Source organism: Equus asinus, chromosome 30 (assembly GCF_041296235.1).
Source record: "Equus asinus isolate D_3611 breed Donkey chromosome 30, EquAss-T2T_v2, whole genome shotgun sequence".
Classification (NCBI taxonomy): Eukaryota; Metazoa; Chordata; class Mammalia; order Perissodactyla; family Equidae; genus Equus; species Equus asinus.
The window spans coordinates 19,995,784-20,240,085 of record NC_091819.1 but is presented as its reverse complement, the minus strand read 5'-3'; the positions used below and the strand labels follow the sequence as shown (position 1 = coordinate 20,240,085).

The 244,302-nt window shown below is 39.6% G+C and overlaps 1 protein-coding gene, 1 non-coding gene and 1 pseudogene across 12 annotated transcripts; 1 reads left to right on the top strand and 2 right to left on the bottom strand.

The window, feature by feature from the left end:
- Positions 1-39,809: 39,809 nt before the first annotated feature.
- Positions 39,810-243,959, bottom strand: DISP1 (dispatched RND transporter family member 1). Of its 11 annotated transcripts, none has more exons than XM_014838721.3 (9): positions 243,807-243,926; positions 145,696-145,758; positions 93,011-93,536; positions 62,192-62,221; positions 55,143-55,266; positions 54,190-54,317; positions 53,743-53,840; positions 51,142-51,239; positions 39,810-43,447 (listed from the first exon to the last, which is right to left on the bottom strand). In XM_014838721.3, the coding sequence occupies exons 2-9, from the start codon at positions 145,739-145,741 to the stop codon at positions 39,833-39,835; spliced, it is 4,665 nt and encodes a 1,554-aa protein (XP_014694207.1). In that variant the 5' UTR covers positions 145,742-145,758; positions 243,807-243,926; the 3' UTR covers positions 39,810-39,832. The 11 variants fall into 11 exon arrangements, with proteins under 11 accessions (XP_014694207.1, XP_044618921.1, XP_070357813.1 ...); XM_044762986.2 differs by lacking the exon at positions 145,696-145,758 and adding an exon at positions 118,523-118,625 and having other exon boundaries at positions 243,807-243,910; XM_070501712.1 differs by lacking the exon at positions 145,696-145,758 and adding an exon at positions 118,523-118,625 and having other exon boundaries at positions 93,373-93,536; positions 243,807-243,910.
- LOC123282322 (U6 spliceosomal RNA) lies at positions 59,284-59,390 on the bottom strand. Its single transcript, XR_006522395.1, has one exon. It is a non-coding gene; the product is annotated as a U6 spliceosomal RNA (small nuclear RNA).
- Positions 207,954-208,853, top strand: LOC123282198 (uncharacterized; annotated as a pseudogene).
- Positions 243,960-244,302: the final 343 nt, after the last annotated feature.

The window sequence follows — 244,302 nt, the reverse complement described above, 5'->3', positions numbered from 1 at the left end:
AGAAACCTGTAATACGGAGACAAGTGTGTGACTGTCACACTACAGCACAGAGCTGCCTCCCTGAGCCCAGTGACCAACTGTCAGCCGATCTTCTGTTCCAAGACACCCACCGCCCTGGAGTTTCCTGGGTTCAGCTCTGCTTCCCCACTGGGACGTCCACCACTTTATCTTTCTCTCTAATGCAAATTCCTTAGCTGAACCGGGACCAAAAATGGCCAATGCCCCTGGGAATCATCCATGACTCATCGTTCACTCATTTAGCACTTAGCTATTAAGCACCTACCATACGCCCTGTCCCAGACAATCCAGTAGAGTCATGAACAAGCAGACAAGTCCTTGCCCTCTAGGAGTTTATATCCTAAAATAGAGGGACATATAATAATCAACAAAACAAATCAGTGGAATTGCTAGGATGAAAATGAACTCAGACGAGGGGATACAGAGTGATGAAAGGGGCTATTTTAAATAGTGCTTGCCAATCTGACGAGGGGACTGTTGAGCAGAGAGACCTGAGGACCTAGGAGAGTGAGTCCTGCTGGTAAGTGTCTGGGGAAGGGCATTGAATCAGCAGATAAAACAGCAAGTGCTCGAGGTGGGATCGTGCCTGGAATATTTGGGGAACAGCAAAGAGGCCAGCGCAGCTATGGCTACGTGGGGAGATGAGGTCTGGCACGGAAGGGGGAGGCACTCTCCTGCAGGGCCTGGCAGGCTGTGGTGAGGAATTTTGCTCTGCTCACTCTGTGTGCCATGGGAGCCCATCGTAGAATTCTGAATACAGTCGCTCACGCTGGCTGCGTGGAGGGGAAATGACAGCAAAAGTTGGAGGGCTACACAGGAAGCCTAAGGAGAGAAGATGGGGCCAGCGCTTGGGTCCTAGCAGTAGGGGTGGTGAAGAGCGATTATCAGATCAAAGAGACTTCGAAGGTAGTGTGAATGATAAGTGACTCAGTCTTGCTCTCAATTTAGTTTAGAAACGGACGAAGACGTCAAAACAGGGTCAGCCTCTCAGTTCAGCTTCTAGTGCAGGTCGCCAACCATCGTCATGAATGGGACCAAGGGTGATGCTTTGGAAAGACATCAATGATGTGGTGTCTGATCTTTATTAAATTTCATAAGCAAACCATTAAGTCACAGCAGAAACAAAAATATATGCATTATTATAGTGCAAATGAATTTACTCCGAGTTCAGCCAAGGACCAACTAGAAGCCCTCTTGCAAATCTAACTGCCAAAATTACCGCCAAGGACCTAGGCCAATGGTTGATGTCCCCATCCTACAAATGGGGTCAAAGGGGCAGAGTAGTGTCTGCATTCTTCCTAGTGCTGCTGGAGAGAAAGCTCTATTTTGGGAGTCTCTGAAATGATGATTGTCACAAAAGATAAGATCATTTCAACTCAAAAGTTTTGATCACAAAACTGAACTTGTAGGCTTGAAAACCAGGATGATCCCAGCCCAGTCCTACCCCTATGTGGTCTCAGGACAGCCTGGCCCAGGGGACTGGGCAGTGGGTCACCAGGCAGGATACGTAGATTCTGGCTCTACTTCTGCTTTGATTGAATGCTGAGACCCAGTTTCCCCGTTTCTGCAGTAATAATAATATCTTCCCTTTCCTTCCTTGCTGGGAGATGAAGGCCCCAGCCATGTCCAAGACCCTAATGTAATGTCTGGCAGGAACTAACAATGCGAATTCAATTGCTGTCTTAGTATAGGAAAGACGGGATTGTGTGGGGTCAAGTTCAGCTGCTTTACCCTGCACAAGAGAAGTGCTTCATCGTCAAAGCACCTGCTGACCATTGTTATTGAGAAAAAGACAAGGATGCCCACTGTCACCACTTCTATTTAACATTGTGCTATAAGGCAAGAGAAAGAAATGAAAGTGTAGAGATTGAACAGAGAAAAAGTAAAACTGTCTCTATTAGCAGATGACATGGTCGTATACATATAAAGTCTAAAAGAGTCCACGAACTATTAGAATTAACAAGTGAATTTAACAAGGTCACTGGATAGAAGGTAAATATACAAAAATTAATTGTATTTCTATATACAAGCAACAAAGAATTGGAGAAGGACTTTTTTTTTTTTTTTTGGAGAAGGACATTTTAAAAAATGTCATTTACAATAACATAAAAAGACATCAGATATCTGGAAGTAAGACTAACACAAGATGTGCAAGACCCCTATACTAAAAATCTGCAAAACATTGCTGAAAGAAATTAAAGAAGATCTAAGTAGAGAGATATATACCATGTTCATGAATTGAAAGACTCAATATTTTTAAGATGTTCATTCTCCCTAAATAGATTTATATAGCCAACGCAATCACAATGAAAATTCTAGCAGTTTTTTTTGAGAACATTGAGAAGCTGACTTTAAAATTTATATGGAAGCTCGAAGGACCTAGATTAATCAAGAATGTTTTGAAGAAAAACACATTTGGAAAGTAAATTTCAAAGTACAGTAATTAATTTCAAAGCTACAGTAATTAAGAGAAATGGTATTGGTGAAGGGATAGACATATAGACCAATGGAACAAGATGTAGGGTCTGAAATATATATAGTCATTTGGTTTATGACTGCAATTCAGTGGGGAAAAGGAGAGTCTTTTCAATAAATAGTGCTAGAAAGATTAGATCTCTGCAAGGAAATACGTGAACCTTGACCTCCACGTCACACTATATACAAAAATTGATTCAAGATTAATCATAGACCTAATGTCAAAAAAAGAATAAAGCTTCTAGAAGAAAACATGGAAGAATATATCCATGACTTTGGAGCGAGCAAAGAATTCTTAAATTAGACATAAAAAGATTAACCACAAACGAAAGTTTAATAAATTGCACTTCTTTGAAATTAAGAACTTCCGCTTACAAGAGGCACCGTAAGAGCATAAAAAGACAAACCACAGTCTGAGAGGAGATATTTGAAGTACCTATCACTGGCATGTATTTATTTATTATCAATATGTGGAGAACTACTGAAACTCATTTTAAAAAGACAATCAAATTCATTTAAAAATGAGTTAAAAATCCATTAAACCCATTAAAAATGTGTGTATGGGCCAGTGGGTATTTACTGATAAGTAGCAGGGAAGGATTTTCTGAGACGATGGAAATGTTCTAAATCCTTGTAAATTTTTTTTTTTTTTAAAGATTTTATTTTTTCCTTTTTCTCCCCAAAGCCCCCCGGTACATAGTTGTGTATTCTTCGTTGTGGGTTCTTCTAGTTGTGGCATGTGGGACGCTGCCTCAGCGTGGTCTGATGAGCAGTGCCATGTCCACGCCCAGGATTCGAACCAACGAAACACTGGGCCGCCTGCAGCGGAGCGCGCGAACTTAACCACTCGGCCACGGGGCCAGCCCCGTAAATTTTTTTTTTTAAGATTTTATTTTGCCTTTTTTCTCCCAAAGCCCCCCAGCACATAGTTGTGCACCGTTAGTTGTGGGTCCTTCCAGTTGTGGCATGTGGGATGCCACCTCAGTGTGGCTTGATGAGTCGTGCCATGTCCGCACCCAGGATCCGAAGTGGCGAAACACTGGCCACTGAAGCAGAGCATGAGAACTTAACCACTCGGCCACGGGGCCGGCCCTGAAATGGTCTAAATCTTGATCTGGGTGGTGGTTACATGAAGGTAGATCTATGTAAACATTCATCAAGCTGTACACTTAGGATTCGTGCATTTTATACACTTGACTACATTATGCCTCAATAAAATACATTATACTTCAATAAAAAGTAAATAAGAATAAGAAAATATTTTTTAAAATGCCTACCACCTAGATTAGCATTTCCCAAATAGTTTTAAGGCATACTAACGTTGCATGGGAAGTTAATAGGTATATCATATAAAAGGAGTTCCATGTTCAAATGAGTTAATGAAAAACTGGGTTAGGCAAAAATAAATATTTTTTATTGCAAGACTTCTCAGAGTCTTTTAATCTGATTACAAGTATACTTATAATGTGATTATAAGTATAACTCAGGTTCCAGGAAATCCAGTGAGTAATGATTTTGTTAGGATGTCAGGTGGGTCCTTCTGGGAAGCAGATTCCAAGATGGAGTTAGAAGTGTGAGAGATTCATTGGGGATGATGCATGTGAAAAGTGAAGGAAGGAGGGAGCAGGGCTAGGCCGAGGAAGCCCTCCCATTGTGAGGATTGTGACATGCAGAGGAGCGGGGGAGGAAGAAGGATGGGGTAGGAAATCCTCTGTTGTGCAGTTCTGAGAAAGTCTTGGCCAGCCCAAGGGGGGTGCTCATGAAAAAGTGCCTTTAGTGGAGTCCCAAGTTGGATGGAAAGAGCCAGCCCTGGGACCCCTGCCCTGCTCTCTCATTGGCTGGCGGCTGCCTGGGAAGGGCATGGTGTCAGCTCCAACACTGCAGCTCGAGGCCGGCAGCTACCTGCACGCCTCGCAGCTGACTGGCAAGTTCTTTCTTAGAGGGTGATCCAAGTGTCATACTTCCGTGGGTGTCACGGGAGGCCTATGAGTTCTTTAAGAGAGATGACATTTCCCACTGCTAAATTCTGAGAAAGAATTACATGAGACTTTTATAAAGGATAGTGAAAAATAGAACAGATACAGGAGGAGACATTGGCACAAGGCATTGTGCGGTGGTTTATTGTGGAATTTGTTTTCAGCTCTCTAATTCATTTTGCTAAGAACCGTATCATATTGAGTGAAGGATTTCTTGGGCATATCCTGTAAATGTCAACCTTGATGTCAATCTGGAAAATTCCATCTTTCCTAGAGACCCTTTAGCACCCTCAAGCACTCCTACAAGCACAAAGCCTGGCAAGGAGGACTTAAATGACAGGGCCACTGGCCACATAGAGTCTGGGGCCAACACTGGCTTCCTGACATCGCAGCTTGGGGTTAATAAGTCCATGGGAGCCTCATGGGTTCTCCAACCCCTGTCCAATCTCCAGAGTCTTCACCACACGTTCACACAGGACCACTTACTGTTTCCAGCTTCTAAAAGGAAGCATCCAGAGTCCAACCCTCCCACCTGTGGATTCCATCCTCTGTCTGTCCTAATGAAAAGTCTTTTTTGCTCCAGGGGTATCGTCTTCCTTCTACCTTCTCTTGTGTCCCAAGACCATTTTTCCTCAGAATAATGTTCACAATCTAAGTGGAATGAGCACTGGGTATGTGAGATCTAATGGCAAGGACATCTGTGGCTTGTTGCCACTTCATTTTCTACCATTTATCTAAAAGAGATATACATAGGAAGTCCTCATTGGCCACAGTGTTACCAAATGAGGTTCATTTTGCCTGTCACATGGAATGCCAATCACTGAGACGACAAGTTTGCAGCAGAGAAAGGGTTTGATTCACAAGGCAGCAAACGAGGAGACAGGAGAACAAATCTCAAATCTGCCTCCCCAAACACTGGGGATTAGGAATATTTATGGGATAAAAGGGCGAGGGTGGTCTGAAGTGTGGGAATAGATGATGGGAGGTAAGAAGTGAGGTAATTGATGATCTGCACAAGCATGGTCAAGCTTCATGGCTCTTCACAGGACGCATGTTCACAAAATAGTGGTGTTGGCATGGTCTGAGGGTGGAGTCTTTAGTTCCCTGACGTGCGGAGTTCACCTATTGGACACCTGTGCAGGCCCAGTTGGTAGGCTGGTGGTCTTGACTGGCCTGAACTGGACAGGGGTCAACTCTTAGTTCCTGAAAAACAACTCAGGCATCTGTTACCATGGTGACTCAAGCATCAAAGATGTGTTTTCTATGAGGAACCTAATATATTAGGCAGATAATATATTGCCTATCTACACTGTCGGTGTCGCAATCCAATGTACACATCAGGATAGATGTGGAGAGGGCTGATGGCCACTCTGAGTTTATTATAACCAGCGTTTCAGTATATACATAGCTTACATCTGTTAAACATACACAGGTGTTCTGGATGAAGTAATTAGCAAATGCCGAGAATTCTTAGTGATTTCTCAAGGAGCCCTCCCTCGGCTTCTGTTTTGATATTATCATGTTATTGCTGTGCTCATATATTTTTATCTCGGAACAGGCCAGTTCTCCTAGGCAACGGCCCCTCCTGCTCCTGATATCGATATCGTGTCTGCATCTGTGCCCCCAGGTGACCACACCTGTCTTAGGTTGCCTCCCCCTGGAGGTCTTACCCATCATTGGCTGACCGGCCTTCTCACCTCTGGGTCACAGTTTTCTGGCAAGCCTTTTCCAGTGATTGATTATTAACCCTTCCTGCATCAGGGGCAGCTACATACATGACTTTTAAAAATAAGCAGCGCAGCTAACAATAGGCAAGTGAACAACTAAAAGCTACAATTAATAACTGCCTGAAAAAAATGTAGTTACTAGCTACTTCATCATTAATGGCTAACTCTCCACCGGTTTCAAAAGATGATTGACAGTTGGGAACAGAGGACTGCTTCTGAGGGCTCCCAGGGACTCCCGATTTCCACACTCACTGATAGAAGGATCACAATCAGGGAGAGCCAAGGTGCTGAGCTGGGCTTGTGGAGTATGTTCAGGTCCTCCCAGGCTCCCCAGCAAACTCATAGGTAGAAGTCTGAGTGCACCAGGAGAGGAGGACAGGACACCAGTGCTGATGATAGCATGGAATGTTGCCCCCTAGTCCAACCCCTACAACCGTGTCACTGAGATAGGACTTCCAGTTTCAGTTGCTTTTCCAACGTCAGTTCCTGGACAGCACTCATTGGAAAAGCCTGTTGAGACTTTCACGATTTTCAAGTTTCTACTACATTCAGGCAAAAAGTGTGGGCTCCATCATAAAGGGGTCATACTTCTCAAATCTCCCAACCAGTCCTACCCTCAAAAGGCCCCCTCCTCCATTGCTGGAAAAATTGTTACGCTCAATATGAAAATGGCTCTTCTTCCACAAAATCACCCATTTCAGTTAGATTTTCCCAATGTATTCACAGAAATGTATGTGGTGAGCCGGCTGTTTGCTCCCTCAAAAGCATATTCCTATCCTTAGAAGCTTCAGAACACTGAATTTATTCAGCTATATGGCAGCATATGCGCTCAATTACATGACCAAACAGGATGAGAAGAAGTTTTGGCCATGTGAAGAAAAGACTCATCTTGCCATCGGAAGGGCCTGGAGAGAGTGGGCAGAAATGGAGAAAATCAACACACACCAGGACGTGCCCATGCTACAGTCCTGGACTCCTCTGAAAGAGAAAAACCCCTGAGAGATTCTCAAGAGGAAAGCCAACGATAACAAGAGTTTCACCACCAAGAAAGCAGAAGTTTACCAGCACAAGAGTTCTTATCTCTGAGATGGGACAGCAATGCGGCCAGTCTTCAAATTTTCTCAGGAGAATGATTTTGCCCCTTGAATTCAATACCTGGCAGGAGATCACTCTTGTGCAAAATAAAAAGCTTAGACAAACAAAAGACTCAGAAAGTTTTTCACTGCAAAGTAAATGTTTATAAAAGAGTTACTAGACACTATCTTTCCAAATATAGAAAAGTGAGCACAAAGACAAAGAAATGGGACATGAGGAGTTGAGTATAGTGAGGAGAGAAAACCATAGCTAATTGTAAAAATGGTCTTAGGATGCCCAATGCAACTGATAAGTAAGAATCCTACTAAAAGAAGAAGGATAAAGTGAAAAAAGAAGAATACAAAAATAGGAAAACAAATCAATGATTGACAAATAAATAGAGCGTTGGAAATGGTAACTCAGCAAGCTGAATGGAATTTACTTAACTATAGAGGTGAGAGTGTGAAATTTTTAGGAAATGTATTCTGTTACACATAGAACTAACGGACCACAAATCAAAGAACATGTCATTTTCACTTCAACACCAAATTTCCTAGTTTATCCCCCAAACAATATGGTTTTGCTTATTAGATTTCAAGGATTAATCCAAGCTAGGCTTCCAACTGTACATTTTGGAAAAACTGAATATTAAGGAAAACTCAATAAACTAAAAGTGTCCCTTTTCTGGCACAAACATTCCCACTGCTGGAAAGAACTAAATGAAGTCCCCAAGAGTTCCACCAGCCATAGATGGGCACTCAATGTTCTCATTGGATGTCTTTGCCTTGCAGCTGTCTTCAGGGCACATGGGGTCCACCTGGGTCACTTGATCTCTCACCTGTGGATGGGAGGTCATCTTCTGTATATACAAGGACACCCGCTGACTATCCAAGATGCTGCCACTGCCCCTGAAGTGTTAGTCTGGAGTCCAGAAAAGTACTTTCCTCTTGGGGTGGGGAGGGACCTGAGCAGGCATCAACTGGGAAAGGCCACCAGGGAGCCTTCTCGTGAGCTGGCAGTGTTGGATGTCTCAATCTGGGTGGTAATTACATGTGTCAACAAAAATAATCCATAACCAATCTGTAAATGAAAATTTGGGTGAGTTTATTCTGAGCCAAAATGTGAGGACCATGGCCCGGGGCCTTTCGTCCTGGAGGAAGGAAGGGCACCAAAGAAGTGGGGTGCATAGAGTGGTTATGTACCCTCAAACAGCATGTACCACATATGATTGAAATGTCCCTTTTACAATAGTCATGAGACTGCTCTGTCAGCACAGCGAATGATGGACACAGCAGGTAGTACGTCTGCTGTCTCAGTGGACACAGTATGGTGGCAGATCTGTTGTCTCGAGGTGGGCGGTCACAGCGATCAGTTCTTAGCCTAGGGAAAGATGCTTATCCTTAAGGAAATGCCAATGTGGGGGAAGTTGCACCTTTATCTCAAGGGCCTTTGTTCTTGCCTTAGGAAATGTTTAAAGCAGATATACAATGCATGCTTAACAGCCTCATTAGGCCCTTCTGGAAAAAACAAAGTCAGGCTGAATTAGGTTTACACCCAATGGCTTCCTCATATACTCCAATATATCCTACTGTTTGCCATTTCTATTTGTCACATGGGTGTATCCCTCTGTAATACGGAAAATGTCATTCAGTTGTACACTTAAGATTCATGTACTTTATGTATGTAAATATCTCAAAAAAGAGTCAGCAAAGAAAAAAGAAAGAGAACGGGACAAGAAGAATAGGAGATGGCAAGGAAGGGCTCTCTTGGGAAGTTTTGCTGCAAGAGGAAACAAAGAAATGGGTCAGCAGACAGAGGCAAACATAGGGCCAAGAGAATGTTGTTTAAAATGGTAGATATTATGGTGTGTTTCTATGCAATTGGAAGGATCCAGCAGGCAGGGGCTGTTGAGGAAAAAGAATAGAGTGGGCTCAGTTGCTGAGCCAGGAATCTAGTACAGAGATGCTCCCCTCCCAGGGTCTGGCTGAGGAAGCAACAGGAAGCTCTCAGGCCTTGAGCAACAGGCTGCTTTTCCTGGGCGTGAGGGTCGGGAGCCTGACGTAAGTCAGCGTCTGCTGTCACCCTGGGATGGAGGCCGAGTGACTCCCCGAAAGGCCCACTAGAGAAGCAGCTCCCATCACCTAATTCCTCTGAGGCCGTTTGGTATAAAACATCGGAAACCCAGGATTAAAACCTTAGTTGAAGTATGACCTTGGGCAACTGCCTTCTCTCGGTTTCCCGCTCTGTGAGCTGAGGATCTTCGCTCAGCTGATTTCCAATCTCCTTTCAGTGCTGACGTTCCAAGTCAGTGAGTCTAGGGACTGACAGGTTGGGGGGCCCTGAGTCAGCTAACGCTAAATGCCTTGCCTCTCTGGGTTTCTTTTCTCTCTGGGGTTTGCCACACAGGGAAAGCCAGCCAGTGCTTCCCAGAGCCCCCTCAGGGCCTCCCAGCCGCAGAATCAAAGCCCACATCTACCGAGCATAATAACTGGTTGATAAATTAAGAGCAGGGAACAAACGAGCATTTGTGAACAAGGCGGGACACTGGCTGACATGTTGACTAACAAGTCGGAGGCCTAAGCTGTGGAGGGAGCCAGACGCACAACACAGTGGAGCCCCAGAAAAGGCCGGCCGGCAGAGCGCTCGGGAAAACACACTGAGAGCCAGGGCCGGGGGCTGCCAGGCGGGGAAGAAATGTGAGGAGAAACTAAATGGGGACTTTATTGGGTGTTGGGTGTAGGGACTGTTTTTGTTTGGGATCTAGTCATAAATTAATCCTACACGTAAGTGTTCCCAAAGAGAGAACCCAGGAAAAATATTTCAATTTTAGGAGATGGAATAAATCTCCTCTCCGTTTCCAAGAGCCAACAGAGCCCTGTCAGGCCCCCCACCCATCCTCTGTCTCTGTCTCTGGTGAGTTGCCCAGAGCAGGAAGACAGGACCCATTCTTCCGGGAGAGAGAGGAGGTGGGGCAGGAAGATAAGCAGCGATTATGCTGAGGGAGGCAGATAAACCTCTGTTTGATTTGGCTGGACTTGTCCAGCCCTGGTCCCTGCCCAGATCCTCAAAAATAGAACTGCCAGGGCTGTGGAAGGCAAAGGACAAACAGGAGAAATGTACCTAAACAGATTTTAAAGGGAAACACGCGGGAGAAGAGACGGGCTGTGCCGGGCTGTGCGGGGACTCACGCCTCCTCCTGTCGCTCCCCTCACAAGGCCCAGACAGCATCCCCTGTGGGCAGCCTCACTGGGGTTTCATGGACCCAACAGCAGGTAACCCGGGTGGAGTGGAGCCAAATGATGCGAGGCAGAAGTGGAAGCAGAAGAGTTTTATGACTTAGCTGGGGGCCAACCAGAGGCTCCATCCTACCCGCCTATGGAAACACGCTGCAGGGACCATCAGCCACTGTCCACATCAAACCATTTTCTCTTTTTACCAAACGAGTCCTAGAGACTCTACTACTATCAACAAGGGGGTTCCAGCCCTGACACCTATGCTTTAGAGAACCCTGCTCTGGGCTTCCTCGGGCTGCAGTCCGTCCCACAGGGCACAGTCAATAGGACCAATGGGACATCCTTGCCTACAGCCCACGCCCTGCCTCACAGAACCGAGATCATGCTCAGTGGACACAGGAGCCCCGAATTCCCCTCCCAAATGGCCCTGAGCTGCTTCTAGGACCTGCATGAGACTCTTCCCAAGGTCTGTCTCCCCCAAGGGATGGCCAAAAAGCAGCTGTCTGTGGGAGATGTGAACAGAGCTAAGACCCATGGGCTGGGGGGTCCACACAGACCCCCAGCAATGTGGGACAGACCTGGGTTGGGAAGGGAAAGGGCTGGGCTGTGGCTCTCCGAGCACCTCTACCTTCTGGGACAGAAAACCCAAAATTCAAAATTCTAAACTCAAACTCGGTCTTTCAGATTGCTATGAAGGTACAGTCATCAAGGCTGGAGAGTAGAACATGTTATATTTATGGTTTGTTGGCTTCTTATAACTTCCAAATATTCAGACGTTTGGTATGTGGGCCTCGGTGTGGACTCTTGCCCCGGGTCCCACAAATGTTACAGCAGGTCTGCCTGAAAATGAGTGAAAGGAGCGTTGTTCCCAGAGTCCATTGTTCCTCTTTGTGTCCATTACTCTTCGTGCTCATTCAAGGTGTCAGATTAAGAGAAAGTAGACCATTCAACTGTTCCTTTGTGTGTGGCCAGACAGATTTACATCTGATCACAGCGTCATGATGTGCTTAACCCCTTCGATGTCCCTGAATTCCGGACAAAATTCTTGGGTGTGGCATTCAGGACCTCTGTGTCCTCCTTGCCTCCTCAAATTCACGCTTCATCTTGCACCTGCACATACCCTCTGCCCTCCCATCCCCCACCAGTGTCCTATCCCCTCTTCCTTCCATGATCCCACATTTTGGTCCTCTTCTCCTGCTTCATTGCTGGGCCACTTTCTGTTCGTCCTTCCTGACTCAGCTGAAATGTCGCCTCGTCCAGAATGCCTTTCCCAGGCTCGGGGCCCTCTCCGGTTCCCATAGCACTTCTCACCCAGGCTGCTAGGGGTTTCTCAGTCTTTCTCTCTCACAAGACAGTGGCACCTCAAGAAGCCCCTGTGGTTATTTCTGCACACGAGGGCTGAGTGCACAGAGCGGGCAGCCAGCACCTGCTTGACAAATGACCCAACACGAAATAAATGAAAGTCTGCAGAGCATGTGCCCAGGGGGCCTGGGAGCTGGGAGAGCTCAGTTATAGACTCGATCTGCAGCAAAGTTAGCTGAGAGTTCTACCTTTCTACGCTTGATTTTCACATCTTTAAAATGGCCATAACAATGGAAAAGTGCTCTAAAACCGCAGATGTGACTGTGGCTCTTCTCCCACCCTGATAAGCACTTGGCCTTCTCCCTTCCACCCCAAACTGGAGCGCTTGGGAGAGGGTGGTAAAAACAGTGGTAAACACTAAAAGACATCCAGCCAACCTATCCAGAACCCCACAGAGTGGTCCTAAATGACGAGGTTCTCCCAACATGGCGAACGCAGACCACAGTCACTCCAAGGACACTCACTTCCCTGTGTCCTCAAAACAGACCCTCTAGTACGGGGAGTGGCACAAGCTGTTAGGCTTAACTTGAGACGGTGCCATAATATGGTCAAAGAGTGACTACAGTCATCAGGGGTCATATCCCAGGTTGGCTGCCTTATGGCCAGTCTCCCAGAATCCCATCTTCCATGTGGAAAAAGATCTCAAATATTTGAGCCCAGTTACAGAAATGTATAAACTGGCAGGAATGCAGAAAAATAGGAGAGAACAATGCCAAGGAATTCCTGGAAGAGTCAGGAGTCACAGGACTCCTCTGATGGCTGACTGGCTCCCCATGGCCTTGACAAGCCTTCTGAGACTGTACAAAGGTCAAGGACACCTCCACCCAACTTGCCTTCCACTCTCCTTCACTCGAGGTCAGACCAGCATCAATCTGACTTCTGGGTGTCAACGGCTGCTGGGGACTGTCCCAGCCTTCTCTGTTTGGCCCCCATTTTCTCTCACAGGCATTTCCCCTAACAAAATCTGTGTGAGTCTAATCCCATCTTGTCATCTGCTTCTCAGGGGACCCAGACTGACACACGGAGCTGGGGGGGGGGGGTGTCACTAGGCTTCTGAGGACCCATATCTCCCATTCACTGTGTTAAGAGAGGGTGTTTTTGTGACTCTTATACCGATATAAAATGAACACAATGAACACACATCAAACATTTTATTTAACTCACTCATTAATGAGGGAACCAATATGATGTTACTAGTTCAATATATATTATATATATATATATATATATATAGGCAGAAAAAGAATGCTGAAATGAATTTACAAATAGATCCAAAAGAGGTCAATAATGAGTTGCATTCCACTGTACACAATTAATTTGCTTTTTTGGGGACAAGAAAATCATTTGCATTATTATTGGTACTGAACCTCTCAAATCTGCCTTAATAAGAGAAGAAGGCAGGAGGGTTTTATAGAGCTAAGCAGATTGGCAGGAGGAGCTTTGGGGAAACAAAGGGGTCACTCCTGGTGAGCCCCTGAGCAATCTGACTTCTGGGTGTCAACAGCTGCTGGGGGCTGGCCATCCCATGATCACAACCTCCCCAAAGGCCTTCTCATTCTTCTGCAAAACAAGCTCACAAATCTTCGACCCCTGAGTCGCCCCTCAACTTAAACAAGAAAACAGCAAATGGACGAGATTCATCTATGTCTGTGTTGGGAACAAGGTCAAAAGGCACTCATGTTCTTATTGAATAGCTACAGTGACCCTCAGGTACCCGGCTTAATTATCAGTTTCCTACAATTTACAGAGCTGTAAAAGGCGCACTAGACAAGACACAGTAATTGCTTTTTGCTCATTTCAGTCTTTCATGATTTTTCCTGACACGCAAGGAAGGGATTGGGTGAGATGATCTCTGGAGTCCCTTTAGCCCACGTGACTGTAGCCCCAAAGGCTTACTTGTTGATGTCAGAAAGCTGGTCCTTTGCCTGTTCTGTGAGCCTCCCACCCTGGGGAGAATCAACCTGTAGCCTTCCTCTGAGCATGGCCCCCTGATTAGAATTGGCACTCTGTGGGTTCTGGGTTAAATGGTAATTGGTAATTAAAGATAAAAAGCATAGAGAGTGGTCATCCTTTAAAACTCAAAGGAAACTTACAGGTTGTCAAGCACTGGTCAGGGCCTTATGCTCCGAACACTAGAAATGGGCTCCAGTTGAGTAGAGAAGGGCTAGTAGCTCACAGAATCATGGGAAGCCTGGAAAACATGTCTGAGCAAGAAATGGGGGAGTGGGAGGTCAAACCCAAATGTCTTTTCAGCAGCCAGCAGGACCACCTAATCGTCCCTGCATGCTCGTCTTAACACTGCCAGCACTGGCTGCCGAGCCATTAGATCCTCCACGTGGCCATAGCCGCCATGAAAAGGATGACTCTTACCGATCCAGAGTCTCTATTTACCTCTTCCAAATTCAGAAGCAGTGACAGAAGGCTCTTCCCGGCTTCTGGTGGTTTGCCGCCAATCTTTGGCCTTCCTTGGCTTACAGATGCACCTCTCCAATCCTCCGCCTTCTCAAGGTTCCCTCTGTGTCTGTGTCTTCACTTGGCCGTCTTCTTATTAGGACACCAGTCACGATGAATTAGCGGCCCACCCTACTCCAGCACGACTTCATCTTAACAATAACCAACTACATCTGCAATGATGCTATTTCCAAATAAGGTCACATTCTGAGGGAATGGGGGTTAGGACTTCACCGTGTCTTGTTTTGAGGGGACACAATTCAACCCATAATATCCACAAATGAGATTTTCCTGTTACGTTTTTCGATCTTTTTCACCTACATCCCATTTTGACAAACATAAAGCGCACACCTTCCTTTAGTTTTCTGAGAAATTTCAAGGTATTCAGTGACAACCTCAACAGCAAGTTTGACGTCTTCTCCTGGATTACTTTTGCAAGCTACAAACATCCCCAGCTCCTTCATGCACACACACTCTGCTCCTGTTTAGAAACAACCTCTTTGTGAGGGAAACAAAGCCCAGAAATCACATGACAGAACCAGAACCTGACCCATAACTTCTGACTCCTATTGACCATAATTCTTTCACTACATCCCACAGCCCATGGCAGAACCCACAGCCACATCAAAATCTCTTAGAGACAGAAAGTAAGAGAGGAAGAGCTGTAAGACTGACTCATGGGCTTAGTCCTTCCCCAAGCACAAGCGCCACCTGCCTGGCAGTTCCCTCCCGCAATGGGAAGACAGCCCCAGGAGGCAGTGAAGCCTCAGGAACTCAGGAGAGACACTTAGCATGCACTGATACACTAGCAATAACTCCACAGGTGGTCAAACCCACTTGAACGTCAGAGGCTGAACAGGAACAGCTGGGCCCTTGGCCAAAGTAGCTAAAGAGGATCCACCTCCCACAGCCCCCAGCCCCTCCCTCCACCCCAACAGGCAGCTCCTTCCAGCTGAGGCAGGAGGCCTCTCCAGCTATCCTAGGACTAAAGGGCAAGTTCACATGTAATTGACCTTGCAGCCTGGGACCCATCAGGAAATTTTCTCCTTCCAACATCTACTTACCAGCCTCTAAAGCACAGCTGTCTCTATGGTTAGAGTCACCTTCCAAATGGCTTTCTCCAAGGAGCGCAGAGTGGAAAGGGTCCCACCTAGGAAACCAGCATTTAGTCTTCCCTTTGCTGCCAAGCAGGCTGGCCTTGAACTAGTGCCTTAATCTTTGACATGCAACTTCTCATCCAGCAAAGGCCTTACCTTTGATGTCTTGATAGGCCATATCTATAAAATACTTTGGAAACATAGAAAATGAAAATAAGGTATCCATATTGTTGCTGCTGTTACTGGATTTAGCATAAGAATAGATAAGGACATGAGTGAGACTGAGGGGTCTCCACCATAGAACTCCACTACAGCGTACCTCAGTGTAAATTTATTTTTGTTTATCCTGCTTGTGAGTCACTATTTCCTGAATCGAAGGATTCATGTCTGTCATGAGTTTGGGAACATTCTCAGAAAAAAAAATCCCTTTGAAGATTGTCTCTCTCTCAATCTTGTCTCTTTCTGGAACTTCAATTATATCTATGTTACATCATCTCAAAATACCCTCCATGTCATTAATTTCAATTTGCTATTTCCCATTTCCTTTCTTCTTTGCATCAAGTTCTGAGTAATTTCTTCAGATCTATCTTCCAGGCAACTAATTGTCTCTTCTTTTTGTGATTATTTTTTCTGTTGTGTTTTTAATTCTCTGGTTATTTTATTTTTATTTCTATAAGTATGTTATTTTCCAATTGACCTGGTATTTTGTTTAATATAGTAAGTTTGTTCTTTTCTCACATTTTCAATTTTATTTTTCAGTTTCTGTAATAATTTTATTTTTTTTCTGCTTTTTCTCCCCAAATCCCCCCAGTACATAGTTGTATATTTTTAGTTGTGGGTCCTTCTAGTTGTAGCATATGGGACGCTACTTCAGCATGGCCTGACGAGCAGTGCCATGTCCGCACTCAGGATCCGAACCAGCAGAACCATGGGCCACTGAAGCGGAGCAAGCAAACTTAACCACTCGGCCACGGGGCCGGCCCCTCTGTAATAATCTTAAACATATCTATTTTATAATCTATATCTGATCATTTCAGTATCTGATTTTCTTGGAGATTTAATTCTCCTGTTTGTTGTTTTTGCTGATTCTTGTTCTTGGTGGCTTATTTTTGTAGTTTGAAATTTTTGAGTTCATATTTACAGGCTTTATCCAGGGGACTCCAGGCCTGGGGTGAAAACATGATCCTTCAGAAGGGATATGTGTCTGCTTCTGTCAAGGACCCCAAGAGCTCACCACCACTGATCACTTTTTAGTTTTAGTTCTTAGAGATTACAAGGCCTCATCTTACTGGTTCTCTCATTTCTTCATGAGCGGAATGGTGACTTTTTTCATTTGACTTTTTAAAAAATTATACTTCAACTAAGTGTGTTTTTGTATGTGTTCATTGCTTTGATTCTTGCAGCATCAAAGAACTGAAAATAACCTAACTATTTATTGTGGGGGACTAGCTAGGTACACTGGGTCTATCCATTGGACGGAGTACAATTCAGTCACTGGAAAGAGGAGATGGATTTGTATATGCTGACGTAGGATGTTCCAAAAAGTTGTTATGTGAAAAAAAGAAAAAACAAGATGCAGAAGAGCCTATAGTTTGCTGACATCTACATTTTAAAATGTTATATACGTATATTTGTTTATGTATGAAAAATTGCTAAAAGAATGCTTTTGTTACTGGTAGTTAACTCTGGGTAATGAGCCAATAGCTGTGGGACACTTGAAATGCTTGGGTTTTTAAAATGAGAATAGATATTTTTTAACCTAGGGATTTTTGTTCATTTTGTTTGTTTCTTGAAGCAGGAGAGGAGAGACGTCGAAAGACAAAACAACCCCCGTCCACAACTGTGTTGTGTAGTTGCTCAGAACCACATTCAAAGCCAGCAACAAAGTATGGGAACTGATACCAAAGGGACAATTACCTCGACACTACACCTGTCACCTGTGCCCCCACCTGAGCCCCGCCCCATGCCAGCATCTTTACCAATAGTTTAGCTGTTTCGCTAATCATTCTCCCCACAAGGAGTTGAGAATAGGACTGGGAACAGGTGCTTTCTCCCTCTGGCGAAGGGGAAGCTGAGCCCACGGCAGACCGAGGCCGCTGTCTCTGCAGCTCCATCAAGAGAAATACCTCACTTGGGGCTTAAAGACCATCTCAGAGCATCTTTTGCCCTGCCAGTCAGCGTCGGGGGTGTCCCCTGTCTTTGAGAGTAGGGCAAGTCCTATTTCTAGCGGAGCCTTAGGTGCCCTTCCACTCAACAGCTGGACATCAGAGAGCTCTCAGCATACTCTGAATTCTTGCTTAGATGCCAGACGTAATGCCTGCCTTCAGGGCAAAATTAACCCCCTGACCTTCTCCAGCTTGATCAGATGCCCCTGAAGACTCGTGTCAGAACCAGCAGGAATAAAGCACAGCCTCTGGGCACGTGGCGGGAAGCAGACAGGGGAGCTCTCTGCACACCATCCTCCGCCTCGGCTCCACCACAGGGCACGTGTTCACCCTTCCAGGCAAAAGACCAAAGAGCGTGAGCGGGACAGAAGCCTCAGGGTGCCTGTGCCCCCAGCTCAGCATCCCTGTGCCCTCACCCAAAAGACTTCTTAGGAGAACTGCTCAAGAAATGAAAAATTGCTTCTCATTTCCATTTAGAGATTCCATTCCTGTCCGGCTTTTAGTGGCATTTGGACCTTCTCAAGGTTAAAAACTCAGGAGTCAGCTTTGACGCCTCTTGGTCTCACCTCCGGCATGCAGTTCGTTTCCAAGTCTCATCAGCTCTATGTCTGGAGTATTTTCCAAGTGCCTCGTCAAAGTCACCAGTCTCTCTCTCCCCTTCTTTCTCACTGTCCTACAGTGGAGTGGCCTACCAATAGCCAAAGCAAGCTATAAAACAGGGAAGTCAGAGCAGGTCACGCTGGCGTTATAAGCCCTCTGAGAACTCCCCAACAAGACTCAGAGTCAAGTCTCACTGCGCACATGGCCCCCACCATCTGCCCTGGCTGCCTCCGCCCAACCTCGTTCCCCACCCTCCACCGGGCCCTAACTCATGACTCTCCAGCAACACACCGGACCCTGTCTGTTCCACGTGGATGCCAAGTGTGTCCCAGGGCCTCTTCCCAATCTCCTTACGTGGCTGGCTCCTTGCCTCCATTCTCAGCTCAGGTCACCTCCTCACCTCCCAGGCCACCCTTTCTGTTCTCCTGTTGCCCCTAAACACCCATTGCCTGGTTTTCTTCCTCAAAGCTCTTAGCACCGTCTGCAGTTAATGCATTATTTTACTTACCTGTGTGTCCGTGTCCCCCTAGAAGGTAAGTTCCATAATGTGGGACCTGACCTTGCCTGTCTCGCCCACCTTGGTGTCCTTGACAGCTGGGAAGATCCTCGGTAACAGAACAGAACTTTTCTCAATGAATGAGTTATTGTGCCAGAAGGAGAAGTGGCATGAATGGAGCCATCCACATTCTCTTGTGCTGGGTCAGGATTGGCGTCTGCACGGGAACGAGATTATGTTTTGTTCAGAGCCAACTGGCCGAGGCAGGAGGCTAATCAGGGGATGTGGCCTGAGGACCCTCCATCCAGGTGGTTTTGCCAGCGAGAGGTCTTGCCTACATTACACACGTACATACTCTTAGAGTGGGGAAAAAAGAGCATGGAAAATCAGGCACTGGTTCTGGAAGCTTCTGCCTGAAGTGACACACATCACCTCCACTGACAGCTCCTCCACCAAAGTAAGTCATGTGGCCATATCTGAACTCACAGGGCCCAAATGAGAAGTCCTCCTCTTTCTATTTTTCTGTACTTCCCTGTGTTCCTTATTTATTACATTTATACTCAGAAAACAGAGCTATATTGGATAAAGAACCGTGTGAGCCCCTCTCCACAAGGACTGGGCTGCAACCTTCCCTTTAGTTTTCAAGCAGTAGACCCAGGCAGGGAGATGCCATCAGGTCTCCTCTCTGAGGAGTGTCGGGAATGGACTGGAGTGGGCAGGACTGGAGACATGCGGACCAGGGAGGAACCCCACATGGCTGTCCAGGTGAGAAGGAAGGAAGCAAGAGGTAGCCCAAAGATATGTGTTGGGCCATTGGGTGAATGGATATGTCCTTCCCTGATGGGGACATAAGGAAGTAACCCATTGTGGACCCGTTGAGAGGTCCCACCAGGATGGGTACCTAAAACCAGGGTGAAGCCCCCACCCAATCCCAGAGTCCATGACCGCACCCCACCTGGGCTGTTAGGTGGAGCCAGAGCGGCAGCCGACTGAGTGGCCAAGGCACATCAGCAAGGCCAGGATCACAGGGAGGCGAGCGAGGTGCAAACGCAGAGGAGGCGCTCATGCACTCCAGCTCCAGGGTCACGGGAGCTCATGGGTGGCCCCGAGGGTGACACCTCCTTGAATTTTGCACCTCGCTCACCTCACCCTAACCTCTGCGCTGACAAGCAGAGCATCATGGGCCTGAGACATTCTTCCCAGGGGCCCTGTGAGCACCGTTTTCAACCTGCCAGGGTCAGACTCCTCCTCTTCAGGACTCCTGTCTGGTGCCTTCACTGTCAGACGTCCCCACGGCCCATGAGCTCTGCAACGGCCTCTTTCACCTCGCTCTGAGGTCTTGCTGTCTGATTCCTGTATCCACCTGCCTGGTCTTCACTAGCAAGCTGGATGTTACAGCTTGCTACCAGACGCCACACACTCCTCCGGGTCCCACTGACTGGGCCTTGCTGCTCCTCCTGGGGCCCCTGCCAACCATCACAGGCTGACAGCTCTGTGAGGGCCGCTGACCATACAAGGCCCTCCTGTGAGCATCGTGGCAAATGCTCTGGGGCAGCCGATGCCACCCAGCAGGCCTCTGGAGCCTCCGGCCGGCCCCCGTGTCAATCCACGTCACACAACAACAGCATCTTCGCAGGCACCTGCCATCCTTTCCTGAATCTGGAGCTAGGTCTGCCTGGTTATGGGAATCCCATAAACACAGCAACGCAGAGGAGATCAGAAGCCTCCACGTTTTGTTTGAAAGGAGAAGCACCCAGTCGAAAAAGCCACAGAGCAAACCCTATGATTAAATTGCAATTGCAATTAAATTTTAAAAACACAGAGACTATGCTTCCAGTAGAAGGAGGTGGGCAAGTGGGAGCTTTAGGAAGATTCGCATGTGGAGGCTGGAGAAGCCCAAGCAGGGCCTGGCACAGCGCTTCTCTGAAGCTTGCTCTCTGCTGTCGGCCCAGACAGGAGGGAGCGATGACGTCTCCAGGGAGGAGGGGATGAGGTGTGAAGGCACTTGCCCAGCCCTCCCTCTCTGGGGTGCTTCTCTGTCCCCAAAATTGCTTATCTGGACAGGAGGTGGGAGGCAAGCAGAACTCCTGGTCACACCTCTTTCGGGGGCACTAATTCCCCAGGCCCACATAGAGCGCACACCCCAGAGGTGCGCCCCAGAACCCCCTTCTCCATCCTCTGTCCTAGAAGGGGCCCCTCCCAGGGCCACGGGGGGAGAAGGAGGCTCTCTCTTCCCACCACAGCCCCGCCCGCCTTGGGGTCTCAGCCCCCTGGCCCTCCTCGCCTGTGGGATAGACACAGAAGGACCATCCCCAGATGAAGGAACTGGCCCAGCCTGGACACAGGGAGCTGGGACTCCCCCCTCCTTCTCACCTCTCTCTCTTCCCTCCCCACCCTTTCTCTCTCACAGCTGGCTCCGCTTTTTCTCATCCCTGCCTGTCCCTCAACTTCACCCCCCCGCCCCCCACCAGGGCTCCAGCCTGCTGGGGCCGGGGCCAGGTGGCCAAGTAAAATGCAGGACTCCCCGTTAAATTTGAGCATCAGATAAACAACAGATGTTATCGTGTGGCCCATGTTTTATTTGCTAAGTGTGGCACCCCTAGCCATGAGGGCTGGGGCAGCTGCCGGGTGGAGGGAGGGTTGGCAGGCGCCCAGGGCCACTCTGTCCCTCTCAGTCAGGCGCTGACAGAGGGATGGAGGCACTGGATAGTGGTCCTTTGGAGGCAGCACATTGTATTCACGGTGCTCTTTCCAGAAGATCAGGTGAGCACAGGAAATGGGAGTTGGACTGCGGAGGCGGTGTTGGGCGTGGGGCAGGGAGAGAAGCACCTGATAGCTCCAATATGGGAGAGAGGAGTGGAAACCAGGCGGGTTGTGAAGACAGACAAATCTGGGTTCAAAACCCAGCTCTGACTCTCCTTGTGTCTGTCTGTAAGGCAGTCATTTAATCCCCGTGAGCCTCAATTTCCTCTTCTGGAGATGGAAATTCTAGTGCCTAGTCGAATAATTAGAAGCAATGCATGTGACGGGCCAAGTGTGCAGTAGACATTGGACCAACAACAGCTGTCATCACGTTCGCTGTTGGCTCATTGTTGGTCACCTTGTGATGAACGAGGTATATAAAGACCCACCACTGTCCCTTCTCTCCAGGAGCTGTCGCTTCACTGGGGAGCTGAGACAACAAGCTGTACCGCTGTGTAAAAGACCTTGCTTGGCAAGCAGGCCGTGAGTCTGGCCCTGGGGTCAGAGGCTTGACAGGCCTTGCTCCAGATGTGGGGCACTTGGCCAGGTGTGGGGAAGTGACCCAGAGCCATGGTGATTGCCCGCGAGAGCCTGGAAGTTGTGGGCATTCATACCATCCACATGGCAGGTGCCCGCCCTTATGCCCTCCGGCAGGGGAAAGGAAAGAGAGGATGTCACAAGCCATTTCCCCTGACCCCCAAGTGTTGGTCTGGTCACTGGACAATCCCAGAACTGTGGGAGCTCCTAACAGGCCCTGGAAGCCAGCCCTGGGCTCCCAGATGGAGCCTGCTTGGGCCACAGCCGACCCAGGTGCGTCTCTCCCAGCCCAGAGGTCATGGGGAAGGCAATTCCATGGTCTAGGACTTTAAGGGGAATGAGGGAAAAAGCATTTGTGCTAAGTGAACACCTCTCTTTGCGGTGTCCTTGTGGGGTCCTGGCTCTGCTCTGGTATGGGGAGGGCTGGCCATGGTGGTGAAGCGTCAGGCTGCCTCCCCCCATCCCCCGCCCAGTGCTGGACATCTGAGACGCCCAGGACTCTGGATCTGCTTGCCCAAGGACCAGGTGTGGAATTTGCAGTGGTGCCCAGAAGGGGCTGTGCTCCCACCCCGCAGATCCAAAGTGCTTCATTCATATTTTGGTGGAACACAACTTCTCTCCCCAGTGGCCCTGCTTGCAGGCTCTTCTTGGCAGCAGAGGCTATAATTTCCCTATATAGCATCTAATTTGAACTTATGCAAGCATCCTTCTCTCAAAATGCTTCATTATTATGTTCTTCTGAAATCCCGAAGGGACTCTTCCCAGCAATCCGAAGCTCCTCGGAGGAAGAAAGGATAGACCAGCAATTAGTGCCATGAACTTGGATGCTGGGAAGTCCGCGTTCGGGCCCGGGGTGCGTTTAGCCCAGGACCCCATCTGGGAGAGCCGGCGCCCACCGGGAAGCTGCAGGCAGGCTGACGTGCCAGGGGGCTAACAGTGGAACACGGCTTGGGTCTAAAGGGTACCTTCTCCTTCACTTTTGCTGTATCCAAAACACGTTTCTCCCTGGGCCCCCTGCTTCCCCAGCAGCACAGAGCTCAGCAGCTCTCCCTCCCACAGCCTCCCAGCGCTGATGCTCACTTTCACTTTCCACAATAGGGTGAGAGCATTTCCTTCCGGGAAGGAAGGGCCACCAGGATGTGAGGTTTAAAAATACAACTTTCCTCCCGTCCCCAGGGAGGAAGAAAAATCCAAGGAAGTTACAGGAAGGAAAGTGATCAGACTCCTTTGGCCACTTGGACTTTTTCAACAGCTGTCCGTGACAGGGCTAGTTCTTGCCTGGAGCCACGGTGGATGCGGCTGTGTTCTAAGCACGTGTGCCATGCCCAGATGGGGACTGCAGAGAAGAGCAGAGGGAGGAAGTGCTCTGGGGCGACTCGCTTCAATAACCTGGGCCCGCACCTCCGCCAGCACCGACTAAGGGAACACACAGACCCCATCGTCATCCCAGCAATCCAAGTTCGGTGCTGGGGAAGCATCAGCAGGAGGAGGGAATTGCGGGTCCTTCGCTGCTCCTTACCAACCAGACTGAGCAGCTGGGTGTGGAAAGGAAGCTTCTTGGCCAACTCTGCCCAGAGAAAGGAGTCCCGTGGCTTCCAGCCAGGGATCCCATTGCTCCAGTTGCTTGAGTCCAGGCTGGGTCTCAGGATGTCTACCACTGGGCAGTTTTACTTTGGTGCTCATTTCCCATCTACCACAGCCTGGAAGAAGCGGGTACCATTCTCCTCTCCTGGCCCCTAGCTTCCCAGCTCCCAAATTCACGACTGTGCGGATGTGGCCCCACCTGCCTCCAGACCCATGACCCTTGCTTCAAGACCCCGGCCATGCTGACCTCCCTCCTGACTGTCCACAGAGCCCGCTGCATGGCTTTGGGGCTTTACCATTCCTGTGAGTTCTGCCATAAAAACCTGTTGCTTGCCTCTGGTTGTTTCTGGTTATGCTTGTGTTCTAGGCACGAGGAGCAGGGTTGATGTTCTGATGTCCCTGCACCATCTCAACGCCTAGTTGATGATGCTGTTCCAGTGAAGGAGTAAGAGAGCATATGAGTGAGTCAGGGAGCTTGGACGCCATTTCCTCCAGAAGGGTTTTCCCCTGGACCAGTGGTTCTCTCCTTGGCTGCCCGCTAGAATCTCCCTAGGAACTGCTAAATGCCCTGATGCCCAGGCCACATCCTGACCAATGAAACAAGAATCGCTGGGGGAGGGACCCAGCCAAGAGTCTGTTTTCAAGCTCCCCTGGCAGATTGAGAACCTGCGCACCAGGCCAGTGCTTCCCAAACACTACAGTGTGTGTGAGCCACGCCGGGTCTTGTTAAAAGGAAGATGCTGATTCTCTGGGGAGGAAATGGGGCCTGAGATTCTGCATTTCCCACAGCAGCAACGTGGCGCTGCTACTGCTGGTCCACAGACCTCACTTTGAATAACACGGCGCTAGATCATATTCGGAACTGCCCTGGGACAACCCCAGCTTGGCCCTCTCACGCTTTTTGTAACTGCTGATTACCCTTTTTCTAGACTTCGAATGCAAGGATACCGTTTCTCACACCACTGTGTGCTCTATTGATGGCACGAGGTAGTGTTCAATTGTTGCATGCATGCTTGTATGAATGAAGTGACTAAATGAATAAAATGAATTTCAAAGTCCCCAAATACGTGGTCCTTCAAATGCTCCCACTGCAAACAGACCTGAGTGTCTGTTGCCTGTGGACAGCACCCAACACTCTCTCCACAGCACAGCCCAGAGCCCACCTGGCTGGGGCCTGGACCCCTGCCACGTGGGGCCAGGAGCTTTGAGGCAACCAAAACTCAGAAAGGCACGCGCTGCAGGCTGAAACAGACACCAGCTGTGGCTGCTGGAGCATCCTGAGGAAGGGTGGGCCCAGCCCAGATAGCAGAGAGTTGAGGAGCAGGAAGGACGAAAGGGCAGGGCTGAGGGCTGGTCCCCAGGGAGAAAAGCCTCTAATGATGGTAACATCTGATCTGCCTCTCCTTCCTGCTAATCCTCAATCACAACAGTGTGAAATCTAAGCAAGTGTGAAGGCCTTGGCTCCAGCTGTTTTTCATATCAAGCCACGATTCCAGCCATCAGAGCAAGAAGCCCCATGCTGAGGATGCAGCCCTGGGATGCTACGGGGCTGGGGGCCAATCCCTGCAAGATGAGGAGAGGGACACCCCAGCCGCGGGGTACGCTCGTGGGGAACCCGGCCTGGTCTCTCTGGTCCAGCTGCCTCTGAGGCTCTGGGTCGGCCCCCAGCGCTGCCCTTCTCTCTCCCCATTACCTCCTCCTTCCCCCGGGGACCCCAGCTCTGCCTTCCTGCCCTTGTGGGTTTCACGGGGCCTCCGGGATGCAAACCAGGCAGGCGGGGGATGGACAGGAGCAGCTGCCTCCCTGGGAAGCGGGGACCCCGGGGAGACTGCCAGCCGCAGCAACTGTGAGCCCTGAGACAGACCCCAGCCAGGCCAGGCGACAGGCCAGGGAATCCCTGGGGGCAGCTCAGCTGCTGGGGCTGGATTAGGAAGAAGAGACAACAAAGGCGACCCTGGGGGGGATTCTCAGGCATAGTAGATGAGCTGGCCCCTTAACCCAGACCCAGTGGCTCTGCAGGAGGAAGTGCTGGGGTGGGGCAGCGGGATGCCTGCTGGCTGCCATGTCAGAACCTGGCGCTTGGAGCTGGGCTCCAATTACCTGTGGAGGGATTCTCTCCTTGAATGGGGGCCTGGTGGGAGTAAGGGAGCAGCAGGCCAGGGCAGGGCCGCTTCCTGCTGCCTGAAGAGAGAGACCAGGACCAGGTCCATTCCTGCCACTTCGATTTTCTTCCAGCCCTGTCAAGGGCCAGCCCGGTGCGCTGACTCGTAAATGGAATAAGCGCTCTGTGATTTTAGAGCTGAGGGTGTGGGGAGCTCCAGGCAACAGACATGTCCTGGAGTTGCCTCCCCAGCCCTCCTCTTGCTGCACGCCCACCCCATACCTGGCAGGAAGGCCAAATGCCGTTCTGGGTGCTCCTGGTCCCCCAGACTGCGCTGATGGAGCAGGAGGTGAGCACCTGCGCCACAGACCGGGCTGGGCCCATGGGACTGTTGATTCTGAAATTTGCCACCAGGACTCTGAGAGCCTGGGTCAGTTAGCTGCTGGAGCCGGGAGGTGCGCCTCAGGGTGGACGGAGGGCATGGGTTTGGAGCAACCCCCATAGGCCGTGTGCAAACAGCAGAGGAAACACATCCACAGGGACACAGAGGAGAGAAATGGCGACACAGAGACAAGCGAGGATGCGAGATCATGTACCCCAGAGAGGGACAGAGACGGAGACTGGGGAAGAGCAGTTTTCTCAGTTCCAGCCCCCCAGGAATGCTGCCCTAGGGTTCCATGAGGCCCCCAATTCCTCTCACAGAACTCTTCCCTGTGTATTGAAATAGGCCAAGCTGCTGTCTGCTCTGACGACATGCCATTCAAGTAAGGTTAGGCTGTCGGGGTGGCCAGGCCGGCTCCAGGGGTGTCCAGCCTCCCTTGGCCTGGAGGGTGGCCTGTCACCTCTCTCCACATGGGTCCTGAGAGCCCAGGGAAGCACAAGCACCACAGACTGGCCTTGACGCTGGTCCTGACTTGAGGGGGCGCCTGGATCTCAGGGGGTCTGCAGACCTCCCCCACCCCAGGAATCCGGGATTTCCTTGGGCCGCTGACCTCACCCCCTGCGTGGCTCTCAGAGGAACCCACAAGCCTGAGGGCTGCTGTCGCCTCCCACCCTCGGCTCCTTCACAACAGCAGGGAGCGACAGTGCTCGGCCCTGGAGGAGCCGGTATCCAGTTTCCAGGAGAGGTGGGCTGCCTATTTGAACCTGAAACATACCAGGGGGGATCGGACCAGCCTGAGAGCGGAGAAGGCTGTAATCTACCGAGAAGAGCTTGGCAGGCAGAGACCGCGAGCTTTCTGTGGTGTCCCGGGGAGGGGGCCATGCAGGCATGAAAGTCACCTCCCTAACGAGAAACGATTTTCTCTCACTCCCGAACGTGGGTCTGAGGGACCTGGAGCAGGACAGATGGGGGCTGGACTTCATGAGTTCTGTCCCGTCTCCTGGGTCCAGACTGACCCCACGAGTTGCTTCTGAGACGCAGTAACCGTTTCTGCAGTCCTGGAGCTCTAGATAGCTGCGGGTGGCTTCCGAAGACGCTTGTCACTCCTGACTTTACCTCGATACCCTGGTCAAAGGCCCCAAATCCCTGGGCCTCCCCAAGCTCTCTGGGATATTTCAGACTCCCTTGATCTCCCAGGAGGCAGCCTGCTCCCCAGCCTCCTGGAGAAAGTCTAGTCAGGACTTTTCCCAACCCAAGCCTCAGTTTACCTGCTCAGCACTTTCTTATGAAAACCCCCAAAGTTCAGAAGTCAAAGGCGTTGAGGGGCAAGTAGAGGTGGTGTTTACAGTGGGGCAGAAGAGGAGGCTGGGTGGTGGGTCTGTGATGCCAACGAGAGCATGAGGTGAGGCGGTTCATTGGCAGCCTCGGCTCCGGGTGCTAGTTCCCTAGGAGGGAACAGAAGAGGCGAGGAATGGAGGGATGCACATAGAGACCGCCATCACTGGATTCCACGCTGTGCCGCTGAGTCCTCATGGTCGCCTCAGACTGTAAGTGTGACTACCCTCCGTTCCAGATGAGGAAACTGAGGCTCAGAGAGTGAACATGTCCACACACACAGGGCCATCTGACTCCGCCCCCCTGGGCTGATGTGCCACGGTCTGACCTCCCCACCCCACCTCTCCACCGTGAAGCCTCCTACTAACGTCCTTCAGCGCTCATTCATCCCCTCAATTAGATTTGCAGGGAAGAATGGAAATGAGATGATAGAGGGAAGCAGCAAAAGAAGAAGAGAGTGAAAGAGAAGGCCAGGGCCTGGGGAGAAAGAAAGGAGAAGGGAGGAGAGAGCGGACGGACGGCGGCCGTCAGTCGGTCTGGACTGCTTATCAGCATGCAGCTCAGGGTCTCCCTCCCGACGTGCAGAGGCTGAATCTGAGTCCACTTTTCACCAAGCTTCTTGGGTGACACTTATGTTCACGAAAGCTCAAGAGCCACTGAGGGCTCGGCTGGGCTATCCAATGTGGCAGCCACTAGCCATGTGTGGCCATTTAAATGGAAATAAATTAAAATTAAAAATCCAGTTCCCCAATCAGATGAGCCACATTTTAAGCGCTCAACAGGCACCTGAGGCTGGTGGCTATCAGGCCCCACTGTCCATTGCAGATGTTGGTTTTCAGCTCTGCCCTGCTGCCTAGACACAGGGAGAGGTTAGGGCCCCCTCCTCAGGGGTACCATGTCAGGCATGTCCCTGCATCCTCAGAGCATCCCCACAGGCCTGGATGACTGCGGATTTGACAAGAGTCTTGCATGTGTCTAACGGTGACCACTGATGTGAGCCAGACTCCCAGCTGGTGTCCCCAGCTCCATCAAGCCTCCAACTCAGTCCTATGGTTCCTGGTCACCTACAGGGAGCATGGGTTGAGTGGCCCCTATGTCCCGTTAGTCCGGGTCCTCCAAGGTCTCTGCAGAAGAGGGGCAGTGTCAAAGCACTAAGTTTCTTGGGGCAGGTGGCCTTCCATTCATGTGTCCACTCTCACGGGCAAGTCATAGCAGCTGAATGACCAGGGTGGAACAAGCCTTTCCGGTCTCCCAGAGATTGTCCACCTGGGGCCAAATGTAACGTGCTGAGGGTGTGCATGCGGTACCACAGACAGCCCATGGAGGCGAGCGGTGCCTACTCACAGCCCAGACCCAGATAGGCAAAGGGGGCCGGCCTCAGATGCCCCTAGTGACAGGCTGGGGCTGGATTTGTATCCCCTCAGTCAGGGCTCTCAGGACCTCAACTTCCCTCTGCTTTGTCCCTCGAAGTCCGGCCGGGAGGGAGTTCAGGTCCTTGCTCCAGGCCTGGGAGTGTCCTGGACGTTGGTTCACAAGACAAAGCCCACGTCCGGCCCTTCAATGGCGGGTCTGGAAAAGATGCCGAGCAGGGACCATCTCACTGATCAATGTCAGGATATCCCTTCTTTCTAGTTAAAAAGAAATGCCTCACTCAGGAACTTCCAACGCCGGGCCAGCCTCCTGTTTACCGCTCTCGGCTGCCCAGCCCGCAGATAAGGAAGAGCGGCCCATTCTCTCCCTGCTCCAGCGCGTGTTTCCTGCCCGATTCCAGGCAGCCACTTCCGAGCCCGGCTGTTTCCCAGGGTGGGGGCATGGGCGCCACGGGGCCTTGAGCTCGTGAGAAAGCAGGGAGAGGGAGCCCAAGAGAAAGACCAGCAGGCAGGATGGTGACAAGGAGGGGCCCAGGCCCGCCAGAGATGGGGGACCACTCACCCTCTGAGAACACAGACAGTTGCTTGCTTTCCGCAGACAGGCCCCTCTCTCCAGCCACGGCCCCCTCACCTCTGCACTTGACAGGAGCCAGACAGGAAGCTGACCAGCCCCACTGGCCACCTAGCCAGCTGACACCGGGCAGACCTGGCCGGGGGATGGCATGCTGGAATGCAGCAGAGGCAGACCACGCCATGACCCCAGGTGGGCCCCGCAGGGTCTGCAGGCAAACAGCCAGCCCCGTGCCGGCCCCCTCAGCAAGCCCATGTCACCAGACAGTCACCACTCTGTCTTTGCTTTCTGAACGTGGCACAGAGACAGGCCACACACTGTTCACTTAAAAGACCTACGCCATTGCTCTCCCTCCGACCATCCCTCAGAGCCTAGACTGATGGATTGGGTTCCCCACCAGACAGTAAAACTTTCCCCTCGACATCCAATTCATTGTTGGTCTCTTGGTCTTTACTTTTGTTTTCATAAAACTTTGCTCATTACATCAGGAAACATAACTCTGCCTCTAACTCCAAAGATGAGCGATCCAGAGCATCATTAACCCACAAGGCTGGTCTCAACGTGGCCTCCGTGGGCTAATGCCCACTCCAGGCCCAACATTAACCTCCCGGTGGACAGGCCCACCTCTCCTAAATTCTCCTGGGCAGATGGGAACCTATCTCAGGGTTTTTTCCCTTAAGATACGACTCCCCTAGTTCATAGCAGCCTGCAGTGGCTAGACTCTTCTTTGCATGTCAGGCCTCTGAATCCACCTCCCATTATTAATGTGGACAAAGAGCCTAGGACAAGTCCAACAGGCTGTGTGAACTCCAGCTGAACCTCTGTCTCGGTGATGTTCTCCCCAGCTCCTCCATTAACAGTTGATCTTCTCTGAAGGCAATCAAAGGACTTCCAAGGCCTCTTCTCATCCCTCCACCTCCCCTCCCCTCGGTTCACATTCTTCCTTTTCAGACAGGCAGGTCCCACGGGGAAGCCGGGAAGTCGCTGGGGAAACTGGGCACAGCTCCTGTCTCAACCCCACCACTCACGCATTTAGGCACCGTTGTTTCCACTGTTAGCATTTGCTGGGGAAGCGGATGTTTCAGAGGCTCTGAGGTCCAGATGCTACTACCAGAATATTTAGAAGACTTACAGATTAAGAGAAGACGCAATGGTTTCTGGTAGAGTCGAAAACTCCAGGGAAAATCCTAAACGTGATTGGAACTCACTGACCTTAAGGAAGTGTAGACAAGGCGTTAGCCAAGAGGCCGCGCACCTTCCCTTCATTTCACTCCCTTCTCCATTCCTGTATGAAGCTGAGAATGGTGAGGTTATAAGAAACCTCTTCCTCTCCCCCTAGAGTTTCCACGTTATGTTGACTGGGGTTCTGAGCTGCAGACGACACAGTCTCTTCTGACTGGTTTCCAGCAGGAGAGAATTCATTAAGGGATGTTAGAAACTCATAGGTTGGAGGGCTGGAGGCACTTGTTGCAAGCTTCCAGAACAACTCTTGGCATCCACTGAAGAATGGTCCTGGAAAGGGAGCTCCTGCCATGGGCAAACCCAGACTCACCTGCATTTGCAAATAAATGCCCTGGTCCCTGCTTGTGTCGTCACTTTCAACCCCAAATCCGATGTGGTTCCATCTGTTTAAGAACCTCAGTCATGTGTCCGCAGCCTTGTGGCAAGTGACGCTGGAAATCAGTGTTTTGGATGCTTTGATGGGAAAGTAGATTCAGAACGTGGAGGAAGCTCTCAAAATACGGGGAGGCTGTTAAAATTTGGGGGTACCCATGAATGGCCAAAGTCCACCATACATGCAGAATTCCCCTCTCCACTGCTCACCGGGTGAGATGGAAAGTCTCGATTCAGACCTGCGTTTTCTTGTTCCGCCTTCATTCCAGAGGGCCCTGCTCGGCCTTTAATTTTAGAGCATATGAGGAAGACTGTGGAAAAAAAGATTTTGATTTTGTTGTGACTTGTCAATTGTGTCCCTCTTTTATAGTCTTCCTCATTACGTATGAGAAATTTCAACAACTACCCTCTGGTTAGAAACAGTTGCTTAACCAGGCTGGATTCTTTCATGTCTGCAGTCTCGTCTATGCAGTTTCCTCTGCCTGGGTTGCAGCTGTCTCCTCGGTGGCCAACCACACCACATGGAGCTAACATTCATGTGTGGGTCTGGGAGCCTGCTGGACAGACCTGGTTGAAATCCAGCTCTGCCGCTACATAGCTGTGTGACCTGATGAACGTTTCCTGATTTTTCTTATCCTCAGTGTGCACATCTAGAAAATAAGGCTAATATTCCTGACTTCAAAAGGTTGTTAAGGAATTAAATGGATATTAGCTGAGAAGGAGCCATACAGACGGTAAGCACCCATGATTCCTCGCCTCCTTTCTCTTCTTCTGTTCCCGTGACATTTTGTACACACCTCCACCACAGCACTTATGCTCAACTGTGCCCTTCAGACATCTAACGATTATCTGATTTTAAAAATATTGAAAATAAATAAAGTTAAAGTCACCCATATTCCAAGCACGTTGGAAAAAGTATATAAATAATGTGAAATTACTCCTTCCTTAGCAATTTCCGACATTGGACTCTACTCCCCAGAAGGAGCTCCTGTTAAAAGTTGTGTGTGTATCACTCTAAACATTTTATTTGCAACTTTTTTTTCCACTTAACAATACACCATAGGTATCTTTCCATGTCAGCTTATAAATATCTGTATAGTTTTTTTTAAGGGCGACACAACGTATTGCATAGTTTTATTTAACCAGGGGTCTATTGGTGGACATTAAGTTTGTTTCAAATTCTTGTCATGAATATCCCCATACATATTATATTTGGCACACCCATGCTGTCTTTTCTGGAGGGAATTTCCTAGGAATGGGTCTCTTGTATCACAGACTATTAATATTCACTATTGTTGTCAGAAACTGCCCTTTCAAAATATCGTGTAGATTTTATGCAAACAGGGCCTCTTTCCCCACATTCTCCCCGACATTGGACGTTACCAATCTTTAAAGCTCTGGTCGATCTGATGGGTTAGAATGGTAGGTCATCTAGTGAGGAGATGGCCCTGTGTATTCCTTTCTGAAAACACCTATTTATATCTTTTGCCCATTTTTTGACTGGGCATCCTTTCCTTTTAGATTTGTAGGATAGAGATACCAAGGCTTTGTCTGTTACAGGTGTTGTAAAGTTGTTTTTCTTCCAGGCAGTCACTTGTCTCCTGTAATGATTTATTACTCTGGGCCCTCGGAAGGCAGGGACCTCGTCATAGTCAGGGTGCACCACTGGAGACAGCAGCTGGCTCAGAGCAGGCTCTCGGCAATGTCTGCTGCAGAGATGGGTGAGGCTACACATGGGTGGCAGACAGATCAAGGGAAAGTCAGCCTGCCTGAGTAAAAACCCTCTGTTAGGAGACTTTAAAATAAAATGTAGATGCTGAAAAAGGTAAATCGTGTCTGTCGGTTTTCTGAAAATTTCATCTTCAGTTCAGTTTATTGCAGTAAAAACCACTGTGGGTTTTGGGTTTTGCTTTTCAATTCTTGAGCATTATGAGACCCTCAAAATGAATATGAAACAAATATTATGTGGCAGGATTCATATGTATAAATGGCAAATAAAAAACTAGGAAAATATGTATCTATCTTGAATAAGAATGAAATAAAGATTAGCAGGCTAATGAAGAATTGTATCATAAGGGAGGTCATATAGACCGTTATAATCAAAATTATATCAAGGAAACATTAATCACTTTAAAAAATGACTTAATAGTGGAAGAAGCCCCGGACTCCCGGCTCGGCGCTTGTCAATGGAGTGATCAAGTGAAGCCCTTCATCATCATCATCTGTCCACAGGGGAGAAACATCTGCCCAGACTACTTTGACCAGCCGCACATCCGTCCCTTCATCCACTTACTCATTCGTTCAGTCAAATCTCAGCAGCAGACGTTTTACAGTGTAGGCTGATTTGACTTAAAACAGGATCATGAAAAGGCAACTTAAAAATGTAAAAAACCTCTACAACTTCAATATGAAAGACAGCCGAAGGAACATTTAGCTTATAAAGCTGGAGTAGAAAACATCTTTGGGGTACCCCATGAATATAGTGGATGAAAACACTGAGCAGCTTTTGGAACATAAGTAAACACAGCTTATTTAAAATGCACGATGGTCACAGGAGACAGACTGGAGTGGGATAAAGTTTTTATTATAATGAAGTATTTGCACAAATATATACACTGAAAACACATACGTACACAAATTTATATACCACACAATATACACAATAGTTGCAACACAGGCGAATAAGTAGAGAGCGTCTGTGTGACGCTGGATCAGCTAACCAAGGATGGCCTGCTCTACCTTTGCAGGCTGTTCAAATGAGGACAAAATGACATGATGAACATAACAATTGGAACAGCAATATCTACACAGTAGCATCTTTAACACGTCTCAACTCACTTAATCCTAGAAACCCTGTGAGGTAGGTAGCATCAACTATAGTTTATGGATGAGGAAATTGGGGTACAAGAAAGTGGCTGGTCTTGCTCTTCAACCTAGGTCTTTGGTTTTTAAACTCCAAATCCGTGATTTTTTTAAGGCCTTGCTGCTTCATACCGGGGTGATTCTAAAATGCTTGAGACTATTTCAATCTAGTATCAACATTTTTCACATCTCCCACTTAAAAAAAAATGTTACTTGTGTAATTACTTGCTTTGCAAATCCCTTCTTCTTGGAGGGCCTCAATTTTGCTTTTGAAGGACTGTCACTTTCTCGAAGGCAGAGGTTCTTGGTCATCAGAGAACCCGTGCCCTGAATGCAAAGAGCTTTCAGTAAAGTTTGTCACTTCGGTGCAGCAAGGTGCTGGAGAGAGCCTGCTCCCAAGGACTTAGCTGAGTGAGGGAGACAGACAATCAGACGATTCTAACAACAGGTGATGGATGCTGATGGCGAGCCCTGGTGGCAGAGGGACACCCTCCTCTAACGGATTGTGGAAGTCGAGCAAGTGAGGTCACCTGTGGTTCCCACCAGGATGGCCCAAACTGCTCAGAAAGACTGATCAGCCTGATTCTCCCAAGACCCAAAAGTGACATCAAAACACAGAGAAATATAAAACCTCCCCTCCACTTGTGAAGGGGCTCAGGATGAGTTCTCCCACCCCCGTGTGGTTTGCAACAATCACCCCAGAGATGAGAAAAATCACAGTTTTTGTTTCCAGGGCAGGATCTGTGCCTAAATTGGTTTTCGGAATCACAGTGATTTAGAGGAAGGGCTGGGTTTTGTCTCCGAGCTGGCTTGTCTAACCTCTGCTTACTCTCCCATGGGAACGTGTAGACACTTACCAAAGTGCCGTATAATTTGTCATGATTGGCAGGGAAGCTATTCACTGAAGGAAATTCCCTCCTACCTGCCAATCACAGCCGAGGGTCCTGTTCAGGGTAGGGCAAAGAAATTCAAGTTGAGATCTGTGATGGAATTATTCCACAATCCAAGACGATTCAGTTGCTATCTATTCCCATCTGAGATATCTGACGAATAACACATACACTATTCAGAAAACTCAAGGTACAGAAATCAAACGATAGAAAAGAACCAACCCCGGGGACCTTCAATCTGACGGAGGATGTTGCAGAGATTTCCACGTTTCCCAAAGCCTTTCTTTAGATCTCTGCACGAAAGGAAATTTTGCTGGAAGGAGGACAAAGCTGTGGCTTTACACACCCCATCCTCTAAGGCTTCATTGAATTAAACATGTGACTGCTGCCAGAATGCAGAGAACTAGAAGTTACCCTGCAGACCAGGGACATCCCAGGAGCACAATGCACTCGTGAGGGTGGGCAGCATCCCACAGAAATCACGTTTAACTATTTAAAAATAAATGCTATTTAATATTCTCAACTAATATTTAAAACATGTGGTAAAATTTTGCCTAGAGATACTCCAATTGGACTTTTCTTTATCAATGCGATTTGCAATGATTTGCAATGTTGCAAAGGCAGTAACACTACAGTAGTTTTTTATTTGTTTTCTTGGGCTGGCTGAACAGGCTCTCCGTAATCTTGTTTAGACTACTGATTTACTTAGCAATTCCTTTCCCTTTTAAATAGTGGAAAACTAAAGTCCAGTTCACTGATCAAAAATGTCCAAATAGTGGAGAGAGGTTGAGCAAATTTTGCTTTGATTGTCACTTTGGCTCAAATTAAAACCAGCTCTTATAAGAATCTCACTGGGTTCCAAAGAAAAACATCTCTTGCTTGAAAATAATCTGCCCGTCACTTTTTAGGAAGGTGCAGATGACATTCCAGAAAGTTATGTGAAAAAATATGATGAGAAGGGGAAACGTCAAAGTTTAGCTATTCCAGTTGATTTGAGGGCATGAAGTTAACTCTTGTTTCACTGTGAAAGTCACAGCGCCATTAATAATAAGCACAAAGTCAAGAAGAGTATCCATTTTAGGTGTCAGGTGAGAATGGTGGAGGTGTTGACTGGTATTTCAAATTTTGGCTGAAATCCCCTGAGAAGAGGACACGTGGTCTACAAGTTCCTCTTAACAACTTGGGCCACTGACCTATCTTCCTACTCAAAATTAAGTGTATGGTTCTCAAGTTTACCTGAAAGAAAACTCATGAAGAACGTCCAGGCTAGGAAGAGCCCTTTCTTGTACTGTGACTTCTGAATGAAGAACATCATTGCTTTATTCTATGCTCCTTCCTAAAGCTTAAAACAGCACTTTCACGTCCCAAATCTCAGGAAGGCACTTATGTGCCACAGATGCCCATCAGGCTCCTCTGAGTTAGTACACTGTGTCCTGGTCGGCACTTGTGCTGTCAGGTTCATGCTGTGACTGATGGATCAGGGGAGTTGATAGAAACTGTGTTGATCCTGGTTACCCAATGAGTGTTCTTGAGTGCACATGCTGTGGTTTCTAAAGCTAACGGAACAAGAAATAACGCTTTTTTTTTTCATGAGAAATCCAAAATTAGGGCAGTTAAAACATTGTTAAGAACAAAAGGCACAAGATTCTACTAATCAATCATGAATATTCATTAGTTTTTTCTACATATTTAATGCAAAGATATGAAACTTCTGAGTGTACAAAATCAAACGTTAATGAAAGTGGTAGTTTTACAAAAAACATTGTAGTTTAATATAACAATAATTGGAGATAAATGAACTAAATGCCAGCAAACATTTTGGAAAGATCCACTATGGTATAAAGGGTATTTGAACACAATAGTTCCTTCTGCATTAAGAAAAAAATCCTCTCATGATTCAACAAATTTCTATTTTTCATGGATATGTCTGAATCTTATGAAAGAAAACCCGAGTCTTTGGATTCTTCATTTTTTCCTTCTAAAATAACTCTCGTCATTAAAGAGAAAAGACACAGCTGTTTTCAAAGTCATGGTTTCCTCATATTTCATTCAGAAACTGTCCTAACTGCTGGTGGAAAGACGGTTTCCATGTGAGACAATGGGAGTCAGGAACATTTCCTAATCTTCTGTAAGCCCACACTCCTAAAACTACTCTTCAGATCACCCGATGCAAAAGTTTTAAAGTTTAGAATGATGAAGGCTGGGGCATAGATTATTGTAATGAAATTTAATATCATAACAGCTTAGCAAAACTTTAAAGAAGATTGTTTTAGGAGGATGTGCATTTCACAGCAATTACACACAAGAAATGAATACACACAGATGAAGCTGTGTAGTTTATTTTAAACAATACAGCCTTTCCACGTGAAAAACTTTGTGCTCTTGGCCTGTCTCACTTTTCAATCAAGTAGGGATTTAAAAAGTGACCTTGCAGGGGAGAAGTCAGGAAGAAATCTGGTAACATGGACTCCAACCTCAAAGGGATGCTCTGTTGTAGTAACAGGATGCAAATCCTTCCCATAAGTAAATACCCTCCAATATTTCACAGTGAAAAGGCTCTTTTCCCCATACATAATTTAACCTCTTATTTGCTTTGCAATTCTTTAGGAGAGGACAGCGGATGAAATTTCTTTGTGAAACAGAACTAGAAATAGTGATCTTTTGCCGCTCAGTAACAGGGAATTAAAAAAAAAAAAGCTTTTCAGTCCCAGCTAACAAATTCTTTAAAAAATTCCTGTGTGAAAAATATAGTCAACTCAAAGTCCAAAGTCTGTAGCTGAAATCAATGTGAAAAGGGTTTACTGCCACCTTCAAGGTTCAGGGTGCTGAGCAGAGCGGGGGAGACAGGCCCCTCCAGCTCCTGGAGCCACAGGCGGTAGGGATGACCAGCAGCAAGACTGAGGCCCCAGTCTTGACTGAGGGAGAAGACAGAGGACATCTCTCCTCCCGCTAAGTTCCTTTCACTCCAGTTCTTATTTTCTAAATTTCACGACACTTAGTTCACATGAAAGTCTTTTAGGTCAGACTCTCTGTAAAGAAGTCTGTGTCTCCGGTAGTCCTTAAATTAAATCTGTGTCCATGCCCAGCAAAAATAATGTTTCAGGTCACTAAATTTTCACTAGCCACTTTGTGGCTACAGATTATAGAAGAAAAATAAAGAGTCTAGCGCTGGTCCTTGCGTGAGTCCTGTTTTCAAGCGTTCTCTTCTCCTCCCCACTTCGTCGGATTTACCTAACAGAATCAAGTGCAGTGGGAACGGACACAGAGTTTTGAATTTCAGTGTAAAAAACCTCACTGGCTTGAAGAGGCAGCTTAGCAGCAACACATGTGAGGGACCAGTGGGTTTAGTTCCCTCTAAGCTGCACGAGAGTTGGCTGGAAAGTTTGAGTCAGAAGTTACTTCTACCTCTAAGTGAACTAACAGGAGAACCACCCAGTCTCCCTGGGCTGGTCCTCCTTCCGGTGCTGCATCCGAGTCTGTTTGGGGATACTACACTTGGGCTGGGAGTTGGACAACCTGACTTATCCAGAAGAGACCATAATTGCTCAATCAGTGTTTTAATGGCTTAGAACCCGGTGAAGGGAAGAACAATTGAGTGAACTAGGCATGTGAGTGGGAGGACATGACTGCCGTTTCAAATATCTTTAGGGATGCCATGTGGCGGAAAGATCAGAGATGTTTGTTTTCACTTCCGAGAACAGAATGAGGGCCAATCGGGAGAAAAACTACAGGACACCAGATTTGGGTTCAACCGAGGTAGTCACGTAGTGAGTTCCTTGTCACTGAAGTAATTAAGCCAAAGCTGGAAAGCCGCTTAACAGAACCTTGGTTTCCTGCAGGTGGGTTGGAGTCAGTGAACCGTAAGGTCCCTTCCAACTCTTGACAGCTTTTTCAGGCCCGAGAATAATATGCAGATCTAATTTGGAAAACTATTCTTAGAAAATAGCTAATATAACTTTTGGAAAGAACAATGTATTTAGAAATATTTCCACCAGTTTTCTTCAGACGACCAAACTAGAGGCCGAATCCCAGAAGGAAGGAGAATGCAGTGGAATTCTCCCCGTACGGGGCCGGAATGCACACAGTATCAGATGACACCCCATGAGGAGGGCTGTGTCATCTGAAGCATTACCCAGAAAACGTGCTCCAACAGCTCAATCACTGTAGACTGATCTAACACAAGACCCACGTGTCATTTAAGATGCTGCCTGAAGGCTCAGCGTTTCCAGGTGTTAGTTGCACAATAAAATCATCCTTGCACATCTTGAGACCCTGTCTAACACAGGAGAAAGCAGCTGTCTGAACATGTCCCTTAGGGCAGAGATGAAAGTGAAACTTCATAGAACAAGTTCCCCTACCCTGCAGGCTTCAGGGGGTTAGGACTCATCTGACCTAGATCTATCTTTGTCTACAAGCAGCTTATCCTAAGAAGTGTAGTGCTATTCCGGAGGATCACATCTCTTCGTTTGTGCTCCTCCTTCTGCGGCACTAACATAATTGTCGCCTGACACGAGGTGATGCCCATGACTCCTGGGTTAATAGATGTAATAACTGAACAACTGTCACTTTGGCTAATGTGGAAAAAGATACCAATGTGGATATAAATGTCATTGGCTTCATGTGACATCTACTCATGCAGACAGGTGGAATGCACTGTTAAAATTCACGGCAATTAATTTTTAAATGAGGCCTCACCAAAAATGTAAATGTTAATGTTTCATTCCTGGATCCCAACTGAAATGGCTCTATTAAAATCAACATTTACATTAAGCAATCAAGTCTTGATTACTGATGACCAAATGCACCAGAATAGGGATATCAGGAAAATATGATTGCCTGGGAGAATGGAAACTTCTAGGTAATTCAAACTCTGATTCTCTGACTCATTGCTATGGGAAGGTAGAGAGAGAGATGATTATTTTCCAAGCTGGGTATAAATATAAAATACAACTGTACTTTTTGAAAATATAAAATCCAAATACCAGCCAATACCCATTAGATAAGTGAGTTTTCTGAGTGTTCATATGGAAAATATAAATATTCCATGATTTTTAACAAAGTGAAACATCCTTCCTCCTGTATTTTTGGGCTCCTGTTCTAAACTTTTTGATTTTACTTCCATTTCAAAGGAATGATCGAGGCACTGGTTCTGAATTTAAGACTATATTTATTAAAGTGTTTTTATTAACAAACTTTCACCAGAAAGTTCCGAGTGTGTCAATACAGCAGGCACATTGGCTTCAAGGTTTGGCATTTGGCAGTCCACAGAATTGCACTTGACTCTCACAATTCTGCCACAACTTTGTGGATTGTTCGGGCAGGACCTGTAACCAGCCTTCCCCATTAAATGGTTAAATAAAAATTTTGGTTCGTTCTGATTGCAATGTTCTGAGTTCACAGTGACATCAGTCTGAGCCGGGCTCGGCTCTCCTTCCCTTTCTGTCTGGTCGCTCTGATTCTCCACACTGGAGTCCTGGTTTGCGGCCGCTCCACTGCCCTCCATATTTCCGATGTCTCTACTTTTACAGAGTCCCCTTTGGTTATTTTCAGGATCACAACACGCTGTTTGTAAACATCCGGCACTTCTGCAGACAAATGGTGATGGCTCTGCCACCTTTGGAAGATGCTCTTCTATGCTCTGAAGACTGTGTACGCTGGTCTTACCAATTTTTTCTTGGGCCTGGATGTGCTGCACCGGGTGGAGGAAAAGACTCCTAGGCAGAGAATTCTGCATTCCGGGTGGTTTCCCTCTGCCCTGTAGGCAGGGACAGTGGTGGATGTGTGGGATGGGATGCGCGAAGCCCTCGGGGGCTTGGTGCGCAGCCTTCAGAGGCGTCAGGCCATTTTGGAGGTGCACAAAGCTGCTGGCAGTAGGAGCACATTGGTGGCACAAGCAGTCACCCATCTGCTGGCAGGCGTGGGCGCCATATTTCAAATGTTTGTAGGCATTTGGGCAGCTACATCTCTGATTCAGAGAGAAGAGGTGACACATGGTGTGCTGTTCGAGAGAGGGCTGGAACAAGGCAGCGCTAGCTTCGTTTTTGGTGCTTTTGCTGAGTTCACTGTTGTACGCTGCACGCACGGGCATCCCTACGTTCTTTGCCTGGCTATTGAAGAATTCAGAGCAGATGTGGGTCTCTTCATAAGAGGGCTTCTCAGAGGTGGTACAGCTGTGGGATGCCAGAGGTTCTAATTCATAAAACTCATGCTCCATTTCAGATTTTTGGCCCCTGGGATCTAAATGATAAGCATTCATGGTATGTGTTTTGTTTTGTCCCTTGTCACCAGGACTTGTAGACAAGGCATGAGAGAAGGCACTGCACTGGAGTTTTTTAGGTAAAGGAATCTGACCACAGGTACCCTGTGGCCCAAGGCACCGGCACATGCACTGGAAGAAGAAGGTGGCAAAAGCCCAGCTGACACACATGATGAGCATCATGAAGGTGCCCAGCTGGGTGTAAGCCAGAACCGTGGAGGGCATCATCATGGCCCCGGCCACGAAGGTGGTCAGTGCGGCCATGGCAATGGCAGAGCCCATGCGACTCAAAGAGAAGATCACCTTTCCTTCCCGGTCAGCATCTGGGGCCAAGCGGTAAGCGACCCCATAATGGACGGCGAAGTCTACAGACAAGCCAACCGCAACCGAAATGGTGACAGACTCCAAAACGTTGAGCTCCCAGCCCAGCAGGACGAGAGAACCAACAGTGACAAATATTGTTCCGGCTATTGAAATGATGGCGTAAAGGCTTATGATGATGTTCCAAGTGGTGAGCAGCATGACACTAAACGCAACAGCAACCGAGAGCCCCATGGCAATGAGGGTGCCATCGGAGAGGCTATCCTGCAGGTCATAGAACTCGAGATTGCTGACAAACCAGCCGTTGCTGAGGCCCTCAGGCGCAGAACTGAGCTCACTGGAAATCCATGAGTCCACCTCTTTATAAAACTGATGCATCTTTTCATAAGCCAGTGTGAAGAGGTAGGTACTCTGGAACTCCAGCACCACTGCCCTGATAGTATCATTGATATCAAACCTGGGCCCTGGGGTTTTGCTATCCAAATGGTACCCCGTACTCCTTTCCAGCTCCATGATGGCTCTCTTGATGCACAGTTCAAAAATCTCTTGCTTATAGGGGAAGCTCCAGTGGCTGCAGCACGGGTACAGGGCAGGCTCATCACAGTCCTGGTTTTCCATCCACTGCTTGAACGTCTCAATGAAGCAGCTGGTGAAGTCCTGTTCATCGGTCTGGTAAAAAAAGGTTTGGTTTCTCAGTTTTTGACAGAAGTGCAAAATCCAGACCTGGGAAGCTGGGCTAGCAATGTTGAAACTGCTGTCTAAGGTCAACTTCCCTTTACTCTTGGGGTTGAGTGGATTGCCATTGTCTTCGGGGGACACACCCCAGATCACTGTGATGGGCATGTGGAGCTCCTCTCCATGGTGGACACGCTCAAACATGAAAAGCTTTTTGTACTCAGCATCGTAACGTTCAAAAGGGTGAGACGACCTGAACACCTGGAACTCGGATAACTCCAATGAGGGCAGTTTCATCTTTGGATTTATGCACACGATGTAGGCCCCCCCTACAGTTAAGGCAAGGAACCAGAACAGCCAAAGGTAGCGAAACTTAATGACGATGCATGGCAACACTTTTTCAAAAAAAATTCGAGACGCTTCTGAAATGGCAAAAAGTACTTTGTGGCACTTCTGGCAAGCCACTGTCCAGCAGCTTTTGTTGTCGTATATTTGCTGCTGCGGCTTTTTGAAGCAACTGAATATATTGAGAAGATATCGCTCATGCAGCACAACTACTGCTGGAAGCCATGTGACCATTAAAACATAATTCACCAAAATAGCTGTGCCCGCATAAACCCCAAAGCATCTGATGGCTGTAATGTTGCTAACGTAGTTAGCATAAAAGGCAGCGGCTGTCGTGAAACTGGTGACGAACATGGAGAGGGCGGCGTGCTGCAAGGTGATGCTCACGGTTTCCGAAGTTCCTGCATGAGGCTTGTCAAATTTGGTGTAGTTCCAAACGTCACACAGGACAAAAGCATCATCCGCTCCAATTCCAACCAAAATAATGAGTGCAGTGAGGTTCATAAATGGAAAGAATTCAAAGTTAAATACTATGCGATAGAGAAAATAGGAAACAATCAAGGAACTGATGATTGCAAACATTGTCATAAGAGTGATGAACATGGACTTGGTGTAGACGCACATGACTAAAAGGACGATGGCAATGGCTATGGCAGGATACACAGTATCCATGAGAAGGTAATCCTGAAACAAACTGTGTTTGATCCCAAACTCAATCCCGGTGACGGTGGTGACACCGTCAGAAGAGTTCCAGTTTTCAAAGTTGTCCAGGTAAATGTTCATCATGCTCTCCCCTTTCTCAGTGGGAGAGAAGAGCATGCTGTACTTGAGCGCCGGCATGGCGTAGCCGGCTGCCTTTGGGGTCATAAAGTCTTTGTCCACCAGGTAATGGAGGATCTGGTACACGGCGTTGTACTTGGTACACTTGCGCGGCACGTTGGTGCACTTGAGCTGGTCCTTTCTTCTGGCCGCCATGTCCCAGCAGTCTGGCTCCAGAGTGCCATTTTGGTAGTGTTTGGCGCAGGTCCGAAGCAGCTTCAAGGTGTGAGAAACATCTCGCTCGACGATCTTCTGGCAGGATGACCTGTTGTTCAGAATAGCGATGTAGTTCCCCAGGGTCCAGCTGGGGCAGCAGGAAGCGGCCGTGGTCCTCTGGCAGAGATCGCCAAACTGGGGGTGAGACCTGATCTGCGGAGACACAGACACGTGGAAGGCCTGCCGTTTAAAATCGGTCAGCAAAGGGTCTGAATTAAGTGGCCTTGAGGGACAGGGAAAGTTACAGAAGTTAAATCATCATCCTCTGAAGTTAGGTATCAGTTTGAATACAAAGCGAGGTTCCCCCTCAAAGCTGTCTTACATGGCGGAGTCCTCAGTAGGTTACTTTTCCAACAATAAACTACTGTCAGCGGATAGCACATGAGTGTGAAAGAACTTCAATCAACGCTAGTTTGGTTTCAAAAAGGACACAAAATTAACACCTCTTTGGTAAACAAGCCTTTTCCAAGCCACTTTAAAAGGGAATAAAATGGATAGGCTGTGAGGTTTATGTATGTTCACCTACAGGATTAATTAAGAGAACAATTGCCCAATTGATTTATGAAACACGATTGTGGCTTTGCCTGAAATTTCCGGTAATCAGCATGAAATTTTTGGTGACAAAGGTACTGTGTTTCAATTAATTTAGTTGGAGGCAAAGATGATAGTCTCTAGAAAACTGTCAGTGAATCAAAATGTGACTCTGGTGACACCAGAAGCGCTGATGTCAAAGATGTACGAAAGACATGGCATAAAATTGTTCCTTGAAATATGAGTCGAAAAGGGCAGTGCCTCTAAATTAAAATATTATATAATCTGATTTTAAATAAATATGTATAATTAATAAAATAAATACATAAGCAGGAATTTAATTATTTCTTCCACATCGTTAGAAGTTTATCCAAGTTGGCTAAAGGACTTTTGGGGGAACTTTCTTTTCTGTTTTGGTGAACAGGGTTCTGCTGCATATCAGCAAGTCTGACAATTCTGGATGTAATGTGGACCGTATTTCACTCAGAACACTATTTCTAATAAGGCTTTTCTTCTTATGGCTGTTCTGGTCACAGAAAACTGAAAAATTGTGCCAATGCCAAATCTCGCATTGATAAGATTATACTGAAGCCTGCATAGTTCCATTGCCTTAAAAACGTGTAAATTACGTGAATGGCCCTCTTCCCTGAGGGTGAGAATAAGAAATATCCCTCTCTCGAGCCAGTCCGGAGACTTCTCTTCAGAAGGACTAGAGCTAAGGACAATCCACTCCTATCACCTTCCCTCATCTCTATTTACCAAAGGCTGTTCCAGAGAAGAAAATCCAAAGTCAAGAAGGGTGTGAATATTTTTTTTTCTAATAGGATTAAAACCACCCTCTACCTTTATTAAAGTAGGTTTTATCAATCATGCATTGAAATATCTTCTCAAAGTAGAGGAGAAGTTGGCACAAATCATCTTTTTGAAACAGACTTATCCAAGAACCAAGTTACTCATAACTAACTAAGCCCTGGCCATCGATAGACTTTCCTGGGCCTAACCCTGTGGGGGCGAGGCGTAGATGAACCAAGACTGGCCATGTATCGGGAATTGTTGAAGTTGGGTGGCCTTGCACATGGGCATTATTCTACTAGTCTATTTTTGCACATGTTTGAAAATTTCCATAATAAAAATCTGTGGTTCTTTTTTCAAGATACTCTATTGGGGGTAAAGAAAAATGAGTCAAAAGGGTTATTATTCGAGCGTACTAAAGCAACATTGATTTTAACAAAGGCTTAATTTTTAAGCTCATTTTTAAAGATCAATAATTACTCGATATTTCATAAAATAATATAATTAATATTTAATTGTTTCTAGGTAAAAACATTCACATAGGCTACCTGAGGGGAAAGCGAACCACCTAATAAATAACAGGAAACCCTGGAATAGCATCTCCTTGGTTTTCATGGCAGATAACCACTTTTACCCCAAAAAGAAAGAACATGCAACTCCCTGGGGTCAGCCTGGTAAACTGAAAGAAAGCCAATGCAAGCCCAATGCCTGACAGTTTTCAGATGGAAGAAAATAAATTGTATCCATTATGAAACCCACTATCAGCTGGAACACATTTGTATTTGCTGAAATAACCAAATGTCAAAGATAAAGGAAGTAGGGGTGCCAGCTCAAACGGGGAAAGAAAGCACAGAATTCCGTCCTTGAATAACCTTTTCACGTAATAGCGGGTTTTTTATGTGTATATTTGACCAAAGATTAAAAAGTCGGACATGATAAACACAGAGCAAAGACTACTTTGATGGCTGCTATCAAAAATAAATGCTGGTGAGTCTCTGGAGAGCTGATCCTCAGATTCAAGGGTGGTGCTGGCTGATGGACAGCCTTTGGAAAACAGTTTTGCAAGGATCTTTTGCAGGGTAAGAAACAGGGACAAAGAAAAGACACTGAGACTGGCACTCTTTACCTTGAATTGGATGCCAGTGCCTTGACTCTAAAGGAATGAAGCACAAGGAACTGTCTAGGCTTTCAGAGAGTAAGGCCATATGTTCCCATCCATCCGACTATTCTAAAGAAGAAAGTATTTATTGGACACCTACACGACATGTGTAAGGCGCGGCAGTCCTTGCCCTCAAGCTGCTGAGGGGGAGGCAGGGAAATCAGACAAAAAAAACAATAATTATAATTCAACATGAGAAGGAGCATATTACATGTCAGGGTCCACATGAACCTGCAGAGGGAGTGCCCAAGCCTGTAAGTGTGGTGGGATGGCAGCTCTGACTTAGTCGTTTGCAACTGAGATAGCTAAATACAGAGGCATACATGAGACTGTGCGCTTAAAGAGACTGGCAAGCAGGTACGTCTTCATGCAGAAGGCAACTATATTTTTGCCATATTTTTGGGTGAGGGATTCACAGGAATGCTTTCAAAATCTTTGAAGTTTATAAAAATAAGAACAGAGTTAGTGAGAACAACTTCTTGTAACTCTCATGAAGAACATAGCCCTTTAATTCTAGGTATTCCCAAATTGGCTGTTTTAGGGAGTCATTCTGCTTATGTGGTTATACATGTCTTTGCACCATTCCCTAGTTAGATAGTACCAGGGGTGGAGCTGGCTTAAAATAGGAGGTAAAGGGAGAGGAGAGAAAAAGAAGAAACCAGCAGAGTTTTAAATGATACCTTAACTTTTAAAACTATTGGCCGAGTTGGAGATATGTTGAGAGGCTGAGAAAGGAGTAAAAGGAAGAAAATTAAGCCCTTAATGCCAGGTGCAATCAACTGCTGGACTCTCCTTCCCCACGTGTCCAAGTTCCTCACGTATTAAAAGTTTAAGGGGGGCAGGCCTGGTGGTGCAGTGGTTAAGTTTGCACACTCTGCTTCAGTGGCCCGGGTGTGCTGGTTCAGATCCTGGGCACAGACCTACGCACCGCTTATCAAGCCACGCTGTGGCAGGTGTCCCACGTATAAAATAGAGGAAGATGGGCACAGATGTTAGCTCAGGGCCAATCTTCCTCGGCAAAAAGAGGAGTGGCGGCAGATGTTTGCTCAGGGCTAATCTACCTCAAAAAAAACGTTTAAGGCAGTTCGAGAGGAAAGAAAAAGCAAGACCTCCACAGTCCTCTTTAAAACAACGCATCAGGAAACACATTTCTGGGGTCCTTTAAGTTTCAGGAGGGTTCCAGCTGTCCACAAAAGTTACCCAAGTAAACAGGGTCTTGGGCACCGAATTTCAAATCCCTTTCACAAGCTGATTCCTCTGAGCTCCAAGTTCTACAATGACTGAGAAACAGACTACAGGGTTTTCAGCAGTCAAGATTAGAGAAACACACTTCTGGTTACTAATGACTATCTGCCAGTGTGTTCTGTAGAAGCCAAAGGGCAGAAAAAAGTGATGAAGAAGATCAGGGGAGTCAACTGAGGCTCCTAAAGGACTTTAAAAAAGAGTCTAAGAAAACAAGCATTTCTGTTAGGAGGTGGACAACAGCACCACAAACAGAAGGTATTTACTTTGGAAAGCAAGGCCAGTCTGAATTACAAGTATAAGTGGCATAGGATTTAAATGGAACTGGAGTTGGAACTCAGTGTGCTGTAAACAAAGGCAGGCGACAATGGAAACAACTGGTCTCGTTGAGATATTACACTGATTACCAGACATTTTCTGGAGTCAACCCACCAAGAATTAAGCTCTTCTGCTCTGTATCATTTGGGGTGTGTCCCATTCAACTTGAGTGCTGTTAAGAATCAAGTGCTAAAGTACAATAGCTAGGATTTGAGTGGGGAGAAAAGGGAAAGACTGCCAAGTCACCTTGGGACACAGTTCACTTAAACTATCTAACAGATAAAAATCCTAAAAGGGTCTTGAGCTGGGGGACCTGAAAAAGGTACAGTAATAATCTGAAATCTGAACTGTTAACCAAGAGTTATTATTTAAGGTATCATTGAACATATTATCTCTAAGAGAAAGGTTTATTATTCTGGGTTCATAGCAGAGTTTGAGACTAGAATATAAAGGCATTTGCCATTGGTAAAAACAGTATTTAATTTAACAGGTTAAAATTATAACCATGCTCTTTGAGGTAGAATTTTGGGGCCTTGATTATCTGTTTGTTCATTTGTTGGTGTGGGTCTGCACCTGGCTTGACCATTCATTCAGACACGTGTCTTGGGTCTGTTCCTCAGATTTTCACAAGAGGACCACAATGCTTGTCGTGTTCTTGCAGGGATTACAAACTTGAATTCACAGCTATCCAATCCTTATTACGAGCCCAGTAGAGAAAAATACTCCAGACAAGCAGAGCATATGTATTCCTTTAGATAGTCTAAATTCTGCAAATGCATCAAGTCGAACGATTAGAAAGCTACATATTTAGATTTCATTGCTTTAATCCCTTGTAGCAATGCTTTTGCTATAACATTTTCCTGCTACCAGTCTACCTGAGATAGGGTTTACAAAGCAGCTAAGATTCAATACTGTATCTCTTGTAAACATGCTATTAAGAACTTTGCACGCAACATCACACTTCTTTTATGAAGGCTACGGGGAACAGCGCTCTCCCTAGTAGGAAGGAAAGCTGGGATTCGGAAAAAAAAAGTGTTACCCTATTTATGTGACTTTTGTCACTGACTGTGAATTCTTGTTTGCTCCGGTTGCCAGGGGAGTTAGGGACAAGTTTGTAGCTCACCGCTAGCAAATGTACAGGATTGTGAAATATGCATTATTGTATGTTAAATCTCATGCTTAGCTTTATTATTTTCCGTTCATGTAATTCATTCAACTTATCTTTTCTATATGCTTTTTTGTGAGCTACCTATTGATGCTAATTTTTATCATCTGATATATATGTATAAAATAATATAGTGCTTTCACTTTGACAGCTATAATGGCATAGTACTGCTTATTGGGTTTTGAGTCTCCGAGTCCATTAAGAGTCTAACATGGGGGCCAGCTGGGTGGTATAGTGTTTAAGTTCACGCATTCCGCTTCAGTGGCCCAGGGTTTTGACAGTTCGGATCCTGGGTGCAGACCTATACACTGCTTATCAAGCCATGCTGTGGCAGGCATCCCACATAAAGTAGAGGAAGATGGGCATGGATGTTAGCTCAGGGCCAGTCTTCCTCTGCAAAAAGAGGAGGATTGGGGGTGGATGTTGGCTCAGGGCTAACCTTCCTCAAAAAAAAAAAAAAAAAAAGAGTCTAACATGTACTCATAGAACAAATTGCTTGTTCTTTTTGGTTTTTTGGGATTTTTTGGTGAGGAAGATTGGCCCTGAGCTAACATCTGTTCCAATCTTCCTCTACTTTGTATGTGGGATACCACCACAGCATGGCTGGATCAGCAGAGTGTAGGTTCCTGCCCAGGATCCAAACCCAGGAAACCTGGGCAACCAAAGTGGAGCACACGAACTTAACCACTACACCACCAGGCCGGTCCCTTGATTTAAAAAAAGGGTACTTATTCTATGCCATGATGACTCTGAAGTTCATTTGAGTGGGAAACGGCATATATAGTCAAACAAGACAAAACAAAAATGGCAGGGGGAACCTTCTGCATTATGGAAGCATAAAGCATAGTGGATAAAGGCACTCTGGAACTAGACTTGGCTGCATTCAAATCCTGCATCTGCCACCTGCCACCTGTGTGAACCTTCCTCATCTACAAAATGGGAAAAATAATAGTACTTAATTTATAGCACTGTCATGAGGATTAAATGAAATAATTCATTAAAGTGTTTAGAACATGGCCGGACATGCTCAGTAAACATCAGCTATTAATCAACTGTGTGAGTTCAGTCAGCTGAGAGTCTTCATGGGAGGGAAGGTCTAGAGACCCAGTGCAAAGGCAGAACGATGAGGACTGAGAGGAATAGAGTGCTGTTCTCTTCCAAGGCGTGATTATAAAGTAAGCAGCCTGGCCTAACTTCTCTGAGCTCAGCTCCTCGTCTGTTAAAAGGTGTTATTCCAAGGTCACGGGCCCACTGTGAGAGATATAAGCACCTTGCATAAAGTCTTGCACATAGCAAGAACTCTACCTACTTACCACTTTAGAGTTAACTTTCTACATAAGAAGGGTTGTAACCCATGACAGAGAGAAACACATTCATAGCTTCCGAATAATGAACTGACAGCTGCGAAAGAGAAGAAAATATGGCAAATAAAAATTGACCACTGATTAAGAAACTCTGGTCTATTTAGAGATGGCTTGTGACTTTGGTCGATTTGGAGTTGGACAGAGAAAAGATGGCACCCATAGAAAATCCTGATGACCCAAACAATGGGAGAGTTATTTTAAAAACATGTAAACAGCTTCCAGAATGAAGAATAAAGTCAGGAGACCTGGGAACAACAAACCAGGTGACCTGGATAAGCCACTTAGCTCTTGGAAGGTGCTTAATCAGCACAATGAGACTGTCAGCCTGGGTGACCGCAAGGAGTCTTTGCTACCTCCTATTCCATTAGGAAACCCTGTTGATGGAATAGGTGATTGTACTGGATTGTCAGGCTAGCTCTTAGTGGGGCACGTGATTAGATTTTCAAGTAACGAATTACTTCACATTTTAGAGTTATGCTAAGAATACACTGAGTTCCTTTTCCGCCTGGTTACTGTGCTTGGACAGGTCCATGAGTGACATCAGCAGCACCCAGTTGGAGAAACTGCTTCTGAACACATGAAATTGACAGCTCTTCTAAGCCCAGAGGCTGACTTTACATTTTCTGGTGCTGATATCTTTTTGGTTCTAGAGAAGCCTGAAAGAGGAAATGCTTGTCTTCTTGCATTCTTCTGTCTTCTAAAGCAGCAAGGTGTTTAGAGCTCAGGGCAACCTGGATTGGATTACTCTGGCCATTTACATAGATACTGTATTTATGCCCTTTGATGTCCCCTTTTCCAGGCTGTGACCTAAATTTTCCTTCGAGGTGACTGACCCAAATGACCCACTGACTACCAGAGAGGCAGTCATTTCATTCCATAATTAAGATGCTGACCATTGTCTCGGGGGGAAATGCAGTGAACAATGAAACTAGATTAGGAAAGAGAAAATACAATGAAAGAGGGAAAAAGTCGTAACTATTATCCTGAAAGGAAATATGTAGTGAAATAATACAAAAGACTATCATGGACAGAGAACATGAGTGGAAAGAAAAAGAGTTCTTTATTAAGGAAGATGCTATGCTTTAAAGGTGGAGAAACACAGAGACACTTTGATCCTGGGATCTGAAAGAACGCAAAGCTGGCCTGCTGGTGTTTACTCCTCAGTAGGTGAGCCACTTAAGTACTTTCATCGATCAGACACCAGGGTCAGCAGTAAACAGAGTTTCAAAAATATAACCTTATTTGTGTTAAACATATTTCAGTCTTACTTACATACCCTTGAATTATCTACATTGCACATTGATTTAATTGCAGGTAAATTCCATAACGTCTCCCCTCCAGCTGAAGTAAACACTACTCTGGAATATCGGTCACCTGGAGGTATGAAAAAAGAAAAGAGAAAGGTTTATAAATTATTCATTTATTTCATGAGACTCAGCATTCAGAAACAAATCAAACTGGGAAGCCACAGGGACAATTCATTAGCAGCAGGGAATCCTTTCTTTTGAGAAATTCCAGGAAAAAAATGTGAAAAAAAAAAGCAATGCTATAATATTGCCCTAGCTCAAAGCCTTGGTCTATTCGTTATATCTTAAAAATCACAGGAGTTATATAACAAATCTATTTCTGATCAGACTATAATTAGGAAGAAGAATACACAAGAACTTTCAGCAGGAAATGAATTGAATTTACACAACACACCACCATAATGGTATATAAAATCAAAGAACGATGCACTAGGGATTATCAAGAATGGATTATAAGGATGTACTCTGGCAGCTAACTAGAGAGGAAAGATGGCAGGCGATCAATTTAAAAGCACTAAAGAGTCAACTTATACAAAGCGCTGGCCAGGATCACAGACATATTCCATATCTTGGTTGAGTACATGGTCTCTCTGGTACACCAGAGTCTGGAAAAAATACTTTGAAAATCACATTAATATAAAATACGTTTCTGAATAAGGGAGGTTGTGTGATATACTGGAAAGAGCATGGTCGTTGGAGTTAGAACTGGGTGTAACCAGGTTCTGTCATTTACTAAGCTGGGTGATCTTAGGCAACTAACAGCTCTGAGCCTTGGTTCCTCATCCGTAAAATGGAAACAGCGACACCTAACTCAAATAGATTCGAGAATTAAATGAGACAATGAAAAATAGGTGCCCAGTAAGAAGCTGCTTCCTCAGGCATTAAAAAAACTTATTAGGAACCAACTAAAACAAAGCAGATGAGTTGTACATTATCTAAAATGCCTCATTGTGCTAAGAAAGAAAATCAATTTGCAAATTTATGAATAAAACTTTACTACGTGAGCTGAGCTTTTATTCACGATTGTGAAGTTTTCTTCAATAAACTTTTGTCTTCACCATATGGCTATCATCTTATGTTGGCTGCTTTTGAAGACCAAAATAAGCCTTGTGGAAAATGAAACATCTCATTCTCACAGAGCTGGTAACAGCTTTAGTCAGGCAGAACCTATTAATTATGAGACAAATACTTGGTGTTGACTACCAAAATATAAACAAGACTATATTTCATGAATTTGTTAACGTTCTTCCTGATTCAGATATTAACTAACAGATGTTGGTTAAGCAACATATAGTAACACTTTGAGAGAAATCAACTAGCCAGAACACGCAACTAACTAGAGTTCAACTTTTCTAGAATGTTTTCTAAGAGAAGAGACAGACAAAGAAACTTGCACTGCTTCCTGGGATCAGTCAAAGCTCCTCCCAGATCTCCTACTTTCTCTCTATTACTCTACAGTGAAACAGTGTTCAAAATCAAGACCCTGCGGCTTGGGAAGATCTAGAAACATCAAAGATCTAATCAGGTCCTCTAGTGATCTGATAAGATAGGAAAATATAGATTTTAGAAGGATTTTCAACAACAAAAAAAGCTGAAACCGAAAGAGCTTTAAGGTTAATATTCACTCAATCAGAAATTGTAGTTATCCGCAGCTCCTCGCCCCTAATCACGAGGGCTAATCAAGGACGCACACATGTACGCATACTTACTCCAGGCCATGCACTCCTTCCTCCCGGGCAACTGCAGAGTGATTAGGCTGACTCTAGGCTACCGCAGATTTTGTCTAGTGAATTTGCTGCCAACATTTAGAGATGTGGTGATTCCGTATTAAAATCTGGATTCCTGACCTCTGAGAAGTTCCTACAATATCTGGGTCCTCCCTCGTTGTTTCAGGGCACATTCTGTTGCAGCTAAGTAGCTCTTTCGTTCTGCACGTTCTGTTGCAGGCGCTCTTTAGTTCTGCATGACCACCACCGCTTCCTACTGCCTTACACCCAGAAAACTTCACTCACACACATAGTGAGCTAGGTCCCTGAGGATTCACGCTTTGGACCACTGGACTTTATTTTGTTTATCTCTCTATCTCTAATGTCTAATGACAAGCAGGCACATAGAAGCTTTTTGATGAATTAATATATGCTGTTTGAATGAATCAAAGTCTAAAAATTATTTTTGATAATACAGTAGGTTATTTCAGGGTTCAACCTAAAAATATGTACTTGTTATCTGATCTAGAATATTTAAAAAACAGTAAAAGGAATTTTAAAAATGACATAAAATTTAGGGCAAGGTCAAGAATTTTATTAGATTTATATGATCCTTAAAACTGAATATAACTCAATCATCTCTTTCTTATTAATTTTTATTGTAGGCAAATAAATTCAGATTAGTGGTTGACTGACCCAGAGAAGTGAAATTACAAGTTAATTAAGCTGAAATCTCTTAAGTGTGATAGAAAGGGTGAAGCTGTGTGACTCGCCACATACTCCTGTCAATCTACGTCATAATCCCACTCAAACGCAAGTGCTAACGAACCACTGAGGGGTTTGTTCATTTTCGATGCCACTCACTTGGAACGTCGCAGAAAAAGCTATCTTTGTGGAAGTTCCAGTCAACTTCTCTTTTCTCTCTTTCATAATGATCATCTGACCATCTATCATCCCGATGGCTGAAAGGGAACAACAATTTGGTCTTCAGTAAAGTACTAGCTATTTCAAGGCCAAGAAGCATACCGGTAACAGTACATCGTCAGTCATGACCTATTTAGCACTTGATGTTAAGTTGGAAGGATTAATATAAGCAATCAACATTAATTTTTTCACTTTTGAAAAATAAAAAAACCCCAAACTCTCACTTTTTCATCCTAATACAAAATCTTAAAAGACAATGACAATTTAAACAAATTCAGTGGTAAAGATTTTGAGCCACACATTTTACAGTGAATCTTTTTGCTCAGGCAATGATTAAAAGGGGAATTCACCAAACAATGTTTTGTCTAAAAGTTAATAAACGATTACCTTTTGGCTTGTTCATCTGCATATTTAAAGGGATAGTTTGCTAATGTTGCTTTGTATCCTGTATTTTTCACCATGTTATTCCATGTGACCAGCCTCTGGCCTATTGCAGTCCCTCTTGGCTCAAAACCCTAAGGGAAAACATTACAATTTCCTATTAGAGTGCTTCACTTCAGGCTAAGGACAGTTATAACAGCTGGGGAGAGCAATGTCAAGGTGATGCATAGCTTTCAATAGAGAATATAGACATCCTTCACAGCTACTCCAGAGGTGAACTGCATTAAAACAAGATGATCTGACACAATAATGATCACCTATTGACTGTGACACAACAGTATGATTCTTTGGTATGTTACACGTCTCAGGAAAGAGCGAAAAAAACTTATCTGAAGCTTCTCTTTCAAATTCACACCTAAGCATTTAGTAAATCCTCATTTTTTTATGTTATAAAATGTTATGGTCAAATTAAATTACATTATGCATGTTACAGTGCTCTACAAAGAGTATATCATTATCCTTGCTCATATTTTCCTCAATATTCCACTCCAGGGGAACATTTATTTAAAAACAGACCCTATTATCTCACAGTAACAATGAAATTCCTTCAACTGCTTTGGAGAAAAAAGAGACATTCAGTCTTAAAGACTTTATGAAAACCTTTTTATAGGATGCAGATTTTCCAATTTATTGCTTTTTAACTTAAATATGAGGACCAAGAAGCAAACTTTCCAGAGTTTTGATGGTGAGCAAGTTCCTTGACCTTTTAAGAACCTGAGAATACAGATAAAACATGTCTTCACTTTTCACAAGGAGAGTTGTATACTTACTGGCTTGGGAAGGTTTTAAAAGAAATGGGATACTAAATAACAATGCAACATGTATTAAAATACTTAATTTTTTGAGACGATATTGGGCTAAAGAGAATAGATAAATTCTACTGGCTCAATTCTCCTTACCAACAATGGATCAGAGAAGTCGGGCAGCTCTGGGACTATGACTCCAACCAAGGCACAGACCCCGATGAACACGGTGCACATGCCCAGGACCACCACGGGCCAGTCGGCTATCAGGGCTGCATAACTGGAGAAGCAGGGAGAAATCACAAAGAAGGCCTCTTAGAAGCAACAGAGTGTTTTTTGCTACCTAAGAGAGCAATTTGTTAAATCCTCATGTTTCAGACCAAGTGCAGGTATTTATCAATAAAAGATCTAATGAGACTAAGTACTTACATGGAATTATAGTAGAAAATTACAAGACCATTGCCCTCTCATTTTTGTAATAAACTAGCAGTGGTCATATGCCACAGGCTATTGAGAGTCAGAATAATGTCTGTTTCTGACAAACAACAATTTATAGGTCCATGTGTGCCTGGGAAAGAGAAAATCTAAAATTCACACTTCCTAAGTGGAAAGAAAACAAATTTAACAGAAGATCCATCCTCCTGGCAGTCTCTTCCAGAACTTTGGTTTCTCCAGTTATTCCCTTTCTCCAGATTTACTCAATCAATTCTAGAAGAACTCAGCTTATAAACAGGTTCATGTAGTGTAAATCTTAAGAATAACCAAACCAAGCCAAACACTTCCCATAAGCCTGTAGCTTTCCTTGTAGCTAAAACTATAATGAACATATCCAATAGACTGGGAGTTCCATGAGGGCAGAGATTTTCATCTTATTTATTTACTGCAGTATCAGCACCTAGAACAGTACCTTTTAAAGGTGCTCAGTAACTATCTATTGACTAAATGAACATACACACAAGTACCTACCACACATTCACTCTCCAACCACTACAGTCTGGCTGTAGGCTCTTACATCTTGAAAACTCCTCTCTCTTACCAAACCACACCATCAAGGCCCTTCTTCCAGATGCCCTTCCCATCCCCTCATTCCCCACCTTTGACTGAAAGACCTGTGTCTGTGTCCCTACCATAAGGTCTTGGACCATGACTTATTATCTTGACCCTTGCAGATCTTGATATGAATGGGGTGCCCAACAGAAGTTGACTAAACTGAACTTTTCCAAAATTTGAAATATAGTCTGCCAACTTCAGGTTTCTTGAATTTTTATGAGAAGAAAAAAGAAATATTTAACTTGTGGACAGTTACTCTGGGATTCTCAACTACGTTTGCTCATTTGGCTGCTGTGATGGCTATTTCTGGCTCATTTGAAATAAGCTTCTTACTCATATATTTGTGAGTTATTTCTTCAAAATCATACTGGCAGTTTAAATAAAGCTGGTGGCTCAAAATGTCATTCTGAGAAAAAATAAATTCTGATCTCTCAACTTCATAGACCTGGCTTTGTGGAGATATTTAAAATTAAATTTTAATAAGGAAATTAAAATATAACATAATTACGCTTTAAGGGAGCGCTTGCACAGGCATTTTTCATTGTTCTTTTAAAAGTAATTTTAGGAAAATAAAGCACAATAGCTTGCACTTATGAGGAGTACCAGGTGCTCTTATGCTTTACATAGATCATCTTATTTAATTCTCACAACTTTATGACATGAAACTGAGGCAGAGACAGGTTAAATAACCAGTTCAAAGTCACAAAGCTAGGAACCCAGGTAGTCTGCTTCTATTGTCTGGCTTCTTAAACACTATGATATCATCTTTTGCTTCAAATACCAGAGAAACAAAAGACATCAAGAATAAGGCAATTTGCCACAAATGTATGCTTCCCCAAATGCACATTTAAAAACTAAATTCCTAAGCCACACAAACAGCTAATTTCTCTATGCAAAATCACCTAGATCCATAGGACTTCACTTGACAGCAAATTCTGGATTTAAAAACTCATTAAAAACATCATGCTAGATAAGATGAGATAACCTTTTAAGAATAATTCTGAATGTAACGAAAACATATAAATCACAATATGCTGATTGTGGTTGTTCAAATGCAAACACCAAGTGGTCAGAAGCTTTTGCATTTCAAGAACACACCCAATGCTTATATTCTCTATACTTTATTTCCTCCTCCACCAAATGCAAACTAACATGAAAGTAACTGGTTTTGAAGCAATAAAGTCCTCTGTCAATAGCACATTGAGACTTTCTCTTCATTGCTTCAGACTTAAAAAGAGTCCTTTACATTTTAGACCTTTAAAATATCAGCCCTGTGAAATGAAAATGGCCTCAGGCTTACAAAATTACTCATTATGCTTTACTTTAAATGGATCAATTTTCTTTTAAATGAACCAGAAATTATGTATTTTTACCTACAAACATATTATCAATAGAGGGCAGTGGGCCCCAATTGCTTCGTTTTCAAGCTGTGGTTTAATTTACCCATATAATGACTTTTTGTTTTGTGTTCTTGAAAAATCTGCACACACATGCACAGCAACCTTAAAAACTTCGTTCAATAATTGCTTTTCTACCCTTTGAAAACATTTGGTTCTGATTTTACAGCACTGCTATATACCGCATACGTGCACTGACTACATATGGAAACGTTATGGCATTAGTGATTTCAGCACATTTCTTCCAAACACGTCTACCCTTACTAGATTACAATTCCACTTCCTCACAGAGCACATGTTTCACATGCTAACCTTTCCTAGAGACAACTGCTCACACTGAAGAAATGGAATCACCAGCCTGAGTACATAAAGCTCCATGGAGGAAAGCCCCAACTATTCTGAGTAAATTGACTCAGACTAGTGTTTCTCCAAAATACCATAATATTGCTAAGGATATTTCTGCTCTTCTTGCTATCTATGATAAGACATTGTATAGCTATGGGCACCACATGGGAAACAAAACTTCCATATACTATATGAAACCCAGACAGTGGTTGTAATGTAAAGATAAAAATCTAATAAAGCAGGAAAATTGGAGAAGTAAAGGAAATTAAAAATAGGCTATAAATCTCACTGCTATGTTTTTTGCTAATTCCACTCTTGGTGAGTCTGGGTTCAAGGTATATATTCTTTTTTTTTTTTTTTTTTTTTTTATTAATGTTATGATAGATTACAACCTTGTGAGATTTCAGTTGTACATTTTTGTTAGTCATGTTGTGGGTACACCACTTCCCCCTCCGTACCCTCCCCCCACCCCCCCTTTTCCCTGGTAACCACCGATCAGATCTCCTTCTCAATATACTAATTTCCACCTATAAGTGGAGTCATATAGTGTTCGTCTTTCTCTGACTGACTTATTTCGCTTAACATAATGCCCTCGAGGTCCATCCACGTTGTTGTGAATGGGCCAATTTCGTCTTTTTTTATGGCTGAGTAGTATTCCATTGTGTATATATACCACATCTTCTTTATCCAATCATCAGTTTCTGGGCATGTAGGCTGGTTCCACGTCTTGGCTATTGTAAATAATGCTGCGATGAACATAGGGGTGCAACAGACTCTTGAGATTTCTGATATCAGGTTCTTAGGATAGATACCCAGTAATGGGATGGCTGGGTCATAGGGTATTTCTATTTTTAACTTTTTGAGAAATCTCCATACTGTTTTCCATAGTGGCTGTACCAGTTTGCATTCCCACCAACAGTGTATGAGGGTTCCTCTTTCTCCACAACCTCTCCAACATTTGTCGTTCTTGGTTTTGGATGCTTTTGCCAATCTAACGGGGGTAAGGTGATATCTTAGTGTAGTTTTGATTTGCATTTCCCTGATGATTAGCGATGATGAACATCTTTTCATGTGTCTATTGGCCATATTCATATCTTCTTTTGAGAAATGTCTGTTCATGTCCTCTGCCCATTTTTTGATCGGGTTGTTTGTTTTTTTGTTGTTAAGCCGTGTGAGTTCTTTGTATATTATGGAGATTAACCCTTTGTCGGATAAGTGGCTTGTAAATATTTTTTCCCAATTAGTGAGCTGTTTTTTTGTTTCAATCCTGTTTTCCCTTGCCTTGAAGAAGCTCTTTAGTCTGATGAAGTCCCATTTGTTTATTCTTTCTATTGTTTCCCTCAACTGAGGAGTTAGTGTCCGAAAAGATTCTTTTGAAACTGATGTCAAAGAGTGTACTGCCTATATTCTCTTCCAAAAGACTTATTGTCTCAGGCCTAATCTTTAGGTCTTTGATCCATTTTGAGTTTATTTTGGTGTGTGGTGAAAAAGAATGGTCAATTTTCAAAAATATGGAACGCTTCACGAATTTGCGTGTCATCCTTGTGCAGGGGCCATGCTAATCTTCTCTGTATCGTTCCAATTTTAGTATATGTGCTGCCGAAGCGAGCACTCAAGGTATATATTCTAACTAAGTTTAAAGAATAAAGCACTTGCACATTATTTTCTTTGAAAAGTGAACCACATGTGCATTAGAAGAATTTTCAAAAGGACCATGCCTTTTATTGTAAGCTCTTCTGCATAGCATATAATACTTGTCTTTCATCTGCCTGCTCTAATTTTGGAAATCTTTAGGCAACACCACAACATAATTGTAAATGCAATCACCTCTGCGACACCTGGCTTACAGCAAGAAGTCATTCTCCAGGGAATGACCAGGTGACAGTTTTCCCTGAGGCCCTACTGCTGTACCAGTTGCCTAGGTTAGGGCCCTCAGCTCTATCCAGGGCACGGCTGTCTAAAGGTTGCCATCATCCTCTGAACAGGTGAAGTCTCAAATAGTACACAGAGCTGAAGGATGCAGCCCCCCTTTCTAGGATGAGGAAACAGAAGTAGCAGGGTGAATGAAATGTGTTCATGGGTGAACTGTGGACCTGAGTTAGTGGGCATGCTGCCTGGCAACCTGGTCCTGGTTGTTACTGTCATGTGGGAGTTTTCATGAGTGTCCAAAGGGAAGTCCCTCAAATACTCATAGATTCTCAGCCACCTTATTCTTGGGTTTACTCTGGAAAAAGATCAGAAATAACTGTTGAAACAAATAAACTAAGTGTCTTACAGGGTTAACTAATGCTCAAGTGACATTATTTGGTGGCCTGGTTTAAATGGGCCATTTGTGTTACAGTAAGACCCTCCAGAGTAAATTTTCCTCTTTCAGTTTCCAAGGGCTTTTCCCTTGCCCTTTGCTGTCTTTCTGGAAACACTCTCTTCTTTCTCCCCTTCCCTTCCAAGCAGAAAGCCCAGCTTCAGAGAGTGAGTGCCTTGGACCTGAGGCCTCTTTGTCTTGACCAAATACCCAATCCTTAACCCCCTGTAGTCTGGCTTTTGTTCTCATGACTCTGCCAAAATCAACTAGTCTTGGTTTTCACCTTCCTTGACCTGAGCAATATTTAACCCTTTAGCTAGCCCTTTCTTTCTAGAAATCTCTTCTTCCTCGGTTTCTTCCTTTCTATTTCCCCATAACTCTTTCCTATATCTTCTTGTCCTTTAAGGGTAAGCATTTCAAAATACTATTCATCATAACTTTCCCAGTGGTATTAACTAACAATTTAGTGGGAGGAATGATTGAAGCTTGAAAAGAAAACAGGATACAGATTTCTTGTGAAGTAATAAATTCATCTGACAATTATCATTACGAAGTAAGGATGCAGGACATTCTGGGAATATAAAAATGGCAGACATGGGTCTTGATCTCAAGGAACTTAGAACGTAATTCAGAAAATCAGACAGGTACACAAATAACTACAAAACCAGGCAAAAAGGAGATGTCTTTAGAGAGATACATATAAAATGTTTTGTGAATTCAATGAAGGAAGACAGTCCTCCAGTTAGGGTGGGAAAGGGCAATCAGAAAAGGCTTCTTTGAAGAAGTTGTATTTATATGTGTATATACTGAAAAGAAATTAAGACTTTTAAAAATACCAATTTATTAACAGAGAAAAGATATACACAAATATTTCCAAAATGAAAAATTTTTAGTCACCTGAGAAGACCCTATTATTTCTAGAAAAATGGAAATTTGTTTTATTAGTATGCCAAGTTTACTTGTGTAGCCTCTTCCCTTCATCTTTTTCCATATTTTTTTTTCAAAAATAGATAAACAAAACGTAGTGAATGGAATATTACTCAGTCTTAAAAAGGAAGGAAATTCTGACGCACACTACAATATGGATGAACTTGAGAACATTATGCTAAGTGAAATAAGCCAGTCACAAAAGGATAAACACTGTATGGTTCCAATTGTATGAGAGACCTATGGTAGTCAAATTCATAGAGACGGAAAGTAGAGTGGTGGTTGCCAGGGGCTAGGGCAGGAGGAATGAGGAGTTATTGTTTAATGGGTACACAGTTTCAGTTTTGCAGAAGAAAAAAGTTCTGGAGATGGATGGTGGTGATGGTTGCATAATAATGTGAATGTACTTAATGCCATAGAACTGTACACTCAAAAATGGTTAAAATGGTAAATTTTACGCCAGATGTATTTTACCACAATTTAAAAACAACAATTTTTTAAAAATGGAAGAGGAATTTACTAATTAAAAATTTACATAGTAACTTTACTCCAAACAGATGGTAACCCTCCTGAGGCAGGCTTCAGAGTTATCAGCATCTGAGCTTCTGTAGTAAGTGAATTTCAAAGATCACTTAAGAGTTCCTTAAGGTGTAACAATATTATATCTGGAACCACAATGGACAAGGACATCTGACGAGACAGTGCTTTTTTTCAGAAACTTTGATCCATTTAAAATTTTGCTTTTCTACTGAAAAGATAAAACTTTAACATTTTCACATAAAAGAATACTTCCATCTTAATAGGGCGACAAAATTTTTAGAAGGAAATACAGACAACCCATCTGAAATAAACTGTCATGAATTCAAGCAGAACAGTGTCTCTACCTAGTAAGTAAGTAAGACACTGACAAGCCAATCCATTACAGGAAGGAATGCAAAATAATTAGGCAAATATAAATGATTACCCACAAATAGAATATAAAGGCTAAAAATCCACCTTGAGATTAAAACCACTTTTGGAGATATAGGATTCCTTAAGCAGTCAACTCAGGGGAGATGTACTTTTCCTTCATAAAAGTATGAATGAAGGAGGTGGAAACAGTAGCAAAATGTGGAGAAAGCACTAGAAGCAGAAAAGCAGGCAACTAAGCTTATTATTTAATAAGATGATTCAGATTACTTTACCTTTTTGGTAACTTGAAAGGTCTGGATGGTCTGAAAAAAAAGCAAAGGAAAAACAATCAGAAACAAAGCACTATAACAAAAACAAAGTCTTAATATACGTATTTAACATTCTACTTGTTCTCTTTCCTCGTGGAAGAATCCTGGAAGGGTTAAAAAAGACAATCTATTTGAGAGATTGTAAACACACACGGATTTAACAATGAACGTTGGCCATCAGTACACCAGGTAGGTGAGTGCTAGAGAGGCTGGTCTGGAGGCAGCACCTTCCCAGACTCGTATCACACCCACCTAGCCGAATCACAGTCACACTGGGCAACATTCTCCAAACCTATAGCTACAGATTCTCTCATCTTTCTCACAACAGGAATCTACATACCTGTCTCCATTCTAGGCTGTTTCTTACTTATCAAGGATCCCTAACATCTTTTTTTAAAAATAGGGTATCAAGGGGCTGGCCTGGTGGTGTAGAGGTTCAGTTTGGGCGTTTGGCTTTGGCAGCCCCAGGTTCGCAGGTTTGGATCCCCAGTGTGGACCTACATACCACTCATCAAGCCATGCTTAGGCAGCGTCCCACATACAAAAAATAGAGGAAGATGAGCACAGATGTTAGCTTAGCGACAATCTTCCTCAAACAAAAAGAGGTGGATTGGCAACAGATGTTAGCTCAGGGCCAATCTTCCTCACCAAAAAAAAGGGGGAGGGCATCAAGACCTTCTTGTAGTACTACAAATTATTTCCACATCAAGACGCAGGAGCTGCTCTTCCATCTTGCAGTTTCTTAGTATCTAACGCCACAATCCATTTTAACAAGTACTGGCGTGTACTTCCCCATACTCTGTTTTTCCCTCTCATCCTTTGTACTGCCCCACCCCCCACCCAAAAGAATAGACAAGCTGTCAAAAGAAACTCCAAACTCCAACTTAGTCTCAACCTCCAAACTCTTCATTCCTAGCAGATTAATTTTTTCCTATTTACTGGCACTTGGTATGCACTTAATAAATATTTGGTGAACAAAGAAAATTTGCTACTCATGTTTCACCATTCCCAAGTACAGTGGTTCTCACAGTGTGGCCTGAAGACCCCTGACTCATCCTGAGACCCTACACGGGGTCTGTGAGGGCTTCCCTTTTCCCACTCCATACCTGGGTAAGGCTAGATTTTCCCCATAATTTCGTATATTTCAACCAAACAGCACATTGCAATAGATTGGCTGCAGAGGCAGATATGAGAATTCAGCTGTCTTCTATCAAGCCACACTTCAAAGAGGTTTGCAAAAATCTGAAACAAATGTAATTATCTCACTAAACTGTTTTTTGTTTTGGAAAATATATTATTTTTCATAAAAAACGTTATTCACATCAACATGTAAAGGGTTTATTACTGTTCTTTTTAAGTGAGATAAATTAAAAGTTTTTAATTTCTCAATTTCAATTCTAATATGGTAAATACCAGTTATAACCCATATAAGCAAAAGCTCTTTGGATCCTTAACAGTTTTTGAAAGTGTAAAGGGGTTGTGAGACCAAAAAGTTTGATAACCATAACACTAATACGGAGAGGATACTTAAATATTTCTGAATAAATGAACGAATGTCCTACCTGTGTACTCTCTCCTAACCTCAAATCTTCCACCAGACCGGCCTACTTTTCAAGGAAACAAAACAAGATGCAAAAATCTGTCTTCCAATCTTTCTACTTCAAGCTATTACTCTTCCAATAGTTAGAACTTTATTTTAGAATTTCTTTGAGAGCTAAGGTTTCCTTTCTTATTTTCCCTCTCCATTCACATTTCTCACTAAGATACATGTATTCCTTCTTAAAAATATATTTATCTAACTGTTGGTATAGCCATGAATGAGATCAACAGGGTCCCAAACTTCATAGAGCTTACATTCTAGAACGCACTTTGTATTAATCTGTTTATATGAAAGATGCATATGTTCTAAATTTCATGTTTTATTTATATGTCCTCATTAGGGACCCTAAGCCCATTAAAAATATTAAAATCAAAAAGACAGAACAACCTCAGAGGTTGCAAGCAGTGGAAACCACCTCAGAGAGTATATATTCCAATTCCATCCCAGCCCCAGCTGTAGACATGGGCCTCAGGGTGCCTTGTCGTTCAGGGTCTTAGGAGCAGAGCTGTAGTGAGAAGTCACGTCTCTCGATGCCTAACTTGATGCTCTCTGTCCTGCATGTGTCTGTCCATAAAACCAAGGGAAAAAAGACAAACAACATAGGGATAATTATAAAGTATTAATCTGTCATACAGGAAGGGAGGTAGCCTTTCTTTTGGGAGATGTGGAATTTAAAGTCAGAGTTTCCAGTAAGAAGAGCATAAGAGAACTTGTTGCTTTAAGAACTAAGTATGAGACCAAATAGTCACAGCATTCCTAAATACAAAAAAACTGCATTCTTTTTATATATGTAAAGAAAGTTCATTTTTAAAAGCTAAAAGGAGATATTAATGGCATAAAGAGGGACCATATCTTATTTGCATTCACAGCTCCATAAACTAGTATAATGTATGGTCCTTTTGTGGATGTCAGATCAGAGTTTGTTGGATTAATGAGCGAGCACCTTTTATTACTTTTCTCAGGCTCATCAGCTTTGAAGTCAATACTAGTGAATGGATAGCAAGAATATGGGGACACAAATATCAACACAGGTAAATTTAGTTTTATTTTCTGTTTCTCTCTCTCTCTCTTTTTCTGTTACACACACCCACACACTTTGGAACTTCAGCCCATTCCCATCTGTCAGTCCTAAACAACTTTACCACCTTACTACATTTTGCCACTTTTTGTTTGTGCCTCTGAATCTTATACCAGAAGTATATATATACTTATATACTTTGTATTCAATGAGGCCTTTGTATTCAATGATGCATGAACCATTAATTTGATGGTTAATCAAAAAGGTTAATTAAAGTGAAAAATTCTAAAAAAGTGCCATATACAGTTCTTAAATATCTCATTGTAACTTAAATTTAAATGCACAGTCAGCTGCCGATCTTTTCTTACACAAGCCACACCACACTGCATTGCCTATGACTTCCAGTTTTGGAGGACTTAGGATACTTGTGAGTATAGTGGTCCCCCCTCATCCACTGGGGATATGTTCCAAGACCCCCAGTGGATGCCTGAAACCGTGGCTAGCACCGAATCCTATATATATAGTGCTTTTTGCTATACATACATACCTATGACAAAGTTTAATTTATAAATGAGGCACAGTAAGAGATTAACAACAATAACTAAAAATAAAATAGAACAGTTATAACAATATATTACAATAAAAGTTATGTGAACATGGTCTCTCTCTCTCAAAATATCTTACTGTTCTGTGCTCATCCTTCTTGTGACGATGTGAGCTGATACAATGCCCACGTGATGAGATGAAGTGAGGTGAGTGAGTAGGCACTGTAATGTAGTGTTATTTTCGGACCAGGGTTGACCCCAGGTAACTGAAACCTCAGAAAGTGAAACCATGGATAAGGGGGGACAACTGTATACTGAGTATACTGACTATAATACACATCCAAGTTTTGACGATTTCCCCCAAAATCTTTTACAATTGTTTCTCTCATGCCTAATTCGATATCAATTTTTTTCATAGCAACTTACCTCTATATAGTCTTTCTAAAGCCTACAATTTTCCTTTCACAAAATCAACCCTTTCTTTTAGAACCTATATATAAATGGATTATTAAAAAAATTAAACGACATAATTAGAAAAACAAGCCTAGCCAGCATGATAGGTTTGGTAGGCAGCCGTGTCAAACAGTGGGAGGAGAAATGTGTGGACGTAGAGGGCGCAGCCTCCTAACACCCAGCAGTCAGCCTGCCAGGGCTACCTGAGCACGCGCAGAGGGAAGGAGCACCCCGCAACTCCACTGAGCTAGTGAAGGGCTTGGAGCCGTGCTTGATACAAAAGGGGCTTTCAATAAAAATGATTACTACTGAAGAGGTCGTGAAGAACGTTTAGTTTTTTGGGTAAATGTACAAAGAAAAAGAAAACCCACGATATTTTCAAATATAATTACAATTGATTTTTTAATGTAACAGTTTTATTGAGATATAATTCACATACCATATAACTAATCCATTTAAAGTATACAAGTTAATGGTTTTTAGTACTTTCAGAGTTGCGCATACATTGACTTTTAAAGAATATGCTCTCTGAACACCAATGATGAAGCTATTAATGAACTACGAGAGAAAATTTACTTTTACAGAGAGGGAGAGTAAGACACCCAACACAGAAACCAATCAATTAACTTGTACACAAAATCTGAACTTTTTGCTCTTTGTTTTCCAGTTACACAGCCTCAAAACTACGCTTGAATTTCCACAAGAAGTTAACAAATTTTGCTATCTTTAGATCTAAAGTGATCCCCAGAGCCACAATTCTGGGATAGGTTATCCTAAGCAGTTGCAAAGTAATGATATTTTTTATATACATTTTGGGTTGGAACAAATGTAAATGTTCTCTTTCCTCCTACTCACCCCCATTAACTTTTTTTTACACTGAGAAATTCATGGATCTATGACTAGTTTACTCCCCAGAGACAGAAACAACTATAGATTCATTACTTTCTTTCTGCTTGAGTAAAGGCTTCATTTTATGTTAAATTTGAGACAATAAGTAGAGATTGCCAACATCAGTTGGAAAAAGAAAAATTGAGTTTACCACAAAGACACCTCCCGGGAAAACATAAGATCCCTTTGAAGGTTTTATACTAAGAGACAGGACAAAAAGATGTGTGAACCACCCAAACCACAACTACAGGTAAAATGTGAAACTGTTTGATCCACAGTGCTGCCATCTTTCATTCTGCCCTTGCAATCTCTTTCCAGAAAATATCTGTGAAAGGAGGCAAGCCAGGGAGACCACCACACACTTTGATTGCTCAGAAGTCCTCTTCTGCCATTTGTAAAATCTTTCCCATTTGCTGCTTTTGGTATCTATCTAATAAAACTTGCAGGATGATTTTCATCCTAACCTCAGTCTTGTGTTGATAAATAACAGCTAGTAAAAACGAACAAGTACGTAAGCAAATCGAACCTCGATTAAAGAGAGAAACAATGTTTTTCCAGGGTTCAGTCAGCTTTTAATACCATACGGTCAAAACACGTGCCAAAAACAAACAAACAACAATAATCTTAGGTGGCAGCATCTGCCTGTTCTTTGGTTAGGTTTTTTTGCCTTTTTCTGCTGAGAAAAAGCCCCAAAGCAGATGATACGGGCATGCTCCACGACACACTCCCACAGGCTGTGGCGTAGATGAGTTTGGGTTGTGCACAATTCCCAGACCATTAGCTGGAGTGTTACTCTTTCTCTCCCACGTAAGAAAGCATTTCTGTACGCAAGTGGGTGACAGTGATCTTATTACAAGGCTGGCTCAACTCTGCTTTAAAAAAACAAAGCACTTACAAACTCGGGTACTCATAATTAGTAATAAATGGCCCCTGGCCCTTCCAACTTGAGAACTGTCACAGCAGTTGAGAACCTTGGCTCCAGGACTCATGACCAGAGAGCTGTGGTATGTGCACATTTCAGTCAGAGGAACAAATAACGAGACTGTAAAGTTCTCTGCAGGAGGGAGGGTGGGAGGTACAGAGCGGGGTAATCATGATAATGCGGGCCGGGGCAGATACGGAGGCAAGGGAAATTTCTTAAAAATACTATGGAAAAAAATAAGTATGAGAGGAAAAAGATTAACAAGAAACAGAAAAAAATGTGGAAAAGCTATAAATGGTCTGCTTCTTTGTCTCCCTCATTTCTACTCTCTCTTTTAATAATTTTTGGGCAGAGGGTGGGAGATTTTAGGGTGAGAGAAATGGGAATACTAAAACATGGAAACATGCCACCGTCTCTGGAACTCTACCGTTGACATAGCTGCAGAATTAATATCACAAGTCACAAACAGACAGTATCAGTTTTCACAAATTCCAAATAGCTCTTCCCAGCATTCAGGAAAGTCAAAAGTTATGGAGAAAAACTGCTTTATATATTTCTGAACAACTAAAATGTTATGAAGGATATATAGTTTCTACTTCCTGGTAACCAAATTTAAGTAAGAAAGTGCTGAAAGTAGCACATTTTAGTCTCAGTAGTCCTGCTGGATTGTGCCATACTGCCTTTGCGTAAAAGGGTATTCTGCAAGTAATAACTTCAGTTCAGTGCTGGTATGTTAGGAAGAAAGTATCTGAAAATAAAAGAATCCACACTTGGATGAGCATTCTTTAAAAGATTTCCAACACAAACAAAACCAGTCTTCCTCGTGAAGTATTCCCATGAATCATCACTGGCACACTTGGGCTCCATCGTGAAGATGAAACAGATACCCTGTAGCAAGCTGTGCTTGGCCTCTGATTCATCTTTCATACACCAGAGCTAAATGTTTACGGTCTGTGTCAAGTGATTTGAAGGATAACAATAGCCACAACTACTAGCGTAACGCATTCGCTGACCGCTCAAGAGATGCTGACTCAAAAGTGTTGGTCATCTTGATGTCTGGAACTGATATAACTGAACACAAACCAGCCAGTAAACTAGGAGGAGCGGGGGAAAAGGTTGGGAATAGAAGACTAACATTTAAATAGCATCTAATAAATACCAAGCACTTTATAAATGTTGAAAAAGAAATTTAGTGTAACTTGAATAAATATTTGAGTATGAAGAAACTGTCTTTAAGAAAATAGTGAATTTAGTAATCAAAAAATGTGAGGTAATGTCTGGGCCCTGAAACTCATTGGTCGAATGATATTGAACAAGTCTTTTAATTTCTCAGGATTTGTGGGAAACGGATAATACCTAAAAATGAGCTGGTATGAGTAACAGGCTTCTGTAAACTGTTGAGCATTATCCAAAGGAAAAAAGGCATTACTACTACCATTACTACCATTACTACCATCACTACTAGTTCATCTGGAAATGGCATTCCAGCTTCAGGTGAGAAGTAACGCAGAAGACTAATGAGGAATAATGAGGAATAATGTATAATGGCCTTTTATTCATAAGCACTGCGAACCTTTACGATTTACAAGATTCAATGGCACTTGCTACTAGCTGAATATGATAAAAATGAATGACATCACGCCCACAAGCCTAATTAGAACAAGAGATTGTTAGAACTGTAAGGACCCCTAGAAGTCATCCCATCTAATCTTTGTTCTCACATAACAAAGGATAAAAGAGTCCAAGATCACAGAGCAAGTTAACAGAGTCTAGAATGCAAATTTCATGACTTGATCCTGTGCTTTTTGGCCACAACCTGAAAAAGAGTACACTGATGCAAGCTATGAGATATTGCTTGGGGACTGAAAATGGAAAGGAGGCAGAGCAGGAAGACCTTACTTAAGAGCAAATGGTACATGTTCAGAAGAGATATGCAAGGATGATCACTGAGGGTTGGTTTATAGGAAGGAAAAAAAGTGAGAGCAACCTATTCACCTATTAGTATCCATCTATTAACAGAAGGATGCTTAAATCAGTGGTGGTACATCCATGCTACAGAACACCATACAGAATGAGCATACACATACACACATACTGATATGGAAAGAGCGCCAAGACAAACAAAGTGAGAAGTTTAAAATAATTCATATTATATTTATAGGAGAAACAAAATACAAAATATGTAAACGTATTTTAAAAATTCAGAAGGGAATGTGGCAAATCAGTAGCCCTGTGTACCATGGGGGAAGGAATCAAGAGTGAGTTTTACTTTGTATTTTTGAGTTCTTCATGAGAATGTATTTATGAATTACTTGCATAATTAAAGAGAAGTGAAGTTTTATAAAAGGAAAGTGCATGTGTGTTCATTTAGGTACACGTGACTGAAATATTTTATTTGAAAATTTCTCTCACAGGTATAGAATTTGGGGAGAATGGGACACCCTAACTATAAACTAGATGAAAGGAAGTAACATTATACACAGATCATAAATTTTCAACAAACTTAAAACAAAATGCATTTAATACAAAATCTATAGTTAATTCTGTTCAAGTATTTACTGCACAGTTTAAGTGACACTAAGTGATTTGATCAACACTGGAATCACCTGGGTAGCTTATCAAAACCGGGGATGTCATCTGATCCAGTAGGTCTTGTCGTAGAGTCTACACAGCCAGAGCCTGAATCACTGCCTCAGACAGTTTGCCAGGAAAACGTGACCTCCAGACAAGAAACAATTACAGAATACTACAAGAAAATAATCAGAACTTAAAGGTACAAGTGAATGGGGAATAGGGAGATAACATCGGACCGGAGTAGTCCAAGAAGAACCCGTGAACTTGACATAAGATGTGGAATTTGAACTAGGTCTCACATAGGAGGCAGAGGGAAAGGAAACAAACATTGTCCCAAGACCTACGCTGACACCTTCACACAGCAGCAAGAGCAACATCAATAGGACGCATTATGAGATAGTAGGAGGGCAGCTCATTGGAGTAGGGGGTATTCTGGGGGAAGCAAGAGACCAAAGTGGGTAACAGAAATAAGAGGCTGCTAAAGTTTCTTGAGCAAGAATGGATATGATGAAAACACTATTTTATGATGAATGATCTGGTGGCAACGTGCAGGACGAAGTAGAAAGGTAAGGAGAACAGATTGAGAGTTACTACAGTGACCCAAGTATACAGGGCTGAGAAAAAAACATGGAACAGACTTTAATCTTCCTTTAATGATTCAGAAAGCCTCTGAGAATCTTATAAATATGTGAATCAAAATTATGAGTACTGGGCCCAGCCTGGTAGCGTAGCGGTTAAGTTTGTGTGTTCCACTTCAGCGTCCCAGGGTTCGCCAGTTCAGATCTCAGGAGTGGATCTATGCACCGCTTACTAAGCCATGCTGTGGCAAGCGTCCCACCTATAAAATAGAGGAAAATGGGCTCGGATGTTAGCTCAGGGGCGGTACTCCTCAGCAAAAAGAGGAGGATTAGCAGCGAATGTTAGCTCAGGGCCAATCTTCCTCAAAAAACAAAACAAAACGAGTACTAATTGTCATAAATATACATGGTATTACTGGAAAAAATTCTAGTGAAACTTTGGATAAACCAAGGTTTATGTATCCTATGTGCAATATAACACATTTCCATACTCACTGTTATTTTATATTTATATATAATGATGTACTTTAAGTACAATTAGAAATGCCTAAAACTACATTTAACATATCTTTATATAACGAATTAAAAATAGTAGCAGCGCCTACTGAAGTGAAGTTAGTGATAATTTGGATTATCACACAAAGAGGTTGTTGTCCAAAAGACTAGTCTGGAGGTCGAGGGCACAGTTTTGTTCGTACATTTTGGGGGCTTACATCTAGCCTGATTCAACAAAATATATTTCATTACTTTCATTATGATAAGAAACACACACAAACATTTCGCCACTTCCAAAACTTTATGGATCTTATCAATAAAAATGTACAAATGTTTTGCATTTTCACTATAAACCATACAAATTATACCAATAAGAGTTTGTGTGTTAATTATAACCTCAGTGAAGGTATATTTGCATTTCTGAAAATAAGTTTGTTAGCTATTTTATTAATAGGACACGGCCTTCATCAATTAGACTAGAGATGAAAAGTATAAACACAATCATAATTCATAAACTTGCCAATTATCTTCTCCTCCAACATTTGCTAGTTTTCAATTTTTAGTATAATAAGTCTACGTTTTGTTTAATGTAAGAAGTATTATTGGAGCTCAAAATTACAAGAAAGCTTGCTAATCTTTCTTAAATTTATTTCCCAGATATTTTGGATTATTTTGTCCCTAAAAAATTCCTCAGTATCATACAAGTTTGAGTTTGGAAGCTTAAAAGTCACACCTGCTATCAAAAAAAACTTTGAGGGGGAAGTTAAAAAAATAATAAAAATCCACTGTATCAAAATGAATTCCAACCGTGTAACCAATACCTTGCAGCTGCTGTGACATCTTCATTTTACTGGCCCGGAAGACAGACTATTTCCTCAACTCCTACAGAAATTCTTTAGTTATGCTTTTAAGAACAACAGTATGTAGTGAAATCGAGTTTTCTTCCTTAATGAAATTTTCCCCTATTTATTTCCCTTTAACTTAAAAATTAAATTTATGTAACTCACTAACTGTCAAAGCTTTAATAAATAAAGATCAAAGTAAAACTCTAACACGCTTTTTATAAAAATCATACTGATAGAAAAGGGTTTTCTTCTCAGCCAAAAGTCTGAGGTTGAAAACAAAACAACTAAGCTTAAAAGAATTAGACTGAGGACAAATGAGAATTTTCTGAAGAGAAATGAGGAAAATCCCAACACAGTGGGGCCATGTGTTCTCAAGCTGTAGTGAGGTCTTTGTTACTCTGGTGCTAGGACGGCTTGGCCAAAACCTCAAGTTCACTGTATTTAATTTATAGCGGGGTAGATTCTGTTTGCAACCCCTAAACTTCATATATGCCGATGGTACCCAAATACCACGAAATAAAGTTTAGGAACTTATTCTAAGGATCCTGTATTAAAAAGACCACAATGAGAAGTAAGAAGACCTATTACTAACTGGGTGTTAATCTTGGGTTTTAACCTCTTTGGCTTCAATTTCCTCATCTGTAAAATAAAAAGAGTTGGATTAAATTATTTCTAAGGTCCTTTCCTGCTGTGAAATTCTATTGTACTCTCCTGTGGAATTTCAAATAATTCAAGTCACCACATAAGTATTTCAACACTCTGCTATGGCAAAAGCTGGGAAGCCAGGTTCCCCTAATCGAAATTCTATGTTGAAATATTTCATGTGAATAATCAATGAAAAATGATCCCCCCATAAGGAAGGTAAGAACTAGTATTTTAAAATGCTTTGAAAAAGAATGCTGGCTCTTTATGTGAATAGCTAGACAGACAGGCGTTTTATAAATGGCTAAATGGTTTAACGAGAAAGTGCTACGTGGGAGGACAGGGCAGAATTCCCTGTCCATCAGCGTTAGATGAACATGGAGACTGATGAACTGTGATGCCAGGAACACATCTGTGCCAGTGTGTGTCAAAGGAGGAAAACACGCCGTAGGAAATCATGCCCGGTGACCAAAGACGCCGTGGCAAGAAGTGCTCAGGAAGCATCTTGTTCACCACCCTAATGGGTTTTAGCAGAAGAGCAAACATATTCACATTAAAAGAGGTCAAGTTAAAAGAGCTCTTTTAAAATTTCCAAATGCCTCTTTCTTCTGAGTCTCCCATCTACTATCTAAGAAAGGCAATATAATAAAATCTTCATTTTTTATTTTAAAAATTTACCTTTGATAGGCTTTTTCACTTAATATGTTTGGTCCATTCTAAAAAACGAATTTAATTTTCAAAGGAAGAGAAAAGTTTTAATGAGGAGATATGGTTTCTGTTTTATGTTGGCTTTGTTTTCTGCTTATAAAACTAACACATTCTTTTTTTAAAGTCTGAAAAATGTAGAAAGTTATGAAGAAAAAAACCCAGCCATACTCTCACTACACAGATCTAACCTCTGTAATCCTGTTTGATCTATTTCCTTTCAGTATATTTCCTTTGTGCCTAAATATACACCTTAAATATGCACACATTAGGATCATACTGGATGCATACAGTGTTATCACTTCTGGTTATGAGCTTTTTCCATGTAATTAAATCTTTCAAAAACATGATTTTTAGTAGCTGTATAATGTTCCATTATATTAATCATAATTTATTTAATATACGTACACAATTACAGTCCCACTAATACATTGCTTTATGTCTCTTTGGCTGCTGCTGCTTTTCTTTTGGTGAGGAAGATTGGCTCTGAGTTAACATATCTGTGCCAATCTTCCTCTATTTTTTTATGTGGGATGCTTCCACAGCATGGCTTGATGAGCGGTATGTAGGTCCACACCCAAGATCCGAACCCATGAACCCTGGGCCGCCAAAGCAGAGCGCATGAATGTAACCACTACGCCACCAGGCTGACCCCATCTTTGGCTTCTATATATCTTTCCTATTTATTTATAAGAGCCCTGTATTAAAGCTATTAAACATCACAATTTTCGTAGTTTGTCATATTTTTTTTAACGTGATTCTTTTGGACATGCATTTTTAAATTTTCAATAGTGGTAATTTTCCTTTGTAATTTCTACGACTACTTTTACAGGCAGAGTTATTCTTGATCCAGATGTCAGTTTCTCCCAATTCCACTTAGTGAATAATCTAGGCTGGCCCTATTTGTGATGTTTCAAGTATCATCTTCTATAAAGCCCGCTTTAAGGGGAAAAGCAGAGTCCAGAAATTCATTTTCATAAAATATACAGCATCTGAGACAGTGAGAATAATGAGCTGACTGTGGTGCACCTGTTCAGCCAGGGGACTGAATTTCCATGGTGTCACTGAACCATCCGCATCTGTCCTAGTACATGCTCTGGTTTGGCGCCATCCAGGAACAGCTGGTCCCTTGGGTTTAATTATCAATGGGGAGGAACTGGATTCTGAGATTGACTGGTCCTTCAGGACCACAATATTGGTAACAGAAATCTCTCAGTTAGATGGTGCCCATTTTGTTAGCCAGATTTGAGGAAACTCGGTTAAGAGAGTAATGGGAATATGGAGATCTACTTTCTGCCTCCCCACTTCCTGAAAGAGTGGTGCCTATGATTTCCTGGCTTGTCAGAAGATAAGAATTCTAGCCTGGCCCCATTTGAGAATGGGGGTTAGGTGGAAGTCAGGGGCCCACTGAGTTATCACTGGATTTTACTTTACTAAGGTTTTATACATACTAAGGTCTGTTTTATCTGTCCTAGTGGACCCATTGATCCAATTCTTTTCACAGAATCACATTATTTTAGTTACTTTGGCTGCAAGATAGGCAAGTCCCAGGATGGAATACATTTAAGAAATCCTAATTCCCTTTAGAGAACTAATGGGCTTACAGTGCTATTCTTGCATTTGTACTTGAAAACAATTCCAGTTTGCGAAATATTGAAAGAGATTATTAAATGGGCCCTCAACCAAATATGAGAACTTTAATTCTCCATTGACATGCACATGCTAAATTATAGTCTAGAGCAAAGATCCTAGGGGAAATTTCAAAAGTCTTTCAGCTCATTCAGAACAACGTAACAGGACAATTGCATGAACCTCAAGGACAGTACTACAGCGAGACTCCCATATGCTTTCCTTGTGCATAGATATTTCTTACAAAGTAAACTCACATTCAATTCTAGGTCAACTGAGCATAGTAAGTTTTCCCAGAACCTGACTTATGTCGTAGGTTGAGGTATTTTGGAGGAAAGGCTTACATATGTCAAATCCAAGGGCTCTCTCTTGTCATAAATGTTAAAAACACCTTTTCTGTTCCTTCTTCCTGGCCCTAAGTTTGGCTCTTCCATATGGAAACCCTAAATCTTTCTATAATCTTGGCTTACTTCTATCATAAAATCTTTGGCAGAGGGATGGAAAAGATATGTTACTATCTTCCCTAAGGGAGGCTGCCTGAGGACAGTCCCTTTATTTTCTCAGCATCATTAAATCACTCATTTGTCATCTCTTCTCCACCCTAAAAATTCTAATTCACTACGCACTTTCGAGCAGTAAAAAGTAAAAGATACAGTTTCTACTCTCAAGTACCAAAAGAGGAAGATGAGAGGCTGACAGAAGATGCAAGTGGGAAAGCAATTAAGGCAAAGTAAGTACAAAAATGTGCTCATGTCACAAAATACTCTACTTTTTAAGATTCTGAAATAAAAGTGCAGCTTAACCTTGCTATCTTCAAATCAAGTAAAACATAGATATATATATGCCAGCTCTTAAGCATTCCTCCTTCCTCCAAACCCCCTTCCACTGTCTAACTAGGACTCTAAAAATTAATAGAATATTGTCCCTACCTTCCAAGTGTATACGGACTGGCCAAGAAGGTGAAAGGAAATTTTCGGATTAAAGGGGAGAGATTCTTAAATCCCTGTCATTCTTTTAAATCATTCCTATTTCACCAACTCTTCAGTAAGAGGCACAAAGTTTAAGTGTTCAGCTTGATGGATTTTTTACATATATATACATCCTTGTAACCACTGCTCAGAGCAAGGTACATATAGGACATTTCCCAGCAACCCAAAAGGCTCCCTAGTACCCCTTCCAATCAATAATCATATCCTGCCCACAGGGAAAACCAACATTCAGGTTTCTATGGCCACAGACTAGTTTGCCTAAAGGATCACCTTTATTAAGACAGCCAAAGATAAAAGTTTAAGTAGAACCTTAGATAATCAAAAATTCAGGTTTAGCTCAAGTTTAAGAAAATATATAAAAATGAAGTTCTCGTAACATTTTAAACGGGTGACTCTTGGATGAGTCTTAATTGATCTTTACTCTCAAAGTTTTAGCAGTATCTGCCCAAATGACTTACAAGGTAGAGATCTTAGATTACATATTAAAGGCCTTTGATGAGCAGTAAAACTTCATTGATCTACAGCAAAACTACTCCTGGTACTGTTATCTGTCATTATGTTACTTTTGAATAGATTATTTAAAAAATCCATATTGTTTAGCTTCCTTACCTCTTAGTTTCTTCTAAAGTCCAAGATCTTGCCTGAGTCAACAACATCTAGTTACAAGTGGCTATGCTTACTGAAGTATAATTAACAAAAGTGTGCTTCAGTTTAAGAATTACAAAGTGCTCTCCCTGACACTTTGGCAGAATATTTAAAAGAAGATGTTCTATATGCTACTGTGAATATAGGGATATCCCTTACAGTGAGAAAGACAGGCAAGAAACAGAGATCTGAAATTTTAGCAGTTCAGATTGTGGTTAGTGCTGTGGAGTGGATTCTGACTCCTAGCGCCCCTGTGGACAGCAGGGCAGAACCCTGCCCGGTCTTTTTGTGCCATCCTCTCCCCTCTCTATTACACAATGCTCCACTGCTGTTCATAGGGTTTTCACGGTCAATTTTTTTCAGAAGCGGATGGCCAGGTCCTTCCTCCTAGTCTGTCTAGTCTGGAAGCTCTGCTGAAATCAGTCTACCATGGGTGACCCTGCTGGTATTTGAAATCCTGTTGGCACAGCTTTCAGCATCACAGCAACACACAGTCGCCACAGTATGACAACCAACAGACTGGTGGTGTGGTTCCCTGACCAGGAAACAAAGCTGAGCTGCAGCCCTGAGAGTGTTGAATCTTAACCACTACTAGACCACTAGGGCTGGCTTTTACAGCTGCGAGGGGTTAAGGAAAAAACAGTAAGGCATTATCGAAATGACAGTCATGTGAAAGGGTGGAAGAGGAGGCTCCATCAACAGTAATGAGAGCAGAAATGGTCACCGCACACGGGATAAGAAGAAAGAAAAGCACAGGGCCGTGAAAAGCACAGGGCTGTGGAATACAAAAAAGAAAACAGCTTAAGAAGGTATGGTAGATGGAAATTAAATGCTCTAAAACTAAGGAGGAGAAGAAATGAGTCGAGTTTGTCAAAGAGGTCACTGACCCGAGTATTGCCAGGAAAGGAATGATGGTAAACGTCCGACAGCAAGGCATGAAAAAGGAAAGAGGTGATGCAAAGTGAAAGCATTAAGTATAACATAGGGGAGGATGACAAGTCCTCTACTCTCTGGGTCCTTCCGGCTGGTCTAAGAATTAAATCAACATGAGACAAATAACAGGAGAAAATCAAACAAAGCTTAATAGCATGTGTACATGGGAGAAACCCAGGAAAATGGAGTAACTCACCAGAATGGCCAAAGTCTGTCACCTGAAATACCATCTTCAGCTACATACAAAGGAGGATGTTGGGGGCAGCAGTGAGAGGCAAAGGGGAGGGAGGCGATTCACATGGAAATGGACAAGCAAATGTCTGGTAGACAGAATTTTGTTAAGAAGGGGCTTAGCAAGGACCCTCCTAGCCTAAGGTACCCAGAGTTATCTACGGTAATGCCAGGACAGGTCTTCTATCTTAAATTCTTTTTTTTTTTTTTTAAGATTTTTTTTATTTTTTCCTTTTTCTCCCCAAAGCCCCCCGGTACATAGTTGTGTATTCTTCGTTGTGGGTTCTTCTAGTTGTGGCATGTGGGACGCTGCCTCAGCGTGGTCTGATGAGCAGTGCCATGTCCGCGCCCAGGATTCGAACTAACGAAACACTGGGCCGCCTGCAGCGGAGCGCGTGAACTCAACCACTCGGCCACGGGGCCAGCCCCTTCTATCTTAAATTCTTTTAGGCAGTTAGGGGGAAGGTCAAAGTTTCTTTCAGACTCTCTTGTCCTTAAAAATAATCAAGCCAAATGGACACATTTTGGGGTGGCCAATTCTGAACCCCCACAACAATAATACACTAAAAATAATAATAGTCAACATTTACAGAACTTCTTTATGTGCTAAAGACTTAACATATTAAAACAGTTTTTAAATCTTAAAACAATCCTATAAGGTAGGTACAGATTTTATAGATGAGGAACCAAAGCACAGAAAGGTTAAATAAGTCGCCCAAAGCCACACAGCTAATAAGTATAGAGGCAGCATTCAAACCCAGTCTATTCCAGGGTGCAGCTCTCAACCTCTATGCTATCCTATAGCCAAAGTGTCAGTGGTGTTCATAAAGTTAGGTGAGGCCGCCCAGGAATTGAGAGAGTAAACCATAGTCTGAGTAAACGAGAGAGAGGGGAGCATGCGAAAAAGCTGCTAGAGGAAGTGTGCTGAGGAGATAGCAGCAAAGACCGAGTTATGCCAGACTACATGAAATCATTCTGAGTGAGGTCTGCAGTTTCTATTTTCTTATAGAAAGCAGTGTCAGTAGGCTGCGAGCTGGAGCAAAGGCATCCAAAACTTTGAAGGTGACAGCAATGGTGTGTAACAGCTAAACCAGAGAATTCAGTTTAAATGACTCCTCCAAAATGGATATGTTACGCTTAAATTGTGGAAAATCTGTTTATTACTACCAGCATTTCCAAGAATCCACCGTGTGTCCCGCACTAGGTAAGTGGTTTAAGTACAATATGGACACGGCACAAACAGATTGGAGAAATGAGGCAGGATTCTTCCTCAGGTCTGTGCAAGGTGGCACGGTGAACAGGCCGTGTCCATCATCTAACAATCACGGAGGCAGCCTGAGGCCAATCGTCTGTGCTTCTCAGGATTATGGGCCTGATCTGTGCAATTTCAGCTCTGTGATTTCAAGAATGAACTTCCACAAGCACTTAGTTGTTTCTTGAACTACTGCTGAAACTGAAAACAAGTTTTAGGAAAAATAAAATAAATTCATTCTCTGATGTTTGAGCAGCATAGAGATGTGATTAAGAGAAAAGGCTTCAAAATCAGACAGAGCAGGACTCAACTCTCTTTGAAATTAATTTACATTAATCTTCTAAACACTATTTAATTTTTCAAACTATAGCTTCTCCATCTATAAAATGGAGATAATAATAATAGCTCTGAATTCCTCGGGTTGTTTTTAGGATTAAATCAAAGAGTGCATGTAAAATATAGCACAATGTCTGGCATATAGTAAGAGTTCAATAAAAACATTAATTCTGTTATTATAAATTTAATTGAGATTTTATGCCATTAAAGTCCATTTTCTTCACCAAAGACACATGTACAATGCACAACCAAGTTCCACTTCATAATTTTTAAAGAAGTTTTTAAAATCCTTTACACCCAGAAACTATTATTTATTATTTTAGAATACTTTAGAATATTTGTAGTAGTGATAAAACTTACTATCAGAATTCTTAGAAAGGTCATTTTGTTATAAAATTACATAAAGAAGATATTTATGTGATAGAATAAGAAATAATTTAAATGTTATGTAATCTTAATTACAATATTGATGGAAAACTAAATATTCTTAACTGCTTATAAGATCAGATATATTCAAGTACATCATTAATGTAGAAGCCATTTATAGTTGATTACATTTCCATGCAAAACCTACATCTGTAGGTGAGAGAAGATGTATTTCTTTCAAATGTCCTCCATCTCTTCCCATTTTGAAACCTTAATGGGATACTCACAATCTTTCATTTAAGTGCACTCTATAATTTAAATTTTATAGACTGAATTCACAATGATGAAGAATTGCTTTTCTTTTAAATCATGATTTTTAAACAATCTCTTAGGTTAGTTATTTTAACTAAGGAAAAATAAAATATTTAATTTCTAAACTATGTGATACTAAAATCATACTTAAAATCATGTTGAATTTACCTCTCTTAAGATATATCTAGACCCCTGATTATGACCATTCCTACCTTCAAGAACGAATGTCTACTCCTTAAACACATGAATTTATGTTCTCTTTTTAACTGACAGAATGTGCCCGTCTAAGAGAGAAAATGCTGAAATGTCTATGAATTATGGGCAATTCTATTGCTGAATTTCCTTTGCTGTCTTCACTTCCATCTACTTTAAGCCCACTTAAACATTCAATGGCTACTGATTAGCTGAGAAAAACTCACCTCCAACTTAGACATTAAGAATATTGTAGAGATGTGATAAAAGACTACAGTGAACGATAGGAACAAGCATTTTGCACATATTTATAAATCCCCATGCTAACTTAACCAAAACTTGCTGGCAAAAGAAAAATTCCTGACATTTAAGGACGTTTACCCAATGGGGATGCTGAAGGGCAAAACTACATACTCCCCCCATCTACTAACAGTTATTATCCCAGTTAGTAACAGAGCGTGGTAACCCGTGAAGGCAGTTCTATGTGATGTTCCCAGAGAAAAATATGTTTTGGACACAATGGACATGATTGTCTGTCTGCCCCACTCAGACTCAAAACCCCAGAAAGCTGGAACAAATCAGACCTTGAAGTAACAGCTTGAGTTCCAATTGAAGTTAAAAAGAAATTTTTCTCTTATTAGGAGAGCCTGGTCCTGAGAAGCAAGCAAAAGATCATGCTATTTTCCCCCTAGTTACTCCAGTAAACAAGAAAGGAACTATGTTATACATGACTCGGTGAGAATGGGGGAGGGGCGTCATTTCCTCTGATACTTTTAATTAACTATTTCTTCCTAAAACGATCGAGTTCCAAGGCATAGGGGATCACTAGTTAAAGGGCAGCTATTCTGCTGTTCAGTGAAAGGTGAAGGAAACAGGGCATGGGAAATTCATTTTCAAACCCCTTTTGTCTCTGTCACTTACAAGGGGGAGAAGGGAGGGGCCGTACTAAAGGTCAAGGTACCACATGCCTCTGGTCCAGTGCAATGCACACCCCAAAACAGGAATCTAAGGATGCCTTTTTTTTTTTTTTTAAGAAACAGTTTAAAGCAATTAGAATACTGAAAAGGACACAATTGGTTAATCAAAAATATTCTTAAACGTTGAAAAGTAGCTTTGGTTAAAAGAAAACATTCTTCCTCTGCCCATGAAGCGAAATCTGCATGATTTAGTCGGAGGTTATAAAGCAAACAGCCCCACGTGTTACATTTCAAAGTTACACTAAATTATAAAGCACTTGCCCTTAAACTCAAGCCTTTTGGTGCCAGACTGTTGCTGTGAGCCCCGCACAAAACATGCTAAATGAGAGTATAGTATATACTTTTCTTAATAAGATGTGAATAATAATCACTAATAAGAGATCCAAGAAAAGCACATAAGAAAGCCAGAAAAATCTTATTAAACTTAACTAACTTAAGAGCATGGAAAGCTGGAATGAAGTCTAAAATCCTCAAGCCAAAATACTCACTAGATACTTAGGCTGCTCACTTTTATAATTTTAAGCTTTGGGAGAAGGAGGTCAGGGGTAAGAAGGAAAAAAAATCAATACAATTTGGAGCTCAATGTAGGGTTTAACTCTGTGTTAGAGGGAGACATTTTGACAATCAAATAATACAATTAAATACATCTCTCCCAGGGATTGCTTTACAACAAAGTAGTTTTAGTTTCTGGTGGCCAATATGGTAGGCCAACAGCTGACAGCTAAAAAACAAAGTCCTGGAATAACACCTAAAAAACAAAGGGCAAGAAGATTTAGTGTTGGCCAGGGCCAAAAAAATTATCTGAGTCTAGCTCTCAATTATATATAAGTGGAAACGAAGACACAGTCACAGTCATTAATGGGATTTCTGTTTACACTCGAAAGTGCAGGAAAAAAGTCTGTTACAGTCCTCTTATTCACTGATATCCATCACCTTGTCCCTGTCCAGGGCTGGATCCCACCTCCCTGAACCACCCTGCTTACCCCACAAAACACACTTCATCCCTTAAAGGGACTTTCAACGCCAGGTCAAGGAGTTCCGGGAAACCCTGGAAGATTTCCTAGCAGAGGAGTGACATAACGAAAGAGGTGTTTTCAGAAGGGGGTGGTGGGTAGGCCCGAGTGACCACAGACGCACAAATAGGGTCTCACGAAATCAATGTGCTAACTGTCCATCGTTGCTTCTTACTGGACACACAAAATAGTGCTTAGAAACAGTAAGTTGCTTACATTCCTGCAGAAAGCATCATGCTTGAATCTCAGCCTATTTGGTAACTATCAGAGCCCTGTATGATTCAAATAGAGAAAACAAACTGATTTAACTAAACCCAGAAGTCAGCAGATTCACAGAGAACAAGGCATCAAAGCTGGTCCTGGACCCTTTCATTTGATTCTGCTTTCCAAGTTCATAAAATACACAGGAACAAAGAAAAGCCCAAACTCTTATTTAGGAATTTATGTTTCATCCGCCAGCTTTATAATCTGCTGATGGCTATAAAGTCACTCACAGCAGATTTGCAAATATCCTGGAGGCAGCCAGAGCTGAGCAAACAGAGAGGTTATTCCCGGCTGACTCTCCTGGAGCACAGTCTCGGGGCCCTCCCAGGCTTGCTCAAAGGGGCTCCAGAATCACATATGAAAGAAGCTTAGGGGCTGTGGGAGTGGGCTGGGTCTCCACCTTTTCTTTCATTCCTCTTCATGAATGAGGCTGTAATTTTTTAAAAAGTCAGAAACCAAGCATTTGGGGGGAGATTTAAAGAACAGGCGGAAGTACCCCCCCCCCCCCCAAATAGACTCAAACAGCAATAATAAAACAGTGTTTTAGGAAACAAAGAAAGTCTTTGAAACCTTCTCCCACTGTTTGGGAAACATCTTACTACATTAGACCAATGCTGCTTGATTTTCATTATCAAACTACTGCATCATAAAATCTGGCTCTGTATAAGGATTTGAGTGATGCTCAATTATTTATTAAGTTCATTCAACAATTAATGTCTGAGTGTTTACTAAATGCCAGGTACCCTGCTAGGCCCTGAAGATACACAGCAATACAAAAAAATGGTTCAACAAACCTAAGGAAAGATCAATAAATCAAAGGTATTAGAACTACATAATTACTGCCTACAAAGTAGTTAGATGCTTAATAAATGCTTTATGATGATTACACAACATTTAGAATCCACTGTTTCAAGGGAACAGTCTTCTTTGACTAACTATATAGCATATTGTTCTTTAAAGGTCGAATGAGAGGAAGCCAATAGACACAATGCCCCATGATGTCTCCTCTGGTCCCTTCTCCAGACAAAGGCCGCCTCACACTTGCTCCCACGCCCACCTCCTCCAGGCTTCCTGTTCCTATATTTCAGGCAGTTGGGCTCCTGTCTGTGTTTGAAAGACCCCTCCCATCTCCCATGATGCTTTCTCTAAGCTCTCCAACGATTCCATCATCCTCTCTGGGGCTCACATAACCCTCCAAACTCTAATTTTGGTACTCAGAAAGTATGGTTATTTTTGCTCCCATCATCTTTCTCCTACTAGACTATAAGCTGCTTGACGGCAGTGATCAATCTAACTTCATGAAGTGTTTTAAAAATTTAACTTTTGTGAATTTTTCATAAAAAAGTCGTGAGAATTATTTTTTATAATCATTCATTCAACAAATATTTATTGAGTTCCAAACATGCCCCAGGCACTAGGCTATATTTCAAACTCAAAAATACCAAGCAATTGGTTGGTTATCTGGTTTGTGTTAAAAAAAGAAAAAAAGATATAATTTTGTCTAGTCAATTTTGCTGAAAAGAACACAAATTGCCTTTTTCCTGGAATTAGAGATGTAACTGATCCACAACTATGTCTTTTTATTAAGTTTTACTGTGCCAAATATTTTACCTTTTTAAACTTTTTTTAACCAAAAAGAAAAAGAGAAAATTAGAACCATTTCTTTTTTTCTTCACTCTCTAGTATCTGCTAAACAACTAGCAGTAATATGGAAAGGGGATAATTAAAGAACATATTTGCTTCACTCTAAAATGTTCTATCAATTAATTTTATGAAATAAAGAGGGCATTGTTTCCTGACATTTATTATTAAAGTAAATGATGACCAAGACTCATATTCTGAAATGTATTACAGACTGCAATGCATTCCATGAGGCATAATAAACTCTAAAATCTGTTCATTTATAATATAAAGAAGTCTCTAAAAGAAATCTTACTCGTAAAATAGGGCTTCGCTCAATCTGACTGCCAAACTGACTGACTTTGGCAAGCAGGCTTGGAACATTTTAAATTTTACAAACATTATCCTGTTTTAAAAAGTTAATCTTGACTACTTTAAGGAATGTAAAAATAAACCTTGGTTTCAGTGAAATCAAGACTAAATTTGACCAGGCTTCTAAAATTAACCATCATAATCAGATTATATAATTAGGATAAAAGTATAAAGGCTCTGAGTCTTTGGGGGCTGGAGAGGTCCATTTATTCCCAACAACGCCTCTTCCTCTTCCAGAAGGCAAATTAGTGACCATCTTTTCCACTTGTTCTCTCTCGAAGGTCAATGGGGTGAAGTGTGCAATTTATAAATAAGAATGAAAAGCAATTCATCATGTGTTTATTTAAACCAGGATTCAGTAATAGCTTGATTTCTGAAACAATACTAACAGAATTAAGTACAGGCAGCAAAGAATAACAACAAAAAAAATAAGAGAAGAAAATGAAAGGAACAAAAACAGAAGGAGAAGAGAAAGGACATTATTATTTGGTTCCAGGCACTCTCCTGTGTGCGTGAGAACTACTGTGACTCCTGTTTTTGCAGAGATAGAAACTAAGATGGAGAGAGATGGAATATTTACCCAAGATCACAAAGCCAGTAAATGGCAGAGCCAGGATTCAAACACAGTGTGTATTTCTTCCAAAGCCCAGCTCTTACTACCTCATGAGATGCAGGGAGGAAAGGAGAGAGGATTGAGGAACGAAAAATGAGAGTGGTAATGTAGCACCAACGATTGCTTCTAGAGGCCAGCTGTACTTATCTGCCCCTGAGAAAAGCTTTGTTTTCACATTCGTATTTTAGATCTACTTATAAAAAGCCCAAGCAACTACAAATTAACTGAGCTGACACTTTGGCCTTCAGATTGATCTAAATAATGATGTGGCAGTGGTTTTCATGGGATGTCACTGGGGTCTCTAGAAGATGTTGAAGGATGTGGCCTACCTACTAAAGTTTTTTATGATATAGGGCTTTAGTCTTTCAGATTTTTGAAGAAAAGGGATTTTACCTTTTGTCATTTCTTTGTTATATTTTAAACAAAATACAAGCAATTGAACTCCAATTAACGAGAATTATGTTGACAAAAAATGGTATTCTCTGTCAAATACTGCTATCACTCTACATCACACGTGTTCCATTTGCTGCCATGGAGGTTGAAAAGGGATCTCACTTGCTTTAACAGAGCCAAGAAACAGAGTCTTTTCCAATGCAACTCTGGGCCATGGTGGAAATGTTCTCTATCTGTGCTGTCCAATATGGCGGCCACTAGTCACATGTGGCTATTGAGCACTTGAAATGTGCCTAGTGTGACTGAAGAACTGAATTTTTAATTTTTTGGGACCCTATTGAACAGCACAGGTCGAAAGAATGCAGTTTAGCCATTCCTTCTTGCAAAAGACACCTGCCTCACAGTCCTAGACAGTTTACAATTTATATCAATAAATAAAGACAAATTGAGCTACTAGGAACCTTTCAATGATAAGAGAGGAAAAGAGGTGGAAATGAATTTAGAAAACTAGTCTGGTTCTCTTTTTGCATGAATATATAAAGCTGGCCTGTGCCTCTGCAAAAGCACTGATATTTAACGTCTGTGCTCCAGAGATAGAGTAGCTATTCAGTCAATATTTATTGATCAAAGAAGACAATCTACCTGTGGTCAGCCCATGCTGAAACCTAAGTGTCTTACCCTATCCACATTACCTCCATCTCTTTGAAGTTGGGAACCTTGCTTGCAGTTTTTACCTCTGTCTCCAGCACTTAACACTTAGTAAATACTCATTAAATACCTGCTAAATAAGTAACGAACCTTGAATTTCTCCATTCATCGATCTAACATCTTAGAAAAGCCATTTGGGTCGAGTCTGGTGATTTGGGCAAATCAGAGTCTCTGGGATCTGCGTCAATGCCCATGTTCATGCTACAATGCTGATGAAGTGTTCAAAGTGATTTTTGGTTCAAATTTCCTAGCTAAATAAAATAACATAATCGCCAGGGCTCAGGAAAGGGGAAAGGGTGGATCACTGCAGGCCAGGTGCAGCAAAATAAGACAATTCGGGAAATGATGCTCACGGCTGTAATTTTACCTCTGGACATATGATACAACATATACAAAAGAACAAGAGTTCAAGGATAGATTCTCTTTCTTTTAACATAACACAAGAATTCTCATTTCTTGCTTTTTAAGAAAAAGAGTTCCCTTCATAGAAAGCAACACGCATCCTAAGGGAAAAGAAAAAGAAAACCTTTGAGAAAAGTGAGAAATTGGAAAACTAATAAAGAACTGAAGGAGAAAGGAAATACAGGTTACAAAAATTATACAGTCACAATGTATGGGGGGGGCAGGGACAAGGCTTATTGAACCTTTAAGGGGCTGAGCTAATGCTGGGGTTCCATGGTCCCCCCGTGCCAAGCCTTCTTAACTCAGTATAGCTCTAATTCCTCCAGAGGGCCATAGGGAACATTTGAAGTAACCATCTGTCTACGAAACCACCTTCAGAGAAATAAAAATGCATTTGGCAGCTAGCCAAAACTATCACAGGTTCCCCACCAGGAGAATGAGTCTGTGGTGTTGCCAAGCATCCTTTACAGGTCCTCTGTTAGAATCAAGAACATTTCTTTGCAACACCAAATGAAAAGGTAAGTATAGTTTGGATTAGAAATCTTGTGTGCTATTTTTGGAGGCAGAACTCCTTATTAATTATGTCATAACGCCATTACCCTTTCACTTTAATATGGCAATAAGAAGATCCCCAATGAATAATTCAAAACTTTGCTTCAACCAGCACACGTGGAACATGACTGGCTCCTGAGAGGCATTTTCCAGATCTCGGTAGGATAAAGAGCAGATCATTACCATGCAGCCTTTTAGACAACTGGACTGTGTTCAGGACACAGAATTAGGAAAAGCTCTCTTCTGTGACCATCAAATGACCCCTTCACTCTGGCCATCCTGTTCTCTTTATCCTTCCTTAAATATGCTTTTTTTTTTTTTGCATGCTTTCCCCTTACAACTTTCCCCCCACCTTCCATGTTCTGCCTCCTTCGATCTCTTTATCATGTCCTCGTCATCCTTCAAAGGTCGCTCAAGTTCTCTTCTCTGTCAGACTGTCCCTACCCTCATTAACCGAGAGCGATGCTTCCCACCTCTGAACTTCCAGAGTTCTTTATTGTTTCTATTGCAAAAGAAACCTCTTTGTTATTATTCTTACTTTAGTTTTCACCTCCCCAGGTGATTCGGATCATCAGCTAGGTTTAGGACTTGTGGGAATAGGCCTTGTCTCTTGATAGGAAGAAACTACTTTCTGCCTTTTTGAATTCCTAGTGTTCTCAATTAGTTAACTAATGCCTGACCAATGGGTATGAGGACAGGAATTTACAAATGAAAAAGTCAGATGCTTTAAAATGAGATCTATTTAAACTACTTAATATGTGCTGATAAGTGGAATTAAAACAGGGCACACTAAATGTGATCTTTGCAATGATCTTAATTTTATCAGTCAGAAGATTAACAGAGAATTTTAAAAAGCAAAAATACCACACAGAGGTGATGGACATAATGAATCTTTTAGAAAGATTTATTACAGCTTAAACAGTAAAGAAGGGATGAAAGAGAAGGTGCTGTATCACAAAAGGTCAGGAAAAAGAGAAACGGGAATATGAACAAGTGAAAGTCAGCAGCAAATGAGCTAGGATAAGATTACATTTTCCACTTGATTGACTCTTTAAAACATTCTCTATGGTTTAAGTGCTTTATAAACAAATAAAAACTTAAAAAATAAAAGAAAATACCAACCAGGTGGGCCCATTTGCGGTATAGGCACGAAGAGCAACAGCAATTGACAACACTAGGGTCTTCCAGCTGTACACAGTTTTACTCTAAGGCTATGACCTTTTAAAGCAATGGAAAAAGGAAACTATGACATCCTCATGATATGACATCCTCATTTTCAGAATTTCTTAGCGAGGACATCCTGTGTAGATGATCCAAAACCGTCCTGCTATCCCTTACACTGTGGCCATATCCATGTCCACATTTGCTTCTGTGGATAAGTCACTGGTTTGGGAAGGAGAGAGACAGCACCTGGCTCCGTGCCTTGCCCATGGCACAGTTCTGCAAATAAATACATGCTGGGCTGAGTTGCTGCAGTATTCATTCTAAGATAACCTCCAACAGTATTGTTATCCTCGATGTAATTGTCATGTGTTACCCAGCATCTTCATTCTTTCAAGAAAGCTCAAAGGCTATCACTCTTTCACTGCTATGGTGCCCCCAGAAGCTCAATGCCTCAGCTCAGCTTGCTTACAGCTCTTCTCCCATCTTCCCCATGTTAGTGATTGGCATTCCTATCTACCCACCCAGTTACTCAAGCCAGGAAATTGAAAATCAGTTGTGATTCTGCTTCCCTTCCTCCCCCATATCCAATTGTTCACCAAATCTAGTAGAGTTTACCTCAAAAATCTCTCTAGCATGAAATTATTTCGAAATCCTGGTTCAAGTTACCATCATCTCTCACCTGGGTTATTGCGGCAAGCCTTCTAATGGTCTTCCTCTCTACAATAGTCTTGACCCAGTTCAATCTACTCTCCACAATGCAGATTACGGACCTCTCTAAAATGAGAATCTAATAGTGCTTCCTTTCTGCTTAAAAATCTGTAATGTCACACCTGTTAGGATGGCTACTATAAAAAAGCCAAAAACAACAACAGAAAAGAACAAGTGTTAGCATGGATGGGCACTACTAGTGGGAATGTGAAATAGGACAGCAGCTGCAGAAACAGTTTGGTAGTTCCTCAAAAAATTAAACACAGAATTACCTTATGATCCAGTAATCGCACTTCTGAGTCCATGTCCAAAAGAAGTGAAAGTAGGAACTCAAAGAGATATTTGTATACCCATGTTCAGAGTAGCATTATTCACAACAGCCAAAAGATGGAGGCAACCCAAGTGTCCATTGACAGATGAACCAATAAACACAGTGTGGTATATGCATACAATGCGGTATTATTCAGCCTTAAAAAGGGAGGAAATTCTGACATGCTATGACTTGAATGAACCTTAAATACATTACGCTAAGTGAAATCTGCCAGTTCTACTGTTAAATCCATGGAGACAGAAAGTAAGAATGGCTGTTGCCAGGGGTTGGGGGAGGGAGGAATGGGGAGTTATTGTTTAATGGGTATAGAGTTTCAGTCTGGGAAGATGAAGAATGTTCTGGAGATGGATGGTGGTGATGGATGCACAACAATGTGAATATACTTAAAATGATGACTTTTATGTTTTGTATATTTTCCCACAATAAAGAAATCACACACACACACAAATCTATAATACCTCCTCACTGGCCTCAAGATAAAGTCTAGAAATCTCCTTAATGTGATTTACAAAGCCCCTCAGGATGTGGTCCCAGGATACCTCTCCTCTTGCTGCCACTCTCTCTTCCTCCAGGGTCTAGCGATACTGAACCGTGCTGGAGCTGGGCTCACACTACCTTATAAGTCTTTATACAACGTGTTCCCGCTGTCTGCAGGACCACCCCCTCCCCATCTGTAACTTCTATTCATCTTCAGCCCTGGGTGTTCCTTCTTGGTAGCACTTATCACAAGATTGTAGCTGCCTGCTTTTCTGGCTCCTTTCCTACTAGCTTATAGCTCTATGAAGGCAAAAAAGGTCTCAAGTTGTTTAGAACTACATCTTCAGTGCCCGGTACATAGAAGTATTCAGTAAATATTGTTGATAATATAAATAAATAAATGTAGAAACTAGGGAAGTAATTCTGGAAGCACACATTTTACAGTAAAGTAAAACTGTAAAAAAAAAAAACTGGACACATACCATTCCTTTGTAGGCATCTTTAAAAGACTCTATGTCTGTTACAAATAGCTGACCAAAACGCTTAGATTCTTGAGATAAAATTCTAAATATGAAAAACTTCTCAAATAATATTCCAGTTTCTTCTGCAACTTTTCTTGATGGACAGATATGGCATTTTTATCAGTTTGTTTTTTAATGCCATTCTATTTAAAGTTGTATGTACACAGGACTCTCGTTCCTTTAAAATTAGGTCATTGAGAAATGCTAAGCCAAAATCCTGAAGATACTGACACGCCTGCCATATTGGTTACTTGCCCACAGTTTTGATATTTTGTGAAGTTTTTTAAAGGGGCAGTCAGCTTTAAAATGTGGAACTATCTATCTCATCTCACACTCTGCAACCATATAATTTATGACTTGAAAACATTAATATTTATGGCCATATAATTTCAAAATCAACTACTTACACAGTTTAATTCAAAGCAGAAAGAGTCTAAAACTGGTCATGCAGCACAATGCTGTCAGGACAAGTCTTCTCAGAAATGGCTTCGGTGAATGTCCTTATCATAGTTCTATAACTAGAAGACTCTCATGTCTGATATGGAAAATGTATTCAGAAACTGTAGAAACACACAGTGGAGGACTTTCCCCCCACCTCTTGCCCCTTTCCTCATCTTTCTCATCCTCTCTTTTTAAAAGAGTGAAACCAGATAACCACAACAGCATCTAAAACCTGATTATTACTTAATCCCTGTCTGGATCTGACTTTTTTAAATTGAGGTATAATTGACATATAACATCATATTAATTTCAGGTGTACAACATAAATGACTTGATCTGTGTATCTATTGTGAAATGATCACCACAATAAGTCCAGTTTACATCCATCATCACACACAATTACAAAAATTTTTTTCTTATGATGAGAACTTTTCAGATCTACTCTCTTAGCAACTTTCAAACATACAATACAGTATTGTTAACTACAGTCACCATGCTGTACATTACATCCCCAAAACTTATTCTATAACTGGAAGTTTGTACTTTAATTAAAAGTGAATTTACTACATGCATGCAATGGATTACCACTCGGCAACAAAAGGGAAACGAATACACATAACAATCAGATGAGTCTCAAAAACATTAGGCTGAGTCAAAATTACCACGCTCAAAAGAGTACATAGTGTATCAGTGCATTCACAGGAAGTTTTAGAGCAGGCAAAACAAATCTATGGTAACAGACCTCAGAACAGCAACTGCTTCTGGTGAAGAGAGAAGGAATCACTAAGAAGCAGCCTGAGGAAACTTTCTGGGGTGGTAGAAATGTTCTCCACTGGACTGAGCTGTGCATCACACTGGTGTATGCATTGATCAAAACTGATCAAACTGCACACTTAAAATATGTGCATTTCTCTGTGTGTAAATTATGCTGTAAAAAAAAAAAGAATGCTCTCTCTAGCTCTTTTAAAATTCTTTACTACCTAAAAATGTGAGATAATACTTGGTCTCTACAAAGTACTTAGTGTTTTATAAAATATATTACCATTGCTTATCTGCACTGCATGTGACTTAATTTACTCATGGAGGAAACAGCTGAAAAGCACATATAAGAGAAGCTATGGGCTGAGATGGGGAGAAGAACTGACAGTGATAAAGATTTTTCTAGAACTTTTCAATCTATCAGGTCTGGAAATGCTTTACAAAAAATATTTTTTAAAGTCCTATGCTACAGATTTATAGGTTTCATCTGCTATGAAAGGGATTGTTGCTTTCGTCTATTCTCTACATATTACACAGTCACCCAAACCACATGAATAGAAATTGTGAGTACAGTCATAAGGAAGCAACAGGTTTTGTGCTTTCTTTTCATAAAGGTTGATTACTATCATCACAGTCCGCCCTCCACAGGTTCTGCACCTGTAGATTCAACCAACCAGTGGAAAGGCCCACAACAGTTCCATCTGTACTGAACACATAACAGACTTTTTTTTCTTGTCATTATTCCCTAAATAATACAGTATAACAACTAGTTACATTGTATTAGATATTAGAAATAATCTAGAGATGATTTAAAGTATACGGGAGAATAGGTATAGATTATATGCAAACACTACGCCATTTTATATAAGGGACTTGAGCATCCGCAGATTTTGGTACCCATGAGTGTCCTGGAACCACTCCCCCGCAGATGCAGATACGAGGGACGAATGTAATAGCAAATAAAAGACTCCTTTTTAGGCAGCCTCATCACAAATATATCTCCCCTGTTTAATAACAGAAATTACTAACTTATTAAAACCTTGTGCTGAACTTTCTAACTCGAGGCCTAGCAGGGACACCTCACCAGCATGCAGACAGAGAAAAAGGAAGGGAGTGTTTAACTGACTAAGAAGTCAATGGATAAAGTAGATGTAATATTATTTCATTTGTCTTTTAGTAGGCTTTACACAATCCACAAAATACACATTTTCATTGGTTTTCTTACTCTGACACATTTTTCCCTCCCTCTTTTGGGGAAGGAGAATTCATGTCGAATTCACTGAATGCTAAAGGTCAGCAAAACATTTGCACTACTCACCTTCTGTTGGCTATGTGCTGTTGCACAGGCTGATGCTGAAAATGGTCAGGCCACGGATGATGCAGGCAGAAGGATGGAGAGGGCTGAAGACAGCACGTAGTCTGATACACAGGTGAATGGTTTGGACAAAGAGATGCAGAATACTCTGAGTGTGGCTGCATGCAACACGAGGCCAAAGCAGAAGGTGCTGCAGAGCCAGCCTCGGGATGGCACTCTTGGTGACCGTTATGGCTAGTCAAAGGGTGATGGTATAGGCAAGGATGGCAGCATTGGGATAACATCTGAGGTGTTCTTTGGTTGTCTAAAGGCAGAAAGGATGATTTAACTGTGCCATTAACTTGCAGGCATCCATTTGGACTCACTTTTGTTCTTGGTGCTTCTTTGGGTGTGAGCTGTTGGGCTGCAAGGTCTCCATCACAGGAGGTGAGGGGACTAGGGTTGGTAGCACTGGTTGCGATGCTGCCATTACTCAGAACCACAAAATCGTTGTTGCCATTGCTCATAGCCATGCTCCAATTTCTTGACCCTAAGAAAGAAAATGATATAAAATCATCCACTTAGAGTCAAGCAGGCTAGACTATAGTAGGAAAGACAGGAACGATGTTCAAAAGCAGCTCTTTGAAAACAAGGGTTCTTGCAGGAGTTGTGAGAGAGTGGAGGAAACCCAGCAGCATCTGCAACAGAAGCAGCCAACACATTAGCACTCTTCTTTCCTCCCAGCTACTTCTGCACTTTGAGAACCCTCTCTATCCTTACTGACTAGTTTTTCCCCGTCCCACCTCTACTTTCAGTGCCTTTCTTCTCTGCCAATCATAGGTGTGCAAGTATCAGTTAAGAATCACAATATTTTAGGATGGGGCAGGGAGAGGGAAGAAGAGAGGGAGGATTCCAACAACATCCTTCAGCTTTTCAACAATTCATGGGGTGTTCTGATAAAGGAGTAATGAGCAAAATGAAGGGCCACTTTGAGAACAATTAGTTGTGTAGGTCAAAATAATGTGAATCATCTCAAGAATGTCTTAGCAAAATGTCAGGAGATTATGACTTTTCCCTAAGCCACTCAGGTCCTACAAAAGAAAATAAAAACTAAGAATTGTGGCAACCAAGATATAAGACACAAAAGTTTTATCCCCTAAAACAATGAATATGATAGCAAAAAAAATAATGAACAAACATGCCACATGTAAGTTGCCATGAACTTATTAATTTCTTTTCTATGTTATGTACTACAGGCAGCATTGCTCGCACATGAGAAAAATAATACTACGGATAAGCTTTGCTTAAAACAGGATTTTTGTTCTTAACTTTTTTCCTTCTACCAAAGGCTCTAGGCCTACAATATAAAGGAAAAATTAAGGCTTAAATTACCAGTAGTATGTTTCTGTCCAGTCCACAAACAAGAGCAAAAACAGACAACCTTTTCCCTCTCCCCTTGTGCGCTCTCCACCCTCTGACCAACATATACACGAAATCTGGGAATTTGCAGTGACAAAAATGGGGCATCAAATGCTATTGTTCTATTTAACCCATACATGAAAGCCAACAGGAAAAAAAGAAAACCATATTTTGGCTCACTAACCCTTCTGGTATGGCATTCTTCTAAGTAAACAAAACAGCTTCTAGAGAAATCTCTCTAGTCTCTCCCCACTTCTGGCAGACACACAAGTACCAGAGGAAATCATCTCTATTCAGTCTGAGTACATCGTAATCTAACCTGACAAACCTGGGTCAGCCATGAGGAAGATTTCCATGCACGTTTTCACTCAACATATAAACTACTCAACAAGGGCATTTCTGAGCAGAGCATGCCGGGATAAGGTATAAAGTTTCAATCTGAATACTGATATCCAGAAGATACTCATTGTACTAGGATACCAATGTAGTATTATTAATTTATTTACCTTTCAGATAAAACTCCTCAAACACACACACACACACACACACACAAATTTAGTTATATAAACATCAAGGCTATAAGAAATGGAAGAATTAACGTGGACAGTAAAAAATTTCTCCATAAATTCTTTTAGTGAAAGGACAAAGCATTTATAAATATCAAAACACACAAAATCAAGTAGATGTTATTTCTCTCATCAGCCTTATCATCACTTTTGAAAACGGTCTGCCAATACCAGCTTCTTTTTTTTTTTTAAAGATTTTATTTTTTTCCTTTTTCTCCCCAAAGCCCCCCTGTACATGGTTGTATATTCTTCGTTGCGGGTCCTTCTAGTTGTGGCATGTGGGACGCTGCCTCAGCGTGGTTTGATGAGCAGTGCCATGTCCGCACACAGGATTCGAACCAATGAAACACTGGGCCGCCTGCAGCAGAGCGCACAAACTTAACCACTCGGCCACGGGGCCAGCCCCTACCAGCTTCCTTTTTTAATACCATTGAGAAGGATCTGGAACTGTTGTGGTAAACACAGTTGCTCTCTCCTTCAATAAGTCACTCCTGGGAATAAATATCACTATAAAACATTCAAATAATATACCCAAAACAAAGCACTGATAGGTAAATGTACCTTCCATTTACTGAAGAAAATATCCTCCCTTTTGTTGTTAACAAAAGAAAAAGCTATGTGCAAATGCTCAGAAAACAATAAAACATACAAATTAAAGGCCATCTAAAAAGGTGCTAGACTTTTTAAAAAGTTAATTGAAATTTAAGATGTTTATTTCTATGCTTAAGGGAAAGACAGTCTAGATAAGGTAAGAAGCAATCGCTAGATGAGATTAATGCAGTCATTTCCCAGAGTTAGAAACTCTCATTGTACAAACACTCCACAGAAATCACCAAAGGCACATGCGTTCTCTGTCTCCACCATGACTCAGGCCTCCAAACCTTCTCTCCAGACTTAGGCCACACTACCCCAGCTGATGGGATCTGCTCTGTAAATAGGAAAATCAACACTGCCTCCCGACCTTTCCATCAGGAGGATGGAAGGAAGACTTTGTCTGGTTTGTTGGTTTGTTTTTACCATCCCAAGTTGGTTAATATCATCTCCAGGGTCTATTTTTTGGTAAGTATTCAGTATTCAGTCAATCCTATCAACTCTAATCACAGCTGTCAGGTAAGTTATGCTAGTGAGAAGTATCTAACAACAAAAATCCTCAAAGTTTTCAAGTGCAACTGGGCTTCAGACAGTGCCATAAACCTCCAACATGCTTCCAAGTGCCCTGAAATCCCTTCCGGACGCTCCAAAATTTCATCTGCTCCCTATCTTCTAATTCAATCTGCTTTTCCTCAGGAAAAAAAAAAATTTCTTTTTCTTTGTAATCAGAATTCCAGCTATCATTCTCTCTTATTTTTATTGCAAATGCATCCTTTTGTAGTCATATAGAGTTAAATAGATTTTTGCAGGCCAGCCAAGGGAGCTAATCACCATTTATAACATTTTTCCCCCGCTGTGGTAAAAGGAAATTCAAGTGCCAAATAACGGACTTACAAATGAATTTTTGGAACACAACCTGTTTCGTAACTTGGAGACTTTTGTAATGAAGTAGGAACTAGTGGATAGTAAAGAATAATTTGAACTCTGACTTTGGCTTGTGTTTGAAGTAAGTCACACAAGCTTTCTATGATTCAGTTTCTTTATTCATAAAATGGGAAGAATCAAACTGACTTTATAAATAAGTTCTGAATTATAAGTAAAAAATAATAAAAAGCAAAAACAGAAAAAGTTGTTCTAAGAACGTCTGTAGATATAGCTGTGCAGGAATTCAGGTGACCAAGAGAAAAGGAAAGCTTCAATCTGAAGTCAAGAGTTGACCCTAAGGCCATACAGAGAAAGATCTTATTTCTTTAGAACTGAGACAAATGAGAAAAAAATTTGATCTGAGCCTAGAACAGAGAGAATAAGAAAGGAAGTGAGATAGACAAAGAGACACCATCATAAAAATGAACTATTGTGATAAATGCAAGGCTAAATGATTATAAATGCAATGATAATAGTATTTACAGTGGAAATTTAAAATAAGTTTTGGATCAAATATAAGGAACAACTTTAAAAGACAGCTATGTCAAAGTCATTTTCCCCAGGGCCATAACACACAGGGGCTGCCAAAAGAAAGCTATTCTTGAGGCACTGGCTTAAGGTGTGATGGGGCCCCATGGCCAGATATTCTAGTGTATTTCCTGTTCTTCATGAATATAATATCCCAATCAATACATTCAAAGCCACTAATCTCAAACACCCTATTTCACCTTCTCTGCTAGCATTTTTTTGTTCTGAGTACTTTAGTAGTTTGTGGCTATAAGGCCTTTGGCCAAGGACCATCTTTTGATTACATTTTTAAATTTAAGGTTTTCTTCTTTGAGCCCCAGTTCTTCACATGTAAATCAGGATAATAATCAATGTCCATCTCACAGGATTATTAACGTGAATGTAAAAATGTTTTGAAAACCATTTAGGGCTACATATCTAGAAAACAATAATTATCAGTATTGCTTGAGTGATGGGAATATAAAAAAATACGGAATGATACTTCCTAGTTTGGAAGTCAAAATTATGCTTTAAAATGGCAGCTGAGACATCCGTAGCTTAGAAGAAATAGCGTGAGTAGGTCTGAATTTGAAAGTTGACTCTACCAGTTACTAACTTTGAGAATGTGGGCCACGTTACTTACACTCTTAGAGTTGCCTTGGTTATTCTTAGAGTTAAATCTGTTTGAAATGCAAATTAATGCAACCTACGAAGAAAGCAACATGGTACTACTAACCAAGATTTAAAATACCCTCGTCCTCTGACCCACAATTCTACTAGGAATTTATCCTCTGGATACACTTGGACAATGTGTAAAGACAAATGTATAGATAAAGATGTTGACGCACCAGTTTGTACCAGTAAAAACTGAAAACAATCTAACATCAATAAGGAACTTAAATTCTGTCACATCCGTACATTGGGTATTCTGCACAATAAAAAAAAATGAGCTAGATCAGGATTACTGCTATGGAAAGAAGTCCAAAGTACATCTTTATGTGTAAATAAAACAACCGCAGAACAGCCTATATGGTATGAATCCACTTCGTTAAAAAAATGAGGGAGATACACGCAGATGGTTATGATATACATAGATAATTTCTAGAAGGACATAAGAAAATGCTAATGTTTCCTGCTGGAGAGTTGGACTGGGCCATTTGGAAGGAGGGAGACCTTCACATTTTACTTACTGCTTGCAACTTTTACTATAAATGTATCTTCTCTATATTAGTAAAATATTAATAAAACAACATACAAAGTTTCTAACACAGTGACTAACAAGGAACAAAAGGTTTTACTATTAAAATGCAGAAACAGAAACAAACTTACTTTGCCTTAAAGGATAACTAAACCATCTATTCACCGGATGCATTTTATCTTCTGATATACATTTGCTCTCTTACGCTACCACCTTACACAACATATCAAACAACGGGATAAAGCAGGAAATGAAAACGGAGCTAAGGAGCAAAAACAGATGAATACAAACAATTCAGAAAAAGGTTTTCAATATATCTTACCTCATAACTTCTAAATTCTTGGAAATATACATTATTATTTGTTAGACCAACGCTGGCGAGGATTAAGCAGATACTACAGAGAGGAAATATAGAGACATTCAATCATGCTGAAATGTAGAGAGAAAAGTCATCAGAGTTCATGTGATAAGAAAGTTCAAACAATTATATTCCACTCTGGTTTCGGACTCAGGGAACTTATATCTACAAGATGTAAGGAAATTACCATGGTTCAAAGACAAAAAGTAGTATCTCTTTGAAAACGCTATCATGTAATCACAGTAGCATCTTTTTGAATTACAGAAATTTTATTCAACATATTATATAGCAAAATACGTTAATGGCACACAGTTTACTCAAAGGATGCGGCCAAACCATTTAGTTGATTCAGCATCTAAAGGGTGTTATGAAAACCTCAGGGTAGCTACTTGGAATTGGAAGTCAGAACTGTTAGTGTGGCCAGAAAACTGTCAAGTTAAAATCTAAATGTAATGCTGAAGAGAATACACAGACCTGTTCCAATTACCACAGCAACCACTTAGCAAAGCCATCACTATCCTTAACAAACACAGGGCTCATATAGCCTGAAGGGTCATCATCTTCATCCCATCAACAGTTACAATAGTACACCTCTTTGGTATTTCCAAAGCACTTTCACACACATGATCTCACTTGAGTTGATCCTCCTAATAGCCCTCAGAAAAACAGGTGTGGCAGGCATTGCCACTCCATTTGAGATAAAGAGTCTCAAATGTTAAGGCTAGGAAGGCTGATACCAAGGTTTTGAAGTCTTTCTCCTGAACTACAGCCCATAAACTCAGATTAGTATTCTAGAATAACTCTTTGCTTCATTAGATTCATAACACCAAACTTAACAATAAATGTCAAGGCTGGATCACCAACAAGATCCCATGTTGTAGCCAATCACCTTTTTCAGAAGAGTGATGCTCCCTATAGCATAGTTTCACTAGATAAAATACAAAACACTAACCCAGCGCTTCTCAAACATAAAGATCACTAGGGGAAGTTGTTAAAATGCAGATTCTGATATAGTCTATCTGGAGTAGGGCAACAAGCTTCCAACAACATGCTTAGCTGCTGGTCCCCGGAATACACTTTGCGTAGCAAGGCAAAACCACAAACTAGGTGGGGGGGGGGGGGGGGTGCTACAAGAGAATTAGGCCTAAGTAATGGCAAAATGATGTGCAATTAAAGCAGAATGGATAAAACACGTAGGAAAATGATAGAGACATACAGGCCCATTTTTCTGATTGAGGCAGAGAAAAGTAACAAATTTTAACGACAGAGGTTCTAATTGATAGCTAAGTCTCATTATGGCTTATCTCATGACTCCTAAAATGTCGTGTGCATAGAAATAACAACCGATCAGATTTTAATCTTTTATAGAATTGAAGCACCTTGCCCAGTTAACTGGGCGAAACAATCTTTTTCTCTCAAGCAGCACTAGATGATGGAAGATGGGTATATAAAGATAACTGCAGTCTTTTTTTCATGCCAGGTATTAAAGTAGTCTGGGAAGTACCTGTATCTGTTATTTATCAAACCTGTTTTAATATGAAACTGTTCCTCCAAAATTGCTTGACACTTATCATAAAATGATGGCCTCACTTCTGATCACTGGTACCAAGTTGACCTACTAACATTTAGAGCTACGGCAAAGAATAAACAGCTTCTCTAAACGTGCCAGAGAAATTGACAAGGAATTGTTATTTTAGGCATTTTCTGTAATGGGACTATTACAGCTGGATGGTAGAGGGACGTCAGCCAGGTTTTGTCTCTAGGAATATTTGAAGATATTATTAAACCCATTATAGAGAAAACTGAGGGTCAAAAACACTAAAGTGTAACTAATCCAAATCACACGATTGGGATTCAATCTCAGACCAGTATGACTCTAAATGTAAGGCTTTTCCACTACCTCAAGATGCTTCTAGGGCAATGCCAAGTTCAACTAGCTTTTATAGGACCACTAGAGGCTACTTATATAAAATTCAGTCCAAAGGTCCACACGAAAAATAGCCTCTGAATTCAACATTCCCCAAGATAGTTTTAAAAGGTACAACTCAGCATTCAAGAGTGTTGGAGACGTATTTCACTGAATTAAGAAGTGCTATCCATCCATGTATCATATTATATGCAAACCTGAAAAGCAAGGCAGTGGATTGACTGTTGTCATGTAGTATTTGAGCTATTGCAAAATAATGTAATTGTGACCAGACAGCAAAATCTGCATCTTTAATCAAAGAACCAGGTACTTTTAAGGAACCAAAAAGAATGGTCTTAAATAAAGAAATATAAGCTTTTTGCCTTCTGAGACAAATTAAATTTCCTTAGAGTTCATGAACTTTCTACCATTAAACTTCTTCAATAAGAACACTTATAAATATCTTCACTTAATCACCTACAAACATTTCATATGTTGCAAAGAACTATACAAAAATAAGTTATTGCTTTTATTCCACTTAAGCATAAATCGCAATAAATTAGAAGTCATTTTTCCAAAGAAACAATGTTATACATTTGAGAATCTATACCACTAAACATACATTTCATAAGAGCCTGCTAGGTATTAGTATGCTTTCCATCATACCCTGAAAAAAGAAAAGTGAGTTCTAGAAAATCTGAAAGCAAGGGATTACTATTCTTTTACAATGAAAACTTACTGTTTGCCTATTAAATTTACATTAACAAGAAGGTAGTTTCAACTTACGATAAACAAACACCATCTTTGAAAATGAAATATGCCTAACATTTTATGTAACCTCTTTCAATATGACCATATATAAGATATATATTGATAAAGGCATCAATAAAGATAAACTGTAAATGTTACATATTTGTTTTGTTTTTATAAAAACTGCAGAATATTTACAAACAGTTTAATGATGTAGAAGAAAAAGAAAAATTGCCAGGTAGTTTCCCCCCCAGATTTACCACCACAACAACATAAAGTTAACCTTAGGAAGATACTACAGTGTGTGTGCCATAGCAAATCTGGAAAGCCTGAATTTACGGAGCAGTCTTGTTGCTAGATCTGAGTTAGGCTGTCAAAGCCGAGATTCATACCTGTAAGGGTGAGTGATAGGAATTTCAGGACTCTGGAAACATCAATCTCATTTTTCTTATTTGTTTTATGTCCAATGTACCTTTGCTAACAGGTCTATGTGGATGTAAAATAAAGTTTATCTTTTTACAGTCTGGGATAAATGATAGTCAATAACATGTTCTTTTTAGCATAAACACATCTTCCTAAATACATATTTCAAGAGCACTATCATTGTATTGCAGTTATGAAAGCAGTTTTCAGAGATCTCTTTTCCAATTTCATCCACAAAAATTATCATTCCATAAAATATTCACCACTTCTCCCCAAGCTCATGCTTTGTTATATCCATAAACATCAATGCCTTTAAAAGAGAGAGAGAGAAAAAGGCTTCTTATATCTTTGAGTTCCTATTTCAGATCAGTTTAAATTCTATCAAGCTGCATGAATTCTTTTGAACTCTAAGTCTGGAGACATATACTCAGTTGTATAACTAAGAATATACAAAATAAGACTAGAGGAGTTTTCTATAATCAGAAATGTCAATCAATAGTCTCTCAAAAAAAATTCTATAAAACCCTCCAATAAGTAGATATCTAACCCAAGAACCAGCCAAGACATTCATCTACACTGCTGCAAGTCTTGAAGGGAATGTAATAAACATAACAAATATTCACACAGTTACAAGTCTATTACAGCAGTCTCAACCCTTTCTGCACATTAGAATCACTTCAGTAATATATAAAAAAAAAATTACAGACACAGGGCCCTGGCCCCAGAGGTTATGATTTAATTCATATTGTAATGGGGTGGGTGCATTAGCATTAAAAAAAAAATGCTCCTCAGATGCTTCTAACGTGCAGCTAGGGTTGAGAGCCACTGATTTATATTTGATATAATTAACGCCAATCAATTTATAAGAGCAAGCAATTGCCACTCAAAATATTCAACGTTCAGAAAATATTGCTTAAAATGCAGAATGATGGTATATACTAAAAAACATTTGGACCTGGTACTCCACGTTAGATGTGCTTCATAGTATTTGGATTATCTTCACTTTTTTTCTGGTTATAGTGAAAAGAGATTTCATCTACTTTTCAAGTTATAAGGGTGGGGACAAGGGTGCAGCAAAGAGAACCCTTAATAAGACATTAGTTTGAGAGACAAGAGTACAGAATTCATTTGGGACAATGAGGAAATGTAAAACAAGCTGTCATATAGCCTCAATTCTTATGGATTGTTTGAATAAAGTTTAGGACATAGCCAATTTGACTAATGAATTTATTTATCCCTCAAGAAAAATATATCCCCAAATCTTGGTCAATCTGAAATGAAGTTCTGAGCCCCTCTATTAAAAGGGCATGTTCCCTAACATTTTGTATCTATGTATATATGTATTTCTGATTGCATTTTAAGCAGCTTAAATGTTCCAATTCTAGGGTCAGAAAGCCTTCAGACACCAGGCCTACTTTCTAGACTCCCATTCCCACCAAATAAGAATTACAAGATCCTTTGGTAATAAACAGGACCCTCAAGATGTGATAGGTCTATCTTTAGGCCATAAGATTTCATCTGAAACTATTTTGCCTCAACTAAAATCAGAAAATAGGCAACTTTACAAATGAGCAATCTGTCTGTATTACTACAGCTCTCTCCCAGTAGAAACAGGATCATATGACTAAGCTCAACTAATGTTGTTGAACAGATTACAAGCATGCCTAAAGACGCCATGAACGTTTAATACTTCGCGCAGCTCAAAACCTCAAAACTTAGCTGCTGAAAGGAAAAAACCATCACTGAGGTAAATCAAAGCAAGAAAATTCTACTCTCATATATTGTGAGGCAAAAAAAATGTGAGAGTTTTTTAAACGTCTTCCATAAAGCCAAAAACTGAGATCAATCACCATAAAACACTTGAAAGTTGTTTGATTTAGATGGTAACGTGTTGTTTTTTAATACTACACTTAGAATTATCTCAGCTTTTCCCACAAATGCTAAGTATCTGATACCAGGCTCCACTCCCTGCTGTTCTGTGAAGTTTGAGAAGTAGCAAATCAAATTTCCTAGGGCAGCTCCCCAAATGGGTTCTTCCCTGCAGAGCCCAGCCAATAACGTCTCAAGGGTATCCCTTAGCCTACTGAGCTACTTGGGAAACATCTCTCAAGTTATTTGTAGGAAACACAATTAAAGACATCCTTTGACTTAAAGGACTCTGAAATTTACTTTAAGCTTAGGAAAACATCCAATTCACAAAGACTTTTTTTCTTACTTGAATTGGATCAGTAAGTTAACTCGTAGTAAGAGCCTGGGTGCAACTTTCATAACTCTTTCTCTATTCCTTACTAAAATTATCACTATAAATACTCATAAATTCTATTTGCTGTCTTGTATATACTAAATAAACTGAAATTACATTTATTGTTGATGTGGGATTCTTGTTTGCTCAGAAAAGTAATTAAGTTATATTTTTCAGATAAATAGGTGAAGGTCCTTATTTAGCAGGCGTGTAACAAGCACCTACTGTGTTCCTCATGAATATTTATCTTGGAATCTGAATATGTGCATCTGTCACATGTGAGCCTGTTTCATAGTAACTAAAATGATAAAAGAATAAAAATTAAGATGGAGAGAACAAAGGGCCATCCTCTTCCTCAAATCTCACTTTTCTAATTTACTTTAGTTGCTTTGTTTTATATTTTTTCCAAAAAGCAGATAGGCTAAGCAGTTCATTTGCCTTGATCCTAAACACCCAGTTTTGTTTCCTGTGTTAGGACGTGATCAGGAATCATAATTTTTTAAAAATAGGACAGGTTCATATAGTCAGTGTGTCAAGGCTGTCCATCACCCATGCTGAGTTATAAGAGTCATAAAAGCAGAAGCTCTGATCCAATCCCAGAAATCAAAGCAGTTAGAACGAAAGTAAAGAACCAATGTGCAGCAAATGCAGAAAAGCAGATTTCCCAACAGCTGCCAAAAAAGGGTGGACTGGTTCAGTATAAACTACAAAGACAATTGGGATTAGATTAAAACATCGGATGAATCAATTTTGTAGTAAATATCATTTCCCAGACTGAGGCAAGGTTAACATGTGTTTTCTAACCCACTTCACAGGTCAATCATTTCAGACACTTAAACATTGCACATTTTTTCATAATCAATGCAAAGAGTTCACGCTCACAATTCTATAATTCAGTTCTAAGGTGCAAGCTATATGAAACAGGGAAGATACATAAAAATACTCTGCCTTGTTGTATACTAAAACAAAAAGGTACAAATGGAGAATAATCTAATAAAATACTCCAATATTCAAGATTTTGGCCATGAAAGCATTCTTAGATGCAATCTATTTGAGATACAAAGTTTAAAAATAAATAAAATAATGCAAAAAGATCACTTATTTTGACTTTTTCAAAGTGGAAATGTGTCAGCAGACATTAAAACCATAAGAAGTAGTAAACCCACTGTCTACAAGGGAAATATTCATTAGCTTAGAGCTTATTTACATAGTTTAGTGACTTCTCAGCCATCAAAGGGAACTAGAGTTTTCTTAATTATAAATACTATGATCTAAATTAACCCTCCTGTGGGTGAAAAAGATATATTTCATTCTTTTTCTTTTAAGAGGAATACCTGTTAAAGAACATTTTAACAAATTATAAAGTGTGCTCTCTATTTCTTGCATTATCACTGAAGAAAGTCATTTATGGTCAATGATTTGTGTGAAACACCTTAGTTTTCAGGAGATTTGCATCTGTTTCTTTAAAATTTACATTTTACTACCAGACATATAAATATTTTACAAGTTAAATTAGTTTGAATTTTTCTGCCTGTCGCATATAAACTATCCATTCTCATTTTAAGCAAAAGTAAACATGGCAGGGATAAGATTGATGCTATTTAAGGGTAGAAACTTGCAATGAGGAGTAAACAAGCCACAGAAGTCTAAGGCAGTAGAATGAATACAGACAGCAGTACTGTACTACAATCACCAAACTTGCTAAGAGACTAAAACCTAACTATCCCAACCACTAAGAAGAAAGGATAATTACAGTGTGACAGACGTGATAAATATCGCTACAATGGCAATCACATTACAATATACGAACGTGCCAAATTAACACGTACACCTTAAATTTACACAATATTGTAAGTCACAGACTATTCAGTAAAAAAGAAGAACAGCAAATATGGCAAATATATTCTGACTTCTACTTTACGTAGTAAATCCAATTATAATATAGATGCCATTGCTACAATTAAAATGCATGAAATACTTAATCAACTCAAATACAACTTGAGAGTGTACACCAAGCTGTGAATTTGAAATGAACATTGGTAAGAATTAAACTTGCCATGGAAGCTTAGTTCCCAAGGTATCTTCAACAAACTTCTATTTTTATAGGCTGGAAGATGTTAATATTTTACTATTTTCTTACGATACTTAATTCACAAAAGTGATTAAAATAATTCCTCTGATTCTACATCTATTTTTCTACCAATTGGTAATGAGAAAAGCACATATTCAAAATTCTCTGATTTACATAATGGTTCAAAAAGACTCTCAAAGCACGAAACAACATAAACTACTTTAAATCTGAGTTTTCCTCCCAACTTCATAAAGAAAGCACATTTTAATAAACCTCAGAAACAGCCTACCTTCCCTCACGGTGCTTAGACTATCATTTAAATAAACTTCGTAAGATTTCAATGCCTTAAGATGCCGTTCAAAGTTTACAGTGACAAAAATTACAGGCTGGAATTTTAAATTCAATCCGAGAAGCACAGAACAAAGTTCAGTTTTTAAATAAATTCTCCCAAATAAGTTCGCACATACGGAGGCAGGAGGAAATGCATTACCTTTGCGTTAAGAGGAAACTTGCCTGACTCAGTTTGGTCTGCAAATGACTGCAGGAGCAACAGCCATAAGTGGCTGCAGTAACACAGCACAGCAGAGAGCGATGAGTGAGCCGGCAGGGGCAGCTCCACAGAGCGGCAGGACAGACGGAATGACAAGCACATGCAGATTGCTTTGAATTAGGTATGTTAGGGGCTGGAACTTTCTGAGTTTGCTCTCCAATAGGACAGGAGAGTTTTTCTCCTACTTAACCCCTAGGGGCAAGGTCTTAATAATGGTAACAGCTGGCATACAGAGGGGCTTGATCTGAGCACAAGGTCAGCAAGCCAGGATATGAAGGTGACATGTAATTTCTAGCCTTTTCCTGCTTCTACTGGGAAATTGCTCGAAGGACTGCTTTTAGTTATAACTTCCTTTGATCTTTTGGATTTAAAGTTACTTAGTAGATTAAAGCCATGTTAGCTGATATTATTTGCTTGCTTAGGCTAACTTAAGTGTTACAGATTCAGTTTTCTGACACATACGGCTACTACATTTAAACTAATACAAATAAACACCAAACCGTGTTTATTTCCAAGTTCCGGGCATTCTTGTGTTCTTTCACAAATGGCTCTCGAGACTCTGCTTTTACGGCAGAAAGTTCATAGTTTTTAAAAGAGGCAGACTCTTCTTCATTAAAGAGGAAAGTGTTATTTACAGTAATTATAAGGGCTTCTCTTCAACTTCCCTAAAGAAAAACAGCAGTTTGTTAAATGAATTTGACACTGCTTTTTTATAAATTTGTGGCCCTGATGATGCTAGTATTTAAACTTCCACAACATAAAACCTTGTAAATACCTACCAATAAATGCTTTAAATTTACATATGACATCCATTAGCAAATAAGTGATAATTTATTGAGACCATGAAATCTAACTCTTCAGGACTTCTTTAATAAAAATGTGTAAACAACTCTTTTAACAGTCTGTACTGATTACTAATATGAAGATGGCACTTTCAAAATTAAAGAAGGTAACACCAAAAGCACAAGCAATCAAAGAAAAAATTGGACTTCATCAAGATAAAAAACTTTCGGGGCTGGCCCAGTGGTGTAGTGGTTAAGTTCGTGTGCTCTGCTTTGGTGGCCCGGGGTTCGCAGGTTCAGATCCTGGGTGCAGAACTACACACCACTCATCAAGCCGTACTGTGGTAGGCATCCCACATACAAAATAGAGGAAGACCGGCACGGATGTCAGCTCAGGGCCAATTTTCCTCACCAAAAAAAAAATAATAATAATAAAATAAAAATAAAAAACTTTTGTATGTCAAAGAACATTATCAAGAAAGTAAAAAGACAACTCACAGCATGGGAGAAAATATTTGCAAATCATATATCTAAGAGGTTAGTATCCAAAATATATATAAAAAAGCCTTACAACCCAACAGTAAAAAGCCAAATAACCCAATTTAAGAATAGGCAAAGTTTTGGAAGAGACATTCTTCTAAAGAAAATACACAAATAGCTAACATGCACATGAAAAGATGTGTAACATGACTAATGATTAAGGAAAGGCAAATTAAAACCATAAAGAGATACCACTTCACATCCATCAGGATGGCTATAATCAAAAAAAGAAAGAAGGGAAGAGGGAAGGGAGGAAGGAAAGAAGGAAGAAAAGGACAGAACAAGCGTTGGCAAGGATATGGAGAAACTGGAACCCTCACACACTACTGGTGGGAAAGTAAAATGGTGTAGCCACTATGGAAAATAGTCTAGCAGTTCCTCAAAAACTTAAACACAGAGTTATCAGATGACACCGCAATTTCACTCCTAGGTACAGTTGATCCTCATCATTTGTGGATTCCACACTTGCAGGTTTGCCTAAGCGCTAAAGTTTATTTGTAACCCCAAAAGAATCCTCAGGTGCTTTCACAGTCATCCAGACTTGCACACGCACGGAGTGGTGAAAAGTTTGAGTGCTCCGACACACATGTTCCCAGGTGAGGTGGAACAAGGTGACACTCTACCTTCTTGTTTCAGCTCTCCTACTGTAAACAAGTGTTCTTTTCGCAGTGTATTTAACACCACGTTTTTCACATTTTTGTGCTTTTAGTGGGCAACTTCACTGTTTCAAACGGCCCCAAAGCATAGTGTGCAGGCTGTCTGGTGTTCCCAAGCTCAAGAAGGCCGTGATGCACCTCACAGAGAAAATACACGTGTTAGATAAGCTTCATTTAGGCATGAGTTATAGTGCTGTTGGATGTGAGTTAAACGTTAATGAATCAACAATATATATTAGATGTAGTGTCTTTAAACAGAAACATACACAAAACAAGGTCATGTATTGATGGGCTATCAAAAATATGAGCTGAGCAAGGCTTGAAGAAGCTACTCCTGTATTTCTCTGTGGAGCAATGACTCCATTCACTAATGCAGGGGTGCAGCAACTTGATGGAACCTAACTACCGCAAATAAGGAGAATCGAGTGCATATCCCCAAGAGAACTGGAAACATATGTTCATAACAAAACTTGTACGTGAATGTTCATAGCAGCATTATCCATAACAGCCAAGGAAACAACCCAAATGTCCATCAACTGATACATGATAAACAAAATGTCATATATACATACACTGGAATATTATTCAGCCATGAAAAGAATCGAAGCACTGATACATGCTACAACATGCAGGCACCTTGAAAATACACTAAGTGAAAGCCAAACACAAAGGTCACATACTGCAAGACTATATTTATATGAAATATCCAGAACAGTCAAATTCATAGAGATGAAAAGTAGATTAGTGGTTGCCAGGGTCTGCGGGTGGGGACAGAGGGAGTGACTGCTAATACGTCTGGAGTTTCTTTTCGGTGATAAAAATGTTCTGGAATTAGATAATGGTGATGGTGGCATAACCTTGTGAATACACTAGAACTCATTGAATTGTACACTTTAAAAAGGTCAATTTTATGGTATGTGGTTATATCTCAATAAAAAAATAAAGAAGGTATAAAGTTCTAGCCATTAGACCGATGGTTCTCAAACTTGAGTGTGCATCCGAATCTCCTAGAAGACTTATGAGAAGGCAGATTGCGTCGTCCCACCCCCAAGACTCTGATTCTGCAGGTCTGGGGTGGGGCTTGAGAATCTGCTTCTTTGAAAGCCCCAGGTGCTGCTGCTGCTCTGAGACCCGCCTTTGGGCGCCACTATATGAAAGACAACGTACCAACTCCCAGGGGCAGGAAAGGTATCTTTCATCCCTTTACGTAGAAAAGAGCCAATCTGGGGAGGAAATAGACAGAGGGAGGAGGGAAAAGGAGAGGTATTTGTTCCAGTAACTATACTAAAAGATTCACTCCCTGAAATCTTAGGTTATGCTCATTTCATGCCATATGTATGCGAAATGCTGTAATACCTAAAAATCCCCAAAAAGGAATTAGAGAATTAAAATGAAAATGAAGGTATTTTAACATTCTTTGATCATTGGAATAGCACTTCGGTTAAGTTTATTAAAGCAGCTAATCCTGGGGCTGGCCTGGTGACATAGTGGTTAGGTTCATACACTCTGCTTTGGTGGCCTGGGGTTCATGGGTTCGGATCCTGGGCACGGACCTACACACTGCTCATCAAGTCACGCTGTGGCAGCATCCCACATACAAAAAATAGAGGAAGACGGGCACAGGTGTTAGCTCAGCAACAATCTTCCTCAAGCAAAAAAGAGGAAGACTGGCGAGAGATGTTAGCTCAGGGTCAATCTTCCTCACCAAACAAACAAACAAACAAAAAAAACCCACAGAATATTATAAAAAAGAAAAAACAAGGCAGCTAATCCCACTTCACTATGCTTGTCATTCCAAGAAAGGCAAACAAAGGTCCTAGAGCTATAAATCTCATAAATTACTTCAGGAAACCCCTTCAGTTAGTTAAGGTGTCACAGAAACCAAAGACCTGAACTCTCCAACTCATAAACTTGTAAACTCTTATTTACATTTTTAGCAAAGTTACTGGTTTGTACATTTATTCACCTTACTTAAAAACGTTCAGTCCATGTTAAAATGGGCAATTGAAAGTACACTCCTGGTACTGTCACAGGGAATACATTTATTACTTTACAAATAATAATCAGGATTATTTCCAATCGCTTTAACATGTTTCTCAATATACTATTTAGAGTGAAAAGGAAAGTGATAGTAACCTTACGAAGATCTAATGTTCTCTGAAAATAATCTCTCATTCTTAGATCATACTATTTAGGTATCTCTCTTCATTCTAGAAAGACAGAGGCCATGAGAGAGAGACAGAGACAAGAGCTGGCAGGAGAGGGACAACACTCGGTATGTTTTAAAAAGTTAGCCAAGACATGGAAAGAACCCAAGTATCCATCCATAGAGAACAGATAAAGAAGTTGTAGTATACACACACACACACACACACACATACAATGGAATATTATTTAGCCATAAAACATGAGGAAATTCTACCATTTGTGACAACATGGATAGACCTCGACGGCATTATGCTAAGTGAAATAAGTCAGACAGACAAATACTATATGAACTCGCTTATATGCGGGATCTAAAAAACACTGACAACCTACCAAACTCATAGAAAAAGAGATCAGACATGTAGTTACAAGAAGCAAGGGCGTGTGTGGAGGTGGGAGTGGGGGAAATGGAGGAACGCGGTCAAAAGGTACAAATTGCCAGTTATAAGATAAATAAGTACTAGGGATGTGTGTACAACACGATGACCATAGCCAGCACTGCTATATGATACATAGGAAAGTTGTTAAGAGAGTAAGTCCTAAAAGTTCTCATCACAAGGAGAAAATTTTTATCTTCTTTTCTTCTTTCTTTTCTTTATATTGTATCTATATGAGATAAAGAATGTTAGCTGAACCTATTGTGATAATCATTTCACAATATATATAAATCAAACCATCATGTTGTACACCTGAAACTTACACAGTGATGTACATCAATTACTTCTCAGTAAAACTGGGAAAAAAAAGTGAAAAAACACCTGCTGTTTAACAAACTCTTTCACATCTGAACTCAGTCTAAAATGTAATTCTAGATTTCGTTATATTTATTAACATTTAGAAGCCCCATCTATTAATCTCGTGTGTGTGTATTAAATGTCAAAACAGCTATGAATGAGCACTGCGGTCTACGGCGGACAGTGGAGCACCGCTTCGGCAGGAATTTTCTTTCAGCATGGTCGGTCAACAGCTTGGTATCTGAAAGTACAAGTTCAGAAACCGTAATCATAGAACAGTTCTGCAGATAATATTCTACACTGTATTTTAGGGTTTCTGGAGTACAAATTGTTAGGTCACGCTAAGACATCAGCCCAGAACATTATGCTGCTGAAGTCACACAGCCAGTACTGGGACTCAGTGGAGTCTTGAAGTCCACTCTCGGCTCCGCCCCTCACTAGCTCTGTAACCTTGGACTAGTCACTTAAACCAGAAGTGATAGCCTCCTAGTTACAAAATCCACACATTACATGAGATGATCTCACAGGTCCCTTCCAACTCCAAATTCAGTTTTTAAGAATTTGGACATCACTGCAAATAGAGAAATCCCAGTTTTACTCTTCAAATTTGAACGAAGAAAAGACTATCCTTTCAAAGTTGAGTCAGTGAGTTTGAAGCAAAGACCATATTGCAAGCAACTTGGAGCAAAAACAAAATAATTGTGGGATGCTGAACCTCTTTTCTATCAATTTGGAACTATGTGCATCGGTCTTGTATATTCCTCTCCCCTGACAATTTACATTTCTTAATCTTATGCCTTATTCTTAAATTCCATTTCCTGTTGAAAACTCTACCTCCAAAACATGCAATTCTTACAAATGAAAATTTTCCGAGGTTGCTTATCTTCCACAGTCTGACATCTGAGAAATCTGCCCTACACCCTTAGAATGACCTCCTTCCCTTGAGTCCTTCCATGTCTCTCTATTTTCACTTGCTCTCGGCTTACTTCATACAGATCTTGTGGTCAGCACTTATTTACGTTACCAGCCTTCCACTGTGCCAGCCTTTCAAAAATCTCCCCTGAACTGGCTCTCCCACTCGTTTTTTTTCTCCCAGCTTTAAAAATATGACCGAAAAAGTCACCAGACAGGGAAGTGGAGACCTAAACCACATGCGTGTTCTCGCTTCTGGCGGGTTCTCACTGCTGCCGAGATTCACCTCATCTATCAGACTCTTCACTGGAAATCCTCAGAGGGACGGGTGGAAATCTTTCCCATGCTCTCTCCACCTTAACCCTCTCTGCAAATAATGAAACTATGTGACCACGGCTTCCTTCAAATGTTATCATCTCTACTTCAAACTACTTCTGGAACTCATCCCTTATCTCTCACAATGTCCATCCCTCTTTCCCAAATTAACTACTTACACACTAGGTATATGCTACCCAATAAGGGAGCCACTAGTCACATGTGACTCTTTACATTGAAATTAATTAAAACCAAATGAAATTAAACTTTTAGTGCTCCAGTTGCACTAGCCACATTTCAAGTGCTCAACAGCCACATGTGGCTCTTGGCTACTGCAGTGGACAGAGCAGATACCAAATATTTGCATCATCGCAGCACGTTTCATTGGACAGTGCTCCAGATTACTGCCACATTTCTTTACTCTGTCTCGCTCTCCCTCCCCAAGTCCATCTTCTTCTTTTCCTCTTTGCCAGCTCCTTCTTTACTTACTTACAAAAAACGTTTAGTTCTCCCCAGCCTAAAAAAGTAATCCTTCCCTTGGCCTGCTAGTATTCAAGCTACTAGCCTATCTTTCCTTTCATTGCCAGACAATAGTCAAGCCTCACCACCTCTCATTCCTTAACTTTTCACAACCTTTTATGAGCACTGACAAGTCAATTCCTAGCGCCCTCGTGCACAGCACAGCTGAGCTCTGCCCGGTCTTCTTCTTGCATCATCCTCTCCCCTGCCAGCGCTGTATCAGACGATGCTCCGCTGCTATTTACAGGGTTCTCATGGCCAATTTTTTGGGAAGTGGGTGGCCAGGTCCTTCTTCCTAGTCAGTCTTAGTCTAGAAGCTCCACTGAAACCTGCCCACCATGGGTGACCCTGCTGGTATTTGAAATCTCGGTGGCATAGCTTTCAGCATCACAGTAACAGCCAGCAGCCAGAGTATGACAACAAACAGATGGGTGATGTGGTTCCCTGACAGGGAAACGAACACGGGCCATCGTGGTCAGAGCGCCGAATCTTAACCACTAGACCACCAGGGCTAGCTTCTTACAATCTAATGAAACACCACCTAATGAAACAGTACTTTGACAAACAAAATTCAATGGTCCTTTCTCAGTACTCAGTTTCTTTACATTTCTTCATGTCCCAACCTCATTGGCAATACCCATTTATCCTTGCTTAGTTTCCATTATTCTAACATTTTCTACCTCTTTAACTTCTATTCGATATTCTTGGCAGATCCTCCGAATTCTCTTATTCTAAATCTCAGGCAATATCAAGGCTCTTGTCCTTTGTCCTTTTTGTTCCTAAGTCGTCACATGCAACTTCTTTTCTAAGTTCCATTTCTGTAACTTTTGTTGTCTAAGGACATTTCAATATATATGTCCTGCCAGCAGCCTAAACTCAATCATCTAAAACATAAACTATCTTACCATCTGCAAACAACTTCTTCATGATTTTCCTATTTCTATTTATGCACTCAGTCACTTAAGCCCCAAATTTTCACTTAAATATTTATTGAACATCTGATCTGTGCTGCATCCTGAGCTAGGATGAGAGTCTTCCTTGCTCTTTATACCATCATCTATCCTTGCTTATTTGTTCCCAAGACCTAGCCAGACACTGTCACATACACTCATTCTTTGCTTTCCATTCCCTCTCTCTCTTCTATGTACTACTCTCCTTCAAATTTAGGATGCAACGGCGTAATAGATGTAACCTAACCTCTGTCTCCCACATTTCCAATCTTAGCAACATAGAGCTTCCAGATTCACATCATAACAGATAGATCTGATCAAGCTGCTCCCCAGCCCAGAAAACACTAATGGCTCCTCCACGCCTACCAAGCAAAGTTTAAACACCTTAGCTGACATGCAAGACACCCCAATATCCGGGCCCTTTCCCTGCCTATCTGTGCACTTGCCAAATAGAATTTGCTTTACTCCAAACAAGCCTGCACACACCCCTCAGGGTTTATGCTATTCCTTCTGCCTGCAGTGGCCTGTGTTCACATTTCCAACTGCCGCAATCCCATCCTTTCTTCAGAACATGGAAGAAATAACATCTTCCACGAAGTGTGCCCTGATTACCTAAGCCAGACATTTCCTCATTCTATTCTAAGTTATAAGACTGAAATCTTTCTTATGGTACCTACCACGTGTTAATTTTTCATCCCGATCATTTGTATACCTATTTTGCCCTCTTGATCTACTCTTAATAGCACAAGCTCCATTACCATTTATATATCCCTCAGGAAGATCTAGTACCTGGCAGCTACTTGACAAATATTTATTGAAAAAGTGGTGTTTTACAATTTGTTACTATTACACATATCCTTTATTAAACAGAATAAATGTAGTTTTGGAATGTAGTCTGCAAAATAAAATTCAGTACACAAAAATCCTATTTTCCTGCTGATTTATATAGGCCCCAACGACCACTTCCACTGTGGTTGTGGGAAATAAACATCAGCTAAGATTCGATATACTTTAAGTATGACTGCAATATGTTCCACTACTCTCTGCTTTTAAATTCTGAATACAAAATTGCTACTGAATAATAAGAGATGTCAGTAATTGGCTTTCACACTTTTCTCCAAACCAGTAGAGGTCACTCCAGAAGCTAATATGCAAGCTTATTCTTGGGCAGTTTTTATAATTTCTTTTTGTTTTGTTTCTATGGTGGAATTTTCCTTGGAATTAGCATAAATATTTTTAAACAATGAAAGTAAATAGAAGTTTTCCCCCAGGGTGAGCCATTAAATTTAACAGACATTAGACTTTCTGCTTAATTGCCAATTGATCTTGTAGCAAATATGACTTCTGGAACAAAGTGTCTTGGAAACACGTGAATCTGGAAAATCTTAATTTTTATTCATTATATCCTTTCCTTAATTTGATGAAAAACTAGCAAACCAGATGCATTTTATCAATAATTTAGAAAGCACTTTGGTCATCAAGAATGAAATTTACTTATTAATCTATACACTATCAAAAATTTTAATGAAGATCAGAAGCTGGGGTACAGGGGCCGGCCCGGTGGTGTAGCAGTTAAGTTCACACGTTCCGCTTCTCAGTGACCCAGGGTTCACCGGTTCGGATCTTGGGTGCAGACATGGCACCGCTTGACAGAAACCATGGTGTGGTAGGCGCCCCACGTATAAAATAGAGGAAGATGGGCATGGATTTAGCTCAGGGCCAGTATTCCTCAGCAAAAAGAAGATTGGCAGTAGTTAGCTCAGGGCTGATCTTCCTCAAAAAAAAAAAAGAAGTGGGGGTACATATTTTATTTTATTTATTATTATTAAACATTTTATTTTTTTCTTTTTCCTCCCCAGAGCCCCCAGTACACAGTTGTGTATTTTTAGTTGTGGGTCCTTCTAGTTGTGGCATGTGGGATACTGCCTCAGCATGGCTTGATGAGCGGTGCCATGTCTGCATCCAGGATTCGAAGTGGTGAAACCCTGGGCAGCCAAAGCAGAGCATGCGAACTTAACCACTCGGCCACGGGGCCGGCCCCATATTTAACTTTATTTTATTTTATTCTTGCTGAGGAAGCTTTGTCCTAAGCTAACATCTGTGCCAATCTTCCCCTATTTTGTATGTGGGTTGCCACCACAACATGGCCACCGACAAGTCGTGTAGGTCCACGCCGGGGAACCAAACAAACCTGGGCTGCCAAAGTGGAGCGCACTGAACTTAATCACTAGGCCATGGGGTCAGCCCCTGGGCTACATATTTTACATAAAAGAGCACAGAGATTGTAACTTTGAGAGAACAGGTAGTCTTTCTTCCTGTAAAGAAAGAAAAATCTTACTATGCAATACAAAAAATACACAAAAAAATTTGAGCCTGCCTTAACCTCACCAAAAAATTACTATTAAAAAAATCTTTTTAAATGTGAAAAATAACTCAAGCAGGTTAGTTTATTATCGGTTTCACGTTGGAATTCTGGTGAACATTTTGTCTTGACATGAGCAGCGTAAACAGCAGGCTGCATGAGAGCCTTTCTCCCACACAAAGCATAAAGAATGTGCTATGTTTTAGAGGAGAGGAGTCTCAGATATGATAAGTTTTATATCAAAAACAAGCTGGATCACTTCAGCCATAACAAAATAACTAGACTATAGATCATCTAAGAATATAATCTTGTGATGCATGATGATTTAAAAGCAAAGCATAATGCATCCATGGGCCCTGGAGAGTTTCCAAAATATTTCTGGTTTGCAATATAGGATTTCAAAATAAGATGTTTTACTTTTATAATAGATGCTCCAGGCATGAGGTATACTCCTAGAATGAAGACCACTGTGTCTTAACTCTAATCTAATTAGAACATTATATTAGAACGTTATTTTAACAGTTTCAGTTGCATTTTACCAAACCTTAAATGAATCTAAATGATTGTGGTATGTATACGTTAAGAGGGATTATGAGCAATATATTGAAATTTTCTGTAACTCAGACCTCTAATATTTATGGAGAAAGTTACACTTACTTTTCTTATGTCATGAAATAAAAATACATGCAAGTTAATTTTCCGAAAGTCAGACTTTATAGGAAAATATGTGTCACTTGCAGACAAACACCTGTCATCATTGCTAAAGGCTTAGACTAAGTAACACAGTGACACATCACATTCTCTGTATAAAATGAAGTTATATGGAAGAAAGTAAATGAAAATTCTAATCCTATTTTATTTATTTATACTTTTTGTAATATGTGGTAATATTATTTTTGGCAAGGAAAGGAACTTCAACTACTCCAACTCTAAGATAGAAGATTTTCTTAAGGTGAAGTATTTCACAAATGTAGTGGGAGTTGTTTTATATGTTGAAAACACGCTCATTAGTTATTCAGAGGTTCAAGCAGTTCAAAATTATGAAACTCATGCTATGTATGTCTGGCTTCAGAAAGCTGCTTATATGAAATAAAATTCTGTGAGATGGCTGTAAAAAGACAAGAAATAATGTAATAACAAATGGGAAAGGAATAAGGATATTTCTTTATATCAGAATTTAAGAATGTGAGATATATACTAGAATATTTTACTTAGCCCTCTTAAAAATCTTCTAAAATATCCCAACATAGCAGTGTTGTCAAGCTCAAAACATAGGCCTGGCTGAAAGAATACATATATAAACAGGGTAGCTTAGAAACTAGATTAGGTCACAGAAGGCAAAAGGTTATCTTAACATATTTAAGGACAGCATGTCACTAAGCTCAGCAAACACCACTTCAAAAACATTGAAACAAAAACCATCACAATGATTAGTGTGCTCTACAGTCAGGCTCCTCAAGAACAAGGCATCTTTGGCCCATTCATTGCAAATCCTAAAGCTGAGAGCCTAGGCAAGTCCCAGTTGGTCACTGCCATCCCTGAATGGTAGACCTTTCTGGGCTGTCAGGCAGAATGGAGCTCCTGGTATGGACTGGTAAATGCTCCAGCTCCAGTGCTGGGAAGTGTGGACATGACAAGGCAGCTGTCCCAATGCCCATACCAAGCCACCATGTACATGCTGTGATGTATGCTACCAGAGTTCTCCAAATGCTAGAACTGGGGCTGAGAAAACATGTAACTTTCATTTGAGCCACCCTCCACCTTAAACATCTTTAGAGAAGAAAATCCACATCCTTCTTGGTTAACTTGTTCTGGGCACTCTAAAAACCTAAGATTGCAAAACTTTTCACAAAAATATAGGGGGGAAAATACTTAAAGTGAATTTAAACATTTCTATTCCTTTATAACAAAACTCACAACCTAATTGTAAAATGAAAATGACTGTGACAAATCTGTAACAAGCACTGGTCCAAGCACTGCACTTGCAGAGAAGCACCAAAGGAAAGGGGCCTTCGGTTACTTTGGTCACAAAGCAACAATAACAAAATCAGCTTACCCAATTACTGGTAGCAGGGAAGTACTTTATTTATTAAGCAGGTCATTGTATCAGAGTTCCAAGTTATATTAATAACAGGGTATAGCACCAAGATGACCTCTGCCTTAAAAAGAAACAGAAAAGAGATATTTATCACACTGCTATTAGTGAAATCCAGTATTTAGACTTCACAAAGGTCCGTCACTGAAAGTGTCTTAGACTATAAGAGAATGAAGGATGAACAAAAAAAACTGAGGAGTCGGAGAAATGAAACGAGTAAGTTCTTTGTTTTATTCCTAAGTTAAGGGATCTGCTTTGTTTAAGTCACCCAACTGTCCTTGCTTTCCTGGATAGCTTGGTCAATGACCAAGAATTCCTAAGTATGACTCTAGTTAATATCCTCGAGTCACATTCCCTTACGCAGTACACAGTTGGTCAACACAGCCCTCGGTCACAGCAAGGGACATTATGCACTCCCCCTTGCCATCCCCAGGGGATATTAGGCAGTGCAGTGTTCATTCCCTCCTCTGCCAAATGGAATGCCTTAGTAATAAGCATCCACACCCTGCTGGCTTTGCAAGGAGTCAAATCCAGCATCAAGGATCAAGCTCAGATTCCCTATATGGAAACAAAAGGAACTGTCACAAATCTCTAAAATAACCCCTAATCTTGCATAAAGCTAAAATGTACCTTTTACTTAGATCAAAGAAGCACAACTTTTAGAAGTAACTGCCTTTTGTAATCTCTGTTTGCAACAATGGTTACTGTTGATACTGACACACTGGCAATCAGTACTCAAAGACAGTGTCCAGGACAACGACAGCTGAGCTCAGCTTTTATAAAGCCAGGAGCAGACTCAGAAAGATGCTCAGTCGTTGCTACCATGATCTTAACCTCCTTACATTTTTTGACACTGTCAAAGACTAAATTTTACAAGGTCTCTCATCCTATCTCCTAGGAGGGGGACAGAATTTACAGTCTTATTCTCACAGTGATAACTCTGTATCCTTTTCAATGGGGCAAGTGAAAAAGAAGGCGGGGGGGTGTGGTGGTGAGAGACTGAAAAAGGAGGTAAGGTCTTAAGGCCTGTGTCGTCTTGTTTCTGAGGGCAAAGGCCCTTGAGCTGGTCCAAAGAAAACTTGAATCCAAATTAATAATAATAACAGACCTCACCAGGTCACAAGAGAAAATTTTTTTCTGATCTCGACTTCAAAGGATAAAACTAATTTCCCATTGGTGTAATATATTTTAAAAGGCAATTAAATTTGTATATAGTAATACACATTTATTTCTGGATTCTGGTACTATATTTGAAATGTTCAACTGTGCATTTGCACAAGTCTCCTTAAAAGAGTTTTTATTTTTAAAAAGTTCCCTTTAAAAACTTAAATCCTAATCCCTTTGATCAAGACTAACTTCAAATAGAGGAGTAGGAATTTTATAACCACCCCAAGATTTTAATGATTTCCTTCAGATCACCTGCGTCTGAGTAAACCTGTACTGGCTTAGGTAAGAGAAACATATAACAGTATGAGTTATATGAGCAGACCTTACCCATTTTTTGTTTGGAACGTGTTTTTTAAAAAATAAACTATTCCCACTTTCAAGTACAAATTTTGGAATAAAACAAGTTCTCCCCTCTTGGCTCTGGAGTGTACCAATTATACAGAAACAAGGAGTGTTTGAATCTCAAACTTTATAAAAGTTATCCCAAAAATGAATGCTAACAAGAGAGTCCTACTTTATTTTTCATCTACTCATTTACTGAATGCTTAGTGCTAGTATCCTGTGAATCTGTTTTCAGACAAAAAGTTAAACAGTAAAAGCAGAGAAGGAAGCTTATCAAGGGTAAAATCTTATTGCTGAGCAAGTAAAAGAATGTACTTCAAGTAATTTTAATATTTTATAAAGCAACTTCTTTTTCAAATAAACTCTCTAACTTGGAAGTTCATATTTTGGATAATATGGGTCTAATAGTAACATCTCCACTCTATATTGATACAAACAAACTAATATTTTGATAGCTAATTATCTTACCCATGAAAAATAAATACATTAATTTATTTGCTTAATTCTTTAATACTTTAGAAAATGATTCAGTCAGTTTTCTATTTCATTTGTAACTATTTCATAAGTAAACCTTTTAAGAGAATACAAGTGACACCAAGAACCAAGGAGATAGGATGGGGGTGATACTTTTCACAACATCGAAATAAATCTTTTTAATGTACTAAGTTCCAGTAACTATTTTTTACTTTATTCCAAAAGTTAATGTCTAGTTCAAAGTTTTTTTTAAGTTCAGTAATTTTTTTTTTAGCATTCCTGCTGTCAAAATCTCGTCATGCAGGTTGAGAGTGCTGCGAATTATCTCATATCCCAAGATCACATCACTGCATATGGCGGCCACGCTTCATTCCTGCCCCCATTACATCATCTGTCAATACTTGGACATGAAAGCACCTCCCTATCACCCTATTTTTCTAGAACACATTCTTTAGTGAAACCTTAAATAACTAAATAAGTTCAACAAAAGTTTACTGAAGCTTTATGAATATAGTGTGATTGGCTTTTATTTTTCTGCTGTCTAATAAGCCCTGAGAATAAATTAAAGTTAAAAGGAACAATTTGGTTAATACAAAAGTCAACTCCCTATAATTAACTTTAAGAAGCCCCTTGTAGAAAGAGTTCAAGATATGAGGACACTAAGGCAAACAGGGAGAGGAGAGGAAAGGAAGTAACGGAAGGCAAATGGTGAAAGGAATATGGGAAATGGAAAATAGCCATAGTGTCAAGGTGATATATTTAAGATATTCACATCGAATAATGGGGAAGAAAAGAAGACAGAAACTAAGGCAATCTGAGGGGAGAAGAGGAAACTGAGGGGAGAGGGCAAAATATAACACTGAAAATAGGTAAGGGGGAAGAAAAATTAGGTGCTTTATGCTATAATCGAACACAGAGTAATAATCTTGGCTTCTAGAATAATTTATTGGGAGAAAAAACACAAATGGAGAAAACTGCAATACTTCAGTTATTGCAAAGGTATGACTAAGCACTCTGGCACACTCTGGTTCTTCTTGAGATTCCAAGTTACTTTTTTGATATAACCCCATAACATCCATTATAATTCTGGACACACAGGAACTTAGTTAAAGCACAGTAGTAAGAGCTTAGAAAAACGGGGGACTACTGGGAATCTCAGACAAGAGTTGGCTTCCACTGGCCTATGGACAAGGATACTGTGAGCACCGGTGGCTGCCACTATGCACCCATCCCTTGCTACTCTTTGGAGCTGGCACCCACCACCTCACTCCCTTATCAATATAATCTCTTCCATTTGTAAAAGAGAGAGAAGACACCAGATACTGGCACTCTTCCTTTTAAGAGTGCCTTAACTTTGCTCTCCACAGTCTTATACTTGAAGCACAGTAAATCCAAGACAATTCAAATTGGAAACCACAGCAGGCTTGGTTTTAAAGATACTCCTGATACTATGACACCCTTACTTTATACTAGTACCTGAGCAGCATTTATTCCGTCTAAGGATCACTAAGAGACAAAGTGAAAAATAGGTTTAACCTCAAGTTAAAATAACATACGGAGAGGGAGCCTTTCAAATGATCTAAATTCACCATCAGGAAAAAGAAAACACACACACACACACACACACACACACACACACACAACTTGAGAAGACAGAGTTTTACCAAAAAAACAAAGTCCCTAAACCAACTACTCTTAAATCTCAAAGAAATGTATATTGCTCATTTACAGAAGACAAATTACTAGATTCTGCCTAGAAAAGCAGTCAGCTAAAAAGAAGGCCATCCTATTTCTCTCCACAGAGATACCCTCACGCCCATCACAGGGGTTCCGAGAGGTTCAGAAGAACCTCCCTAATCACTCTTTTACGTAAATCCCCTAGTCTGGCCGAACTGTGTTCAAAATGAGTCTTCGGCTTCATGACCTACACACAATATATTTACATTTCTCCTTTCCACTGCTCAATCTTCCATGAGATTGGCAAAGCTGAATTCTACCTATTTCTTCAAGGTACAGCTAAATTTCCTTTTCTCTTTTTAGACTACTTTGGTTCACAGAGATAATTCTCCCTTGATTACCAAACAACTAATTTCTCTACCATGTACTGGATATTTGCAATGTCTTAAGAGATTATATTTTTGTACTTGGAGTAATTAAATTAATGTTATTGTTTAACATATCATGCTCACACATTCTCCAAGATAAGAAACGACTGCTATACCTCTCTGATATACTTGATCAATTTCAGTATTATTTCCTAATTTCACCCACACCTTCCCTCTGGGATAACTTCTGGTTGAGTGCTTCTTTTAGCATTTCTTCTGGGAAGTTACATGAATGGTAAACGTTCATTTTATATATCTAAGATTTTCTTAATGTTGTTCTCATTCTGGAATAATAGTTTAGCAGAGTATGAAATTCTATACATTTATTTTTTCCTCAGCACTCTGAAGTTATTACTTCATTGTCTTCTGGCATCTTGGTTGCCAATGAGAAATCCCTAAGTCTAACCGTCATTCCTTTAAGTCAAGTCTTTTCCCCCTGATTGTTTTAGTATTTTCTCTTTCTGTTTGATGTAGTTCTACTCCAATGTCTCTAGGTGTGGATTTACCTTTACTTACCCTATTTAGTACCCGGAGTGTACTTTGATCTGACGACTCATGTCTTTCAACAACCGTGGACAATCTGAGGCACCATGTCCTCTGCTCTTTGAGCATCCCGAACGTGCTTATGTTACAGTTCTCAGCACAAAGTCCCTTAGTAGTGTATTCACGTTCTCTTTTTTTTGGTCTTCTTTAACATGTGGTTTGGCAATTAGGTTCGCAGGCTCATTTTTTAATGGGAATTATTGTTTTGTTTTGTTTTAACCTGGTTTCTCTTTCTTCCCTCTCCTGACAATTGTTTGTGTGGCTGCCTGCCCTTGCCCCCTGATTTTGTACTATTAGCTCTGTAACAGTCCAGATAAGAACATTTTAAAACTTCAGCTCTATGGTGATATTAGGGATATTACAGAGCCAGCAGACAATGTGTCTCAGTTTCTGGTCACTAAACTGTGTTAACTGTGTTTTTATCCTGCTTTGTCTCTTTGGTTCATAGCTCCCGATAACACTATGGCTCCCAAAAGTGGGGAGAGAAGCAAGGCTTTAGCTTCCAATGACGATGATGGAAACCAGGCTGGGGCAGGGTTCTCATCACTCCACTTGTTCCTTCAGGCCATGAGCCTGGTTCCATCTCCCCTTTCCTGTGTGGGAGCTGAGGAGTAGTTGAGCAACTTTCCACTTCTGGCCAGGAACTTGGCAGGCTCCCAGTTCCAGTCCTACTTACAACTTTCCATTTCTGACCACTCTCCAGTCGTCTGAGATGTTTGTCTTGATTTTGAATCTGGCTATGTCATTTTAGTTTTCTCTTTTATATTCCCTCATTGCCATGTGGGGAGGATGGTGTTGAAACAAGATCTTATGGAGCAACCCTGACCAGCACTCTCCTGTATCTTGTCTGCACCTGAGTGTCCAGCATGGTGCCTAATATAGAATAGGTTCTTGATAAGTAACTTTCACCTAGTAAGTGCAAGTAAATGTGCATTAACAAAACATGTCGACAGAATCTTGAATCACAACAGAAGAGCATTAACACATTCATAAACAATCATAGTGGTGCATGTTATATTTGCTTTGATTAAAAATAGCCATACTGTGATGGCAGCCACACAAATGTGATAATTGCCGGTGTAATTCATAATGAGCTTGAAACTGTTATAATTTTAAGAAAATAACTGAGCTAACAGGTATAAAACACTAGACACAGTGCCTGATCCATCTCTTCCTGACTTCCTTTGTTCTCTACATACAGTTGGTGACATAATTCTATAAGAAAAGTTTATCTCAAATTGGAAACTGAAATTAACATGAATCAACTCAAACCCATTTAGCCCACATCATTCTCAGAAGTAACCCAACCCAAGAAGCTTTTTTGTAGGGTACATACTACAAGCAAGAACAGAGGATATCCAAAACCACACCATGAAGCCACCAGGATACAATACATTTACCAAGTGTAGTATAATAACATCACAAAGAGAAGAGTTATAATCTCCAGGAATTCTCAAAAAAAAAAAAAAAAGGAAGAAAGGAAAAGACAAGGTCAAAGAATAAAGATTCTTCAGGGGTCTTCAGCACTGAACAGGAGAAAATGGTCTTTGATTTCAGAAGGGTTCCATTTATTTTACATTGAAATATTCTTGGAATGGAGAAAGTAAATTATTAGGTCATTGATTTCAAAAGAACTAATGCTTAAGAATATCCAATTGCCTTTGATTTAATTCTCTGTCCATCATACAACCTCTTTGATTTATACTTTTATCTTCTGGGAGAATAAACACATCAAATGGAAGTGTATGGTTCCGGTTTGAGCTAGCTTCATTTCCACTATAACATAATGAATTGACATCGTACATTACAAAGAAGTCTCCAGTTACTTCTAGGTAAACTGATAAGTGTCCTTCTACCTGCAAAGCTGAAAGCCTAAGCTTACTCCTCCAAAGTATGAAAATCTCTACTTGTTTTAAAACTCTGTACATTCATTGCTTAATAATTTCTGTACTGCTATAATAAATCATCAAATCTTTAAATCTTTCAGTTTACAGTTGGAAATGACCTTAGTGGTCATCTCTTCAAAAGAATCCCTAATCTCACGGCTGCTACCTATTACCTGATGAGCCTGCTGATCTCAGAATTCCCTGGAAGGCCCATTAAAACACAGATTGCTGGGTCTCTCCCTTCCCCGCTCCTCACCAGTAGTTCTGGGGTAGGGCCCTGGAATTTGAATTTCTACCAAGCTCCCAGATGATGCTGAAGCTGCTGTTGGGGAACCACACTTTTGAGCAGTACTGCTCTAGCTGCTTTCCACTTTTACCACATCCTACAGAGTTAAGCAAACTAATTCTGCTCAGACCAAACATTCGTGTCATCATCTAGGGCTCTCATACTAAAGCTCCAACTACTCAGTTTAATATGTTAGCCCCTCTGTTAATTAGATTGCTTGTTTATTCTGACCTCATCTCTTGTCCAACCTAGCAAACCCCTTCATAATTCTTGTGACCTTGGTTCCCTCCTCTGCTAGAAGGATCTCCTTCTTATCTGCCAATAAATGGCCCCTCTTTAACAATCCTTATTTATTCATTCATTCAATAAATACTTATGAAGCACCTGCTATATGTTACTCACCACGCTTAGTGCTGTGAAAAATATTGAGGTAAAACCTTCCACAATTAACCTCGAATCAACTCCAAACACCCCATGATTCTAGATCCATATTAGAAATAAAATTATTTAAACAAGCAAAAACTACTGACCCCCAAAGCATTTCAAACTTGCTTTTCCAGGAGTAGAAACGGATATCTAGTGAATCTACTATATTGTCTTTCTAGGCCCTCTTATATCTTAGTATCTTATATCTTATATCTTAGTATTAATTTTAGAGAATTATAAAAAGAGTTAAGGGTATAATAAAGATGCCACTATATATGCTGAATAGATTTGCAATACCTTCCTCTCACATAGTAGGTTTAAAGAAAGTAACTGCTGGTAATTACAAGTTGATGCTTGGTATTCGCTCTAGATGGAAGGAAACCAAAATCTTTGAGGGTAGAAAATAAGTCTTCCATCCTGGTATTTCTTGAGTTTAACAGAGCACACAACAGGTGCTCAAAACTTAGACAAAAGGATGAAACCACTCACTCCCTGTTAAATTTTTCAGATAAAATATTTTTACAGATAACACTACAGCAATACACATTTAATGGTAACATTTTACTCACTCTTTTGAATCAAATTTTTTTTAAAATCCTCAAAGTCCTATGAGTACCTTTTAAAATTTGCTTTTACTTGTGCTTTTTTAATATATTTATTCATATTCTAGTACAAATCTGAATGAAGTCACACAAGTTATCCAAAACTAATAACCTGACGGAATAAATGGAATTATTAATGAAAAGGGAAGCTTTCACACAGACCCAATTAAGTCAATTTTATAATTTTATTAAAGCATCACAGAAGAGTCCATGTAAGTGTAATAAAGTTTAATGGAAACTTGGTCTGGTACTAAGAGTAGGCATTATATGCAATGAAAGCATAGATTATAAATAAAGAATCTCACAAGAAGAAGTGTGTATTTCCTCAGAAATTAGCCAATATTTACTTATGATCGAATTTCTGCATTCGGAGTTTGTAGATAGCTACAATGATGCTATATATTGATGCTATATGTACAGTCTGCATTTGAAAAATAAAGTTATTCTTTAATTAGCCATTTCTAAGCCAAAGTTAATGGTTGTTTGAAAATGAGGCTCATTACATGATTCTGTAAATGTACTCTGTAATAACTAACATTACCACACAGCTGTATAAACATATTTACCATGACATATTCTTCTCCACAGGTGTATATTTTCCACTCTGAGCATTCGTAATATGTATCTCAGACTAGCCTGATTTAGAATTAACACTGACGAGAAGAAATATTTCTTAAACTGTTTATTTGTAAAATAAAATGTTAACTCAACAGAACACTTAAGATGTCATAATCCATCTTATTTTTGCATTTTTATGCTCCAACTTTTCCCTAGCAGAGTTTATAGTAGCTACTTAATTCCTTTTAGAAATAATAATAGTAAAAATCCTCATCTAAAAAATCAGTAAGATCAGTCTCGCAATAAATTATCTGAATGGCATTTACCAGCAAACATTACTTGCAGTATATTTTGTTTTTCTGGTAATATAGGAATACAGAGTTTAAGAAGGTAAAATATTCCAGTAATATAATCAAATGAGTAGAAATCACTTTATTGGTTAAAACACGAGTCCCTGAATAAGCTAAAGATAAATCATCCTTTCTACATTTAATATAAAGTATCACATTAAGAGAAAAGATTTGAGAAACGAACTTTAAGCCTCTTTCAACATCAAGGATGCTGAAGTGTTAAATGATACTGAAAAAGTCTACAAGAAAGTTAGTCTGTAAATAACATCTTTGGTACAGTTTAGAACCAATGGCCCAGCCATGACTTATCATGATGTGATAGACCAAAGGCTGAACGATCACTTAAGGGCAGAGGCGCAGGAAGCTTGCAAAAATATACTTCCTATCTAACAAATAATTCAGACTTCCACCTTGGAGATTACTTTTTAGTTTTGGAAAAATAAAACAGATGAAAAGTCTCACATTGGCAGGTAATCAAACACCTTCTATGTTTCAAGCGATTTCTAAAGATGTCTAAGCCTTTACATAAAGAACATGAGAATATTTTTCAGCGGTTGTCCAACAACTGTGAGCTTAATCCTTCCTGATTAGGGAAAGGAATAAGCAGCCGACGTTTCTTTTCCATAAAAGGGACCTGAATTGTAGGAGTACACAGCATATATCCTAGGTCTTATTTGATCTGGACACAAACACTGAAGCAGGCAAGGAAAATAAAAAATGTATTTAAGCATAAATTCGAGGTTTATTCACTCTACTGTCTCCTTCGGGGGACTGCCCAAACGTAAGCCTTCTAACGCACAGCAGTAGATCTCTTCCCGAGCCCCTGCGCGAACATCTCAAAGCCTGGGAATGTCTTTGGTATCTGAGAAATCAAGGATTTAGAGTACTAATGTCCAGCATCCTTGGAAGGCAAGGTCAAGTATCTCCGGTGCCTTCTAATTTCACAAAGTGTAGATTAAGGTCACACTGCACTCAAGTTTCTAAATAGTGAGCACAAAGGCAGCTCGAACGACCTGAGCTCTTCACAGCCAGTTTGTAGAACTTTTTGTTTTTCTCACTCATCTGAAGGGAAAAAACACAATAACTTAAGCAAATGTTATATTAAAAACATATGTTCCAAATTCTTCACATTACTATAAGTAGATATATTTAAATATATAACTTTACACTTTAATATTTACTTTTTACAATTAATGTTACTTAGAAATACATAAATATTTACCCTCTTCTTTGCTCATATTGATTCCTGCATCTCACACTTTCCATCTAGTTTCAGTTTCCTTCTAATTGAAGCACATGCTTTTGTAGCTCTTTTGGCAAAAATCTATGAATAGCGTACAACCTCAGTCTCTACACGTCCCAAAATGTCTTCTTTTCACTCTCACTCTTAAATTATTTCCCTCAGGACTTTGAAGATATTATTCCACAGCCTTCGGGCATCTGCTAAAAAGTCTGGGGTCAGTCTTAATCTTCATTCTTTGTAGGAAACTTATCTTTTGTCTCTGTCACTGTTAATGCTTTCTCTTTTTCTTTCAGATGTCTATTTCATAGTTTTTCCTGGCTCTTCAAACCTCTGACAACTCCTTCACCATCCTCATGTTGGGCTAATGGCCTCGGTTTCTATTCCACTGAGAATACACAAGCATCAGAAGAGAACTTCCACAACTGCCCCCCATCACAGCTACTCACCTACCAACATCTGTACGCCAGTTAGTCTTCTGCCATCCAGCCTGTTTCTGGAGATAAACTGTTCTCACTTCAAGGTTAACCCTACACTCGTGTACTAGATTCCATTCTCTCTCAGCTACTAAAGAACACTGTCAGTCAATTCTAATTTTTCTCATAAAATTTTCCCTGTCTACTGGATCATTCCCATCAGTTTACAAATATGCTCTTATTTTTCCCATTTTAAGAACAGCAACAAAACAAACAAAAAACTTCTCTTGGTCCTACATCTCCCTTGAGCTCCTGCCCAGCTCTCCAGACAAAGCACCAAGCGTTAGCTCCCAATCATCACTCTGTTTACATAATACGAGTTGAGATCATGGTTTATTTACAGTGAGACTGTAGTTAACTTAATGGGGATCACACTGTGATAAACTGAGATCACAGTTCACTACTTTCATCTTGATCTCCTAAGTCTAATTTTTCAGGTGAGTTATTCTCCTGCCTTAAAAGTATGTTCTGGAAGGAGCCAAGATATCTTTCAGTAGATGAATGGATAAATGAACTGTGGTACATCCAGACAATGGAACATTATTTGGCACTAAAAACAAATGAGCTATCCAGCATGAAAAGATATGGAGGCAGTTTAAATGCATATTGCTAAGTGAAAGATGCCAATCTGGAAAGGCTACAGACTGTATGAGTCCAACTATACGACATTCTGGAAGAGGCAAAACTACGGAGACAGGAAAAAGATCAGCAGTTGCCAGCGGTTGAGGGAGGAGGGAAGGATGAATAGGCGGAGCACAGAGGGTTTTTAAGGCAGTGAAAATACTCTGTATCATACTATAATGATGGACACACGTCATCATACATTTGTCCAAACCCATAGAATGTACAACACCAAGAGTGAACGCTAATGTAAACTAGGGGCTCTTGGTGATTATGATGTGTCATTGTAGGTTCATTAGTTGTGACAAATGTACCACTCTGGAGAGGGATCTTTATAGTGGGGGAGGTTATGCGTGTGTGGGGGCAGGGGTATATGGGAAATCTCAGCAACTTCCTCTCAGTTTTACGGTTAATCTAAAATTGTTCTAGAAAACATAAAGTCTTCTTTTAAAAAAGGATGTTCTGGGTTATTTTGGTTGGTGCTGTTTTAATTTAAAGCATACCTACAGCCAAGTTTTAGTCTTTCAGACTACCCAGTTATATATCATCCAGTTTGCAAATTTGTTGAGGGTCACCACTTTTCCAAATTCTGATTAATTCATTACTCAAGAGGATCTCCAAAGAAAGAGAGAACAGATGCACTGAAAATCAACAAATTAAGTGTGCAGTGAAGTCAAAAGCACTCACCAACTAGATTTTCTTTTTTATGTATGTCCTCATCTACTGATAGAGATAATAATCCAAATTAACTGTGTCACATGTGTGCATGTATGATATAAATGCTTCAGATACATTCTCATCTAATCTTCATTCTTACCTGAAAAGGCAAGTACTATGATTATCCTCATTTTATCAACGAGAAAACTCAGGCTTATAAAAGTCATCCCAACTCACATAATGAGAAAGTGGCAGAACTGACATTGAAACCTAGGCAGTCTGAATGCAGAGCCTAAACCCTCAACCACTGTACTATCAATCCCAGTTCTCAGAACTAATGTTAATAAGGAATCGTACACCATCCAACATGTGCACCCTGTGAGGATTTTAGGTACTAAACTATCTGAATTTTGCTTAGTTTAATCTTACTAACTTACCTAATTATACAGTACATATTATACCTTTTATTAAACTCTGTATTAAAATTATTTGAACTTGAAGTTAGAAACTCTTTGAGGATGTTAAAAACAAACATTGCTTTTTTGAAAAATTTTATTAAGACAGCAGACAGCTCTACACAGTACTTAACATTAAATTTCCTCTTGTTCTAGTGAAACAATCCTATTCCTTTAAGGCAGACAATGTAAAATAAGGCCCTCATCCCTTGTAATGAAGACATAATTAAAATGAGGATTTTATTCTGAATACTTGATCCACATAAAAGTTGGGATTCAACGCCCATAATTACTCTCAACCATTTATTTGTTCTTAACCATGTCACCAACTTGAAAATCACAGATGATAATTCATTAAGAAGACATATTCTAATTTTCTCAGGCAGATACTGAAAGCAAATAACTTTAAATACTGTTTTAGGGCCCAGCCTGGTGGCACAGCGGTTAAGTGCGCACATTCCGCTTTGGTGGCCTGGGGTTGGTCAGTTCGAATCCCGGGTGTGGACATGGCACTGCTTGGCAAGCCATGCTGTGGTAGGCATCCCACATATGAAATAGAGAAAGATAGGCACGGATGTTAGCTCAGGGCCAGTCTTCCTCAGTAAAAAGAGGAGGATTGGTGGCAGATCTTAGCTCAGGTCCTCAAAAAAAAAAAAAAAAAAAACTGTTTTAAATATCCTCTTAGCATTAGAATCTCAGACTCTAATTTCTTGATTTCCCTCCCCCTAAAATCAACAGATTGAAAATTTCAGGAGACAGCACAATGACATGGAAAGACTATATTAAACATCACTTCTGTGAACTTTCGTTTTCTCATGGCCTTGTTATAGGAATCAACTGAAAAAGTAAAAAGCTATATTCATATAAAATGTTATTTCAAATGGAAGCTGCTTAAAAAGGTACTTACAATTTATTTTCTGAAAAGACATTTAAGTGTTTTCTCCAGAAACATTAAAGATTAAATGCCACAAAAGTTAAATGAGCTCAGTGCTAGCTGTGTGCTTAGAAAAAGCAGACCAGAGCCCAAGTACACTAACTAAGTCATTTAATTTAAACGAGTCCAAAAGCTGAGCTCAGACAGGAGATAGACGTAAGGGAACGAAACCAACGTAATATAGCCAAACCCTGAATGCAGCTCACACATTATCTATTAAAGATGGAAACACGCCTTCCCTGCTAACCACAGTGAGCTGTTGTCTAGGTCACATGAGATGACGCATTTGAAAATGTTTTAAACCATTAGGCATTTTTTAATTTAAAAAAATTGCTCTTGTTATAATTGAACTAAAAATTCATCAGGAAGAGTTACAAATTATCTAAGAATTTTCCACTTGTTTTTCAACAGAATCACTTTTACTCTTTAAAGAACACTCTATGTCACATAAAAACAAAGTTAATACTTCAATAATTGTGTTCCCTCCCCCAACAGTCTGCTGTATGACCTCAGTCTTTAAAAAAATAATTCTTCCCACCTCTGAAAAACACATTTTGATACTGGCTTAAACTTTGATAATACATCAGCTAGTGCAGACTTTTTCCCTTCAAAACAATGTTTATATCTTTGCAGCTAAATTTCTTCCATATACAAGAAGCCATAATCCCTGAGAAAGTGACCAGAACTTGACAAATAAGAGGATTTAATGAGAAGGCTTATGTTTTTTCTCAAAGGCATGGCTAGAGAAAATCAGATGTCAACAATTCATCTGCAGGACATCAAGACACAAAGCAGAAGAAAAAAGTGACAGTAAAAATGCACTACTGACTGCGAAGATCTAAGATTTAGATGGGAGAAGAAATATTCTTATGATTTAGATTAGATACGGAATATTTTTTTGAAAATAAATCCAAAATGGACATACTCATGTTTTTAAGGCATGTGTAGTTTAAGTAAAACACCAAGTTATGTTAGCCTTTGAAAATACAGAAAAGTAAACATAATAAAACTAGTACGTATTTTAAAACATAAAACATTCAAATGAAAGTGAAAGTTATAGATGTTAAGAAATATTTCCCTGAGGGAATGGGGCCTACCTCATTATTTCTGGATTTAACCAGAACTATTAGGTGTAAAGTTAAATTATTCATGACAGGTTCATTGACTTGCCTCCTAGAGAGTTTAATAAAGCATCCTAGAAATACAGAACAACTCCCCATAAATTTAAGTGACAAATGCTTTTTTAAAAATATACAAAACTAGAAGCTAACAATATTTTAGTTATTTTTAAAACAACTTCGTGTTCTTTTAAACAACTTTATTGAAGTATAATTTACACACAATAAAATGCAGATTTTAAGCATACAGTTCAGTGCGTTTTGACAAATGGGCAGATACATCCACATAACCAATAACCCAATCAAGCTATAGAATATTCCTATCGCCTCACAAAGTTTTCTTGTACCTCTTTGTAGACAATCTCCCCACTGTACCCCACCCCAGGCAACCAATGATCTAATTTCTATATTCACAGATTACTTTTGCCTGTTCTAGAACTTTGTAAATGGAACCATATAACATGTACTCTTTCATGCCAAGTCTCTTTTATTCAACATACGTCTGTGAGATTCATCCAGACTGTTGTATTGGTCTTTCATTCATTTTTATTGTTGAAGAGCATTGCATTGAATGAACTTACGCCAACTTGCTCATCCATTCCCCTACTCATAGCCATTTAGGTTGTTTCCAGCTTTTGCCTATCATGAATACAGCTGATATGAACATGCATGAATAATTCTTTTTTGTGGGCATATGTTTTCATTTCTTTGGGGTAAATATGAAGGTATGGAATTGCTGGATCATAAGGTACATGTATGTTTACCAGAAAACTGCCTATTTTGCAAGTGGTTGTGCCATTTTATACTCCCATCAGAAATGTTCCACTTGTTCTGCTTTCTCTCCAATACTTGTTATTCTCGTCTTTATAATTTTAGACATTCTGGTGGTTGTGTTATCTCATTGTGAGTTTTAAAGAATTGAAGTGTCTTTCCAAGTCTTTGCCCATTTAAAAAAAAAACTGTCTTATTGTTCTATTGTAAGTGTTCTTTAAATATTCAGATAACACCGTGTGTCAGACATTGTGTTACAAATATTTTGTGCCTTCCTTTACATTTTTTTTTTTTGAGGAAGTTTAGGCCTGAGCTAACTGCTGCCAATCCTCCTCTCTTTGCTGAGGAAGACTGGCCCTGAGCTAACATCCATGCCCATCTTCCTCTATTTTATATGTGGGATGCCTACCACAGCATGGCTTGCCAAGCGGTGCCGTGTCCACACCCGGGATCTGAACCAGTGAACCCCGGGCTGCCAAAGCGGAACATGTGCACTTAACTGCTGAGCCACCAGGCCGGCCCGCCTGTACATTTTTAAAATTGTCTCTTTTGAAGAGTAGAAATTTGCAATTATCTTGAAGTCCAATTTATCAAAACATTTTTTTATCTTATGAAAAGCGCTTTCCATGTCCTAAGAAACTGCTATGGTCTGAACGTCCGCGTTCCCCGCAAATTCCTACGTTAAATCCTACTGCCCAGTGATGATATCAGGAGGTGGGGCCTTCAGAAGGTGATTAGGTCCTGTGGGTGGAGCCCTGATGAATGGGATTAGTGCCCTTAAAAAAGAGGCTCCAGAGAGCTCCCAAGCCCCTCCCACCATGTGAAGATACAGAAGTCTAAGATCTGGAAGAGGGCCCTCCCCTGACCACATTGGCACCCTGATCTCAGACCTCTAGCCTGGAGAACTGTAAGAACTAAATTTCTGTGGTTTCTAAGCTACCCAGTCTGTGGCATTTTGAATGGACTAAGCAGCCTGAATGGACTAAGAAAGAAATCTTTGCCTACCCTAAGGTCATGAAGATTTTCTCTGTTTTCTTCTAAAACTTTTGGTTTTAGGTTTTACAACATTTAGGTCTATGATTTATTTTTTGATCATTTTTGTGTTTGCTGTGAAACAGAGATCAAGGTTAGTCTCCCCACCTCCAAGACATCAAGTTAATCCAGAATCTTACATTGCAAAGACTGATGTTTCTCCTTTGAATTACCTTGGCACCTTTGGTAAAAAATTAATCGACCATATATATGTGGGTCTATTTCTAGACTCTATCTGCTCCATTGATCTATTTGTCTATCAATCATGGTCTTTTAAAGAGGTAAAGTGTACATTATTTCCTCTGTCTTGGTATAAGGAGTCAAAACCAGGGCAACTGCTGATGCTGATGTTTTCCCAGCATCCCTTCATAATGGAATAGGAACTCACAGATTGAAAAAAGGAGTATTGTTTTTTTAAATGATGAGTTATTCTTAAACCAATATATATAAGCCCAGGGAATACTAAATTGTGCTGAATTAGTTTTCTAAGTTGATTGTTACTCAGTTAAATACTTGGAATGAGTACAGTAGCAAAAGTCCCCAAGGGGCTAGCTCCATAAAAGGCCTTTCAGAATTTCCCTGATATGCTTCAGCTGGCCTTCAACTGGATGGTGCCTCCTTAGCCTCAGCCCTGGTCAGCTGTTCCAGACCATAATCACCAGCCCTGGCATCCTAGGTCAGCCAGTTTGCCCAACACAATCAAGAAGTATGAGTTCATTCCTTCTTTAGAGAGAAAACTGAGACCATCCTTTAGATTTTGAAATTCATCCATATTTCTACACATCCTTAGTTCCATCCCAGAAAGGAAGGAGAAGAAAATATGTCCCTACTCAGATGCTTATTTTTCTACTTGTGTCCTTAATCTTAGCTTTTGGATCAAATCAGTGTCTTAGGCAGTGTTTCTGAATCTTTAGGACCCAGAAACAAGAAATTGGAATCCCCAGGAATTCTCAACATCACAAGTTATTCTGTATTTTTCATACACTTATATTTTTAAATAATGAGTGACAATAACTACATATACATTGAATAATTTTTCTATGATAGGATTATGCTAAAAGCTTCAGAGGTTTTCTGTAACACAAGAGATTTAATAATAAAGACATGGTTAATTATTATTATCAACCAGTATATTATGACACAATTATATATTTCAGTAACATGTAAAAATGATCTGTACCTGATTTAGATATCTAATAACAGAAAACATTAAGTGAACATTAACACAAATGTCCAAAAGAAATCATTTAAAAATTGAAAGATAATACTACAAATATTTGGTATATAAAAGTCATCATTTTTTAAATGAAAATTTTGAAACACACAAAACAGTAAGAGTCTTGATCTTTGTTTCATGACCAATACTCCAAACATAGAAAAAATTTCTTTCATTTTGCACAGACGGTGTGATCTCTGTGTTGGGCATTTCGGTACATTTTACTTCTCTTAAGCACATTTACTTCCTAACAATGGAATTATTTTGTCTGCTTGCCCTGATTTTGGTTTCACTACGAGAGTCAGTATTGCTTTGCTAATTCAGACTATAGATCACTTTCTCATTTCATGTTGGAGTATTCCACAGCCACATTCACATCTTCTCTTTGCATTTATTCTACTAAAGTATTTACAAATAATTGTAGTTGGCAGCAAATATCCAACACTGGAAACCCTCAGCAAACATCATTAGACAGCATTTGAATAATGTAACATTCCAATCTACTAGCCAGGTTAATAGCATTACACAGAATTACCTGCCCAAATTACCAGTTTAAGAACTTATTTTGCTGGTGAAACTTGTTATTTCTTGGAACACTGCTCACTGGGATCATACAACATATACTATGTGAATAAACCTATCAATATTCATTTTGTTTGCAAGAATGACTCACTATTAGCAGTAGACAGGGCTAGGAATATACACTAATACATGGCAACAGCCACAAGCAAGAATGACTGTGAACTTTTCTCTCCTACATGCTCCTATTCAAGTTCCCAGAAATGTCCATCTTAATCTGAGACTCCCTGTGCTATTTCCTGCTCTTGCTTTGGACTTGATATTATAGGGTTCCTTTAAATTAGCAATCTCTGTCTTGATTACAAAGCCTTAATTTTTACAGGAGAATTGTAATACTTTCCCTGTTTTTCTGACTCTTCCACCATTTGGGACCTGGAAAAAAGGGAGCAAATCCCACGCGGAAACATTTCTCTTATGTATCTTTATCTCCCCACCCTCCCCACACCAATACCCACATTGATTGTCTGCTCTTGCCTTTCAATCATGCCATGTTCTAAAGCTTTTGTGTCCCCTCCTTATCCTCTTCCCTTCACTGCCAATTCTTAGTTATCTACTATACATTTACAGTACAAGTATATACACACAGAGTACATAAATATATTTACTCTTTCTGCTTCCTCACTACCTTTTACTCCTCAACACACAAAAACCTGGTTTCCACTTTCACCATTCTACAGAACCTGGTTTTACTACAGGTTGCTGACGACCGCAAATTGGCAAATGAGATCTCTTTTCAGGTTTCATTCTCCATGACCTCTGTGTAGTACTTGATGCCATTAACCAGTCCCTCTTTCTGAAAACTCTCTTCTAACTTGGTTTTCCAAGCAGTATTCCATCAGGGTTTTTTTACTGCACATTGCTCTTTTTGGTGGCTTTTTTCTTCTGGCTTCTTCTTTAAACATGGGTGCTTTTCAAGGTTCTAGTCCAGCCCTCTCACCTAAAAACACTCTTTCTGAGTGATGTTAGTTAACTTTGACCTGCAATGCAGTTAACTCCCAAATCCTTATCTGCAGCTTCAGCCTCTCTTGATCTGCAGATACAAATTTCTCTCTACTGGATCTCTTTACCTGGAAGTGGCAACAGCACTTCAACTCAACACGACTAGAGCTGTAGGAAGTTACCTTTGATTATCCTCTCTTCCCTGACACCACATTCAGCTGGTCATGAGGTCCTCTCTATCCCTTCTCCCTTCAGAATGTTTCTGCAATTTGTCTCACTCCACCCTTGCTCTCAAGTCTCCATGCTTCCGCTACACTGCATTCCTTAAATGAGCCATGCCTCTTTCTAACACAAGACCTTCCACATGCTGTTCTCTCTTCCTGAAAAATAGCACCCCACCCCCACCCCCCGCCCTCTTCTGCACTTTGCAAACTCCTAGCATTAGGAGTTGAACTGTGTCCCTCCAGAATTCATATTTTGCAGCTCTAACCCCCAGGACCTCAGAATGTGACCTCATTTGGAAATAGGGCTAATGTAGAGTAATTCATTAAGATGAGGTCATACTGGAGTAGGGTGGATCCCTAATCCAACATGACCGGTGTCTTTATAAAAAGGGGAAGCTTGGACCCAGACATGCACATAGGGAGAACACCATGTGAGGATGAAGGCCGAGATCATCAGCGTGATGTGATCTCTACAAGCCAAGGAACACTAACGACTGTCAGTAAATCCCGAGAACCTACGAGAGGCATAGAACAGACTCTCCCTCAAAGCCCTCAGAAGGAACCAACCATGCCGACCCATGATCTGAGACTTCTAGTGTCCAGAATTGTGGGACAATAAACACCTGCTTTTGAAGCCACCTCCCTGTGGCAGTTGTTATGACAGCCCTTGGAAACTAACATACCTAGTCATCGCCCAGATCTTAGCTCAAATGTCTCTTCCTCCAGGAAGTCTTCCCCGACTCCCTCAAAATGGACTAGTCCCCACCTCCCTCGCCTGCATGGTTTCACAGCTCTCTTTACTTTTCATTGATGGCATTTATCATACTTATCTGGGTGATTAATAGTACTAATATTTATCTCCTCTACTAGTCTATAAAACAGAGCAGACCAGGTACATTAGTTCTCCTTGTATTACTGTCTTTGAAGCTCTGATCTCTACCTGAAATCATCTTACTCATCCATTTATGTACTTATTTATTGCTTGTTTCTCCCTCCATGGAGTGTAACTGCAGCTTGTAGAACAGTGCGTGGCACATGGTTGGTGTTCAATAATTATCTACCAAATGAACTAATGCATAAGCAAACTCCAAGAGGAGAACCCATGACTGTTTTGCTCACTATTGATTGTATCTCCAGTGCTCAACATATAGAAAGTTGGTGATATAGAAAGCAACTGATAATTATATCTATTGAATGAATGAATGAATGAATGAATGAGCCTATTTAATACTGACCGGCATTTCATTATAAGGAAGCTTATAATCACTGAAAAAATATTAAAAGTTTGGAGATTATAACCTTCTATATACTAAAGGAAATCTTTTTTCATAACAATATGTTATTCATCAACTTACTTCTGCTTGCCACTTGATATTTAATATTTAAGAATATTTGCAAGCAAAAGAACTCAAAAGGCACAGCTCTCAGCTATGACTAATCTCAAAATGATTTAAATTCAGGGAATGAAGATAAAAAATTTTCATTTCTTTCTTCATTAAAGTTTCTGCTCTGAAACAGCAAAATGGAAAAGGCTGACAAAGTTTTTTTCAAGATTTGCAAAAATGAAAATTGTCTTCCTTTGAATGTTACATGTTGCTGAAGTAATGCTAACATTAAGAAATGTTTTAAAATTATTTTCACCCATTCTCCCATGTCTCTAGCATAATAGGTATTTTCCTTTTTCTATGCTTCTTGTAGCCTTTGCCCCAAAGCATATATATTTCATGTAGTTGTAGTAATATGTGGTTATGATTATGAGAAAAATAGTTACATGGGGAAAATGATAAACCAGCTAAAAACTACATTTGGAAGAAAAACAGTATGACAAAAGCCAAAAGATAGTTTCCAAGTTCTACTGTTTGCATTCTGTCACCTTTAATCAGAAAATCTCTTGAAAGAGTTCCTTTTAAACAGGACTCTTTAGGAATTGCAGAGAAGCACTTATTGGAGGAAAACAGATTCACCAATCATCAATCAGTTCAACAGACAAGGCATACGGGGGAACTAGATACACACAAACCCTGGCTTTTGAGGGATTAAACATCAATTCATTTAATACAAGCTGACTTAGATTGCGAGGGTTTTTTCTTCCCTCATTCTTAACTTACAACACCCCTTCCCAAAATACACCGTATCAGAAATACAAAATATACACTGCTCAAAGTATAAAATGTATTTTTAAAAAGAGTTAGGATCTCAGAAAAAAAGTATTTATCTTAAATGTTTCAAGGTTAAAAAATAAGTTGGCAACTAAATAAACTAAGGAACCTTTTAAAAGTCTTTCAAATAGGAAAACAAAAACCCCTATAAACTGAACATAACCAGTTACTCACGATAAGGTTGTCACTAAAATAACGTAAGAAGAAACCTTAAAATTGTCATAGTCCTGATAAAAGTTAACATTGTTGATGTTTAGGAAGATTTAGTTACTCTCTCCCAATTTGTGGGAGAAAATAAGGATTATTCGAACACTTTCTGGTTTGTCTGCTATCTTCAACGTGCAGCAAAATTTATTCTGCTATCAGAACACATTCTGATAAAAACACCGAAAATCTCAAAATTTAAAACAGACTCTCCCATCATTTTGGACATTCTAATTTCCTCATTTTTATACTGCCCCACGCTCAGCATTCCCTTGTTCCAGAAAAAATTTACTAAAAGTAGAACTTAGAACCCTTTTCATTCAGTAAGACCACCACAGAAAATTTTACTTTAAAAAATTCTTTCCTTCTTAAGATTGTATTGTCCAACATATGTAACAGCTTGATGTTTTTACTTTTTAAAAGATGGTTTGTTCAATATATATGTATATATACATATGTAGGCATTTGCTCCATCTCATTCACATCCATGTAGTAGCCAGCCTGTATTTCACATGTGATGGTTATTATGATTGGCTTAGTACATCTAAACTTAAAAATTACTAGTGGGCCTTGGGGGCCAGCCTGGTGGCGCAGCAGTTATGTGCGCACGTTCCACTTCTTGGTGGCCCCGGGTTCGCCGGTTCGGATCTCAGGTGCGGACAAGGCACTGCTTGGCAAAAGCCATGCTGTGGTAGGCATCCCATGTATAAAACAGTAGAGGAAGATGGGCATGGATGTTAGCTCAGGGCCAGTCTTCCTCATCAAAAAGAGGAGGATTGGCAGTGGTTAGCTCAGGGCTGATCTTCCTCAAAAAAGAAAAACAAAAAGTTACTAGTGCGCCTTTCTCTCCATTGCACACCCGTCACTTAGAATCATGAATGGAGGAAACTCAAGTAGGGCCGTGTTATGACTATTTTGGGTAAGTCTATAAAGCTAAATCTTCTAGCTTCATTAAAGCTAAATGAAACAACTGGTATGAAACGCCAACTTGCTCCTAACATTCAGGCAGATCCACTTGCAAATCTACCCCAAACTGTGAACCCCTCATCTGAGCCCAGAATCAGTGACTCAGATTAGTGTTTGAAACAATCAAATGATAATGGGTCAGCAATGTCATTTCTCTGCTGTTATGATGTCCAAACCCCATTCCAACCTACTAAATCAGGACAAACGCTCCGCGTCCATTCTCAAAAACATCATTATTTTGAACATGAAAACATTAAAAACACAACCAGTTATTTATATTTATATTATAATATTATTTACAAATATAATTAGCCAGTTCAGGAAAATATTATGCCTGAAACTAACAAGTATTTTGAACTATGAACTTAAGAGTAACGGAGAAGAAAATACCTTGACAAGTCTCCTTTAACCTCAACTAGCTGAAAAATGTCCAGATGCTCTGGCTATGATCACAAGAACAGCCAATCAGAAGGATAACAAGAGGCAGGAAACTTCAAGTATTCAAAGAAGTATTTCAAAAATGTGCCTGTCTTAACAAGCAACATTTTAAGGTGTAAGAGGATAACACACACCAGCTTTCAGTTTCCAATTTCCCATGAACCTGACATCACGGAAGAAATCTGATAACTTGGTATCTCTGAAACCAAACCTTCAGCTTCTTTGATTATTTTCTTCCCCACACAAAAATTCTTTTTAGCTGGCTTTTTAAAATAGCTCAACTATATACTTTGAGTTTACATATAGTTGTGCATTTATCAATAAACTGGCCTTCCCAGATGTGCCTGCAGTTAAAGATGCCAGCACCCAAAGAATTCTGAGAGATGCATTACATTGAACTGTAAACTCCCATAAGGAAGCATTTTGAACAACTAATCCTCCGCCTTTCAGTAAACCAGATTAACTCCAAATGATCTCTCTCGAAACTCTTTAAGCAAACATGATGTTTCAAATCACTTGTAGCTATTTTCAACTCCCTTTTGGCAAAGGATTTTTCTTTCTAGGCTTTCTATGTCAAATGACTGCCCTATGCAAGCAAAGACTGCCTTGAGTCACTCTGCTTCAAAGGAAACGCAACATAAGATGGTCTCTCAAAACGGTTCTGACATCAAAGTGTGCTCCAGCTTCCTATACCTTTGGAATTGACGGGGTTAGTCTGTGCAAGCAAAGGAACTTCAAAGAGCTGGCCCCCAGCCAGCCACATTCGTGCTCGGTTGCCTCCTATACTAAGTTAATCCTCCTTAAGGAAGACATGCAGGGATTATTTACCAGAGATCTCAACTTTGTCTTCAGACAGTCACTGGAGCACTGTCTGAAAATAAGTTTGGGGCTTTGTTGACTTTGTCAATGTAATTTTAAAGCACGTAGTAGGTATTCAATAAACATTTCTTGAACGCATAAATACCTGAATCTGATAGCATACAAAACAAGTGCTAAGAGGTGTGGTAGCTGCTCCTGTCACCAGGAGTGTTACCCAATAAACGTCAGAATGTTGCTCTGCTTCTGTCTCACTATTCAGATTTCCAGCGCCTCGCTCTCTGCCATCGGCATCAGAAAGACGTATAGGAGAAACATAAAAGGAACGTACACATCAGCTCCATTATCTGAGTCGAAGAGGCATCACTGAAAGGTCTTCTCCCTGGCCCCTGTGTCTCCCCATAGCTGAGATGGAGGGGCTCTACCGCTATAATACATACATCAGTTAGGCCTCTGCATCTCCTTCCAAGTTGCCCTCTGCAGGGGTTTTCAACCATATTCATACAACAGACTACCAGAAAATCATGGTGCTCTTGATGAAAGAGCACGCTGACTCTGTGAGACACCATAAAACAAGATATATTTAATTCTGTCATGCAAACTAGGAAGAATTTCCTAGCAGACAATATTACTGTGCACGTATTTTTTAAGGAAACTCAACCAAGGGCCTATATATCACAACGAAAAACAAACATGAATTTTACATGATCATCTTAAGGTCTTGCGTTAATATGATTTAACTGTTCATTTGTCTTGCCATCTAATGTTTACTAACAAAAGTAATAATAGATATGAACAATGTACAAGAGAATACCTAAAAACTGAGCAAATTCTATCTGTTTAACATCATTTTTCACCACCTTGGAAAAGACCACTTTTACTGTACTTGGCCGAGACACAACCTAGGCAGCTTGTGGGATAGCAGAGTGCCACAGAAGTTTAATTTGAGAATCAAACCATGACATAATCAGGGAGAGTAAACAGAGGGGACGGATGTACCCTGATTATGCCCCTGCCAGATCTCTTCAGAGAAGTAGACTGAGCCTTTTGCAGGCCATAGACAGCCATGGCAACTCCTTCCTTAGCTGAGGAAGACTTGAAACCCCTGGGGGTCCAGAGACCCTTTCAAGGGATCTGCAAGGTCAAAACTATTTTCATGAAACAATATTAAGTCATTATGTGCCTTTTTCACTCTTATTCTCTCACGAGTGTCCCATGGAGCTTTCTAGAAGCTACATGATGTGTGATGTTGCACCAGATTGAATGTAAAAGCAGACAGGAAAACCCAGCTGTCCTTTATTAAACCAGACATTAAAGAGATCTGTAAACAATGTAAAACAATGTCACTACTCTACTTGTTTACTTTGGTAAATACAGTTATTTTTCATGAAATATGTTATTCATGTTAACCAGTAATAGTTTTATTTTTAACGAATTAATGAAAATTTTAAAATTCTGTTTTAATTTCTACCATGGTAAAGATTGATAGATATAACTCACATAAACAGAAGCTCCTTGAGGTCCTCAACCAATTTTAAGAGCCCAAAGGGTTCTACAGATCAAAAAGTTTGAGAACCTCTGGCTTAGAGAGTAGGAAACAACTAGGCAAAGATTTAAATGCTAGGCAATGCTAGGAAAAAGCAGCATATCAGAGATTTAGATGTGGGCTTAGGATAAGTGAGACCTAAACAGCTCACATTTCCACAGTGCCTGGGTAGTTAATTCATTTAATTTATAGCCACATCCCTATAATAATTATTTTCTGTTTTGCAGATCCCAGAACTCTCATTAATTGGGACTAGGACAACTTAATTTCATGAATGTAATACACTAATTAGTCACTTAAAATTTAAGATGCCCTACCCTCTGTTGTGGGGTGGGATGGGGGGGACAGGAGGGATCCTGTGTTGCCACAGATACTTAGTATTTAGTGAAGGGTCCAACCAAATTCAAGCTCAACCACATCAAGTGGTCACAAAGAGTTCTCAATATCAGATACCCTGGAAACGCTCTAAGGAGAGTTTTATTTAGTCAAAGTAGAAAATTATTAACACCCGCCCTTAATTTTTTTTTCAAAAGAAATTCATCTTTTCTGTGCTATACAGCAGTAGAATCGAAACTTTTTTCTTCCACCCCTCATGAGCAAAGTATTCTTGAGCACATACCCCCAATTTAGAATATAAATTATAGAAATGTACTTTTATACCAAAAAGTTAAGTAAATTCAAACACATATAAATTAAAAGTTTTAAAAGGACAGATGAATAATACTCTATTTTATTTATTAATGGTTCAAACTATTTCACTAAAACATTATTTTATTAATTATTCATATATCAATATAGTAAGAACAGTGTTATTATACATGCTTTTTTTAAAAAAAACCTTGATTTAATCCTCTGCGATAAAGTGATTTGCAAGTCTGGTTCTAATTTCAGGTTATTTGGGTACTTTAGTTTTCGTGGCTGTCACACTGGGGAAAAAAATCTCACAAATAATATGTAGATCCAAATGCACATCTTTGGTTCGTTAACAAATCACGACACTTGTTTTTCAATTCCACCCATTAGTTGCTAGACATTTGCTTTCATGTACTGAGTGTTAATTTAAAAGGTTAAAACGCTGTAAGTGGTGACTTCAATAGCTAATACCCCAAGGTACAAGAGGCACATAGAATGAAATTAATCATCAACAGGCACATATCTAATAAGTTGAAGAATTGGGATTCAAAGCCAGAAAGTATGACTTTAAAGTCAATGGAAGAAACTCTTGTAGCTCAAAGTGCGATCCACACCAGCTGCATCTGCTGGGAGCACGTTATAAATGCAGATTCTCAGGCCCCGCTCCAGATCTATTGACTCCAAATCTGCTTTTTAACTAGATCCCCAGATGATCTGTATGCATATTAAAATTGAGAAGCACTGTTCTAAAACGTTTATATATATACTTTAAAAATCACTTGAATGTCTAGTATCTAAGAACACTTAACACCTGTCTATAGACATTCACTAAAGAATTCAACTTCAAATGGTCTGATAACTAGACATTTGTAAACGCCCAAAATTACTTACATTGGAGAGAGTCAGAGACACATAACTATGTTTCTTTAGATTTTTTTTTTATCACAATAGTTCACCAGAGAGATACATACATAGTTTGCATTAGTTAGGCTTTCTAGAGAAAAGCTTCCATAAAATCACAATTTACTATTATCTTAGCCGCTTTACATTGCACATCAATGTACGAAACAGTCATTGTATTTTCTGCAAAACTGCTGTGAGTGCCTAAAATGTGGACTACTCAAAGTCATGAACCCTATCTTAGTTCTTTTGTATCGCTGGTCAATGGTAAAGTGCCTAAGTACATAGTAGCAATGCAATTAACATTTGCTACATGCATAGATGAAACAAAGCATACAGCTATCATCTGGGATCCCACTCTGCAGGCATTGTGATAAAAGTTTCATACATATTTTTATATCCTAACAACAGTCCTTAGAAGTAGGAATCAGAAGCTCAGAGAGGGAAAGTAACTTACCCAACATTACATACCTGATAAGAGACTGGATTTAAATTCAGGTCTGACTTCAAAGCCCATGAGCTAGACCAGTGGTTCTGAAAACAGGTGAACATCAGAATCATCTGGAGTACTTTTAAAAAATAGATTCCCACTTCTCTGATTACACCTTTTTACACTGCTCTGACTCTAGAACCATGATGTTTCACATACTCACAAAATAAACAAATAAAACCCCAAACTGAATTCAAACAGGAACAAATGATGCTAACTGTATTATAAATGAATAACAATCAAACTGAATGGGGTGGGGAAGGAAAGAACTAACCTTAATAAACTTGGGATAACACTGTTTTGACTGCATACTGTAAGACAAAAGAAAAGAAGAAGCATACACAAGTACTATATTCTAGTTAGTCATTCACAGGGGTATAGGCTAGCAATTCTGAAACTACTTCTGTCAAGATCTCTCAACCTTGGCACTTTGGGCCATATAATTTTTGGTTGCGGTGGAGGTCCTGTGCATTGTAGCGTGCTTAGGCCATTCCCACGCTCTAGTCATTAGATGCCATTAGTATTCCCCTCTCCCCCAGTTGTGACAACCAAAACTGTCTCCAGACATTGTCAGTGTTCATCTGGGGGATGAAACTGCCTCCAGTTGAGAACCACTGCTTTGTGTGTACACTAGGTTTAAACAAATAAGTAAATATATTGTAGATAATGAGAACCAGGTTCCTCACTGCTAAAGTTACAAATAAGACAAGGGGAAACGTTAGAAAGAACCATATCTTGTTGGATTTGACTCAGAGGTAGGAACTCAGTGTTTAATATATATGTACTGATGGCTATTGAAACAAATACACATGTGTAGATGTGTTGGTATATATACACATATTTCCTAGCTCTGTCCCCTGAAAGGGCCTAGAAGCAATGATAGCCAAGTAGCAAGGAGCACATCCAGCACCCAGAGCTTTGTTTCTAAATACCATTCTCCGATAAAAGAAACGAGGACCCCTTGGAGCTCTAGGGCTGTTGCAGGAAAAATATAAGATGAGTCTGGAATATCTTGTGTTGTCTCAAGAAGTGCTAAAATACAAACAAATGCTAAAAAAATATGGAAAGCAGAAAAAAGCCAATTCAAAGGAGCTCACAACAGCCAAGGCTGGAACAATTTGAGCAACAAAATAAATTAACAATGGTATTCGATTAAAACCCAGAAAATGAAATGAATATTCATGAGGCCACATTGATATAAATAAATGAGGGAGAAGGGATAATTTTTCTTTACAGTAGCTTTGCAATTATTGAATGTACAAGGAATGGTGGAAATAAAAAATTAGGCAAATACCATAGTAATAATTGTTGCAGGCAAGAGTCACAATGGTTTGATGAGAAACAGGATATTTGCATAGTCGTCAAACCACTGTGGCTCTTGCCTACAACATTATTACTGTGGTGTTTGCCTAATGGTACTATTTGCATCTTTTGATGAAAAACAGGGTATTTGCAAAATGTTTCCCCACAGCATGCTTATTAATTACAAAGGGAAAAATAGTAACCTTACAGAATAAAAAACTGGGCAGACACCTTAACCAAGTGGTCAAAGTTAACATCCCCAGTAATAAGACCTATTGACATCAGATACCCCCTGATAGGATGCGCTGACAGGGTACAGCCTCTCTTCTGTGATATTTCTGCCAAAAATGCATAGCCTCAATCTAACTATGAGAAAACATCAGACATACCGAAATTGAAGGACATTTTTACCAAAATGCTGAAAAGTACTCTTCAAAATTGCCAAGGTCATGAAAGATAAAGAAGACAGGGACTATTACAGGTTGAAAGGGACTGGGAAGACAAGACAATTTAGTGCAATGTGGGATCCTGGATTAGATTCTGGGCCACAGAAAGGATATAAATGGGGAAACTGGCAAAATTTAAATAGGTTTCATAGACCAGTTAATGGTATTATAACAATGTTACTTTCCTTGTTTTAATAATTGTGCTATAGTTATGCAAGATGACATGAAGAAAAGCTAAGTGAAGGGTCACTGGGAACTCTCTGTAAATTCTCTGAAGGTTTAAAAGTATTTCAAAATTAAAAGTTAAAAATAAAGGGGGGCTGGCCCAGTATCGTAGTGGTTAAGTTCTCGCATTCTACTTTGGCAGCCCAAGGTTCGCCAGTTCAGATCCTGGATGCTGACCTACACACTGCCCATCAAGCCACGCTGTGGCAGCATCCCACATAGAAGAACTACAAGGACTTAACAACCAGGATCTACAACTATGTACTGGGGCTTTGGGGAGGAAAAAAAAAAAACGTTCCTGCGCCCAAGTGAATATGTAAGAATTCCAGAGGAGGGAAACCTAGGAATTTGTATTTTTAAATAGTCCAAGTGATTCTGATGCAGTCACCCGACAGGAGTTTGAGGACGCTAATCAGCAACCAAGATTTTGATTAAAAAAATAACAGACCCAAACAGTAATTTTTTACTGAGAGCCAACTACAGAACAGGTATTCTACTAGGCTACCATGATGAGTAAGCAGTATGAGTTCTTGTCTTCAAAGGGCTCAGTCTAGTAGCTTTCCTTATAATCAGAGCCCCTCTCACCTTATAAAGTGTGATCACCCTCTATTTTAGTATAGAAGATCTATTTTATATTTTGTCTACTTGTAAGCAAATGTAGCATACTGTAGAGTTTCCTTATTTAAGTATAGAATTGTAACACCACACATGGTGCATTTCCAGAGCCTTGTTATCTATTTCCGATGAACCTTTTGCAAGTACATACAACTATATGTGTATAATTAACAAATCTGCATATGCTTATGCCTGTGGAACTATTTCTTGTAACTCTTGCAATGTGTCTCTAAACAATGTATGATCTTTATTTTGGTAAATGTGAAGACTGAAAAAAAGTAATGTTTCTATAAAAAACTTTGTACATTTGTACAACTTTGGTTGTTATTGGTGCTTTCTTCTTCTTAGTCTTTTAAATTATTTTCTGAGGATAAATTTCCATGCTTGGAATTATTGGGTCAGAGGATATGAACATATTTATGGTGCTTAAATTGCATTGTCAAATTGCCCTCTACACACGTGACAAACACCGGGCCTTATCATCTTCTTTAAAAAACAAAAAATATTAGTTTAAAAGACATGAAATTATTCTCCTATCTTATTTTAGCTGGCATTTCTTTAATTAATGGTACTATCCCATAAGTTTCTTTGCCAAGTGGATATATATATATCTTTTATATATATATATATATATACATATATCTTATATATATATATGTTTTCTATATACTTTTTTCTAAAGGCTGGTCCAAGCATCACCTTAGATATTTCACTATAGTCTTTATATGTGATAGAACTCAACATTCTTTCTGAAAAATTTTTTTGCAAAACTGTATCCTTTTTAACTGCTCTAATAACTTTTTATTTTTTCACTGTATATTAATTTCTAAATATGTATACAGATACACTATGCTGATGTTTCACATGACAATATGTTAACATTGTCATCATCATCATTTATTTCCAGTAGGTTTAGCCTGTCATAAGAAGACAAGGAATTTATATGATTCTGTCATAAAACACTTTCTTCGTTTTTTCAAATTCCATAGAAAATCAAGTTAGAGAAATGAAAATGACCCAAAAATAAAACAAATAGGAAGTTTTAAAACTAGGACAAAGGAAATACACAGAGAATATTTTTCTCTATTCATTCATAAAGTTACAAAGAGAAAAATTTAGTCCCTTTACATTAACCTGCAAATTTTCAATATTTCTTCCCTCTCTAGACAAAGATACTTTAAATCTAATGCAGACAAGAGAAGATCCCACCAAACTTTAATTTCCTGCTCCTTCTGTCAGTGTATGGAGCTCCTCTAAAAACCTGCCCTCCCGGACGACTAACACAGGACGAGGAACCACTCCTCCATGCACAGGCGATTGGAGGAGCCTCTGGGAGAAAAGGCCAATTCACACGCCTTCCAGGAGGATTTAAATCTAGAAGCTAAATCTTAGAAGATGAGACAAAATCATTGAGAAATAAAATTGCGATTTTTATTTGCGATGTACATTTTATTTAAAATGATTTGTAATGTACAATTATTTTATTCTTGATTATCTCACAACATGACTCTATATGTTAAGAAAATCTGAGACTTCTCCATGTCAATTTCAGATAGAAATCAGATAATTCCTTGTATGTTCATTTGGCACTTCCTTTACAGATCTGTCAACATTCCAATTCTATAGAAAAGAAAATGCTTGCCGTTTTTCTAAATGTTAATCATTAAAAGTCTATAAACCTCCCAACCTCAAAATTTCCCTTTTGTTGGTCCAATCTTGTTAACTGCCTTCCTAAATGTTTTAATTTGGTACAACAGTCTTATTTTATGTGTACATGTTGGATCCATAAACACTTATAAATATACATGAAGGTACTCACTTAACACTTTGTTCCAGTCCACTCTTTTAAAAATAGGACTATCATTTGTGTCCCTTCCAAAATGTAAAATTAAAGATTGTCAAAGCAGCACTTTTCCTTTAAACCAAAACTAAAGGTATAAAGGACTTTTAAAAACCTTTGAGCATAACAACTGAAAATATTATGTTGCTAATTTCACAATCTCAAACTATACCCTAATGACAACAGGCTCCTGTCAATAAATCCATTATGGAGCTGCAAACATGGCTCTCCTCAATATTGTAAAGAGAACTGCAAGAAGGAAGAGAAAATAAAAGCACTTGTCTGAACATCTTGTCCCTTTACTAAAATCCATTAATGTGAACAACCGAAATGTTTATCAACAACTCTAAAGGAAACTGACAAGTTCTGCTTTAGTGGGATATAGCAGGCATGTCAGTTTTCTCAAAGCCAAACAAGTTAACACCAATTTTCCTATATACAACACTTTTCTAGAACTCCTCCAGACATTATATTTTAGGATGATTATTAATTAAGTTACATATATGTAGTCTTCTCTGTCCACGCTCAGGAAAGCCACACATTCCACAGAACCATCTTTATCCCTGACTAGTTCAAAGAGGAAAATGTTGCCCTCTCTTTAAAGAACCTAAGTTCTTCCCTGTGATAAATATCCTTCCTCACAGAAAAGGAATCTGCTACAAAGGCCTGAGCAGACTGCATTCCCTAGCATGGCAATGTGCAAGTGATTTTAAGTAAATAATGTTTACTCTCTTTCTGATTACAAAAGTAGTACATGCATACTGAAGAAAAACTGGACCACACCGAAAAAGACAAACAGTGCAAGAACAATCACCCGTGATCCCAAAGCCCAAACACAGCTTAACATCCTGGCGCATATATTTCCAGTCCTGTATATGCCCATGTCTGTTTCTCTTTTTAAAATATAATTGAGATTGTGCTTTCTGCTTTCTCCCCATTTAATATCATAACAAGCACTTTCTCAAGATAACTTAAATTTCATAAATAGAAATTGTAACGGTTGCATGATATTCCATCATATAGATACCTCCTAATTTGTTCAAACATTCCCCCATGATTGAACATTAGATTGCTTCTGATTTTTGTTATTATAAAAAAACTACTTCAACGAATACCTTTATACACGACTCCTTTTTTTGCATATTTATTACTATTTCCTTAAGACTCCTGGAAGTGGAGTCTTGATACATGTTATAAAGTTGCTCTCCTGAATGTCATGCCCATCTATATTCCACAAGCAAGGCATGAATGTTCATTTCAACAAATCTTTAACAACATGGAGTGTTAAAATATATTTCATTAATCTAAATAGGTGAAAACAGTATCCTATTTTGAATTTACATTTCTTGGATTACCAGGGAAATAAAATCTTTTTTATTTATATACTAGTAATATATACATCCTCTTTTGTGAAATGCCTTTTTGTCTATTAAGATTTTGGTCTTTTCTGTATCAATCTGTATTTTTAACAATTAATATTGAATGGATATCAATCTCATCTTTTTTTTTTTTTTGAGGAAGATTAGCCCTAAGCTAACATCTGCTGCCAATCCTCCTCTTTTTGCTGAGGAAGACTGGCCCTGAGCTAACACCCGTGCCCATCTTCCTCTACTTTATACATGGGACCTACCACAGCATGGCTTGCCAAGCAGTGCCATGTCTGCACCTGAGATCTGAACCAGCAAACCCCGGGACGCCGAAGCGGAACATGCAAACTTAACCGCTGCGCCACCGGCCGGCCCCTCAATCTCGTCATTTTGATGCAACCACAGTAATACTAGCTTGCTTTATGTTTTATGCCCTAAAAAATGACTTTAAGTTTAAAATATATTCTTCATAATTCATAAGGGAAAATGTAGATAATACATTTTGCAGAAATTGAAAATTCTATAATATATGGATATTCCTTATCTATTTCCAAAATTTCTTTACCAGTCCTTTAAGTCATCACATGACATCACACGAGGCTACTGAAAACCAGGCCATATGTCACTCATTTCACCCTTCCTACCTCCTTCACCAACACAGTGCTCCTCACTCTTTAACAACAATGCTAAACACACTCAAGTGTGATAAATGGGCATCAAGTGTGCTTGTTTGGGTTTAAAGCATTTCAACATATTTTATACAGCAAAGGAAATGGAAAAGTAAAAATATTTCACTGAGGTCATAAACAACTAAGCCAGGTGTCTTATTGCCAGAGGATGGACTGTCACTTAAGATATTAAACAATTCTGTTTTTAAACAAATGTTACTAACAAGCACAATTTAAAAACTAATACTCTTCAAAAGTCCTTCTCTGAGAGGGCTAATTTCAGTACAAGGTAAAACTATTAGGGCCTCTAATCCATTAAAGTGCAGTCTTTAACTGCTCAAAAGGAGAGAAGAAAAAACAAAAAACCAATCTGCCAAATAAACATACATTAATTAAAATGTTGCTTTTATTTCTACCCCAAAGCAAGTATTTACACTTAGCCTCCTTACACATAAAATTAGAATGCTAGTTCTCTTTAACAAATGCAGTTGAGAGAATCCTCAGTTTAGCTGAAGCATTAAAGTCACAACTTAACTGTGAAGAAAAGGCCCTCCCCAATTTTTGTGGACTTTTTAAATAATGTATTGCGTGAAACTTACTTACTAAATGATCTAATAATGAAGCCTATTCCTTCCTTGTTCATAGTTTTTAATGTCTTTGTGACGGTTAATATTATGTGTCAGTTTGGCTGACCATGGTGTCCAGATATTTGGTGAAACATTATTCTGGGTCTGCTGGATCACGTGGCCCAAGTGCCAGAGCAGCTTGCATGGCAGCCCAGACCTTTTGCAGAGCTTTCTTTTGTTCTGAGCGCCACCCCCCCAAAAATTATAATGCTAGTAATACTAAGGGGCAGATCTCAGCTTTCCAGAAATTAATTTTTTAAGATTACAGAAGCTCCCTTACAGATCTTTCTAAGAATTAAACAGAACATTTGAAGGTTTTGCTTTCAAAAGTCAGTAAACTTATTTTTAAAAAAACATGCTATATTTCTACTCTACTTTAGGGTTTACAAAAATGCTTCATCCATAAATTGTTGAGTTGATCATTCTAATCCCTATTTTCCACATAGGGCATCTATGCTGAGAATAATTCACGATTCACCACAGAGCTAATCAGAGCAGATCCCCTCCCCTAGAGACCTTTCTGTAACACCCACTGCCTCCTCATAAGCCAAATGTCTGTGAGCATAACGGAAACCAGAGTACCCTGGAGCCAACCTAAGTGTTAAACCTAAGGCTCCTGCTTAGAAATGAATAATAAAAAGCACTAGCTAAAAATGTGAACAATTTACCAAAAATAATAATAATAATAATAATAATAATAGTAATAATAAATTCAAATTAACTTCCTCATAACTAAATTAAATTCAAATCAAAACATTCAGATGCTAGTTTGACTTATCACGTGGGCTAAATTTAAGTTTGCTGATACCTCATCCTGGCAAAGGTGGGGAAATGCACACTGTCAGACCCATAGGAGGTAAAACAAACTGGTGCAACCTTTCTAGAGGACAACACAGGAACAGTTACTAATGTATTTTATAAATACGCCTTTAAAAATACACTTTAACTCAGAAATCCCATTGCCACAGGAGTTGACACTATGACTAACCTAAAAGTTCATCAAAATAAAATATACAAGGCTATTTGTTGCACCATTCTTTATTTAGTGAAGGAGAAAAGAAGAAAAAGAGGAGGAAGAAGAGGGAGAAGGAGAAAATAGAAACAAATTATGCATCAACAGGGAACTAGTTAAGGTTCATTTCTATAATAGAATTTTAAGCATTAAAAAATGTTTATCTTTGTACTTTTCTATTTTTTTAACTTCTACTTTAAGTCCTTGATTCTTTTCCTCTACTTACCAGTTTTCAGAATAACAAGTTGCTCCCTTAGTATCCTCTCAAGGTGACCAATGAGGAATGAGATTTTTTTTCTTTTTTTAATCTATTTTTGAAAGCCAGCCCACATCCTCTCTCCTTCTCTCATCCAACTTCTGGTCTCCCCTTTATTGCTGGAGGCAACATGCGAAATGGCTCAGAAATGAAGGCGAGCAGCTCCACAGCAGAGGGAGGGAGAGGGGCGATCTTGCGCAGCGAGCACCAAAAGACACTCCTGATCACCTACTGTGTGACACAGAGCATGGCGCCTTGGACATAGCAAACCCTCAACAAGGATTTGTTTGATTCATTAATGCACGGAAAACACTTACAACATTAATGTATTAAGCACGTCGTGGGGGGAGTATCATTGGTCATTTGGGTAACAGTGGTTATACCCAATGGAATCTATTTAGAATACTGTTACATTCCCTGATATTGTTTCACTATCTATTTGAAGCTTTAACTTTGTGTTTGTATAATACAGCATAAACTTAGCCCCTGTACAACAAAGGATTCTATTATATTTAAAGAAGATGACCATGAAGGTGCGTAGTTGTTGGCAAAAAGGATTACTGGGTGACCAACACTCTTTTCCAAGTGCATAAAAGTTAAAACAAACTACCTACTGGTTTGTGGATGGGGCTTCTGCCTCTTAATTCTTGCCTTCTTTCAAAAACCCATCAACACCGGCTGTGACTGCTCTGGGCCTATTCAGCATATCATTTTCTAGTACTCCCTAAAAATATCCCATTGCTTAAAGGTGTTTCCAAACTTTCCTTCACACTTTTCTTCTGTTCACTCTGATTTTAAGGAACTCTACCTTACTAGTCATGTCTTCCAATTGCTCTCCTCATAACCCAAATTACCCAACTGGGCCAAAAGAAGCTATAGATTCTGCAGATCTGGCTCATACCTACTTTTTCAGTCTTATCTGGCTCCCCTACCCTCCCCCTGCATTTCTCTGCTCCATTCCACTGGCCTCCTTCCAGCTCCTTCTACTGGCTGTGCTCCCCCTACAGCACGTCAGGCTGTTCCACTCGACCCTCTCTTCTTCACTGAGCTCCAGCTCCTTTTCTTCAAAGTCTAGCTCTAAGGCCCTTCTCAGGGAAGCCTTTCATGACCTTCCCATCTAGCCCAAATCCCCCTGTCTTAGTCAGTTTGGGCTGGTATAACAAGAATATCATAGACTGGGGGGCTGAAACAACAAACATTTATCTCTCACACATCAGGAGGCTGGAAGGGTGATATTAGGGTGCCAGGATGGTTGGGTTCTGGTGAGGGCCCCCTTCCTGGGTTCCTCACATGGCTGGCGGGCGAGAGGAAGCAAGCTCTCTTGTGCCCTGTCTCTTCCTGTAAGAGCATTAATCCCATCATGAGGGCCCCACTCTCAAGACCTAATTATCTCCCAAAAGCCCCCTCTCCAAACACCATCACAGTGGAGATTAGGGTTTCAACATATGAATTTAGGGAGGACACAAATATGTGGTCCACAATACTCCCTATTAGAGAGACTCACAGTACCTTGCACTTGTCCTTCAAGACACAGATCACAGGTGCCATTTAAATTTGGGTGATTGGTTGATCATTTATTTAGACTCTAAAGTTGCGTAAGGGCAGGGACAATACCTGTTGCTGCTCATATTGTATTCCCCGTGCTTGGCACTTCTACATCTCAAGAACTATAAAAGGCATTATAGGTATATTATTTATTCCTCACAACAAACTGGGATGGAGATATTATCATCCTCATTTCATAGATGAGGTAGGCATCTCAGAGAGGTAAAGCAACCTGCCCAAGGCCACAGAGTAAACAAGCACCAACGACAGGACAAACCCATGCCTCTCTGACTCCAGAGGCCACATTCTTTCCCTCTCTTCTTGCTGCTTTCATAGCATCCACATATCTATCTTAATTTGTGTGTATGTGAAATACTTCAAACAGAAGAGAAATAAAAGACTAATATAATGAATACCCATGCACTTGCTTCCCAACTTTATAAAAATCTTAAAATTTTGCCTTTTTTAAAAATAAAACTTTACAAGCAAAGTGGAGTCCCGGGGGAACATTCTGGAATTCGACTCCCTTTCTTCCCTACAAAGAGGTAACCACTACCTTGAATGTGGGGTTTTCATTCCCGTGTATATCTTAGACTATTACTACATATGCATCCATAAATAACACAGGAACTGTTTCACATGTTTTCAAACTTTATTAAATGCCATTATATCGTATTGTATCTATCATTCTGCAACTTTTGTTTTTAACTCAGTGCTGTTTTTTGAGATTTATGTTCATACACAGCTCTGTTTAATTCTTTTTAACTGCTAAATTTTATCCCACAGTATGAAGACATTAAAATTTATTTGCCTATTCTTTTTTGATAGATTTTAGGTAGTTTTGATATTTTACAATTACAGATAATGCTACAACGAACTTATTTATGTATGTCTCCCGTACATATGTAGGAATTTTTCCAGCGTATTTCACTAAGAAGTGAAATTGCTGGTAAGAAGGATTTGTGCATAGAAAATGCAAAATTGCTCACCAAAGTGTTAGTAGTCCAGTTTCATTTTTAATCTACTTATTAAAGATTAAAGATAAATCACATTATATACTCCAGAAGCTAAATCTTATTCTCTTCTTCCCCCCCATGACTGATCAGCCATACCTCTTCCCACACACAGAGAGCAAGCAATTCATGTTTACAAAATAAAATCAATATCCATATCAGGGAAGTAAGAAAAGTAGTTAAAAATTTATTAGACATTTGTTCTGTGTCAGATGCTATTCTAAGAATTTTAAATAAATAATACACTTTAATTCTCATGACAACTATAAGAGGTAGATATTGTTATTATCCCATTTTGCTATCTGATAGATCAAGTCTCCCTTAATAATTCTCTTTTGCAGAATTTTCCTGTCTGTTTTCAGATATTTTTTTCTTCCAGGCAAACTTTAGAATCACGTACATATCTTAAAATCCAATAGCGAGATCAAGAACTCTTTTAATTTTAATTCATAATCACAAGCATCTATGTTTTAACATCTATATGTCTTCTGACGTTATTTCCTACCTAAAGTACTCTTGCCCTCTAAGGGGTCAGAGACTCTAGCCGCTTCTACTCTTTTTAGGCTCCTAGTATATGGGGGGAGAAAAAAGCCAAAATAGAGTTCAAATAATTTATAGTATATTTGATGGTTTGTTTTTAACACAGAGATAAAAAAACATATGACTGTATATATGACCTTAATTGGAGCTAATATAAACATTTAAATGTAAGGCCCTCCACGAACATAAGGCCCAAGCTAAATGACCCCACAGCCCCACCCTGTTATAAGTCAGAATTCTCTCTCATTTTCCATCTTCACCTTACTCCCTCCACAAAATTAGTAAACTAATGGTCTCCTTTGACCCAATAACTACCTAATTTTCACTTAAGAGTTAAAATAATAGTAGGTATAAGAGGTGGTCAGAATTCTTCATGATGGGTTAACTTTAATAGTTTCATTTAAAAAGTTACTAATCAAATTTAATTGCCTATAAGCTATATCTCTCAAAATGTAGACAAGATCAAGAAGAAGATAAGATCCTTCTATTTTTCATTATAATTGTTTCATCATGGATAATTTATTTTGATCTTTCGTAGCCTGAATCAACTAATCCTTAAAGTTATCATGAGCTTTTGGATCAGATGCTCATTTCTGCAAGCTAGTAAGCTCCTCAGAGAGAAAAAATTCCCTCGTTAATGTGGTGCTTGAGGGGCCGGCCCAGTGGCACAGCGGTTAAGTTGGCATGCTCCACTTCAGTGGCCCAGGATTCGCCAGTTGGGATCCCGGGTATGGACCTACACACCACTTGGCAAGCCATGCTGCAGGCGTCCCACATATAAAGTAGAGGAAGATGGGCATGGACGTTAGCTCAGGGCTAGTTTTCCTCAGCAAAAAGAGGAGGATTGGTGGCAGATGTTAGCTCAGGGCTAATCTTCCTCAAAAGAATTAATTAATTTAAAAAAATGTGGTGCTTGAATCAGGTCTTGGTTACAATCTCATGGTCTTTTAAAGATATTAACTTGGTGCTACTTTAATGAAAAACTAAAAGCTTGCTACCAAAGTAATTGATTACAACACAGTCCTTAACCAAGGAAAGAATGAGTACTTTGTTTTCTCCATCCCAAATACACTCAAATTGTTACTGGTATTTTTCTTACAGTTTTTGAATTGACTAGTTTTTAAATTTAATGTGAAGAACAGCTTTGTTAGTGCTATGCGAAACCTATGACTAACAGACTCCCAGTAAATATTTACATTCAAAAATATTCTTCTTTTATTAGTACCTGTGATTTAAAATAAACAAACAACCTCTTAGGACCTGACGCATCCCCAACATTGGAAAATTACAAGGGCATTTATAGTTATTTAGAATTACTAAAGGCTCAGAGCCTTAGAACTTAGGAAAATTCACAAAATGCAAAGTCTATTTGTTCCCTTTTTAAATAAAAACTTTAATTACACTAAGCAATACTTTCTTGAGAAAAGGAAGGTTCAAGTCTTAATTGAATCAAGGGTATTAAGAGAATTTATTAGCTTGGTTTCACATGGAAACAATATTCATCTTCTATTGGTGAATATACTAGTTTAATCATTTACTGCTAAATACAAAAGATTTCTGAAATAAGATTAAAAATGTTTAACATTACTTGAATCAAGAATATGAGCATTTGAAAAGTTTGATCTTAGGGAAAACATCTAAAAATTATCTTATATTCCTTTCTGTATATATCTTACTACTGAAAAATTTCCGTATGTTAGAAACTACCAGAATAGAGTCACTCAGTAACCAGATAATCTGTATTTTTCTTTCATGGGAAATTCTATTAACTGCCTTCATTGTTCTAAGTCCACTAAAAAAAAATATCATAAATACACAAAGCTATAGATTGATTTTAATTTTTATTTATTAGCTCTCTTTAATAACAAAAGTAATAGATGCTTCTTGTAACAAATTAAACAATATAATGAAAAATGAAGAAAGAGTTAATAATTCCTCCACCAAATCCCAGACCATGAGATAATTCACGCTAACAGCCTCGTTATTTCTCCATGCTCATTCAAATGTATATAAACACCTCCTATATCAACAAACATATATAAACATCTCCTATATAAACAAATATATATATGTAGGGTTTTTATTTTTGATGAGATAATACATATTACTCTGTAATTTTCACCACTATCATGGCTGTTTCTTCAAACAGTAGACACAGAGCTAACCCAGTCTTTTTAATACCTACAAAAATACTACACAGCATGGACATACCATCATAATCCTAATAATCATTCTCCTTCCTCTTGATAGACGAGAGACATATAGACTCTTTCCAAGTGTTTGCCCAAACCTAACACCAAAAAATGCTCCTTTCCCTTTAGGTCTGCCTTGCATTAATTCCCTCTGCAACCAACACAATGGCCTGAGCACTAGGGAGAAGAGAAAAGCTTCTTTTTCTAAACCAATTTTACAGGTAAGGCTGCCCCTCAATGTCCTATATTTTAACAGATACCACTGCCTAGATAAATCTGCACCAAAAAACAATGACTTCTTATATTATGTGGTAGTTAAAAGTTTATTATTTACAATAAAGATATCCTGGACAGGGAACCATAAAACCCAGGCTCTATTTCTAGCTTTACCATGAACCACTGATGTGACATTGACAAGCTAATTAACTACACGGAGGTCCATTTCTTCCTTTAAATAATACACTGCTTGAACTAGATAATTTCTAAAGTCCCTTCATACTAAAGTCAAAGATACTATATCGTTCAATGAATGCAGACTTCATGATAGCCCAGAGAGAGGAGTTTACTAAAAGAATCTTTGCATAACTTCCACAAAGGGTTTACCAACAAATTAACAGTACAAACAATATTCAAAGAAAAAATGTTTTAACCACTCAAGAAAGAAAACTGTTTAAGCACCTCCACAAGAACATTATAATTACCTATTTACAGACAATATGCGAATCACAAGTATAATGGTCAATTCATTGAAACAGTATGCCTAAAAATCTCATTATTATATATGTTTGGCTTGGTTCCAATTATTACAGATCTTGAAAAGAATAAAATTAACCTCTTTTAAAAATGTAGTAAGTGTTGAATGGCCATCAGGAAACTTGAGCTCTGCTTCTGCGTCAGCCATTCAGTTTCTAGATTAAGTTTCTTTGTCTATAAAATTAAAAAGTAACCCCAAAGCTTTTAGAATTCCCTCGTTCCTTCAAAGGTCTTTACTGAGCATCTACAAGGCTCCAGCAGATGCTGGGGTTTGTCCGATGGATACCATTGTGAAAAGAAACCAGACCCCCCCCCCCCACCAGGCTATTCCCCTTGCTAAGATGGCTTTGCACCTCAGACTGTTTCCACTTCAGACTGGCCCTCCCCGTAGTTGAACTTCATTCAGTCAAAGTTTAATATATATCTTTTAAAAGATTCATGTATCATTTTTTGCAAATATTCTACTGCATTCTTAAAGACCGAAAAGAACACTAGTTTTCAACTGACAAAAAAGCTTAGCAAACTACCAATTTATAGGAAAGCGGTGGCAATCAGTTATTTAATATCCACAACTAACTTAGTTCATAGGTGATATTAAAAATTGCTCTTGGATTGGAAGAATTAACATTGTTAAAATGTCCATACTTCCTAAAGCAATCTATAGATTCAACGCAATCCCTATCAAAGTTCCAACAACATTTTTTACAGAAATAGAACAAAGAATCCTAAAATTTATATGGAACAACAAAAGACCCCGAATAGCCAAAGGATTCCTGAGAAAAAAGAACAAAGCTGGAGGTATCACATTCCCTGATTTCAAATTATACTACAAAGCCATAGTAACCAAAACAGCATGGTACTGGCACAAAAACAGACACACAGATCAATGGAACAAAATTGAGAGCCCAGAAGTAAACCCACACATTTATGGATGGCTAATATTCGACAAGGGAGCCAAGAGCATACGATGGAGAAAGGAGAGTCTCTTCAATAAATGGTGTTGGGAAAACTGGACAGCCACATGCAAAAGAATGAAAGTAGACCATTCCCTTACACCATGCACAAAAATCAACTCAAAATGGATTAAAGACTTGAATGTAAGACCCGAAACCATGAGACTTCTAGAAGAAAACATAGGCAGTACGCTCTATGACATTGGTCTGAGCAGCATATTTTCAAGTCCCATGTCTGACCAGGCAAGGGAAACAAAAGAAAAAATGAACAAATGGGACTACATCAAACTAAAAAGCTTCTGCACAGCAAAGGAAACCATCAACAAAACGAAAAGACAGCCTAACAATTGGGAGAAGATATTTGCAAACCACATATCAGATAAGGGGTTAATATCCAAAATATACAAAGAACTCATACAGCTCAACAACAAAAAAACCAACAATCCAATTAGAAAATGGGCAAAAGATCTGAACAGAGATTTCTCCAAAGAAGATATACAGATGGCCAACAGGCATATGAAAAGATGCTCAACATCATTAGCTATGAGGGAAATGCAAATCAAAACTACAACGAGGTATCACCTCACTCCGGTCAGAATGGCTATAATTAACAAGACAGGAAACAACAAATGTTGGAGAGGGTGTGGAGAGAAGGGAACCCTTGTTCACTGCTGGTGGCAGTGCAAACTGGTGCAGCCACTATGGAAAGCAGTTTGGAGTATCCTCAGAAAATTAAGGATAGATCTACCATATGATCCAGCTATTCCACTGCTGGGTATTTATCCAAAGAACTTGAAAACACAAAGGCATAAAGATACCTGCACCCCTATTGCGGCATTATACACAATAGCCAAGACTTGGAAGCAACCTAGGTGCCCATCAAGGGACGAATGGATAAAGACGATGTGGTATATATACACGACGGACTACTACTCAGCCATAAGAAATGACGAAATCCAGCCATTTGTGACAACATGGATGGACCTTGAGGGTATTATGCTGAGCGAAATAAGTCAGAGCTCGGAGAAAGTCAAATACCATATGATCTCACTCATAAGTAGAATATAAAAACGACAAAAAAAAAAAACACATAGCCCTTGGAGATTGGACTGGTGGTTACCATTGGGGAAGGGGGGAGGGGGGAGGGCAAAAGGGGTGATTAGGGTCACATGTGAGGGGATGCACTATAATTAGTGTTCGGGTGGTGAACATGATGTAATGTATACAGAATGTGAAATATGATGGACATCTGAAAAAAATAATTAAAAAAAAATATATACCTGGATTTTAATTTGCTTGATCTTTGCCTCACTTAAAAACATGTAGGGGCTGGCCTGGTGGACAAGTGGTTAAGTTCGTGAGCTCCGATTCAGCAGCCCAGGGTTTTGCCAGTTCGAATCCTGGGTGCAGACATGGCACCACTCATCAAGCCATGCTGAGGTGGCATCCCACATGCCACAACTAGAAGGACCCACAACTAAAAAGTTCACAACTGTGTACTGGGGGGCTTTGGGGAGAAAAAGGAAAAATAAAATCTTAAAAAAAAACATGTAAAGAAGAAGGGAACACAAAGCCATCCCAAGAATACCACGCACTGATGGTATTTCTGAGGCCACATTCTCCTGTAAAAGAGAGGAGTGAAAATAAAGGAAGCCACTGAAAATGATGAGGGTGAGGACAGAGACGGAAGGACAGGAAACGCTATGTGCTCCAGACCCAAAAAAAACCTAGAGAGAGAGTGCCCCACAGTCTCCCCTGCTTACCCCTTCTGTACATTCCTCCCCCTTTTTCTGGGGGGGGGGGGGTTTGGGGGGGAAACAATGACATGACATGACAACCAAGACGACACAGTTTCCTTTCTCTTAGTAACTTTTACAGTGATCCTCTGGGTTATGTTCCTTGGGGGTCTGTACTCCTCAAGAAGATGCTATATTGTCATAAAACCCAACAGGGGCCCCTAAGTGAAAATTCAAAGAGAAAACAAAAACATGACTTCGACTAAAAGTGCAGACATTTTTGGAAATATGCCAAATATACCTGCCTCTAACAGCTAGTATTGTGTGTGTGTGCAAGTATAAAAATCATTAATACTAGGCTGATGCTAAAGCAATTTCTATTTATAGAGATAAACCAAAACAGGCAGCAGGGAATCTATGACATGACAACACCATCCCCTTTCCAAAAGTATTGTTTAAGCAACAATTTGGGGATTTTAGCTTTATATATGTATGCTTAAAAGGTATGAATCCATAGAACTTTGGTTTCAAATATTTAATCTTAGAAAAGGAAACTATTTCTGTAAACTGTTTTTAGTTTTTCTTTAAACAGGAAAGGCTTTCAAGACTGAAGTGCTTTAAATATCTTGATTTTTCTATTCGTTTTAAAAGATGCAGACTCCTGGCACTCCCCCTTATGAGCGTGGGAGAAAAAAACTTAAATATTTCTATACAGAGGTAAAGCAGCTATGTTGGAAAAACTTTTTAAAACAAAAAATAATCGATTTCCAACCAATCTTGTGGACAAGTCTTACTGAACATAAAACTAACCCCCTTGCTTCTTTCCTACTTTTCTAGTAGTACGACTCAGAGAAATTACACATTATGTATTCTATACTAGAAGTTACAATGCACAGGCTACATTTAACATACTTTAGGTAAACAGAAAAAGCAAAAATAGAAAAGCATTATGCAGTTTTTAAGCAAGTTTCTAGGAATAAACTAAGAGTTTATGAGCAAGGAGTTGTTAGTTTTAATCACATCAGAAAGAAAAATAGATCACATTTCCTGAGGGTAAAGAAAAAAAATCCACTTCAAGAGGTAACGTCATTAATGGCTGTCCTAAATTGTAAATCTACAACGTTTGAGGGCATAGGTGAATGAAACTCTACTGGTTTTCCCCAGGTTACTCACAGAGTTAATAATATAATTTGGCTATGAGTCTTAAGGTTATCAGAAATTTCTAGTCTCTTGCTCATAAGTTATCTTCAAGTATTCTTGTTTGTAGCAGCTTAATAACAAACAGCAGTGAGGTGGAAATTCTTTCTGCCTGACAGCAGGGGGTATAGGAAGAGAATTCAGATGAAGAACATATTTCACATCACCAGAGCCGACAAATGTGAAAAATGTGCCAGACAAACTCTGCAAGCTACAATTTTTGTAATTAGAAATGCAGAAATCTGTTCAACGGTGCTGCCCATATCCAAGGTTTTTTAAACAAAATCAAAGGAACTATTTTTCTTATAGAGCAATTTTATTTTTACTTATGATTTTTTCCAACTGGAAAAAGGATTGAGTTATTCATATAATTGAATAATTTATCTGGATTCATGCTTTAAATGGCAAAAAACAAGAGTACTCATATGGAGTCATATCTCATCTGATTAAAAAGGAAAAAATTAAGATATCGGAGAGAAGAGAACCACTTGTTCAACAAAGTTTTATTCAACATCTACCTCACGCCAGGCATTGGTCACAGCAATGAGGATACATACAGTGATAACAGCGTAAGTATTTATTTACTTGTTCTTTCACTCAAATCCTTAAAACATATATTTATCACTTAATGTCAAGGCTTGGACAAGACACGATGGATACGAAACAATACCACAGAGCCAAGTTTCTCACTGTTGGAGATGGGAGTTACAAGTATGGAGAGAGACTAGACGGAATCCTGGGGTGCTGGATTTGAACTGGTATAATTAATATGAACTCTTAATTTAGATATAGAACTCTAATTTAGACACAGACGTAGATATATACATACACACACATATTTCCTAGCTCAGTCTGGGAGACCTGAGAGGGTTTAGAACCAATGACACATTAGTAGAAATGAGCACACTAGGCACCCAGATCTTGGTTTTAAAATACCATTTTCCACTAAAAGGAACTAGGGCACCTTAGAAAAAAGGCCAAGTCCAGGGCTAGGGCAAGGAAAGTACACGAAGAACCTAGGATACCTTGTTATACCAGAATATAAGAAATTCTCAAAGAAGGATGAAGACATATCAAAAAGACAAAGAAGCCACATGTAGGGGCTCCCACTGGTCAAATCTGGAATAACTCAAGCATCAAAATAAGTAATGACAATAACAGAATACAACTCTTTGGATAAAAAGAGAATCTATGACTTCAAATTAATATAAATTAAAAATAAAGAAGAAAGGGAAGCTCTTCCTTAAAGTAGAATGCCAACCAATAAATATGGCAGGATGGAATGATGGATGCTACAACCATTTGGTGAAAATTTGATGAAGAACAAGATATTCACAGTTTCAAAGTATCCCCCCACAAACTACATATTACTGACAAAGGAAAAACAGTACCTTTCCAGCGGAGAAACCTGATGGATAGGACTTAACCAAATACTTGTACAAAGTGATACCAAACTGCCTACTGACAGGATGTACTGAAAAACGCACAACATCCCTTCTGTGGCTTTCCTGCCCAAACTGCTCAATCTGATCACGAGAACACATTAAACAACTCCAAAGTGAGGGATACTCTACAAAATAACTGACCTCTTCAAAATATGTTACAATCAAGAAAGAAAAAGAAAGACTAGAGAACAGTTTCAGGTTAAAGGTGGATGATGAGACATGAAAACTGAATGGAATGTGTGATTCTGGATTGGATACTGGACTGAGGAAAAAGTGGCTATAAAAGACAGTATTGAGACGATGGAAAAATCTGAATATGGACTATGGATTAGAAAATTATATCAAGGTTAAATTTCCAGACTTCAATAACTGTACTGTATTTTATTATAAGAGAATGTTCTTGTTCTTAGGAATTACACACTGAAATATTTAGAGGTAAAGGGGCAGAACATTGGCAACTTATTCTCAAATAGTTCAGAAAAACATTATGCATATGTGAAAACATTTTAAATTTAGTAAACAATTGGTAAATCTGGGTGAACAGTATATGGGGTTTCCTTGTACCAATTTTGTAACTCTCCTTTAGGTTTAAAATTATATCAAAATTAAAAGTTATAAACAAACAAATGAAACACTATGGCTAATTCATTCATGAATATAGTCATTCAGTCAACAGTTAAGATTTTACTGTACGTCAGACAGTGCACAGAGATGGGTAGAACAAATTCCTACCCTTGAGGACACCCCAGTCTTGAAAGGATTGCTCAGCCTTTCAGAAAAACAAGCTGCAAAATTATCTTATCACTACTCTCTTTCAATGCAGCCAAAATACCTCCTGCGGAAAATGTATTGAAAAGGACATGAACATCTTCTCCACTGTACTAGAAGTTATATAATAAACATTCCTAAAAATGAATGAAACTATCTCCTGAGAAACAGAATTTTTGCTTTAAAAAATATTTGAGTTGTAATGTGATCTTGTAACATTATTTCATTGTAATGATATCTGTAATAACATTACTTAAGAATTTGGAGGGGTGGGATATAACTTGCTTTATTAATGCCAAATATTATTTTCAAAGTCAAATTAATAATTCATTGTGGTGATGTGAAAAAGACAGTAAGATGATGATAAGGAATAACAAATGATGAAAAGGTGAAAAGGTTTGTGAAGTCGAGGGCCTTTAGGCGTTAATAGGAAATAGAGTGATAGTACTTAAGAAAGAGGTGGGCGGAGATACAGACTAGAAGGATAGAACTGAAGAAATACTCAAGAGTAATTAACACTTGTTGAATGCTTACAAATAGGAAAAGTTCTTATTTCACAACCAGACTGGATTTTTGAAAGACTGAGCAAATGACATCACTCAAAAATAAGGTAAAAATAACAACAGAGAACATTTACTGGCCCTTACTGAGTGCTGAGTACTCTACCTACTTCATTTCATTTAATCCTCACAACAACACCATTCGATAGGAACAATTCCTTCTCCACTGAGACTAGGTTCAGGAAGAGAGGTAGGTAACTGATAGTGATGGGATTCAAGTCCAGGTCTGTCTAACTCAAAAGCCATGCTCTTAAACATTAAATAATCTGCTTTTCCATCAGGTATGAGGATAATTCCAGCCAAAACATCCGAGGATCTACGATGTGCACATACTGAGATAGACACTGAATAAATAGTGAATGAAAGCAACAACATAATCCCTGATCTCCCAGACTTCAGAGTCTAGAATATACAACTGAAAAACAACAATCGAAACATTAGTAGCTTTCTTTGTAGTGAAATGGGTTATCAGTACTTGGAAGTTACAATAAAATAGTCAACAATGACTTAAAAGTCTGGGTGAAAAATACCCTCAGAATTAAAATGTAAAGTCACTACAAAATAGACTAGAGAACTTAGAGGCAGAATGTTCCTAGCCACTTGGCCATGATTTGATTGACTGTCCTAACACATCTAAAGAAATACACTAACTCAGGAGAGGAGCGTCAGCAATGGAAGGAGAGAAAAAAAGAGAAGGGCTGTCTAAGAGAGGGGTTCCGTGGCCCAACAACAGTCATATTCTGGTGACAAAATGGTCTTAATGTAGAGGAGGAGGTAGCCTGGTGCCATTAAATATCTTAAATTTAATTTTTATTTTTATCAAAACAATCTACTTACATAGTTTTAAAAGTGGTTCTACCAGGCATTTAATGGGGGGATGTTGGCCCTCTGCCTCACCTTTCTCCAGCTATCACTTTCTACTCGCAATTATTTGTAGATAACATAACTCATAACTGCTTTTCAAAACGTTATATTTCAAGCATTACATATTGACTTCCTACTATAGATGATGTGGATTTAGCTCTCCATAGCATTCCCCTCCCCCCTTTCTCAATCTTGCTACATCACAATTGTTGGTTACATCAATACTGGGTGTTTTACATTATTATGACTATGTAAATAGTATTCCCAACTGAATCACTAAAAGAATGATGATTCAATTTCCATTCTTGAAAAAGTGCTTCCTTCTAATTAGCTGCCTCTTTTTTTGTTGTTGTTAATTTGCTTAGTTTTCTATGCATCTTCTCAATAGATACAAGGGTAATTTCAGTCAAAACATCTGAGGATCTGTTACGCACATGTACTGATGGTGACAGCAAACAGGGGCAACTATGTATTATTCCCGACCTCAAGAATTTAGAGTCTAGAACATATAACTGACTGGGCCAACATTAATTTACCCCAAACTCTTCCTGGAACTCCTCCTATTGTCAAATATTAGACAGCCTGGTTTTCCTCTAATTATATTTTATCTTCCAATTCCATTTTATTTTCTATCTTATTGCCTTTTTAATCTACTTTTTGGAAGATAGTCTCAATTTTACCTCCCAACTCTTCTACTGAATTAATAATCTTTTAAATACCCAAGAGCTTTATTCTTTGAATGACCCTTTCTAGAGGATACATAGATCCTGTTTCACAGATACAGCATCTTCTCTTACCTCTGAGGATTCTAATTACAGTTTTCTGAAAGGTCTTTGCTCCTACAATGTTTCTGTTCCTTTCACATTTCTTTCTCCTGTTTATTTTGGTTTCTTTCATGCTAGAGACTTGCCTCTAACATGTCTGTTCAAGTTAAGAATAAGACAATAAAAAGGTGACCAATAGCTATATGCAGATGGACAGAATTTACTGACTCGCAGATCTCACCATAGGATGAGATAGCAAACTAGCTTTTTCACTGGGGACCCCAATGTCATTACAGCGAGCTCTTCGTTTTTAGCTGTCCTTTTCCCCAGAGAGAGATGCTCCATGCTCCTGTGTGCATTTGCTGGGGGTGGGAGGTGAGAGGTGGTAATAAGCCTGGCAGCCTTCTGTGTGCTAGCTGGAAGAGGGTAGAGAGTACTACAACTCAATATGTAGGCTCTGATTCAATCTTGTTAAAACCTAAGTCGATCATGTTACTCCAACTCACGCTGAGAAAAATCAAGTCCTTACAATGGCCAAAAAGGCCCTACATGATCTCCACCACCCACCCCATACTCTTTCATTACTTCTGACCTAGAGTCTCTCACTTCCCTCCAGCCAACTAACATCCTTAGTGCTTCAGGCTTGCTTCTACTGTACGGCCTTTGCACTAGCTGTTCCTTTGCCTAGAACACTCTCCCCCCAATCCCCATAGCTCATTCCCTGTCTTCCAAGTCATTGCTCAAATGACTCCTACTCTGCCACCTTGTTTTAAACTACCCTTCCCACCCAGCACTCACAATCTCCCTTCCCTACTCTTTCTTTTTCTGTAATTATCACCTTCTAACATACTAAACAAATAACCTCATCATGTCTACTGTTTATTTTTTATCTCCTCCCACAAAAACAGAGCTTCTTCAGTCTGTTTTGATCACATATATGCCCAATACCTATAACAATGCTAAGCACATAATAGGTATATACCCCTGTCCTTAATTATGCCCAATTCAATGGTTCTAGAAATTACTCTTCTAGTGTTCTGTTAGAGTGGGGAAAGGGCAGTTACCTGGCAGCATGTATGAACAAAAGTATAAACAAAAGCCCAGGAATCTTACTTTCTCATACAATTTTCCAACAATTCTGTTTTCAGATCCACCAGCATGCTCGCCTTCAGGGATATGTGCTCCCTTCGACTTCTGTGGCTTTCCAGGGCTCTGCTCTTCAATTTCTTGGCTTCTTTTTCGCTTCCACCTTGCAAATGTTAAGGATTCCATCTTCTCTGCTCTGCTGAGTCAGTTACTACCAGTCCATCCACTTTCCAGCTTCTAAAAGTTTGTCCAACTTCCTTCTATTGTTGTCCCTCTCCATTCTATTACAGTCATTTCAGAGGGGAGCACAAAATGGAGCCTGTGGTCAATCTATCATATTTACCTATAGTGCTAAATATTTCAATCCTATAACTAACTCCCTTGCTCTCTAAGAAACCTGATGATTATGTCTTCTTGCACAGCGATATTCCAGCGCTAGCTAGGAGACTCATGTTACTCCTTTTAGCAAGTAGTAACTGCATGCACATTGGCCTACAACCTTGGAAAAGTGTTCCCAAGAGAGAGATCAACTCTCAGGATGCTGACACACCATCAGACTGAAAGTCACACTCAGAGAAAGTAATATTTAGGTCTTTAGAAGCCTCTTGGGAGATAGCCAGCAAACTTTTTTTTTTATTCATTTATCCATTATGCTGAATATTTTTACATTTTCAATTTCAACAGAATAGAGCTGGATTAACAAAAAGGGGGGAGGCCTAAAAAAGAACTAGAAGACAAATAAAAATAGGCAGGCAAGTGGGTAGGCAGATGGGTGAGCAGGCAGGGATAGATAATTTATAATAAATACATGATCTACCATTACTGTGTCCCAAATATGCCCTAGGCCCTTATATATAAACATAAACTTACAGTAAAGGCACTTGACTATAATGTTAATCCACACACCAACTCTGTAATCTATTATCCCATTTTATAAATGAAAAACTAAGACTCGGAGATCTTGTATCACTGGCCTAAGGTCACAAAGCCAGCTGAGATAAAGCCAGAACTGTCCAATCCCAAATTCCATGATCTTTATTCCATGCACACTGTTTTTAAGTATCAATTAGGACAGGTTAAAATGCAAAATAAATCCATTCTGGTCTGATTTTAAGAGAATGATAATTGGCAACAACATTTTGGATGTTTCTGAAAGTCATTTTCATAACAAGAACTAGAATAAACATAAAAACATATTGTCTGTCCAATTCAACATTCTGTCCCCAAATGGCAAGTGGCATCCATGGATAACTTGTGGCAAGAAACAGCTGTTTTCCATGACACCAACTTCAAAAACTTAGGGGCAGACCCCTAATACATTCTTATTTTTCCTTAATACCCAACTATTCGCCTGTCCTCCATTGCATTATGTCTATCAACAAGCTCATATCCATACTAGCTCTCAAACAAAGCCTAGGCATGTCAGCATGGAAAAGGCCCACTACCTCCAGTTGCTGGAATTTCAGGCACATTATCACTGGCTTCTCATGGGAAAAAGGCAAACACTGCCTTTAAGGTCAGAAAGAGAAAATTAAAAACAGTAAGCAGCCATACCTGGATTAGTAATGAATGACAGCACCACAGCCTGGAACAATTAGTTTCATCTGGGCCGGAAGGAATCTCAGTGGAGGAATTTTTGGCTGCAGCTCTGCTATTTGCTGAGAATTTTGAAAATTAAACGCTGATCCACCAAAAGTGGAATGTGCCTACACAGATCACAGTAACGTGCAGGCAACTGCAGCCAAAAGTTTATATGAGATCGAATGAAGGACTACCTGTCAGAATACAGTTTTCACTTTTTCCATTTGAACTCAATAAAAAATAAATGACAGTGATGGGGCTCAAAATAGTCACACCCTGAAGGGGCCAAGCTAAATAATTTAATATCTTTTTGAACAGAAAAGTCTTTTCCCCCAGGACATATTTTTCAAAATATTAAATGTTCTGTTAGTTTAGCTCTCCTCTTGCAAGCAGCTGCATTTTTTTTTGAAACTGGAGAATGATGATCTTGCCTCTCCTATAATTGGGGAAAAATTCCAGTCACATTAGGTAGAAAGCATTCAAATCACATACTTTTAGAGCTCATGAATTATGGTACTCTTCATATTATGCAAAATTTGAATTAGTCAAAATATCTTCAAAAGGTAGGGAGAAAAACATGTTTTGAAATTAAAAAGAGGAATCATTTCACACTGCAAAATTAAGCTAGTTATCTTTTTGAGCTTTGTTTCATTAAGCAAAAAAAAAAGCACTTAGCAACCAAATAAGATTAACTACAAAAATCAGAATGCCCTGATATAATGAAGACTTAGTTCTTGACTTAAGAAGTATGGTGACATGGATCTATCTGCTGGTACACTCTAACGCTTTCCACGTGCTAATCCTGCAAAGGTTAAGACTCATTATTGGCTAAAATATGTTGCTTTCTAAATAGTTCAGTGTGTTGGTTACTTCCATATATATACTTCTTTAATGACGATATCGTATTTTTCCATTCAGTTAGAAGATTTCGGAACATAACTTTCAGGGCTTTCAAATATTAATTGCTTAAGTCTTCACTTCTAACAGGTCTTATATAGCTTCCTCAGTGTGGAACTCAAGTGTTATATTTCTTTTCCCTACTTTCCTCTCTACAAAAGGGCTTGTGCGGAGAGAGGGGCAGAGGAGGAGTGGCAGAAGAAGAGGGGAGCCCAGGGGCAAAGGTCTTGATGAGGTTCCTTGTCATACACATGGGATCCTCAACAGTTGGTACACAAACACTAATTCAGGAAGGTTCTATAACAAAGAAGCAAGAATTTGTTTATTGTTTTCAAGTTCTTTGTTTCAATTTGTATCTAGTAGTAGCTCCCTAGTAAAGGGAGGGGGAGGGGGTGTGTGCGGCAGAGACCCACCTTTCTTGGCAAACCTACTCCCACTGGCAGCCCTGAGGGTCCTCTGTGGGGCCCCTAAGCTCCCTAGACAAGTTTGAAAATGATTTAGACTTAACTGCCTCAGTTCCTCAGGACACAAACAGGATTGCTAGTGCTCCAGAGAAGCCACTCTCCTAGGCCCCAAAATCTTCCTGACTGCAAGCAGCTGGGTAGCCCATTTAGCTCCTTAACACTCACGTTTGGAAGCACAGTCTTCTGGGTAGGCGTAATAATAGCTGAATACAATGAAAAAACAAAACACTGAATCAGAAAATTTAGGCTCGATAATAGGATCCTCCTCTAATCAACTAAAAGGAGGGCATGAGGTCATTTCATCACCTGAAAAATGAAAGGGTCAGAGGAGATTGGCAGTGTCCAGGCTGTATTCCTAGAGGTCAGAGTTCAGAACTGTCTCCAAGACAGAGGTTCAGGGCATCAGGTTCTGCGATTCAGCCTTGTTGAGTAAGGGCAACATAGAGTTAGGAAAAAAGTGTTCTTCCAGTTTTACTCCCCTGTATAGACTGTGGCCAACATCTCTGAATATATATCTACATGTTTTCATTTCCAGAGTAAAATTTGTATTTCAAGGTACAAAAATGTTTGGCTAAATACAGCTGCTTCTTTTCTGAAGAGCCAAAAATCATGGCCTGCTACCAACTTTATTATTAAAAAACAGAAAACAGATTAATCAAGACTAAATAAAGGGCTCTATTTTTCTACCAAATTAACTGTACATAGTACTGTAAAACAAAATTTACTCTCTCCTCAGGTCCTACTCATTTCTTCATTACACTTTTCACTATTTGTATATGAACACCTAATATATATATACATACATACACCCACACACATATATATATGCATATATATATTTGTTTTTCTGAAGGGCAAGGACCTTAGTGCCATGATTACTATCATATACCCAGAGCCTAGCATGTGCTAGGTACTCAGTTCATTTTTGTTAAATATGTGCATGGCACTGTGTTAGCTAAGCTCCACATACTAAGTCAAGATTGATCACCAATATTTTAAAGAAAGGAGGGGAGAAATGTTCCAGATGCACTTGAGAAGAGTGTGTATTCTGTTGTTTTTGGATGGAATGTTAAGTCCATCTGGTCTATCACATCATTTAAGGCCAATATTTCCTTATTGATTTTCTGTCTGGATGAAATATCCATTTACGTAAGTTGGTCACTAAAGTTCCTTACTATTATTGTATTGTTGTCTATTTCTCCCTTTAGGTCTGTTAATATTTGCTTTATATATTTAGATGCTCCTATGTTGGGTGCATAAATATTTACAAATGTTATATCTTCTTGTTGGATTGACCCCTTTACCATTATGTAATGCCCTTGTCTCTTCTGATGGTCTTTGTTTTAAAGACTTTTTTGTTTGCTCTAAGTATAGCTAATCCAGCTTTCTTTTGGTTTCCACTTGTATGGAATATCTTTTCCCATCCCTTCACTTTCAGTCTGTGTGTGTCCTTACATCTAAAGTGAGTCTCTTGCAGGCAGCATATAGATAGGTCTTGGGTTTTTTTTAATCCATTCAGCCACTCTATGTCTTTTGATTGGAGAATTTAGTCCATTTACATTTAAAGTAATTACTGATAGGTATGTGCTTATTGCCATTTTGTTAATTGTTTTCTGGCTATTTTTGTAGTTCCTCTTTGTTCCTTTCTTCTCTCGCACTCTTCCTTTGTAGTTTGATGACTTTCTTTAGTGCTATGCTTATATTCCTTTATCTTTTGTGTATTTACTTTAGGTTTTTGCTTTGTGGTTACCATGAGGCTTCTATATAACAACTTACATCTATAAAGTCTGTTTTAAGTTGAACATTTCCCAAGATAGATCATATGTCAGCCCACAAAACAAGTCTTAATAAATTTAAGAGGATTGAAACCATAACAAGCATCTTGTCCAACCACAATGGTATGAAACTAGATTACAAATAGGAAATTAATTACACAAAGGCAACTGGAAAACTCACAAATATTTGAAGATTAAACAACATACCACTGAACAACCAATGGGTCAAAGAAAAAATCAAAAGAAAAATAAAAAAATACCTTGAGACAAATGAAAATGAAAATGCAATACACCAAAATTTATGGGATGCAGCAAAAGCAGTTCTAAGAGAGAAGTTCATAGTGTTAAATGCCTACTTCAAAAAACAACAAGTCTCAGAAAAAACTTACTTTACACCTCAAGGAACTAGAAAAAGAAGAACAAACAAAGCCCAACATTAGTAAAAGGAAGGAAATAACAAAGATTAAAGCAGAAATAAATGAAATAGAGACTAAAAAGACAAAAGATCAATGAAAGTAAGAGCTGGTTCTTTGAAATGCTGGTTCTTCAAAAAGGTTTGAAAATTGACAAACCTTTAGCTAGAATCACTGAGAAAAGACTTAAATAAAATCAGAAATGAAAGAGAAGATGCAACAAACGATACCACAGAAATATAAAGGATCATAAGAGACTACTATGAACAGCTATATGCTAACAAATTAGACAATCTATAAGACATGGATAAATTCTTTGAAACATACAACCTACCACGACTGAATCATGATGAAAGAGAAAATCTGAAAAGACTGATTATTAGTAAGGAGACTGAACAAGTAATTGAAAACCTCTCAACAAACAAAATTCCAAAACTAGATGGCTTCACTGGTGGATTCTACCAAACATTCAAAGAAGAATTAATACCAGTCCTTCTCAAACTCTTGCAAAAAAACAGAAGAGAAGGGAACTCTTCCAAACTCATTTTACAAGGCCAGCGTTACTCTGATACCAAAACCAGACAAGGATGCTACAAGAAGAGAAAATTACAGGCCAATATCCATGATGAACATAGATACAAAAATCCTCAACAAAATAATAGCAAACCAAATTCAACAATATATTAAAAGAATCATACACCATGATCAAGTGAGATTTATTCCATGGATGCAAGGACGGTTCAACATCCACAAATCAGCCAATGTAATACACCATTAACAAAATGAAGGGTAAAAATCATATGATCATCTCAATAGATACAGAAAAAGCATTTGATAAAATTCAACATCCATTTATGATAAAAACTCACAGTAAAGCAGGTATAGAGGGAACACATCTCAACATAATAAAGGCCATATATAACAAGCCCACAGCTAACATCATACTCAACAGTGAAAAGCTGAAAGCTTTTCCTCTAAGATCAGGAACAAGACTAGGATGCCCACTCTAGCCACTTTTATTCAACATAGGACAGATCTTTTTCAACCTACAAAGGGGTGATGGCCCAATAAACCCATTGTAAGTTGAAAATATCATAAATCCATTTAATACACCTAACCTCCCAAATATCATAACTTAGCCTAGCCTACCTTAATCAAGCTCAGAACACTGACATTAGCCTACAGTTTGACAGAATCACCTCACGCAAAGCCTATTTTATAATAACGTGTTGAATATGTCATGTAGCTTATTGAATACTGTACTGAAAGTGAAAAACAGAATGATTGTATGAGTACAGAGTAGTTCTAAGTTTATCGATTGTTTACCCTCGTGATTGTGTTGCTAAATGGGAGCTGACCAGCATCACAAGAGTATCATACTGTATACTGCTACCCTAGGAAAAGATCAAAATTCAAAATTCAAAGTAAAGTTTCTAATGAATGCATATAACTTTCACACCATCACAAAGTCAAAAAATTGTAAGTTGAACCATCATAAGTGGGCAACCGTCTGTACCGGAAGTCCTAGCCAGAGCAATTAGGCAAGAAAAAGAAATAAAAGGCATCCAACTTGGAAAGGAACAAGTAAAACTGTCCCTATTTGCAGACGACATGACATTATATACAGAAAACCCTAAAGACTACATCAAAAAATTGTTAGAAATAATAAACAAAGTCATGCAAAATAAAGTTGCAGGATACAAAATCAAGACACAAATATCTGTTGTGTTTCTATATACTAGTAATGAACTATCAGAAAGAAAAATTAAGAAAACAATCTCATTTACAATTGCATCAAAAAGAATAAAATACCTAGGAATAAATTTAACCAAGGAAGTGAAAGACCTGTATATTGAAAATTATAAGATATTAATGAAAGAAATTGAAGAAGACAGAAATAAACAAAAAGATATTTCCTGCTCACAGACTGGAAGAATTAATAGTTAAAATGCCCATACTACCCCAGATTCAACACAATCCCTATCAAAATTCCAACAGCATTTTTCACATAAGTAGACCAAACAATCCTAGAATGTACATGGAACCATAAAAGACCTCAATAGCCAAAGCAATCTTGAGGAAAAGGAACAAAACTAGAGGCATCGGGCTCCCTGATTTCAAACTATATTACAAAGCTATACTAATTAAAACAGTACAGTACTGGCATAAAAACAGACACAAAGAACAATGGAACAGAATGGAGAGTCCAGAAATAAACCCACGCTTGTATGGTCAATTAATTTACAACAAGGGAGCCACAAATACACAATGGAGAAAGGATAAGGTCTATAATAAAAGGTCTTGGGAAAATTGGACAGCCACATGCAAAAGAAAGAAACTGGATCACCATCTTACACTATACACAAAAATTAATTCAAAATGGATTAAAGACCTGTACATAAGACCTGAAACCATAAAACTCCTAAAAGAAAACACAGGCAGTAAGCTCCTTGACATGGGTCTTGGTGATAATTTTTTAATCTGACATCAAAAGCAAAAATAAGTAAGTGGGAGTACATCAAACTAAAAATCTTCTGCACAGCAGAGGAAACCATCAACAAAACGACAAGGCAACCTACTGAATGGGAGAAAATATTTGCAAATCATATTATCTGATAATCCAAATGCTAATATCCAAAATATATTTTAAAAACTCATACAACTCAATAGCAAAAAAACAATCTGATTAAAAAATGGGCAGAAGATCTGAATAGATAGATATTTTTCCAAAGAAGACATACAGATCGACAACAGGTACATAAAAAGATGTTCTACATCATTAATCATCAGAGAAATGCAAATCAGAACCACAATGAGATATCATCCAACACCTGTTAGAATGGCTATTATCAAAAAGACTAGAAATAACAAGTGTTGGTGAGGATGTGGAGAAAAGGGAACCCTTGTGCACTGTTGGTGGAAATGTAAATTGGTGCAGCTACTAAGGAAAACGGTATAGAGGTTCCTCAAAAAATTAAAAATAGAACTACCATATGATCCAGGTATTCCACTACTGGGTATGTATCTGAAGAAAACAAAAACACTAATTCAAAAAGATATCTGTACCTCTGTGTTCACTGCAGCATTATTTACAATGGCCAAGATATGGAAACAACCTAAGTTTCCATGGGTGGATAAATGGATAAAGAAACTGTGCTGTATATATATATATATATATATATATATATATATACACAATGGAATATTATTCAACCAAAAAAAGAATGAAATCTCGTCATTTGCAATAACATGGATGGACCTTGAGGGTATTATCCTAAGTGAAATAAGTCAGAGAGAAAGACAAATACCGTATGATCTCTCTTATATATAGAATCTAAAAAATATATATTAAGAGGCCAGCCCCATGGCCAAGTGGTTAAGTTCGTGTGCTCCACTTTGGCGGCCTGGGGTTCACCAGTTCAGATCCTGGGGACAGATCTACACATGGCTCATCAAGCCATGCTGTGGTGGCGTCCCATGGAGAAGAACTAGAATAACTTACAACTAGTATATACAACTATGTGTTGGAGCTTTGGGAAGGAAAAAAAAGAGGAAGATTGGCAACAGATGTTGGCTCAGGGCCAACCTTCCTCAACAAAATGTATACCTTAAAAAATATACACACACACACACACACACACACATACATATATATAAAACGAGCTCATGGATAGAAAAGATTGTTGGTTGCCAGGGGCAGGGAGTGGGAGTGGGGGAAATGGGTGAACTGGTTTTTGGGGGGTTTTTTTGTTTGTTTAAATAAATGGGGAAAAAAAGGGAGGTTGGAGGGTTTGTGTTTGGTTTGATTACTCCCCAGTAGAATCAAGGCCCTTGAAAATGGGCATTTTATTTTTGAGGTCAAAACTATCAGTGCAGGGATGAATGAAGCACCATTTCCAAAGGAATATTTCTCCTTTTACACTTTTACACATGATAACATCTGTGAAGAATGTGTTCCTCTGGTATCTCCTTCTTCTAGAAGAGTTCTCCATTTTTCAGGCTGTCATGCTGACTCATGTGAATGACAATTTTGTTAACAAAACAATTCTGGCTCTTTGGCCAACTAGAAAAAATACACTGCAAGTCTATATTGCTGTTTTAATACAGTTGATATGCCTGCCTTTAAAGGCTTAAAAGAAACATCAGGGGGCTGGCCCTGTGGCCAAATGGTTAAGTTCATGCGCTCCGCTTTGGCAACCCAGGGTTTCGCCAGTTTGGATCCTGGGTGGGGACACGGCACTGTTCATCAGGTCATGCTGAGGCGGCGTCCCATATGCCACAACTATAAGGACTGACAACTAAAATATACAACTATGTACCGGAGGGCTTTGAGGAGAAGAAGAAAAAAAAAAAAACGAGAAAGACTGGCAACAGATGTTAGCTCAGTTGCCAATGTTTAAAAAGAAAAAGAAACCCCAAATACTATCAATCCAGAATTTTTTTTTCCTAATGAATTTATAACTAATTCCAAATACATAATTTTTTCACTGGACAATTAGCTTCTAAAATATTGAATGCTTTGTTTCTGAGTTGGCTTGGGTACATCATACAGAAATGGAAAAAAGAAAATTAAAATGAGAAGTATCTACTTTGTTTTAAATTAAACTAGCCATTTGTTATGAATATTTGAAATGGGGAAGATAACTTTATGAAATGCATAATGTATCATTAGAACCACTAAAAATTTTAAAAACAAAGCTACTCCATGCAAATATTAAAGCACAACACAGTACTGTAACAATTAATGAATTACCTGGGAATTAAGTGCCTTTATAATATGACAGTGCAAACCTCATGTACTCTCTGAGTATAGAGAACAGAGTGGTGAGCACTTTCCATGTCTAAAGGTCCCCTACTACCAAGGAGGCAAATGGCAAAGAGGCCCAGCAAATTACCTGGGAGGGAGGGTAGTTCCAGCCTATGGAACAATGGTTCTTAACCTTGGAACAGTCGTGAAATCTTCTGAAATCCTGGTAAAGAACTATGGAAGCTTTCCCTTAAAAAAAGCCTTCTTCATAAAATTTTATGTATAATTTCAGGGGTTCTTCAGGCCCTCTCAAGGGCGTTCAAAGATCTCAGCTTAAGAGCCCCTGAGGCAGAGATACAGGCCTAGGAAGGGAAGACAGTGTGGCCACTGGGCCTGTCGGACAAGATAAAAGGAATTGGGAAACTTTAAAATGTAAAAACTTGCAGTAAAGTGAGAGAAAATACAGAAGTAAAAAAAGAGAGAAAAAGAGTGAACAACAAGGGAGCTAGTAGAATAGAAAGAAAGTGGGCAGATTGGAAAACTAAAGAGAAAGGGAAAAAATAAGATTAAGCAGAGGAGAGAAGAAAGATGGAGGGAAAGTACAGGAGGGAAGAATGTCCACTTAGGTTGAACTTTACTGCCGGCACTTACTAACTAAGCATTATTGCTCGAGTGCTAATAACATGCTAAACATTTTTCACATATTTACTCACTTAAATCTCACAACAGTCTCAGGAGATCTACCTTATACATCTCACAGCTCCAGAAACTGAGGCATAGAAAGATTACGTGTACTGGACACTAGACTAGCAAATGGCCGAGCTAGGATTTAACATAGATCTGTTCTTTGATCCAAAGCCAGCCTCTAAATCTGTATAGCAATGTCCACTATACAACCTAGCTTTCTGACACTCTAAAAAGCATCTGTAGACCTCTCGTATTTGTATTTCTCTTGAAGACAATTTTCTAATAATGAAAGTGACGCTAGAACACAATATCATTCTCAACAGATGCTGTACCAGCATCTACATTAGTCTTATCAAGATCTGAAATTGTCATGACATTCTTTTTTATTTCCAGCTTTATTGATATATAATTGATATACAACATTGTGTGTCATAATTTTCATTCCAACCGAAATGGTATTTTTATTTAGGTTTTTAATTTTTGGAAATTCCATAATTCTACTTGTCAAAAAACTTCTTATGCATTAAAATATTATCAAAAATGTACTAGAAATATGGCCTGTAGCAGTCTGCAAATATTTACCCTGAATACTCACTAAGGTACTTTGAGTTCCCTAGTTTCCTGTCATGGTACATATTTGTCAGATTGGTTGCCAGCTGTTTCAATTTAGTTATTTTTAACAATACTGTTTTGTTAAAGCTGCCTTCCCAAATCATGGATATTTTTTTAGCTACATTGATCTTGAAAGGTTTATGTTATACAGATTTGGTCTGTTGCATCTCAGTATGGTTTTGATTTAGAAGGCCTTTTTTGTAGGAATACCAGGTTTACAAGTAACTTCATTCTTCTCAGAGTTTCAGTAATTGGTATTTTTCACATGGTTACCAAGCGAAAAATAGAACGTATGCTTCAAAGCTGAGGTCCCCCCTTGACAATGTGTTTCTCTTTTATAAGTGAATGGTTAAAATCATCTTGTCACAGGTGTGGAACATACATAGAACAGATGCTTAGATTTTTAAAATGCATTAATTGGGTCTTATAAAAATACAAATTAATTACATATTTTTGTCATAGAACTAGAAGAAGCATTCAGAGAAAATAATATTAGAACGAGGTACTGAAATTACCATCATTTTGTTAATATGTACTATATACACATTCACTATTCAGGATTAAACATGGAATATATAGAGTTAACATTTTTAAAAGCAGAAAATGTACAAAAGAAGCATTCCAAAAATGTGGCTTTTTGCCTTCTTTGTGACTGGTATTACACAAGGATTTGGGGATGGGAGTCCGGGGACAAATAAGTACTTTGAGATATAGCTCATGGGAAGCTAGCATAAAAATATCATTTAACTATTCTCATCATCCCATCCTTATGTTTGGGAACAAACTCACTGAATGTGTACAGTTCTAATATAAATATTTCCACATCAGTGGAAGATAACTAAAAACACTGATATATAGACTAGCACTTTTTCCATTATTTGTATCTATTTGTTTACATGTATGTTTCCCCAACTAGATCGTGAGTTGTTCAAGGTAGACACAGTCTTACTCTATGCTCAGTGCCTGGCACACTGACATGATCAACAAATACTTGTTAAATGAAATAAGACATAGTCTCTGCCCTCAAAGAGCTTATAATCTAGAACACCTATAATTCTAAGTAACGTAACTTCATCTAATCTTGGTTGTGTTTTTTAATATAATTTATTTGTATATAAAGAATACGAGCTCTTGCCATTCTATAAGCATGATATAAAAACTAGGAGCTCTAAGTTTTTATGGAAAAAAAGAGATGCCAGTACTTCTGACTATACTTTTGTATCTTTTTTTGCAATTTACTCTCCTACTGTTTTAAAACTGAATCCTTTTACATAATAATGGTTAATCTGTTGACTACTTTATACTGGATGGCTGGCACTAATTATTTTATATGCAGTTCTCACTCAATGTTTACAATCACCCTATGGAGTAACACCACAATACATCCAGGCAAGCAATGGAAGAAACAGATAAATGAAACATAAGACTGTAGAAACAGAATAATATAAAACAGGATCCAATGCAGATGGTATTTCAAATCAGCAGGAAAAAGATGAATTAGTCAATATTAACGTGGGAATAATTGGCTGGCCCTTTGGAAAAATAAAATATATTAGACGCTAAAATACCCCCAAATAAATCTCAGGAGGATTAAAGATTAAAATGTCAAAAATAAAACAAAAAGCATAAAAAGTACTACAAAAAAAGTTTTATGAACTTAGCTTATGACATGAAAGCCAGAAACAAACAAAAGAGAGATTCACAAAATTGACTATTCTCAAGTATAAAATTCTACACGGCCCCTTCCTTTAGTTCTTTTTATCCAATGGAATAATTGAGCCAAAATTCACTAGGAAGAACTTCCTCTCTTCCTTCTCTTTGATCCTTCACCCTCTCCCCTGGGTTGGGCCTGGCTGCTGGGGAGACGGGAGTCGGCATGTCTTGGAGCAAAAATCTGGCCAATTGTAGCCAGAAGATTTGTTATATACAAGGGAACTGAATAAACAAGCAAATATATTGAGGTGAATGGGAGGCAGGTTTTCTTACATGAAAAGAGGAAAGCCTAAGAAAAAAACTCTGTCAAACTAGATTAAAATTGGAGGTACAGGTATAAACTTACGATTATTTATATAGATGGACAGATATAGAAATAAATATAGATATGTGTGTACTATATATATACACCTGTGTGTATATATACAAACACACATTTTATATATAAATATACATAAATTATATATTTATATATAAACAATTTCCCAGCTCTGGCCACTGACAGGACCTAAGCAATGAGGTCTTGGGAGCAATGACCACACCTAGATCTTAGTTCCGAAATACCATTCTTCACTAAAAAGAACCAGAGCTCCTTGGAGAAACGGCTGAGCACAAGGCTTGGGCAGGGAAAGTACAAGAGGAGCCTAGAATATCTTGTTATGATAGAATGTAAGACGGTGCTCAAACAATCACAGGGACGTGTCAAAAGGACACAGGAATCAGTGTGAAGAAGTTTGTTTTCACTGGCCATGCCTGGGATAATTTGGGCATCAAAATAAAAAGGATAATACAATCTTACTTGTGTGAAAAGAATGATTTGAGATGTCTGCATAGCTACACGAAGACTGAAAGAATATCCTTATGAGTAGTTATGTTGTGATGGAAAAGGAGAGAAATACAGTGGAAAGCACATTAGCGGCATCATTTACTTTTTTAAAAAGATCATTCTTTTATATAGACGTCACAGCTTCACCACAAAACTTTAATACTGTGAAGCCATAAAAATTATCATAATAGAGACTATGTAACAACAGAGAATTGGTTACAGTGGGTTAAAGAAAAAAATGTTCCCACTAAGAATCTGGCTACGCCCCAACATATGTGCATGTGGACAAGGACTGAATGTCCTACTATCATGTAAGTCAATAGTTTAAAAGAGAACTCTTCTTCATTCATCATAAATCTTTTCTTTGTCCTATATTCCAGTCCTGATCACAGGCCATACTCTTTCCTGGAACCATAAGACTCAGCCACATGTTTACTCCCCACCCAACTCATGCTCACTCCGCATTCAATTCATTCTGTCTCTAAAACAACATCAGATCTACCCTCTTCCCTGCTCTCTCCATATGTGTGACTGCTGTCCTAGTTCAGGTCATTATCAACTCACACCATCTGTGTTTTCACTCTTTCATTGCAACCTCCACACTGTCATTAAAGTTGTCTCCTGTACAAACATTTTCAAAGGATTTCTGCTGACTACACACACACACACAAAATCCATACTCAACATATACAAAAATAAAATTGAAATGGATTATAAATGTAAAAGTAAAAGCCAAAAACTATAAAATTTCTAGAAGAAAATCTAGGAGGAAATCTTCAAGACCTTAAGCTGAGCAAAGATTTCTCAGACAAGACACAAAAAGCACAAACCACGTAAGTTTTCTTGATAAACAAAACTTCATCAAAATAAAAATTTGCACCCTCAAAACACACCATCAAGGTCCACCCATGGTGGTCTAGTGGTTAAGTTTGGTGCATTCCACTTCGGTGGCCCGGGTTCAGTTCCTGCGTTTGGGCCTACACCACTCCTTGGTGGTAATGCTGTGGTGGCATCTCACGTACAAAATAGAGGAAGACTGGCCACAGATGTTAGCCCAGGGTGAATCTTCCTCAGCAAAAAATGAGGAAGATTGGCCACAGATGTTAGCCCAGGGTGAATCTTCCTCAGCAAAAAATGAGGAAGATTGGCCACAGATGTTAGCCCAGGGTGAATCTTCCTCAGGAAAAAAAAAAAACCATCAAGAAAATGAAAGGGCAAGCTGTAGACAGAAGAAAATAATCACATTACACACATCTAAAAAAGGACGTGTATCCAGAACATATAAAGAATACCTATAATTCAATAATAAGAAGACAATCCAATTTAAAAATGGGCAAAAGATTTGAACAGACATTTCAAAAAAGAAACTATGTGGATAGAAAATAAACACACGAAAAGATACAAATTCAAACCAAATGAAGTACCACTACACCTCTACCAGAACGGCTAAAATTAAAAAGACTAACAATATCACTGTTGACGGGGATGTGGAACATCTGGAGCTTTCATATACTGCTGGTGGGAACGTGAACCAGTGCAACCACTCTGAGAACTGCTTGGCAGTTTCTCATAACGTTAAACACAGACTTATCACATGACCCTGCAATTCCACTCCTGAGTGTTAATCTGACAGATATGAAGACATATTTCTACACAAATATTTATACATACTTATGTTCATAGGAGCTTTATTTATAATAACCAAAAAGAACTGGAAAGAATTCAAATGTCCATCAATACACAAATGGATAAATGCATTGTGGTATATCCATTCAATAGAATACTACTCAGCAATTAAAAGGAACAAACTACTTATACAGACAACATGGATGAATCTCAGAAACGTTATAGTGAGCACAACAAGTCAGACACAAAAGAGGACATACTGTGTGATGCCATTTGTATTAAATTCAAGAACAAGTAAAACTAATCTATAGTAACCGAACCAGATGAGTGGTTGCCTGGAGTTGGTAGGGAAAAGGGAAACTGAGGAGGGGAAGACCACAAAGGAACTTTTAGGTGATCGAAATGTTCTATATCTTGAGTGTGGTGGTGGTTATATGGCTTTACAGATTTGTCAAACACCTAAAACTATATACTTTAAATGGGTATATTTTATATATACAAATTACATCCCAATAAAATTAGTTAAAAGAAAATTAAATCAAGAGACTCAAAAATGTTCTTTCAGGGACCAGCCTGGTGGCACAGCAGTTAAGTGTGCACGTTCTGCTTTGGCGGCCTGGGGTGCGCCGGTTCGGATGCCAGGTGCGGACGTGGCACAGCTCATCAAGCCATGCTGTGGCAGTCATCCCACATATAAAGTAGAGGAAGATGGGCATGGATGTTAGCTCAGGGCCAGTCTTCCTCAAAAAAAAAAAAAAATCTAAAGGCAAAAAGAAAAATGTTCTTTCAATACCGGTTACTGAAGCCACACAGTTTCTGACACTTAGGCGGCCCCCGACGCCGCTCAGGGTAAAGGTATTTGGCCCTCTGCAAAATTTTGTTTGGCAGTACAAAGTTTAGATGAATATCATTAGTTCTCCTTTATAAGAATCATCCTGATTCAAGATGGGTATACCAAAAATTTCACTGCAGCATTATTCACAAAATCCAAGAATGGAAACTACTTAAAGGTCCATCAAAGAGGACTAAGTAAATAAATTCCATCCATCCATACAATGGACTACCAAGCAGTTTTATATACATTATAACCTATAATCTATAATCCTCACAGCAGCCAAAGCTATCTTTTAAAAACCTAAAGCAGATATCACACTGTTGATAAAACAAACAACAATGAACAAACTTTCTGATGGCCTCTGATCACACTTAAAATGAAATCCAAACACATTCCCTTGGCCCAATGGCCTAGTTCCTGCCCACCTAGCCCCTTCACCCTCCATGCTCCCATCCACACTGGCCTCTTTATGTCTCCGGAGCCGCTTTCCTCTGATTTTCACCTGGCAGGGCCCTTCTTGTCATTCAAGTCTCCATTGTAAAGTCGCTTCTTCAGAGGCCTCCCCCAAGGCACCTAGATCAGTTGTTTTTTACCATATCACCCTATTTTAATATTCTCTCTCTCTCTCAATGTTTCTCTCTCCTGCTTGAATGCAAGCTCCATGAGAGCAGACACCTTATCTGTTTTGTTTACTGCTGTATTCCCAGGACCTATACCAACCAGGCACACGATAAACATCTCTCAAATGAATGATCTCCAAGATATTATGTTGTTAAATAGGGGGAAAAAGGGCATATAACACTGTTTTTAGAGTCCTACAACCTGGATAATAAATCGCAAAATAAAATATATGCACACATGACATATATGCTTGTATTTGCATAAAATCTTTGGAAGATATCTAAGAAACTGGTATCAGCTGTTGCTTCCAGGGAGAGGAAGTGGGTGGCTGAAAGGTAGAGAGACACTGATTCTATACCTTTATAGCTTCTGAATTTTGTACCACATGCATATAGTATCTACTTTAAAAAGTAATCTGAAATATATAAGCTATTACCCATAAAACACAGTGATACTTATCATAATTAGAAAATGAACTTAAGAGATCACGTTCTCTTACAGCGTTACACATTTCCAGCTTTATTGCATCTTTGAATAGAAAGTGTCAGAAACCAACATTACGCCTTTAAGCTCTCCTATCATCATATACTTGCCACTATACTTATTCATCATCATCAAAATGACGTTTTGATTTTATTAGTCATAGTATGTCATTGTTTATATCATTGAAAATGCTTTCTAAACAAATCTACCCACTTTTTATCTTACTTCTTCCCAGTGAACACCCACGCTCTTACTCTACATACAAATCATACTGGCTGGCAGAGTCAGGAAAAACCAGAAGGCAACACTCACCCAAAATAACAGGCTCAAGAAACAACAGAAAATTATGAAAGTATCAGTAGGATGATTAAAAAAATTACTCAAACCTACTTGGATCTAAGGGACATTTTATTCTCTGAGCAAGATTCTACAATACAGATTTAGAACAAAATAAATAATAAGCCAAAACAAAAAATTAAAAATTTATTTTCAGCTGAACTGAATTTTTTTCAAAATTAAAAATTTAACTGGTAGGAAACCAACATTTAAAATATATTTTCAAAATATCCTATAAATTAAACCTGACAGATTTATATTTTACTTAACTAAAAATAGCAGATAGTCAATAAAGAACGTTGACTAGTCACTGAAAACTCAGTTTCACTGTAAACTGTTTTGAATATTGAAACATGTCAAGTGATTCATATATTTCCAAATACTACACCACAAGACATATCTTTACTCAAAAAGTTGTATATCGTAGAGGGGAAAAAAAAGTAAAGAGTCAACCTTCAAAATGATCTTACAATAGAACTGTTGTTAAACTAGTTGAGGTCCAGATAAAGTCAAAACACACAAATACAACATACACAAAAACAAATCAGTTCACAGTCATAACAAAAGTAATTCAAAACAACCTAAACATACTGTTCAAATAACCAGAAACTCATAAAGGACTATGTTAAGAAACGTTTAATGTACTAATGTGAATAAAATTGCAAATCTACATAATGTTTCAAAAACACTTGTTGAAAACAAATCTAATAGTTATGTGATTTTGTCTTTCATCTTACACTGAAAAATTACCAGTTAAAACAAACTTCAAATAAAAAAATACCCTAAGATTTAAAAAAAAAATGAGTCCTTGTAAGCAATACTGTCTATGGTTAAATGTCAAAACACACATAAAAACCATTAGATTGTATTTACTATCAATCTATTCTGTCTTCCATTTCTTATTTCGCTTTAAGATGACAATTAAAGTGCAGAATCAATTTCAAATGCAGGTATAACATTAGTAATACTTAATTGTGCCTTTCTTTGGCATTTATCACAAGCGATGTAAATTAGTTTGAGTATTCTTTTTTTTTAGGAAGATTAGCCCTGAGCTAACATCCACTGCCAATCCTCTTGTTTTTGCTGAGGAAGACTGGCTCTAAGCTACCATCTGTGCCCATCTTCCTCTACTTATATGTGGGATTCCTGCCACAGCATGGCTTGATAAGTGGAGTGTAGGTCCGTGCCCGGGCATCTGAACCAGCAAACCCCAGGCCACCAAAGCGGAACACGTGAACTTAACTGCTGCGCCAATGAGCAAGCCCCTCGTTTGAGCATTCTTGTGACGAGGTATCTTAAGTGAAGATTTTACCTTTTTATTCACTGGGTTACATTTAATCACCAGATTACACTAGATTACTAGATTATTTGACCTTAATAGAGAAATGATAATTAGCAGTTTTCTTGAAACGTATAGTCAAAAAGTTAAAGCATCTCATTTTTAGTCAGGCCAATTAGCTATAAACCCTAAACAGTAAGTTTGAAGTTCGAATTATTGTCCAGCAATTCCCATCCATCTTTATATGCAAAACAGCTCTTTCATGGTCTACAACTAAAATAACGCAATTGTTGAACACACTGGGGGGTTATTCTAAGCTCCACCTCACAATATCTTAAACTACTCACTTAGAAATACAATATCAATACAAATCTCATTGTAATTGTTTCATTCTGTTCCTTGCCACATGGCACAGTGCCACAGAATGTATTTTTTGCATTCTGAAAAACCCAATGTCTTACTTAGAAACAGCTTTGAAAATTGGCTCACGGCCTATTTGCAATTGATACTATAGTTTAAATACCTTTCCAGCAAAGTTACACTAACTTCAAAATACTCTGGGATCAACCATTAAAATGTTTTTGTTTCGGTTACAACACTAATGAACACCAAATGTTAGAATTTGTTTTAACGATCTAATACATCAAGGATTTTCTTAAAAGGAAAGGCTGGATCAGCTGTCCATTATATAAGGAAAGGCAGATTAGTCAGTACTGACAGAGATAATACTTGAAAGATTTAATACTTAAGTGTAGACTCAAGCATTAAAAAGTTAAATTCAGAAAGCCTGCTCAATTAGCCATCATATTTTTTCCCTTTAAAAACACCAAACTCTTGGTTTCTAAGCTATATTTGAAAGCCTCCTTCCCTTCACTCCTTAAAAAGCCACTTAACCTTCACCTTGATTTCCTCCTTCCTACAAAATGGGTGATACCACTATGTGTTACGATACTTTCTTATACCACAAAGGAATATGAAGGAAGTATTAAAGCAAGTAAAAAGGGGCTGCAGGAAATCTCAACCCATCAGGTCTGCTAAAGCCTGGTGAGAACCACTAATATGAGGAGATTTTAGGAAACAAATGCGTAAATGCTATTTTAAAAATACAAAAATAAAACGTACAGAATGGGCTATTCTGGATATATTCTAGAGATGAACACTTAGCACACAAAAAGGTAGCACCTTAAGAGCTACCGCAATTCTGTGGGTATCTTTCCTAGCCCCACCACCACGCCTCCACAGGGGTGTAATAGACCAGTATCTTCAGTGGCAACTATGACAGTTACCATTTACCTGCTTTTGCTCCTTTTGATCCTGACTCTTCTGTGAAGTGGCACCTGCTTCAGACCTCCCCCTCACCTAGCCATCTTGTCGCTACAACCACCACTAGAAAGAATCTCATCTTTCTTTTCTAGCATCTTTTCATTTTTCTCTTTGTCATCTTTTGATTGCTATTGTGATTTAACACTTCTTGGCCTTCAATCTGGACTTCTGTAGAACTAAATAGTCAGATGCCTTTCCTTCTGGTTTATTAATTATTAATCACTCTTTTTAACTGTAATTGTCAAGCCTTTGGTTCTTGCTTGTTATTTTTATCAGTGCTCAAAAGAGATTTCTTTTCCTTCTGCATGATTAGAGAAAATCTCTCCTCTACCTGATTTTTATCAGGATTGATACAGATCATAAAATAACTAAGGTTTTATGAAACATACCATATTAAGAATTTGCAATAGATTAATCTATAAAGAAACAGTTTAGCAAGCAAACAGTGTAAATAAGATTCAGGTAATAAAAGCTAAAACTTTTGAAATGTTTTAAAGTAATCTCAAATATTTCAGAAGTACTTCCATATTTGCACCTGAACTAATTACAAGTGACTGTTATTTATTCTTTAAAAAATTTCCACCCAGAATCTTCCACTTGGGGATATTTTTTTCAGTATAAATTTAGATGAAGTCTTTACAGTGATAAAATTACACTTCTTTAAAAACCATCTGGTATTTGTTTTACACTATTTTGGATTCAGACAGCTTCCCCAATTAGTTGGAATTAATGACATTTATCATTCTATCATTATATATCAAGTAGAGAGATTAAAAGTCTTTAAGTAATATGTCTAGAAATACAAAGTACTATATATAAATTCAAGAAAGATGCATTGCACCTTAAGTTTCTAACAATTTCTAAATGCTATTCCCTAAAATCTATTTATTAACTATAAAGGAAATAATAATGGTAGATTTTTGATGCCTCATTATTCTGAAACCTCATCAAAGTAATATATTGTTATACTATATAGCATTATTTCCCAAAAAGTAGTCTGTGGAGGACAAAGGGCCTCAGACAACCAACTAATATTCAGGGAGAAAAAGGTTCTGAGTTCAGAGAAATGTGGGAAATGTTGAGTTAAACAAATGAAGCTAACCAGTTTTTATTACTGTAGGACTTCTTGGTATCAATAATTTATTAATGCATAGTCTAACTCCTCAAAGCATATGTGTTGACACATGCTTCTGTGTATGTTGGGAGGGCAGTATTTATGCGCTTGTTCCTCAGTTCATGATTACAAAACCAGATTCCAGCAGAGCGTCTCCCAAGACAAGAGTTCCAAAAAACATACTTTGGAAAACACTCATGTTTATAGAAAATGGTCACTAGTGGTTGCTGTCTTTAACCTTTAACATAAAGTAATTTCCGCCAGATACTAAAATTTGTAAAAGTACTAGTTATTTGGGGAAAGAGGAAAGTCATAAAGGTTAAAAAAAGAAATGTAGTTACTATTCTTCCTCTAAAACAGTAACATCGGAAAAAACAAACAGTGCTCTGTCTGTATTTAACCCTTCTGCTGTAGCTATATTTGAATACAACAGATGATTCCTTTTTTTTTCTTTTAATGACAGGTTTTGTTTAATAGATGACACAGTGAATTTAGACATTTCATTTTTTTTAATTTAGGCTATCTGGGGACTTTAAACAACCGAGTACTAAGAAATATCTCAAAAGGCTTTAAAGAAGGGCTACATATAGCAATAAATAAAATGCAAATTGAGTGCCTGGACTTATGAAATACCAAACTCAAACCAGACTAGAGCTTGAATCTTCAGAACCCTTTCCTGGATCACAGAACTGGGCCAGGAACAGAAACACTTCAGTTCCTCAGATACCAAGACAATTAGCAGACCAGGGGCATGACTAGGTTCAAAATTCGTTAGGTGCCTAGCACAGATGTCAAAAATACCAACTAGATCTCTAAAGATCCAATTCATCTGATCCAACACCTGCCATTTCTTCTGTGACACTTCAAAGATGTTTCAGATAGAAAGAACACTTTACCAACAGAAAGCAAAAGCACCCTCACAAACACACACACAACACCCCATTACATATGGAAATAACGCCCATTTACCACTATCAATATTTATCAATATAAATATCACCAGGCATATTTCAAACATGCTCACAATAAATACAACTGTTTAAACAACACAGCATGCTCATTAAATAGCTTGATGATAAAAGATAAGTACAGTGAATATTACTGTTAGAAAATTTCTATCAACAAAATTTACTATAAATAATAAGATAAGCCCCACTAGTATGAGCAGTCCTCTGGGGAGATGAAAATAATTTTTAGAGCTGGTATTTGTTAAATATAGGAGTATGCCTAGTGTGGTGGTTAAGCACAGACTCTGGAACCCAGACATGGGTTCAAGTCCCAGCTGAGACACTGACTAGCTGGAGAACTTTGAGCAAATTACCTAATTTGTCTGTGCCTCAGTTTCCTCATGTAAATGGAATAATAATAATAATAACTACCTCATAAGGTTTTTATGAGAATTACGTGACTTATGGAGAAGAGTATCAGGCATATAATAAGCACTATGTAAATGTTTATTAAATATACCTTTATTTATTTGTTATGGAACCCTATTACAAAAGAAAATTGCTTAAAATAAAGCTTAGTAAGTTTTTAAAAGGAGAGAGTCAAAAATCTAGGGAGAGCAAATGAAACATAGTCATAAAAGAAAGATTTTCAGATTAAAGTGGTATTTATCTCAATTCACGAATTGGTGCATGTTCACTAATTTAGTCATTCATTCATTCAAACATTTATTAACAGCTTCTAATACGCCTAGCACTGTGCTACCTGGAGTCACAAAGACAAATAAGATACAATCTTTGATCGAAGATTAATCAGCTACTCTGCTCATCTTTACATTCATTAATAATTTAAAGAAAATAAGTTATATGTATATAGCATTTAACTAAATGGTGTAACTCTGCACAGAAATGTGGTTTTGTTGTAATCATCTTTTTAAGAACCCATCTAAACACAGTGCACACAAGAACTGACGGACAGACAAGCACATCTAATCACATTTTCTCCTCACTCCTGTCTCAGAACTCAGTAGCTAATTAAAGAATGTTGGAAATGATAACCTGGTGTTGGTGGCTAAACTTAAAAGAAACTAGCACTGTTTTTTGTTATCAAATAATTTTACCACTCAAAGAAAAATGAACAGGAGTAATTTGAAGCATGCGATTTGCCTCTTTTCTCTGAGGTAGATCTATGGCTGCTCTAACATCCTCACATTTCTGTTGTGGGTAGGCTGATACTTTTCAACCTCACCTTAGCATGATGATATAGACATCTTCTTTCTAACCTGGCCACTTACATCTACTCAGCCTTACAATCTCCAGATGAGATTATTCAAGTATACACCACGCACACAAATCCTTACTCAACATGAACAAATGGTCAAATGGTACTTACAAGAAAACTTTTGTAAGGAAATTTTTTAAAAGCTTTAAGTCTATAAGCCTTTTAAGAGCAGACAATGATTATCAAAATAATTCTTTCCCTCTGCACTGTCTTAGCAGTTGAAATCAGCAGCGTGTTCCTAAATTTAGGAAATGAGATAGCACATTTTTAGGAAAAGTCTCAACCTTCTAGACTTCTCCATTCCCTGCTATACTATTCCACTAGACAAAATTAGTTGCATGTATTTATCTTTAAATTGATTTTTTTTAAAGATTTTATTTGTTTTTCCTTTTTCTCCCCAAAGCCCCCCAGTACATAGTTGTATATTCTTTGTTGTGGGTCCTTCTAGTTGTGGCATGTGGGACGCCGCCTCAGCATGGCCCGACGAGCGGTGCCATGTCCGCGCCCAGGATTCCAACCAACGAAACACTGGGCCGCCTGCAGCAGAGTGCACGAACTTAACCACTCGGCCACAGGGCCAGCCCTAGATTGATTTTTAAAATTTTTAAATTGTGGTAAGACACATGAAATTTATCACTTTAACCATTTTTAACTGTACAGGTCAGTAGTAAGTACCTTCACACTGTCTATAACCAATGTCCAGAACTTTCCCAACTTGCAAAACTGAAACTTAACACCCATTAAACAGTAACCCCTGCCTTTCCCCCTTCCTCCAGCCCCTGACAATCACCATTCTATTTTCTCTTTCTATGAATTTGACTACTCTAGATACCTCACATAAGTGGAATCATACAGTATTTGCCTTTTTGTGACTGGCTTATTTCACTTAGCATAATGTCCTCAGGGTTCATCCATGCTGTAGCATGTGACAGGATGTCCTTCCTTTTTAAGGCTGAGTAAGATGCCATTGTATGTTTATACCACATTTTGGTTACCCATTCTTCCACTGATGGACACTTGGGTTGCTTCCACCTTTTGGCTATCATGTACAATGCTCCTATGAACATGAGCGTAAATTAAATGATTCAGCAAAAGTTCACAATACTAGAATTATTCAATGATGTATATGAAAGGTAAGAAAAATACAGAAAGTCAAGGGAAATTAATTTATAATTTATCATGCTTCTAATAAAGCATGCTACTTTCCATTCAGTGACATGGTAGACAGAAAATAGTAAAAAAGCTCATTTATTTATTTAAAGTGTCACTAAGTCCTATTTCTTTCACAATTAGTTTCAAAAGTCTACCAGGTCAACCAAATAACTAACTTTGATATCTAAAATTCAGACATATCAAGAATTTACCATGCAGGAATCTCCAGGAATATTTTTCCATGGCAAATACTTTTCTTATGGGAAAGCTTAAAACGATGCCTGACTTTTTTTCATGAAACATCCTTACACCTTCATTGACTGATTCGTTTTTTTCAAGCTCCATACTTCAAAGAGAAAACATAATATACCTGTTTTAGAAAGGCATTTAATCACATAATGAATGAAAGCTACTTAAAGGTTTAAAATATCAAGAATGAGGAACTACTATTAAGTCTTGTACAATATTAAGTGAAAGCTTTTCTATTTAGACAAAGGTACTCATGAAATGAACATAATACATATATGCACATATATCAGAGCACTTTCTCCATCTTCTAGTTAATAACATGTTATTATGTGTTCAATAATCCAACAGCCTTAAATTATATGCTCTAACATTCCATTTCCATGCCAAAGTGGAGCTATTGTGTAGCATTAGATATGCTACCTTCGAGTTTCCTTCTCAGAGCACTGCTCACAACAAATGCATTGTGGGCTTGGTCTTCAGGCACCAAATAACCCCCTCCTTTAAGAGGTTTCAAGGTTGTGTACTCTGCTGCCACTGGAAAAATATGAGGCATGAACTGTAGGAAAGAGATCCAAAATTCATTGTTTCATTAAAAAGTCAAATTGTAAGACAATTCTGAAGAGACACACAAGAAAATAGTAACATTGGTTTCTTAAGTCAGACTGGGAAGGTGGGTAGAAAAAAGGGACTCCTTATTTTCACTTAACACCCCACGGGGGATTTTTAAGACAGTAAAACCATGCTGTATGAAACTGTAATGGTGTATATATGACATTATGCATTTGTCAAAACTCATAGAATGTACAACACAAAGAGTAAATTGTAACATAAACTATGGACTTTAGTGAATAATAATGTATCAACATTGGTTCTTCAATTGTAACAAATTATACATTAATGCAAGATGTTAATAATAAAGAAAAGGTGGGGAGGCAGGGGGTGGTATTTGGGAACTCAATTTTTCTGTAAATCTAAAACTGTTCTAAAAAATAAGTTTATTAAATAAAAAAAATCTGTAGTGATTTATTTTTAAATGACAAGTATAATAAGTATCTCTCTCATAACATAGGAGAACATTTTAAAACTGTTAAGAACTCTAAATATTTTAATTATACAATTAATGCAGATTTGGGAGACGAATTAAATATATGCCATGTAATTGCAGGGCTTTCTATTCAATACCAGATATTTTGTTGTTTAAAGTAGATTAGCATCCAGAATACTAAAATGCACAGGACATGGGAACTAAGAGATAATGGTTATCCTAAATAGGTGGGCCCTGCTTTACAGTGCTAGCTATACACCAGACACTACACTAGAAGTATCTACACTCTAGATCATTGTTTCTCACCATCTTTCTCATCATTGTCTCCCTAAGGTGCTTTTTTAGACACCTTCCCCTAACCACACTCACTCATGAAGTTTTAATGCCACCAATATTCTCACTATTCTTTTATATTATCATGAATAGTCACCCCCTTACAGAGACTAAATTGTAATTTCTTGTTTCTATATCTTACAGGAAAAAAAGATGTACTCAACTCTAAACAGACCTTCTAAAATTTTAACTAAGGGAACTCCAAATTGCACATAATAAGAAGGTCCAGAGAACAGGTACTAAAGGTTTGGATAAATACACCCAAATCACTCACCAATGACTCTATTCTAAAACCCAACCTACCAAAAACATGTATGAGTTATTTCAGGGGAAACTAAACACAGAGAACACGTCAAGTATTACAACTTTTTGCTGTTTTTAGCAAAAACATTTAGGGTTCACTTAGCCATGAAGGGTAGACTAAAAGGAAGCAGAAGGAAAACCTCCACCAGGCTTTATGTTTTTCCATGAAATATTTCCTTATCAGAAACTTTTTATAAGAGATTAAAAAGTAGAGGCACAGGAATGCATTCCAAAATTCCAGAGAAGGGACTAGCTTAAGAAAATATTACTAAATATTAGAACACCTACAAGCATGCCAGGAAACCTACTGAAGGTATCCAGAAGTAGTGAAGAAAAGTTGAGATTTAGGAAAGTAATTTTACTTAGCGGGGAAGGGAGGAAGGAGAGAGGGCCCTGGGCAGACGCATGCTAAGCGGCAACAGTGTACAGATCTGAAAGCAGCCAGTAAGAATGGGATGCATGTTCTCCTGCAGCCAGCAGCTCTCAAAAATATGCTTCTACTAGAGACAGACCTCCGCCTCTGGGTTTATCTTCCCCAAAGGAGCCAAAGGCTGTCGCATTAAGGGAAAGAAACCGGATTAGAGCATGCCCTCCCCTGCCCTCATCCTTAAAGAGAAACCAGGTTTTACCTTTGGGATTTCACATATCCGTAGCACAATTTTTAACGCAGCAGGCACTTAAAATAACTTCTCTCCACTTATTTGCCAATGCCTACAATGTCTTTAAGACAATAATTACTTTTATATGATAATGAGGGATAAAAAAGCATTTAAAAATGAAAATAAAAAATGTAAAGACAAAAAAGGAAGAAATATACCAATAGTTTAACAGTGTTTTCCCTTTTGTTTATAGCGAAAGTGTTACCTCCGCAACGGAAAAAAATGTATAATAAAAATGCTTTTTAATTGGCTTGATCATACATTTGATATCTTTTAAGTTTTCTTACTAAAATACAATTAATCAGCAATTGCAAATACTCATATCAATTCATTATTCTATCAAACTGCAAAGACAAGACCAGGAGCAAGAATATAAAGATTATCACTAAGAAGAAACAGCACAGGAATGGAAAGAAAGAGCGAGTTCACCAAAGACAAGTAAAAATGACTATTATCAATGTTCAAAGACAGAGAGCCAGCATAGCAGAGGGTGTTAGGAGTGTGGGCTCTAGTACCAGAATGCATGGGTTCAATTCCTACCTCTGTCTTTTCTTACTTATGTCACTTAGGGTACCTAAGAGACATATCTTAACTTCTCAAAGCCTCAGCTGCTTTGTCTGGAAGATGAGGACACTAAATGTCACTATCACATAGGTTGTTTTAAAGCTCAAATGAGACAATGCCTTTATTTAGCATAGAGGCTGGCACATTATTAACACCAACAAATGTTAGACTAAAAAAAAGACAGACACTATTAATATGTGGCAATAAATTTGAACTGTATACGCTCTTCAATCACACTGTTAGGTAGGAATAACGCTACTGAGCTGTAGGACACGCAGCTACACAGTTCCATTTTCACGAAGATACCACTTGAATCATGACCAATGCATTACACAGAAGCTTTGTTCCCAATGTAGGGGTTAACACTAATATTATGGAATATAAAAGAATAATCAGGAAATAGCCATCTAGAACTGCATAAACACTGAAGCTGGCACAGATGTGAATTGGAATGCCACTTAGTAGTCACGCACACATTACTCAGCCTCTGGGTTTCATTTTCCTTATCTCTAAAATAGAGATAATACCACTTACCTGGCAAGGCTGTTAGAATAACAAGGAATAATTCACGTGACATGCTTCGCACAGCATCCAACACTTTGTAAGCAGCCAACAAACGGTAGTAAGATAACCATGATGATGGGCACTTTTCTTCTTTTGCCATCAGATGACAATAGAAGAAATGGGCTTAAACTATACAATTTCTCTCTAAAAAAAAAAAACTGGGCTATTTCTTTAAAAATAAAAATCAAAACCACCACCTATTACCACCTATTATTACTTAGAATGCAGTTCTTCCTGAGAGCAGGCTGAAATATACATGATATCCCATTCCTATCCCTCCACAGAGTCAATTTAAATGGGTGAGTGACTCAATGAATAAATTAAGTAAATAAATAAATTCTTTCTTCCATTACTGATTAATTCACTAACCTAATGAAATACAGCCACCTCGGTGATATAACATGGTTGCTACCCATGACCAGAAACTCCTCACCAAGCCATAGCTGATGGTGCAGTAGGGGCATCAAGCAGAGCCCGTACTGGAAGTTTCAGCTTTGTTGTGCAATGTTCTAACTCCCTCTTATCATGAGAAAGAGAATTATTACTACAATTAATATAAAGTGGAGTGAAAATATAATAGCTTTAAGTGAAAGAAGCCAGTCACAAAAGGTCTCATACTGGATGATTCCATTTACGCAAAATGTCCAGAATAGGGAAATCTATAAAGACAGAAAGCAGATAAGCGGTAGCCTAGTGCGCAGGTGGGGAGGGAAGGGCGAAGAGCAGGACCAGGGTGACCACTAATGGGTATGGGGTTTCTCTTGGGGGCGTTAATACTTTCCTAAAATTAGATGTGGTGATGGCTGCAGAAACATCTATGAGTATGCTAAAAACCACTGAACTGTACATCTACAACACAGGAAGTTTTTATGGTATGTGAAATGTATCTCAATAAAGCTCTAAAAAATTATAGATATATATTAGTTTTGAGCATGTGTTCTCACTTTTCTTTTTCATGCATTTCAGTAGTTAAAGCGGAGGACTTAGTTCTTTAAAGAGTATTTTTGTAAAAAATAAGCTGGCAATATGACACAACATTGCAAACTTCCTAAAAATAGAAATTGTATTACCATCCCAAAAAACAATAGCTACCCCTTGAAGTAATAAATCAATAACGGCTAGGTTTATCTCAAAATCATGATCTCTCATTTCACTGACATGATTAATGACTTATATATCTCTTTGAAAATGAAATTTCTGGCTAAAATGAGGACCGAATGACTCAAGGAAATCATATCCAAACTTGTTACCTATTAGGAAAAAGAGTCCACATAAGCATTCACGTCCTACATGCTTGGCCTAGCTTTTATTTCCAGCCAGACTGCACACTAGGCTACCTGAAACCCTTCTGTAACGGACGCTGTGGTTCACTGCCCAGGTATCACACTAAGGACTCAATCGCACGGCTGCCGAGAATGTTGGCTACTGTTGGCGCACAGCGAAGACTCACTCCAGGACTCGCCCTCACCCAAAGGCCCCATCACCCCGGGGAGATGTAGTACTATTAGCTCCTGGCATGCTTTAGTACAACTGTTAAAACTTCCAGCACTAGTGATCTGGGATGAAATACCAGTAGAAGGAGAATGCACTGGCAGATACAACATCCCAGGCTTTGAGAAGTTAGGGGAAAGCACTAGTTACAAGCACTATGGAATTGGATGGCTCTTGCTGGGTGCTATGGATGCAACAGGCAGACAGTAAAAGCTGAGGCTGATTAATACCAACTGAAGGTGAAGGACAAAAGTCAAGGACCTCCTTGGCAGCATATGGACCCTCTCATCTCTGACAACCAAAAACCGAGGCTTGGGCCCAGGACTTAACACAAGAGTGAGTGAGCTCCAGGCTGAATTTTCAACTCCCTCAAGTCAGCTACACAAGGTCAGGGTCCTCATTAAGAAGACATGGAAGCCTGAGACTTAGGATGAGGCCATCTGGGTAGTCCACTCAAAAATCTTGAATCTCCAGACTCTTAGGAACTATCTGATCCTGCAGAATTAGCACTTGCCCTTGCCCGAAGATGATGTGAGATATCTTACAAGACAGCCTGTGTCCTCCAGGATCAACCTTGACTTCCCCTCCTGGCCTGCAGACCAATCGCAAATAACCAAGCTTGGGAAGTGCTGAATCTGCTAAGGAGGAAAGGGACTACATGCCAAAGGCGCTGCAGGACTTAGTCAATATGTATCAGCAGGAGCCCAATGAGTATACATAGGACTGGATCCTAGGGAGATCAAGGGAGATAGAACATAAAGTTGGATAAAAGAGGACTTATCTAGCTGGCAGCACTCGCCCATGATATAGGATTTAACACTTCGACGAGGACCCTGGAAATGATACTACCACATTACTCAGATGGCTCTTGAAAGTTTGGGAGAAGTAAAGGTCCAGAATAAGCGAAGGAGAAATGCCAGAACTGCTGTGGCAAATGGTAAAGTAAGGGAAGGAAAGGCTCAGAGAAATCGGCATGCTAGAGAGTATGTACCAGGTAAGGCTGGAACAGCTGCTTGCTGACTATGCTCCACAGGAAAGCCCAGAAGACATTACATTCCCCAAAGCAATAAGGAATCCACTGGTGAGAAGGACACCAGTATTGCTGAGATGCTCCGTGGTGGCTGTCCTAGTAGACCAGGCTGACCATAGCAAATACTGCCAGAGAGCTGGGTTCCCTGAGGCACAAAGACCTAGCCCCTTGCCTGGATTTGGGATGTCTCTGAAGGTGAACCCCCATAGGACTGACTGAAGTCCTGGTTGCAAATGCACTATGGGTTAGCTTCTCCCTCTGCCCAATCTCAATTCACAATCCTTCACTTCCTTATAGGTGTTGTTGCCAAGAGAATTACCTACAAAACCTCCCACATGCGAATCTCTGCCTCAACTCTCTATTCCCTGAAGAACCAAAACTATGACAATCTCAAACATCTCAAAATGCTGGATGAAATAAAACAAACATTCCTTTAAATGCATAGCAAGAAATTAAACATGAAGGCCAAAAACAAGACAGGAACCAAAAACCACAGAAGTATGAACTGACTGGTTGCTGTGGGGAGATTTGCCAGTTTCAGTAAATAAGGGTCTTGAATTTTAACACCTATCTAGTAGCTGGGAACGAGGCCTTAACCCTGAGAGACAGGGAGTTAGAATAAAATGCCCTCATAAAACCAAGTTCCCCATCAAGAAAGCTTAACTATCTGGGCCTGGGTTCCAGGTGGACAAAAAAAAAACTACACTGAGAACTTGAGTTGTAGGCCAGCTTCACAAAGTTTTGAAGTTCAAATTTATACTACTTGCATGATCCAAGAAATGTGAGGCTCAGAAATTTATAAAAAGAATGATCTCAGGGGCCTGGCCCACTGGCATAGTGGTTAAGTTCATGAATTCTGCTTGAGAGGCTCAGGGTTCGCGGGTTTGAATCCCAGGCATAGACCTACATACCACTCATCAAGCCATGCTGTGGCAGCATCCCACATACAAAATAGAGGAAGACTGGCACAGATGTTAACTCAGGGCAAATCTTGCTCAAGCAAAAAAAATTAAAAAAAGAAAAAGAGTGATCTCAGGCTGATAACATCCCTGGGATACCTACCAGAAACAAATGTAAAACAACTCTGGATCCACAGAATTCCCACAAATAGGGCCTCACTGAAGATGAGCTCATGATCCAAAGTTGTAAAGTAGATGAAGAAATAATCCATCATGAGGGAAACAGCGGACACAGAAAACAGCAGAATTAGACCACAAAAACTTCAGATAATAGTACAGATAGAAATCATAAAATAAATACGCTTAAAATTATTGAAAACATAGAAGACATTATAAAACATGAGGGGGAAAACGACAATATCAAAAGGGCCAGGGAGATTTCAAAGAGAAAAAAATACACAAAATTTTATAAGCATTGAAATAATTAAAAATACACACTGGGTTAAAATGCAGATTTGACACAGCTGAAGAAATAATTAATTTATACATGCATTTATGTCCACTCACTCCCAAAACTCCATTAAAATGACAGGAAAGGAATTTTTTTAAGTATGAAACACTAAGGATAAAGACTGGAAGAGACAAAAGACAAAAGTTAATAAAATTTTGGAAGATGGAAAGCAGAGGGTTGAATAGTTTCTGACTTAACAGAACAGAGAAAGTTGAAATTAACTGTGCAGTTAAGGAAGGGATGCCAACAAGAAGGTAATTCACAATAGAGAATCCTAGAAAGGCTCAGGAATATGGGACAGAGTTATGGGTGGGGCAAGAATCAGGAAGATGATAGAAAGTTCCCAAAAGGACAGTTAGATGCTAGATGCTCCTCTTCAATTCTCCAACTGACTCTCACTCTGACAGGAGAAAAGCAGTTTGCTCTCTGGAAAAAACTGAATCTGACAGACTCTAGACTAGAGACTGCAGGCCCTGAGCATGAGGATAAGATACTGTACTGAAAACAGGGAGAGTCAATGCAAGTTTATAGACTAAGCAGTGAGTTCACGTCCTCCCCCCAGCTCTCTTCCCTACTCAACTGCCAGAAACTGGTGGCCAGTCTTACACCCCCTGGGCAGGAAACAGAAGGATTCCTCTTTGGGAAGAAAAACCAGAAAAGACTATAGGTATCTCTTAAGAGTCAGAGATATCTCAAAAAAATAAGTCCAGTATTCAATAGCCCTAGCGTGAAACCCAGGCACATAGAGCTTCCACTAAGATTTTTTTATTAGCTAAACATTTGAGAAACAATTGAGGAATGCTTCTATCATGAAAGAAAGAAACCAAATCAAGTAGAAAAAGAAAAAAAAGACAATACCATGCATACGGAAATTGTTTTTTAAAAACTAAAATTAGTATCTTCAGAGAGATGAGATGCAATTGTATCCATAAAACAAGAATGGGGACTATGAAAAGGAATGCTTAGGAAACAAGAAAAAGCTTTTGGAAATTTTAAATGAGAGGAAACACTTAAAAAATATATAATTGTACAATTGGAAGATAAAGCTGAGGAAATCTCCCAGACACTAGAAAGAGAGAAAGAAAGAGAAAATTAGAAGATCAAAATCCAGGAGATCCAATATTATATTACGGAAATTCTAGAAAAAAGAGAAAATGAAGCAGAAGGAATTATCGAAGAGATGATACAAGAAAATTTCCCATAAACTCCAAGAAAAACAAGTTATAGGAAAAAGTGAATGTAATCATAATCACTTTGTGGCTCAGCTATGAATACATAATTATAATAGAGAAGACACTGTAACCAAAAAATGTGATAACTATTATGGGGGAAGAAAGTTGAGGGGGAGTGGGAAAGAATTGATAAGGGAAGTATAAAAGAGCTAAATCCTCAGCTGCCCTATGAAAAAGTCAGCATAGTGATTAAAACTGAAAAATTAAGAAACTGCACTATAAATCATATTGAAAAATAGGGAGGTAAATACCAGAAGAAACTACTGAAAGAATTTAAAAGTAGTTGCCTGTGGGGATAATGACCCAGGGTTGGGACCAATGTTTTCACTATACACTTCACCTCCTTATTTGAGCTTTTAACATTAATTAAACCTATAAACTAACCTTTGTGAAAACAATATTTTATAACATTAAGTAACATGAAATATCTCTCCATATATTTTTTTTTTAAAGATTTTATTTTTTCCTTTTTCTCCCCAAAGCCCCCCGGTACATAGTTGTGTATTCTTCGTTGTGGGTTCCTCTAGTTGCGGCATGTGGGACGCTGCCTCAGCGTGGTCTGACGAGCAGTGCCACGTCCGCGCCCAGGATTCGAACCGACGAAACACTGGGCCGCCTGCAGCGGAGCGCGCGAACTTAACCACTCGGCCACGGGGCCAGCCCCTCTCCATATATTTTTACATCCTTTTATGTCTTAATCAAACTGCAAGTTTTTCCTCATATGGGACCTCTTGCCCATTTCTTACAGTTTCATTCTCAATAAACTATATTTTCGGTTACTATTATGAATGACACTATAAAAATTTTGTTCTTGGGGCCCACCTGGTGGCACAGTGGAAAAGGTCATGCACTCCGCTTCGGTAACCCAGGGTTTGCCAGTTCAGGTCCTAAATGAATCCACTCTAACATTCCAATCTCCGTACGCCTTTGAACCCCTTCCTCTGCATTAAACCAAGGGAGGTGGGGCAATTCCAATTCGCTCACAGTGGGCTGTCTTTTGATCCATGTTTCAGCCAACCACCCAAGCTGAGAGAGCCCTTTCTAACTCCCCGAGCCACAGCAATAAACGCAGAATCTCTGCTTAGTGGGCCCATATCGATAAATTCAGCCTGATCCAACTTCATGTTCCTTCCACTACTATCCCACACCCTGAACTATCCATTCCAACACGTTCCCTGGATTTCTGCTTGTATAAGTTAGAAAACCCAAGTAGTTCTTTTGGAGTGTAACACACTTCCTCATGGGTCACACCTTGTACCTCACCTTTAGGGACAAAGTAACAGGTCTAGTAACAGGTCTAGAAGCAAAGAGGGTGGTGGAGGGGAGTCCTGCGGAGGCTAAGCATTGTCTTGTATGGCTTCTGCCTCTGGGGAGACCATTACTATTTCTCAGACAATCCAGGGTTAATCCCCTCAGATGGAGATGGAAAGGCCGATGTCACTGTGGGTGGGGAGGTCACTACCATCGGATACCCAGGACTGTCTGGTTAGAACCAATTCAGTTGTGCCACATTTGGCAAGAAATTTTTTAAAAGTATTTATTCCTGTTGTCATTTAGGATGAGTTAGTGGAAATGCTACAGGATCTAGAGACAGCCTATGGAGTTGAATTCTGGCTTAATTATTATTAGCTATGTGACCTTAGGCAAATAACTGATTCTTAATTTCCTCACTTAAAAAGTAGGCATAATACCTACTTGTGACAAAGACTGCTGACTACATCCTAGTAGCCATTCTTGTTTTTCTTCTTGAGAAACAGAATTCCCACCCAACTCTAAGTTTTAGCCAGCCCGTGACCACCCAGCTACAAGGCATTTCCTAGCTACATGCACTTACATGGGACCCTGACTAAGTTAGGGACACTGTGATGTGAAAGGAAGAGATGTGGGCAACTTTTTAGATCATCTTCTTAAAGACAAAGCCATTTGCCCTGGATGCTCTCTTTCCTTTTTCTCTTTGGCTGGGAAACGGCAAGAATTGCAGGAGCAGCCTTGGATCCAGTGACGGATGCCAAATGAAGACGGCAGAACTGACTAGCTAGTCTGGGTTCCCTGAGCAGAGCTGGCCACCCACCCTAGATTATCCACTTAGTTTGAACCGTTACGTGAGAGATAAATAATCTTCTGTATTATTTAAGCTCTTATTTTGTATTTCTTTGTTACACTTTGTTATAGTCTAACTAGTGGCCTAAGCAAAACACTACCTTAAAGAGCTGTGAAGGCTAGAAATTATAAATTGCTAGTTTAGTGTGTGACACAGAGTAACTGCTCTGTCAGTGTTACTATTATCTGTTAAATATTTACTTTCTACCTATTGTGGGCAGGGCACCTCAGTGGGAGGGTCCAGGAGACAAACTTTTCACCAGTACTTTGAGGAATCAATTTGTAAGGGGAGCCTAGCATCCCTGAAGAGCTCCATGATCACTCTTCTCCTTGTAAGCCAGATCTTATACTGGGAACGGCAACCACTCAATTGGAAACCCTAAGTGCAATGGGAGCAGTTGGGGTGGCAGGGGCCAACTGGCGGCGCTCAACCACCAAAGGCAAGGTGGGCACAGTTACTGTAATTGACAGCAGAGTCAAAGCAGCAATCAGAATAGTATGATTTGTATAGACCTTATGGCATTAGCTAGTTAATCATAGTGTTGCTACAAGTGAAACAGACAGGAAGCCTACTAAATTCTTACTTGATCTATATAAGCAGAAAAGTTCTAGGTCAAGTGAACAAAAGTCTAACTCAAATCAAAAAAACAGAATCATGGCCCCTCAATCAATTCCTAGACTTGGGCCAGTTTACAGACCCAGAACCCCTTGAATGAAAGGGAGGCCTGGTCCCCTTGAGGAAGGACCCCAGTACACTACTGAAAATATATACCGTTAATCTTTCTCCCAACCTTCCCCAAAGAGACCTACAGCCTTTTACCAGGACAACTGGGCGCTGGGGAAAAGGAAATAATCAGACCTTTCTGGACACTGGCTCTGAACTGACACTGATTCCAGAAGACCCAAAATGGCACTATGGCCCTCTAGTCAGAGAAGGGGCTATGGAGGTCAGTTTACCAATGGAGTTTTAGCTCAGGTCCATCTCACAGTGGACCTGGTGGATCCCTAAACATCCTCTGGTTATTTCCCCAGCTCCAGAATGCATAGCTGGAATAGACATACTTAGCAACTGGCAGAATCCCTACATTGGTTCCATGACCTGTGGAGTGAGGGCTACTATGATGGGAAAGCCAAGCGGAAGCCACTAGAACTGCCTCTACCTAGGACAAGAGTAAATCAAAAGCAATACTGCATCCCTGGAGGGATTCCACAGATTAGTGCCACCATCAAGGATTTGAAAGATGCAAGGGCGATGACTCCCACCACATCCCCATTCCCTCTCCTATTTGGCCTGTGCAGAAGACAGATGGATCTTGGAGAATGACGGATTACGGTAAGTTTAACCAAGTGGTAACTCCAATTGCAGCTGCTAGACTGATGTGGTTTCATTGCCTGAGTAAGTTAATACACCCTCTGGTACCTAGTGTGCAGCTATTGATCTGGCAAATGCCTTTCCTCCATCCCTGTCCATAAGGCTCACCAGAAGCAGTTTGCTTTCAGCTGGCAAGGCCAGCAACACGTTCACTGCCTCACCTCAGGGGTATATCAAGTCTCCAGCCCTAGGTCATAATTTAGTTTGATTGCCTTTCCTTTCCACATGATATCACACTGGTCCATTACACTGATGGCATTATGCTGATTGGGCTAGTGAGCAAGAAGCAGCAGCTACTCCAGAATTATTGGTAAAACATTTGCATGGCAGAAGGCAGGAAATAAATCTGACTGAAATTCAGGGGCCTTTTACCTCAGTGAAATTTCTAGGGGTCCAGTGGTGTGAGGCACGTTGAGACATCCCTTCTGAGGTGAAGGATAAGCTGCTGCATCTGGTGCCTCCTGCAACCAAGAAAGAGGCACAAGGCCTAGTGGGTCTGTTTGGATTTTAGAGGCAACAGTCCTCAATCGGGTGTGTTACTCCACCCCGTTTACCAAGTGACCCGAAAAGCTGCTAGTTTGACTGGGACCCAGAACAAGAGAAGAAGGCTCTGCAACAGGTTCAGGCTATGCAAGCGGCTCTGCCATTTGGGTCACATGATCCAGCAGAACCCATGGCATGTGAAGTATGAGAGGGAGACAGAGATGTGTTTGGAGCCTTTGGCAGGCCCCGGAGGTGAATCCCAGCTCAGGCCTTTAGGATTTTGGAGCAAGGCCCTGCCATCCTCCTCAGATAACTACTCTCCTTTTAAGAGACAACTCTTGGCCTGCTATTGGGCCTTAGTAGAAATTGAATGCTCTGATCATGGGCCACCAAGTTAACCATGAGACTTGAGCTGCCCATCATGAACTTAGTGTTATCTGACCAACCAAGCCACAAAGTGGGGCACGCACAGCAACACTCCATCATCAAATGGAAGTGGTATATATGTGATCGGGCCAAGCAGGTCCTGAAAGTATATGAAGAAGTGGCCCACACGCTCATGGTCCCCACTCCTGCTACACAGCCTTCTCTCTCCTAGCCTGCACTTACGGCTTCAAGAGGTGTTCCCTAGGATCAGTTAGAAGAAAAGAAGAGTTGGGCTTGGTTTACAGATGGTCCTGCTCAATATTCAGCTACCACACAAAAGTGGACAGCTGCAGCACTACAGCCCTTCTCTGGGACATCCCTGAAGGACAGTGGTGAAGGGAAATCATTCCAGTGGTAGAACTTAGGGCAGTGTACCTCATTGCACACTTTGCTTGGAGGGAGAAATGGCCAGACGTGTGATTCTAACAATTCACAGGCTGTGCAATGGTTTGCTGGATAGTCAGGGATGTGGAAGGAAGATAACGTGGAAGACTTAGAGAATGCCTTATCTACCATCACAGTATTCCCAACAGCATTGCTTTTGATCAAGGAACTCATTTCATAGCAAAAGAAGTGTGGCAATGGGCCTATGCTCATGAATTCACTGGTCTTACCATGTTCCCTACCATCCTGAAGCAGCGAGCTTGACAGAATGATGGAATGGCCCTTTGAAGACTCAGTTACAGTGCCAGTTATGTAACAGTATCTTGCAGGGCTGGGGCAAGGTTCTCCAGAAGGTTGTATATGCTCTGAATCAGCATCTATTATATGGTGTCCCTTCTCCGATAGCTAAGATTCATAGGTCCAGGGGTCCAGGAATCAAGCGATGAAAATAGGAGTCACTCCCTTTTAGCCCTAGCGATCCATTAGTAAAACTTTTGCTTCTTGTTCTCATGACTTTATGCTCTGCTGGCCTGGAGGACTTAGTTCCAAAAGGAGAGATGCAACAATGCATCCACAGACACAATGATTCCATTGAACTGGAAGACTGCCACTCGGCCACTTCGGGCGCCTCATGTTCTGAATCCACAGGCAAAGAAAGGAGTTGTGGTGTTGGCTGGGGTGACTGACCCCGACTACCAAGGGGAAATTGGACTACTACTCCACAATGGAGGTTAGAGTATGTCGAAATAAAGGAGATTCCCTAGCGTATCTCTTAGAATTACGATGCCCTGTAATTGAAGTCAATGGAAAACTACAACAACCCAATCCAGGCAGAACTACTAATAGCCCAAATCCTCCAGGGATGAAGGTTTGGGTTACTCTGCCAGGTAAAGAACCACAACTAGCTGAGGTGCTTGCTGAAGACAAGTGAATGCAGAATGAGTAGTAGAAGAAGGTAGTTATAAATACCAGCTATGACCACGTGACCAGTTACAGAAATGAGGACTATAATTCTTATGAGTATTTTCTCCTTATTTTGTTATGAATGTGTTTGTGTATGTATATACATGTTAAGCAAACATCTTTTTCTTTTCTCTCTTATTCCCTTATCATGTAACATAAGATGTACTGACTTTACATCAGTATTTAAGTACTGTTAGTTTTACACCATAGTATTCAAGTTATGGGATATGGAGAGAAAAGTAAACCTCACTCAAGGACTTAACTTCCTCTTCTGGTGAAGGGATTAGTGCATTTTCAGTTGTATAGAGGATAACTGTATCATGTTAAGCAGAATTATACCCTTGTTACTGTCTTTATTTGGAGATTAAGTATGGTTTAGTGAGATGAGACTAGGTGCCAAGTTGACAAGGGGTGGACTTGTGATGATTAATTTCCTGTCAAGTGGACTGAGCTAAAGGATGCCTAGATAGCTGGCAAAACATTATTTCTGGGTGTGTCTGTGAGGGTATTTCTGGAAGAGATTAGCATTTGAAGTGATGAACTGAATAAAACGGATGGCCTTCCCCAATGTGAGTGGGCATCATCCAATCTGCTGAGGGCCTAAATAGAACAAAAAAGTGGCAGAAGGGTGAATTTGCCTTCTCTGTTTGAGCTGGGACATCCATCTTCTCCTGCCCTCAAACATTGGTACTCGTGGTTCTCAGGTCTCTGGACTCAGATCAAGACTTACACCATCGGCATCCGCCCTGGTTCTCAGGCCTTCAGACTCAGACTGAAGCACAACATCGACTTTCCTGGTTCACCAGTTTGCAGATGGCAGATGTGGAACTTCTCAACCTCCATAACAGCATGAACTAATTCCTACAATAAATATCCTCACATGTATGTATCTGTGTGTGTAAGTGTGAGAGTGTGTGTGTGTGTATCGTTCCCATAGGTGGAAAGGACTCTTAATATGTAATTCTAACTCCCTCATTTTAAAGAGAAGATAACTAAAACTCAGAGATTAAATGTGTTGCTTAAGGTCCTCAGCCAGTTAATGAAAGAAAGGGCAAATAGAGACCCTAGATTCCTGATTTCCATTCCAGTGCTCTTTTCACTATCCTCTTCTACCTTCCAGTGAAAGTAAGGTTTGTCCTGTCATAATTATAGTCATTCTCACACGTTGAATGGTGTGAAGAATTTTTTTCTTCCAAATGACAATAAACCTTTAGTCCCAAGCAAATCCTAAAGTTTGGTCACACATTACCACTTCTGTACACTTACCAAGAATTCATCAAGCAATGTTATCTTTGGACCAACATAAAGCTAAAGGAGGAAACCTTCACAGCCACAGTAGTTTCTCTGTATGAATATTTCTAAAATCTAGTGTGCTCACTTAAAAACATCACTAGAATAAAAGAACTTAAGCCTGACTTTTTTTCCCAATTGTGTTTACCTGCAGTCACTAAAAGATCCCAAAACCAAGTTTGCCCTCAGAGAATGAAACACCTTATTACTTCTCTTTCAAGAGTCAAAATTACTCATACTCTGCCACACACTCTACTTGCTACTATCCCAAGTACAAAATAAACAGCCAGAATGTCTGCTAAATTTACCTAATTCTTAAATAGATGCCAAAATTGTCATTAAATAAGTGTAAAATTTATCACTGCACACAAATTTTTCCAGCTTATTTTCTTCTCATCTCAGTAATGAATCCCCCACTGAGATGATCTCAAATATACCTGATGTTTTCTCTTTACATGAAATATATTTTACATAGTTTGGAGGGAAAAAATACAAATATTTGCAAAGCAACAACTTATTTGCTTTGTCCATATCATACAGCAAAGTCATGATCATCAAGGTTGGAAAATGAAAATCAACCGTATTACCAGAGGTGGGAGGACTCCAGTACAGAGTGGATATGATATAATTGGCCTATCTTATAGTCTGGATGACTTCACTTCAGTTCAAGAAGACTGTTAATTATCTTTGTCAAGGATACAAATATAACCCAAGCAAAATTAAAGAATAAGTGACTCTTTAAAAGTTTGACATTGTCTTTTTTTCAATGAAGCTGCTTCTGACAACTGATATATGCCTTTTGAGTTACTGCAAATAATTCAACAGAATATGGTGTCTGCTGTCTCAGCAATCTATGAAATTATGGAAGAACATAATATATATTTAGCCTAAAACAAATATTGAAAGCTTCAAACTGACAACATTTGGAATGCTCATATTATATGAATGGAACTTATGCCAATGACATAGAAATAGTTATGCATTAAGTCTAGGTCAAAAAATAATACCCATCATGAACTGAATCACTACTCTGCACAGGACACCATACTAGGTACTTTACATATATTATTTTTCATCTCAACAACTCTGCAAGGTATTATTTTATTTTACAGCTGATAAAAAAAAAAAAAAAACCCTTTTCAAACAAAGTTGAGTACCTTGCCCCATATCACATAGCTCACATGTAACAGAGCCAGGATAAGAGTCAAGTAACTCACTCTCAGGGAAACTAACTTGAAGGCTAAGTTTAGCTTATTAAAAAGAATCATAGGAGCACTGTCTTAAAGCAAAGTCTTAACTATCATCTATCAGTACAGGAATGCTGATTTACACACACAAAAAACATCAAGAAGGTAAGCATTTTGAAAGTGTGCAGCCTGGATGACATGTTGGTGTGTAAGCTTAGTGTGCACCTCCTGCTATGACAGAATGTCTCAATAATGAGGCCTCGTGTACCCCATTATGATCTAGATTATCCCTCCCTAGACCCAGACCAAACGCTTTTTCCGGATTCTCCATCCAAATGCTAAGCCTGAATTCCTGTCCGTCTAGCTTTACGCAAACATCTCTCTTTCCAGTATTTGTGTCCTCTAGATTCCCATCTATTATCCTGTTCCTTGTTATTTGAGGCAGACAGAGAACTAAAAGAGAACCTCCTGCCTCTTTACTTTTAGATCTATCCAGCTATAGAATAGGGTGCTATGCTTTGTTATACCATTTTTTCTAAGATGGAAAAGGAATAACCAAACCTATGAGGAAGAGGGGCGAATAGAAAAAGAAAGACTAAAAGTTCTTAAACCTAGAAATAAAGAAAATGAGTTAAGCACAATTCTATAAAGATGGTAGGTATACAGTAAACAGTTGGACATTAAGATGCTGGGTATACAGGACACAGCTGGACATAAAGATGCTGGGTATACAGGACACAGCTGGATATGAAGATGCTGGGTATCCAGTACACAGCTGGACATAAAGATGCTGGATATACAGTATACAGCTGGACATAAAGATGCTGGTTACATGGCGGTGCAGCAAACAAGGCCCTGCCCTCAGACTTACAACTTCAAGATCTGTGCCTTAGCAGAGTGGGGACTTGTGGCACACTGCCTGCCTCCAAAGACTCACAGTCTACCGATGACACTTCACCTTCAAATAGCTCTTTAGAACTTAACAAAGTGCTCTCTTGGCATCATATTTAAGGCTCAGTGCAACAACCTGCCATAGAAATAACTATTCCTCCCTTTACTAAAGAGAAAACAGATTAAGAAAAATTACATTTCTTGCTCAGAGGTGTCAAGATTCAAGCCCAGGTCTTCTGGCTCGAATTCTCCTACACTAAGGGAAGATCTCTGGGGAAAAATTTTCTCTGAGGAAAAATAAGTCTGGTCACTGTCGAGTGAATTTAGAGCTCAACTCACAACATCTGAAGTGAATGCTTCATAACCCATATATCATCCTGTAGTGTCACACAGTCATGGCAAAGCAGTGGTCATATGAGGAAAGCAGTCAGAAACTAAAGGGACATAAATCCTTAAGAACAAGGCACAGCAACAGGCCTGGCCTTTCCTGCTCCCTTCTCTCGGGTCACAGCCCATTTCCACTCTCCATTACGACTCTCGCCACACAGTTTGAATGTATAACTAAACTGTCCAATGGTGTCAGAGATGAAAAGCAGTTTACGGTATTAAATAATCAGGGTACTAGAAAGTAGTTGTGGGATATCCAAATGTTAAATACCGTCAACCCAAGATCAGAGCCCACAAAGTGCCCTTGAACAAAAATGCAGACAGCCTGGAAGGACCTACTTAATACCCCCACTTCTGCCACACCAATACGCGTTCCTGTGAGGTTGTACTTGTGACTTATCTCAACTATCCTTACATCTTATTAAAAGCCTAGTCTCAAAGACAGAGATCTATCCCACCCCCGGTCTGTAAGAGGCTGTGGAAGCTCTCATTCTGCCTATCCAGCGTGCTTTCCGAACTCACTTTTCTAATTAAGAAAACAACAGCAGTGACAAAACAAATAAACATCTACCCACCTTGTCTATGTGAAAATCGTTTCCCACTCCACATGGTACGGGTAAGGCCATCAAACAGAACCCTCACTGCCTCCACTCCATCCCCCGGCACAGGATGGGTACAAGATTGTTCTGGGTAACTGATTTTTTTGGAGTGCTTTTGAATTTTATTTTTAACTTATTTAAATTTAAACTTAAATTTTTACATCTAACTTAACTGATATTTATTTTCATTTTAAATTTAACTTAAAATTAATTCAACAGTATCCAAAAGAAATGAAAATTGGTTAAAACAATCCTTCATTTAAAAAATTCTCAACTGAAAAACTGCTAAGTGAAATACTAAAATTTTTGTTAGTGATGATAAAATAGTTTTCTAAATATTTTATGATCAGTAACCAAAACTGAAAGTTCTTATTAAGACCTTAAACATTAGAAAATTTGATAAAATCAACGATTTGGTGATTTGACAAAATCAGGACTTAAACCTGAAAGTTCAGGCCTTCCGGGGCCTGCACTCTTACCCACTGTGCTCTTCTGCCCAATTGGTATCCGCACACAATTAATACTCAGTTTGTTAACAAATGAATGGTCAGTTGTCTCATTGCTTCACAAGATTGAGAGTCTCCTCAGGCTCGTCCTCAACGTCCAACATCTCCTAGCCCCAATCTTGTCTTCTCTTACTCCCTAACATGGGTCCCAGATACTACAACCAACTGGTCCCTCAAACACATCCACAGCCTGCCCTTTCCCACCTTCACTCAGGCTCCGTCTACCAAGTATTTCCTCCTCTATCCCTCCGCCTCTCCAGATCCTATCTTCAAGTCCCAGCCCAGCTCATTATATAGTTTTCTCTAATCTTGGTCCTATGATAAAATCTCTCTCATTTGAACTGCTACAACCCTTACATTCAGCAATTATAGGATGTAGGGTCTTCAAGGATAAGGGACAAGAACTTACGGCCCTTTATAAATTCTATCCAGCATCAAACATAGTTCTATATACATCATGGGCATTTAGCATGTATTTGTTAAATGAATTTAAGATACCTTTACTATCCAAAAACAAACTTATTGACTCTGAAATAATCTCTCCATTTTTTACATGTCATTGCCTAACCTGAATTCACAATTGCACATGTGTATGTGTATATACATATAAATGCCAAACTGTGTAATACTTAAAATAGAGTAGTAGCTTTTGCCAGATAATAATGCTGAAATTCTCAATGTTGAAACAACCCAATTTTTAAGAGGAGAATTGTCAGAGCATTTCACATTAGCACAACTGAAGGTCAGCAGATTAAAGGTGCTATAATATGTACACATATCCTACAAAAGAAAGGACAGACTCAGGAACAATTTCAATAGCACACATACGTTGAAAACATTGCAGGTATCTAAATCCAAAAGATCCACCAGTCACATGTGCCACCCTTACAACCTGTGCAGATTCTTCACAAACTTAGATACCATTCTTTAGGGATTAGGCTCCTTCCCCTTAACCCTAAAACAAAATGACAAAGAGCAGAGCTTACAATCTCACAGGTACTGACTGTCATCTTTGAAAGAGAGCCACCAAATACCATACAGCTATTTGATTTTTAAAAATGTAATGGCCCAGGGGCTGGCCCCGTGGCTGAGTGGTTAAGGTCGCGCGCTCCGCTGCAGGCGGCCCAGTGTTTCGTTGGTTCGAATCCTGGGCGCGGAAATGGCACTGCTCATCAAACCACGCTGAGGCAGCGTCCCACATGCCACAACTAGAAGGACCCACAACGAAGAATACACAACTATGTACCGGGGGGACTTTGGGGAGAAAAAGGAAAAAAATAAAAAAAATCTTTAAAAAAAAAAAAATGTAATGGCCCATTAGCCTTAGCACAAAGCTAACTCTGCTGATGGTAGGGACCATTTGGGGAAAACCAAAAAAATCTTCGCACCGAAACTCACTTTAAAGAAGGTGGAAGGAAAGAAGGAAGAAAGGAAGAAGGGAAGGAGGGAAGGGAGAAAGTTCCAAAATGCATATACAAACTGCACAACCTTCTTTTCACTGCAATAACCCAAAAAAATAAAAAATAAAATCTACATGCAAAGAGTCCTTTGAAACAGCTGCTTGATTTCATGGTCAAGTTCTGGTTTGTAAGTCTTGAAGATATTCAAGTCAGTGATAAACACCAAACCACATGACCCACTTGAGGAAAAGGCATGGAAAAATCTGTCTGGAGTTGACACTGGCTGTGCAAATGAATGTACTCAGTCATTACTCAACATCACCACATACAAAGCAAGCAATTGTTTTCCTTCAAATGCTCATCTTTTCTACTAGTGCTAACTGAAAACCAGTGCCAAAAACACTAAATTAACACCGCCTGCTAGAGAAATAGTAACTTGATAAAACATTAACCTTAACCCATTAAAAAATAGATAGGTTAAGCATCTTTTCAATTAAGATATTATTTTTAACAGTGTTTATCTAGTGAGCAATCATATTAAAAGATTACATGAAGAAAAGAATAACATAGGAAACACTGCTTTAAAAGTTTTCTACTTCCAAATGCCCTAATATTTATTGCTAACTAAAGAGAATAAGTACAAAATAGTACAGGCATCATTTTTGATAACGCATGAGTTTTTCACTTAAAATAAATTAAAACACACAAGGAAAACTTCTTGTGTATAAATTTTTTTTTATAAAAGAGGAAAAACTATTTTTGAGACTAAAATTTGGAGAACTGATGAAGTACAGTTATCATCTCTTTGAAGATTACTGAGGTCCTTGAAGAAGATAAGTCCTCAGAACAAACTTTGCAAAATTCCAATACAAATAAGTTTTGACATGGCCATGGAAATTTCAGCCTTAGTGCCATAAATCTTCTTAAGAGTATTTGTTCCTATCTGAGCTTTACACATGGCAATCCATGCTCAGATCAAGTAATCCTTGGCGCCTGTTTATCTCAGAATAAGATGCAAGATAAAAATAATACTTAGTCCCATTAAAAGATTTGTTTTCAGATTTTTTTCTTCCTCAAGAGAGCCGTTAATATAAGCCTCCAGTAAGGGGAGTTTTCAAAAGTTTTTTTGGAAGTCATTTGGTGCTTCTAGTAGGGGAGGAAAAATACCCTTTCCTTCTACCCTTCTAAGTTCTCAGCTCGGTCTCTGTAACAAAAGACAGATTAACAAGAGAAAAGCACACAAATTTATTTAATATAAATTTCATGTGATACAGGAGCCTTCATAGGGAAATGAAGACGAAAGAAATGGTTAAACCTGAGTGTTTTTATACTAGGTTTGATGAAGAGTAGAGAGTCATGGAAAAATACAACATGACAAAAAAGAGTATGAGCTAAGAACAGTGAACTGGGGAAAACTTAGCAAGGACTATTCATCCAGGTTCCTCTCGGCGTCCCTTCATCTTTGGAGATGAGGGTGCTCCTTTCCTCCGGGGAGAGGGAGGGCACCTCTCATAGCAGGGTCTTATGACCTGCTTCAGGGGAAGGTCAAAAAGTCCTTCCTATACCTGGCATTTCTCAAATGCCTTCAACTTAAAACATTCAACATGCCAAGGTGCCATATTTTGAAGGAGCACATCCCGAATCCTGTCATTCTCCATCTGAAACTTCCCCAAGAAGTTTCACAGGCCACAAACTGAGTTGGTAGATTTCCCACAATCCACAGAACCAGTCTCAGTCCTGGGCAGAGGTCAGTCCGTTTAAACAGTGTGTCTCATTTCAGGAGGTGGTGGTGTAGGTGGGAGTAGATGTCCACCTAAGTTAGACGTCTATATGGTGTGAGCAATCGGGCATTTAATAAGGGGTATTTCTAAGGAAAACAAAAGAAAAACAAAGGTTAACGGTTAGAACAAACTATAAACTCCGTTTTTGAGTCCAGAGGGCAGTCAGTTAAGGAGATTTCTAGACGTCAGGCTTGAAGCATCTTTAGATGGTGGAGTGAGGACAAGCAGCGGTGACCTGATGGATTTTCCAGGTTTGCAATTTGGATGTCTCTGGTGAGGTCATCAGGTGTTCTGGTGAACTTTCCGAGTGGCCCACACAGCAACAGGCATGCAGGCTGCCCATACATGATCTGTTGTGGCGATTTCTCTGAAGTTTAAATCAAGTCATCCAGCCTCAGCTTGCAGGGCTTCAGGAAAAAGATAGTTTTAGTGCTCAATGATTCCAAGTCAGGAGGGCAGGAGAAAAATTAGAAATGTTAATTTGGAGAGTTGTAGCCAGATACTAGAGGAAACTAGAAGAATCCAGGATCCAGTCCAATTTACAGGTAGAAAATAAAACCTTAGAGACAACGAGCAGGGCTAGAACTTAAGATCCACAACCGCATGCTATAGTTTCCTACTGAAACATTATTTTTTTCTCTCTAGTCACCCCCATTTCTATCAAAGATAATAAAAGTAAGACTAATTTGTTTGCAAAGTAAGTCTAGTCTCATTGAATTTGGCCCAATTATTTACTATAAGTGCAGCAAAAACAGTGACTGACCACAGACTCTTTTTAAGTTTGCTTTGCTGGCACTTCTAATAAGGAATCTCAAACTAGACTTTTAAAAGCCTCTCAACGCTGGGAAGCCAAGCCAGGAACTTGCCACTAGACTTTGCCTTCAGTACCTATAGATTAGGCTAAATTCCTCTCTTCTTGAGGTTTCCAAAAGATTTTAAGGCTCTTGGGCCTCTCAGGAAGTGCCCTTCCTTACTCACCTGTAAGGCTGAGAATCCTGTAAGCCAGTTACCAGGCCAGTTTTTTTCCAAGAGAGTTTTATAAGCATTAGCTCCATAAAGCCCACTTCAGTCCCTTGAAACTGTCTGGTCATATCTGATTTCATACATCATTCTCAACTATGACATTCCAGTCAAAGCCCTTGCAATACAACTAATGTTTTGATTACAGGGAAAACAGATTCTTATTGGACTTATGCAAATAACTATATTGCCATGAAAATAACAATACTCAGTAAGAGTTTCTAAATTCCAGAGGGATCAGGTAGAGAGAAAAAGTAATTGTTTCATCTTTGTTCACAAAGCATACTTTACCAAATTGCTGTAAGTTATACATAGCTTAAAATAAAAGAGAAAAACAAAACATAAAAGAATCAGCAATGTTTCAAATAAAAAGTCATTAAAAAAATTATAACCATCCTCATCAGTTCATTCAATCTCACATAATTAATTCTTATTCTGTTTGATCTTGGGTTAGCAGTTTTGTGAATCCATCAACTTCTTCATTAGTTTGGAAAATTACTCAGTCCATTGGCATGGTCTCAAAAGTTATTCAAGTGATGGCATCACTGAGCATTCTCACTTGTAGCTGATTATAAGAATCAGGAGTAAAAAACAACTATCTGTAAATGGCAAAAAACTTTAAAATGGTCATGGTTAAAGATTTGAAGAGAAATCATTATAACGTAATTGACAAGGAAATTTGTTTATTTCAGTGACATACAATATTTAAAATAATAACCAGAATTACGACTGAAAACATGATGCTGAACATATCATGAACATCAATGGTATTGACATCAAGGGTACTGAACTTTATACAATTCTGAAATATTTATATTAATAACATATATCCATACAAATACAACCTAAAGAAGGTTTGTCATCACTTCTTATTTGACAATGCTTTCCACACAGTTTAATATGTCAAATAAACCTAATTAGTCTAACATCTCTCTTTTACAAGGTGAGAGACAAATGCTTTGAGATTTTCCAAGTGCCCTCTGGGAAATCTCAAAGTTAGTTTAGGTCAAAAAGGCCTTATCTAGAATTTGATTTGAGGAAGTTTGTCAAAAATGTCAAAAGGTTTGAACACTTGATTAAATAGGATTGCAGATCATTGTAAAATAATACTTAATTATCTATTTAACCAAAATGACAATAAAAGATCTTAAAGATAGATACAGAAGGTTACATCGTTGTGAACAAACCCTTAGTTCTTTTAATATTAAGATTTGCTTTTCTTAAGTAATCAAAGACCTGGCAAGGGCAACCTGAAGCACAGGAAATCATTCTTATAAGACACAAAATCTTGGTTTCTCAGATTATTTAGAAGATAAAGAAAAACCTTTTTACAATTTCTTAATAAGAGCAGACCAATAATCCAAGAAAACTTTGTCATTCTAGTTTTGTATCAGCATACTTAATATCAAAATTAAGGCCCATCTTTTTACTTTTTCTTCTTCTTCTTCTCCCCAAAGCCCCCCAGTACATAGTCGTATGTTCTAGTTGTACATCCTTCCCGTTCTGCTATCTGGGACGCCGTCTCAGCATGGCCTGATGAGACGTACTAGGGCCATGCCCAGGATCCAAACTGGCAAAACCCTGGGCAGCTGAAGTGGGGCATGCAAACTCAACCACTCAGCCACAGGGCCAGTCTCCCATCTTTTAATTTTGTAATTTATAAATAAACCTATTCAATCTTAGCAGCTTGATCACACATAAAATTCTTTTTCCTCAAATCTTCTATGAACTTTTTTTTTTTAATATCTATCCAGTTTTTGTCCTCCTCTTTTCCTTTTTCTCATTCTGGAACAGCCAGTCATTCTACTTTAGGACAAGTTACTTTCTTTTTCCCCTAACAAAAACATATCCTTCATACCTTGTATACTTTTCCTTATCACAAACACATCTTATTTTCCTTGCATACTTTGTATACAGAGATTTTTCTTCTTTGTCCTTGTTATTCCTAGTGGTTTCACTTGCATAAGTAATAAGAATTTTTAATCCTTAGTAATCCTAATTTTCAGTGAAAACTAGGAAGGAGGCAATTGTGAGTTGTCTGCCACATACTAACATTCTGTAGTAGATTAGCAAATTTATGAATATACACCTCACAATTTCTGGAGGCATCTGCTTCCTCTTAGTACAATTTTTCAATGTGGCAAAGGACATGTTTGCTAACAGACCCAAAAATCTTTTTCTCTCTACAAAACTTAAGAAACCAAAAGTAGGTAAGTTTATGTTCAGCAATTAATGTTTCAGTACTTTATCTCATTTGGAAATAATCTAGATATTCCATAAACATCCATCATTTAACTTAGTATAGCATTAAGGTTTCAAGTTACCAAAAAGATTTTGGAAACTATTTTTAAACAGATACATTATAAAACATAATTATCATTGAAAAGTTCATTTATAAACTATTATCCCACTTATATTAATTCACTTCTTCTTAATAGTTTTGCCCAAATTGCTTATGAAAATTTCATGAGACAGTAAATAAAGCTAGCCAACATTTTAGGTTATTTTTCTTGTCGACAAATCAGGCAAGTATGAAAAACAGCACAAAAGCAAAGAACCTAACAAGTTAAACATGATTCCCCCCCTCCTTTTTTTCTACCATTGTACTTGACATACATCAAGCAAATCATTTTTATTGTACATTTTGTTCTTAGGATGGATTTATATCTTCATAATCTTAAACATCTAGTAGAGATAAAATAAGCTTATTTGACTAGTAAAGCTAGGCAGAAAAAACAATTATACGTATGCATTATATTTAATGCTGACAACTCTGAATACATACCTCTTTTTATTTTACCAACAACCTTAAAACTAGCTGTAGTTACCAAATGTTATCTCAGATCATAGGAACTTAAAAAAAGTTGGGGTTAGTTTCTATACTTCTGAGAGTTTTAGGAATACTTAATTTATATAAGCACTCATTTATCTCTAAGCCAATTTGATTTGAACTCCTTTAAGGGGTTTTAAAAATTAATTTGGTAATAGCTTCCACAGACAGAAAAATATCACATATACACAACATATAGGCACAGGCAAACAAAACAAAGGTTTTATATTTTTCCTTCTCAAATTTTAGCCATGTATCAGTAAAACAAACTAATGGGTTTTTATCCACTTTATATTTTTATCTGAATTGTGTTTCTGAAAAATAGGACAAGTTGAGGTTACCTACACAATATGAGGGCTAATGCTTTTTTACCAATATTTGTGGAGAAGGCTTTGAAGATTTTCATTTGCCCTATATGTAATCTTATGGAGGCTGTGAATCACATTAGGGGAGTAACTAAGGAGACATCTAGCACTGTCTGGATGTCTCCAAAGCTCATCTGAGTGGATAAAATATTCCATCAATTTCCAATTAGTCTTCTTCCTTTTCACTCTCAGACAGCTGCTTTTGGGGGCCCTGAGTCCACTGAGAGCAGGAGGCCTAAAGTTCAAGTGACTGAGGGCTGGAGTGGAAAAAGGTCTGTCAGGGTGGATAGAGGGATGGAAGAGATAGGGGCTTGAAGGGGGTCATATCAAAGGATTCAAGGGAACTGAATGGAAGATCAAAGGTTGCAAAAGGAGGAAGGAGGAGCAGAAGCAATGGGAAGAAAGAGGTCTTAGCGGAGCCAGTTTGAGGTCTTAAGTTTCCCAGAGAAGCCAACGAAGTACAAAATTATCCTCAGCAAAATCCTGCAAACAAGAAGGAAAGTAGACAAGAGTTGGTAGAATATACAGTCAGCAGGGGATCAAGAACGGAATTTCAGTCAACTTAAAAGTTCCCATAGGAGGAGCTGAATCAAATAGAGAGAACAGAGAGGACTTTAAAAAAAGAAAAAGCTCCTATCAAGCTCTGAATATCAGTTGCCATTAGACCAATTTCTGAACATACAGATCTTTTAAAAAATATATCCTCTCAAATATCTTATCAGGTTTCAGACAGGACAAACAGTAAATATTCCTGGCAGTATTGAGCTCCGTTTTTTTTTAAACCAAAGGTATTACCTATTTCAAGCGACTCAAAACTGATAAGGCTTTTATGACTTAACACCAATGAGTCTTTTATGGCTCAACCATAAACCAAAGAGGCTTCCCCAAGAGGGTGCAGAAGATACAGCCCTCCCAAGATCCAGACCCACTCCCAAAGAAAGCCACAAGAAAGCCAGACTTAGATAACCCCCCGAGAGGTGGCAACAGTGGGTAGGGCATTAGCTGCTAAAGGGGTGCAATCTACACTTCTGTCCAGCCATATTCTCACGGCCCCCAACCTGACAGTTGACCGCCTGCACACACAGGTCCAATAACTGCATGTCCCGGCGGGCAGAAAGCCAAGCCAAGCTCAGAAAACGAGACAAACAGGAGAACAACAGCTGTCCCTGGGAGGGAAAGGATCAAAAACCAATGGTTACCTGATACCAAATTCACAAGAGTCAGGATTCAAAGATCTAATTTTTACAACTGTTTTTTTCCTGCTGATCTGAATTTGGGAAAGAAGGGACAAAGAGAAATTTTTACCTTCCTTTCTTGACCAGGCACTACAGACAGAGATCTGGGAGAGCCGATTTTGGTAAGAATTCTAACTTTTCACTGACTTTCGTCCGTTCTCCCAAGACCCCATCTGCAGACTCCAGAGTGAGTGGGGTGTCCCAGCCATCCCTTCCCGGTTGCCAGAAACTGCAGGGGAGGAAAAATATTTTTCTCTACCCTTCTAGGTTCTCAGCTAGGTCTCTGTATCAGAAGACAGATTAACAAAAGGAAAGCATACAAATTTATTTAACATGAGTTTCACATGACATAGGAGCCTTCACAGAAAATGCAGAACAAACAAACAGTTAAACCTGAGTATTTTTATACAGTCCTGGGCAGCATAACAACGTTTCAGGCAATGATGGACGACATATGTGACTGTGGTCCAATAAGATTAGTACCATATAGCCTAGGTGTGTAGCAGGCTATACCATCTGGGTTTGTGTAAGTACAATCTAATGATGTTCGCACAATGACGAAATCACCTAACAATGCATTTCTCAGAACACAGCCCCATCGTTGGGCAACACCTGACTGTACTAGGTTTGATGAAGAGCAGAGTGAGGGAAAAATGTGATAAGACAAAAAGGGATATGAGCTAAGAATAGCAAACTGGGGAAACTTAGCAAGGACTGTTCATTCAGATTCCTCTCGGGTTCCTCATCTTGGGAGATGAGGATGCTTCTTTCCTCCAGGTATAGGGAGGGCACCTCTCACAGGAGGGTCTTCTGACCTGCTTCAGGGAAAGGTCAGAAAGTCCTTCCTGCATCTGCCATTTCTCAAATTCCTTCCTCTTAAAATATTCAATATGCCAAGGTGCCATATTTTGGGGTAGAATATCCTGAATCCCATCATTCTCCTTCAAACACTTTATTTCTTATGGTTCTCAATGAAAGAATTTTGCAATGGCTAGGAATGGGCCTGGTAGACTAAAATAAATCAAAAGTCCTCTTCCTATCCCCCAGGTTCAATGCAAAACACTCCAACCAATTACAATGACAATATGGACTTCTATTTCTGGCAATGTAGACCCAATGGTTGGAGATCACCTAAAAATGCTGGATTAAACATTTTTACATTCTTTTTTAAATGTATGGCAGAGCTAGCTACAAAGTAAGACAAATGCTCCAAGGGCAGAAATGAGAAGAAAGCACAAATATAGAGAGTTGAGTTAGTTTTGAAAACAGCATGCCCTAGGGGCATCTGCAAAGTCCTGGTGGCAGGAACTTGATGGGGGGAGAGAGGAAGCTATAGAAATACGGTAAGAGGAGGCAAAACAGGAGGGCCTATGCAAGGTGAAGAGCCAGAGCAGAGATTCTCCCACACAAAGCCCCATGAGGGGAAAGGGGGATGTAAAATTAAAAAACAATTCATTTTAAGGCTGATATGCATGAAGGAATGGTCGGAAAAAAAAAAAAAAAGGCTAAGTGCATATGGTTTAGTTCTGAGGTTAAAAGATCAAGTCCCAGAACTATATATCTAATAAAAATAGTTCATATCAGAAAGAGGTTAATCTTATTGTTCAGGAGAAGGGTAAAGATAATATTTACATTTAGATTTTATTAAGTATACATATTAACATTTTTTAGAGTAACCACTAAAAGAAAAGAAATAGAATGGTAAACTTCCAACAGAGTTGTGGGGGATCAGAATTGGCCACCCCAGAATGTGTCTCTTTGACACGAGGATTATTTTGGGCTACTTTTAAAAACTGCAGACCAGGGAGAAACTGGAAAGTAGAAGTTACCCTTTGTAAGAGATATTTACATTTGTAAGGGAAGTCTCCATCTGTAAAGGTGTCTCTCTCTCTGCACAAGGAAGATGGGGATGACCTTATTTCTAGAAACTCTTATCAGTGCAGAAGGCAAGGACTTAAATCTGCATAATAACCTTACTCTCGTTTACTGTTCTTTCCTGGTCATCTCTCATAACTGACTCCCCTCACCCCAACATCCTCCTTCGTCTTTAGCTGCAGATGGTATTTAAGATGAAAGCCTCCACCATTTTGGCGAGTTGCTCAGTTTTCCTGAGTCTCTCCCATGTATACATGCTATAAAGCTTTGTTTGATTTTCTCCTGTTATTCTGTCCCATGTCAATTTCATTCATAGCCCAGCCAGAAGGACCCAGAGGCTAGAGGAACTGTTCTTCCTCCCCTACAGAGCCAAAGGGTAAAACTGCACCGAGAAAAGAAGACAGAAAGTATACGAGAAGACAGAACTCAGGCCTTGGAGTAGGACATTCCCGGGTTGAAATCCTAGCTCTACATGTAGTAGTGCTAACCACAGACAAGTCATCTAGTTTTTAAATTTCCGCTTCCTTATCTTTAAAAAAGAAAATAATACAAACTTTTTAGCCTAGGACTTGAGTTAAGAAGCATGTACTCAATGATACCCGGCACAAAGATACACAAATACTTTTTTCCTTGCCCTCTTTTCATGACACTCAAGAACATTTACTAAAAAGCAGGCATTGGTTTAGGTTGCTGAATCAGACTATTTTAATCATGAATACCACAACTATCACATAGAATTCAGTCATACTCGCCTCCTTGGCTTTCTGTCTATTCCTTTCTTATTCAGGGCTAAAAAGCTTCTAAGTAAAATTATATTTTATGTAGTACCTCAAGCTTATTCCACAACTATGCTTACATATGTTCAGGTTTTTAGAAGAGAGAAGTCCAATCTGAAGCAAATGCCCCTTCCATAACAAAATGCAAAGGTTAACACTTCCTGTAAGATAAAGGAAACCCAGCTGCTGCTGTATTAGATAGCTACCCACCCCTCCCACCCCCCACTTTCCGGAAGAAAAAAGAATGTTCATTAATTATGTCACCTCAAAGATGTGTAATTCACTTCAGTTAATTAAAATTTGTCAAAATTCAGAATGAGCACATAATCTGTTGTATGAAGATTATTTCGTGGATTTAGAAATTGTGCTCCAAAAATTAAAGTGTTCATAAAAGCTTAGTAAGTCAAGTATTTCCCAATAATAGCGTTTTAAAGGTTGACTCTAAGGACAAAAAAATGTGAACAACTTTTAATTCAACAACCCACATCTGGATTATCCATACCCGCATCCTCTTTTTTAATTCTCCATGGCCAATTTTAAATTCTGAGTGGACTTTTTTTCTCTTCTACACAGGATGCTTCCAGAATTCCTCATCTGCACATTTTAGAGGATAAAAATTAATTTCCATGTGTCTAAGATAAACTTCAAATGACAAGTCTGCCCAAAAAATTATAATCCAAAATAAAGTATAAATGCTTTAACTGTTCATTTCTACCAGAACAATGGTTTGACTATCCCCAACTTTAAAGCACATAGGCCAAACAGTCAGTAAGTCACACAATCCTCTTACCTGGAATTAAAATGCTAAAAGCTGAAAGTGCTTTGCAAGATACCAATTGGCAACCACTGAAACTAACGATGAAAGTTTATTAGAATAGAAATGGAAAATCCTGCATGCATACACAGACTCTAATAGGAAATGACATGGAGAATTTTATGAGTCAAAATCTTAAATAGAGCTGGTATTATATATAAAACAGAAAGCATTAGCTTGATGTACAGCAGAATAGTCAAGGGCTACGGCCGTGAAGTCAGGTTGCCTGGATTCAAATTTCAGCTCCAATTACTGAGGAAGAGTGTGGGCAAGCTGTTTAGCCGCCATATCCCTCAGTTTCTGTATCTGTGAAGCTGGCAAAATAACGGCCCTTCATAGGATTGCAGAGAAGATTAAATCACATATAACAGATGTAAAGCACTTGGCACAATGATTGGCACATAGTAAATATTTAATAATTGTTAGCTAAGGTATAATTATCCTCTTTCTAAAATTGTTTCACACCACACTAGCAGATGTGTCAAAAAGCACCTTAAGCAGCAGTTGAATAAAGAAATTATATTTTGGTTACGCACTTCCTGATAGGAGTAGATAATCCTAATGCCCATCACACAGCATTCTGCAAATACAATAACCTAGATCCAATACCAAACCACCACAAATTAAATCATTAAAAGTTATTAAAGCATAAAGGTGACTACTGATCTGCTCACTTGAGCCCAGAGATCTAATTACTAATAATTAGGTATGAAGGGACTAATAAAATGTTTCTATAATACATTGCTGCCGAAGTGATCTTGAGAGCCAACCATAAAAAAACCGTATTAAAGTCAAAAAGAATCAAGAACCATCAACTATTGTAAGCACAGCAATTCAATATGCCCCCTCACAGCCTTAGTGGCTGGGGAGGAGGGCATTAGAAATATAGGCTGTGCCAAACAGCTTAGTTCTCTCACGTTCCAATGAGTAAAAGGATCTACTGAAGATAATTCTAAAAGTTTGGTTTGCATTTGACTTTGACAGCCTAGGAAAACCGAAGCAGTGTTGGGGAAAGTAACACCTATATCTAAAACCCACAAGTTAAGGATGAAAAGGAAAGACTCTGAAGAATGCCTGGACTCTTCTACCACCCCCCGGGGAGAAACTATTTGAAACTGAACTGTTAACTGCCAGCTACCACCACAGTATCACCTGAACAGGTTTCTAGAGGAGAAATCTAATAACCACTCATTTGGTAGCCACTAATTTACTCTTCATTTCAAAGCGCCCTTTTTATCTAGGTTTAAAGAGAACGAAACTGTCGAAAAATTTTTTTGCAGCAGATGGAAATACATTCATCATTACTCGCCATTATCCTTTTCAGCTGGCAATAACTTGTGGTTATAAAGCAAAGGAAAAAAAGAGTTTGGGTGATTTTCATCAAAGCTTGGATTCTAGCCCTGCCCTGCAGCATGCTGTAATAGGAGAAAAGTTCCTGCTTCACATTCCAAAAGAAATAAATTTTTATGTGAATAGCCCCGTACATTAACTGCCACCTCTTTTTTGTTATTGTCATTGTTTTGTTTGCTATTATTTTTATCCATGCAGCAAATATTTCATAAGCATGTACTACTTTATGCTAGATGCTATGAATTATGGTACCACCCTTGGAAAAAAACATTGATCAATAATAAACTGACTGCATTTCATAAAAGTTCAAAGTAGAACCAATGGATCATAAAACACTCCTGGGAGTGCGTGGATATACCAGGAAAAACAAATTCTAGAATCAACATGCTGCTCACATTCTCTAAAAAGGACTTCAGGTATAGGCACCAAAACAGTTACGGTGTTTTTGAAATGTAGAGAAAAACAGCACATAATCAAAAGTAGACAGGCTTTAGAATTAGCTCCACCATTTAGAAGTAGTATAAACTAGACAAATTATTTAATCTCTCCAAACTGGTTTCCTCATCTACACAAGGGAAATAGCAGTATCTACCTTACATAAGGTTTGTTGTGAGGACTGACTACAATGTATGTTAAATGCCCAGTGCAGTGCCTGGCATATAGTATATGATCAGTAAACTGAGGCCAATATTATGAGAGAGATTTCCAACAAGAGGGACACATTCAGGGATGACTTTTACTCCTCAGTGGAAAAAATTCAACGTATCAATAGAACTTAATACTGTCCTGAAAAACAAAGTAAAATCGTAAGTTTCATGGAAGAACATGTAACTTGACAACATCTAAATTAGGAGTAGTTCTCTTACGGCAAGCTGGGAGATAGGAACCTGCAACCAAGAGGTGAGTTGTATTTCATAAGAAGAGTATGCAAACAAACAAACAAAAGCTATGTGGTGAGACTACAGAGGAAGCACCTGGAGAAGGAGAAAAGTCACGTAGCTATACCTATTTGTCAAGTTGAAAAACGCCCTGTCCCTTCCCATTATTCTCTCTCCTCTTCTCAACTCCTATAAGGAAGCAAGATGTTCTCTTAGAAAATGGGAATCCAAAAAAAAAAGAAGTCTGAAGTAACAAGGGAAACAATCTAGATATATTAAGCCACTTGCTAATTCTTTCACTTTACAGGTTTTTTGTTTAGTTTTACAAGTTTCACTTTAAAATATATATAAATTGATATAATGTATTTTAGGTTTAGGTCTATCAGTCATTCTACATCTTACTCTGAATTAACTTAATCAAGTAATTATGGATTAGCTATCACTTATAAGAGAAATGGAGAGTTCAATTAAGGGAGAAGTTAAGGGGCAAAAGAAAGAGAAATGGGTGATTTTAATGCATGGGGCACTTGTGAGATGAGAAAGCATCACTATCCAATGGAAGAAATAACAGAGCAGGGAAAACAGAGGAAATAACAGAGCAAGGAGAGGAAGAGCTTGCAGCAGAGTGTGCACCAAAGACTATGGGATCAACACACCACTCACTCCAGCTTCTCAGAGGCAATCATTGCCAGCGTGTCTCACTAAAAATCAAACGCTACCATAGATTACCAATACTGACAACCACAGGACTGTGAAACTGGATACCCTATCATTTGAAACACTGGGGTCTGGAAATACGACGTTGTTCTACCTTATGATCAAACTACAGAAAAATCATTATCACTCAAAAATTAATGTTTACTTAATTGCATCTTTTTTACAAAAAGCAGTTAGGGATTACTAAAAAGAAGCATCCAAACTTACTTCTTTCCCCTAGAGGCCTCTTCCAAGCTTTTCTGAACTCCCTTTGCTTGCAAATGTAGACATACACACATTTCTCAATTTAAATGTAAAACCCAGCATACGAAGCTGTGCAGAGCAGCTCTCTTCCAGCTCTAAGGGTTCCAGAAAAAACCCTTCTTTAATAGGTCTTCAAGCTTCACTAAGGCTCTTCGGACGATCCTGAACCACCAAGTCACTCTGAGTCAAATGCAAATTCTTCCAACCTTCTGAACACAAGTGAAATGGTTTCCAGGTCTCGTTCAGAAATAATTACACTATAAAGTTGAGGAGGATACTGTATGCCTCACATCTAGTAATCTCAAATTTGATCTTGAGCCCGTTACACTCATGAGAAACTCATCTGATTACCACTGAGTCTACATCCTTATGCGCTTTCATATCTTAAGACGCAACTGTCACAGAAAACATCTTTTTTGTTTAACCAGTTCTCTTCAGAGTTGGCATCTGTCAAAATACTTTATTTTGTTTTTTACTCAAAACGTGAAGGAAAGAATCCTTTGAAGAGGAGAGGGAGAGGTTACTTCAAAATCTTATACCCTCCATTCCCCTTTCCAATAACATCTTCATAGTTATAGTCCAAAGCAGAAAAAAAAAGGGAAGGAGGTATCAAATTAATTAGAGATAGTGCTGTAGTAAGTACATCCTTTCAATTTGATGAGATGGAATTTACAATTGAAATACAGCCCCCAAAAGTGCGCAGCTTTTTCAAAACAAACAGGCCTGCTGATCAAAGAGGTGGAGAAGTACTATATATAGTCAGAGCTATGCCCCTGCCTGGAAATAAGCAACCTGAAGGCAAAATCATGCTAAAGAGCTGTGGGGTGGCATAAAGCAGCTAGAATAAGGGGAACAAAAGGACCTCACTCTAGTGATACCTTTTAAAAGACTCTCAGCCAGCTGCCATGATGTGGTATAATAATTGCTATCATTTTTTAGTACTATGTGCCAGGCATTATGCTAAGCACATTATACTTATTATTTCCTTTATAATGACTATGTGCAATGTGTATTATTATGTTTATTTTGCACGTGAGAAAGTAAACTCACAATGGAATACTACTCAGCCATAAAAAAAAAATCCCATCCACAACAACATGGATGGACCTGGAGGGTATTAGGTTAAGTGAAATAAGCCAGACTGAGAAAGACAAACACTATATGACTTCACTTATATCTGGAAGATAAACAAACACACAAAGAGAATAGTTCAGTGGTTACTAGAGGTAAGGGGGGTGGAAGAAAGGCACAGGGGGTGAAGGGGAGCACTTATATGGGGACAGACAACAAATAATATACAACTGAAACTTCACAATTATGAACTCCATAAAAAAATCAAAAAATATATCATTTATAGAAAGTAAACTCAATTATGCCTGAAACCTAGTAACCTTCTGAAGGATCCATTTACATTCTACAACGTTTTCTCTATGCCCCACGGAGTCCTTAAAATGCCCTCCTAAAGGATTTCCAAATTCCTGTCCTACGCTGCTTACAGAGGGCTCCAACAGCTCCATGTTTCTCTCTTCTGAACCCCCTCAAGAAAGAAAGCTCTCTCAGCAGCTTCTCTTGGGCCATGCATTCTCTGTACCTAAAAACCTTTGGAACATCCCCTGGGATCATCCAATGGCTAGCTTGTACTTGTAAAATCTCTTCAAGCGCCTTGGGGATCACATGTCACTACATGCCCTAAGTGGATATGTTGTCTACCTGGATACACTTTATGACATACCCACTTCTCTCTGCCCACTGTCTCCCCAACGTCACTGAATGGCCCAAATATCACCTCCATTCTCTTAACATCAATTCATACTCAATTCCTTAAAGGAGACTCAAAATCAGCCTCTCTTCAGAAAACCTGCCCTTGACTGTAATCACTCTAGTAGCAGAAAGGGCACCAGACTGGAAACCAGATCTGGCTTCTAATCCTGATTCTGTTACTCGCTGTGTTACATGGGCAAATCACTCGACTTTTCTGGGGCCAGTTTCTCAACCATAAATGAGGGAAATGAGACTAAATAAACAAAATTAATTCTCAGCTCTAAGAATTTTTTATGCAAAAAGATTAGCAACAGCATTAATTTATAAAATCAGAAAAATTGTCATAAAACTTTAAAATTACTTAGGGCACCTCAAATTAAAACAATTAATACACAACACATAAAAACTACAAAAAAAGAGAATAACTTAAATTTCAAAGGATGACAAGGTTGATTAAATTGCCGATTTTCTATACTTTATTTGACACATTAATGAAAACCCAGGTAATTCCTTAAAGACTACTGGGCTACAAATAGAGACACTCGCCTATTTACTCGTCACTATGCGATATCTTATATACCACAGATTTGTTTAATATACCAAATGTGTTTTAAATACTAACTGCGATAGCCTTGTGTGTCAACCTGGCTAGCTTACAGCACCCAGTGTTTCATCAAACATTCATTAGGTGTTGCAGCAAAGGAATTTTGCAGACGTAGTTAATATCTACAATAAGCTGACTTTAAGTAAAGGAGATTACCCTCGGTTGTGTGGGGGGACTCACCTAATCAGCTGTAGGCCTTAAGAACAAAAACAGGTTTTCCAGTGAAGGATTTTTGCCTCAAGACTGCAGCATCAACTCCTGCCGGACCTTCCTGCCTGCTGGCTTGCCCTACAAATTTTAGACTTGCCAATCCCCCAATTTCATAAGCCAATTCCTTACAATACATCTCTTATTAAACACACACACACACACACACACACAGAGGAATGATATTGGCTTTGTTTCTCAGGAGAACCCTGACTGCTACACTAACATACTGAAAGACTCAAACTGGTATTTTTTTCTTTTTTTTCTTTTTCTTTTAGGAAGATTAGCCCTGAGCTAACATCTGCCACCAATCCTCCTCTTTTTGCTGAGGAAGACCGGCTCTGAGCTAAAATCCCTGCCCATCTTCCTCTAATTTATACTTGGGACACCTGCCACAGCATGGCTTGACAGGCGGTGTGTACTTCCACATCCAGGATCCGAACCAGTGAATTCTGGGCCACTGAAGCAGAATGCATGAACTTAACCACTGCACCACCAGGCCAGCTCCTCTTTTTTTTTCTTTCTTTCTTTTTTTTTTTTTTGGTGAGGAAGATTGGCCCCGAGCGAACATCTGTTGCCAATCTTCATCTTGTTTCTTGAGGAAGATTGTCACTGAGCTCACATCTGTGCCAACCTTCCTCTATTTTGTATGTGGGACACCACCACAGCATGGCTTGATGAGCGGTGTGTAGCTCTGTGCCTGGGATTTGAACCCATGGAACCCTGGGCAATTGAAGCAGAGCACGTGACCTTAACCACTATGCCACCAGGCCAGCCCCAGTGTTTTTTTCTTTTCTAAGTAAGGGTTAACAGACGTCTGTTTCTTATAACCTCTCTAAAATATTACATTATTTTAAATAAGTGCTCAGAAAGTTATTTTGTAAGTCAGTACTTCTTACACAACGCCAACAGATTAGCAATGCTATTATCTCACTGTGCTTCTCTTTATTCAAATACATAAGAGGAAAAAGAACAGTGATATTTCCTACATGGAATTTTTAAGCTCCAAGATTGATTTCAGAAGATTCTGAGACTCAATTTTTTTCTCATTTGCATGGCTTTCAAAGTATTTCGTAACTACCAGTTGGGATAACATCACTGTGAGGAAAGTCAACTATCAGCCCAACTTTAAAGACTGAAGAACCACACAAAACAGATGTAGGCTTTGCACTACTTTACTTAGTGATGTGTGCAGAGTCAAGCTGAGAATTCTCCAGTCCTGAGTTCCAATGCTGATCACCAGGTGGTTAGCCCTCAGCGCTACAGTGACACAGAAAAGGATTTCAATATCTGTAAACTTTTCTGTAAAGGGCCGGAAGTATTGAGGCTTTGTGGGCCATGAGGCCTCTGTGGCAACTACTCAACTATGCTGTGGTTGCCCCAAAGCAGCCAACGACATACATACAGGAACAAGCATAGCTGCATTCCAATAAAACTTTATGGACTAAAACACGTCACATTTGGCCTGTGGACCACAGTTTGCTGACCCCTGACTTACACTCATGAAATCAGGGAGCTGGGAAAGACTCTGGAGGTCATGTGGTACAATCTCCCTCTCCATGCCAAGATACCTAGAATCATGTCCCTGACAAATAGATATCTGGTCTCTGTTTCAAGTCCCAGTGACCAGCCTGCTCAGAACAGGTTCCATAATTGGACTCTTCTCCAAGCTAGAAAGTGTTTCTCAATGAGGACATGAAGATTCTTGGATGGGATATTTTTCCATTGTGTGACACTGTCCAGAGCTCTGTGGGTCATTTAGCATCCCTGGTTCCCAAACACTAAATGCTAACCACACACACACACACCCATCACTATGACAACCAAAAACTTCCCCACATATCTCCAAACCCCCTGGGGTGGGGGTGTTGGTACCCAAAGGGTTGAGATCCACTGAGCTGTATGAGAGATGGAATATGTGACAGGCGTCCCATACAGCCATTCCCTCTTCCACCCATGGCAGATATGAGTAATCAGTCACAATACTCTTTCCTACTGAGGCTGGACTTCGTCTCAGAATTTTTAACACAATGCTCAAGACAACCACCACCAATGAAACAGAATTGTGACATTAAAACATATTTATTATCTCTAATCTAAAAAGACAGTTCTACATACACACTCTGAAAAAAATGGCTTCATGGGGCCTGCGTGGTGGCGTAGTGGTTAAGTTTGCATGCTCCACTTCGGCAGCCCAGGGCTTGTGGGTTCAGATCCTGGGCACAGACCCACACACCGCTCATCAAGCCATGCAGTGGCAGCATCCCACATACAAAATAGAGGAAGACTGGCAAGGATGTTAGCTTAGGGAGAATCTTCCTCAAGCAAAAAAAGAGGAAGATGGCAATAGATGTTAGCTCAGGGACAATCTTCCTCACCAAAAAAAAAAAAAAAAAAAAAAATTGGCTTCCTTTAAGTTTATAAAATTGAAAAATAATATGGTTTAACTTTAAAACCTAAGGGATGCTCCAAAAGTCTGTGAAAACATTTGTTGGTTGTGAGAATGACTGAGGGGCACTGAAGGCACCTGGTGGACTGAGGCAAGGAATGTCACGTGTCCTGCAGTGGCAGGGACAGTTTTGCACAAGAAAGGATTATCCCGCATGAGTTTTTAATATCCCACCAGAAATATATGTGGACAAAAAGCCCATCCAAATTATCTAAGCCAAGATTGTAACTCCATTTAACACATAAATGCAAGTTATCTTTTTCACACTGTTAATGATCACTAAATTTTCTCAAAATGTAACTGATTGAAAGTCGACGCAAGACTGTACCTAACTTTTCTCTGAATTTTACCAAGTTATTCATCATTTTGGAAAACCACCTCAATGCCAGCAATACAATTCAGTGTATGTAAGTACAACTTACTCGCATGAGAGTGCATTTGCAGGTACGTCATTCACAGTAATTCCAGGTACAGGTACAAAAAGCTGACCATTTGGTATGTGCGGAGCGTACACATATTAAAATACATATTTTTGCAATGACTTCATTTGTATTTCTTCTTTACATTATAGTTACAACATTGTGTTCATTTCTTTGCAATCAGGTTTGTAAGCAGTTACGGTCTATGAATTCATTTCAAGATTATAAAGGAGGAATTCGAAAATATTTGTTATAAAAATAGAGTGTTGGATCTGACAGGTTAAGAACCACTGGTCAAAACTAAGGACACTTTTTTGGTCAAATTTCCCTAACGTGGACACCAATCTTGCCCACACTCTTGAAACAAATGTAATGTATTTCAAAGGTTGGAACACAACTTTGGCTCTCTGAAGCTGTTTTACAGATAAATGCTAGATCTCACGATGCAGGCGCAGTTTCCATTTCCTGTCCTCTGCTGTAGGAAATATACGAGAAACGGCTGCGAAAACCAAGTGTTTAGGACCGCCGAGTCCCCCAGCACATCATGTCTGTCTCTGCAGTTAGTGCCATCTGATTCTGACAGAAACTGGCAGTGATTAACAGTGTCAATGAAAGAACCCAGTCATCACTGAGGCAATGCCCCTGAGCACCAGACACAAAGATTCTATTCTGAGTGAGTCCATTTTCCACACTAAATTGAGATCTGTCCCTTGCGTTACACAGAGCAGACTCTAGAACAGCATCCAAGAGAACAGCGTCCAGCAGAATACCCTGAGAGGGCAGAAATGTTCGACAGCACACTGTCTGATGCGGCAACCACTACCACATGCAACATCTGAGCATTTGAAATGTGGCTTAGTCTAACTGAAGAACTGGATTTTTAGTTTGATTTCATTTTAATTAAAATAGCCACACATGACTGGGGACCACAGTGCTGGACAGCACAGCTCTGGAATATCAGAGCTGAAAAGGGTCCTGGAGGCCATATAATTTAGCCATTCTTAGCCTAGGAAAATACAGCACCGCTAGGAATTATGAAACAGCTGCTGAGAGGGATTTATCCAACGTTTGCCACAAAAATGGGAAATATAAGAACCCCAATGGAGTCCAGCCCCCTAACTTTTCATATGAAGTTACTGAGGCTAAAAGGCCAAACACTTCATTCAGTCATTTGGCCCATTAGGAACAGCCACTTTAGAACCCAGGTCTCCTGACACTCAATTTAGGGCTTTCTACTCCTCTACTATTATGTGGCTGACTGAGTGAAAACCCAATTAGGGGCCAGCCCGGTGGCGCAGTGATTAAGTTCACACATTCCACTTCTCGGTGGTCCGGGGTTCGCTGGTTCAGATCCCAGGTGTGGACATGGCACTGCTTGGGAAGCCATGCTGTGGTAGGCGTCCCATGTATAAAATAGAGGAAGACGGGCACGGATGTTAGCTCAGGGCCAGTCTTCCTCAGCAAAAAGAGGAGGATTGGCAGTAGTTAGCTCAAGGCTAATCTTCCTCAAAAAAAAAAAAAAACCCCAATTATTGCACGTCTTACTTCCCATCTGCTACCTAAAATATGGCATTAATCTCACCAATTGATAGACTCTTTCTTCAAAGCTAGACTTAGCTATAAACAATTTTAACTTTAAAGATATGGAGATGAACTAAGATTTGAACCAAAGCTTAAAAAATGTGTCTATTTAAGAAATGACTAGTTGGGAATTTAAAGGTTTGAGATTGACTAAAAACAGAAATAACCTCTATATACAATCTATGTCTATATATAATCTATATATAATAATTATACATCTATGTAATAATAATGGACTAAGGGCGTTGGCAAGCTGAGTTTCCAAGAAGATTAATTATTATTTCCCATTATAAGTCTTTTAAAAACCTTTTTATAGTTTATAGCACTTTTTTAAAGTTTGTAGAGTATGAATAAGAGCTCATATATAGTTCAAAGACTAAACCCCAAAGCAAAATCATAAACATAAGAAATGGCAGGTCCCAGACACTTTCTTTAAACCATGTTTTCAACTATTCCAGGTTTAGGGGTGAAACTTTGTTCTGAGAACTAGGAGAGAGGCAGGTGTACTGGAACATAATTCCAGTGACTATTTGCTCTCTTCTGCAGAGATGCGTGTAAAAGTGGCTGGCAGGGAGCAGAAAACCCAATACAAGCCTTTGAATGGCCTCTAAGTACTTCTTGGGTCTCCCAGGGAGTGAGGGCACCGGGGCCAGAGAACTATCACTTGTCACACTTTTCTGCAGAAAACTTTATAAAATTATCCACAGATGATCTGCCCCTAAGCCCTACAAGGAGCGTTAGCCAGTGAGCTATAATCAATCCAAAGGCAGCCCTGACTCAACACAAGCTTTAAGGGATAAATATCATAAATGAAGAAGACAAAGCTGAAGAAGAGGGCTAATGAGTAAGTAAGAAAACTGAGACCAAAGTATATCTCTACAGGCTGAAATGCCTGGCTGCTGAAACAAAGGCAGGATAAAACTTAACAGGAACAAAAATAAAGTCCTGCATATCAGTTTAAAAATCAGTTGTACTAGTACAGGGACCAGACTCACAGAGAATTCCTATGAGAATTTCGGGAGCTTTGGCTTACTGAATGCTTAATATAAGAGTAAGATGTGTCTGCTTAAATGTTAATGTAATTCTGGACTCCAATAATATGGAATATGCAATAATGGAATAGCATGATGTCCACCTTACAGGAAGTAAGTGTCCTACTATTTGCTGCCTCGGTCGGACATCTAAAACAGCACAGACAATGATGGGAGCCGTATTTTCAGGGTACTGACAACCTAGTGCATCCAGAATAAGATGATCGGGATGGTGAGAGATCTAGGTATTGGTATTATTTAACCTGGAGAAGAGACGGTTAGTTATCTTTACATAATATGACAAAATTTTACACAACAAAGAGAAAATACATCTTCTATGTCACTTTGGATGATACTATAACTAAAACCAATACATAAAAAAACACACAGGTAATTTGGATCTGTTAAAATAAGATAATAACCTTAAAACTGAAGCCACCCACAACCAATCTTCGACAAAGGAGCTGAGGGCCTACAATGGAGAAAAGAAAGTCTCTTCAACAAATGGTGCTGGGAAAACTGGAAAGCCACATGTAAAAGAATGAAAATTGACCATTCTTTTTCACTATTCACAAAAATAAACTCAAAATGGATCAAAGACCTAAAGATTAGACCTGAAACAATAAGTCTTCTAGAAGAGAATATAGGCAGTACACTCTTTGACATCAGTTTCAAAAGAATCTTTTCGGATACCATGACTCCTCAGATGAGGGAAACAATAGAAAGAATAAACAAATGGGACTTCATCAGACTAAAGAGCTTCTTCAAGGCAAGGGAAAACAGGATTGAAACAAAAAAACAACCCACTAGGTGGGAAAAAATATTTACAAGTTATATATCCGACAAAGGGTTAATCTCCATAATATATAAAGAACTCACACAGCTCAACAACAAAAAATCAAACAACCCGATCAAAAAATGGGCAGGGGACATGAACAGACATTTCTCCAAAGAAGACATACGCATGGCCAATAGACACACGAAAAGATGCTCATCATCACTAATCATGAGGGAAATGCAAATCAAAACTACACTAAGATATCACCTTACACCTGTTAGAATGGCAAAAATATCCAAAACAAAAAGTGACAAATGTTGGAGAGGCTGTGGAGAAAAAGGAACCCTCGTACACTGTTGGTGGGAATGCAAACTGGTGCAGCCACTATGAAAAACAGTAGGGAGATTTCTCAAAAAATTAAAAATAGAAATGCCTTATGACCCAGCCATCCCACTACTGGGTATCTATCCAAAGAACTTGAAATCAGCAATTCCAAAAGTCCCATGCACCCCTATGTTCATCGCAGCATTATTTACAATAGCTAAGGTGTGGAAGCAACCTAAGTGCCCATCAACTGATGATTGGATAAAGAAGATATGGTGTGTGTATATATATATGTATATACACACACACACACACACACACACACACACAATGGAATACTACTCAGCCATAAAAAAGGACAAAGTCGTGCCATTCACAACAACATGGATGGACCTTGAGGGTATTATGTTAAGTGAAATAAGCCAGATAGAGAAAGACGAACTCTGTATGACTCCACTCATAGGGCCAGTAGACAAAGAGAACTGATTGGTGGTTACCAGGGGAAAGGCGGGTAGGGGGTGGGCACAAAGGGTGAAGGGGTGCACCTACCACACAACTGACAATAATGTACAACTGAAATTTCACAAGGTTGTAAACTATTATAATCTTAATAAAAAGTTAAAAAAAAAAAAAAACAGAAGCCACCCAACAATGAACCAAGGTTGCACAAAAACGTGAACACCTTGTTACTGTAAGTATTCCTGCAAGGGTCATAAATCCTCTAGGAAGGGAAGAAAGGGTTAGGGGGGTATTCAAATTAGGTAGACAACTGGATTAAGTGACTGTTACAGGTTCATTGTAACTCTGCAATGATATTATTTTAAGTGCAGAAGAAAAAGAATAAGTTGAGTCAGCAAACACTTTATTTCCCCAATAGAAAGTTAGGCTGGTGAAAGGGCAGAAGAAATGAGAAAGCCAAGGGATTCTAAGGTACATCTAAAAATGCGTGATATGTAAGGTCCTGAAAGGGAGACGCAGTGAACAGGTGAATCTGGATAAAAGATCTCTCAAATAAGGATACCACCTGTCCTGCCCTAAGGACCAAATGACTACGTAAGAAAAGCACTCTGTAAATAATCTATACATAAATATCATTGTTGGTATTCTACATTAGTCAGAATCTTCTAAGCTTTGCTCAGCACACTTTAAAAAGGGTATGAAAAACCTAGAATCTGAAAGATCATCCAAGGTAAGGCATTGTGAATGGACTAAAGAGAGAGAAAGTATATTCTAGGTGAAATCCTAAAGGTATAAACAGAGTTTTACCCAAGGAAAGTTAACAAGGTATGTATTACATAATAGGTTAAGTGTTCTTAAAAAGGATGCTGTTCAACTGTTATCTATAACCAAGGAGTAGAAATTAAGAAGAGGTGGACTGAAATGAAGGCGAGCGAAATTTCAGGTAGGTCTAAAGAGGAACACTTACATGCTTGTTTTGAGACAAAGGAAAACGTATAAGCCTCAAGGCAACAAAGAGACACAGGAATTACAATTCCTACCTGTCAGGATGATAGGACCCTGGAAGAAGTTATGGAAGCTCAGAAATCAAAACCCTCCTGTCATGGATTGGTCAACATTTACAGTCCTTGACGGAGTCAAATAAGACTATCTCCCAAGCTACTTTCTAGCTCTAGCAATCAGCAAAGTGGAGCCAATAAATAACTGTTTATTAGGAAAAGAAATAAAGTCAGCAGTTCAGCTTGGGAGTATATTTTATATGAGCATTCTACTTTAATCAAAAGTGTTCTTGTCCTTAAGTGATAAAGCAAATGGGGTCAAATGTTAATAGGTGAATCTAAATAAAGAGCATATGGGTAGTTCCTTGTACTACTTGTATTTTTGCAACTCTATTCAATTATGATGAAATAGTTATCACTTAGGTTTAAAATATCAGGAGTTGACTCTGATACTTCTTATCTGTGTAGTCATTAGTTCTTGTGGGAAAGTCTAGAACTTGATTATCCATCACTTCCTAGGGCCTGCCTTCCATCCTCTGCTTTAATTAAGACAAGTTCACTCACCCATAGTGCCTGGCATCTCATATTTACAATGTTCTCATCAATCTCCAAGCCTTCATGCTCTCAATGTCATAAATAAATGGCCATGCTAAAATAAACCTCAATACTTGTTTTTTTACTCACATTTCAACCCTTCCTCAAAACTCTCCGCGATTCCTAATTACCATATAAACTTTGACCTCAAGAGCCTCTGCCAGGTCATTCTCATGGAGCTGGGAGAGGCGGGAGGGATTTCTCTCCCTGCAGCCTGCAGGCAACAAGGGATTGCACTGTCTAGGATATTTCAAAACAATAACAAAACCAACAAAAAGTCTTTCTGCTTTTTATTATCACCAAGCACTGGCAATTCTAAACAACCTTGGTGCTAAGATATGCCTTCCAACCACTGCCGGCAGCTGCCACCATCAGCCCTTAATACGTCACGGGTAATGGTCAGCCTCCCCGACCTCTGCACAAATTTTTTAGCCGATAGTTTTTCTTTTCCTTAGGATCTCAAGTTTTAAAAATAATAACAACAACAACAACAACAAAGACTAAGAGCAATCAGTGCACTTTCTCTAGTATTTGCAATTGTGAGGTATAGCACATCACTTTAATAGAAAAGTCAATGGATAATTTAATGTGATGCCTCACTCTAAGCAAAACTAAGTACAGTTCATTTATATAATCTGACCAATTATGATTTATTTTTAAAACTATATTTCAAACAACAATAATGCAAACAAGCGGTTCACAGCCATAACTACATGCCTGGAGGGTGGAAAATTTGCCAAGATTTATGGGACCAGACGCAGAGAACAGACAAGGCTCTACTAACAGGACTGCAGTCCTTCAGCTGCTCAGATTCCCTTGGGTCACTTTGGGGCCCAGGTCATCTTAATCACTACAGGAAAAAAGGTTTAACTCAGCAGAAGAAAAAGGACAGAAAGTGATACTAAAAGAAGAGGCCGACAGTGCCTCAGCCAGTCTTACTGAAGGCCACACCTGCACCATAGGCAATGCAGCAGCTGGATGGCAAGCCAGCAGACCAACCCCTCCTTGGTAACTCTGTCCAAAAGCTGTATTCCTCAGCTCTAACAAATTCTCCTGATTCTATCAAACGGCAGAGAATGGCTTTCTAACTAGGGTATGCAGAAAACTGAGAACAGGTTAAATAATAATAAAAGTGATAATCAGAGAGTGCAGAACCAAAAAACTCAGTATAGCAAATTACTCCATATATTACACACGGGTGATTATGGAAAACAAAATGTCTAAGTATGTATATAAGAAGACAGAGTTTCCGTTATCGCTGTTTTAATAGTTCTTCCAATGCAGACATACATATTTCACTGTAGCATAAATAAAAAGAAAGAGTAAATCCATAAGAATCGTAATTTGCTGCATCCTCATAAAAAATTGCCCCTATTGGTTACTGTAAAATACGTCTAAATCCTACAGAATAACACATGGTTTATCTAAAGAAGGCTAAGAAATTTACTCAACAATTAGAACAAGGAAGGAAAATTTCAAAGATTATCCAGAAAACAGGGCAATCAAATTTCAGAGATATCATTCAGATATATAACTTGAAATCTGCCGAAGAAGGCAGGACTCTGGGATTGCAACATCAAGCACTTCCTCCACCACAAACTACCACAGCCCTGCATACTTTCTCAAGTGCTTATCTCCCAAAAACCAACGGCAAAGGGAGAAGAACACATTTTTCAAACCAAGATAGTATGGAAAAATTAGAACAAGGCTTATCAGAAAAACAGTATTATCCAACTTAAAGATTAAATTAAAACATAACTAGAAATCCACATGGCAGTTAATTCAATAACTATAGAGATCAGTGTCATCTTTCCATTTTTTCCACAAAATTACTCAATATGCTCATTTACATGTTAAAGTATTGTTTATATCTAGGCATTGCTTTCTACTTGTAAATATGAGCTGTGCCCCTAAACATAAGGAAATTATAAGTATGTACCTAACGCAAGCACAAATTTTCAAGGCCATGAAGAGTTTAAAAGCTATAGTTATTAATACTGTACGTTTGAAATTTGGAAGAGAGTATACTTTAAGTGTTCTCACCACAAAAAAAAGAAAGAAAGAAAATGGTGACTATGTGCGGTCATGATCTGTTAATCAGCTTGATCGTGGTAACCATTTCACAATGTATACATATATCAAATCATCACAACATGCACCTTAAATATACACAATTTTTATTTGTCAATTACACTTCAATAAAGCTGGGGCAGGGGAGAATTTATAAGCTAGCAAGACATGAAGTCACCAATAAATATGAAATGTTCTAGTATACTTGAACTAGTGCAAGTCAAACCACCAAATCAGATCCAAAAATCACCTGTACCAACATAGTAATTTTAAAAATAAAAAAGTTTAACACGAATTATGAAACACCTGAAACAAGCAAAACAATCATCAGATATCACCCTCCCCACTGACAATGTCATGGCTCTCCCTAGCTACCTTACCCAGTTTGCGGCAAAAATCAAACTCACCATCTACCTAAAGCTGGGAGAGTCTTTGTAACTACATTGAAGTGAGATATTGTATGATGTAGATTAGGAAGTACATATTACAGCCATTAAATGTAAATGCAAGGTAGACTAACTAAAATGAATAATAATTACCTCTGGTAATGATTAAAACAGCCCACATACACTGGCCACTAATGAAAACTAAATGCACTAATGCATATATAACAGATCTTGGCTTACCAATATTTTTTAAAACACTGCCAATGGTAAACATATACATTTTTTTCCTTGTAACAGAAATAAAAACAGCAAATTCTTAGGAATTGCTAGTAATTGGCTGCACCCTAATCCAAAACTGCCCTTACTGGTTAAACTGAAAAACTAAACGCAAAGGATAACTTTTAGCAAAAATGTGTGAGAAAGGCAGAAAAACAATGAACTGTAACAGCAAACAGAACTGGCTTTCCATGTGATCATCACTGTAATTCTAAACGCATTTAGAGGTTCATTCCACGACAAAGGAAAGAAGATAGCCTAAACTCTGCAGAGTAGAGAAGATTCCAAAAGGAAAACTTTGGTTGGCTTGCTTGTTGTGTGAAGGCAACTTTCAAGTACTATCGGTTTGACAAAGAAATGCAGCATAAGTTGGACCTGGTGAAGAAGAGTTCAAGTTTTCCCTGGGAACGTGAAATATTTTCCCGACATCCCCACAGGGGTAAACACACACACACACACACACACACACACACACTAAAAAGCCAGCATGAATTGAAAATGAAGCAATACGAGTTCAGCATCCAATAGGTGGCTGGTCATCCTTCTGCTCCGTTAGGTCAAGATGCCCTTCTCATCTAAGACTCTCAGAGAGAGACTGACCCCCTCCTCTCGAACCTTTGCCCTGGAAGCCAGCCTTTGCCATCTTGTGCCACCTTCACAGACAGTCTGCCAAGTCCCGGGACACTCCCCCACGCGGGACGACTTTCCTCCAAGATGCATCCCTGCCCCGTGTCACCCGCGACTGCCCGTCTCCTGGCCTCTTCGGCCTCAGGGTCCCCAGTGCCTCCCTCCCCAGCCCCTCACGGCTGACCTCAGGGCTCTCCCCGTTCCCCGGCCCCCCATCACGGTCCCCTCCCTCAAACCTGGGGTCCCGGTTCTCCCTCTGCCCGCGCGGGGAGTCCCGACTCTCCCGTCCCTACCCGGTCTCCCCGTCCCGCGGCGCGGGGCAGCGGCGGGGCCGTGGGGAATCCACTGAGGAGACAAGTGCCGGGGACGCTCCGGCTCCGACCTGGACCCGGAGCCGGGCTTCCGCCTCGCGCCGGAAGGCGTTCCGAGCGAGACCGGAAGTCCCGCCCCGCCGGCTCCCCTGCTGTCCGCGGGGTTGCCCGGCTCCGCGGAGTCCTGATGGAGTGTGTGGAGGACCGGGGAGAGGGCGTCGCAGCCACGGAGCGGAGGGGCTTGCCCTGCGGGGCCGCGGCGCCCACAGTCTCCGTCCTCTCGCCCTGCTTCTCTTTCCAGCGGATCCGTCAGCCGGTCTGCAATCGCTTGACCAGGCGTCTGCCCTGCTCCCACCCCGTTAGAAACAGGATGACTCAGACGTTGACCCCTGCCTCCACCATCTCGTTTAAAGCTGTCATCAATACAGAGGTTCATCACATCACGAGGCAGTCTTGCTTCATTCCTTAATTCAAATTT

Excerpts from the sequence above, each read along its gene's own strand:
- DISP1 (XM_014838720.3), bottom strand. The coding sequence starts at position 106,593 with ATGTGCTTGTCATTCCGTCTGTCCTGCCGCTCTGTGGAGCTGCCCCTG. Across the intron at positions 55,267-62,191 it reads CCTTTCAAGTTACCAAAAAG|TTATGCAGCCCTGATAGCCG; the intron begins GTAAAGTAATCT and ends CTGCTTCTCCAG. Across the intron at positions 54,318-55,142 it reads ACTTCTCTGATCCATTGTTG|GGTTTTGAGCCAAGAGGGAC; the intron begins GTAAGGAGAATT and ends GTTTTCCCTTAG.